The following is a 288,358-nucleotide window of genomic DNA, read 5'->3' as shown; positions in this document are numbered from 1 at the left end:
TACTTGTTATTAAAATCACAAATAGAAAGAGGAAGAAGAATTCTTAACAATAAACATAGAATTTAAATACAAAATAACAATTATCCCATTAAATTCCATAAGCTTTTCTCATTCTATCGTGTTGCTGTCCATTGGTAAAATTTATCCCATGTTTTAAAATAGATTGAGTCTTCTGTCTCTTTCATTTCTAAAGTTAATCTGTCCATTTCAGCACATTCAAGTATTTTTACTATTATAATCTGGTCAGATGCTAGATTTTCATTTTTCCAGAATTGGGCAAATGCTATGGTAAAAGAGGCTTTTTTAAAGACTGGCACAAGACAACATTTGGAAATGACTCAGGCAGAGAGTTCCCTAAGAAAAATTTCATTTCATCTTTACATGTAAGTAGTAAGCTGGTTGGTTCTGATCCCAATATGGTGTACGAAGAATCACTTTTCTGTTACTCCATCTTAAAAAAAATAAACAGTCTACTTTTTAGCCAGTGGTTTGCAAAAAAAGAAAAGAAAAAGAATCTGAGAGGTTGCTATGATGGAAAACAATGCAAAGAAAAGTTTATTTTTAAAAAAAAAATAAGCAAAAACATTGAAATTCTGCACAAGAAGCTTCTCAGCTGCTTTGTCACCATTCCCCTGCTACATTTAAAAGTCCTGATGAATTGTGAAAGAGAAATATAATCATGCCCATAATTTTGCAGCCAGGCCCTTTTTTTTTAATCAATTACATCCCATGATTGCATGTTACAAAGGAAGACTGCAGACAGATTGGAATACTGGGGGGAGTGGGGGAGGAAGACAGAAAAAATCCAGATGTTTTTAAGCCTCTAGGGGTGAGTAATGGCTGATTTAAATCCAGATCCAAGTGAGGCAGGAATTCTTGCCAACTAGAAAATTGACTACTTGTAAGCTCTATAGAGGTTACAGTAATTCAAAAGATAGGGCAAGCTTTGCTGTGATTTCAACCTAAGTGGAACAATTTCAGAAATAAAAATAGATTATGTAGTGAGATCAAATAGGAACTAATTCCCAAATTGTACAAAGCACCAATATGAAAGAGCTCAGAGAGAGAGATAAATGTTATAGAAAGTCAGCTGAAACTTCCATGGTCCCATATGCAAATTTCAAGAATAATACATGTTAAACATATGCTGAACTCTTAGGTTTATGTAGATTTTATAATAGGGCTATTCAGTTTCGTATTCATTATCATTTCCTTTAAAAGCAGGTCTCTTATTGTGACTTGCCATCTTTTGCAATTTGGAGGGATTCTGGCAGCTTGGTTATTTTCCTCAAATCAGTTTAGCTTCATTACTGTGAGAATGAACTCAATAGCTGTAGGATCTGCTACTCCTCCAGATGCCATACTTACCAGTGATTTACATGAGAAGAAAAGTGCAAAAAATAACCAACGTTTGCATTTTTAGCATTATTTCAAGATGCCTTCTCAATCATTTTGTTCTTTAGCTTTTCAATTTAGAAAAAAAATCACTTTCCTTTATTGTGGGAGCATATGAGTCTCATTAGCTTAATTATGTGCTTAGCTATACTTCATCCAAATGCTAGAAGAGGATTTTTTTTTCTAAATGCAGCAAATGATCCCATGACTTGCATTTTTTTTAAAAAAAAAACAGAGCTATTGAGTTTGAAACTGGTCTAATACGTGCTTTAAAATGGTGCATTTTCATAACTTATCTTTCTCCAATGAAAATGTGGGTTTTTTTTCATTTTTTCTAACCAAAACTTTGAACAAACAACGGAAAACCTTTCTGGAAATGTTCTCAGCTCCATTGCCTACATTTTATTTATTATCAACTTTTTAAAAGTCTTTTAAAGTACTAAACAAACTGCCCATTAACTTGGTCTCCTTTACATTTAATCTTAAACTCATTTTTTTTCACTGTGCTCCTTTACTTTCATTACTAAAATGTCTAGATCAATACAGCATGTATTACTGATATTTTTTTCCTCCAATTTTAAAAACCTTCTTCTCATCTTCTTCCAATTCAGTTTCTAATATATTGTATTTGGGCACCAGGGACTGGTTCCATGGAGAGAGGTTTTTCCACGGACCAGAGGGTGTGTGGTTTTCTGTACTGCCTGCATCCCGTGGATGGAGCTTTGTGTGGATCGGTTGCTGGTGTGTCGCGGCCCAACACTGGTCCATGGACCAGAGGTTGGGGACCCCGATCTAGACTGTGCCTAGTTGTCTTCATGAAAAACATGAGGACAATAAAATATTCTGGGATTCCCATTTTCCCAAGGACATTCCATAGCTTGACATAGTCAGAATAATATAATAATAATAATAATAATAATAATAATAATAATAATAATAATAATAATAATAATAATAATACAAATACTTGGGTATCCTTCAAGCTGACAACATCAAGCACACTGAAGTCAAGAAAAAGATTAGAGGTGAATACATCAAGAGAGTGAAGAAGATCTTAAAGTCCAAACTCAATGGAGGAAATACCATAACGGCAATCAACACCTGGGCAATCCCAGTCATTAGGTACACAGCTGGAATAGTGGACTGGACTCAAGCAGAACTAAAAGCAATGGATAGGCAGACCAGAAAAATAATGACAATGAATCATGCCCTTCATCCACGCAGTGACATTGATAGACTTTATCTACCAAGGCAAATAGGTGGGCGTGGAATGCTACAAGTACATCAGATGGTTGAAGAAGAAAAAATGGCTTTGGAAGAATATCTGAAGAACAATGATGAAGATGCACTGAAATTAGTATATCAGGAAGGCTTACTGACTACTGGAGAGACCAAACTGGCCTACAAGAAAGACCAAATGAAGAACAGAATAGAGGCATGGGAAGACAAAGCACTACATGGCCAATACATGAAAAAAATAGCTGGGAAAGCAGATAATAATAAAACCTGGCAATGGCTAAGAGCAGGAAAATTGAAGAAAGAGACCGAGGGACTAATTCTGGCTGCACAAGACCAAGCCTTAAGGACAAATGCATACAAAGTCAAAATTGAGAAGACAGCAACAGACAGTAAGTGCCGCCTATGCAAAGAAGCTGAAGAAACAGTGGACCACTTGGTAAGCTGTTGCAAGAAGATTGCACAAAGTGATTACAAGCAGCGGCATGACAAAGTAGCAACAATGGTGCATTGGAAGATCTGCAAAAAATATCATTTGCCTGTAAAGCAAAAACTGGTGGGATCATAAAATAGAGAAAGTCATAGAAAATGATAAAATTAAACTGCTCTGGGACTTCAGAATTCAAACAGACAAGCACCTGCAACATAACACCCAGACTTAACAATTGTCGATAAGAAAGACAAAAAAGTCTGGATAGTGGACGTGGCAGTGCCTGGAGATAGCAGAATAGAAGAGAAAGAACTGGAGAAGATAACAAAATACAAAGACCTACAAATAGAAATAGAAAGACTGTGGCAAAAGCAAGCAAGGGTAGTACCAATAGTCATAGGCTCCTTGGGTGCAATCCCAAAACAACTGGAGCACCACTTGAACACCATTGGCATTGACAAATTCGCTATTAGTCAATTGCAAAAGGCGGCCTTACTAGGAACTGCTTCCATCCTGCGACGATATCTGTAATACCATCAAACATCCACATCTGCCTATCCCAGGTCCTGGGTAAGGACTCGATAGGTAGACAAAATGCCAAATCCAGTCTGAACATCTGGCTGACTGTGCGATGATTGATAATAATAATAATAATAAAGTTGGAAGGGACCATGGAGGTCATCAAGTCCAACCCCCTGCTCAGGCAGGTAATCCTATACCATTTTGGACAAATGGTGTCCAGTTTCTTCTTAAAAACTGTTGGAGCATTCACCGTTTCTGGAGGCAGGTTGTTCCACTGGCTAATTGTTCTAATTAGCCAATTTCTACAATTTGTTCTGACATCCAGTTTCCTTTCTTCTGTTTCTTGGTCTTTCACAGTCTCTTTTCATATTTATCCTTAATAATTTGCTTAATTTCATTCCACAGTTCCTTTGGAGCCCTATCAGTCAGATCCAGGATCAAAACAATTCCTGCTATTTATTTATGAGACTTATATACCGCTTTAAGTGCAAGCACTCTCTAAGCAGTGTACACCAGTAAGCAATGTATATATATATATATATTTACATTGCCCCCAACAATCTGGGTCCTCATTTTACCTACCCCGGAAGGATGAAAGGCTGAGTCAACCTTGAGCCGGTGAGATTTGAACCGCTGACCTGCTGAACACAGTCAGCTAAAGTGGCCTGCAGTACTGCACTCTAACTGCTGCGCCACCTCTGCTCTTTTATGTTCCTTGAAAGAACTTATTTTTGAAATTGGTTGTCATTGTTCTTTCATTTAAGCTTGACTTGGAACTCTCGTATGAGTAGTTCATGATCTGTTCCACAGACAGCTCCTGGCCATGTCTTTGCTTTTATCAGTAAGCTCTTTCAGCTCCTTGTAGCAATATCATACTTAATTTGATTTCTGTGTACTCTATCTAATGATGTCCTTGTACATGGGTATCATTTTGGTTGTTCAGAGATTATGTTAGCAATGAAGAAATGATTGGAGTGGCAGAAATTGTAAAGTCATTTCTCATGCTTCATTTTGGTTTCCCAGGCCATATAGTGGTATGCCAAGAGAAATGTCAACATATCTTCCATTCTGATGTACCCATTACCCAAGATAAAGCACAGAGAAGCTTTAATTTAGAAGTGGGAGGAAGTGACTAACTGGAATTGGCAATACAGCATTGGAAAAGATCACAGCCACATTACAAAATGAAGGAGTGGAAGAATTTCAGAAAACCCCCTTCCAAAACTGACCATCCAACTAAGCTTGGAATTAATGCACCACAGCAGTTCCACTTTCTATCACAAACAACTTATCAAGAAGGCACTTGTAGTGCCTTGTAGTGAAACAGATATAAAAATCCAAGGGTGTGTAGCATAGTAATGTACAATGGATTATATATTATGCATTACAGCAAAACATCTCATTCTGGGCCCTTCTTTTTTTCACCCAAGCTGTAAGGCTACAGGAATGCATTAGTAGTTGTATTTATGAATTATACTTTTCAGGTTGATATATTTTAGCCATCATATACTGTGCTAAATAGTGTTTTCTCTACCATTATCCATGTAGTCTGGTGTTCCTGCTGCTTTGAACTGATTTGCTTTAATTGATGTTTTTGTTATGGCTTTATAGTACTGTTTCACTGTGCTTTTAATTGTATGTCACCATGAGAGGTGCTGCTATAAGAAAATAAATTTTACATATTTGATTTTGCATAGTCTTTGCAGGAAACAAACAACAAACTTGGTATCAAAGTCAATGGGATAAAATTACACATTATACACACACACACACACACACACACATATACTGCTCACAAAAATAAAAGGAACAAAAACGTATAGGATCCTTTCCTCTTTATATGTTGATATGATCCCAAAGAAGTGACGATAAACAAATCAATCTGCCTGCTGTCCATTAAACAATTTCTATTTAATATTCCTGGGACACCTAGACAGGTTTATCTCAAAAGTGCTTTTTCAAAAGGCAACCAGATTATGTTTTTTTTCTTTTCATTTGAGGAAGAAGAAGACATTTTGCTTCTCATTCAAAAAGCTTCATCAGTTCTGACTGGTGGGGAGGGGGAATGGAAGCATTAGTTCTGAACTAATCCATCTGAATTAATCCTTTCTTCACCTCCCCTCACACCATCCAGCCAGAACTGATGAAGCTTCTTGGATGAGAAATGAAACATCTTCTTTTTCAAGGGAAAAGAAAAAAATGGGGGAAAACATAGTTTGGTTGCCTTTTGAAAAATACCTTTGAGACAACCATGAGCTGGATGACTGAGAATCCCCATAGACACCTAAACAGGTTTAACATATCTTTGTTGTTCCTTGTAATCATACTGTACTTCCAAAAGCTGGACTCAGTTTCCTTTCTGTCTAATGAAATACTAGACACAACCAAAGAAATTACTTAGCCCAACCTTTTTCAGATAACAAGAGTACCTATAAGTATGTTCAAACTGTGATTTAAGCACTAAAATGGATTTAACAGGATTTACAAATTAGACAACAATTACATTCAATATCTTCTGTGTCTGCCTTAATAAATGTGTTGAGAAGACCATAAAATACAGTGATCAAAAATTCTGCTTGTACAAATTGAGGCTATCTCATATTGATTGTTGCTCCATAAAAGTGGAAAAAAATGGTGCCAAGGTTGATGAATTAACAATTGAGATCTTTAATGATGCTCTGCAAATTGAAAAAATTTGCCTACTTATAACATACTTTCTATGAATTCATACCTTTCAATCTTTAGATCCAAATTCAGATAGGAGAATAAATGTCAGGAAATTAAAGAGCTATCTTCAGTTTGCAATACTTCTTCAGGAAGTCTGAACAGATGCAAAGATGTTCTGAGTAGATGGAACAAAAAGAAAATGTAACATTAGGCATGGAATGGTAAGCTGCATAGGCATCCATTACTAAACACAAAATACAACAAAGATGAAATGTAAATTGTGATGTCATAATGCAAGTTCCTCCCTTTCATGCTTGTATCAGCAGGATGGCGTTTGTATCATGACATCACCACACATACTTGATATTAACTCCCCTTCAGAAACCATACACACTCAGGAAGAATCAAGCAATTTTTGGATAAGTGGAAATTCTTTAACAGAAACACAACGGAAGCAGAAAAAAAGGTGCTGGGGCAGTCTCTTTTTTTGAAATTGCTGTTTTGTATCATTCATTATAAATAATATTTACACAGAACTCATGCAAATCCTCAAGGAACCCCCCCCTTTAAAAGTATTAAAGCATTTAACAGTGTTCTTAACATATTTTAAAATTTTATATTTTATTTTTCTGGTTTCATGATGTTCCTATATCTCCTTTATATTTATATAGTCCTTTTGATTTTAATATCTGAACATTTAAAAAATGAAGGCTGCCTGAGCATCATGAAACTATATCACAGAGTTCCCTAAAGCTCTATAAGCTGATAGCAGTAATAGTGAGACATAGATATTGAAGCGATCAAAGAAGAGCTATATTTTTTTCCCCATAGATTTGTTTATATGTGTCAGTTGTTCTAAATCAGTGGTTCTCAACCTTTTTAACGCCGTGACCCCCAACCGGTCGTAAGTCAAGGACTACTCAATTGGTGCAGCACCGTTTGCAGAATGGGGCTTTTGGCGGGTTCAGCAGGGCAGAGACAGCCTGGACAATTCCTATTGGCTTTTGAAAGCCAATAGAATTAGACTCTATTCAAGAGAGTCTATTCTATTGGCTTTCAAAAGCCAATAGAATAAAAGGGAGTAGCACAGCTGAGGAAAAGGGGGAAAAATGGCGGACTGTGTTGTTTGGCGACCCCCGTGAAATGGTCGTTCGACCCCAAATGGGGTCCCGACCCACAGGTTGAGAACCACTGCTCTAAATGTTCATGGATGCAATTTTTTTCTACCAAGAATAAAGGCCTTGTTCTAAGATCATTTTTTTTAAAAAAATGTAAAAAAAACAATAATATGGATTCAGTTATTTGCACATTATAGATTTAAGCAGCCCTGCCTCCCACCCGTCCCTTCTGGATAAACTTCTACAACGACATAATATGGTCAAAACAATTAGGATGAGAATTGTAATCCATTAAATCTGAAGCTTGCTAGCGTAGGAATGTTAGCTCAAAACCAGTAGAGGAAATGTCAACTTTCCCCACTAGTTTTAAAAGGTTATATCTTAACCTTCATTTTAACTTGCCCTTTAATTGAGTCTCTATCTATCTATCTATCTATCTATCTATCTATCTATCTATCTATCTATCTATCTATCTATCTATCATCATCTGTCTTCTCCATGTCTGTCTGTCTGTCTGTCTAATCTATTCATCCATCCATCCATCCCTTTTAAGCTAAACAGAAAAACACCCTTTAAGGCCTGAAAAGCCTGTGGCCCTGATTGTGTGCAGTGACCATTTCTTGGTTGTATTAGTGATTTGGATTTGTTGCTTCTCAGTTACTTTGCATTTTACCATTTGTGTTATAATCACTTTTATTTTATTTTAATTCTGTTCACCATCCAGAGTCACTCATTAAGTTGAGTGGCCATATAAACTGAAGAAGGAAGAAATAAAGAAAGGAAGGCCCATAATACTAAACCTTTTTCTAGCTGTAGTCTTCATACGTTCATTCTCTATTAGGGTGGCAATGAGGGTGACTGGGAGATTTGAAAGAACAGGTTAGGGATAGTTCATCATGGAGAAAACCTATCTATGTGGTCACTAGAAGTCTGCATAATCAATGAGTCATCCCTCCCTACGTGTTGGGAATGCATGTCCTCAAATTCCTAGCCAGTGGGGAAGCCTTCCAGAAAGAACATTGATCTAAAGTTTGGAAAAGAAAAGTAATAATAATCACTTTTCTTTTCAGCGTTGCCCACAGGCTAATTCCATGATTAAACATGAATAAGTAGCTTTAATATGCTAACCAGAGATTCATGTCACAGCAACCCATTTCAGTAATTGGGTTTCTTTCAGCTCAGTATTAACTAATGACATACTTATGGCAATTATTAAAATCTATTGGAAGAGGAAAGGCCTATTTAAAAACTCATCTCAAATGCCTTTAAATATCTTAAGTAAGCCAAGAGTCATATTTGATATGCAAGTGGCAAGACTGTCATCTTTCTATTTGGGATACTTGTCTCACTTTTGAAATGAGAAAGCAGATGGGGAACATAGTTGCCAACTATTTTTTTCTCTCCCAACATCATTCTCCGCTCTTAACCTAATTCATTCAGCTAGCATTTTTCTGTGTATGGAAATCATAATCTTATTTTATGGCATGTATTCATTTTCACATACCTATGTACATATTTAATTAATAAGTATGCATCTGTTATTTGCAATAATTTATGTTCTAATAAAGCAACTTCAAGAAACTGAACGCTGTTTCCAATTAGAAATTCAATAATTTACTGTCACATTTGAAGGTTTTTTTTATGTTTTATTGATTTTCTAATTTTACATTTAAGTATTTAAAAAGCAACGTGGCGGCTGAGTTAATCGATAATTCAATGACATACAAGTATCTTTAGTACAAGTCTCAGACTACCATATTAAATATTTCTTCTCTTTTCCCCTTAGTATTTACTGTCTCATGTTTAAACTAATACAATTCTTATTATATCAATTAAATAAAAATAACATTCTTACATTTATCAATAATGTTTAGCTTACACACATCCTGGTTATTTTAACATTCAGTCTTTATAGACAATCAATGTCCTAATTAGTTTTTCCCAATTTTTAGTTTCCCATTAATATTTAAATTTAATATTTAATATTTATAATTTCCAAGTTTTAAGTAACCAAAGTTCCCTTTATCACAATTCATCACAAAGTCTAATATTCAAGATACATGTCTTATCTATTTGAATATATTCTATTTCTCACCATCTTACATCATCTAATTAATAATACAGTATAACATTCTTATTTTCCAAATGTCTTAAATTTAGTAACCAAAATTTCTCTTCTTTCAACATCAAATACTTCTCTTTTTCTCTTAATGTCTACTATCTCATATTTAAGCTAGTACAGTTATTATTATATCAGCTAAGTAAAAACATGTTTATTACATTTATCAATATATTTTAGTTTATATCTCTTAATTACTTTTACATCCAACCTTTATAAACAAATCAATATTCAAATTTAACTTTTAGTATTTATACTTCCAAGTTTTAAATGACCAAGATTTTCTTTATCTCAGTTAATAAAAAAATCTAGTATTCAAAGTACACATCTTGTCTGCTTGACTATATTCTATTTTAATCTTCACTAATAAGCCAAAACCCCAATTTTCTTCAGCCTTATTCTATCTTTCTTTCTTCACCAACTTGCCTTCCATATCCGTGCTTTTAAGTCATCAAATAGATCTCCCTCTGTTATTTTATATATTGTTTGAGATAAAAGAGGCCATCCAGTTGCCATTTTTTTGGAAGGGCTAACAAATCGTCTCTCTATTTTTCCATCTTGACATAGTTGTCCTGAAATGGGTTTTTTCCCCCTTTGGTCTGTTCTTCTTCTTGATCCTCAGATTTCTTCTGGTTTATATAGAAAGTCTTTTCCATTTTCAGTGTTGTCAGTCTCTTTTCTGGGTTTTCCATTGTGTTTGTTGATCAGTTGTTCTTCTATCATAGTATTTGATTGTTCCACTTCTTCTATTATATTCTGTGTAGTTAATTCTTTAGTTGTAATCATGTAATCAAAGTTTGAGTTCATATATCTAGGCTGACATCTTGTTCTTTTCTGTAGCTTCTTATTTCATCAGTAACTGTAAGAATAGTTTCATAAATTGCTTTCAGCATAAACAGAATCTGTTCCTGATCTTCATCCAAGTTCTCTTAGTGGTCTGTTAAATTAAAAGCTTTACAATCAGAGAATGAAAATAATTTTGTCACTGAGTATAGAACACAGCTGGGCTTCTCACAGCTGATATCTGCCAAGGTTGTAAAAGTCTTATCTATAGTCTGAGCTTCAAGCCAAGTCTCTTTTAGACAATAACAAGCTGTATCAGGTTTAGTCACAAGATGTCGCCCAAACCATTTAAGATTTTTTTTAAAAAAAAATTAAGTCCAAAATTTTTATAATCCTTTTTCCAATTTTACTTCTTTTTTGTAAGTAAAAATCCAAATCTTCAATAAGAATAAGAAATCTTTTAGTCCTCAAATTTTAAAAAAATAAAAATTCAATTAGAATCAGGTTATTCTTTCAGTGTTTTAAACTCCCCTGGATCATCAGTCACAGCTGTTTTTAGAAGGCGGGATAGAATTTCCCTTCCCTCTCTCCACAGGGAGGAAAATACTTTGGGCAGCTTATACAGGTGGAAAAAAATAGTTAGAATTGAAAAAAGATTCAGATCTCACCCAGTCTCAATACACTGCTTTGTAGGTTCCTGGTGGTAAGTTTGACTTTGGCTGTCTGCAGCCTAGTGACGGGCCATATTTCTATGGCCGGTCTTTCATCCACCAGTTTGGAGGGCTGTCCCAGATCGAGTGGAAGGGCTATCATTCTCCCACAATCATGCAGGGGTCCCCTCCTTGCTTGTCGCCCCTACAGGGTGACTTTCGACCCTTTCCAAGGTCCCCCAGTGGTGCAAAATCAGATGTGGAAGATGGAGCTTGCCTTCCAGCAGCCGTGGCAGCCGCAGTGGCAAACCAGAAGTCCACATTTGAAGTTTTTTTATTCTCCTTTCTTTTGAAATTGTAGCTTCTGCATGGATCACTTTTCTGCTATAGTTAATGTCTTAAATTCTGTATCTTGGTGGCTTTTGCTGTAATGTGAACGTGACATAATGTAACATAATATAATGTAATTAGTTTGGGGCACTGGTGGGATTCAGATGTGTGAATGCCACTTCCAGAAGTCTGTTCTGGGCCTGGGCAACAAAAAAAATAGGTAGCGGTTCTGCTGAACTGGTGCAAACCGGCTGAATCCCACCACTGGTTTGGGATAGAGGTGAAATTGCTAGCCTAATAACCAGGAGACTAAGTTCTAGTCCCACCTTAGCCAGGAAAGCCAGCTGGTGACTTTGGGCAGCCACTTTCGCTCAACCCAACTTACCTCACAGAGTTGTTGTGGGGAAAAGAGGAGGCAGGATTATGAAGTAAATTCACTACTTTGAATATATTCCATATTTCTATATCTCTAAATCTCTATCTCCCTCTCTGTCTTTCTATCAATCTAAGTATGCATAGAAAGCGGGTATTGAAAATATTACCATGTTCCTGGTTCATTTCTACAGTCAGAACTAATTATAAACACTTGAAGCAACACCATGAAAAGTGCTAAAATAAGAGAAGGAGAAAATACAACATTGTGTCTCAGCTGCAACCACAATGGTGGCAGAATACAATAGAGCTGGAAGGGACCTTGTAGGTCTTCTAGTCCAGTCCCCTGCTCAAGCAGGAGAACCTATACCATCTCAGACAGATGAATGTCTAGTCTCTTCTTAAAATTCTCCAGTGATGGAGCATCCACAATTTCTGAAGGCAAGCTGTTCCACTGGTTAATTGTCCACATTGTTAGGAAGTTTTTCCTTAATTCCAGATTGCCTCTCTCTTTGATCAGTTTCCAACCATTGTTTCTTGTCCTGCCCTCTGGTGCTACGGAGAATAATTTGATCCCTTCTTCTTTGTGGCTGCCCCTCAAATACTGAAATACTGCTATCATGTCCCCCCTAGTCCAGGGGTAGGCAACCTTGGCTCTTTTATGACTCATAGACTTCAACTCCCAGAATTCCTGAGCCAGCATAGCTCAGCTTGGAAATCTTTCCCTTTCCCCTCAGCATGGCTGGCTCAGGAAATCTGGGAGTTGAAGTCTATGAGTCATAAAAGAGCCCAGGTTGCCTACCCCTGCCCTAGTCCTCCTTTTCTCTAGACTGGCCATTCCCAAATCCTGCAACCGTTCTTCATATGTTTTAGTCTCCAGACCTTTGATCATCTTAGTTGCTCTTCTCTGCACTTTTTCCAAAGCCTCAACATCTTTTTTGTAATATGGTAACCAAAACTGGATGCAATATTCCAGGTGTGGCCTTACTAAGGCTTTATAAAGCAGTACTAATACTTCACCTGATTTTGATTCTATGCCTCTGTTTAAATAACCAAGGATTTTATTAGCTTTTTTGGCTGCTCCCATACACTGCTGGCTCATATTCAAGTGATCGTCTACTAGGACTCCAAGGTCCCTCTCATAGTTACTGTTTTTGAGCCAGGTCTTGCCTAATCTGCACTTGTACCTTTGATTTTTCCTGCCTAAATGTAAAACTATGCTTTTTTCCACATTAAAGTTAATTTTGTTGGATAGGGCCCATTGTTCAAGTTTGTCAAAATCTTTTTGGATCCTGAGTTTGTCTTCTGGGATATTGGCTATTCCTGCAGGTTTAGTGTCATCTGCAAATTTGATGAGTTCCCCTTCTATTCCCTCATCTAAGTCATTTATGAAGATATTGAAGAGTACTGGGCCTAAGACGGAGCCTTGTGGTACCCCACTGTTTACTTCTCTCCATGTGGATATAGTACCATTGAGGACTACTCATTGAGTACTGTTTGTCAGTCAGGTACAAATCTATCTGGTGGTGATGTTGTTTATTCCACTTTTTTCTAGCTTACCAAGAAGTAGGTTGTGGTCTATTTTGTCAAATGCCTTACTGAAATCTAAGTATACTATGCCCACAGCATTTTGCTGGTCTACTAATTTAGTCACTTTATCAAAGAATGAAATAAGATTGGTTTAGCATCTATTTTTAACAAACGCTTACTGGCTACTAGCTATAACTTTGTTTGCTTCTAGTTGTTCACAGATCTGTTTTTTTATTATCTTCTCCAGAATCTTCCCAGGTATTGATGTTAGGCTTATTGGTCTGTAGCCTCCTGGGTCTGTTCCCCCCCCCTTTCCTGAAGATGGGAACCACATCAGCCCTTTTCCAATCCTCAAGTACTTCCCTGGTGCTCCAGGGTTTTTAAAAGATATGGTATAATGGTTCTGAGATAACATCTGCCAGCTCCTTCACCGGTCATTTATATTTGTCAAGGTCAAATAGGTATTCTCTTACCATTTTCTTGCTTATTTTAATTTTTGTTTCTAGTTTGTCTTTTGCAGTAGTTGGGCTATAATTTCTTTTTGTGTGAAGACTGAAGCAAAGAATGAGTTAAGCAGCTCTGTTTAGAAGCCTTCCTTATATATTTGCATCAGAGTAACTGATTCTTGAACACAGATTGCATCAGTTATGTGATTTACTGGCTGCCCAACTCCAGTGGACTCTGAGCATCAAAATAAATAATAAATAAATAAATACAGCTTTACAGATTTAATTGATATTAAATCCATATGATAACCTAGTCATGGACTTGTCTTCATCTGGATTCTCTATTAACACCCTTGGTGTTGGATGGACATGGATATTCTTGTACTTCCTTGCACTCCTTTTTTTAATTCGTTGTTAAAGAATTGTTCAAGGAAAAATCTTCATCAGAATCCAGTCCAAGCCGGAAATAAACAACATGGCAACTGCTTTAGAAAAAAAGTTGTAGTTTATTGAAGAGGAGAGCCAGATAGAAAGATAGCTCTGGGGGAAAAAACTGACCACATGTAGTAGAGAGTGGTGGATTTTTACACTTTCTTGAGCTTTTGTTCCTGTGGCATGAACTTTGACCTGAGTCTGAGTGTGCCTTTCTAGTATTCTGATGATGGTGGGTTAATCCTATTATGTCCCAAAAGTCATATCCTGCTTCCCTGGGGCTGTGGCTGATGGCTGTTAGATTTTTTTTTTTTTGTGAGGGATTGTTGATTCTATGGATCTTTCTTTCTAATCCCAGCTTCCTGACTCCAATCTTTCTGACAAGATTATCACATCTGCATTTCTGCAGACCTGGTTTCTGTTTGGGGCAGAGAGACTTGGGGGACGGGGTTGGTTTCTGCTTTTAAAATCATTTGGGGAGATATATTCTGCCTTTTTAATATTTCCCAAAATATTTCTTTCTCTGGATTCTTTCCACAGAATCAATGCATCAAAAGTTTGAAGTAGATTGCAACATGGGCCTATTCAATAAAGCAGAGCCTAAACAGGTTAGAATCATACCAACATGAAAGCTGTCAGAAACTTGGAAAATGAACAACAGGCAATATGGTACCATTGGAGGAGAATATTTGTAGTTCAAGGTTGAACTGAGGAGTCCTTGCTATTCTTTGAACTTGGGTGTTTTCTTGCAGATGTTTCATTACCAAACTAGGTAACATCATCAGGGCTAATAGGAAGTGGGATTTGCTCACATTTTATATACTAGTGGCTTGACCTGTTAGTGTTGATGGGAATGGTCTTGGTGGTTCCTTAATTAAGCTGTTGTTTACTATTGGTTTGTTTGAGCTGGTGGTTCCTTGATTAGAGTATTGTTTACTTCTTTATTGTTGGTCTAGTGCAGTGGTTCTCAACCTTTTTAATGCCACAACCCCCAACTGGTTGTAAGTCGAGGACTACCCAACCGGTCATAAGTTGAGGACTTTCCCTGCCCGGGAGCACCGCGCATGCGTGGTGCCACCCCTTGTGCTGGCCGAGGCATAGCTGGCAAGCGGCAGAGATGGCACAGGCCAACCACCGGCTTTCAAAAGCCAATAGAATAAAAGGGAGTAGCACAGCTAAGGAAAAGGAGAAAAAATGGTGGACTGCGTTGTTTGGCGACCCCCGTGAAATGGTCATTCGACCCAAATGGGGTCGTGACCCACAGGTTGAGAACCACTGATCTAAACTAAACCTACTGCATTTTGTTATTGTAAACCTACTATTCTGTTATTTGTGTTCTTTATATAAATGTATATGGATTATATGACTATAATAAAGACCAAATTATCCATCAACTGGATAGACAGTTGCATGACATTTTGTTGAGTTATTCTACTATACAAATGAATGAATAATGAATTCATCATAAATAGGAAAATTACTGTGACAAGGGATTCACACTTATTATGACAAAATTGTGTGTTCTTCATGGACTCATCCTATAGAACTGCTGACTTATCAAGTGCCAACATGCCCATCCAAATAATTCATTACTTATCTTTGGCTTGTTACAGCTGCACCAACAGTCAAAAAAACACAAAGTATATGGAAAATATCTTGTCCTGGCTTTTTATATTTTTATTCCATCTATAACAGCAATGTAAGTCTAAGGTTTATTAAATAAAGGCCATTGCTGTTGCCTCATCATTCAGTGTTTTTTTGTCAGTCAGTCCCAAAGGAATTTATTCCCAACTAAATGTGCATTGGATGTTGGAAGGCATGATGATTTGCCAACCACCATTTAGTATCTTGTGATCTGCCCAATGGAAAACCAAGAGGCTTAGACTTAATCTTAGTATTACCTAATATTTCATATTTAAATGAAATTCAGAATTCCAATCTTTTTTTTAAAAAAAACCCTTCACTTAAAAATCTATTTCTAGTCTATTAATACCTCTTGAATCAACACTGTTATATCCACGTATACCCTTTTGCCATAGTTAGACACATCATTAGTGGAGCAAATCCCAGTTTGTCTTTACAGTATCTTTTAAAGATCATCAAATTTACTGTGACTTCTTTGTGGTATATTAGAGGGAATGTGGAATATGCAAGAGGAAGAGAAAGCTAATTGCAGGATCGATTACATGAAACTTTAAACAATACACAGCAATTTTATAGATTATATCAACATGAACATTTAAAGCCTTTAGTGTTTTGTGTGTCAATGCTGCAAATACTGTATATTCTTGCTTTGACAATATGCAAAACTGTCTGGTAATTACTGGGTTAATACACAGCTTAGAAGGGGGGGGGGAGAAAAAGCCCGGGAAGGAAAGAGGAAGTAAACTTTTGACCTTCACACTAATTGGATAATGTGACTTGTGATTGCAAGACAAGGGAGGGGTTTAGCAAGAAAAGGTTGATGCCAGAATCTAATTTCCTGTCGCTGGCATCAACCTTTTCATTGTGGCGCATACAGTACAACTTTTTACATAGTTTTCCACATCCTTTTTCAGCCCCGGCCACCAGAATTGCTGGTGGGTGAGGTGTAGGGTTTTCAAATATCCAAAGTGTCCAGCCTGCTTTACATCGTGGCTGTGGTTGAGAGCATTAAGACGGAGCGCTTCTGGCAAATATATCTTCCCCCCTTTGTAAGCCAAGCCATCCCTGCATGTTAGGGATGCTTGATTATCTTTGAACCATTGGTCAGTGAGGAGCTCTCATTTTATTTTCTTCACTCCAGGGTCATCCAGATTGGGGACCCTGCGAGGTGTAAGTTGAGCAACAGTTTGTGGATTGGGAATAATTGCCTCGTTAACCTGCTCTGTTCACTTTTGTACTGGGGTAACTGGGATAGCGCATCAGCTAGAAAGTTCTTTCCTCCTGGTATGTACTTTAGAGTGAAGTTGAAGCGATTAAAGTACTGTGCCCACCGTACTTGCTTTGGTGACAATTTGCGAGGAGTTTTCAGTGCCTCTAGGTTCTTGTGATCTGTCCATACCTCAAATGGCACCTTGCTCCCTTCTAGATAGTGTCGCCAGTTCAATAGCGCCCACCTAATTGAAAAGGCCTCTTTCTCCCAGATTGCCCATCTTCGCTCGCTCTCAGTGAATTTTTTAGAGGTGTAGGCACAGGGTTGCAGGATCCCATTTTTGTTCTTTTGAAGTAACACTGCTCCAACCGCCACATCGCTGGCATCGGCTTGAATCATAAAGGGTTCCCCTGGGCAGGGGTGCTTTAGAATGGGTTCAGAGGCAAATAGTCTCTTTAAATTCTCAAAAGCTGTTTGACAGCTCATTGTCCATGCTAGTGGTTGGCCCGGTCGTGGCTTCCCTCCTCCTTTGCCTGTTTTGAGTAGTTCTGTAAGAGGAAGGGCAATCTCGGCAAAAGAAGGGATGAATTGACGATAAAAATTGGCAAAACCCAGAAAGCTCTGGAGCTGTTTACGAGTCCTTGGGGGCTGCCATTCGATTATAGTTTTCACCTTGGCCGGATCCATCTCAATACCCTCATTAGAAATTCGGTAGCCAAGATAGTCTAATTGGGTTTGGTGAAATTCACATTTTGACAATTTGACATAAAGCTTGGCATTCAATAGTTTCTTTAACACTTCTCTCACTAGCTTTATGTGATCAGTCATATTTGTGCTGTATATCAGGATATCATCAAGATACACCAAAACCCCTTTGTACAAGTGATCATGTAGAACCTCATTGATCAACTGCATAAATACAGCTGGGGCCCCCTGTAGTCCAAATGGCATGACTTTGAACTGATAGCTCCCCATTGGACAGTTGAAGGCAGTTTTCCACTCATCTCCCTCTTTTATTCTCACCCGGTAGTATGCCTCTCTTAGGACTAACTTAGTGAAGACACTCCCCTTAGCCAGATGGGTCAATAAATCCTTGAGGAGGGGGAGGGGGTATTTATTTTCCACACTTACAGCGTTGAGTCCCTTGTAGTCTATGCAGAGACGAAGAGACCCATCTTTTTTCTCTTTGAACAACACAGGGGCTCCCACGGAAGATTTGGCCCGTTCATTTTCAACCTTTTCTTGCTAAACCCCTCCCTTGTCTTGCAGTCACAAGTCACATTATCCAATTAGTGTGAAGGTCAAAAGTTTACTTCCTCTTTCCTTCCCGGGCTTTTTCTCCCTCCCCCCACTCTAAGCTGTGTATTAACCCAGTAATTACCAGACAGTTTTGCATATTGTCAAAGCAAGAATATACAGTATTTGCAGCATTGACATCGTGATTGCATATTTTGAGAAAATAGCTTGCAAAGAGAAAATGATTCCATGTGTCAATAGGGCAGATGGGAACCATGAGGATAGCACATATTTCATGACGTCAATGTTCAATGACACAATATATAATTTGTGTTAGTCACATTATGCCACAGGTCACATACCATATGCATACTATGATGGTGAAAAGCATTGGATATCATCTGCCCGGCCTCCTTTGGTCCTTTCTGATTCTGTGAGGTGCATTAGGTGTATAACAAGATAAAATCAGATAAAAGGCCAGGTACCAATGCATAAGATGTTCTGTTCTTATAGAAAGAGGCTTCTAGGCATTTCATCCCAATGCTACAACAGACTCAAAGTGCTTGTTTTTTTGTCTCCTTTATGCATTTCAGACCATATATGAGTACTGCTCAGGAATATTTAGAGTGTCCAGTTACTGGTTCTGTAAGAGCAATAACTGCCACTGTAAATATGTATTGTAAATATGCTTATATCCAAAGTAGAAATGAGGAGAGGAGCAGTAACTGGTCCTTAAGTCCTGCTGTGCTGTCTCATGGTGTTGCTAGGACTGGTAAAGATAAAGAAATAACTCCAGCTTGTACACCAAGAGTATATACTCCCAACAGAATTATTCAAGGTGTGAACATCAGCCCAATTAAAGTAGGCAGGCACCTACCTTTGGTAACATTGATGCAGGAATTTGCTCTGAGTAGATCACTTTAGTAAGAATAACAAAGACATAATTTCACGTTATATGGGAGAAAGCAATGATAGATACTGTCACTCCTGGAGGGACATTATAAAGTCATTGGAGATATAATGATAGATGATTGGCCCCTCAGGTCAGATGACACTTAACATGCTATTGAAAAAGATTTGAGAATCTTTGGGAGTGCTAATGATCTTCTTGTCATCACTAGATTCAAACCTGTCTAGTTGCTGATACGTCATGCAAGAAAACAATACCTAAAATTATTTTACAGTGGGGACTTGTAATGTAAGGAGCATGGAGAAAAAAAGCTTCACATAGTGAAAGATAAAATGAATCAACCAGAGATTGAAATCATAGGCATCAGTGAACTGAAGTGACTATCTTTGGATACTTTCAGTCAGGAGACCATACTCTTTACTACAAAGAAGTATTAGTATTGCTTCATAAGCAGGAAGGATTTAGCAAAGATAATACTCTGGTACAATGTAGTCCAAATATCAAATAATATAAATTAGAGATTGCAAACAATCCTTTAATAAGATAATTGTGTTCCATTCACTAATGCAAAAGAAAAGGAAGTTGACTAGTTTCATGATCAAGTTCAACCTGAAACGGTCAGCATGTGAGCTAATTGTGGTTGGAGAATGGGGTGCTACATTTAGAAATAGTAAGAAGCAGGAGGAGTGATTAGTTTCTGCCAATCCAGTGATTTCTTCAATGTTGTTGAGTCTTCAAACAGCCAAATGATCCCTCTATATAAGAACATTACCAGATAGAATACCAAGAAATCAAATGACTACATTATTGGTACAAAGAAATAGAAGAGCTCAATTATAACAGTAAAGTCATGGCCAGTGACCGGCTGTGGAACAGATCATGAACAATACATGTGCCAGTTCCAAGCCAAGCTGAAGGCAAAAAATAAAATCAATCAAACTGGTTCCAGAGCAATTAAAGGAATGAAAATAAGGCTATATAATTTCTCTTTATTAGTTCATCCTATATGCTAAATATATACTGGGGGAGTTGGATTGGAGAAAGATGACTATGGTTTTAAAATTGGTGAAAGAAACATCAATAACTATCCCATTGCTGATCTGAAAGTTCTAGTAATTAACTCAAGGACCATAGTGAAAAAAAACCTTAGCCCCTAGTTTGTACAGTTTGTCATGTGTGCAAGTACTCTGTTTTTTAGAAACTTCACTTAGATCGTATGTTTTTCCCAAGTTTTGCATCAAACAGTTAATTAGACACAGTTTCTTGGAGAAACCACACAAATTCCTGATATTCCCTTTCTTTTGACACATCATAAGAAAACATAAGTTTAGGTTCTACCAGAAAATCAGACTATCAAAGTGCACTGATGATGATTCCTGGTTCAGCAATTCAAATGAATTTATAAGGGTCTTTTTCACTCAGCATAAGAGGAACAGAAAGATCCATGGTCTCTGAATTGTGCCAACTGCACAGAATGCAGATGACTGCTAAGTCAAGATCCCTTATTCTGTTCACTTTTATTGGCAATTAGAATGCAGTTAGGACTTTGATTTTAGTACAGTTTGGGTCAGATAATTTATTTCTCGGATTTGTGTCTTATCTCCTGTCAAAAGATGGAACTCTTAGCAAAGATTGAAAGTGAAAGTGTAATTAAATATACCTATTAAACTAACCTTGCTGTTTGCTTATTGATGATTGCTACATTATTATTATGTGACACTTTATATTGTTAGATTTTATCATGTAAACTGACTTAGATGGCTGTTATCCTCAGAGACAGCTAAATGTCTTTTAAGTGTATACATTTTTTTAAAAGGTCATTAACATTTTAACATAACCTGGAGTATATAATGATTGCAACAATATAAATGACATGCTGCGGTTTTTATAATAAATGGTATTACTATGATTACAAATGACTATGATTTCGTATTGCAAAAACAAAAAAAACATAGCTAAATACAAACAAGTGTTCCTGTAGTTAAAAATATAGAGAACTCACCTGATGAAACAAAGAAATAACCTTTAAAAGCTAACCTGGATCCCTTTTTCATGAGAAATTGTTAGTATGCATTATATTCTATTTTTTCTATTTCCAGTACCTTTAATCACCATAATCTTAATCTAAATAATCAAATAGATACTTATTTCATCATTTTATTTTATTTTGGCACTATTTTACATTTTAACTGCTGAAATTTGCCTAAATTCATCTTTGGTACAAACCATGTTCTTTCCATTTCCTACTCAAAAAAGTTCAATTTTAATGACAAACATTGATGCTGAAGTTGTAATTTTCAGAGATCAATGCTGCAATTGCTATTTATTATACCAAAGGTACCTAATAACTATCTTCTTTACAATATTGTGAACATAAAAGGAAGTTCTGTCATTTCCACACCACCCCTGGCAGAGATTGGGGTCCTGCCTTTTAGCCAAATCTCCATCTGAAAAGTTTGCCATCTTCTTTATTTTTTTCAACATCCCAGTTTAATCTACAGATCCAGATTTTCCTGGTCTTCATATATCCGAGCCTGTTTAGTGTTTTGGAGATGAGACTGTCATCTAAGTGCTATTCGTTCATTACATATATTTTTAGACCAATTTTCTGCAATAGATATTTTGAATGAGTTACAAAGTAGGTTTATGCAAGACTGTAGATCTTATACCTTACACATGTGGTTTCAAACAAACTCTGATGGATTAGGTTTATTATAGCCACATATTCTCTAAAATAACCATTTGGCCAATACTGTTTTGTTGTTGCTGCTTTTACAGTGCAGTAAACAAAAGTATGGAATCACAGTAATCTATCTTCCTTGGCAAGGAGTGTCCTGACTACATTGACATCCAATATATCATAATCATTGCCTGTGTAAGTAAGAGCATTACAACCATTTTTTTGTTTCTAAGAAGATTCTACCTGCTCCAGAAAGCATCCTTGAGCAATGAACAGATGAACTGATTCACTGTACCTCACTTCTAGTTAATATCCTAAAGAAATTTCATCCCACAATCATGTATTTCACAATTATGGGTCTCACGTACTTATTGATTGTGATTTGTCTTCAGTTCCCCTAATTTCAGTTCTAATTTACTGGACTATAACTTAGATAACAAAAGCTTTGTATGTCATGATTTCAACCAGAAAGCCAGGAGGGAATTTCAAAGGGTTGCATAAGTTATGTGTTTGCCTTTCTCCAAAAGCTGCATCTTAATGCTGAATAAAAGAAAAATGCTTTTTGTGGCACAGAGGGGGCGGTACTAAATTTCAGACTTAGTCTAATTGGAGCAGATAGATTAAGACAACCCATCCGTGGGTTCTCCATCCAATCATGCTGGAGAAATGCTTTTTGTGGAAAACAATGGGAATGAAATCAGGCCAGCCTCTTTCTGGAGTGCACTTCCTAGCTGAAGTGCCATTACTAAAAATCTTTTGCACTGTGTTAATGGAAGAATACAGAGAAGATCTAATAGTGTTCTTAGATCACTCTCACAATTTTGCTCAAAGCCTTGAATGGTATTCATGTATATGCACGGATATGCATGTATGCTTCTATCAGTGTGCCTGTATAAGCCCATAAGTAAACAAGGGCATATAAATGTAACCAACAACCCAATACTTTGTGTGGCCTGCAAGGCCCCAAAAAATTAATCATTGCTCTGACACGTAAGCAGAGAAGGCTTTCTGAGTTGTTTTGATCCCACACAAATCAGGATTTCAAATAAATGGGATCTAGAAACAAATTAACAGCGAATGAAAATGGAATAATATCTTGAACAAAACTTCCCTCTCGTAGATTATATCTCATAAGATGGATGTTACAAAGGAATTAATACATGCTTCTAAATATAAATAAATTTGGATATTTGGTTGCTTTTTAAAATACATATGAAGATATGATGCTGTTTTACAAGTAGAGTTTAACCAAAATGGGTAAATTGTGGCTTTGGAGAATTTTTAACAGCATGTTTTCCTGCCATATTGAAATATGAAACAGCATTCTGGAAACTGTAGAGTAAGCTTTAAATGGACATACCACAATTATAATTAGCAATGAAATATCAGCCTTCTGCCGGTATTTGATACAATATAGCTAATTCTACATCATATCTCATCTATTGCAAGTTGTTCCTCCAAATTATTAAGTGTACCTCTAGACTTCCAAAACACTGGCTACCCCTGAATTAGAACATTGGTCTGTATAGACAATTATAACAGTGGCTTTCAAATCAATCATGAGAAATCTACTTGAAATGTCAATGCAATCCAAAGTCCTTCCCCATACAATATGTGTTAGAATTTATCATAATAAAACTAAAGATTTATTTTTTAAAAGCATGCTTTGGGGGAGTGAGGGAGAAAAATAGGCATTATTTATAATTATTTTTGACAAATTAGATATCCTTGGTATCTCACATTTCAAGGCTTAGTTCTTTGAAATACAACTTATTTGAACCATAGGAGTAATTTCTTCATTTATTTCATAATAGTTTTTTGTAATACTTTTTTCATGTTGCAATTTTGGCCCTGCATGCACTTGAAGTGATTGGGTTGTTTTTTTTTTCTGCCTTATGCAGCTGTTTATTTCCTAAACAGAGTAGAAAATACATCTTGACTTCAGTTGCAATCCATTTTCATCCCATGATACCCAGGGATAATTAGTAACTTGTACTTGATTTCTGATCATAGGAACTTCTTTCAATTAAATGTATAATCTGAAGAAAAAATTAAAATGTGCCAAACTCTACAGCAGAAATATAACGTTGTTCTTTGGCTGAACATTCTCCAAATTTCAAAGACTATAAATTTTATGACATTCTTTGTGCAGGTTGAAAATCCAAGTGAGATCATGGGAGATGAGTCATTTCCTCATCCACTTCCATTCTGCTGCAGCTGCGATCCTCCTATCTCCTAGTAGTTGCCCTTAGTGAAAGCAAGAGATTCTTTAGGAAAGCAACTTTATCTGGCAATGCAAGAGCAATTCATTCATGTTTAGATTTGTATGGCAACCAGATAATAATACCAGTGATGTCAGAAGCAAAAGCTACAAAATCTCAAGGCAATATGATTCCCTTTGGTACTGAAATAAATTTGGTACTCTTTTAAGTATACAGTGATGATTGCAATTGCATTCATAAATAATCTCATTTAATAGGGTCGCATTCATATTTATAATTTGTCCTGATGTTAACTAGGAAGGAGGAAGAATTACATAACTAGAATATTTTTTTTTTGTAATGTGAGATACTAAATTCACATCTGGTATGATAACAATAAGCTAGCCCATAAGTACTTTAGGGATATGATTCATTAAAAATAGCATCTATATTGATAATATAAAAAAAAATGTAGCAATTTTTATTTCCGAACCAGCAAAATGAAAAATAGATTGCTCAGGAGTGTTGTTGCTGAACTCTATAAAAATAATATTATCTCATTTTTTTTCCTAAAAGGATGAATTCACTTTGAAAATAAGTCTTTAAGGATGCAAAAAATACCACTCGTGAGAAAATCATATATTAGCTTGGGCTTCAAGCTAATTGTTAATATTCTGAAGATTATTTTTCTTTCTTTCTGTTGAGGAAAAAAAATGTTCATTTTGCCTGGAGAATGTTAAAAACAAATTGCTAAAGCACTTATCACTCTGTACATATCCTTCTATGTCAGGGGTTCTCAGCCTTGGCAACTTTAAGACTTGTGGACTTCAACTCCCAGAATTCCTCAGCCAGCAAAGCTGGCTGAGGAATTCTGGGAGTTAAAGTCCACAAGTCTTAAAGTTGCCAAGGTTGAGAACCCCTGTTCTATGTGAACGCTTCTAAAAGAATAATTGATATCAATTATATCCACCACACACTTTTTCCAGCATGATCAGCTGCTAACCCAGATCCTTCAGTTTCCTCAACCAGGCTTCCTTTGCTGCTGGAACTGAGTCCATGTCCTTGCTGATGCCCATCTTCATCTCCTATTTCTTTCTCCTTTTTCCCAGCATAATGGACTTCTCAAGGGAGCCTGGCATTTACAGAATATTTCCAAAGTAGGATAGATTGAATCTGTACATTTGTGTTTCGAGTGAGAACGCTTCCACAATAGTTTTGTGGCTTCAGTGAAAATTGTTCCACCATTCATATGTTTGTTGTTTTGGCTATCTATGATATTCTTAGGTTCAAAAGTATCAATACAGGTAGTCCTCAACTTACAACAGTTCATTTAGTGACTGTTCAAAGTTACAACGGCACTGAAAAAGGTGATCTATGACTGTTTTTCACACTTATGACCACTGCAGCAGCTCCATGGTCACATGATCAAAATTTGGATGCTTGGCAACTGACTCATATTTATGACAGTTGCAATGTGACCACCTTTTGTGATCTGACAAGAAAGTCCATGGGGAAGTCAAATTCACTGACTTCCGTGTTACTTAACAACTGCAGTGAGTCACTTAGCATCTGTGGCAAGAAAGGTCATAAAATGGGGCAAAACTCACTTAACAAATATCTCACTTAGCAACAGAAATTAGGGTCTCAATTGTGGTTGTAAGTCAAGGACCACCTGTACTCTTTTTACCTTGCCTCTTCAGAATTCAACTTTTACAACTATAGGGTGTCTCAGAGAAAATTATTATCTCTATATTTCTAACCTTTGGAGGTGCAGACATATCACAGCATCTGATTACCTTTTTTATTGCTTAACTGAGGCCCTGCTGAACGCAAGACTGCTGGTTTGTGCGATTCTAACGACAGAAGCTACTGACCACTTCAGTGTTTTCCTTGTGTGTTGAATAGCTGGTTGCTGTTTTCATGATTTTGATCTTGGTAATATTTAATTTTAGTCTCAATTTTCCACCGTGCTCCTTGACTTTCACTACTGGAGTTTGCAGGTCATAGAGGAGCAATGCATAAATTACATATCAAGATGTCCATTTCATTCTTTGCACACACAGTGCATTTAACTGAAAATGTCCTTGACAAAAAAATGATGGGTGTCCAATGTTTATTCCAAACATCCTCTGTCCAGCTGAAATAATATTCAGACTTATGTGAAACCAACTGTTCACAGTAGGTACTTTTTTTCCCTTCTGTTTGTATATAAGAAAGGATTAAAACTAAATAGCTGTGTTGCATCATGTTAGCTGATGGGAGGCAACAAAGCTCACACCAAGTTCATGGATCTAGTTTTCATTGAAGTGGTTACTGAGTGTAATTACTTTTAAAATATATGTTTTGTTGCACATATCTTTAATAAAACTTGAAGGGTGTCTAATTTCAATAAATAATACATTTAATTTTAGATGTAAATGTCATGGTTCTGACAGATGAAACTCTTCAAAAGAACTTTGAGGCATTGTTTACCTTAAAGAATCTTTTATTCGAGAAACATAGTATTGGCCCTCCATAGTTGAAACCAAAAACTAAATTCCTTTCCCCTGGGGACAATGCAACAAAGCAAAATTCCCTCCTCCAATCAACAGTCATAAATCACATTCCCCAATTAGCTTGAAGCACGGGCTTTCTCCCCAGCTCTCCAGCCCGCCAAAACTCTATCAACTCAGGGCCCAATGACCTTGGGTTTCCACAGCTGAGTTATTATTGGTATGACTAGCTGGACTCTCATCCACATTCCCTCTGCCATCATCAACTAACACTAAAATCAATAGAGGAAAAATGGCTGCATTTCCATCTGTTGTCAAAGCAAGAACATCCGAAGTTAGCAGCGTTGACAGTAATACTGAGTACTATATGTTTACATTTAACTAGTTAATCACTGTTTGTGATATAAACTGAAATTATCTATGATTATAAACTATTGTCACATAACCATGATATAAAGATGGGTATACACAAGACACTAAGCCAAAACCACAACATGTTAAAATAACATGCTGATAAACCCATATGTTGTTTGATGGGTGAACCCACCTGTCCCATACAACAGCACAATCACAACCACAACCAAATGCATCATTATCTTAACTAACTGTCTCCAGTTTTGGTGAAGGGGAAGCCTACTTTCCTTAGAATAGATTAGAGCTGGAAGGGACCTTGGAAGTCTTCTAGTCCAGTCTCCTTCTCAAGCAGGAGAACCTATACCATCTCCGACAAGTGACTGTGTTCCTGGATCATTTCTACAGTCAGAACTAATCATAAATACTTGAAGCAACACCATGTAAAGTGATATAATAAGGGAAGGAGAAAATGCAACATTGTCTCTCAGCTGCATCCACAATGAACTACAATGGTGCCAAAATAGAATGGAGCTGGAAGGGACCTTGGAGGTCTTCTAGTCCAGCCTCCTGTTCAAGCAGGAAAACCTATACCAGTGGTGGTGAACCTATGACACGTGTGTCAGAGGCGGCATTCAGAGCCCTCTCTGTGGGCACACATGCCATTGCCCCAGCCTCGCCTCGCCTTGGAGGTCTTCTAGTCCAACCGCTTGCTCGGATAGGAAACCCTATACCATCTCTAACAAGTGACTGTCTAGTCTCTTCTTAAAAACCTCCAGTGATGGAGTGCCCATGATTTCTGAAGGTAAGCTGTTCCACTGGTTAATTGTCCTTACTGTTAGGAAGTTTCTCCTTAATTCCAGGTTGCTTCTCTCTTTGATCAGTTTCCAATCATTGTTTCTTGTTCTGCCCTCTGGTGCTTTGGAGAATAGAATGACCTCCTCTTCTTTGTGGCAGCCCTTCAAATACTGGAATACTGCTATCATGTCACCCCTGTTTCTTCTTTTCTTTAGATTAGCCAAACCCAAGTCCTGCAGCCATTCTTCATATGTTTTAATCTCCAGGCCTTTGATCATCTCAGTTGCTTCTTCTCTGAACTTTTTCCAAAGTCTCAACATCTTTTTTGTAGCATAGTTCCCTAGTTAGATATTTTAAGAAGTCTCTTGAATATAGGGAAAAAATATCCGTATAATATGTGTCTCTGAGTTTAACTCAGTTCCTTCATAAATTAATCTCTGATGAATAGAATATTTTCTCAACCTTGTGGTATGTGTATATATGTTAGATTTCAACTCCCATGTTGCACAGCCTCCATAATAACATGGACATCACATGATTTCACCATGCTTTAGTACACTGGTACCAAAATTTCAGCAACATCAGAAAGAAAATGAGATATGAAGATTGCAATTCAATGGTCATTTGCATCTAGAAGTTTCAATGGGACTATTTTTCTCATTCATAAAATATAAGTAGGAGAACATAATCCTAGCATACAAAGAAATATGTAAAATATTTGCCTCTTAATAATCTTCTTTGCAACATGCTGTTCCATCCAGCACAGGAGTATTCTGTTGAAGATTTATCGTATTTCCTCATTTCCACTGTAAACCTCTGACCCTCTAATGTAAAAGTAGCCTTGACATTTTCCAAAATGTTCCACTCCTGTCTCACTAGAGAGATCTACAAGGCATGAAAAATGGCTACCCTAACAACTTTATTGGAAAGGAAGGAAAAGAGAACATGGCAAAGAGAGCCCATTATATCTTTTCTCTTCTACCAACAGAGGCGGAAAGAGAGGCCCACTCTGGGTTGACACAATCAAGAAATAAAGAAATAAAGTGTACAGAGGAAAACTGAGAGAAATTACCATCTAGCTGGAAAAGAAAAAAGTAGAGCAATATGCCCTCAGGACTCTCCACTGCCAAGTGTCATTAAAAGTGAGTAAATAGCACTGGAGTGAAATATTTTCTTTTCCATTATAAAGTCAGCAGGGTGACAATCTGGTGCTTACATATATAAATATCAATGTCAGTGAAGAAAGGGTATGCATAACCATAGCAGGATTTGTCCTCTGAACCTGTTTGCAAAACAACACATATTGCTGGAAATATACATACTAGCATTAGACAGTAGGGCTGGGCTAGAGACATGAGTTAAAACACAGTACTAATTATGGTACAATTTTTAATGTCTGTCTGTCTCTGTCTATCTATCTATCTATCTATCTATCTATCTATCTATCTATCTATCTATCTATCTATCTATCTCCTGCTGTTATAATCAGTAGAAAATGTTCATTAACAAAATTATCAAAAATAAGATTCTTTATATCTAGCTAATGTACAGTATATGTTTAATGCTTTGAGCTGCTTTATTTGGCATCTTAGTTTGGAAATGAAGTTTTAAACTGTAAGGCTGACATATACTTTGGGCTTGGTTTCTGTGTTCTGCAGTCCACAGTTCTTCTGCATATGTAAGACCTCTTTCCTGTTTTAATAAAGCGTGTTGAGTCTAGCAAGGTTGAGTCTGTAAAACTTTTGCTGTTATTGAACGTGAGGCTGAATTTCTGGACACCCAATATTTATAGCAGTGCTTGGTATGAACTCTTACTGAGTTATACTTTGGAGTATAAAGGAACATAGAATAGCCTTGAGGAAGGAATTACTGTATATTAACAGAAATTTCTTGGTACTATGAAGAGCTTATTATGATTCATTGGTATGTATTATATGTATAGTTCTGTGAAATCAAATTAAGAAAAATAGCAACACACGTTAAGTGTTTGTAAATAGTATTGAATTCAGGTAGAGTTAAAAAGTGTGGTATTTAAATTTTTAAAAAATATTTTACAGTATTTTGATTATTTTGTTATATCATATTAACATATCTTTCAAGGAATAGTCAGTTTGTATTTCAGAGATAATATATTAATTTTAATATCCATGACGTATTTAAAAGAGTAATATTTAAGTCATAAAGCTAGCATTCTATTTAAATATTCCATTCAATTTATCTCTCTCAAAAATTTGCAGTTTGATTTTATATCAAGAGAGATTACTTATTTCATTTAGATTGATAAAGATTATCCTAACTTTGAAAGATCATTATTGTAAATGGTATAAATTTCCTTTTTTTACATGTCCACCAAACATGCTAAAATGTCCCTTCACGCTGTTCACATAAATTTGAAGTAACTTTATACATTCTAGACAATTTCTCTGGTGACCTATACCAATAATATATGGTTTTATAATGTAGCAGGGCTGTCTTAGAGTGTTTGCAGGAGTTTGGCTGGGAAGGGAGAGATTGGGACAGCTGCTGCTGGTTTTGGATGTGGCAGGGGTGGATGAAGGAAAAGGATAGAAAAAGGGAAGGAAGGAAAGGGAAGAGGTGGCTGTTGGAGTTCATCAGGTAAAGGTAAAGAGGGATTGGAGGTTTTAAACTGACCCCTTCATGTGGAAGAAGGGGAGAGAGAAAGAGAGGGAGAGGGAGTAGAATTTTATTGCTCTCCTTCGTAAAGCGGATATCTCAAACAGAGGCGAGAGAGTGTGTGCAGAAAGGAAGTGGCTGAGGCTGCTAGCCTGGGACTTTTAACAATAAAGATAAGGGGGAGGGTTTTGACGCCGAGACCTGACTGAGAAGAAGCAACAGAAGAAGAGAAGAGAAGAGACTGGTCGTAGCTACTGTTGCTGTGAAGCCAGGAGGCTACCTGGACTGTGATTACTGCTGCTTGTACAAGTTTTAGACTTTGTCAGGGAGGGGGGGGGCAAGTCATTATATAGCACACTGACTGCTTTTGTTTCTACTACTGCCTGGAGCCGGGGTTTTCCTCCACCCCACTTGATCTTGAAAGGTTGTTGAGGAATCATTAACCATTGCTGCTACAACAGCCTTGGCTGGTTGGATACCATCACAGCATTGATTATTGGGGCTAGGGGGCTGGTCAACTTTGTTCCTGGAAGCCCCTTCTTGGTGACAAGAGCCTGCTACTTCCTAATTCTCCCTGAAGCTCTGGTTAGAAGAGATACCTTGCTAACTGCTAGAGAATACAGCGGCAGAGCTTGACTAAGGGGGCGGGGCTGGGAGGGCCTGGGCTTTGGCAGCCTCTGAGGAGGTAACGCTACAATAAAAAAAGTCTTTTGAAGACTAGAACATTATGTAAATTTCAATCCTTCATAGGCAAGGATCTCACCAAACATCACTGGCTGAGGTTCATTTGTGAGTAATCATAGTTAGCAAGGAAGCAATCCAGTAAAATGGAAAAATATCACAAATTCACCTTTTCTCATTTTTTAACAAGGTAAGAAGGGAAGGGAAGGGAAGGGAAGGAAAGGAAGTCCTGAAAGAAAGTTGAAAGCTTAAAAGAACTAGAAAAAGAAATGTACTGATAAAACAACTTTCTGCTGTTATTCAATAACTGAAGTATATTTTTGTTTAATGCAAGATAGCAATTAGCAACATTTACACACAATCCCACATGTATAATGGATATAATCTGGGCTTCTACTGTATATGCTATTAGAGCATATGTTTCTTGTAAAGAACAATGGAGAAATATGATAAAACAATGTGGAATTCAAGGCCAAATTAAATGGCACAGTGGAGATATCTGAAGCTTTATGTATTTATCAAAAGCAGCCATGGAGTAGAGGGATTTGGGGAGTTTTATAATTCAGCTTTGTTCTATTGCCTGCTTTAGAAGATGCTTTTGGATCTCATGTACTTTTCAGAGAAAGAGATCTCTAAAATATGTGCAAGACCAAACCAGGACAAAACAATTATTTGTACTTATTACAAACTGTATAAGATGACTAAATATGCCCTAACAGGGTATTTTTGAATTTTCAATTCCAGACTGATTTAGAACAGTACAGGGCTTTTATACAGAAGCCTCTTCCTTCATCTAGAACTTCTGAAAATGACCATGTAATCCTTGGTATTATGTCTCTTAAAAGTCTAGAACGTATGACCGGTCGCTTAGAGACTATTTGAAGTTACCTGGGGGTACTTGTGATCCAGTCCCAAAGTTCCAACAGATGCCCTTCCATGATCACATGACTGCATGTCGGTGCTCAGTAACTGACTCACATTTACAGTCCTGCAGCATCCCACAGTCATGTGACTGCACCATCTATAGTCTTGCCAAAAACCAGTCTGTCAAGGTTCTGACTAAGAAACCCAACGGAGTAAGCACCAACGAGAGGAACCAATGTCTTAATGCAAAACTTTATTGAGTACATCATTTCAGCATGAGTGAAAGTAAAACCAGCTCTGATTATTTCCCATGCAATCCACTATAGTTAAAATATAAAATCCTCCCATCCCCTATTAGTGCAGGTCACACTGTCCAATTAAATATCAAAATATTATTATAAGAAAATGTCTCTGTGGATAGCAGCCACCTGTTGAAATGTCCCTGGTTCCTACCGGCTTGACTACTTGTTGTCTGAGGTCTGCATCATATTTCCCCCCTTCCTCCCCCCTACTGTACTGGCAAGCTAAGAAGCAGTACTTCCAGGTTTTGGCAAAATTAAACGATACCTACCTATTGTTTTGCTTAACAACCACCACAAAAAAGCTGTAAAATAGGGTCGGTCATGTGCGTGACCTGATTTACAATTGTCACAAATTACATCTCTACTAGGCAACTCCATTACAGTTGTAATTAAAGGATTACTTGTATTTAGACTTCTCAAGCCATGGGTTATTGGTTTCAGATCTGTGTGGAAACTAACACACATATAGATAAACTAACAAAGCCTTTTTTCCAGGAGGCTGTTCACCTTTGTAGTGTCACTAGCTGGAGTTGGACTTTCTTGAGCACTGTAATGGACCCCAGAAACTGGCTGGCAGAATATAGTCATTTCAAGAAGTACCAGGGAAGGAATTAAACCTCTGTCCAAAGATGTCAGTGCTGATACATTAAAAAAAAAAAAAAATAAGCAGAGCCTTCCAAAATGTTTTAAAAGTTAGTATAATTCCCCAATCATTCTGTAAATGATAATTATGATGTGAACTAATGCTATCTGAACTTTATGTCCAATTATTTTCCACTGCCATTTCTTTCCAGAAATGGAAATTCAACATCCGCTGCCAAAAGACTTTTACACTCGTAATTGAGGAAAACTGTTTATCACACAGTAAAAACTAAAGAGAAAGAGTTAAACTACTTTCTGTCAGCACCATCTCCTTCCCTGGAAGATGTTGACTTATTAAGGAAAATGTACAAACATATGGAAGTGTTTTGAATACAGTTTCAGCTCTTGTCCATATAGTTATTTTGTTTTATAAACATTATAGCATGCAGCAATATATGGTAATGTCTAGGGAACGTACAGAAAATTGCATGCTGCAGTTCTGAGTTAAGATGAGATTCTTGTCACATAATTCCCCCTCAAATTTTACACTTAGAAACTCACAGTTCATTTCACAAGTGTTCAAAACATAAAAAAAATACTTGGACCTCTCTTAACCTGTTTATGGTGAGTGTAAGACTGCCTCATTCCCTCTACTATTTTTTTTCCCCCTGCAATGTGAGATCAGTTCCCTTCAGCGGGTAGTCATAATCTGAACAAATGCCAACAATTTTCTCACGTACGGAAACCAACAACAATGCAAATAATACAACCTCATTAATAGCCAAGAAAAGCTTGCAGATAATCCCTTTCTTGGTGCCAATTATCTTAAGGGCTTATCCGTGCTGCGGAGCTGCCTCATCTCAACTTCAGGGTGCCCTTTACAGATCTGTTTGAAAAATTGTGGTTTTTTTCTGCTTCTGACAGTTCACACATGGCCTCGTCCAGTTTGCCCACTGTACTTCTTTAATTCTAGTCCACCTTCTGCACCTCTGATGGCCACTTCCTGAAGATAGGAATATCTCCTTGCTTCGTTTCGCCAGGTTTTTCTGAAGTTATAGTTTATGTTACAATGTCTCTTTCTCACTAGCACAAGAGTTACTTTTTAAAATAAATGCACTGGTCTACAATTTACAGGTATTTGTCGACTCACAGCCATTCAATTAGTTCAAAGTTACAATAGTACTGAAAAATGTGACTTGCAACCTCACACTTGCAACCAACATAGTATCTCAACAAATTGATTACAATTTGGTTGCTTGCCATCCAGCATTTATTTACAAAGCTTGCAGTGTCCTGCAGTGTCACCATTTATGACCTGCCCGGTCAGCTTCTAGCAGTTAAAGTCAATGTGAAAAGGCAGCTTTGCTTAAAGACTGCAATGATTCACTTAACAGCCATAATAAAAAAGGATGCAAAATTAGGCATGATTCACTTAACAGCCTTCCTTAACAAGAGAAATTCTGGTTTCAATTGTTGTAAGTCAAGGACTACCTGTAATGCCAGAGCATGAACTTAAAAAAAAAAAAGGCCAAGAGAAAAAGTTGGTTGCTCAGCAGGGGGAAAAAGATAATAATTTTAGAAGAATTTGTGTCTGTCAAGTTTGGAACCAAGAATATTTTGTATGTGGTGTAGTTTATAACCAGAATATTGATTTTTTAAAAAAAGATGTTGTGAGACAGAAGCTGCATCAGACTTTATTGAGGAGAAATCAGAAAAATGCAAGGAAGGTGCTTTTATCAACTGGTTGCTATGCCATTTTGAGGCTTTAACTTTATACATATATATTTAACTTTCTGTTCATGTGCACCCCCATCAATCTAGATATCTCCGGAAGCCCTGTCCATAGGAAGGAAAACAATTGGCCGTTGCTTCCTGGAAGAGAAGGTTGGAAGGGTACAGGAACGGCAGACAATTGTCCAATTATGTGGTAACCTTGCACTGCTGCCACAGTGCTTCAATGGGGTTTCTTTAAGCTGGCATGAGCACAGGACTGCAGCTCAGATATAGCCTGCAATAGAGAATTTTGGACCATGGCTTTTTAATGAATAGCATCAAATAAGATAAATAGCAATATATGCTTCATAGACTGTTGGAACCTTAGCCAACAAGGTCCTGTTTATGCTTCTCAATCCATTTTTTTCCACTGAAAAATAATCATGTTGATTCATTTAAAAACAATAAATTCAGGTGAGACATCTGGAACTTGTCTGATATTTTGTTTGTTTAGTTTTTTATATTATTTTTATAAATAACTCAAACATATCCAACACATCTTTCAGCTTATTTTCTCCACAACAACAATCCTGTGAGGTGAATTGGGCTGAAAGAGGGTGACCGACCCAAAGTCACTCAGCTGGCTTTCATGAGTAAGGCAGGACTCGAACTTACAGTCTCTTGCTTTCTAGGCTGGTTCCTTAACCATTATAGTGCAATAAGGGATTGAAAGGAAAGGAAAACCAATTAGCCTTGGGAGTATAAATATGTTGGAAACCTTAAAAACAAAGTTGGTTGGGTTCACTTTGCAAAATATAAAATTATATAAAATCAGTAGCTATTTCTGTATTCTAAAAATCTGTAGACTTCCATATAAATATGATTTTTATCTCCATGCAAACAGAAATTCAGTCATCACTGGGGAGATGAGGAGAGAGATCATCATACAAAGAAAGAACATTTATATAATAATAATAATAATAATAATAATAATAATAATAATAATATAATAATAATAATAATAATAATAATAATGGTGATGATGATGATGATGATGATGATAATGGAAGGGACCTTGGAGGTCATCTAGTCCAATCCCCTGCTCAGGCAGGAAACCCTATACCATTTTGGACAAATGGTTGTCCAGTCTCTTCTTAAAAACTTCCAGTGTTGGAGCATTCACTGCTTCTGGAGGCAGGTTGTTCCACTGGTTAATTGTTCTCACTGTCAGGAAGTTTCTCCTTAGTTCTAGGTTGCTTCTCTCCTTGATTAGTTTCCACTCGTGGCTTCTTGTCCTGCCTTCAGGCGCTTTGGAAAATAGCTTGACTCCCTGAATGCATTTCTGAGGAGAAAAACAGCAGGAGAAAAAGAACCAAGATTTTCATTTACATTTAAACTTTTTGAATTGAAGCAATTATGATTTTAGTTTTTATTAAGATACATTTTTAAATGTGTTTGCTTATTATTGTATATTGTTTCCACACAAAACTTAGGTCTCTGACAATAGAAAGGCCTAGAATAGTTATGATGATAATTCCCTATAGGAATTTTGTTTCTTGCTCCTAATTGTGAAAAAGTAGAAGATTCATAGTGGAGGATATGTAAAATGGTATTCTCACATAATATGCCAGATGCAGCAAAGAGAAGACGGTAAACAAAAGTGGATTAAATTTTAATTTTGTCTATAATGGGTTGGAGTTTAAGACTCTGAACCAAGATTGCTATGCACATGCTATTTTTTTTCCAGTCAGCTTTTTGATTTATTTGTTCTCCAATCAACAGTTCCTGGTTTCAGCTTCCTATAGTGAGTGAATTTTGTTTTCATTAGAGGCAAAGATGTTAACTGAGATGGAAAATAGATTCCAGATTGAAAGCATTTGAGCAACAGAGGAAACAAAATTCTGAAACTAGCAACTATAAAACTATTCAAAACCTCCTTTAGCAAGCTCTGATAATCATCTTTGCCCAAGTCTTAGCACTGCAAATAGCACAGCTCAAATGTTATAGAAAGGAATGTTTTTCTAAAAAGAGTGTATAATCCATTCGGGCCAAGACCGAATTGAGAATCAAAGAAATAAATAACAATTTGCAAACACTAAAGTGAACCTGTTGCCTTTTCCTTTAAATGTTCTTAAATTTTCATCCATCCCAGAGGGGTTAATGATTTTCAAAATGTCACTAGCTATCATGTAAAATAATTGAAAAAGCACAAAGAAGAAGAAGCTGACATTTCTGACTTCCAGAAATATATATATATATTAGAGAGAGAGAGAGAGAGAGAGAGAGAGAGAGAGAGAGAGAGAGAGAGAGAGAGAGAGAGAGAGAGAGAGAGAGAGAGAGAGATATTCTCAGTCAAGTGGCATTAACGACTCTCAGAGAGAGTGCTAACAACCAAATGACTGCAAGGAATAATAAATCCTTCCATTCAGTCAGAAATGAAGAAACTTCTTAAATGAAAAATTGTCTATAATGTATATAATGGGTTGGAGATAAGACTCTGAAGTCTTCAGAGTCATTGTGTGTGAATTGGGTGGCTATATAAATTTGTTTAATAAATAAGTAAGTCCTTGAGTGATATGGAAATTGTGTGTATCTTTCTCTCTCATACTTGCCCACAAGGGCTGCCTGGCTCCCATCTTTCCAATGTTTCCCTTTACTTCATTCCCCTGCCTCCCCTCAGCTGCTACTGCTGCCCAATCTGTCACTGGCCTGTGGTAATGTGTTGTAAGAATAACCTTGAGAAATGGGAAGACAGGAGCCACAGCCAAGATAATAGATGTCTTCAGCTCTTGTTAACACCAATCTTCTATACATAGTGTCACCAAGGAAATGACTCAGCTTTGGCTTTGTCCTGGTCTTAACAATCACATTCTTGAAACCCTTCTGCATAGAATAGCTATTTTTTAACTGTGTTTTATTCTATACATGAGGGGGAAAAAACCTTTCCAGATCATTTTACAGTATGTATGGATCAAACATATAAAACCTATATATTTCGCTTCAAGCCTGGAATATCCAAACATAATTGTTCTGCGCATGACATGATTTGTACCTTCATGAATAAAAGTTTTATTCAGATTTCAAAATCTCAAAACCATGTAATATGGAGGCTGATAAAACACAGACGTAGAGTGCACACAAATAAAATTCAAAATAGATACAAGGGGAAAAAGCAAGGGCAACATTTTATTTAAATTTGGTGGAGAAAAAAATAATTAAAAATAGCAAATACACTAGTGATTTTGAACAAAGAAAAGTCAGAAAAATAAATAAAGTATTATTTTGAGTCCAGGCAAGAGAAATGCAATAAATTTTCTGTGGTGAACATATCTTGGAAAAATGCCCTGCAACACATATAAACAAATTCCCAGTACAGTCACAACAAATTATATATGTATAGCATTTATTTGCACATTTGAAGATGCCAGGGATTCATTTATTACAGCATGAATCTGAGACAGCAGTTGATGCTGAAAATACATTACTGCAAACAAACCCAGTGATTTGGCAAGGAAAATAGAAAATGAGAATGGAAAAGATAGATTTCAGAAAATGTGCTGCCTATAGTTCTTGGGATATTACTGTAATGTTCTGGCTGCTATTCTCAAACCACTTAAAACAGTCTCACTGACTTCAATATAGCCTGTTCGAGCCAAAGAGCTTGACTAAACAAGTCCTTCATCAATGGAAATAAAAAGAAACAGAATCATTTGGCAAATGAAGATGGTAAGAAGATCTTAATTTTTATTCACTAATCAACATTTCCTGAGTGGCTTGAAGGAGGGTTTGAAAGAAAAACAATAGCAGTAAACCAAGGTTCACCTTTTTTAAAAAAAAAAACAAATGCTAAATCATGTTTTCCTTGCAACCTAAAATCTTAAATATTAGTTTATAATATCAGCATGCAATTCCCTGTCAGAATAAGCAATGATATGCAGAGGAACGGAAAAGGAGCATGAAATACAAAACAAATGAAGGCATGAGATGGAATTTAAAAAAAAAAGAAACATAGATGAAACTTGTTTAGAGCAACATCGTTAGATATACCTTTCCATATCCTTCTGTATCAATTCCACTATATCTATATACCCTTCATAAATGGTCTTTGGTCTTTAATCTTCTCACCTTTCTCTATTTGAGAACCTCAGCAACTTTGTCCGATCATGACTTTCTCATCCTTCCCTTTCCTCTTAACCCATTCACTATTTATATTCTGTATGATATGCAATTCAGTTACTCTCTCTGTATGACCAGACCACTTCAACATATTTCTTCAGTATTGAGAAAAGATTGTAAAGACTACCTGTATCCTGAATCAGTTAAAAATATATCTGTGATCTGTTTACCCAAGAGAAGTTTCATTTCCCTTCCTGACAAAGGGTATCTTGCAACTAATTCCTGCAAAATATGATGATCTTGACTAATTTATATTTAAGGCAATTGTTTATCTTAAAGGTAAATAGTTCCAGACTCCATAGAAATTGTGTGCTGTGGATTATCTAGCTTCTCTTGCTCCGTAGAACATTGTTTTTTTCTATTCTGTCAAAATTTCAGATGCTAGTTGGCTACAAATTGCTAGCGCAGCCACAGCAGATTTTTCACATTAAACATTTATTTTAAAAAAATTAAAATTGTATATTTTATGGAATGCCAAAGATATTCTGATTGTTAAAGCTATTCCAAAGGGAAACTATTGTATGTCAACAGCAGAGGATCTTATATAAAAACATAAAAGTATTCTTAGATGCATTGCACATGGCTATCCCAATGCAATGCTATGTTGCATATGTATTCAAAGCTTTGAGGTTAACACAGACACACTTTGAAGTATATTTCCCAATGATCATAACATTACTTACTGGAGTTGGCTTCAACTTCAGCAATTCGTACAAGCCAGCCTCTTCAACGAATGATGAGAGAATAATAACAATAATAATAATGTTGGAAGGGACCTTGGAGGTCTTCTAGTCCAACCCCCTGCTCAGACAGGAAACCCTATACCATTTCAGACAAATGACTGTCTAGTCTCTTCTTAAAAACTTCCAGTGTTGGAGCTTTCATAACTTCTGGAGGCAGGTTGTTCCACTGATTAATTGTTCTAACTGTCAAGAAACTGTCAGAATCATCTACTCATTCTTCGTAGTGTCCAATTTTTAAAACCTTATTCTGTTATTATCATGTTCTTTTTAAAAAATAAATTAAAAATAAAAGCAGTTTCACAATCACCTGGTGCTGTCATATTTGTCAAAAAGTACAGCAAAGAGCTGTGATGGAGTAAATTGGCTCTTTGATAATTGCTCTCTGGGAAAAGAGAGCATTTAAGATTGTCCACAAGTGCTTCAGATAGCTGCTCCTTGTGATATGATCACAAGATAGTAATCTCCAGTAGGTTTAGACCTCTGGGAGATGAGGGAATAACCATCTTACTACTCAGTGCTTTTGAAAGGATGCTAGTTCTCATATTTCAGCCGCTTTTCAGCTATTTGAAACCTTTGGATTCACAAATATGATAGCACCAGGTGACTTTCCTTCAATCTTGAGAGAGAAAAAAATTATCTACAAGTTTAATACGTAACATTTTTTTTTTTTTGTTAAATACCATAAAGGTGATTAAAACTTTATTTTTGGAAAGTTGCAAATGCAGATAAATTTAAACTAAGATTTTGGAATTACTAATAAATAATACTTCCTGTGTGAAAATGCTTTTGTTTTTAATTATTTTAGAAAATGTAACATTATAATAAGGTTTTAAAAATTGGAAACTAGAGAGAATTAGAGGGAACTAAGGTTAAAATTAAAGAAGAACACATAAACTTGACCTACAGAATGAAGCAAAATATTTTTACACTGAATAAATTGAACAATGGTCTCAGAAATTAATTTTAATAACATCAACAGAGACATCTGTTTCTGTGGAGACACTATGTCAGGGGTCTGCAACCTTGACAACTTTAAGACTTGTAGACTTCAGCTCCCAGAATTCCTCAACCAGCTTAAAGTTGTCAAGGTTGCAGACTCTTGGACTATGTTTAAAACGTATTATGGAAGAGAACAAATTTTACCTGACAAGGTTGAGATTATTGAAAGTGTATTTACAAATGACAGGCTATTAGAATGAAATGGAAAAAGATGTTTATAGTGATAATACAAACAAAACTTGCTGATGTCCTAATAATTAAATGGAGCATACAAACAATTATACAATTATCCAAGGGAATAACTATATTGGATTTACAAAAGAGATTTGCTAAAGGTTTTGAAAAATCTCATGTGAAGGGACAAAGAAAAAAATGAAAAGAAATCAAGTTCTACAACTGTATTTGAATGGAATAAAGATTAAAATTGTTAGATGTAAAATTGGTTTATTGGATCAAGTTAAAGTAGATACGTCGTTATTTCAGGTAACCCTTTAATAGACTTTTATTGAGACCAGAACTAAAATGATGATGCTTTATGGATTTGTTATTGATAAGAGATGAGATACAGGAAGAAGAGATCATTTGTTGTATTTTAAGAGGATATTATAAATTACTATTTTTATATTGTTATGATGAAAGTAGGAACTTACTTCTTTACATCTTTCTTTTTTCTTTACTATATTCTTTCCTTTCTTTCTTTTCTATTTCCATGTTATTTCCTTTCTGACCTATTCTTTATTTTTACTCTTCTATATTGTTAGTTTGTATTAGTTTTTTCCTATCATAATTATAATCCTTAATAAAATTACTACATAAAAGATATTTTTTCCAATTGATTGTTCTATTATAAAATCATTCGTGCAAGATACACAAAGTCAATATTGTCTACTGTTTATGTGACAAGGTTGCCATCCAAAAAATATTTTTTTTCATTGACAACTGAACTGGTGAGCATACCAATAATCCTTCTGCTTCCTATTTTTCCCACATATTATACAGGAAATGTAAACAAAAGTGTGCACAGTTAGCAGAATCTTTACCAGACTTTCAAATCACACTTATATTTCAGTATACTATTTACCCTATCAAGAAAGGACATGCATATGTGGTAGCTCAGCTATGGAAATATTGCTCACGTTTTGTTCAACGGTCAACTTCATGCCCTCTTTTGCCTTAGATACTTATCATTCCTATTAGAAAGAACAGCTCACTGGGATCCAATTACAGATTGTCTTATTTCCTCCTAGGCTATAGTGCATAGTATATATTGCAAGCAGAACTTCCAAGTTTTTAAATATACTAAGAACCCCATATATTGAACAAATTGGGGTATCCTGCAAGGGAGATTCATTTATCCTTGTATGACTACATATTATTTTGACTCCGTATCACCTTCCATCTATTTTATCCTGGAATAAGATTATGTATTTATTTCTTTTATCTTACTGATAAGGTTGCAAGACCAATCAGTTAATAAACTAGTCTATTCTATTCAGTATACCCAGGAAAGTTCAACCATAACTTCATCTGGGAAGCTGTTGAAATTCTAAATCAGGCCAACTCAAATTCCTAGAAGCCTTGCACTACAACAAATTAGGAATCCACAGAGACAAACCCATAGACTTCATCCATGAATCATTCAAAAGAAATACTCAAAGGTCAAACAGAGGGGGTGATGGTACAGATCACAACAACATCCCCCTTTAACACACAACTATTAATCAACATTCAGATAGCAAGAACACTACCATAACAAGGATAAGATAACAATGGTCAGTCACAGAGAAAACAAAATATCAAATCACAGGCCTGGCTGATAATACAGACAACTGTTTATTCTACAACTAATCAACAACACTTATTTATCCAAAATTATAAGATTAAACATATTGCTTAGTTAAGGAAACATCTATAAATGAAAAATCAGAGAATTCCCATAAGCCAATCCTGTAGAATGAGTTTTGATTCAAGCAGTCCACATGCATTTTTGCTGTGAAGTGTATAAATATTGCCATTTGCCCATTAAATTAAGTTGATATGTATATATTGCTATTTAATTCAATGGGCAAATAATTGGACATTTTAATCAAAGTTTAGCCAGGTATTTAGATTTCAAAATTTGATTAAAATCACCAACTACAATTATTTGATCCACATTGTTGCAACAATAAAGATACTGAAAAGACTTATGTAAAACAAACTGGAGGTTCCTTAACAGGGCCAAGGTGAATGTAAAACAGTTATTAGAATAATTAAGCATCAACTCTGAAAGTTGTTAAACAAAATTACTATATCCTAGTCAATTTTTATTTCAAAAATATATACTTAACCTACATAATTACTAAATTTAAAAAATAATATCTTTCTCATTTAAGTGGAAGGATATGTGTTTCTTCTATAAAAAAGCACAAAAAATGGATACACCATTGGGTTTTAAACTATTCGGTTTAGAAAGTATTTATCTGCTCTTGAAAACACATTCAAGGCCAGTTGCATTCCACAAGAGAGTGAAAGACAGCTTAATTGAAAAAAGCTGCCCCTAAACAAGACACTACTTCTGAAAGTCAAGGGAAAACATTCAATTTATCTCAGACAAACTTTTTAAGGAATGAAAAATAAAAGCATGAAAGTCACAGACAAAATAAATTAAAGCAAAAATAGTTCAAAATGACAAAAAAAAGCAAAGCAAAAAAACCTTCAACGTTCCACAGACTTCCATATTCACCAATTTTGCTTAGCCTTATAAAGATGCTTACAAATCATATCTTATTTCTACAAAATTAGATCCTGAAATTTGCAATTTCATTCTGAAATACTTTATTTACTTTTAACATTGTAGCACATTTTTATGGGAATTTTTCCAGGTGAATAATACTTGTCTAATACAATAAAATGTATTGACACAGAAACTTTTGATTCCCTCACACAGTATAATTTTTTGATTTGATTAAATACAATCATTCTTATAAGATCATAAATTATGGGAAATAACTTTTAATGCAGCGAAAAAATTAACTCCACCCGGCTTTCTTTCTCCATCTCTTTCTCTTGTTGTGTGGGTTGTTACTATTTTCTGAATTTGATTGTTCTCCTGAAGATGTTTTCTTACCAGGCTGTAGAGTATCATCTATGCATAGAAGAAAGACATTTGTTGGTTTACATATAAGCTTGATCAGCCAACTGGGCTGAAGTATAGTTCGTTAACAATTTCCAACTGATATTGTTGGAATATGCCCTTAGAGCAGAGGTGTCAAACTGCTGGCCCGCGGGCCAGATGCATCATCGCAAAACCGCGCTCACCCCATTGCCGGCAATGGTAAAAAAGTTCTGATACGTAGCACGACGTCACATGACGTCGCAAGTTTGACATGTCTGCCCTAGAGATTGAGAAATCTTCATCATAACTTCCAGTTAATGTGTATAGATGCACTCTACCAATCACATACCTGTCTGTTCTACATAGTGGCTGTTGCAGTTCTTATACTGGTTATTAGATCTTTAGGACCGCTTAAAATATTTTGCATACTAAAAAGCAGAGATACCACCCTGCCAACAAAAGTACGTATAGTCAAGACCATGGCTTTCCCAGTTGCAAAGTTGGTTGTGAAAGTTGGACCATAAGAAAGGCTGAGCGCAAAAGAATTGGGGCCTTTGAACTATGGTGCTGGAGAAGATTCCTGCGAGTTTCCTGGACTGCAAGGTGATCAAACCAGTCAGTCCTAGAGGAGATCAACCCTGACTTCTCTTTAGAAGGCCAGAAGTTGAAACTCAAGTATTTTGGCCACCTAATGAGAAGGAAGGACTCATTGGAGAAGAGCCTAATGCTGGGAAAGATTGAGGGCAATAGAAGAATGGGACGACAGAGAATGAGGTGGCTGGATGGAGTCACTGAAGCAGTAGGCATGAGCTTAAATGGACTCCAGAAGTTGGTAGAGGACAGGAAGGCTGACAGCGGGGAAATCGACCAGGCGGTGGCTGAAGTTTCGGAGCTTCCGGAGCTGCAGTCAGTTGTAAAAGTGAGACTAGAGCTTGGCTCTGTTAGCAGCAATTCAAGGAAGCTCTCAGAAGAGGAGAAAAAAGGGTCTATGGATGCCCAGCCTGTCAGTCCGGCCAGGCAGTCAGGTGAGGATGATTCCAATCGCTGGAAATCTTCTTTATATTAATGAAATTAATTAATGAAATCAATTAAATAATGAAAAATGAGGAGTTAGGGCTAGGCTAACAGAATAAGAAAAAGGGAAAATACACAGTCTTCTGCTCCAGGAGCGAAGAAAAAATGTGTCTTAGAGCAAAGAGACTAAGTCTAAAACTGGGGTGCAGTTGGCACAGAGGGGGCAGTACTAAATTTCAGACTTAGTCTAATTGGACCAGATAGATTAAGACAACCCATCCGTGGGTTCTCCATCCAATCATGCTGGAGAATGAGGTGGCTGGATGGAGTCACTGAAGCAGTAGGCATGAGCTTAAATAGACTCCAGAAGATGGTAGCGGACAGGAAGGCCTGGAGGAACGTTGTCCATGGGGTCGCGATGGGTCAGACATGACTTCACAACTAATAACAACAAAAAATTTTGGAGGAATTTTGTTCGATTGTGAGTTATGCTGATGTCAAAAAGCTATAGTAGTCTGTTGATTGCCTCTTATAAGATTCTGATGTATAGAAGTTATCCTTTACATTGATTGTAAAGGATGAGATCAAATAGGTTGTGTAGGGTTAGGGTTAGAACTTTTTAATAAAGTTGCATGATATCCATTGCTTTGGAAGATGTTGCAAAGGGTAGTTTGTTTTCTCTTAATGTAGTTCTGGGTAATGTTCATTTTAATGTTTTTACACAACTCCTGTTATGGGGAATTGGGTTGTTGCTTTGGCAGTGAAGCATTTGGTTAGTATGGAAATGTTTATGTATATACTTGGATGTGTAGTTTGCCAGTTTCTTATGCTGATGAGATATCCAAGAAAGGTTGTTATTTTTTTCATCTGTTCTACATTTTATTCCTTTAAAGGTGTTTTTGATTGTTATATGTGCATTATCTAACTGTTCTTCTTTGATTATGACATAACTACACAATGGATCCATATTTTGGGCTTTATGTAGGCTGTGCAACTGCTATTGCTTCCATGGCTATTGCTTTCTCTTATAAGTCATGAATAGGTTTAGCTGCATCTGAAGTTTTAATTATTCTTCAGTTCACCCTGCAAGCTGCTCTTCTTCAAAAAATATTGGAAAGCTATTCTTGTTTTCCTCTTCTCCTAAAATTTGGACCCATAATTAATCAAATGAAAGATACCATAAATCATATCTTTAGTTTAAAAAAGGAAGTTTTTCACTTTCCAGTTAAGTAAAAAAAAAAAAAGTAAAATAAATTAGTATGAAGAGCCACAGAGACAACTTTAGGAAAATTATGCAATGTCAATTACAAAGTATGTTTTAAGCTCAGGAAAAGGGGAAAAAAATATCAAAAAGAAATTCTAATTTCTTTCCTCCTTAATGCTCTGTTAAGAGAGAAGGGAAAAATACAGTAATAATTTCAAGATTCTATTTCTATAGCCTGTATCAATAAACTAACAACAAAAATTATTGATTAAGCATTTTATTAAGTCAGTGTTTCTCAACCTGTGGGTTGGGACCCCATTTGGGGTCGAACGACCATTTCACGGGGGTCGCCAAACAACGCAGTCCACCATTTTTTCCCCCTTTTCCTTAGCTGTGCTACTTCCTTTTATTCTATTGGCTTTTGAAAGCCAATTCTATTCTATTAGACTCTTGAATAGAGTCTAATTCTATTGGCTTTCAAAAGCCAATAGGAATTGTCCAGGCTGTCTCTGCCCTGCTGAGCCCGCCAAAAGTCCCATTCTGCAAACGGTGCTGCACCAGTTGAGTAGTCCTCGACTTACGATCGGTTGAGTAGTCCTCGACTTATGACCGGTTGGGGGTCCCGGCATTAAAAAGGTTGAGAACCACTGGATTAAGTACTAAGAAATATAGAACAAATTCGTAATATATTAGCATCCTTGCATTCCACCCTAATCTATTCTGGGTGAATAGATTAGGGTGGAATTCCTGCAAAAAGTACAACAATTCTGAGCATCTCAACATTTTGTAGATTTTAAGAAATGATCAAGGCCATCAACTTTTGGTACAGAGTATAGTTTACAGTCAAACAGTGCAATGTTTTCAGCAGCAAGAATACCAAATCTAAACAGTCTTTCTGAAAAAAGAAATTCATGAAACCTCCCATTGAACTATTCAACTCATTGAAATGAGTTGTTCTATCTAGAGGAAGCTTTCTAAGATACTGAGGCATGTGAATTTTAAAATATTTTTTATCTGTAAAACTGATTTAAGCTGTGTGAGCCATTTCAAGGACTTATCACATTTAAAAAATGCAGTGACATCCAGGATCTTTTGTGTAAAACTTTTCTTGGCCTTCAGATTTGTTTGAACTAAACATTGAACAGAATATTGTGAGATGGTGTTTGTACTTTGAACAGCTCAAGTGTGAGAGGATTTGTTGAAAATCTGATCTTCAAAATACAGCTATCGTCTTTAGCCAAATTAAAGAACAAATTAAAATATTTTAATTGTAAGATGACTTTGTATGAAGCAGTTCTATTTATTCTTTTCTAAATAAATAATTAATAAATATTCTTTTCTAAATAAATTTCCATCAAATTAAATAAGTATTCTTATTTAAGTCCTTTAATTTGCAATAAAATATATTTTATGATATTTCCATAAAGTCATATCTATCTGTTTTAATCCAGTTTATGAAGGGTGGGGTGTGTAAAGAAACAAAAAGAAAAAAAGGGTTTCTATCAGTTGGGGTCAAATATATAAAATAAATAAAAGTGATATAAGCACTCAAAGTTGTTTCAATTGCTGTTTGCTTATAAGCTCAAATATTCTTCAGTGTTTATTGTAAATTATTATGCTTGGTTTTAAATTGTGCCAATTAAAATCCTCAGTCTGAGCTGAAAATATACAGCTTTAGAACTGAGAAAGACATAATTTCTTTCCATGTAGTTAATGGAGAACAGAAGCCTATTAAATAAGTGCAGAATCAATCTCCATATGTCTGTGTATTTTTAAATAACCTCAATGTAATAGTTGTGGAAACTCACAGCAGGAAGCTGGAGAAACTGAAACCTGTCCCAGCTCAATATTATCTATACTGAGAATATGATGCAGCATCAATATGTGTAATTAAAAATCTAACCTACAGTAAAATTCTTTCCACATTTTAATCAGTTGCTATATTGGAAATAAATGACTGGAATTTGATAAAAGCAATAGTCTAGATATTTTTTTCCCCTTTTTGACACAGTGGGAGTCCTGGAATTTTTCAGTCTGTGGCACATATTTCCACATTTCTCCGTCAGCCAAAACCAGCAGGCTTCATTCATTATTAAATGGTTCTCCTGGGTATTTGCAGTGGAGACAGGAGTTCTAATCATTTTTCAACTGAGCCAAATCAACTTTTAAAATTCCCTGTAAATTCAAGGGAGTTTTTTTTCTACTGAAAACACAAAATCACATGATTTTTTTTTAGAAAGGACTCATTTATTTATTTAGTTGAAGTAATGCAAGATCAAAGCATATTAGGAGAATGATATCATGAGAATTAATTCTGGGATTATTGACTATCTTACTGTATAAAATTTTGCTAAGCACGCTAAATCATTATTCTTTCAACTGAAGCCTTATCCCAGGGGTGTTAAACTCGCAATGTCACGTGATGTGTCATGATGTATCATGACTTTTTTGCCATTGCCAGAAATGGGGTGGGCGCGGTTTCACTATGATGCATCTGGCCCACGGGCCGGCAGTTTGACACCCCTGGCTTATCCCGTTGTCACCTCCAATATGTAAAATAGTATCAATACAGAGATACATGTGAGTCACTTTGAATATTTAACATGCATAAAGTGGAAGTAAAATATATAATCAATAGATAAAGAATAAGCATCTTTCCAAAGTGCATCCATTTTTCTGAAATAGTGCATTGCCTAAGCTGGGATTGTGGAATCCATTTCATTCAATGGCACAAACTCACTCTGAACAAAATATGTTGGTCAGTTTTAAGCTTCACAGCAAGGTCACCCCAAATGATCATTGTCCCCAATGGTCAAAGTCCACCAGACAGTGAATCCCTAAAGCTAACTTGTTTCCCAAACATATTTTACAGGCATGCCATTCCCTCATACATGCTCATAGCTTTATAATATTTGCATTTCATTCCAATTAAGGCTATTTTTAATTGTCTTTAAAAGGCAGTAATTTAAGGAGGGTTGATGTATAATCTGGAGGTTACCCAGCAACAGGTTCCCATCATGAAAAAAATGGCTTCTTAAAACTTGACTCTGCTGGCTGGCTTGGGACACTCTATGCTGGTAGTGGCTAATGGGGAAGGGAGAACTCCCCACCCCATGTTGCCTTTTTAGTCTTCATTTAATATTTCTTAATTTTAATCATTTTGCATTATCTTTTTATTATTTTGTCATTTTGTAAATGCCCAGAGTAGCTGAAATAGTGAGATGGGCAGGACAGTATATAAATTTAATAAATAAATAACATTCATAAGACAAGGCAGCCATGAATAAGAACAAATATCTTATTTCAGTTCAATAGTTAATCAGAGTTATGGGCTTTCCTCTTGGGGGTCAGGGTAAGAATTCATGTGGCACCATCTATGTCAGGGGTGTCAAACTGCTGGACCAGGGGCCGGATGCGTCATGCTGAAACCATGCCCACCCTATTGCCAGCCATGGAAAAAAAGTTGTAATACATCGCGACATATCACGTGACGTTGCGAGTTTGACGCCCCTGATCTATGTCATTGAAAAAAGGGGCAGAGGTAGAAATTTAGCAAGAGAAAAATGGTTATCTGATTTCTATGTCTAATCTGCTTGATGGTTCCATAGCTTTAACTCCATTCCTAATTTATTCAATGTTTATATAATTCCAATGCCATGTGATCGAAATACTATTTATAGCCAGTAGGGCACCCTCTGGCAAATGATGGTGCTGTTCTGGAAGATGGCATCCAGGCATGTAAAAGGGGATGTCCATCTGGTAGTAAACTTCTTTTGCCAACAAATTTCTTGCAGCAATAAAACTACACTGGTCTTTTCGGGCAAAGTTCTGGCTTTCTTCTCTTGCTCTTAATACAAACAAACTTTTGCAGATATACATGACCAATTATGGCAAAGAAATGATAGTAGCTGTCTTGCAGAAATCCAGTAGTTCTTCTATGAAATCTTTTTTGCAGACAAAAAATCCTATCAGCTTCCAGCATCTTCTGTGGAAATCATAGTTCCAACAGTGGGAAAAAGACATTAACCAAAACAAGCAGTGGATATTATTGTTTTTGTAACATTCGTTTTATAAAACTAATTCTCTTTCTCTACTCTTAAAACTCTTTTCCCCTTCCAGTAAGAGATAGTTAAGCTAGAGTAATTAGGGGCTTCAGCAGTATTTGGTCAGGCTGAACAAATTGGTTAATCAATCTCATTTTAGCCAAAGAACAAACAGTTGCTATATCCTTTGGGATAAAAAAAATACTTTGTGGTTATGACCTAACAGCCTGATTTCCTCTATTGCACTTCATCCTACTGTGGTAATATTGCCCATTCAAGTGATCAGTGGAGGAGGTACAGGATATTATTGTAGGAGACCTAAGTACCAGTAAGGAGCTTCAACACATTTTGCAGGATATATTTGAAAGAAGGGGTTCTATTCTAACATGGAAAGGCACAGGAGTCCTCAAGTACTGAAACTACATAGTATTGCAATAGTGGCGAATATCTATAGCTCAGGTGTAGGATGAGGGTGAAGGTTCGTTCTCCGAGCTTGTGGGTTGATTTCTGGACGTATTGTTACCGGGCTAGGTAACATCTTCAGCAGCGTTTAGGGGGTGTCTGTGTCAGTGCTTTTCTATTTATAGGAGCTTCAAGTGTGGGTATGTCAAGTGAGGGTCTTGTGATGAGTCATCAGAGAGAGGCTTATGATGGGTCTTGTGATGGGGAGTTTACTTCATTGCCCACACTACCAGCCACCATCGAAACCTGGCACTCCATTAGCAATTCCATCAAAAGACACATTGATCTACAACCAGCCTAGAAACCCCTCAGAATCCAAATCAATTTCATAGCCAACTGGAGACAGTACCAACCTCCAACCAACCTACACAAGCCCCTCTCCTGCCCCTAGCAATTCATTTCCAAATGACGCTGACCTGATGTAATCTCTCCTTCACAAGACCCATCACCAAATTCTCATTGATGACTCACTCCTGACCCACTGATAATTCACACCTTCCAACAACCCTGACCTGAAGGAACCACCCCATCACAAGACCCATCACAAGCCTCTCTCTGATGACTCACCACAAGACCCTCACTTGACACCACCTGGAGCCCTTATACACAGAAGAACACTGACACCAACATCCCCTAAACTCCGCTGGAGATTTACCTAGCCTTATGGAAACCAACCCACAAGCTCGAAGAATGAACCTTCACTCTCATTTCACAACATCTTAAAATAAGAACTTGATTTTGTTTTCTTACTTATTAAATCCCCCAAAGAAAGTATAAACATGTTCATCAACCATTCAGTAATAGAAGACCAGTTCCTGGCTTAGTGAACAAACTTTTTGTATTATTTTGTTTTTGTTGTTTTCTTTCTTTTTATTCAGAGAAAAACATGACAATCAGCAACCCAGTTCCTTGATTAGGTTATTGTTTACTTCTTGATTGTTGGCCTGGTGTTAATCTTGGCGTTATCTATACTCATCTGGGTGTTGATTGCTGGTGGAGAGGTGTTTGTTTCCCCAGTAAAAGAAATGCCCAAACAAGATAACAGTAAGCAGTCCAACCAAAGAACACCCAAGATCGCTCCCATAAACACTAACAGGGCAAGCCTCTAGAATATAAAGTGAGAGCAAATCTTTAATAGCATTGATGATGTTACCAAATTTGGGTAATGAAACATCTGCAAGAAAACAGCTAAGCTTAGAGAGCACCAAGAACCCCTTGTTTCAACCTTGAGCTACAAAGTCTCCTTTTTGTTTTTCTAATTATTCTAAAAATTAACCGATTTCTGCTCTGTGTGTCATGTTTAGTTTTCCTCACAAAGTCACTTCTCCAAAAGAAAACAAATACAAGCATATTCCCCTTCCTTCTCTTAAGTTTGCTTTAGCTAGTTGCCTTTCTTTTTTTCCCCATAATAAATCAGTTTTCTGCCCAACGTAGCACAAGATCTTTGCTGGACCCTAAATTGCTGCTCAAGATCTTCGCCTGCATGCCTAATTTCACTGTATTACCATGTAAACTGATGACTGTAGCAGATCCAACAGCTTATTTGATGCCCAGTCTGCCCGTAGCCTCAAATCTTCTTTAATACATGTATTGATTCTTTATTAATTATACTTTAGCTTTGTACTTCTTGAATGCATACACACACATACATGCATGCTACTGTAAGAACATGCTTTCCTTTCCTGTAAATTCCAATAATGCAGGATTGATGGACAGGGAGTTGCTTGATCCCACTGAAAACCCCTATTCAAAAGCCTGGGAGTCAATCCAAGGGAGGAAGTTCATGTTGCGGATTCTAATTTGATTTTCATGGAAGCACCTATTGCCAGTGGAAATTTAGTCCCAGAATAGTTTTGTTAGGATGGTTTTCACCGGAATTTTAGTAAAAGGGAAAAAAAATTAAGCTAACATAATCTTGATAAAATGGCTGTGTTTTTTTTAAAGCTTTTAAGCGAGGCAGACTTAATGTCATGCTATTCATATAATGTTTATTTAGAGATAAATCCCGCTGAATTCAAAAATTTTGGAATGCAGTAGGTAGATATATAGTACTACTCCAGTCCAATTTATGTTAATGGCTTTTAGGTTATCCTTTCAATATAAATATTTATTTTGATTGTCCTAATTAATTAAATTGATTAATTTGTATGATACATTTATATCTGGCCTTTTTTCCAAGAGCTCAAGTGGGGTACACGGTGCTCCCCTCCTCCTCAAAACAATAACCCTGTGGAGTAACTGGGGCTGAGAGAGGGAGAGAGAGAATAACTGGCCCAAAGACACCCAGGGAGTGGCTTCCATGACTTAAGAGAGCCTAGATCTCTGGAACCACTTAAGCATCTTAACCACTACACCACACTAGATCATTTATTTGCTGCATTTAAAGAGTTGGTTTTAGCTTTCATTTTAATTAAATACACCACTGAGAGATGTTTTTAACATAGAAATGTAGTATTAAATCACAGCAAATAAATCAACAGACAACTCTATTACAAGATGCAATTACACTTATAAACTAGCCATTAGAGATGGTAGATTTTTCTCTGGTTTGCTGTAGCTAGCCTTCACAAAATCCCTTTAGTAAGAAAGCAAAAAGGGTTGAGTTTCTTATTTTCGGACACTGAACAGCCTTAGCAAAATCGTCTGTTAATCTTTGTCCATAAATTAAAGGAACTTGATGGCATCGATGTGGCAAGTGCGCATGTGCCAATGATCACAACTTAGCAGCCAAACCATTTTGCAGACAGTTGTTTCGAAATGTCTAATCCTAAGCCTTATATTTTCATGTTTTAACATCTGTCAATATAATATATTATTCTAATTGTACTGCCATGATAAATAGTTAGAATATTATTATTCTTTGGATTTATTCTTGAAAAAAACATACAGTTATAAAAAATGGAAAAGCCCTAGAATACTTTAGGTTCATAGTGAGCCAAATGCAATAAAAGCTAACCCCTGAATTTAGATTTATTATTGTCACTGCTGGAAGTGACTGAGGTGGAAGGGGGGCATAGAAAGGGAGGTGGTGCATATTATCCCATAACCTTCTACTAGCTTCAATTTCTTTCAGTTCCCTTTATGTCAGCCAAAGGAGACATGCTTAGAACTAAGTTGTGTAATGTATATTTGGCCCAACATATGACAAACTGGATTGTCGCAATATAGGACCACTAGGAATTTGTCAGCCAGGAGAGCAGAGAAAGGAGTTGCAGGAAAGCTTTGCCAAGCTCCCTCTTGTTCAGCTACCCAAGCAAGCAATGGTTTCAATCAACTTAATCCCAAGGAAGGAAACACTATTTCCGAGTCAAAGTCTGGAAGACCCATACTTGGACTTTGACCCTCTAATTTTTCAACCAGGCAGCTGCAACTAGGATCTAAGGAACAGCTGGCTTGTAACCAAATCATCTCAAAGGCTTCCTAAAACTGCTGCTGCCACTCTCAGATTTTTACAACTTTTTCCCATTGCTCCCTTCTCTTTTTATTATGATTGGCCAAGTTTGGAAGACATGGACAGATGCTGGATCTTTACATTAGGCCAACTAGTGGATTATAACAATGAGGTTTTATCATTTTCTATGTTAAAAGTTAAATATCATTTGTTATGATATTAGTTGCCTCCCACTTAGTATTTGTCAATACAACATTTGTTAATACCCTAACTTGGAACAATGGCATGTTCAGCCTCAGAGACACCTAAGTTATTAAAGAGGACCATTAAATACTATGAAACTGAAAAGTCCACAATTATTTTTTATAAATATCTATTATGAATAAATCAATTTGATATGCAAGCTTTAAAGACTGAATAGAATAAAGAACCAGAGATCCCTAAATAATGACAACATATTTTTAATCTCAAAACCTAAACATCTCATTAGAACTTAAATTATTAATTGAACTCATTGGGCCCTATTGCATTTGTACAGAGAAGTTTTAAGACAGTAAATCATTGTGCTGTTGATGATGCAACTAGAACAAGCCTTCATTAAAACATGCTTTTACAATGATCTAAAGTTACTGTGTTGTAGGAAGTAGTACAGACAAATTCCCTGTGTGTCCAATCACACTTGGCCAATAAAGAATTCTATATAATAAATTGGTTTTGAAACAAAGTTTAAGTCTTTTGAACTACAGTATTTTGAATTACATATCTTCCTATATGGAAACTGACAATTGGAAAACAGAAATGGATTCTCTGTGGCTTTATTAATGCTAAGAGATTAGGCCTTTAACATTGGAAAGGCATATTTATGTCCCCAATTACCCAGTCAATTGAAGAACTGATTCTATTTGCATTCTACAAATGACTGACCTATAGACATTGATTATGCATGGACAGATATAGCTAGTTAATTCATTTATTAGTCAATTGACCATATCAAGATGGACCCTAGAGTCAAATAACAAAAGAATAAAATGGTTAGAATAAAAAGAAGAGGGGGTGTCAATCTATTTTCCAAAGCATCTGAAGGCAGAACAAGAAGCAATGGATGGAAACTAATCAAGAAGAGAACCAACCTGGAACTAAGCAGAAATTTCCTGACAGCGAGAACAATTAATGAATGGCTTGCCTCCAGAAGTTGTGGATGTTCCAAAACTGGAGGTTTTTAAGAAGAGATTGGACATGCATTTGTCTGAAATGATATAGGGTCTCCTACTTGAGACCCTATACCAAGATCCTTTCCAACTCTGTTATTCTGAGTATAAATATATCAAAGTGCAGAACAAAGTGTATTCAGATAAATGTATTATCTTTACATGTGGTCCCCCATCCAGTCAATTCAATGTAATAAGCTTTCAGCTGAACAGCTTTGATTATAAGACAATTACAGGGAAATATGGCCAAGAAGAAATATTTCCTGGTAACCCCCAAATCAGGAATATGGTAGCACCTTTTTAGAATAATAATTTTTATTAAGTTTATATCTTAATAATGTTTGCTACTAAATATAACTACTCTTTTTTAAAGTCTTTTGTTAAAAAAATTACATAAATTATATATTTATGCCTCTATAGATATGTGATTTATCTTGTTATAATTGCAGTTTTATACCTTTTTTCTGAATATATATATATACCACTACACCACAACAAGAGAATAATTATGGAAGCCATCGAAATAGAAAAACACCCCAACAACATGAATAAATGTGACGATACCTCCTGCCTACCAGACATCTGGAAACTAGCCCTAATCAACAAATGAGTCCTAGCCACGAAAACTGACACCGGACCCAGAACAACACAGTACGCCACCACCATTCACCCTCACCAGACCCATACCCAAGCTCAAACCCATACCTCAGATGAAATGCAACCATCATCCAGAAGCCAAACCACGATGACATCACCAGCTGCTGCACCTCCTTTTGACCCCCACACAAAGCAAACAGACACACACCATGAACACAGAGCTAGACCGCAAACTCAGAGCCAAACCAAAGCCCAGTATGTTACTTCACAGCCTTCAGCCCTGGACATCACATCACAGAACTCAGGAGGCTACAACACCAAAGCTCAGGATGTTACAACACAGCTAACCACCCAGGATGGTGCAACACAGAACTCAGGATATCACTACACTAGATCTCAGGATGTCATCACACAACCCATTACCCAGGTCGTTACAACACAAAAGACTAATGGGCATACAGCCAGCACCTCAACTACTCAGGATGTTATGAAACAGCCAAACAATCCACAAACAATAACTCCTACACAGCCAACCAATCCACCTACAGCAACTAAGCCAGCACTCCACAAACACCCACCAATATATATAGAGAGACGGCAGCTCTGATCACACTTTGCTCACACAAGCATGAAGCCGAAGACCCCAGCCTGAAGATGACGAGTGGGACCTCGTCGAAATGTCGCCAATATACTCTCAATCTTACACGGGAAAAGACCCGAATACACCAAGACCTAACTAGCAAAAAATGCACGAACACCAGGAAATTATAAAACTATAAAAAGTTTTAATAGGATAAAATACCAAGCTTTCGCTGGCAGCTGCCAGCATCATCAGGGTAACTTCCAGTCAATGGGGAAAGCTATTTATAAATGTGGCTCTCTTTGCGCCCGGCTCCTACACCTTGTTACAGGTCCCAGCCAATCCACCTGCGTTTTGATCGTAATTTCCGTATTGCTAGCCGTAATTTCCTTGCTTTCCTTGCTTGCCCCTTAGTTTCACATGATCAAATATATGTTGCCCGTGTGTTGTTTGTTCTCCTCACCTTCTTTCCTAGCACTCCCCATCCTCGTTCTCCTCCCACCTTCCCTCTTTCTATGGTCCTTTTTCACAACTACATCCTCATTGTTTTTCCCTACATCACGGGATTCCATTGTGGTTGTATCATCATGACTCTCGTTCTCCAGTGCTGCTCCGCTAACTTTCCCTTTCATTTTCTCATCAATGAGAATGTTTTTAACAGCCTCCCCGGAGTTCGTAACACACTCAAGTTGGCTGTTGCCCTCCCCTCCATACAGAGTTCTCGGTGTAGGGGTCGCCCCCTCTGCGCTGCTCATATGTTTCTCCGTTCTTTGGGGGTGCATGATCATCCTCAAGGGGAGGGAAACGGAGTCCTTTAGTTCTTAATTTGCAACCCATAACAACACGAAGGGGGGCCGGCTCCTTAAGGAAGCTTGGCTCTCAAACGAGGAGTCCATCAACCGCCATGTGGACCTATGTCCTGCACATGTAACGTTAAGAGCATGGGCTACAGGTGATCGATCCCCCGGAAGAAAACAATTCAACACCGCATTATGCCTTCGGGAGAGAGGGTTGATGGAGGAGAAGAGCCCCGAAAGTGCCCGGATAAGGAGTAGTCAGCAATTTAGCAACTTTCTGAATACGGAAGTACGTGCTCACCCCCAATGGATGGAGGATCATATTGACACCAAGGAACCAACTGCCGATGGATTGGGGGTCTCCCCAAGACTTGTGAGGAGTTTGGCAAGGACGCAGACTTGTACTGGCACCTGGATGCAGAACAATCATGAAGGGAAAGATTGTAACATCACTCTCACCCCCATCAGTGACTCCGCGACTAACTCCACCCACGATATTGCCTCAATGGTGTGCTCTCGCTTTGGGGACATAGGAGAACTATGTGAGGACAAAGAGGCAATTACTTACAATCTTAGAGCCTCTGTACGCTCCCAGAAATACCTGAGAGGAATGATCCCCCATGGAAATACACAAGGAGATGCAAATCAAGAACTAAAGGACACCATTTCCCTCCCCTTGAGGATGATCACACACCCCCAAAGAACAGAGAAATGTATGAGCAGCGGAGAAGGGGCAACCCCTACACTGAGAACTCTGTATGGAGAGGAGGGCAACAGCCAACTTGAGGGTGTTACAAACTCCGGGGAGGTCGTTAAAAACATTCCCATTGTTGAGAAAACAAAAGGGAAAGTTAGCGGAGCAGCACTGGAGAACGAGAGTCATGATGGTACAACCACAATGGAATCCCGTGACATAGGGAAAAACAATGAGAATGTAGTTGTGAAAAAGGACCATAGAAAGAGGGAAGGTGGGAGGAGAATGAGGATGGGAAGTGCTAGGAAAGAAGGTGAGGAGAACAAACAACACACGGGCAACGTATATTTGATCATATGAAACTAAGGGGCCCCCTCAGCTTACGGTCACATGAGCTGGGGAGAAAGGGTGGTGATATTGGTACAAGCAAGGAAAGCAAGGAAATTACGATCAAAACGCAGGTGGATTGGCTGGGACCTGTAACAAGGTCTAGGAGCCGGGCGCAAAGAGCGCCACATTGATAAATAGCTTCCCCCATTGACTGGAAGTTACCCTGACAATGCTGGCAGCTGCCAGTGAAAGCTTGGTATTTTATCCTATTAAAACTTTTTATAGTTTTATAATTTCCTGGTGTTCGTGCATTTTTTGCTAGTTAACATGAGTTTACCCAGGAATCAACTTTTTGTTTTTAGCATTCTTAGGAATATATATATATATATATATATATATATATATATATATATATATTTGTTTTCTGAGGTTTTCGCGGGTGTTTGTATGTAGGTCTTTGGTTGTTCGGGTTTTCTCCTGCGTAAAATTGGAAGTGTCTTGGCGACGTTTTGACGAAGTCCCATTTGTCATCTTCAGGCTGGTGTTTTCAGCTTCATGCTTCGAGCAGCAATGTGTGCTCTTAGCTGTTTCTAAGACACTTCCAATTTTACACAGACACTTCCAATTTTACACAGGAGAAAACCCGAACAACCAAAGACCTACACACACACACATATTTGAAATAAGGTGAGCACCAGGGTGATAAAACTATAAAAGTTTAATTTAATTTAAAAACGCCAAGCTTTCGCCGTCACCTGCCGGCATCCTCAGGGCTTAAAATGCCAGGGAGTGAGAGAGTCTCTTATAAGCAAGCCAAAGTCTGCGCCCGGCTCCTCGATCTCGTCATCGGACCTAATTGGTTGGATTGTGCTCCGGTGACTCGTTTCTTCCTGCACCCCTTTTTTTCGCGTGTGTCCTCATTTGCTTTCTTTTCTTTGAGCTCTAAAGTAGGTGGAGCAGCCTCCTTGTCTCTCTGATTGTCTCTGTTCTCTCCCTTGGGTTTATCTAGTGGTTTGCATTTCTCCTTCTCCTTCTCCCAATCCATAGTTTTAAGCCCTGAGGATGCCGGCAGGTGACGGCGAAAGCTTGGCGTTTTTAAATTAAATTAAACTTTTATAGTTTTATCACCCTTGTGCTCACCTTATTTCAAATATGAATATTCCCAGGGTTCATGTTTTTAGTGTTATTAACCATATATATATATATATATATATATATATATATATACACACACACACACACATACACACACACACACACACACACACACACACACATATACATATACCGTATATTCTGGCATATAAGATGACTGGGCATAAAAGATGACACCTGGCTTTTGAGAAGATTTTCAGAGTTTAGAAAGTCATCTTATATGCTGGAAAATATGGTACTTAGATTTCAGTAAGGCATTTGACAAAATAGACCACAACCTACTCCTTGGTAAGCTAGAAAAAGGTGGAATAGACAATATCACCCCCAGATGGATCTGTAGCTGGCTGACAAACTGTACTCAATGAGTGGTCCTCAATGGCACTACATCCACATGGAAAGAAGTAAGCAGTGAGGTACCACAAGATTCTGTCTTAGGCCCAGTACTCTTCAATATCTTCATCAATAATTTAGATGAGGGAATAGAAGGGGAACTCATCAAATTTACAGATGAAACCAAATTGACAGGAGTAGCCAACACTCTAGAAGACAAATTCAGGAACCAAAAAGATCTTGTCAAACTTGAACAACGGGCCCTATTCAACAAAATGAGTTTCAATGTGGAGAAAAGTAAAATCTTACATTTAGGCAGAAAAAACCAAAGGTACAAGTACAGATTGGGTGAGACCTGGCTTAATAACAATAACTGTGAGAGGGACCTTGGAGTCCTAGTGGACAATCACTTGACTATGAGCCAGCAGTGTGCAGCTGCAACCAAAAAAGCTAATACAATCCTGGGTTGTATAAACAGAGGCACCGCTTTATAAAATCCTAGTAAGACCACATCTGGAATATTGAAGCCAATTTTGGTCACCATATCACAAAAAAGATGTTGAGAGTTTGGAAAAAAATCAGAGAAGAGCAACTAAGATGATCAAAGGCCTGGAGACTCAAACGTGTGAAGAACAGCTGTGGGACTTAGGTTTGGCTAGTCTAAAGAAAAGAAGAAATAGAGGAGACATGATAGCAGTATTCCAGTATCTGAGGGGCTGCCACAAGGAAGAGAGGGTCAGGTTGTTCACCAGAGCACTAGAGGGAAGGACAAGAAACAACGGTTGGAAACTGATGAAAGACAGAAGCAACCTGGAATTAAGGAGAAACTTCTTGACAGTGAGGACAATCAGTCAGTAGAACAGCTTGCCTCCAGAAATCGTGGGCACTCCATCACTGGAGATTTTTAAAAAGAAACTGGACATCCACTTGTCTGAGATGGTATAAGTTCTCCTGCATGAGCAGGGGCTGGACTAGAAGACCTCCAAGGTTCTATTCTATTCTATTCTATTCTATTCTATTCTATTCTATTCTATTCGCTTGTAGCTCTGCAAGAAGAAAAGTATACCCAGGCAAGTTTATGCCAGAATATATTAAATGAATCTCCCCCCCCCCAGTTTTCCATCCATGGGAGCACTGTCCTTGGCCTCAAGACGATATGGATTCTGCCCAGTGAGCTTAAAGAAATAAAGTTCGCCTTGGCTCCTGATGTCCCCCTGCTGAAACATTTTACTGCATGTGTGTCATTAAATGTTCCCAATCAATCCCATCCAGCATTATTTTCAAAGTCAGCTCTCCTCTCAGCGCATTGGAAGCAACATAAATAAGCACTGGCTGGTTCTCGGTCCAACGTTTCTGCTCAGAGTTGTAATTCAATACCCCTCTCTTTCCTATGGTAAACCTGCATTTGCCATTTTGACACTTCTTTCTATTCCCCTTCATCCCCCCCACCCCACCCCCTACTCCCCTCCCTCAAGTCAGCATTAAACTTCCGTTCTGTCTATGTGGACTGATGAAATGTAGGAATTCTGTTTCTGGCGGGAAAAAAAAAGCTTTCCCAACGAGAGCACCAAGTATACAGAGATCAGAAGTATGAACAGTGGCAGTAGCACTGCTACGGTCGGGCTGCTCAGGCAAAGAGGACGGGCTACGAGAGGAGGAGAAGAACTATGAGGCATTGTGCGGGCAAAGTGAGTGAGCATTTTTTTTTTCTTTTGCAGAACGTACCGGCAGGGAGGCGGGTGCGCTAACTCTCCTCTAAAGAAATAGCTACCGTGGGTGGGTGAGGAGAAGAGGACTCTGGTGGGCCGCGCGAGACAGACAGAGAGAGAGGGGAGGGAGGGAGGGAGAGAGAGGGGGAGGGAGAGGGAGAGAGAGGGGGGAGAGGGAGAGAGAGATTAGTGCGCTTGAAATGCAACAAAATATGTGAACCTGCGTGGAAAGAGTACGTTACGTCTGTGTAACATTGAGTCAATCTGTTTTTATCCCAAAACAGGGGTAGGGGGAAGAAGCGTGCAAGGAAAGAAAGAGGCAATTTTACTTCTTTCCATTCCCATGGAAGTCAACCTCTCCCCCCCCTCCTCCTCTGCTCTCCATCTTGCATCCTTCTAGATTTGCCGCAGCGAGGCGGAGGTTTTCCGCAAGTACGGTATATTCCAGCGTATAAGACGACTGGGCGTATAAGACGACCCCTGACTTTTGAGAAGATTTTCAGGGTTTAGAAAGTCGTCTTATATGCCGGAAAATACGGTATATATTGCTCTCTGGTCTTTTAAATAAAGCAAAAAAAATTGGACCAGTTCTATAATAAACAACTTCAAATAAACTACTACTCTAAATATTTAAATCTCCCATTGGTGTGTAAAAAGGACAAATCTGAATCTGTAATGATGCCAATAACCACAGGATGATTACTTGATATAACTGTACCAGAGTATTTTAGCCATTCCCAGCCAGGGCGAATGCATGCTGGAATTTTAGCCTGATCAATGCTGGCAATTTTATGCATAGGTGCTAAGGAGGAAATCCAGGTGAAGTTGGGGTGGTGTTCAGACAACATGTTAATCCAATTAGATACAAAATTAGTCAGAACTTCTTTCCAGTCATTTTGATAGAATCTAATCACTCTAACTTGCCTCTAAATTACAATTTGGGAATATGAAGTTCCCATTCAACTTTCTCCAAGAAGTGTCACAAGTGGTTTTATCAGGAGACAGCTGCCAAAATTAACCACTTCCCTGTTCAAGGGAAAGATGTGTTCTCTGGTTGTCCAATCTCTGGCCTTGTGTATTGAGAAGTCTGGTTTTTTGAGTCAGTTTCTATCTCCAGTGGTTTTGGGTCGTATCCCACTCTGACTGAGTAATAATATTTACAGAACACACTTACACCAATATTGACCCAATTGTGTGTTTGTGTGAACAAAGGGAGTTTCCCTCTCATAATCCAAGACTGCTAACATACTTTTAGTTATAAAAATAAAATTAAACCTTTTTTGTTCTCAAATGGAAGGAAAGAGCCACTTGCACAACTAGATCAAAATTGTGGCTAGACTAGTTATTTCAATGCCCAGTTAACCACAATAACCACGGATAATAAACATCTGGTAAGATTATAATATTATTTCAGTTTTTGTTCATGATAATATAATATCTTATATAAGGCATGCAAAAGTACTAAAACATTTAGAATAAACTGTAGGAATCTGGATATACATCTGTTCTCTTTTAGATTATTTCAACTTGCTCTGCATGGGACATGCCTAAACATTGTTTGAAAACTGCAACTGGTAAAAATGCTGTTTTATACACTGTGTTATATTGAGCTGTGTTGTTGTTTTGCAGAAAGCAATCCAAGGAGGTGATGCTCACTTATACATACAGTGACCATATTTTCTGTGAAATAATAAAGGGGAAATCTAAAATGGAGGGAAAACTGAAAGATTCATAAGGATAAACAACTTGTTTCATTCTTTATGTTTATAACTTTGCTTTATAAAGGAAACCTCAAAAGCAAAACCAAAAAAAACATCACAAAAATATGTATTATTTTAAAAAATATCTAAAATCAAACAATTTTAATTAAAATAAATAAAAATTATTTTAAAAAGACAAATCAGTTTTCATATTTTTCAAAAATATGGAATATATGAAAGACTGGGCATTGATTAAGTGATACCATTTGTACAGTGAAAGTTAAAGGAACCAAGTAAAAGACAAAAGTGTATTTCTGAAAAATAAATAATTATGAAAGACAGATTTCTGAAATAAAAGACTGTCCTTTATAATACAGGATATATGGTCACTGTTTCTAAACCACTCTAACTAGCCTCCCATAAATTATAATCCTTTTAGCTCAAAGGATACACTATGTTTATGCAGTATACAAGGAAGAACCTTCAAAAAGTGGGCATGCCACTTCTTGTCTTGTCCTTATTTTACTGAACTTACATACAGATTTATTTATTTTGTGAGGGTCAGATAACAGCAAAATTGTCTCCCACCTCTCACTCACCATACAGCCATAAGGTATCATTTTTATTTTCATCAGTAAAAGATGCAGTGATGTTTAATTATTTATTTCCAGTGTAATATATGTATAAACCAGGGCTCTTTAAACCTGGCCCATTTAAGACTTGTGGACTTTAGCTCCCAGAATTCCTCAGCCAGTGTGTTGAAGTCCACAAGTCTCAAATGGGCAAAGTTTGAAGAGCCCTGATACAAACAGACATAAAAGCAAGAGGAAATGAAAATCTGATGGTGTTGTAATGGCAGAGGGTGGGATGGAAGCCTTGAAGGGATTGTAGGAGTGACATTTGGAGGTTTTTAAAAGAGAGCAGTAGGACCAATCAGAGTATAAGAGATGTCTTAAAACCTGCACAAAGCACAAGACCCCTATTTGCTTTTTAATTGTTGTCACTCAGGGTAGCTCTGGAGGCCATCTGAGAAGATCTAGCAGGCTGGACCTGATCTATAGGTTGGACTTTTTCTTCCCTCATTGGAAGGCCTTCTTAAGAGATTTTCTCAGGAGATTTTCGTGATTATATGCAAGTCTTTGGCATGGATTTGTAGGTCAGTGAAATTAGGTTTCACCCTTGATTAGTTTCAGAAAGGCAGTAAAACATTTTTAGTCTGCTAAAGATTCTTAACATTGGATTTCAGTTTCATAGCCTTTGGTTTTGAAGGGCTCTGCTTTTGATCTGCTTTAATGCTTTGTACAGTATAGCACGTCAATTCTGATAGATTAAAATAACATTCTCAAGAAAAAAATCCATCTAATTTTCCCATTCAACTTTTACTCACTACGTAGAAGCCAATCATAAAAGGAATGTATCATTTATTATTGCCTCTTGGAAAATCTGGCATCAATAAATCAGTCATACTGTACATCTTTCCCACCACCAATATCTTGAAATGGAAGCATTTGATATATAATTCTCACCACTAACTCTTATTTCAGGGACAATCAGGTCTGTATGGCATTCCTACTCTAGCAAATCAATGCATTCAAGACATAAAGCTGGTTAATATAGCTGGGCAAACACTTCAAAATAAGTGCTTCATAACATGCAAGAGTGCATATGAAGATAATTTCTTGGAAGAATAAGATGTATTCAACAAGCCAAGAAAACAGTTAAATCTTGCATTTATCAGCAAAGTAGATTAGTAGTATCCATATCCGTTCTCAAGCTCAAGCAATGATGTGCCTGACCTAAAAGCAAGTGTGGAAAAAAAAAAGTAAAATCATTGATAGTCCAAAATCTTCTCCAAGCAACAGTTAAGATGATTTGACTTACTTCATGCAATAATTCCTTAATGGCAGTATATACTGTACATCCTTTCCACTCAGCTTTTAAAATCAAATTTGGGTGTTAATAGTGACAAATGCCACAAGGCTCTGTTTTAGGCCCAGTACTCTTCAACATCTTCATCAATAATTTGGGTGAGGTGACTTCCGGTTCCGGAGTTTCCGGAGGTCAAAAGTCACCCTGGAGGGGTGACCACCGAGGAGGAGGCCGGCTGGTAGATAGGGGAGGGCAGCAGCTTCCCCCGAATCTCCAGCTTCCCCTGGAGCAAAGATCAGCCTGTAAGATGGCCAATCACCCTGCTGCACCAGCCGAAAGTCACATCATCATCTAAGCGTTAACGACCCACTGCGGATGATCTGGGTGAGATCCCTTTTGTTCCTCTCCATACCCCTGCTGTTTTTGCCTGTAGAAGCTGTTTGTGCTATCATTTCCCCATCTGGAGAAAGCGGCTTTAGTAATCGTGAGAACAAACGCGTTTTACAAAAAGGACAGAAAAAACAAATAAATATTCATTTAAAGACTATACTCTATTCCTATTTACATTGTGCTGTAGAAAAAACTGGTTTTTTGTGTTTTTTGGAGCTGTATTATATCGGCAGAGTATTTCTTTTTCTATTCTCCCTTTAAAAGATAGAAAAAAGGGAAAAAAACTGTCTTTGAAGAAGTTTTTTTAGCTCACTGAGGACACCTACTGGTCAAAAGTTAAAATTGGATTGTTGTTTATTTGGAGATGAGAGAGTTTTGGCCTTCAAACTGTTTTTCAAGAAAAAAGATAATTTGAGCTAGCTGTGTGATCTGTGGGGGTGGATAATGTTCAACTGTAACCTTCACTAAAAAGGAAAAGGACTCTTCTTTAACTATTGCTAAAATGGAGAAGCCTCAATCACACTTAAACTGTAAACTTATACTGGAAAAGATCTATGAGGCTAAAGAAGAAATATGTACTACAATAAAAGAGGCTACTACAGAACTAAGAGCCAGAATCTCTACTTTAAAACTTACACTTGACTACTCTACAAAACAGATTATACAAGAAGAGGTTTTAACTGAGGATAAGGAGAATCTTATTTTGCCTTATAAGCAAGACCAGGAAAAGCAAAGACCGAACTTTGGACTTCTGAAGCAACGAGGCTTTATGGACAAGAGAAACAGAGGATTAAATCAGAGATCAAGATGGTCGGTATCAAATAAAGTGACACTACAAGCAACAAAAAGAGACCTATTATCTGGAAGGGAAGCCCTGTTATGGAAACCTACCTGGCAAAAGAAGAAAGCTAGAATAAGATTGAAAAATGAAATTTAAAATTTCTTAAATTGGATTAAAGGCAACCTAGAACTATGGACTGATGTATGGACTGAGATTTTGAGTTTGAAGTAAAAAGATGTCTTAGAGTTGGAGTGAATCAATAATTAATTGAATGTTAATTAAATAAGACGACTTGTTTGTTCTATAACATGTGAAATTTAAACTTTACTTAAAGGATTGAAATGATTTAAGGTTTGATATTAATTTGTTAATTCAAAGAGATTGATTAAGTGAAGGATTAGATATCTATAGAATAGTTTGATAAATACATACATTTAGATGTGTCTAGGATAGATTAATATTTTTGTTTAAAAATGAGATATCTTTCTATATAAGGGATTAAAGACAATTTAGAATACTAGGAATGTTCCTTTTAGAATGTTAGGTTTATGTCTATGAAAATTATGATATAATGGAATGACGAAAATTGAAGAGATGTTTCAGATTTGAAGTGAAATAATAGTTAATTGAAATTTAATAAGATGATATGATTTTCTGATGATATGGACATTATTAGTCATGATAATTAATTGGAGATTTGAATTTTGTTTAATAGAATGACATGATTTAAGGTATGATATTATTTTTTTTAGCTTGAAGAAATAGATCAATTGATAGATTTGATAGGTACAGGATAGATTAATATTTTACTCTAAATAAGGGAGAGTAATGGAAGAAGAAACAAATAAGATTTTGATAAAATTAAGAAAGTAGAACATATGTGGAAGGGATATTTGAATTGAAAAAGTTTTTATTTAAAGTTAATTTGATTATGGTAAAAATTGATGAAGCTTAAAAACAGATTCAGGTTGAATAAATTTAAGCTAGAATTGGATATTCTAAATATATTATGCTATTTGAGGGAAAAAGAGAGGAAATATTTGACGTATTGATTATATTATGTATATATGTCTTGTTTTAAGATGTTTGATTACCCCAGCACCATGGTGTGTCCTGAATATGTTGCTTTAACAACTTAAAAAAACAATAAAATTTGTTTAAAAAAATAATAATTTGGGTGAGGTGATAGATGGGGAACTCATCAAATTTGCAGACAACAGTGTGCCAAAAAGGCCAACACAGTTCTAGACTGCATTAACAGAGGGATAGAATCAAGATCACGTGAAGTGTTAATACCACTTTACAATGCCTTGGTAAGGCCACACTTGGAATACTGCATCCAGTAAGAATAATAGGATAGGATAGGATAGGATAGGATAGGATAGGATAGGATAGGATAGGATAGGACAGGACAGAATAGAATAGAATAGAACAGAATTAGAAGGGAACCTTGGAGATCTTCCACTCCAGCCTCCTGCTCAATCAGGAGAACCTATACCATTTCAGACAAGTGACTGTCTAGTGACTCTCTTCTTAAAAACCTTCAGTGATGGAGTGCCCACGATTTCTGAAGGTAAGTTGTTCCACTCTTTAATTGTCCTCAAATACTGGAATACTGCTATCATGTCACTCCTATTTCTTCTTTTCTCTAGACTAGCCAAACCCAAGTCCTGCAGCAGTTCTTCATATGTTTTAGTCTCCAGGCCTTTAATCATTTTAGTTGCTCTTCTCTGAACATCTTTTTTGTAATATGGCAACCAAAATTGGTTGCAGTATTCCAGGTGTGGTCTTACTAGGGTTTTATAAAGCGGTACTAATACTTCACAGGATCTTGACTCTATGCTTCTGTTTATACAACCAAGGGTTCTATTAGCTTTTGTGGTGGCTGCTGCACACTGCTGGCTCATAGACAAGTGATCATCCACTAGGACTCCAAGGTCACTCACAGTTACTGTTTTTGAGCCAGGTGTTGCCTAATCTGTACTTATACCTTTGATTTTTCCTGCCTAAATGTAAAACTTTGCTTTTCTCCACATTAAAATTCATTTTGTTGGATAGGGCCCATTATTCAAGTTTGTCAAGATCTTTTTGGATCCTGAGCTTGTCTTCTGGGGTATTGTCTCTTCCTGCCAGTTTAGTGTCATCTGCAAATTTGATGAGTTCCCCTTCTATTCCCTCATCTAAGTCATTGATGAAGATATTGAAGGGTACTGGGCCTAAGACAGAGCCTTGTGGTACCCCACTGCTTATTTCTCTCCATGTGGATGTAGTACCATTGAGAACTACATTGAGGACTATTGGTCACCACAATGTAAAAAAGATGTTGAGGCTTTAGAAAGAATGCAGAGAAGAGCAACAAAGATGATCAGGGGACTAGAGGCTAAAACATATAAAGAATGGTTGCTGAAATTGGGTATGTCTAGTTTAATGAAAAGAAGGATAGAGGTGACATGATAGCAATGTCCCAATATCTCAGGGATTGCCACAAAGAAAAGGGAGTCAATTTATTCTCCAAAGTACCTGAGGGCAGGACAAGAAACAATGGATAGAAGCTAATCAAGGAGAGAAGCAACCTAGAACTAAGAAGAAATTTCCTGGCAGCTAAAACAATTAATCAGTGGAACAACTTGCCTCCAGAAGTTGTGAATGCTCCAACACTTCTGAAGTTTTTAAGAAGAAATTGGACAACATAGGGTTTCCTGCCTGAGCAGGGGGCTGGACTAGAAGACCTCCAAGGTCCCTTCGAACTCTGTTATTCTATTCTATTCTAAATGTGTAGTGCTTACAGTATAAAAAATTTCAAAGCCTTTACAGTGACAACCTGTGGATTGAAAGAACACACTTCTGCTGGAGCAAGAAATGCCACTTCAATACAGTACTTCAAGTACGATAGGAGACAATCTAAGATAGTGTAATTTTTGAACTACAGTACCAATAAACTGGCAATCCATCAAGCTGAAGAGCTTCCTGATTTCATTGGTTTAAATACACAATTTCTTGGGAGAGAGAGAAGGTAAAATTTGATTAAAATGTGGCTGGTCCTGGGATAGCTGTGGGAGTCTCACATTCTGTAGATGTCTGCTTTATATCAAATGTTTTGATGAAAAATTAGAACATAACACTTTATAATCAAACATTTAAAGTGTTGGGTAACAGATACAGAATTTGTATTTCCTTTTCAATCTGTAGCCTGAACAAAAGAAAAGTGCTTTATTTAGTCTAAAAGCCCATGGTTTATTGGCTTTCCTCCTTTTTCTCATATTGTTAGTTGATATAGAATAATAAAAATTAAAAGCATAAAGTTGATAAGTTCATGTTTAGCAATATCCAAAGATCTATACTGCTAAAGAGATGGATATGAGACATAAAATATCCACAATTCTTCAATTTTTTTCTTGAAGAATATATTTGTTTCTTTTTAATAAGGAACATATGCAGAAATATGACCTTCATTACATATTTTGACAATATCCCATAGCAAAGATAGTGAGGTAATCAATATTAAGAACAATCTATCATTTCCTGTTCTGTCTGCTTGATACAACCTTTACCATTCAACAAGGAAACATTCAGAGACCATTTTAAAATATTAAATAAGCTTATTGAAATCTTATTGTTAATTTTATTGTCAAAAAGCTTATGAAATTCACTTCTAAAATAATTTTGATATATTTATTAAATAAATATGGTCTCCTTTTAAGATACCAATAAATGAGATATCAGGAAATAATACTATTGGAAAGGACTGAAAGAATGTTGGTTAGCCAATACATGAAACTCACAGTCCAACTCATGAAATACCATGAACATTACACTATAAGTTGGATGGAATATTATGATCTAGAAAGATGCAAAGTTTGACTTCAATGCATACTGAACTATCAATGTGTATTGAAAATGTATGTGAAAATATAGCATCAACATTTAGAATGGCTGCTTATGCATGTCTCTAGAAGATTTTCATAAGCAATGTTTGGAAGAACGCAAGTCCCCTGTACAAAAGGAAATCCCCCTTTTCCTTCACTTGGAACCAAAATCAGCGAGAGTGGTAAATGGAATTTTCCCAATGTAGCTTCTTTATCATCACTACACTCAGATAGTGTCAACTTCTAAAACCTGGCTGAAGCTATCTTTGTTGTTCTAAGTTGCCACAGAAGACGGGGTGGAAAAGTTCACTTTTGCTAGATTAAACAGCATGGTCCCATGGGAACCAAGGTCATTCTCACCAAACCTGGAAGGCAGAAGGAGGATCTGTCAAGAAGCCTGCCAATTAGTCTCATTGGGTAATCAATGTTATGTCCTGTTATGTCTTATGTGTTTTTTATTGTTAGCTGCCCAGAGTCCTTCGGGAGTGGGGCGGCTTATAAATTTTAAAAATAAAATAAAAATAATAAATAAATGAGACTATGCTATGATCAGTAGCATAGCAGAGGGGATTGTTACACTTTGCATTGCATCCCTGGGGAGAATTTTGGAGTTGGTTTCACTTTTGACCATGCCAATGGGGCAGTCTTATCTTTCTGTGGTCTTGGCAGATTCTCATTTACTGGCCCTGTTCAGAGTGACTAGATGTTACACCTTCTGAATGATAGGATCCATACTCTACAACTCCCTTCCTCCCTTCCTCTGGAGATCCAAGTGGTTCTGATATTGCCTTCATTCCAAAAGTCCCAGAAGATAGCTCTTCAGTTTACTTAATTTGACCGTGGATGACTGTTTATCTTGTCAGGAATTTGTATATTTCTGTTTCTGTAATTTCAATCCTGCTTGCTCGAACTCAAGCCATCCCACGGCAACTAATAGAAAACTAAACATCCATGTAATCACAATAATCAATAAAAATATACCAAACTGCCATAACACATTATTATAATACATAAATAGCAATAAGGCAAGGGGAAAAAAATCCACAACTTCCATAATAATACATATCAGAATTTTCCCAGAACAAAGTAAAAATGGAAATTATGTGTTTTTTTTAAATCAGTTTTAGCCAAAAGCTTCTACAGGTGCTCAACCATAATCTGCTCAAAGAAGTAGTAAATTTAAGGTTGATCCTCCCAAGCTTTCATAAGAGCCTAAAGACCTGCCGCTGCCAGTTAGCTTGGGGCTCCAATGGGAAGCATCACAGTGGAGGTGATTGATCAATCTTTAATTGGCCTGCAGTGTTTGTTTTTGTATTAAGTTATTTGTGCTTTTAGTTATACAATTTTTATCTTTTATGATTGTAAGTTGCCCAATATTACTTTGAAGTTAGATGGGCGGCCAATAAATTTTATTTATAAATAAATAAATTAGTAAATAAATTAGTAAATCTAAAACTAGCCTCTACTTATTAAAGAAGAAGTGATCTTCAGTAGGGCCTACAGCATACTTGGAGGAAATATTAATGATCACACATAACCTTCAATAAATCCATCCATTTAGGATCAAGAAGGAGATGAGTTACAATGACAGGAAAGATTTGTTGTCTCTATTTTCTCCTCCTTCAAACTAGCCTTTCCCTATAGAAAACATTGTTATACAGAAGTATTCCATCATGTGAGTCTCTCCTGCCGACTGAAATGGGCAGAGTGTTCCCTCCTCATTAGGGCAAAGTCTCCAACTGTGGATGTTTATCACACTTCTCAGATGTGAAGCAAATCCATCTCCACTGCTATTGTGAGCATGATTATACACTTAGAACCACTGGGCCTTGAAGTCTAAGTGATAGCTTGACCTTGCAGTCAAATGCTAATAATTATGTTCTAGGGTTGCTTTGTATCAACAGCAAATTTATACATGTTTTTCTCATCACATGCAAACCACACCACAGTTGGAATCCAAGATTAAACAAACAATGAATGTCACTTTTTTCTTCCTTTTTTTCCCCTCCTTTGTTTGGTAAGGCAATTATTTAGAGCATTACTGCATATTTTCATGCACTGGATTTTAGACCAGCCCTGTCAGTAACAGGAGTGATCTCTGATGGCTTTTGATATGCCTTTGTTTTTAGACAGTGTGTGTAATCAGTTAAATGCTTTGAAAAACAATGGGAATAAGCTCTGGAATCCATTTCAGAAAACCAGGGCATGTATTTATTTCTAAAACATCTGCAAAATAATTACTCTCTACCAAAGCTTGTATGGGAGTGTCTGAGGGGCAAAACCTTCCTTAAGTCACCTAGTTGAGGGTTTCCTGGGTTAGATGATTGGAGATTTTCCTGGGAAGGGAGAGACATAGACCAAGCGAGAACGATCATGTAAGGTTCAGAACTTGAATTTTGGCATTGTAATGCATTTACATCATTCTGATAAATTTATGGCTTGCTCTAGATCAGTGGTTCTCAACCTTTTTAATGCCACGACCCCCAACCGGTCGTAAGTTGAGGACTACTTAACCAGTCGTAAGTCAAGGACTACTCAACTGGTGCAGCAACGTTTGCAGAATGGGACTTTTGGTGGGCTCAGCAGGGCAGAGACAGCCTGGACAATTCCTAGTGGCTTTTGAAAGCCAATAGAATTAGACTCTATTCAAGAGAGTCTATTCTATTGGCTTTCAAAAGCCAATAGAATAAAAGGGAGTAGCACAGCTAAGGAAAAGGGGAAAAAATGGCGGACTGTGTTGTTTGGCGACCCCCATGAAATGGTCGTTGGACCCCAAATGGGGTTCCGACCCACAGGTTGAGAACCACTGCTCTAGATGTCTCTAAAGTGACTACTAGCTTTGTTGACAGTCACATTTTCCTACCAAAGGAAGGATTTTTTTCAAAGGAATTAGATTTTCTACTGGTTAAAGCAGTAAACTGCTGGAATTCTTGTCTATGTGCAGACTGATAAATAGTTCAAAGGATTTGGGGGGGGCTTGGAATGAATTCCTGTGTATCCATCAAGCTTTTATGAAATCCATAGGATAATCTTCATACATTTATTATTTATTAGACATCAGTAAGTAAACTAGAACCAGACATTATTCATACAGAATGGCACACTGCTTTACTAGCATGCCAGTAACTATAATTTCCAATTGCTCTTGGTTTTACTAGCTATATTAAAATTGTCTGAAAACAATTGTCTAGATCAGGAGAAAATAGATAATAGAATCAGCCTATGGCTTGAGCATTTTGATACATGGAACATGCCAATTATATTGGATTAATTTGTGTGGGTAAGCATTTAAAATAAAACATTGATTTTCTCCCTAATGACTAATTTTTCTTTCTTTGAGGATATGCCAGAGCCTCATTTATTTTTCAGTTATAAAACTTTGTAATTAATAAAAATTACATTGGTATTTATTATACTGAGAAAATTTTTTATCCAAAATGAATATATTCCCTATGTCAATTGCTAAGTTTTGTTTTCAAACTAAATATTTATTTAATTTATTCTATTCACACAATGTTTCTTCTCCATCGAAACTTTAATAGCATCCAGGCACCCAGAACAATAGGTCAGCCTAGAATACTGCTAGTATCATCAGCATATTAATACTAATCCATGACTTCAGAAACCTCACCCTGTTTCTTTTGTAGATGTTAAATATAAGCAAGGAAGCATCACATCCTGATTGCCTCCAAATAATAATAATCCTAATAATATTGACTTTTCTTCATCTACTATACTTTGTAAAGATTATTTTTATGAGAAAAGATGGATGGATGAAGAGATAGATAATAGATAGCTAATAGGTAGATTATATATCTATATCTACATCTATAGATAGATAGATAGATAGATAGATAGATAGATAGATAGATAGATAGATAGATAGGTAGGTAGATAGATAGACAGATAGATAGATAGGAATATAGATAGGAATATATACTAGAAATATAGAAACTGAACTCCAGGATAAATATAAAAAACAAACTGTTTTATTACTAAGCTTTCATTGGTCCTCTGCCGAGCTCGTAAAAGCTGGAGGCTGGCTAGCCTGCTTATATAGTTGGCTGTTTCATTGATCTGCTCATGGAATGAGTAATTGGTCCCTCCAAAGGACAACAGACCAGCGAGGGCAAAATAGGATGCACGACAAAAGGAACACCACCGGACGCGACTGTGCAACAACTTACTGAGGCTACAGGATGAGGAAGCCCGGAGGATGATTCAGCAATGATGTTGGACATCAGCATATGAGCAGAGCGGATGGGGAGAAGGAGGGTGGGGGGAGAACAAGCATCAGGATTCAAATGCACGTAGGCAGGCATGACGCAATTAGGAGCAATACGGTTGATTAGGAGGGGGCGAGGGGAGGAGGGACTAATTACTTGCTCCATGAGAGATCATTGAAACAGCCAGCTATATAAATAGGCTAACCAGCATCCAGGTTTTACTCTGACAATGTCGGCAGAGGACCGACGAAAGCTTAGTAATAAAACAGTTTGTTTTTTATATTAATCCCAGAGTTCAGTTTTTATATTTCTAGTATGAGTATACTTGGGATTCAAGTTTTTAAGATTATTGGATTATATATATATATATATATGACAGAGAGAAACAGAGAGAGAGAGAAAGAGACAGAGAGAAACAGAGAGAGAGAGAAAGAGACAGAGAGACAGAAAGAGACAGAGACACACACAGAGAGAGATTACATACCTTTCCTACAGTGTTTAAACAATACAGTGCAGTGTATTGTGTACTATAATGGTGGCTTTGAGTAAGTAGGTTGAGGAACATTAAATACAGCTTAGATTCCCTTAGACAATTTTTGTGGAAAATAAAATTGGTAAAAAGTAGGTGAACTTTTGACTACCAAAATTCCACATGGAAGTGCAATTCACTATAAAAATGTGTTTATCTCAATTAATTATAGTTGACTTTGATTGACATTTATTTTAGAAATATAAATGTTTTATCAACTTCTCCCTAAAATATTAATAAAATATTAATATTTTATTTTAATCAAATTTAAGCTAAGCTAAAACATAGCTGTAATGCATTGTCTTGCTTGGCTCACTTGTACAAAGATAGCTTCTGAGTTCTACGTATAAGGAGATAATGCCTCTCTATAAAGACCAGCTGCATCAGGGTTCCCCAACCTTTTCAGCTCAGCAGACTGGCAGAGGTGGCGGTGGCGGCGGCCATAGCAGCGGGGAAGGGGAAATGGTTTCATGCATGCATGCCGCTTTTACAAATGCAGCTTCACAGCGTATGCACACACTTGCCTGCCATTTCCGTGGCCCAGTTCCAAATGGGCTGTGGTCCGGCAGCAGGTCACAGCCCGGGGTTTGGAGACCCCTGAGCTACATTAAGGTCATCAATCATAAAAGTTTGAGGAGCGAGCAAATAAATCCCCCAGGATAGTGCAATGATAAAGAGACAATACTTTTCCAGTATAAAAATGGACATTGCAGACTAGAATGTGTATTTGATACAATTATCCCAAATTCTTTGCTTTACAGTCTTACCTTGACAACAGTTTAGTGTTCTATTTTTTTATAATCATTTCTACAGTGAGGTATTCAGCTTCACCACATGTAAGCCTGTGTCAATAAACCTTCAATGAAGCAAACTGAGACAAGAATCTGCAATTATCCATGCCTTCCATCTCTGATTGCTTCCAGATGTCACCAGTAAGGCAGGTGGAGATACGTATTTTTCCAAAGTTCATTTTATGTTTGACAAAAAACAATGTCAAAATATGAATGTTGCATTTTATTTTTAGAGTTTATAAACCTTCAGCCAATAGTCAGTGCTTTCAGACAGGAGCATTGAGGAAGAAAAGAAAACCCATTTCTATTTATTTTAATAGATATGAAAATAGATAGTAAGTAGTTCTTAAAACACCTACATAATATACATGCTATTCTGTGTGGACTAGGCGCTAATGATATCAATAAGGCTGCAATTTGCAGACCATTTATTCTGAATTGTTGCTTAAATCAATGAAATGGTTTTCAGCTAAGGCTGGCAGAGGCAGGTCACCGGATTCCTAAGTATAGAAACAGAAGCTCATCAGTACAGCTAGTTCAGTACTTTGTATATTGACTGGCAAAGCTTATAGTTGATGGGACAGAACCTTCCATCAAGCTACAACCTTCTGAAATAGAGTTTGGAAGGTAAAGGTGCAATCCTAAACACACTTATGTAGATCCATTGAATTAAATATAGATTCTTTCTGGAGAAAACAGTTCAGGCCAAGATTTTGTAACTCCACATCTGAATGTGGAATGTCCTGATGATACCTGACTCCACACTGATGCATTATCATACCCTGTCTTATGCTGAATAAGAAAATTAAAACAACAGAAGAATTAAATCAAAATTCTAATAACAAATGAAGGTAAATATATGTGTCCCAGAAAAATGATGTGAAATTGAATTTGGGTCAGTTCCCTTCCGAGCTTTCAAACTCATGCTGGAGTCCCATCTTCAGGGAATTTCTCTATTGGAATATGTGTTTTGAGCTGTTCTGTGAGTCGTGTTTGTTGCGTCCTTGGCGGGAAAACAGACACGAGAAGCAGCTGAAGTTCTCAGTTTCTTTTATTCAGCGTTCAGCTTACAGGAAGATGGCTTCAGCCTCGCCCAAACGCCTCGCAGCCTCTTATATAGGCAACTCCCGGGTAAATGGGTTACTTTTCCCGCGCCAGCACCCGCGCATGCGCACGGCGCTGGCGACAGCCTGTCTTGTCCCGGGCAGCTTTGCACCTGTCCGGGACTGCCTGCAAATGCCCGAGCCGTTTGCAAAGGCTCGGGACATAACACCCCTTTCCCCCGGGCTAAAACTACTACCAACATACAACATTTATTTTATATGACATTTTGCTCCCCAGTGCTCCCACTGTTTACTGGCCTTTGCCTTGCCAGCAATGTTATGTAGTCTTCTAGGTACTTGGGAGATTTCTTGGCTCTCTGTGACCTTCTTAGCTGTGGATTACTGGCATAAGTCCCCTGACTGGAGGGAGGCGTGAGCCTGTTCTCTCTATTGTGCCCTGGTGTCTTCCAAGGACTGTGCCCCGATGCCTGGCCTGCTTGCTTCTTCTGCGGTGACTTCCCTTAAGGCGTCTTGGAAGGATAATTCTTCCTTGGCAAAAAGTCTCTGTTGTAGCTCTCGATGCCTTAGCCCGCACACGAATCGGTCCCTCAGTCGTTCCTGGAGGTCCTTGAACTCGCAGGGCTTGGCGGCCTTCCGTAGCGCGGCGATGTATTCCTTGGCTGTTTCACCGGACCGTTGATCCCTCTGCTCGAAGGTGTGGCGCCATGAGATAACGGACACCTTGGGGTGGAAGTGCTCTTTCAGCAGCTTCTTCAGGTATGCGTAGCTTACAGACTCTACTGGAACAGGTGCTACAAGATTTTCTGCGATTTCGAAGGCGTCTTGGCCGCAAACGCAAAGCAGGGTGGCCGCCTTCAAGCTATCTTCCCTCACTTGGTTTGCCTTGAAGTAGTTCTCCATTCTGGATACTTAGGACTCCCACCGCTCTGGATGTGAGACGTCGAATTCCGAAAGCCTTCCGATTTTCGCCATCTTCGGATCTTCAGGAGACGGGTCTATCAGCCAGCCTACCCCCGAATGCGCACCGGATTGGCGGGTAGCTGCCGAGTCGACGCCGTTCCTCTTCCGCCGCTAAGGACTCCTTGGGTAAGCTTACACTTCTTCCTTTCCAGGTAGTGCAAGGCATCCCACCCTCGTCGCCAGTGTTGAGTCCGTGGCGGGAAAACAGACACGAGAAGCCGCTGGAGTTCTCAGTTTCTTTTATTCAGCGTTCAGCTTACAGGAAGATGGCTTCAGCCTCGCCCAAACGCCTCGCAGCCTCTTATATCGGCAACTCCCGGGGAAATGGGTTACTTTTCCCGCGCCAGCACCCGCGCATGCGCACGGCGCTGGCGACAGCCTGTCTGGTCCCGGGCAGCTTTGCACCTGCCCGGGACTGCCTGCAAACGCCCGAGCCGTTTGCAAAGGCTCGGGACATAACAGTGTTTATGTTATCCCTTCCTATTGGCTGATTGGTGTGTTGATGGCTGGCGATTGGCTTGGGCTGCCAAGGCCTCAGCTCCTAATATTTAGTAGTCTGGTGATAATTCTGCACTCCTGTTAACTGACAAGGGGTCTGCTTCCCAGGCTTCAATCATTTCCCTATCTTTGTACCTGCATGGCCAATTATCTTAGTTGCTGTGAAATTAAATGTGTGTCCTTGTTCATTGCAATGTGAGGCTACCAATGAGTTTGAGTCTTTTTGTCTGACCGTTTGCTTATGTTCTTGCAATCTGGTGGTTTGCTTTCCTCCCCATAGCCCTGCATAGTCACAAGGGCAATCCAATAGAATACATTGGAAGTATCTCTCATCTCCAAGCGATCTTTACAGTGCATAATTTGTCCTGGTATGGTAGACTTTGATGCCCACTTGCAGATCTCGGTAGTTGCGTTCTAATGCTTCTGAAATGTTTTTGATGTATGGCAGGGTGTCCCATACTTTTATCTTCTTTCTTTTTTCTCCTTTGCTTTTTGTGCAGGCATCTTGTAATAAATGCTTGTGGGTACCCAGTATGCTTGAATTGTTCCTATGTTCACATACCTTCTGTCCAGTTGTTTAGTTTGCTGGGTTTTACAATAGGAAGGCACCACATAAACACGACGCACAGAGTAATTCAAAGCACATATATTCCAGTAGAGAAATTTCCTGAAGATGGACTTCAACGTGAATCTGAAAACTCGGAACATTAAATCTGATCCTGGTGGCTGACCTAAATTCAATTTCACAGAATTCTAATAGTTATCCAGTGAAAAAGAAAATCATCAATTCCATGAAATTCAACCACATTGTGGTACTTCAAATATCCTACCCTATAGAAAAAGAAAAATTTTCAATGTTTTTTTGAAGATAGACAAGGTTGGAGCTAAGTAGAGGAAGCAGAGGTACAGCAACAAAAAGAAGGCATACCTTGTGGGTCCCAGGGGGTGGCAGAGTTTAATGGGTGGCATTCAAGATATACCAATTTTGTCTGATCTTATTGAATGGACAAACACAATAGGAGAGAGGTGTTCCTGCAAATATCCAAGTGCTACCCATGTAGGGCTTTAGAGGTGACCTTGAATTGCACTGCAGGTCACCTCAGTGCATTTTGGACCAATTGTAGCTTCAGAATGGTCCTCAGACTTTTGTAGAGCACACTGCAGTAATACACACACAACTAAAGCATGATTGACAATGAGTTCAATAAAGGGTATAATTGGTGCACCAAAGGAATCTGTTCAAAGTATGTATGGTTAAAGTTGCTATGTGCTTCACAAGTAGGGGTATGACCTGCAGCTAAGCCTTGAATAGTCTTCTACTGCTGTTGAAATATTGTCAATGCTATTCTTCCAGGCTTGTGGTACACCAGGGGCTTTCTGGATTGCTATTTACCTTCCTCATCACCAGAAAACTTGCAACAGATTTTACATTGTTTTACAACTTTTTATGTCACTTCTAGTTTGTATGCCACTTTTATATTTTATGTCACTTCTAGTACTTGCTCCTTAAAATTGAAACTCTAAATGAAAACCATGAAAAATCTTGGATAACAGAATTAGGAAGATAATAGTGTGATGTTAATAATCCTGCTAGCTGTACACCAATTAACTTTGTATAAAGCTAGCAGGATAGATATGCAGGCACTGAACAGAATGAACTAGCAATCTAGGCTGTGAGGACTGCATTGTGTCTAGCATGTATCGATTTTTCTGGCATTATATGCCATATGCTAAATAAATAATAATCCTGTTCCAATCATAAAATCAGGATAGATATAAATATATAAATATTAATAGTATATTAATAGTAATACTATTAATAGTATATTGATAGTAATACTATTAATAGTATATTAATAGTAATACTAACAATGCCAAATTATTACATAAGTGTAAAATTACTTGCATTGTAAAATATTGCATTACAGTCTGGCTATTGCATTACAGTCTGGTTTGGAAGCATCACTGCTTGAGACAGGAAGGCGGTGCAGGGAGTGGTGACGATAACAGAAAAGATTATTGGCAGTTCCCTCCCTTCCATCCAGGACATAGTATATAAGCGTTGCTTGAGCAAGGTCCGCAGGATTGTCTTCACAATCTGTTTTTCTTGTTACCTTCTGGGAGGAGGCTTCGTGGCATCCAAAGCAGAACATCCAGATTCAGTCACTGTGTTGTTCCATACAGTATCACCATTGTGACCTCTCAAGCTTTCTCTTTCCGCTATGTATTCAAGATGGACAGTGATTAATATTTATATGTATTTCTATGTAAGGGTGTAGGTATATGTGTGTTATGTATGTGTACACTTTTGAGAGCAGGGAACAGAATTTCATTTTTAATGTATGCCAATGTGCCCACAGTAAAAAATGACAGTAAAGGTTATCTATCAATATATCTCTACAAAGTCATAATGTCATGGGTTAAAGAGCAGGAAATGGTTACTATTATTCCCCTACATTATCACCCATTCTCTGTTGCACATGTAGGCTTTTTATAGATGTATATGAAAATGAGTCCATCTTTTCTAGTACCTCATATTTATACCCTGTGATTTAACAAAATGGAAAATGCCTATTTGAAACTGAAAAATGTGATAGTATAAAAACTCATGTATATTCCTGATTACAGAAGAAAAAATAATTTGGTTTAGTATATCCACCTCACAGCATTTGAACATTTTGACTAGAATATTAATTCTAACAGTTATAACATATGGGAAAACATTTCTAAAAAGAAGAGGCATTATAGAATATATTGCTGAATAACAATAGAAAGGTTGCACTTTTATGAAAATACTGTCTTCATGGAATAGTATAGCTTCAATATTTGCAAAACAAAGTCAGTCCTTCAACCAAAATATCAGAGTAATGCCAGCAGCACACATAAGTACAATTTGGAAGGTCACAAGAGATTTATTTTGGCTAATTGCCACCTGAGATTTATTTATTCAACATAATTACTTCAATCAGAAATGATCTGACATGCATCAGCATGATGGGACAACCTCTAACCAGGAAAAAAACTGTGCTTGATGAACAATTCTAAATTAATTATAGATGCTTAGGACCACGGAGGACTCATTATAGACACTCAGAACAATGGATTACCAAGCTGATTTTAATTCTTTTTTCCAGTCTACAAAGTATGCATTTTATAACATGAACAAGACTTAAAAGAGCTGTTTTTATTATTACTTTAAATCCAGTACTACTGCTGGTTTTTACCCTGTGTGCAGCTTGAAGGATCTGTGATGAACACATACATAGGACATGTATAAAATTTTGGACATAAGGGCTTGAATTCAAACACACTTTGCCAAAGGGAAATGCTTTGTGTAAGCCAATCTTCATCTGAATTCACTGTTCTTCATGTCTCACTAGTGATGCAAGGATTTGGAAGGCACAACTCCCTCATCTGAAGCTTCACCTCTCCCCAGTTACATCTATCCACCCACGAGAGTGGGCAGAGTGGGAAGGCAAAGTATGTTGTGAATCCCCTCTATTAAGGAAGTATACCTGCTGGGATCTAGAAGGGCCTTCTTTATAGTGGTTTGCTCCCTTTGGAACATCATTCCCCTGGAAATAAGGTTGCCATCCTCTTTGCTATCCTGAAGGTGTTTGTTTTCAATCTAGACATCCTCCTTGCTACTTTTCTGGAAGGCCCTGAAGACACAGTTGTGTTAGCAAGTCTGCAGATCACAGATTGATTTGATCTTATATGATCATGTTTACGGGCTTTGCCACCACAGGGGGTGGAGTTTCTGGTTTTTTAAAATTATTATTGTTGTTGTTGTTGATTTTTTTAAATGTTGCATACCATCCAGAGTCACCATGTGTGAGTTGGGCAGCCATATAAATCTATTTAATAAATTAATTAACATACCTGCAAGAGATAGTGTATGACAACCCAGAATTCCATTAGCTTACATTCAAACATTTGTGGTGCTCTGTACAAAGCAGAACACTTTTTGTGTAATAAGTCTATTATAGGGCTTGAGGACCTGGCAAATGCTGTATGCTACTGCTTTCTATTTTATCTCCTAGTCCATAGATTCTAGAAGATCTCTGAAATTTCACAAGCAGCTTTTATGTAGTTCCAGAGAGATTTGCTCTACAAAAGATGAATCAGGGAAGTGCCATTTTTTTAGGTAGCAGAACAATCTGACATATTCAAACTCTGCTTTTGATTTTTGTTGATGTTGTTTGGTTTCATCTCTTTTGTAGTTCTCTGAGCAGTGTTACTGGTAAGAGAGATTCCTCAAGAACTTACTTGGTCTGATTTTGAGATTTTAAAAAATGAAACTTTATTGGAATATAACTACATTTAAAAAAAATAAAACTGAAGTCTTACTAGAAAAAAGAGGTGTTGACTTTTATTTTGTCCTAAGATTCATTGAGGTTGTTTCTGTTGAGTATCATTCATTATTAATTTTAGTAATATAATTAATTTCTGATAGAACTAAGTGACCAACTTGCATAAAACCTTTGCTAATTTGAGAGGTAGTTAGCGTAGATTGTGACTATACACACACACCACACTCACACACACACACACACACAATTTTCCAGGTCATAAAAGTAAACATGTTTCTGCAATGAGTTCATGGATCTTTTATTAAATACAACATTCCCCATTAAAGGATTTAATGAATAAAGTTAATGCAATGTTATTTGTAATCATATTCAGCAAATATAGAACAAAGGAGCATAGTAGCTTGTTTATTTCAATATAACATAAACATAGTATATGCTTAAATATATGTTTATTATATGTAGATAATAATCTGTGATGTGGATTTTTTAATTTTCTTTAACCTTTAGCACATAAGAAGATGCCCCAATAAAGCCTAAATCAAAATAAAACTATTTGGAAAAAAATTCTTCTCACTTTAAGTTGGACAAAGAGGCACAAAGAAGAATATAGAACAACTGTTCTATAACTTAACAACAACTGTTTAATAAACTAACAACTGTTTGATAAACTTAGCTAAGGGCTGCAATGTAACGATTGGGGTGACATGAATGAAATGAATGTCAAAGAGGAGGAAGAGGGGGCAGGGGCCATAAGAAGGGATACAGATGCAGGATGTGGCCATGGAGGCATTAGAAGGAAGACGGAAGGAGAAGGTGAGGGAAGAACATCAAGCCCACAGCCCAATAGGGCAAGAGGGAACAACTGGATACATACAAATGAAACGAACGACCAAAAAAAGGGGGGGAAGGAATATGTGAGTTTTAGGAGCCTGTGACAGGGGGATAGACAATAGCACGCGCACAAAGGGAGAGAGTGGAGGAAGGGAAGTAAACAATGGAGCAGCAGCCCTAAGCAACATCAAAAAAATAGCCAATACACAACTTAACCAATTAGGACCACTGAGTGGACCGATGACGAGGTCCAGGAGCCGTGCGCAAAAACTGGCCAACACTATAAAGGAGACTCCCATCAACTTGTTTTAAGCCCTGATGATGTCAGTAGTTGACCGATGAAAGCTTGGCATTAGATTAAACGTTTTTAGTTTAATTTTTTTCCTGGTGTTCGTGTTTATATATATATATATATATATATATATATATATATATATATATATATGCAGGTCTTCGTGTATTTGGGTCTTGGCGATGTTTCAACGAGGTCATCTCGTCGTCGAAACATCGCCAAGATACTCTCAATCTTACACGAAAAAAGACCCGAATACACCAAGACCTGCATACCTATACCCGTGAAAATCTACGAATATATATATATATATATATATATATATATATATATATATATATATATATATATATATATATATATATATTCTACATAAACATTTCAATGCTTCAAATTTTATTATAATTTTCCATTGTTAACATCAATCAACATTGATAAATGAGTCATTATAAATTCTAATAAAGTAACTCCTTAAATCAATGAGTTGTTATCGTCACAATACCAAAGTAAATAGGACACAGAGAATCTACATTCTTTGTCCAGATGTCAACTTCCATGTGGTAGAAATATACTTCAAAAGAATATGAACATCTGAAAATACTAAATCTTCTTTCAAAATTAAGCTAATACATGTAATAACATCTTACCAAGATTGAACAATTATAGGGCAATGTACAAACATATGTATAAATAAAGCATTAATCTCAGTTCATCTCCAACATCACGATTTACTACGGTTTAAACTGTTGCATTAAACAATTATAAAAATGTATCATTATTTATTAAAAAGTTTGAAAACCAAGCCTTCATACTTGTTCAGTAAAAAACATAGGAAAGCAGTACCACAATAAAGACAAGGAATGTACGAAATACAATTACATGGGTCAAGGGAGAATCTTCAGACAGATCGGTCTGATTGATTACACCTTGGCATTTTAACTGCTATACTGCAGTTCTATTTTTTACAATCTCTTTTGCCTTGCAGCCCCCCAACTAGGAGCATTAAGCAGGCTTAAGTCGCAACTGCGAAACATTTACAAATCCAAATTTCTTTTTCTGACAAAGAGTTAAAGAATTAAATTGGGAGACTAAGATGGCCATTTTGAGCTCATTCTGCTCTCTTCAGTTAGCCACACCCTTTATGGGATTCGAACCTGCGCAGTTTATCTATGCATGTGTGTATGTATATGTATATGTATATGTATATGTATAGAAAGTATTATATATTACTTATTATATGGGAAATAAAAATGTACATAGAAAGACCTTCCATCAAAGCTAATCACGTTTCACTAACAAATAGTATACCTGGAGTCTTTAGAGAAAAGCCTCTCCTGCTTATTACAGTCTCAGATAAGCTGGAACAGAGATATGCCCTCTTATAGGTATTTGAGTCCAGGTTTGATGAAAGACTCCAGCATTTAACCAATTGATTTTATTACTTTTTTATTTTTATTAATGAAATAAAATAACACTGAAATGTTAGAACAGTTTGCATACTCTGAATATCCACACATTACACAAATAGTATAAATCTCTTTATACTATTTAGCCATAAAAAAGAGAATGCTTTAAAAATGCAATATAAGGTAGGACAGAAATTAAAGAGGTTCTTGAATATAATATTTCAGTTTCCTATCACACTTTAAATTTTAGTTCATAAGGCAAAAGAATAATTGCATTTAAATTATGAAGGTGTGGTGACAGGTAGTACTGTAAGTATAAAGATTTACTATTCTAAATAGGAGCAGTTTTCATCTGCCAGATATTGCTGAACCACAAACACTTACCCAGCTGGCATGGTCAATAATAAAGGAAGCTAGAAATTATAGGTCAGCAACATTAAAGAATAAAATATTGCCAACTCCTTTAAGCTTCTAGTTAAGTCTCACAAAGAGAAGATATGTAAAGCTGGTGGGGGGGGGTCCTTTCTAAATTTAATTTGATTGATTTTAGCATTTACGGAACACAACAAATAAACCTTCTCTTTTTCAAGTTTTTAACAATGTGTGGTTTGAAAAACTATTTCCTACTGTTAGTACTGAATCTCTCTGCATTTAGTCTCATTGGATGGCTTCCATTCCTAACATTTTAAGGTGAAGTGAGGTGATGGCTCTCCATTCCATTATGTTTGTCATTGTGATTTCCTGCATTTTGTCTTCTCTTGTTATTCTTTACGACAAACTAACAAGTTGATTCTATTCTCTCTAATGCTACTATTAAGCATATTCTTATAATCTCATGTTTATGGTACTTATACAGTTCTTTGCTTTTAATATAATACCATTACTTTCTGATATGGCATTCCTCTTTTTTCCCCAAGGGTCACTCTGGATATTTTCCATGGAGAAGAGATTAATATATAGCTTTGTAAGCAAGGATCAACTCAGCTTAATCAGAAGAGATCAATAAATGTAACATTTTATAGTTACAGTTCTTATTATTAATTTTGAAAAATAATCCTCTAACATATTGTCAACATCTATAAAATTATAGGAAAAACAATGTAAATATATTGCCTCTTATCACTATTAATTATACCCTCAGTCCAGGATCAATTTTCGTCAACACTTAAAAAATCCAAAAAGAATTGCATGAATATTGGCAATAAGTATAGTAGCAAAGTTATTAAAAGCACTGCTAACATGTTTTTCTATCCAGAGATTTTTAATTAACATAAATTAAAGCTCAGAACTCTTTAATTTTCCTATGCAGGACCAAATTCTTCAAAATAATATATGCAAAAACTTCACTTTTAAGAAAATTTGTGTTTCAACCACATAAGTAATTTTACAATAAATAATAAATACTATACTAAAGTTGAACACTGACCCCTAGTAGTCACACTGAAAAACGCTTAACAGTGATTCACTGTTTTCAGGCCCTAGAAGAACCAATTAAATAACAAAAGAAGTATTAATTGAAATATCATATTTTTTATTATTTTCCATTTCTTTTTGGAAGTAGGAAATATGATAATTGATCTTAAGTAAAAAAAAAGGTCTAAAATGACTTTCCAATTTAAAAAGTATAGTTTGCTATACATAAAATATATTCAAAATGCAATCTTGCTACTTTTGTGAAAGGAACTCTATTAATACTTTCAGAAATTTGCCTTATGGCCATTAATAAAATAGAAAAGTCATTTTTGACTGCTGAAGTTATTAAATTTGTTAAGAAAGGAGTTAGAGGTTAAAAGATGGGTACATATTAGAGACAAAAATATAACATGTACTCTTCCTTACCTCAAACCTCCAGCACCACCTAGTCAGAAGCTCTCAACATAGTTACTGTAAGTGAGTAGGACAAGCAAACACATCAATTAATTCCACCTATGATTAAGAATTTATTTGCCGTTTCTAAATAAATTGATAAAAGGTCACATAGGATCAATATTTTATTGCTTTTTTATTTTAAAATATTTATTAACAATGATCAAGGGAAAGCTGATAATAAAAACACTGGCTGGCATCTTCTTCTTGTTGTGCCATATCCGTTATCGGACGTTGGCGATCACGTTGATGATCCTGGTTTTATCAGCAGCTGCACGAAAAAGTGCTGCTGAGTTTTGTCCAAACCAGTCCCTTAGATTTTGGAGCCACGATGTTCTTCTGCCTGGCTTGCATCTGGACCTGGGCAAACCTAGGGCCAACCTGTTATTTTAATAAGGTTATTTAATAATGACTCTCTTAAATCCCATTTCGATGAATGGAACCAGCACTGATTGTATTACTTACTTGGGTAATGAAACATCTACAAGCAAGCAACCAAGCTCAGAGAGTACCAAAGACTCCACAGTTCCATCCTGAGCTACAGAAATGTTCTTCCATTGTTACCCATTCCAATAGATTCACCCCAGTTTTCTTGTTATTCTACTTTCTTCTGTTTACACTCTTAAGATATTTCATATATTGCAGCTCTCTTTAATTGTCGTAGGCACATTATTAAAGGAATATACAATTGTTTCTAAAATATATGCACAATGATGTTGAAATACCATGCACAGTTTGAAGTAGAGATGAAAAATATTTATCAGGGGGAATATCATAGAATGTTTTTTTTTGTTTGTGTTCCTTTAATTCCAAATAGCAATGTGTTTGAAAGAAAATAAACTTCAGTAGCATAATGGTCATCTCTGGTATACAGTTGGCAGAGATTTTCATAATAATGAGTGCTATCCATAGGGCTATGGTTATGTCTCCTAGAGAGTTGTTAAAGTTAATTGTTTCTGGATGGGAAAGAGAGAAAAAAAACAGGATTGATTTCAGCAGTTATTAAAACGATTAATAATATCTAGCTATCCAGTTGAGAAAGTACATCTATTATCTTATCTGATTATTATTATACAGTACTATAAGTAACGGTCCTGTTTCAGATTTATAATATTATAAGTAAAAACACTTATTTTTTTCTGAGTTCTGTGTCTTTTATGTATTAAACAGGTGAATCAGCGCTAGAAAAACATTTATAATAGTTATATTCTCACAACACAGTGTAGTTTCTTGCTTATCTGGGATCTTGATGCTAGCTGATGCCCCTGCTCTTGGTTTTAACCAGGACAGTGGGCTTTGATACTCACCAGATCCCTCTTTTCAGCTGGAGTTCACACTGGATGTTGGACTTGTGATGGAAATCTTTGTACATTGTGAGGAGACCACAGAAATGTCTTCACATCAGCAGCCTTCATGTCCTTCTTTGGCCAGCTCACTATACCAGCAGGGCATCTGATGACTGGCAAGGGTTACAGGCAGTGGTGGAATTCAAATATGTGAACAACCAGTTCTCTGTGTGGATGCCGCTTCCTGAAGTCCATTCTGGGCCTGGACAACAAAAAATTAGCTACCGGGTCTGCCAAAGTGGTGCGAACCAGCTGAATCGCACCACTGGTTACAGGTTGATGGTGTGGAATTTGTTCTTCCCATTGAACTGGCTTTTGAGGATTTTATCTTTTAGAGATAAGATCTGTCTTATCTTTTAGAGATATTTGGATGTTCCTGCTTTCCTTGCCTCCTCCTTTATTTTATATAATAAAATATTGTGTGGCAGAATTCTGTTTTTAACATTACACTGAAAATCAGCTCTCTCTGCAATTTGCCTTACATTTTTAAAAAAATAACTCTGTGATGGTAAAAGGTACCCATCTCATACACATGTAAACTACATTCACTACCATACCTATGAGATGCCCTGCCCCCATTCTTGTGAACTGCTTAATGTGCCCTTATAAGAAAGCATTCACACAAGTAAATAAATAAACAGTATGTCCCTTCACTCTATAAATGTTTTAAGCCATTGAAGTTGGCAGATAAAACCTTGTTTGAATTAAATTATCTCTTTGAAAGAGTCTCTTAAATTGGCCAACTCATTTAGAATAGAATAGAGCTGGAAGGACCTTGGAAGTCTTCTAGTCCAGCTCTCTGCTCAAGCAGGAGAACCTATAGTCCTATTCCAGGGATGTCAAACTGCCAGTCCACGGGCCAGATGCGTGATGGCGAAACCACGCCCACCCCATTGCCAGCAATGGAAAAAAGTCACAATATGTCGTGACACATCACATGATGTTGCGAGTTTGATACCCCTGTCCTATACCATCTCAGCCAAGTGAATTGACCCTGTGTGGCAATTGAGAGAGAACACTCAGTCAGGAACTGTGGCGCAATTTTTTGTATTGACTGACTACATCTCAATGCACACAGTCACTCAACAAAGTATTAAAGCTTTGCTGGGGGTCTAGTTTATACAGTTTATGCATGCAAATAAAATTATGTTCTATCTTCAGAGTGATTTGGTTGCTTTTGGTGAGCTAGATTTCAGCCACTACACTATGTTGGATAATAGAATCCTATAGCTACTATTTGTAACTGTTCACTTGTAGTTCCTGGAATAGTTATGTTTATATTTATATTGGTGGGTGGATGGGTGGGTGGGTGGGTGGATGTGCATGCCTATGCTTCTTTTTAATTAATATATATGAGAGACAGAGGTAAATGAGAAGAAATAAAGAAAATATAGGTAATCCTCATTCAGCAACCACTAATTTAGTGACCATTTGAAGTTATTTTGGCACTGAATGTGGAGACTTATGATCAATCCTCATAGCAGTCAACTGATTGCAATTTGTTTTATAACACACCACTTAACATATTTCATATATCTGTCAAAACTATACTATGTGCATAAACATACATATTAAAAAGGGTTACAATATTTATATTTATAGCATTTTATAAATACTGTTTGCATAATCAAAAATTAAAGAGCAGAGAAAACATATGAGGTGGAAAAGATATTAAATCACTTTTTAATGCCAAAATAAATACTGTAGGCAGTCAGCTCTAGCATCATACCATTCATTATTTACTTTCATTTTTATTTTGATTCACTGCAAAACAAAAAGTCAAATACCACTGTTTAATTCACTAAATCATTAGAGCAGAAAATGCCAAAATTCAAAGAACAATAATTACTTAGGAAGGTATGATAATAAGTGAATGTTTGAATTTAATTGGAACATTTTGCATTGTCATCCCCATTGATATTTAATTTGCAATAGCCAGAAAAAAAAAACACCTACTATTTATACCTCCTGTTTCTGAACCACATGTGACTTATGTTCAGTGTAAACTAAACAGATTACTTTTTGTTGAGGGAGTTAAAAGCAATATGATCCATGTCCCACTTGGCTCCTTCAGAGATGCAGGGGGAGAGCATGAATATTGGATTCCAGTGGTGGTTAGCAGTTCTCTGAGCAAGGAGTAGTTCTGTCCATCCCAGAACAGGCTGTGTTGGACAATAGCTTCCAATATGGCAGGGCAAGTATTGCAGAGAATGCTAGATGAAGACCTTTTCCATGTGGATTTCAAACCAAGTGTGATGACTCCTCCAGATGCTTCCCCAGATACCTCTCCAGATGACATCTCAGAGGAAGATGAACCAGTTCCAGGCACATCAGAAGGGAGTTGGCCAATGGCTCCAAGCAGCCATCTGAGCATGATTTGACAGAAGCACAGCTGCAGCAGGATAGCTCTGAGGTTTCAGGCAGGGAAAGCATATGGCTGCAGCAGTCAGCGATGAGGAAGAGGAACTGCCTTCTGCACCTGATCCCAGAACACATAGGGCAGAGAAAAGGCAGGAGCAGAGAAGTTCAGCCAGATTACTTATGAGAAGGCAACCTTCAGAAGTTGGCTATTTAACACAGCAGACAGAGACGGTGCTGGAAACAACTTGTTTGTTTTCTTGTGTGTTCTTCAGCTGTTTCCTTTGCCTTGCCTTGCCTTTACTTGTGGATTTGCCTTTGTCTTGGAACTTGCTTTTACCTTGGGAACTTACTCTGGCCTAGTGGACTGGATTTGTCTTTGCCTTGAGGGCTAGTGTTGGCTTCATTTGAGTAGCCTGTGGAATAGCCTCAACTCATTGGAGTTGACCTGGTGCTGCCACAAGGAATTGCTGGGGAATACCAATTCAGGCTTGGAAACCTTAATAAAGACTCCTTACACCTGTGGTGTATGTGTGTGTGTGTGTGTGTGTGCATGACTAGGATAGCACACCAAATCATGGAACTGAAATAGTATTAGTCATTCTTGTAGATGACCTTTTATGGATGTGGATGGAAGGAATGCAATCTTTCTGGTCATTTAAGACTGGTACAGGCAGTTTGACTTATAGCCATAATTGGGATAGGAACTTCTGTTGTGAAGCAATGAGGTTGTTAAGCACAATTTTACAATTTTTTTGTTGTGATTGTTAAATGAATCTCACAGTTGTTAAGAGAAGCTGGCTTCCTTCATTGTTTTTGCTTGTTAGATGTCTCCTGGAAAGGTCACAAATGGAAATCACATGACCCAGTACACTGCAACTGTTGTAAATACCCACTAGTTGCCAAGGTCCAAATTTTGATCATGTGGCCTTTGGTGTGTGAGGATTGGTCATAAGTCACTTTTTTCAGCACCATTGTGATTTTGAATGCTCATTAAATGATTCTAAATTGGGAAATACGTACAATATATTCTTCTTGATTGACTGATGATTGGAAGAGGGAGGTGCTGTTTTACAGTGTTTCCTTCATTCTTGAGTGGTCACTTCCAGTTAATATTGGCATGAGGGTTTTTTAATAAATACAACAGTAAGGATAAAATGGGAGATAGTTTAGTCTTTAAAGTACTGGGGCAGAAGTGGGGAACCTGAAGACTAAACCATCTGCCTTACACAAGAAAATCAGTTGGGTGACCTTGGGCTGATCACTTTGTCTGTCAGCCTCAGGAAGAAGACAAGGGCAAATCACTTCCCAAAATGTTCCCTAGATGATTATATGGACTTGCCACATAATCACCAGGAGTCAAGTCTATCACAAAAGCCCCTCAAAGAGAATAGAATAAAATAGAATAACCTACTCAGTGTGATTAACCTTATCAATCACATTGATTGAATATCCTATCCTGTTGCTAATGGTTAACTATAATTGTAATAAAATGTAATTGAATATAAGCCATAATTTGCAAAGATCTATAAAGAGTGCTGGTAACCCCACCCATCCATGTAATTGTCTCCTGGTTTCCAGTTCAAATGTATCTGTAGAACTTATTAATGGATAAATATACTTAAAAACAGGGAATCATCCATGGAAACACCATCTAAGCTGGAGCTGGTAGCATGGAAAAGGCAGAAGTATTGTGTAGCAGCCATCTGGATGATGAGTGTCTGCGTGCTTTTATCTGGTTGTTTGTTTTGCACCCCAATATCCTCCTCCATGTGCAGATTGTTCCAATGGTTAATTGTTCTAACTGTCAGGAAGTTTCTCTTTAGTTCTAGGTTGCTTCTCTCCTTGATTAGTTTCCACCCGTTGCTTCTTGTCCTGCCTTCAGGCACCTTGGAAAATAGCTTGACTCCCTCTTCTTTGTGGCAGCTCCTGAGATATTGGAACACTGCTATCATGTCCTCCCTCATCCTTCTCTTCATTAAACTAGACATACCCAATTCCAGCAGCCGTTCCTTATATGCTTTAGCCTCCAGTCCCCTAATCATCTTTGTTGCTCTTCTCTGTACTCTTTCTAGAGTCTCAACATCTTTTTTACATCGTGGTGACCAAAACTGGATGCAGTATTCAAAGTGTGGCCTTACCAAGGCATTGTAGAGTGGTTTTACATGATCTTGAGTCTATCCCTCTGTTAATGCAGCCTAGCACTCTGTTGGCCTTTTTGGCAGCTGCAGCACACTGCTGGCTCATATTTAAGTGATTGTCTACTAGGACTCTGAGGTCCCTCTCACAGTTACCACTATTGAGCAAGGTACCCCCTATACTATACCTGTGCATTTGGTTTTTCTTGCCTAAATGTAGAACCTTGCTTTTTTTACCATTGAATTTCATTTTGTTAGATAGCGCCCAGTGTTCAAGTCTGTCCAGATCCTTCTGTACTTTAAGCCTGTCTTCTGGAGTGTTGGCTATTCCTGTCAGCTTGGTGTCGTCTGCAAATTTGATGAGTTCCCCATCTATCCCATCGTCCAAATCGTTGATGAAGATGTTGAAGAGAACTGGGCCAAGAACACAGCCCTGGGATACCCCACTACACACTTCCCTCCATGTAGATGTGGTTCCATTGTGGACCACATGCTGAGTACGGCCGGTCAGCCAGCTACGGATCCATCTGGTGGTGATCCTGTCTACCCCACATTTTTCTATCTTGTCAAGTAGTAGGTTGTGATCTACTTTATCAAATGCCTTACTGAAGTCCAAGTAAATTATGTCCACAGCATTCCTCTGATCCACTAATTTTGTCACTTGGTCAAAGAACGCAATAAGATTTGTCTGGCATGATCTATTTTTGACAAACTCATGTTGGCTTTTAGTAATGACTTTGTTTGCCTCTAACTGTTCGTTGATTCGTTGTTTGATTATCTTTTCCAGGATCTTCCCAGGTATTGAGGTCAGGCTGATAGGTCGGTAATTTCCTGGGTCCATTTTTTTTCCTTTTTTGAAGATGGGAACTACATCAGCTGTTTTCCAGTCCTCTTTTCCAGTCCCCTGTGCTCCAGGATCTTTGAAAAATATAGTTCAGTGGTTCTGAGATTACATCTGCCAGTTCCTTGAGAACCTCGGGGTGTAATCCATCTGGTCCTGGTGATTTGAACTTGTCTAGGCTGGACATAGTCAGGCTGGTATCCTACAGTTGCAGTAATGGATCATCTCACTACTTTGCACTCTTTCATTTGTTCCCTTGAAAGGCTGGTCAGAGCTGCTGAGATGGACTGGACTGGCCTGAAGGATGTTTACAGACTTTTGGAGACTATGTCACTATCCTTCCTATAAAAGTATGTAGAATTGGGACAGATGGTAGGAAGAGGATTGTGAGGGGATTGTGAACTTTGGCTTGTATTAATGCCAAGTTGGCCTCTAATAAAGCTCATCTCAGGATTTGATTCTAGTTGAGGGGACTAGTGTGTATTACTGGGACCTGGCTGAGCAAAGTGGAAGAGACTCTCTCAGAAAAATGCCTATGCGGTTTCAGATGAGGTACCAACTGCAACTCCAAGGTTGGGGCATGGGAAAGATGCTACCCCTCCAGAGACTGAAGATCACTGATGGTGCTGTTTTGCAAATACCAGGTATAAGAACTTACTTATGAGCAGTGCTTTTCTTCTAAAAAAAAAAAAGTGCCGGAACTCACACATGTCATACAACCTGCCTTACCTACCCTATAAGGTTCCATCCAAAAAAGGTGCTGGAACTCCATTCTGGGCGTTCTATGGGAAAAAAAGCCCTGCTTATGAGGCTGAGCCTGAGGATTCAGTTGGGACTACTATACTAGCCTCCCTGTTACCCTGCTTTAGGTTGTCTCCAATCTGGCAGTGGAATCCCCCAGCGTTATGGTTCTGGGAAAACTGGAAATCCTTGGGATGGTCTCAGAGATGGCAGCACGATTCATGGGTACCATGATAACCATAGACATGATCCAACTTGTTAGTAGGTCCAACCCACAGGGGGAGCCACGTGTTGGACCTGGCTTTTGCTTGGGGGCAGTGGCTACATGTTCTGGAGTTGGAGGATGTTGTCTGCCCCCTACTTGGACAGAGCACTACTTGGTGACTAGAGATTATCACAGCAACTCCCTTCTGCAGGGAACCAGTGTTATGGCCCAGGACTCAGATTCTGACTTTGAAGATGCTGCTTCATCTGAAACAATGAACTGTTAGCCTCAGGAGACATCAAGCTAGACGTCAACAGCCCCATGAGAACAGCTGAATCAGTCAGATAATATAGTACAGCCTCAAAGTAGAGAGCAGAGCAGATGCTTACTGAGGCTTCTTGTCAAGGAGGGGAGTAACTATCTTAAAGATTAATTAAATTAAATTAAAATTAAAGACAGCTGGCTGCAGCCTGATTTAAGAGGCATTCTTATTTTTTATTTTTATTATTATTTATTGGTTTATCCTAGAGAATAAAATACAAAATAAAACAAACAAAATTAAAAAAACAAAAGCATACATTCAACTCTAACAACAACAAAAAAAAGAAAATAGTGTACAAAAAAAGAGAAAAAGTGGTCAATTAAATGTAACATTTTACATGTAGGATCCACCTTGGCAGGGTGCTGAAAGAAAAGAAAAAGCAGTAAATTCTCCTCCCCTTTTACACACACACACAAGAAATTTTATATATATATATATATATATATATATATATATATATATATATATATATATATATATATATATATATGTAAATGTTTATTTGTTCAAAATCTTAAATCTTCGAAAGTTCTTCACCGATTGCTTTAAAATTTTGACACAATGTTGCATTCAAAAACACGTGTGTTTATATATACCTATATTATATAGATGTCACACTTGTGACAGGTAAAAACATGCTTTTTTGAAAAACAGCACCATCTGTTGGACGTAATCTCTATATCTGCACACACAATGGAACAACAAAAAATATTGTATACCCACAAGCATTGTGAAATTAAACATATTACAAACGTACACTTTCTCTTTTCTTTCTTTTCCATTTAACCACACTGAGCCACAGCAACGCATGACTGGGTACAGCTAATATATATATTAGCTGTTTTATATATATATATAAAGAGCTTCCACTTTATGTGACCTCGCATTCCTACGCAACTGCCGAGATCAAAATTTAATCCCCACATGTTTCCAACTGAAATTCCACTCCAACTCTGCAGCTACCAAACGCATCCTGAAAAGAACAGAATTGGCCCTAATCAGAAATGAACTTCACACAAAAAGATTCCTCCTAGACCGAATTAACAAAGATCTCCTCACACTTCACCTCAAACTCAGCAACAAGATCCACCCCGCACTTTGGGACAAATCCAAACAACTCTCCGTCTGGAGAGCCGAAACACAGACCACCCTCAAGACAGATACACACACCAACAAACTCCGAAGACTACAAGAATGCCAGAAACAAACCCCTCCTCCCTCACAGCCACACATGAAACAAACAGTGCATAACATCTCAGATAGGATTCCTCACCAAAGCCGAAACCAATGTCCTTTCCAAAGGATTCAACTTTGCAGTCGCTCCCAAACACATCCCCACTGAAACCATTATATGTGGAGTTGAAACCAGCCTGACCAAAATCAACCCCGACGACGCTAACAGAATCAGACTCGAAATCACCAACATCCTCTGCACCAGCAAGCCACCCAAAAGCAACTTACCCAAAGAGGAACAGACAGCACTACGTAACCTGAAAGAAGCATAATAATCTTACCAGCAGACAAGGGCAATGCCACGGTGGTTATGAACACATCTGACTACCAAACCAAATTAACCAACCTACTCCAAGACTCTACATACAAACCCCTAAACACAGATCCCACCACCTACCTGGAAAAAACCACCAGATCCAAAATAAAAGCCTCCCCATTAGCGAAGAGATTCAGCAAAGAATCATTCCCAGAGAGAAATCATCCAGATGCCCTAAGCTCTATGGTCTCCCCAAGATACACAAAGAAGGAACCCCACTTAGACCCATAGTCAGCTCCATAGGCTCACCTCTACAAAACCTATCCAAATTTCTTGCCAAACAACTACAGCCCTATGCAGAATCCAACCCCTCACACGTAAAAAATTCTTTCCATTTCTTGGCGATCATAAAGAAACAAAACTTACAGCCCAGCGACCTACTCGTGAGCTTCGATGTCATATCCCTGTTCACCCAAGTGCCAATCAAAGAAGCCTTGACAGCTATCCAAAACAAATATAACCCCCCAAAACACATCCTAGATCTGACCAACCATTGTCTATCCAACACATACTTCATCTATAATGGACAAAAATACAAACAAATAGAAGGAGCACCCATGGGATCACCCTTCTCACCTGTCATTGCAAACCTCTACATGGAACACTTTAGAAAAATCTCTAGAAAAATCTGAACACAAACCCAAACTCTGGCTCAGATACGTAGATGACACCTTCATAATCTGGCCACATGGGAAAGAAAAACTGGACAACTTCCTCATACACCTCAACAGCCTACACCCCAAAATACAGTTCACCATGGAAACAGAAGCTAATAACCAACTTCCCTTCCTAGATGTCTTAGTCTACAAGAAATCCAATGGCTCCCTAGGACACACCATCTACCAGAAGAAAACACACACAAACCACTATCTGCATGCTCTCTCACACCACCACCCAGCACAGATCAACTCCGTAGCCAAGACACTCATCTCTAGAACAAAACGCTTAGCTGATGAATAACACCCAAAAACCGAACTACACATTCTCACTAATGTACTAACATTGAATGGATTCCAACGAAATAAGATTACCAAACTAATCCAAAAAGAAACCCCCACTAAAACCCAAGACAGAGAACAAGAAAATGGCAAAGCCCTCCTCCCTTACATAAAAGGCACCACAGACAGAATCAGTAAGATCCTCCACAAACACAACATTAAGATAGCATTCTGCCCAAACAGAAAAATATCCACCATCCTAAGAAACCCCAAAGATAAAATTGAATTAGAAAATCAAAGAGTATACGAAATCCCATGCACCACTTGTCCCACCATATACATCGGACAAACCAACAGAAGAATAAGTGCACGCATTGAAGAACATAAGAACTCAGTCAAAAAAGAGGAACCAACTTCTTCCCTGGTCCAACACCTTAAAATCACAGGATATGAAATTGACTTTAAAAAGACCAGAACTATCACCAAAACTGAACATTTTAATAACAGAATAATCAGAGAAGCCATCGAGATAGAAAAATGCCCACACAGCATGAGCAAACGACATGATACCTCCCGCCTACCAGCCATTTGGAAACCCGCCCTTATTGATAAACGACTCCCTAACACAAAAAATGACACCAGACCCACACTCACAAAAACCACACAGGATGTCACCACCACACATCCACGCAAAAAGCAAACCCAAAGCCACACCGATGATGAGGCATGACCACAAACCAGAAGCCAGAGCACAGCTGCATCATTAGCCACTTTAAACCCCTCCAATCCATACATGAAGCAAACTGACACCCACCATGAAGATGAGGCACGACCACGAACGCGAAGCCAAAAAATAGCAATGCAGTTCACCATTTTAAACCCCCCTGCAACTCAGACTAACCTGAGCACAACAAAGCCCCCACCCAAACAGAACACTCCCCCAGCCAATCAGAGCACAGCCAACCCCCCAGCCAATCAGAGCACAGCCAAGCTCCTAACCAATCAGAACACACCTCCATCCAATCAGAACACAGCCAAGCTCTCATCCAATCAGTTCATACCCCCACTGGCAGTTAAAAGGAGGAAACAGCTACAATTACACATTGCTCCTAGAAGCACGAAGCCAAAAGCACCAGCCTGAAGATGACGAATGGGACTTCGTCGAAACGTCGCCAAGACACTTCCAATTTTACGCAGGAGAAAACCCGAATAACCAAAGACCTACATACATACATACATACATACATACATACATACATATATATAGTTTTATATGTAACCCATAGGAAGTCTACAAACAGTTTCCAGTCTCTTATAAAGCTGTCTAGTCCATTATCTCTAATCAAAGCAGTTAATTTAAGAGACATTCCTGATCCATGTTTTTCTGTTGGAAACAACTATCTGATCTGTTGTTCGGTTTTTTGCATATATTAAAAAAACCCAAAATTCTGACATTGACACTGGCTGAGGAACCTGGCTTCTCTCTGCAAAGCATGGATCAGATTTTGACTTGTCTCCTATGTGATTCTATTGAAAAGAAAACTAAACAAGGACACTTTTTATTACTTTTCTCATCTACTATTTATCTACTCAGTCTTGAGTAAATTATTGTTATTACCTAATAACTCTGCATGAATTTGAAACCCTAACCCTATTCAGTGGCCCACTTTAAGCATCTAATGGATGCATAAAGTAAAAGCCTTTTTGAAAAGAAATAGTGCTTCTGCCTCTGAAATGGCACCACCTCTTCCAAATTATCATCCTTAAATCTATTCACTTTGGCAACTTTTTGTCCAATCTCTAACCTCTTTTTAGGGAAGGATGTCGAGAAAGGTCCTCTGAAGCTAGAAGTCAATCACTTTCTTGACATCCTTCCCTAAAAAGAGGTTAGAGATTGGACAAAAAGTTGCCAAAGTTAATAGATTTAAGGATGATAATTTGGAAGAGGTGGTGCCATTTCAGAGACAGAAGCACTATTTCTTTTCAAAAAGGCTTTTACTTTATGCATCTACCCACATGTTCTTGCCTTTCCAGTCTTGCCCAGCCAGGAAAGGCATGGATCTAGTACATAGATGGCTGCCCCACAGCTCCAAGAACCATATTCATGTCCTCCTGAATAATAGTCTTGAACTCCTCCCAGAGGAGGAGAAATTCTGCCTCTGTTTTCTGTGCTTCTCTGATCTCCAGAGATGGAGGTGACTCCGAAGCTGGAGTCCAATTCTCAACAGATTTGAATAATTTTATCTACCAGGTAGCGAGAAAAGTCCTCACAGTGACCCACAGAAGATCCATTTTTTCCTCTTAACCCAGTCCGTGCAAACAACCAAAGCCTCAACTGCGGAATGCAGGCAGTACATGAAACCACGTCCACTCAGGTCCACAGGAAAATGTCTCTCCATGGAACCGGTCCCTGGTGCTCAAAAGGTTGGGGACCTCTATTCTAGAAGATGGAAATGGTAGACTCCCTCCATAAAACTAAAAGTATCCATGTAAGCATCAGCAGATGATTTCAAACAAAAAAAAACTTTATTCAAGAAGTTGAACAATTCTAATTCCAGTTTTCTTAATTCACCTTTTTCTTGTGTCAAACCTACCTAAATACTCTACTGAGAATATGCCCTTTGAATTAAGCAAGATTTCATTTCAAGCAAACATTATTAGGATTGAGTAAAGTAAAAGTTTATAATGAGAATTAATATTAATGACTAAGGAAAAGATTGATAGTTGTATACACATTATGGCTTTGTTTTTCATTGAAGTATTCATACTTTAGAAAAGATTGTCTGAACTCAGGCATAGAATACCGTATTTTGCAATATTAAAAAGTGATAGATGACTATTATTATGTACTTTAAACTGCCAACATAATATTCTCTTCATATATACTAAAATTGCTGTGTGATGCTGTTGAACACTTTAAGCAGCTTCTGCATCCCATTTTCTAAAAGATTAAATGTCTACTGTACAGAGTTGATAGAATATGAAGTATTTTAAGATGATAGATGCTCTATATCTTCATGCAGAGGTGAAAGTTAATGTTGCAGTTACCTAGCTATTTACCAGAATAATTCACTGTTGTCTAAAGTAGTTATTATAAGTGAAGAATTAGCAAATGACACTAAACTGGCAGGAAAACAAACTCAGGATCCAAAAAGATCTTGACAAACTTGAACAATGGGCCCTATCCAACAAAATGAGTTTCAATGTGGAGAAAAGTTTTACATTTAGGCAGAAAAATCAAAGGCACAAGTACAGATTGGGCAAGACCTGGCTTAAAAACAGTACTGTGATAGGGACCTTGGTGGGCAATCACTTGACTATGAGCCTGCACTGTGCAGCAGCAGCCAATCCTGGGTTTATACAATCCTGGATTGTATAAAAAGAGGCATAGAATCAAAATCACATGAAATTTTAGTACCGCTTTATAAAACCCTAGTAAGACCACACCTGGAACACTGCAGCCAATTTTGATCACCAAATCACAAAAAAGATATTGAGACTTTGGAAAAAAATTCAGAGAAGAGCAACTAAGATGATTAAAGGCTGGAGACTAAAACATAAGAAGAATGCTGCAGGCTAGTCTAAAGAAAAGAAGAAACAGGAGAGACATGATAGCAGTGTTCCAGTATTTCAGGGGCTGCCACCAAGAAGAGGGGATCATGTTATTCACCAAATCTCCAGAGGGCAGGACAAGAAACAATGGTTGGAAACTGACCAAAGAGAGAAGCAACCTGGAATTAAGGTGAAACTTCCTGACATTGAGGACAATTAACCAGTGGAACAGCTTTCCTCCAGAAATCATGGGCGCTCCATCACTGGAGATTTTTAAGAGGCTAGACAGTCACTTGTCTAAAATGGTATGGATCAGAGATCCCCAACCTTTTTGGGCACCAGGAACTGGTTCCATGAAGAGAGTTTTTAGTTTTTTTTTTGCGGATCTGAGGGGGCATAGTTTTGTGAGCTGCCTGTATACGATGGATGAAGCTTTGCCTGTTTGTATGGACCGGTTGCTGGAGTGCTGTGGACCGATATCGGTCCACAGACCAGAGGTTGGGCATCCCTGGTATAGGTCCTCCTGCTTGAGCAGGGGGCTGGACTAGAAGACCTCCAAGGTCCCTTTGAGCTTCTATTCTATTCTATTCTATTCTATTCTATTCTATTCTATTCTATTCTATTCTATTCTATTCTATTCTTACTTGGAAGCTAAATACAATGAAACCTACCTCTGAATAATTGCAGATGGTAATACAGTATTAATAAACCCACATGTGTTGAATATTTCCTCTTAGCATGGTTTTTTTGTTAGTCTTTGCTTTAATTTAAACGATAATCTTTGTTCTTTAAAAACTTGCCTTATCCTCAAATTAGGTAGAGATCAGCAAAAGATAATCAAGCATATAAATATTGGATATTTTAACAATGTCAAAGATGCCCTGAAAAGAGCATATTGTAATTGTTTTGCTGATTAAAATTTTCCTTTTCTTTCAAAGGTGACAATCTACTTCTATTGTAGATGTAGTTTGTATAATTCAATAAAAAATGAACTTGAATTTTTTTCAAATACCTTTATTCAATATGATTACTAGCACAATTATATTCAGGCATTTGATCATTGAGGCTTGAGATTCTATGGTAGGCAAACAGACAGGCCTCTGCCTCAAGTAGTTACCTTTTGTTGTGAACCTTCTCCCTTTATAATAAGTTCTCCATAAAGAAATAAACAGGTGATGTTTAAATATTAATTAAAGAAGAAAAGATGAACAGATAAAACAACGATAATAAATGTACAGTTATGTGTTAGAAGGTAAAAAGGGCAGGTGTTAAGCACTGCTTGCCCCCTGAAGTTGCAGCATAATCCTAGGTGTAAGGATTTTCTCCAGGCATGGTAGTGTAGCTCAGTCCCATATTCAGGAACTTGCCTACAGCAGAAATGTCACAGATACAACACAGCTAGGTAAGACACTTTATTGCAAATAAGCAGAGCAGAACACTTTGTTTGGCCAAATGTGATTAGACACACAAGGAATTTGTCTCCCGTGCAGAAACTCTCAGTGTACATGCAAAGCAACAAAGTAGTAATAATCATAATAATGATATCAACGAGAGGGGGTCGTAGAGATGATGAGAAGGATAATAATCAGCCATATAACATGGGTGAATCTACTTGGACATAAGGCAATACTGCGAGGATTAGGTGTTTAGCAGAGTGATGCATGAGGGGGAAAAAATGTCCCTGAATCTAGTTGTTTTGACATGCAATGTCCTTTAACAGCATCCCAAAGAGAGGGGTTGAAACAGTTTATATCCAGGATGTAAGGGATCTGTAGTTATTTTCTTAGCTCTCCTTCTGACATGCGTAGTAGTAGTAGTAGTAGTAGTAGTAGTAGTAGTAGTAGTAGTAGTAGTAGTAATAATAATAATAATAATAATAATAATAATAATAATAATAATAATAATGATAATGTTGGAAGGACCTTGGAGGTCATCATGTCCAACCCCCTGCTCAGGCAGGTAATATACAGGTCTTCTGTGGAAGGCAGGCTGGTTGCAATTGTTTTTTGTTTGTTTGTTTTGTAATCCTAATTATCTATGGGAGTCTGTACCTGTCCTGTTTAATTGCTGTACCAAACCAGACAGTTATAGAAGTACAAATGACAGAGTCAGTAATTCCTCTGTAGAACAGTATCAGCAACTCCTGGAGCAATCTGAGTTGATGCAGGAAGAACATTTTGCTGTTGTTGTGCCTTTTTAATGATGGTTCTAATGCTAGATTTCCATTTCAAATCCTGGGGGATTATAGAACTCAAACACTTGAAGGATTCTACTGCTGATACTGTGCTGTTGAGTATAGTGTTAAGTGTCAGCTCCACAGTTTAAATTGCAGACTTTTTCCATCCGCCACAAGGGCATGGAAATTTGACCATTCTCTCCCCAACCTAAAAAGTAGAAGAGGTTTAAGAACAGGCTTGTCTAACCTAAGAACCTCAGGCTCTAGGCCAGGGGTCTTCAAACTTGGCCCTTTTATGACTTGAAGTCCACAAGTCATAAAAGGGCCAAGTTTGAAGACCCCTGGCTAGCTTCACCAGTTTCAGCATTTCTGGCAAAAAGTGTTACCTGTATATTTCCTGAATGCTTTGAAGTATTGTTTATATTTTGCCGTTCAATCCAAACTACTGCACAACCCTATTTTCATTTGAAATACAAATCTTCATATGTATTTTAACTTACCCATAGATTTTTTTAAAAAAACAAATAAACTTTGGATATGGAATAAGATTGCCATAAAACTTAGTTTTTCTCTGGCAGTCTCAAATATCTTTAGAGTCAATCAGGAGGTAGATTTTTTTTTCAGGTCTTCATAAAAATTACCTATTGTATTAGATTTTTGCTATCAATTTCCCTTTATGCAGAACACATTTTATAATCTATGAAGCCATCCTTCCCAAAAGTATGTTTTCTATGTATTGGATTTCAATTCCAAGCAGTTACTAGCCTGAATGGCATTTAGCTTTACTTGTCTTAATATATTAAAACAGCAAGATTAACATTTTGTCAGCAGCTTTAAACCTTTGTTTAAAACTGTGTCATATGTCCAAAAAAAAAAAAAAATCTTTTGGCAGCATAGCTGATCAATAGAAGTATTCTATAAAGAACAGTGACTGACAACATCAATCAAACTAATGATAGGAAGGCTTTATAACCTTCTGGAGGACAAAAAATATACTTCACCACAGAAGGACCAGCTAAAAGGCTATCAATCTAAAATCTTTCTTATGTGCTACTCTTCTAGGGTTCTTTCATTGGGTGTCTGGACTTCACCTTGATGTTTATCTAGAAAAGAGAAAATTATCCACCAAATATATTTAACTCTTTTGGATTTCACTTTTAATTAGAATCTTTTTTTGTTTGTTTGTTACAGCCTCCGTACCTATATTTCAGAATTATAGATTATTTCCAGTGACAATTTTTATTGCACTTTGCTTGCTTCTGTTTTCTAATTAGCATTTAATTGTATTTGTCTTACTTAATACAAGTCATGTGTAGCTTTACTATATATTTGCTTACACAAATTTACTTTTACAATCCATTTTTGAAGCCAAAAATCCTTTTCTCAATAGCAAAAGAGTTTTATAGCACATTAAACACAATTTAAGAAGTGTACTGGATGAATTGAAAAACTTATCAAGTCTATCATCATTCTGTCACACAGAAGCCCATCTGGTGAATTTGAACCTCTTTTTCAATAGTAATACTTTTAGATAGTTAAACAGATATATATGTAATTGAGGAAGCAGAGAGGGAGAAATGACACTAGAGAAGAATGAAATGAAAGAAATATAGATAACAACAATTTCTTTTGATATTATTTAGGCCAAAATAGATTTAGGATGTAACATATTATTGCAACCAAAATCTGTAATTCAGATTGTTTTTAGGTGTATTTTTTCTGGAATTTATAAACAGAAGTTAATATTCAGCATTAAAACACTATAAAATAATTTTATTTTCTATTTCTTTAGGCAATTCCTTCTTATGTACTTAAAGTCACACTGTGTCCGTTTCAATTAATTCCTTCTAATTATGTTCACCATTGCAGTTTCATGTTATAATCCTATGTATACTTACTCAAAATTAACTTCTGCTAAGTTGATTGAATTATTGTTATAAGCTTTCATTCAGGAAATAATGTGACGTTTTTCATCTCTAGCCTTTTGGACCAAACTTAGCTGAAAGCTGCCTATTATGCTTGAAAAAAATGGTAACAACATTTTGCAGACTTAACCAAAGCTTATGTTAAGAATGCATATCAAGTTGGAAGGAGCATCTCCACAGCAGAAACGCATGGCAGTAATGCAGTATCATAATGGGAATAATACAAAACATGCACTAATTGTGTCAAGGTTCCAACTGATGGAACCAAATAAAGGCATGAGATTTCCTCAAAGAACATGTTTACTGGATACAAAATGTCAGCAGGGACAAAATTCCCCCCAAAGTTTCAAAGTAATTCAAGTCATTTCCTAGCTTCTATAAAAATATATATTTAAAAGAATGCCCTGAACAGATAATTACACTAAACATAGCATTTTAATATAGTAGAGACCAGATAACAATAGTGCTGCTAATAATATCTTCCAAATATCCCAACAAAGAGATTTTTTTGTTTTCTAAAATGCATTTTATTTAGTATAAAATACTGTAAAAACAATCCTGCTAATGCAAATGTCATTTATTGTCCTCATACTGTATTGCACATTAGAAGGTGCCATGAATAAGATATCATATTTTCTATTAATTCTGCACATGATGGTGCAAGTTGGAAGTGTGTTTCTGACTGATTTAAAAATCCTATCATGTTAACTACTGATTTTATCTCAGTTTGCTTCCAATCACTATTTTAAAATAATGGGGTTGGACTAGACCTCCAAGGTTCCTTTCATCATCATCGTCGTCATCATCATCGTTGTCGTTATTATTAGTATTAGTATTATTGATCATTGCACAGTCAGCCAGATGTTCACACTGGATTTGGCATTTTGTCTACCTATCGAGTCCTTACCCAGGATCTGGGATAGGCAGATGTGGATGTTTGATGGTATTACAGATATCGTCGCAGGATGGAAGCAGTTCCTAGTAAGGCCGCCTTTTGCAATTGACTAATAGCAAATTTGTCAATGCCAATGGTGTTCAAGTGGTGCTCCAGTTGTTTTGGGATTGCACCCAAGGCGCCTATTACTATTGGTACTACTCTTGCTTGCTTTTGCCACAATTTTTCTATTTCTATTTGTAGGTCTTTGTATTTTGTTATCTTCTCCAGTTCTTTCTCGTCTATTCTGCTGTCTCCAGGCACTGCCAAAAAAGAAAGACTTTTTTGTCTTTCTTATCAACAATTGTTAAGTCTGGGGTGTTATGTTGCAGGTGCTTGTCTGTTTGAATTCTGAAGTCCCATAGCAATTTAATTTTATCATTTTCTATGACTTTCTCTATTTTATGATCCCATCAGTTTTTGTTTACGGGCAAATGATATTTTTTGCAGATCTTCCAATGCATCACTGTTGCTACTTTGTCATGCCGCTGCTTGTAGTCAGTCTGTACAATCTTCTTGCAACAGCTTACCAAGTGGTCCACTGTTTCTTCAGCTTCTTTGCATAGGCGGCACTTACTGTCTGTTGCTGTCTTCTCAATTTTGACTTTGTATGCATTTGTCCTTAAGGCTTGGTCTTGTGCAGCCAGAATTAGTCCCTCGGTCTCTTTCTTCAATTTTCCTGCTCTTAGACATTGCCAGGTCTTGTTATTATCTGCTTTCCCAGCTATTTTTTTAATGTATTGGCCATGTAGTGCTTTGTCTTCCCATGCCTCTATTCTGTTCTTCATTTGGTCTTTCTTGTAGGCCAGTTTGGTCTCTTCAGTAGTCAGTAAGCCTTTATTATTATTATTATTATTATTATTATTATTATTATTATTATTATTATTATTATTATTATCGATCATCGGACAGTCAGCCAGATGTTCAGACTGGATTTGGCATTTTGTCTATCTATCGAGTCCTTACCCAGGACCTGGGATAGGCAGATGTGGATATTTGATGCTATTACAGATATCGTCGCAGGATGGAAGCAGTTCCTAATAAGGCCGCCTTTTGCAATTGACTAATAGCGAATTTGTCAATGCCAATGGTGTTCAAGTGGTGCTCCAGTTGTTTTGGGATTGCACCCAAGGAGCCTATGACTATTGGTACTACCCTTGCTTGCTTTTGCCACAGTCTTTCTATTTCTATTTGTAGGTCTTTGTATTTTGTTATCTTCTCCAGTTCTTTCTCTTCTATTCTGCTATCTCCAGGCACTGCCACGTCCACTATCCGGACTTTTTTGTCTTTCTTATCGACAATTGTTAAGTCTGGGGTGTTATGTTGCAGGTGCTTGTCTGTTTGAATTTTGAAGTCCCAGAGCAGTTTAATTTTATCATTTTCTATGACTTTCTCTATTTTATGATCCCACCAGTTTTTGCTTACAGGCAAATGATACTTTTTGCAGATCTTCCAATGCACCATTGTTGCTACTTTGTCATGCCGCTGCTTGTAATCAGTCTGTGCAATCTTCTTGCAACAGCTTACCAAGTGGTCCACTGTTTCTTCAGCTTCTTTGCATAGGCGGCACTTACTGTCTGTTGCTGTCTTCTCAATTTTGACTTTGTATGCATTTGTCCTTAAGGCTTGGTCTTGTGCAGCCAGAATTAGTCCCTCGGTCTCTTTCTTCAATTTTCCTGCTCTTAGCCATTGCCAGGTTTTATTATTATCTGCTTTCCCAGCTATTTTTTTAATGTATTGGCCATGTAGTGCTTTGTCTTCCCATGCCTCTATTCTGTTCTTCATTTGGTCTTTCTTGTAGGCCAGTTTGGTCTCTCCAGTAGTCAGTAAGCCTTCCTGATATACTAATTTCAGTGCATCTTCATCATTGTTCTTCAGATATTCTTCCAAAGCCATTTTTTCTTCTTCAACCATCTGATGTACTTGTAGCATTCCACGCCCACCTATTTGCCTTGGTAGATAAAGTCTATCAATGTCACTGCGTGGATGAAGGGCATGATTCATTGTCATTATTTTTCTGGTCTGCCTATCCATTGCTTTTAGTTCTGCTTGAGTCCAGTCCACTATTCCAGCTGTGTACCTAATGACTGGGATTGCCCAGGTGTTGATTGCCTTTATGGTATTTCCTCCATTGAGTTTGGATTTTAAGATCTTCTTCACTCTCTTGATGTATTCACCTCTAATCTTTTTCTTGACTTCAGTGTGCTTGATGTTGTCAGCTTGAAGGATACCCAAGTATTTGTAGTACTCTTCCTCATCCAGACTCTTAATGTTATTTTCGTGGGGCATCTTGATTCCTTCAGTTTTCACTATTTTTCCTTGTTTGATAGTAAGTGTGGCACATTTGTCCAAGCCAAACTCCATTACAATATCTTGGCTATATATACGGACAGTGTTGAGCAGCGATTCTATTTCAGATGATGTTTTTCCATACAGCTTCAGATCATCCATATAAAGGAGGTGGGATAGTCTGGCAGATGTTTTTGATGTTTGATAGCCATATTATTATTATTATTATTATTATTATTATTATTATCAAATATACTTAAGAAATTATTTGGAGTAAATCTCATCCAAATGTAAATAATAATCTTTTATGTCTATTGGTGAGTATCCAGAAGGGGATCACATAATCAAATAGCACATTTCAAGTATTACCAAATTGCTAATGGGGGGCTATGAACAATGTCATATTGTACTTCTAAATAAGAACTAGTGACAGAGTTTGTGAATGAAATATAAAACCTAGACATATTGTTATAACTGTTACTTTTTATTTAAAAGAAACAGACTTACATGGAAAGCATTTTTCATTAGAAGCCAAATATGAGATTTTATTCTACAAATGCAAGGCTAAAAGAGAAATCTTCTGTAGTAATTAATCTGTGAAACTAAGGCATAAAAGAGATGAAGAAAAATGCACAAAGGGAAATCACGTGCTGCCGATTTTCTCTGAAAACTCAATTTTTTCTTCTTGAATTAGCATTTCAGATACCATTTATGTGGCACACTTATGCCATTATCTTTTAATTGCAAAGAATTAAAACAAATGATATTGCTTGCCTAGCATGCTATTAAAATGGTAACAACAAATGGTTATGATAAAATGAATAAAGAGGATGGGAGGAAGGTGGTTAGAGCTTAAATTCTTTTTTTCTGTCTATACCTGACTTTAGGATCTATAGCATCAAGGATTAGAGCTGATATGGAACATATACACAAAGCATTACCATTCTAGTAGATTCTTTTTTCTTATCAGACATTTAGGACAATCACAAAGCCATAGGATTTATTGCAAATAGCTTGGAGGACACCTCTTGTCTCCCACTCAGGTTACCCCACCCTTTTATTAGGTGGGACAAAAGATTGAATCTTCCATTCTGAAAACTCACTGGAATGAACAATCGTATAGCACCTTTGATTTATTATAGCCCACAATTTCATAGATCACAAGCCACTCAGATGAACAGAGTCCAGTCCTGTGACAAGAATATGTAACATGACTGGTTCTTGGAATGGGAAAGACAAAACAGCTTTAGAAAGAATCACATATAAGAACTATATAAGGACTAGTGAAAAAAATGTTCAGACTATTTCCCAATAAAACCTGTATTTCGATTTTTTTAATTCCACCTTTATTACTTAACTGAAGGTAGAAAACATATATGGTACTCCTTCCTCCTCCTATTTTCCCCACAATGACAACCCGTGAAGTGGGTTCGTCTAAGAGAAAATGACTGGCACAAAGTCACCCAGCTGGTTTTCATGGGTAAGGTTGGACTAGAACTCAAGGTCTCGTAGTTTCACCACTACATCTGGCAGACTCAAAGCTAGAGGCTTGCCATCCTGGCAGACTGAAGCATTTTCCTAACAATTAAGTATATCATTGCTTTTGATATAAAATTTATATCCACTGTTTAGCATTGAAATTGGCCAGTTCTTCCAGTGTAAAGTATAAGGCACCGCTGATAATGACAAATGGCATATTAGATGAACCATTGTATGCTCCCCTGTGGTTGAATGATGCTATTAGGATCTGTAATATTGAGGGCTAGGCATCTTTATCACCCTAGTATTTTTAGAGCCTCTACACATATTATATTGTAGACAGAAATTTTAAGAATACCTCTGCAAACAAGTACAAGCCCATCACTCAGTGGTAGTGAATAGTCCAACTGAGTAGTAATTAAGGTGCAAGTTACTGCTTTAGTGACAGTAATTCATCCCTTAATCTCCACTTTCCCTTTGGGAGCAATCTGGAAGCTAAATTAAGTACAAAGCGCAGGAACTGAATGCTGCCAATGCAGAAGAGCATCTATTGTAAAATTACTGCGTTGAAATCAGTTTACTTCTGGGCTCAAATTAAAGTGTCTTTACAGTTCTACAAAGAGCAGCACCAGGCTGTATCAGACAATTCCGTGCCAGAACAAAATGTGGCCATTCATTTTGATCATTACAAACGGGTCTGCTGAGAGTCCCGCTCCTTTGGGAGGGTCATGGGTTTTTGGTGAAGTGCGCTATGGATAAGATTTCTCTGTAGTAGTTTCACTGTTCTGGCTTTTTCTGCAAACAAGCTAAGTTTTATTTCACTATACCCAAACAGAATGGGGCTACCACAATGATTTTGTTCTTCATTAGAAATGTTACTGTAATAATTGTTTTGATAACATTAAAATTTTAATGTATGCTGCCTATAAGAGCTAGAAATATCATGAAAGAAATATATAAATAATTACCCATGTTAAACCTCTAATTAGTATAAGAAAGGTGTCCCATTTAGCCAATTTGATCCATTTTATCAGCTTCTTTTCACAGTCTTTGATTGCTCAGGTTAACTCTATTTACTTGCACATATATGCAACGATGAAATGAGTTGTAACTGGTTATAAATGTAATTAAAATCTATAGATGGTCAGTTTAGAAGTAAGAAGTAATAAATAATAAACAGATGTTGAATATGTGTTTTAGTTTCCTATAAAGTCTGTCAATTAAAATCTTTAAATGGAATATAAAAAATAGTGTAATTAACATCCAGCTGGTTATGCACAGCAGTGAAGAAAATAGAATTAGAAAAATTCAAAGAGGCAGTAATGGTTACAGTAATGAAAAAAAAAATATTTATAGAGTGATATCTTGCAAACAACTGAACATTCTTACTTATATTTCAGAAGATGCGTGGGTGCATATCACTAAATGGAATCACATATAAATACTAAAATACAACTCACAAAGTTCCATTCAAATAGTAGAGAGAGGAATGTGAAAATTGCAGAGCCAGATTGCTTCAGACCCTGAAATGACACTGCAAGTGATTACAATAATCTGACATGGGAGAAATAGTCTTAGACATAATAAAAGCTGTTCAGCCATGGAAATGCATATATAGGACTTTAAAGTTTGGTTTTATCATAAATAGCTATTTCAGTGCAAACATGATCTTTTTTAAAAAAAAATGCTGCACTTGAAAAATATATGGAAAACAACTGTTTCAAACTTGAATGAATACACCTATTATACATTCTTTCAAACAACCTACATTGGGGAACCACACAAGGAGATTTTCTTTAAAAGATTACAGGCAGTCCTTAATTTACAATCACAACAGCCCCAAAGTTCTATTGCTAAGTGAGATATTTGTTAAGTAGGTTCTGCCCCATTTAAGGACCCTTCTTGCCACAGTGGTTAAGTGAATCACTGCTGCTGTTAACTTGGTAACAGGGTTGTTAAGTGAATCTGGATTCCCCATTGACTCTGCCTGTCAGAAGGTCATAAAAAGTGATCACATGACCCCGCGACTGTCATAAATACATATGAATTGCAAACCATCCAAATACTGATCAGGTGACCACGGGGATGCTGCAACAGTCATAAATGTGAAAAATAGCCATTAGTCACTTTTTTCAGTACCTTGTAACTTCCCAATGGTCACTAAATGAACTGTTCTAAGTCGAGGACTACCTGTACTGATTGATTGGATGTGAAACGTACAGACCGATATTTATAAGACTCTCTCAAGTTAAAAAGATTACATATAAATGCAGTACGCTTTCTTACTAGTTTATGAAAACTTTAATATAGGTTCTACAAATAAACAGTGTAGATCAGATTATGCTGTTGAACAGTTTGTGTCTTATGTCTGACTTGGAGTTATCAGCTTTTCCCAGGCCCAAATCAGAAAGTCTTTTTTTTCCCATTCTGGCTAAAAACTATGTGTTTGGAAGTCCAGCACATCAGGAATGAATCATATTGGGGAAGCTTGGCCCATGCTTCCATGCTCATATCCCATCTGTTTCTATATTGATTGCTTTTCTAATGGAAAACTGCTCCATGCATTATACCCATCTGTACAGTACATAGCACTAGAAGAGAAATATTAGCAAAGAGGAGATACTTCAGTTCCTACCTAAGGAGACATTTCAATATCTGACTTTTCATGTCAGGAAGCCACTGAATAGTGAACTAATTCTGTTCTGATTAGTTCCAATCCACCACAGCATGTTGGGGAAGAAAAGAGATGAGTTAAATCAGTGGTTCTTAATCTGGGCGATATCGCCCCCCAGGGGGCGATTTCATTTTTCAGGGGGGCGATGGAACAAAAAGGGGGTGATATGGAGTGATGAAGCAAGAAGTTTGGGGGCAGCAGTTTTCAACAGGTGGTACACGAAGGACCGGTTGAAGAGTATTGAAAAAAAATTAAAAAAAAATTAAAAAAACCAAAAAAAGTGTAAAAGTGGATGAGGTGAAGTGCAGCAGCGCCTTCATCGGCTTGTGGCAAAGTCAGCTGGAACTGCACATTGCCTGGGTCCTACTGTGAGCCCAGGATCAAAGCGCATAGCTCCAGCTGATTGGCGGCGGCCTTGGGGGTGGCAGGCAACCTCACACAGTCTTCAATGGAGATTCCACTGGAGCTGCGTGACCTATTGCCTGGGTCCCCCCCACCCCCACCCAGCTGCCCTCACCTCCCCCAAGCATTTCTTTACTCACCTGCTTTCAGCAGCATTCCCTTTCTCCTGTCCTTCTCAGCCTTTGCCATGTGTTTGTGAGACAAAAAAAAAAAGTTCCATGAGACTTTCTAACTTCTCGCGAGAAGTTAGAAAGTCTCGTGGAACTTTTTTTTCTTTTTTACCCACAAACACGTGGCGAAGGCACAGAAGCAAACGAAGGCAGAGAAACAAAAAGAGAAAGGGAGTGCAGCTGAAAGCAGGTGAGTAAAAAAATGCTTGGGGAAGGCGAGGGCATCTGGGTGGGGGCAGAGGTGCCAATCTTACCCTGCATGATGGCGGGATGGTTAAGGGCAGGCGCAGGGGCCCAGGAGGAGCTGCGCAATCGGCGTGTGCTCAGAAACACCAATCTCGTGCTCCTGCTCATCTCGCTTGCAGAAACAAAATTCAGAAGACACGGAAAGGCGTCAAAAGCTGTTGATAGATAGAAAGCAAGTGGAAAGCAAGCAAGTTTTCTGGGCAGGAGCACGGAATCGGCGTTTCTGAGCACACGCCTATTAGGGGCGCGAATCGGCATGTGCTCAGAAATGCCGATTCCACGCTCCTCCCCAGCTCACTTGCTTTCTGCTTGCTTTCTATCTATCAACAGCTTTTGACGCTTTTCCTTGTCTTCTTAATTTTGTTTCTGCAAGCAAGATGAGCAGGAGCACAAGATCGGCGTTTCTGAGCACACAACGACTTGCGCCCCTGCCCTCTCGCTCGGGCAAGCAAGTGAGTGGGCAAGAGCCCAGGATCAGGACGCGCAGCTACAGCTGATCTGCACTTCTGCAGAGGAGCACAGAAGTGTAGATCAGCTGTAGCTGCTCCCCTGGGCTTCTGCCCAGCTCACTTGCTTGTGCTTTGCCAGAAAACATGCTGCTTGTTAATTTAACAGAAGCGCGAATCAGCTGTAACCCAGCGCTGCTTCTGCTAAATTAGCAAGCAGCATGTTTTCCTGCATTGCAGTTTGTTTTTATGCCCTTTTTATATTTCTTTTTGCGTCTTAAGTTTCACTTGTAATTCAATCATTAAATATTACTGTTTTTCTTTTCGGGCATTTCACTTTCTTGCAATTGAATTTTGTTTTCAATGGTCATTACATTTAAGTGTCTTGAATAAATAAGATAATAATGAAATACATGTATCACGAAGTTTAGGAATAAAGTGACGGGTGGCACCAAAAATTTTCACACAGTTGAGATATGGGAAAAAGACTGGAAATAAATTATTTGCATCGATATGTCCTGATGACAATTTTAAAGAAAACAAAAAAAGTGTTTGCATAAATTGAACAACTATTTCCTATGTTGTGATTGAGAGGTTATGTTGGGGGAGGGAGGCGATGACAACTTCCTCATTGGCTCAAGGGGGCGATTCATTCAAAAAGGTTAAGAACATCTAGAATCTAGATTATGATAAGAAATTTTCTTAGCAAAACAGGAATAAGCAATCCTTAGCAATACACTACATTTAAGTTTCAATCTAATTTTTGAAATTCAAAAATTGTGTAGCTAAATTTTACATACATAAATACATACGTATGGCTTTTCCCAGGAAAATAAGCCTCAAAACATATAGTTTAAGAACACCTACTGTATTTTCAATATTTTTTTAAAAAATGAAAAAGTACAGCCTACCAAAAAAGAAACCGAACCTTTTCAATGTTGTAGAAGAAAATTTTGTATCCTTGTAGTGAAGCAAATGAGATTTCTCTTAGCAATGTTATCTTTCATGTATCACCATGGGTTTAGGCAGAGGGGGTTTGTCTACCCTACGAGCATGATATTATATGAAGAGAAGTTCAAGATGTTAACATTTTCAGGTAAAATAACTTTGACTCTGGATAACTGTTGGGTTAGTTATTTTGCAGTTCAACTCATTTGATTTTCAAAGCCTTGATTTACACACTTCTATTTGCTTTGTCAATTACATCTTTTCTTCCTTACACAGCAAAACCTATATTTATGTTGCTTGCTTCATGTTTTCTAATGACTACTAGAATCCCTTGCCTGCAATCAAATTTTAATAATAATAGCTTGTCTTTTTCATCTTGATGGCACTTTGCAGTGCTGATTTAATGATGTCTGAACTTTTTGTAAACATCAGTTGTACATATTTTATAAATCTTCAAGATACAAATTAAAATTTCTCTAGAAGGGAAAAGTTATTACAGGGTTTTTTTTGCCTTCCAGACTTTCTCAAGGGATTACAGTCACGATCAGTCTGTAGAATAAAATAATCTTCAACTGTCCATTTGAAGGGGGGGGGAAAGCACTTTATTCCAGCATTCTCCAGCTTTGGGTGTGCAGATTTCCAGTATTCCCTCATTCAGACCACAGAGTCTCCAGACCCTAGGATAGACATGTCAAACACAAGGTCCAGGGCCCGGATGCGGCCCGCGAAGTGATTTCATGTGGCCCGCGAAGTCATCCTGGAAACAGTGAGGGAACGGCCCCCTCTGCCTTAGTCCTGGCCCAGGCCAGCCGGGAGCCAATGTACAATTTTGTGGTGGCCATCTATGCTGAAACGCATTCAGTCTTAGCCCATAAGCCCCCCCCCCGGCATGGCTTGAGAGGAACATTGAGGCGCCTCCAGTGGACCATGCCTTGGCACTTGCCCCGGTCCTACCCCCTTTTGCCAGAGACCCTCAGATCTGTCCCACTCCTGCCCAGGCCCCTACAGGCACTCTTGACATGAACAATTTAGAGCTGGCCACACCCACCCAGCAGGCCACACCCACTCCATCCATGCCCACCCAGCAGGCCACACCCACCCTGGCCACACCCACCCAATGCTGATGCGGCCCTGAATGAAATTGAGTTTGATACCCCTGCCCTAGGACAAAGGCTGAATAACATTACTTGGTCAGTCAGGGGCAAAGGTATACATTGAGATCACTAGTATATTGATGAAACTATATACTATCCTGATGGATGACTTTTCCCAGCAGCTTCATGTAAATGTTAATGGAGAGATAGTAGAGTTTGAAGCACCTTGAAATATGGAAAGATATGGATTGTGGTATAATACATTCATGTATATGTCTGTGTACATGCCCACAGGATTTGAAAAGTCATCTAGAAGATCTCTCTAGTGCTACATTGTAGGTAGGAGAAACAAAAATTCTCCAGTACTATCTTCTAGAATTTAGGAAAGAATGGGGCCAGAATCATATAGTAAAGTCCCAATGCTGTCTGGCAATCCTGAAAATTAACTTTATTTGGGGTTTGAACAAATTGCTCAAACAATAAATTAGTGCTGACGCTATATTGAAGGATGAAAGGAAAGATTACACTTTTAAAACATTTATAGGCTGAAGAGAACACGACAGTGACAAGGGATGCCATTTCAATTCATGAGGGGTTCCACTAAAAAAAAAAAAAAGCAAATTAAGCCCATTAGATTCATTACATGCCTATTTCAGACTGTTTTAAAAACTTTAATCTCCTTCCCTAGCAAATTTGCCAATTAATTTCAGTATTTCTGTGTTTTCATGGGCTCTAGATCCCTAAGGTGAAACAGCCCATATGATCCAGAGGGACTGGGACTTTGAGAATCTATTCTTCAATCAACATCTCAGCTCTGAATGGTATATTTGAAATTGTCTAGAAACTGCTTGATATATTGAAAACAGGCTGGACTTGTTCAATACGAGAAGACCCAATTTATTCTGATATAGAGGTATCTATCAATAAAGTGCCTTGCAAATAGGTCACAATGAATCAAGTGCTTCTTTTCTTCTTATAGATCAAGATATAATAGGGTGGGTTTTTTTTGTTTTTTGGGTTTTTTTCGCTAATCTGAAGCGTTTCACTAGAGCTCTGATCAGATGCATCAGAAAATAGATCACTATCAGGCAACATGCTGCAAGACAAAATTTATTCTATTTAAGCACTGAATTCCTTAGTTATCTTCTACCACAACTGTTTATTTATTGAGAACTTCTGTTCCTTTATGGTCCCTTTAACTGACAAGGAAAACTTCAGCCTATTAAAGAATTTAGCAATGGTCAGGTGGATACATTTTGCTAAATCACATTTTGCTGAATAAGGCAAAATTGGCAAGAATCATAAAATATATAGACAATTTTATTAGGATCACATTTAGCATTTGAGAGAGGTAAGAGTAATGCAACAATGCAAAAGAGGAAGAACAAGATATTTGTTCCTTTATTTCTATTTGAGGAGGACTGGAAGGGGAACTTTTAATCTGCCACCAATTTTTGCTGTCAAAATTCAACAGAGTAGCTAAAGTGCATTGAAAAGCTGCACCAACAAAAGGGGGTCCAGGGGATTTGGTCCGGCCATAATCATACCATAATCCATATTTTATAAATGTCAACACACGAACCCAGAATTACACAAATTTAAGATTACAGTTCAATATTACTAGGAGATAAAATCATAGCTGTGGACGATGTGATTACGAAAAATCAAATTATCCCATTCAGATAGGCTTAACAGCTTTTTTTTTTTTAAATCAATCCAAGCCAGTTTCAGTATTGATACATTGTACCAACTTTTGTGCTTCCTTTCAACAAAAATTGATTCAGTTCAGCACTGAAAGGCAGGCCCAGGAAACTGTTTCGACAGCTTTCTTCTACACTCCCTGTTTTCCACTCCTTCAGATCACGGTCTCTGGAGGGGGGAAAAAACAAACGAACAACAGCAAAAAAAAAAAAAAAAAACAAGTCCCCGCTTCATGAGCGGTACTGAAAATAAAGAAGAAAAAAACCCCTTCCTTCCCATGAGGTCCGGAAGAGCGGCTGCAGTGTCCCCAGCGGCTGTTAAGCGAAGTCAGTTTGGCACCTGATGCTGCTGCTTTCGCAGCCAAGGTCCTTCCCACTCCGCCTCTAACTACGAGGGGGCCGCGCTTTGGTTTGCCCGCGCTGTGACGTCCCTCGAATAGCAAGTCGAAGCGGGCAATTCCTGCCAGGACCCCCGGCGGAGTAAAGCGCCGCAACTTAAGCGGCTTGCCTTTTTATACTCAGGCTGAAAAAGAAAAGCGCTCCCCGGAGAAAGGCGCCGGACTCTCTGTCTTTCTCGAGACAGGTGAAGGGGATTCCGTAGCAACTTCCCAACAGGATGACAGCCGCCGTCTCTGCGCCCCGAGCGTCGCTTTGGCTCCTTTGGCTCCTGCCTTTTGCCGCGCTGCCTTCCAAGCTCAACATCCCTAAAGTGTTGTTGCCGTTCTCTCGGAGCGCAAGGATTAACTTCACTCTGGAGGCAAGCGAAGGCTGCTACCGTTGGTAAGCGAGGGAGGGGGAGGAAAGCTGCGTTTGAGCGCGCCGGGCCTCCAGAAGCACATGGCGCAGGTGCAGCAGCCGCTTGCGCACCACGTGGGAAAAAAAGCTGGGGTTTAGTTGGGCGCTCGAAAAAGCGAGCTCCTCTCTGGACCTGCGCCGAACGAGTCAATTGGCAAGATTTTTTTTAAAGGAGTTGGTATTGAGCGGATTCCACACTAGACTAGAATAACTCTTACTTTGCTGTCAGAGTAATTAGTAAATCTCTAAGGCGCTTGCGCACTGCCTGAGACACGGGCGCGTAAGAAACACACACCTTGCTTCCAATATTCGGAAAATCAGCCCATTAAATCGGGAAAGTTGTTTTTCTTTTGTGGCTTTCTTTTGAACCACAGATGTTCGCATTTACCGTTCGGGGATCCCCGGTTCTTAACTACAACGCTGTTGGGTGTTAAAAGTTTTGTTTCTTCCGGATAGAATTATACTGAGTACAGGAATACAGTATGCGCGGTATGGACTCATCAGAATTCAAAACTTTCTGGAACAATGAATTGTACGCTAATGTATTGGTTTTCTTAAGAGCCTAGGATGGACTGCTGTTGGAAAGGGAAATTTTATATGGAATAAAGAGGAAATTATACAAGTCCTTGCTCGTTTAGTCAAGACTTAACAGTAGTAAAACTGGTTAGTTCTGTCTTCATCTCTTTCCTGTGCTTATTACCCTTGGTTTTGGAGTTTCTTTAGTACAGAACAAGAGCTATTGAAATGGACAGTTCTTTTGCAAGTCTCAAATAAAAGCTTGGGTAGTATAATAATCATTGTTCTTAATTATAAAAGAAACATATCTTTTTATTCTTCAGAGTATGATCTTCTTGCTCTCAGACAAGGAAAAATTCAGATTATTTTCAAAACAATTATGCCACCCTAACCGCGTGCGCGTTTTCATGCATGTTATTTAGGTAAGATATTTACATGCTGCTGTCCAAATCAACTTATTTTAACAGTAAAAATAACTTGTTTGTAATATTAATAGATTTCCTGTGTATCACTGTAAACTTTCTATTGGTGATTATAAAGAATATTTGAAATATCACTACCAATGTGCAGATTTTATCAGAAGTAAGCCTGATTGTGTTCAGTTAGTGTATAGTTAGGTAAGATTTATAGGATTAAAACTTGTGACTAGTGCATAGTGTAATCTTAAGTATTCGTAGAGATTTATTTGGGTTTAAAATATCGCCTTAATGGTATGGTATGGTAGTATTTATATACTTCTTACTCAGACAATATTTTGAATTATTCACTTATGAAAATCTCCAGGATCTTTCATAGTTTAATAACTACAATGTCTATAAAGATGAATTAACCTTCTCTCATAATTCATTATTGTAAAGTACTTTCTATTCAGTGTCACATATGTAACAGAAGTGAATATATTCCTATCTTCATCATATTTCTTTCTGTTTTGGAAGCTATGCTAAACCAAGATTAGCAAATACATTCATTTTTGAAAATTTCAATTAAAATGTATTTACATAATTAGATCAAATAGCAATAAATTTGATTGGGAAGCATAACAGGAACAAAACTGCTTAAAATGCAGATCAGGTAACAGTGTAATTGTACTTTTTAGTCAAAAAAAGAACTGTCGGTCAGTTTAACTGGCAGTCTGATCTTGCCCATCCTTAAAATAAATTCCAAAGAATTAACTGAAACTTCTTTGCAAAATTGCATTAAAAATTAATTAGTTCATGTTGGCTTTAAGAATAATTAATCTTGGATTGGTTTAGCATAGTGTATGAAACTAAAGTTATGGTCTAGGCATACTTAACCTTTAATGTTAACAATAATATTTAACCTAACATTTAAAATTCTAAATTGTGCTTATTATTGCCAGTAGTTATTTATCTATGGATGATGTTCCAAACAGCAGGGGGGAAAATGCTCCAATGGTTTGTTGTTTTTATGCTCCCTGGCTGATAGTTGCCCTTCTTTGTAGGAAGTGGCTGGTGCTTCTGGGTTTCCATTTTGCAAAAAAGAAAAGAAAAGAGCCATGACAGCCTGATTTGAGGTCAGAGTCACCAATCATTCACTGTACTCCAATGACACACTGGTCTATTGGTGAGCTAATCACATCTTAGCCTCGTATTTTATGTGAACATGGAATACGGTTTGGTATGTCATGCAGTGTTTAAAAAATTGAGTTGAATAAGCCTGTTGTGTAAACATTGAGTTAAAAAAAAGCATGTGAACAAGACCTCCTTGATGGTGGTCTTTTCTTTTCTTTTTTTGCTTTGGTTTGTTTAATGGTGAAAAAACAGTTGAGAAATAATGGACAACCTTTATTTCATTCCAGATGACATCAGAGTTATGATCAGACCAATAAGCGGTATCTAAAACATGATCAGGGTCCTTTTTTAAAACATAATTTCAACCATGAATCCAGTTTAAATGATATGCTAAAACTAGCCATTGCAGGTCTAATAAATAAAAAAACTAGATAACCATGATTTTTCCATCAAAAAAAGATTAAAATGAATCGCAAATTATTATTATTAATATTGTTGTTGTTGTTGGAAGGGACCTTGGAGTCATCTAGTTCAACCCCCTGCTCAGGTAGCAAACCCTACTGTTTCAGACAAATGGCTGTTCAGTCTCTTCTTAAAAACTTCCAGTGTTGGAGCATTCACAGCTTCTGGAGGCAGGTGGTTCCACTGAATAATTGTTCTGTCAGGAAATTTCTCCTTAGTTCTAGGTTGCTTCTCTCTTTGGTTAATTTCTATCCATTGCTTCTTGTCCTGCCTTCAGGTGCTTTGGAGAATAGCTTGATTCCCTCTTCCTTATGGCAACCCCTGAGATGTTGGAACACTGCTATCATGTCCCCCCTCATCCTTCTCTTCATTAAACTAGACATACCCAATTCCAGCAACCGTTCCTTATATGTTTTAGTCTCCAGTCCCCTAATCATCTTTGTTGCTCTTCTCTGTACTCTATTTCTAGAGTCTCAACATTTTTTTTACATTGTGGTGACCAAAACTGGATGCAGTATTCCACGTGTGGCCTTACCAAGGCAATGTAAAATGGTATTAATACTTCATGTGATTTTGATTCTATCCCTCTGTTAATGCAGCCCAGCACTGTGTTGGCTTTTTTGGCAGCTGCAGCACACTGCTGGCTCGTATTTACAGTAAGTGATTGTTACAATAGAGTAGGTGAAATCAAATTTAGATTTATATATTCAGCTGTCCATCTCTGATGTTCTGGGTGAATAATTTGTGAAAAAGATAAATGAGGCCTGGTTCTTTCCTTTTTCCTGTGTAACTTAGATCAATCCTTTTCTATAAATCTTGATAAGATAGAAATAATAATTAAATTTAAAAGTGATGTGAGATATTTCTTCATATTCTTTATGCAGTCTATTTTAAAATAAATTGCCCAATGATATTATTTAACCATTTGTACCTATGTTGCAATTATGATAGATAATTTGCCCATATAATTTATTTTCATGTAAGCGGACTCTGAACCTGTGGGTATAACGCTAAGGAGATAATATAATTTGGGTAAATTTTATGAAAAAAGTGTAGAACCTATATAAATGTTGTACTACTATGGCCATAAAATCACAGTAGGGTTTCTTCAGACATTCAGATGCTTTAGCTTCTACATGCAATGAGGAAGGAGAATTGGTTGCTCCTCTATTGTTTAACATATTGTTGTCCTAAATGAAAATAGACTGCACCAGAAGGACTCCTTTGTTCCTGCAGGCTGTTCCTGTGATTTAGAACCCTGATATTGTAATCTAATAAAGCTTGCATGTTTAAGCTGTTAACCGTCCATGACTGACTGACATAATCACATTCATACAGCAGAGCAGTGCTCACTGGGGCTGTGCAATGATCCAGATTTGAAGAAGAAAATATGATTTGGACTGTGCAGAAATATCCAAGTTGTACCTGTCAATAGCTTAAAAAGCAAGTATGGTAGCTGCATGATCCTACAAAAAGACATGCTTGATTTCTAGAGATAACAGCAGGTGCAATGTACATACCCACGTGTGCTCCAAATCACCTTTCAGAATTCAACAGTCCTAGTGCTCATGAGATATTGACAACTGTCTCACAATAGGGTTCAGAGTTTCTCCCATTAGAACTGTTGGACAACTGACTTTTAATGTGTTATCTGCCTATATATGTAATGTTGGTGCTAGTTCTTGCTGAGTACATGTAGTCTTGTACTATGGGTTGTCAACATATGACCACGATTGAGCCCAAAATTTCTGTTGTTAAGTGAGATTTGTTGAGTTTTCCCCATTTTACGACCTTTCTTGCCACAGTTATTAAGTAAATCACTGCAGTTGATAAGTTAGTAACCTGGTTGTTAAGTGAATTTGGCTTCCTCATTGACTTTGCTTGTCAGAAGGTCACAAAAGATGATCACATGACCGTGGGACATAGCATAAATTTGAATCAGTTGCCAAATATCTGAATTTTGATTACATGATTGTGGGGATGCTGCAAAAGTCGTAATTGTGAAAAATAGACATAAGTCACATTTTTCAGTGCCATTGTAATTTTGAGCAGTCACTAAACAAACTGTTATACATCGAGGACTACCTGTATTGGCCACATGTTATTGATCATTTGTCTTGAATGCACTGTATGATCAATGAGATTATGTTAGTGGGTTAATTTCTTGTAAAAAAATGATCTACCAGAGAACCATATCTTTGGTAAAGATATGCATGTTTGTAAGATTGTAAGTTAGAGCAGATAAACACAATTTTTGGCAATTACTGGAACCGAATCTTAAATTTCTTATATAATTAACAGTTGTGGTAATGCATGATTCAGCCAAAGTTAAGCAACTGAAATCTTATTGATTCAAAATGAAAGAGTTAAATACCTCATAGCAAAAAAAATAAATCACCACCTGAGAATATTTAGAGAATTCAGGAAGTATAATTAGGATCAGTTAATTCAACAGACTTTTTAAAAATGAGAACAAGTGTTGGCATTAATTCAATCTGTCAGTATCTTCAAGCATATATATTATGTGTGTGCATGTGTATATGATATATATACATACATACATACATACATACATACATACATACATACACATAGATACATTCCAAAAACCATTAAAACCATTAATCTCCAGGACAGTAAAACCTTTTTAATAACTGAGCTTTCATCAATCCACTGTTGATGTCATCAAAGTATGATATATATGTATCATTTTAGCCATTGTCTATCCACTGCAGGAGGAAAACCTGTTCCACATGTTTCCAACCAATATGGTCCTGAGCTTTCTTTTGCCAATTGGGCCGGCGATACTTGCTTATGTCATTGATATATATATCAACTATATATACAATAGTGTATATCTGTTTAAACTTTTTTAAAAGATTGCAGTAATATACATATATAATTGCCATTACTTTTATCTTTCTGCCTTCTTACAATTACATGTGATTTTTGTATAGATTTAAAAAGAAGAGTCTAGATCAGCTTGCAAGCTGCATGCATTCCTGGACAGCTAGTATTGAGGCCCACAAGACACCCACCCCTTCCAAAATAAATGAAATGTTGTTATTTATATCCATTAACTATATTATACACATTACACGCGGTGCAGGCAAACTAAAAGATTGGACATTGCTGAGCTAGATTTAAGAGTAGTGAAAGTTGGAGGGAAACAGATTGGAAGGAATGAAATATATTTTTAATTATAAAAACGTAGCAGATTAGTTTCTACTATTTCAGAATTTTCCAAATTTAAAACTGCCACATTTTTTTTTTAAAAAAAACCATTGTTTTGGAGTTTCATCCTTTTCACTTGTAATGAATATGTACCTTTCTTCAAAAGCCTCAACAGTTAGAAATATTATGATATTTTCACTATTCCTCTAGGTTTCTAATTTTGTTGCTAGTGTAACTACTGTATTAATCTTGTCTCCATGTCAAATCTCACAGAATCATTACATTCACTCTAGTAGTAAGACATCTGGACGTTAACTCATTGTTTCTTGCTTCAGAATCCTATTTCTGGTGTTTGAAAGAGGTTCCTTTTTTATGTAGAGTAGAAACCAACAGAACAGGAAGAACTATTGCACCAGGCCTCTGTTTAATCTCCAATTCCATGTGTAAAGCAAGGAACGGAAATAAACTTTTGAGAGTAAGGTTTTTATTTGTAGTTATTAAACTAGGCTTCTTTACATTTTCATTTGTACTATTTGTGGTTCTGTCCTGGAGTAGAGCCTGCTGAAAAAGCAGTCTGATAGTAGAGAGTTATAAATGCACACAGAGATGCATACATATTCTCAGGATTACTAATCATTAATACTATCTGAAATTCTGTATTACAGATTGGAAATGAGAAATTTGCAGACGTGCCATGTGTATAATTATCTACTTACATCACAGGACATTAGATTTTTCAGTCTTCCAGTTTGAGGAGTAGGGATTGTACAACTAGGGTAGTTTTTAAATAACATGTATCTGGATGCAGCCAAAAGTTATGTTTAATGCATGATTTGCAAAGGAGATTTTGGGTTATAGCATTTATCTAAATATGTTATTAAATTGTGTATGTATTTCAGAAGATTCAGATATATGATACTCTACTGAGATTGGGTTTGGCTAGTGTAAAGAAAAGAATAAATAGGGGAGATATGATAGCAGTATTTGAGGGGCTGCCATAAAGAAGAGAGGGTCACATTATTCTCCAAAGCTCCAGAGGACAGGACAAGAAACAATGTTGAAAACTGATTAAAAAGAGAAGCAACCTGGAATTAAGGAGAAACTTCCTGACAGTGAGGACAATTAACCAATGGAGCAGCTTGCCTCCAGAAATTATGGACACTCTATCACTGGAGATTTTAAGAAGAGGCTAGACAGTCACTTATCTGAGATGGTATAGGTTCTCCTGCTTGAGCAGGGGGCTGGACTAGAAGACCTCCAAGGTCCCTTCAGCTTCTATTCTATTCTATTCTATTCTATTCTATTCTATTCTATTCTATTCTATTCTATTCTGTTCCATTCTATTCTGTTCCATTCTATTCTATTCTATTCTATTCTATTCCATTCCATTCCATTCTATTCTATGTTTATGTTTCTTCAAAGATCCAAATGAGCTTAGGCACTTGAAAACATTTTGCCAAGTAGACCTAGATTTACTAATCTATTGTTCAGATGGATTGATAGTTTTCAGTTCATATAAATCTTAGTTAATGTGGCCAGTAACAGCTGGTCAGGAAAGGTTTTAGTAATTTAAGCAATCATTTATAAAAACAGATGTTTAGGGGTAATTGGCCAGGAACCCACCACAGTAATCCAATCTGGGTCTGTCACCGGGACCCAGATTGTATCCTGCAATATTATTCTGGGACATGTATATTTGCCTTCATTACACCATAGTAAGTTTATTCTCTTTGAATCTAACAATTTATTCTCTAGATCAGTATTTTGCAGTTCTGAGTATGACACTTCCCACCCCCAAGTATGCAAAATAAGTTTTAAAGCATGTATAGTTGATTCTTACATTTTTAAGGCTTTATGGAATGTGTCAAGACTCAGCCCAAATAGTTTAATCATCAGTATGTTAATTCAGAAATAACTCTTGAATGTTCAATTGAATTTATTCCCTGATGAAAGTATGTAATAGTGCAGTCTACCAGTCCATGTTTATAATGCAATTATATTTTCATTGTGTCTAAGAAATAGAAAATGAGCTGGTTTTGCCAACTGATCACATGAGTAAGACAGCTACAGAGGATACTGTTAAAGTAACATTTCTTGTCAAATAATCTATCACAAGTCTAAATCTATTGGAGATGTAGTTTGGGCTTATTTTATTAGGGATCCTTAATCCTGATGCATATAGAGGTCTGCTTTCTTTAGTTTTAAATAGGTATAAATGCATTCATTTGACATGCCATTTGTGCTTCAAAAGATCAGGTCTACAAAATAACTGCTGACAAGAAAGACATATAGATGATTGGATTCTTTTTACTTTATCTGAATTCACATATCAGACTAAGGCATGCTTTGCTAAGCAGTAGCTTACTGAACCATTTATAACTGACTGGGTTCATATAAATAAAAATCTGACAAATCACATAAATAATTTCCAAACCAGGAATGGACAAGAAGCTAGGTATCATCAGCATATTGAAGATGTCTCACCCCAAGCTTTCAAATGACTTCTTCCAGTGACTGCACTTAGATATTATGCAGTGTTGAACTCTGGAGCACCCTACAATGGAACGTTAAACTTTCTCCCACTGTCGCTTCCAATTGAATCCACTCACTCATGTAGGAATGGAACCAGTGTACTGTAAAATGGTATCCTACATCACTATTTTCTTGCCAGAACATGCAGAAATTGGTGAGCCATGCTTCCTTTTGTTCATCCAGCCAAGTTTCAAGGATGTGTGCCAAGTCTGCTCTCCATGATTTCATTGGAAATGAGATTAAAGTCATTATAGACAGATGTGATATTTGGAAGCATCAGTCTGAGTCTGAGTCTTGCATCAATCCATGTGCCTCTCTTAAAAATTGAGGTACTTTAATTAAAGGTTCAAAATTTTGTGCCAATCCCTCTTTTGAAATGCAAGGATTCCTGCGTATTTTCACAGCCTCCCATTGCCATTCTTCCTTTCATTTTTGCCCTCCCTGGCTATCTACTCCTATTTCCAATCACCCAGTATCAAATAACAGCATCAAAAAAGATTCAATTACAGGTACACCTAATTAACATTTTTTCCAGCATCTTACCACTGAAATAACCCCTCTTTTTTCCCCTCACCCTCTTTCTTCCATCTCTCCAGTTCCTATCCGGCTCTCAGCCATCTGGGTTAGAGGGAACCAAGATCCTTCCCTATTTTTTCATTGTAGGGGCTTTTCAGTTCTTCAGCTCCCTCTAGAAAAGCAAATCGTTTCATTCTTATTTCGTTGGTTTCTTTTGTTTTATCCCAATGCTGCTTTTCCAAAAGGCAGCTGGACTTTTTTTTTCTTTGAAAACATTTAGCTTGTCATCCAAGAAGCTTCTTCAGTTTCCTAAGAACTGAAGAATATATGCAGTGCCCTTCTGGATCAGGCTCACAGCCCATCTGGTCTAGCAGTTTATTCTCACAGTGACTAACCATTTGTACAAGGAAGCCCATTAGCTTTTCAGCAGATTGCCTTCAGAAGCAGTCACACGTACAAAGACTTTTCCAGGCAGGTTCCAAATACAGGCACCTTTAACAAGAAAAAGATTATATACTTAAGTGAATATTTGGTAAGTGTCATAGTGGGTGAAACAATGTAAGAAGTGTATTATTTATTAGAAAACCTGAGTCTTACAAATCTACAGGATGCTGCTAGTTGACTTAACACTTGACTGAATTGAAACAATCTTTGGTACCTAATAATGTTGTGTCACCCTCATATTCTTCCATTTATCTTTATCTACAATTATCAAATAAACAAAGGGGAAAGAATTATTTTTGTGAATGCACATGATCTGAATGTATTTTAAAACACTGTAATTGGACATTCTTGGTAAACAAATGGGGCAAATGAGGCTGTTTCACCTTCCCCTCCTTCCAGCACCTCTTTATATAGGTAGAGGAGTATGGATATGGCTTTGAAGAAGGGATTCAATAACCATTGTATCAGCATCAATTTAACCACATAGACAGGAATGATAAGGGGAAGAAATCAAGATTTTCCTACTTTAATGGACGGTAAATCTCTGTCCAGCTTTCAAGATTCTATTGTTATACCATATAATAATATTTCTGTAATTTTTGTGGTGTTTGTTTCCTGAATCTGGTTTAGATATTCCACTGCCAGTCCCAGTATCTGCTTACCCTGAGAAAATGTTAAATCAATTTTGCCAGGTCAGTCTCCTCAAAAACATTTTCCAAATGAACTTCCAGATGTATCCTATACAGGAAGTCCTGGGTCCAACTGAAGAAATTCATTATTTAGCATGTTTTATAAAGACTTAACAAATTATTTATGACTTGTGGTTTTATGATTTCCAAGAATCAGGACACTTAGCATTTTAAACTGAAGGCTAGCATTGATGTTCTTGATTCTTTATGAGCAGATATAAATCTAGGGGCTATTTTAATAAAAGCATTGTTCTTGAATCAAGTGTTTGGGTCAATGGCCAGCCTGGATGCTGGCAGTGACAAATATTGATTAATATCAACAGAGTCTTTTGGATGCTGTATATGAAATATTCCCTGTACAACCTGACTGGGTTAAAATCCATTCTTGCAAGGAAGACACCTGAAAAGTGTGCAGGTTTATTACAAATGCTTGTAATAATCAGCATTCAGAATTGTTGCAATTTTTCCACAGTCTTTGCTGTCTTAGTTAATGGTTACCTGAAGTTAGCAATCAAGCTAAATCAATAAATAAATGCTGAATGTGACTACCCATCGTGCCCATGAAATAGAAGCCAGACAGAAGACAAGTAAATATAACTTTATGATATACAAACTACATATAGAAAACATTATTTTCTGGCCAAAATGACAAGCGTCCTTGATCCCAATTCAAGCTTGTTATAAGTATGGACAGGTAGATCACTGAAAGACACTGCACTCAGAATTTTAAACTCAATTAAATTAAGGCTGAGAATAACTATTTTCTGTTTCTATTTGTTTCCACTTTTGCCACTTGCCACTTTTTTTCTGTAACATAAATGGGAAGCTTTCTCCTTTTCTTGTAGACACTGGTACTACTTGTTCTCCTTTTCTTGTAGACACTGGTACTACTTGTTTTGAGTGTGAAACAATAACCTTTATTGTCATTTTTTACTATGGGCACACTGGCACACATTAAAAATGAAATTCTGTTGCCTGCTCTCAAAGGTTTTACACATACATACACACATATATATAAGCTATATACATATACATTCTGAGCAGTCTTATTATATGGTTACTTTGAGACTTAAGATTAGGTTGCTTTTCTATCCAAGCTAATAAAGGGAGCATCGTGTCTCTGCTATTATTGATTTATTAAGAAGAGAAGAAAAAAAAGCTAAGGACATGACTAGGCAAAAGGTTATGGTTCTTGGCTGCCAGCCTGCCTATTATTGTTATCTTCTTAATTGCTATTGATATGGATTGCAAATATGTTGTGCTATGATTTATTATATGGGTAGGTGGTATTTGCATATATTATATTCATATACCAATGCTGCTGAGTAGTACTAAAGAGCACTAGTATAATGTTGGTTTAGTGGTTTTTTTTTAAACATTCAGGGAGCGTTCTTTACCTTTTTTGTGTTAATTTTGAACTTCAAGTTGCATTTTAACATGGAGAAGACTATAACGATTGGACTGGTGCACATTCATTTTTTGTCATTGTAATGCTAGTAAGATTAAGAAGCATTAGCAGCCATGTTTTGCACTCAGCATCACCACAATGTACAAGCAAAACCATTAGCAAATCAACATAGCTATTTTTGCTGTGCTTGCTTGTAAAACAAGCTCATTTAAAAATAAAACATGTCAATTCTGTTGTTTAAATTTGCTGAATAAATGGTGTGTTAAAACATATAGGTATATTGGCCAGAAAAATCTCTGAAAAAGAATAAACTTAATAGGAATTGCAGAGCCTGGTACTGTAATGAAACAAATATTAAAGCAGTTATGTGATCTCTTTCTTTGTTAGTCTATTAGCTAAAAATTAATATTTATATACTGAAGTAAATAAGATCTCAGTTGAAGACAGAAAAGGAATGGGAAATTGATAAGATTCTAAATTAAACAGATTTTTCAGTGGGTGAGAAAAGCTATGGGAGTTTATTTTTACAGGTAATCCTCAACTTAGAATCATAATTGAGCCCAAAATTTCCAGGACAAGGCAGTTGTTAAGTTGAGTTTTACCCATTTTACGACCTTTCTTGCCATATTGTTAAGTGAATCACTGCAATTATTAAGTTAGTAATTTCATTAACATACTTTGCACAATCACCTTTTCAAAGCTGCTTCACAAAGTACCAGAAAATTTATAAAATTCCTCATATAACTGAACATGAAAAACGGGCACATCTTGTTTCTGTAATTCATTGCTTAATCAGAGGAAATGACAACTGACTGCTCTCTTAGTTCCAGCAGTAATAGCTGTTCTCACCATCACAGAATTTTCAATTTCCAAAACTCTTCACTATAAGGATTAAAATGCAAAGCAGCTATAATTGATTTATAACTCCAATTTTTAAAATATTTTTAAATAGGTCTTCCACCAGACCAGAAGTTGCTAGCATAGATGCTATAGAACAAAACAACCATCAGTGTTCACGGAAGGCTGTTATTCAAGCCAGATCATCACAAATAACACGGCTTACAAGTATTATTTTGGCTGAAGATGTTTGTAAGTACTGTCTCTTTCTTCTCTATTAAGATTTTATTAGGACTAAATTTTAAGCACTTATAGGATTTCTGCATCCATATACTACTTAAAATAATCTGTTTGATTATTTGCAACCATTTGAATGAAACCATAGAGCAGTCATTTTTTAATCAACATACTTCAAATGGGCTACCTTACAGAATGTATTCAAAATCTGGGACCCAGGATTCCTATGGGACTGAAAGTTAAGATAGATTCAGTACTGCTGTGTTGTTGCACTCTGGCAATCAGCTGTGGTCACAGGATCATCATTTCCAATTCTCCCTGACAGCTTCCTACAACGAAAGTCAGTGGGGAAGCTGACAGGAATTGGGAATTCACTTGCACTCACTGTGTGTTTTTTTTTGGGGGGGGGGGGTTGCCTAAATGTAGTCATTCTGTTTCTCTGCTTAGGTAAGATAATATCTCTAAAATAGTAACCCATTGCATCATGAGTGGTCTGCTTTTTATATACTATGTATATGAAATTATTAATGAATATATTGATAAAACAGTCCTGTTCATGCTTACTCAGAAGTAAGATCCGCTGTTTTCTGTGTAAAGGATTTTACATAGGAAACAGACTGCCCTGGTTGTGTGTGTCTCTCTGTGTGTATTTGAAATAGCAAGACATAAAACTGAGTCTAGTTTCATCAATAGCTTCTGCTCATCGCTTCTGGCAGACTTCAGCTCTTTCCAAAGCTGACTGAGCAGTATCTGATCCCATTTCAAGCTTTTCTACAGTATGATAGGTAAAATATTTATAACTACAAAGGCAGGCATCCTGTGGAGATAGAAAATAAGGAATGACTTGATCTATGTGAATGGAAGGTAGAAAAAATGATGAAGTTATGGCAAGACAGTAGGAAAGAACAAAGGGATATTATGTTTGCATACAAAAAAATAGAACATAGGGGAAAGGGTATATATGAGGAAGCTAGAAAAAATAAAAATAGAAAAAAATAGATGGCAGAGAAAAGTTTATATGTATCTAATACTTTGAGGGGAGGAAGGGAGGGAGAGAGAAAAGAAGGAATGAAAGAAAGAAAGAAAGAAAGAAAGAAAGAAAGAAAGAAAGAGAAAAAGGAAGGAAGGAAGGAAAGAAAGAAAGAAAGAGGAAGGAAGGAAGGAAGGAAGGAAGGAAGGAAGGAAGGAAGGAAGGAAGGAAGGAAGGAAGGAAGGAAGGAAGGAAGGTACCTTAATCTGCTTGTGGAACTTGTATTGGTTGATAGACCCTAAAACTGGCCATTGAATTGTATTTGCATGATTTAGATTGAATGGTGGAGATATGTGCGTTGAAAAGTAAAATATGGGTAACTGATATGATTGGTAAATATCTGCTGACATTTGTATATCTTGAGCGTATCCTGGTCTAAAAATAACATTTTCAAACTACTGTATATGTAACTTATTTTGAACTAAGTTCCAATAGAAGGGTTGAACTGTGGAACTCTCAGAGCTTGGTTGTTTGTTTGCAAATGTTTTATTTAGATAATAACAGTAATATCAATGCTAGTGAGTGTGGGGTTTACTCCTTGTTTATATACAGTGGCTTGGCCTAACTGCTTAATTGTTTGTCTGGTGCTAATGTTGGCTGCTGGAGAAGATATGTTCTGGTCTTTTGTTTCACTACCTCTTTTGAATAGTGTGCAAGTATGCTTTATCTCTAAGTGTCTGAGCTAAGTTTAAACATGAATGTCACTTAAGATATAAAGTTTATTTGTTACAGGAGGTTGCTATGCACCAGTATAGTCGTAAATGAATTCTGCATATCTTGAAAGTTATTTGTAATATATTCAAACACTAAACAGTACTATATAAAATTACCTCAAATGTCTTCTTTGATTGACAGTAATTCTCACAACTTTCCTAAAAGCATAGATTAGTCAGATTTTATACTAGGACTATGCAAGGGTGCTTTGGAACATATAATAGCATGTATGAAGTGCCCCTTTTGAACTGTAAAAAAGGCATGGATATGTGGTTGCTTTGCCAGTGATTTTCAATTATGTGCATGCTCATGCATCCAAATGCAGCTGGAAGCAGTTTTAAAGGAACCATGTTACATACACTCTCCTGCAGGCTCCAATTCAATTTGTTGCAATATAATTTTTTTATATATATAGCAATTCTGGACAACATTCCTGCACAGCTTGGTAGGAGAGTCATAGTCCTAAATATCTACGGTAGAGGTACTGAGTTATAGAATGCTGTACTAAACTGCAGACTGTATTAATGTTCAGTGTTGACTAGATTAGTAGCTTTCTTCTTTTTTGTCAAGTGACTGGCCAGGTTCTTCGCTGTGACGCTATAGTTGATGTTATTCATACTATTCACATAGTATCTACAACGAAGGAATTGTATCTTGAGGATTCACCACTGCAGCTGAAAATTCAAGCCCGAGATTCTGAAGGTACCTAATGTATCACGGATTCAACATTTTAATCCCTAAAAGGACAACATTTTTCTCTTTCATGTGCATATTGCTGATTTGCTTTTGTTTAGATTTCAGTAATATTTTAAGAAAATTTGTCTTCCTTTTTACAGTATTAATGTGCCATGAAAAGAGTGGATTACTGTTATACAATCTTGTATACCTGTCCATTACACTTACTCATAGAAATCTGTTTTCTCTATGATATACTATAGGAGAGACATCCAACCTTGGCAACTTTAAGATCTGTGGACTTAAACTCCCAGAATTCCCCAACCAGTTATGTTCAAAGGTCTTAAAGTTGTCAAGGTTGGACACCCCTCCACTATATTATTAAATATTGATGATTTTAAATTCTTGTTCCTCAAAGTCAGGAAGTGACAATGAATATTTGTAAATATTCTCCAGATATATGAAAACTAACTTCCAGTATTCCAAACACAGTTGAAGGAAGGTGGTTTATATCATAAAAAAATCAAAGATTTGAATTTTCCTAAAATTTATTGTGGCAACTTATGCTGAGATGTTTTTGATGGCGTTCAAAAACATTGAGCAATTATTTACAGAGAATTCTTTTTTGCAAATGAGGTATCCTAGGCATCTAATTTGTTTCACAAATCACAGCTGTGACAAATATCAAGGGACGTTTATTTTTAGAGTAAATGGACTTTCTGCATTACTGTTTTTTATCAGTAATAGGGATATTTCTAGGATTTTAAAAGCAGAGGGTTATATACATTTGATCATGGTATTTGATCATTTGGTGTTTGCAGTCAGATATGGAGCATTTAAATATTGTGTCCATGAAAAGAAAATATGCTTGCAAATAATCAATTTCAATTTTACTTTCATTGATAGTATTACTAAAATAAGATTGTTTCCCTACCCTTTTTAATTTTTCCTAGTTGCCGTTTTAAATCTTTCCATTAAAAAAAATCAAATATCATGTGATGCATCTAATAGACATACATTTATTATATTTATATTAATATTTTACTACTTGTATACATTTATAGAATATTTAATACAAATTTGTATTTTCTATGAGATAAATGAATTGTGTTCTGCCTCTATTCCTCTTTCCACAGGTCATTACACTTAGTCTGTTGACAACTACATCTGAAATGAATTTACCTGATCATTTTATGTGTGTGCAGTTCTGCCTTATTTTCATTGTAATTCCCAAACATTGTGGTTGTGCAGATAATTTTGCAAATGAAGGAAAACTGTCTTTACATTCTAACTGTTTTGATATTCAATTATTTAAAGGAAACACTTTTAGCACATTGGCAGGACTTGCTTTTGAGTGGACCATTGTGAAAAGCTCTGAAACTAATGAATTCTCAGATTTCCATAATGCACTACAGTAAGTTTAATTTATTCAATTGTTAATATATGCATAAATGTAGACTTAAATAAATGTCTATACAGTTTGCAAAAGATGAGCTTTACCCATAGTTGTGCTACCTTCTTCTTTTGCCCATTTACCTACATAAAGATTAAAAGAACATGTTTATTGTTACAAAGTATCGGCACGGTCAAAAGTGAAACTAAATTTGAATACACAAGTAACAATTACCCAATTACAAGCTATAATGTCCCACCCACAAAACTATGCAAGAAACTATGTTTCCCAATATACTTTTTTGGCGGGCTTTTTATAAAATGCCCAGTCCCTGATCTCGAGAGCAGCAGATGACCTTGGTTCCCATGGGACAGGAGATTGTTTTGACTAATGAAGCACCTGGGCTACCCCCTCCCTCCATTCTATGTGGCAACCTAGAATGAGAAGAAAAAATGGCTGCAGCCATGCTCATTGTAGAGTTGACAGTTACCCTGCTGATTTCATGCCAAGTACTCAAAGAAGCACTGTAAAAAATTATCTGTAATTTTAAAAGTCATTCTAGTGAAACATACACACAACACAAAGTGTGTATATCTGGTGGGGGCAGCATAGAAGTGGCATTCTGTGCAGGAGCTCCCCTCTTGTAAAATAGCTTATCCATAAAAGTATCCCTTTTGTCATTATCTTTTTGGAAGCAGCGTTGGCGGAATAATAAGAATGAGATCTATTCATTTCTGATTTTTTTGTATTTATTGATTTTGATTGTATTATTTTACAGTTGTAGCAGCTATCTCAATAGGGACTTTACTTATTCAGATTCAATTCTGAATAAATGTTTTGAAAATCCTAAATCATATAGGGCTTATAAGTGTTAACAAGCACCTGGATAGAACCTAGAAAAATACTTGTAGTTAGTGCAGCTTATATATTACCAGTGAAATATGACAATAATAGTCCCATTATCAGATGGATAGAAGCATTCTGTAGGAACTGAAATTTCCAGATACTCCAAGGGCAAATTTTGTGCAAAGCAAATTATAATAGTCTAGTTGAGAGATGACAAATGCATTAATGACTATATTGAGTGCATCTTGTTCCAGATAATATCAAAACAGATGCATCAGCCAAAGCCAGGCAAATTGTTATAAAGACAATTAGCAAAATTGGGAGTCTCTATTGACCTCCCCATTATTCATGCATCTATTTGAATCAGGTTCATGGTTATTAATTGTACAAAACTGTATAAAATTCCATTGGATTTTTACATTCTCCTCATAGAAGAAACATTTATTGTTTTGAGAAATGACATTTTTTAATGTTTTAGCTTCATCTTTATATTTATCTGTTTTAAATGCTGTTTGGATATTTTTAACTACTGTTTGAATATTTTTCCTTTCAACCTTCTGATGCTTTGTTACACCTCTAGTTTGGAGAAATTTTAGTTGTAAGATTTTAAAATAAGTACTTTCAGTTACCAACATAATTATATTTATATAATTGTCTAATTTAATAAATAATCTTGGGGGAATATCAGCTCATAAGGACACTTTTTTTAGCTAATATACACTTTAAAGAAAAGCAAAAATATCAAAAGAGATGTATTAGAATTAAATTAGATAAAAAGATGAATAAAAAAAGTTAAAAGCTAATTATTATAAAATAAATATTTTGCTAAAGGCATTGAGAATATTGGATATTTTAATGTTTGGGAAGCATGATGCCATCATTCAGATCATACTGCATTTATGGAGTTATTATTTGGAAGTCAGCTAACAATCAGTGGAGATTTTTGGGTGAAGCCAGCATCTTTGAAACTTTTGTCAACAATTCCAGAAAATTACCAAATAAATGTGATATGCCATCCACTTTGAACTTTAAATTCCATTTGATTACCTTGGGTCTGTGGACATGATCTTAAATATATTTTCATCCACATCTAAAATAACTTGGGTTTTGATCAGTTTTCAAACTATTTTTCTCTGTTTCCTATTCATCTTCCTCCTGAAGTAATATTCAAAAGAATTTTCAGAAACACCAAGCAGCCTGCCACATCTGTTATGTTGTAGGTAAATATAACACACAAGACAGTGTAATATAAAGGTATTAAAACAGCTTTCCATAATAACTACATGGTTTGGAACCATGTATCTTAGACATTGCATTTCTGAGTATATTCTGCCCATCCAATGCAGATGAAAAGGGAGTGCCTGTGGAATGTCCCATTTTATCAGCAGTATAACAAGAGGGGTCATCCAGGTGAGTTGCCTCTCTTCTTTGGGAAGACAGTTACTTGAGGTAAAGATGGCTGCATTCTTATGGCCTTTCGGGGAATAGTTATACCAGGCTTTTCTGAAAGGCTTATTTGATGATTAATCAGCTAGGGGAAAAAACCCATTTCATTAATGTTTGCTACTGCTTGCATTTATATTATGTTTTATTCTACTGTGCTTTGTATAAGGTTTATTTTGTCACATAGAGCCTATGGAGGGAACTATTTTACAAACCTTATAAAGGAATAACTAATATTAATATCTAAAATAATTAACATTTCAACAGAATTCTGAAATTTTCTGAATCAACATATATACCACCTTCATATATATTAGAGATGGAGAAAGTTGCAAAACAAGGAGATATTGTCTTAGTAGCTGGAATGAAAACAGGGAGTTCAAAACTCAAAGCAAGAATAGAGGAAACTGTATATAAGGTATGTTACTACTAAGTGCTACATTTATCATAGTCATTTCCCAACCAATATTTTTCTTCCTTTATGGTTATGGTCCTATGATGCAAATAAAGTGATACCCATTACCTATACTCATTTATTATTATTTAGCACATGATGAAAACATGACAAAAGAGAAGTAAACATATACACACACAAACATAATTATAGGCAAAAGTTCTACACGGGTACAGCAATGGCCCCATAACTGGGTGTCCAATTCAGCTATCCAGGTGATCTGCTTCTTGCATTGCTTTGTGAAGAGCTAGGGAACCAGAGAACACATGTCGTGGGCAATCTTGCACAATACGTTTAATAATTTGCATATAAGCACCATAACATTACCTATAGTATAAAGAGAGCATAATTCAACAGTAAGCATGGATGGCAAATATATTGGGGTCTAAGAGCCAATTTGATGTGGTGGTTAATGTACTAAGCTAGAAATTGGGAGATAATAAGTTCTCTAGCCCCACCTTACTGATGAAAGCCCTCTGGGTGACCTTGGGTCAGTTAACTTCCTCTTCCTCCTCTAGGAAGGAGGCAATGGCAAACAAACTGCTGGGACTTGTCCTGGTAATCACCCAGAGTCAAGACTGACTAGAAGGCCTGCAAACACAAAATTTATTATAGAGAAGACTATAAAAGACTATGAAGGCAAAATATCTAAACAGAAATATTGTGAATTAAAGCAACTATTTCCTGTTTTATAAAATTCTGTTGAAACAGAATATAGTGTTGTGTGTTGATGGGATGTTTTTAGTATATCTCAGAAGGATGAATAGGTCTGGGTTGGGGCATTAACAAATTTCATCTGAAATTGTTAGTATTCATTTATGAATGCCAACATTCATTAATGCTGGCCATTGGCTATACTGACCACTTTATTTCTAGTCTTTTGTAGTGTTAAGGGTCACTTTGTTGTTTGTTCATAACTATTTCTTTGGCCTTTTCTGAACATTTGAAGTACTTCCCAATAGTATTAAAACAAATAGCCAATTTTCTTTTTAAATATATTTATTGCATTTCAACTTCATCCATTAAAATGCAAGCTAACATAAAGGGAAAAAGAAAATGGAATAGCAAAGAAAGTTAAAGTGACAAAAAGAATTATGCATCAAGAAAACATAACAAAAGTGACCTCAGACTTTCTTTTAATACAGGGATATTAACAATACAACCACCTCCCTCAAGGACAAATCTGGGCATTTTACAGCCCACGGGCCAGATCCAGACCACAGGCAGTCCCAATCAGGCCAGCAGTGGTGGCAGGGGTGGGGTGGGACATTACCAGGGGGCAGAGTGTTAGTGCAGTGTCAACATCAGGGGTGGGACGTTGGTGGTCAAGTGGTCAAGGGATGTCAGTGCAGTTTTGGCAGCAGAGTTAACAGTCCCAGTTTCTCATGTGACCCCTTGGGAGAATTAATTGTCCACCCCTGCTCTAAGTTTAAACAAATAACACCAGTTTATAAAATATCTTAAAATCCTAGTAATCACCATACTGGAACACAAATATTCATAAAATATTCTTTTCGTAATTTGCTGTGACATAGTACATTATCAAATGTAAATAACCTTATGCTTAAGCAGCTTCAATATTTCTCTAGTCAAATTGAGTCTAATCTTCAAATCCCAGATTTGAGTCGATTCTTCTTAAAACATGTACTCAATTTCTTACAGTAAAATGTTGAGTTTTAACTCACTTGAGGCCTTCAGGCAGAAAACTGCAGTCACTTCTTAAAGGTGGTCTAGCTTTGGATTACAGCTACATTGCTTATTTATTTAGCTCATTTCAGTTATTTGAATCTGCACCTCTTATCCTGCAAGCTAATTATTAGAATTAGAGGAGGTCCAGAAATAAGAACAAAAATTGCATCAGACTTAACTATTGCTTTTTTTTCTCAACAGTGCTTTTTATTTTCACTGTTAATTAATTTGCTCTGTAAGCGATATAATATTGTAAATAGAACATTAACGAAAGCTAGTGGTGAGATTCCTGGTTTTTACGGAATAAAAATTTCAAATTAAAAGCATTGTTTACCAAGTATAGTTCCTCTGAGTATTCAGATACTTCAAGATAAAAATACGCTATCTATAACAAATATTAATTTTGCAACTCTGACACTTAATACAACATAGTCAGGAGGATTCTATTTGGGTTGAACATTCACTTTCTAATCCCTGAGTATTTTTCTTGTCTTTCTTACAGTCCTTTTCTTTTTTAACATTTAATAACTAGGACTAGGACTAGTACACAAGGTGATGTCTATATTTTGGAAAAAGCAGTTCCATTGATGAAGCCTATGTCATTAATGGCTAAAAATTACAGATTATGCTGGGCAGGAACAAATGGTAGAGCTGTCCATTGCATTCCTTCAGAATACTGTTCAAATTAATTAAAGATAAGATTAGTAACAGTTGATGTTAGACAGATCTAAGCTGAAACCTAAAACTCAACTGGTTCTAACATGTTTTCTGATTAAACATTTTGTAATTTGTTCTTGAATCTTTTCAGGAACTTTGCATGGTTTTCCTAATGTAAATTTCCTTAGAATTTACATCTTTACTTTTGCAAGTGTCTCATGTTATCAAAATGTTTACTTTAAAATACTGCAAAAGCCTATGTGAAGGACCTCAAATAAAACTATCCCATCCTTCAAGAAATACTGAGCCTCCTTATTAAATATTAAAAACATAGCTTTGGGGAGCATTTTGAACTGGAGACCATTGATTGATTTTTTTTTTTGTTAAATACCACTGCAGGTGTGAAACACTTAACATTAGAAAGAAAGATACAAAGCATCCAAAATAAAAGATTTAAACTTTACAGTATGAAGAGTAAATCAAAAGCATACCGACATGCAACCTAAAAACCTAATAACACAAGGAAAAATTCTCAACATGGTGTCATCTTAAGTAAGCCAAAAGCTCAGTTTTTTAAAAAAAATTACTCTGCAAGACCTCTGTTTGCTTCTGGAAAGCCGTCATTACTGGGACAAGTAGAGAGGATCCTTTCACCCTAGATGAATTAAAAAAAAAATTAACCCAAATTACTCCATTCTGCATCAAGTTCCACAAATGCAATGAATGAAGTCACAAATATAAGGACTACATCTAATAAATCATTACAATAATAGACCAACTTATAATAACGACTGAAATTTGTTCTTATATAAACAGTTTGTAATATAGATGATATATTGTATTTATTCTCAAAAGATCATAGGAGCTGATCTTACTCTTTATTAAAGCAGTAACTTTATAGTAGAAGTAGGAAAGTAGTAACTTCATATGGCAGCTTTGTATTTTCAAAATTCACTTTTTGTGAGTTAAATATTTATAAATATATATTTAAAAATGCATGTTTATGATTGTTTCTTTTAAATTAATTTTTTTTAACCAACAGAATGTGCCAGGAGCTGAGGTCAGATTGTTTATTTTGGAAAACATCATTTTAAATCCTGCTTATGATGTCTACCTATTGGTAGGAATGTCAACACAATATAAAGTCATGAAAATTAGAAGAGGGAAAATGACAGGTTTGTCTTTATGTCTAGCTATAATATTTTACAAATGTTTCCTGCAGATCTATATAATGATACAACTATGTTTAAGTTAATAAACATAAATCATAACATAGTCCATTAGTCATTGCTCAGATAGATTCCTGTGTCCTTTAATACTTAGTTTGGCACATATTTAATCAACACATTTTGAGAGTTAAAAGATTGTTTCAATTAAATTTCATCATATAAACCTGAGTAAATTCTTGCAAATGTCAATCCATGGTTTGTATGGGGAATGGGAGAGGGGGGAGAGAAGACAAGCAAAAATAACAGGAATATTGTGCTAATTGTGTCTTCATTACTTAGGGTAGTGAAGGGTTACCTGAAAAAAAAAAAAGTAATACAGACCCACATCTGAACTGTATATTCTGGCTTGGAATTAAGTTTATACCATGTTACTGGCCTATTCTAAAGAATGAGTGAAGCAATATTTCCATACTTCAGTTCCTATCTGATCTCAAGAATTATTTTTGATGCTGTAATGTTCAATCTTTTTCCATCCTGCTATCAAAGGAGCTTAGAGGAAATATGTATGAGGTCAGGAGAGATAGTTCTCTTTTCAGAAGCCAGCAGCATCTTTATGTCATTTAGTTTATAAATATGAACTTAGTTGTAAAAAAAAATAAGGTTACACTCCATTGGTATTTAGACCCAATTTTTATGGTTCACGAATCCCTCTTAAGTTTGACTTCCTTAAAGGATAAATTACATGGAGATATGCTAAGTGAGAAAAAAAGTAAAAAGTAAAAAATAACAGTGAATTAATGTTAAGAAAGCTAAACGCATTTACAAGATACAGAAGTTAAACTTAAGATATTAATAATATTAAATTTAAAATTTTAAAGTAATTAAGGTAATATTGACTAATTCAAATAAGGATAACTGCACTTAATTTACCCCCAAATCAGTGGGAGAAATAAGCCATCACTGAAAATATTTTCCATTGATTTAAAATACAACAAATTTGATTGGATCCATATCATTGATAAAATATTCATATAAAATTTATATTCACATTGTCCTAGTTTATTAATAAAACCATATGTCATATCATCTTTACTTCACTAGTTAGCATCTGTTATTTACTTTGGTTCTATTATATCTAAAAAAATAAGATGAACTCATTAATATGTGCCAAAGGATATAAGACATTTGCTTTGGGGAACAGAAAGCTAACGTAAACAAAAGAAGTTTTTCTTAGAGGCTGAATAAATCAAACACCTCTATTAGTAATATAATCATAATGAAAGGTTTTTTTTTTTTTACAAAAAAAGAATGTGAATCCATTTATTTTTGTCTTCCTAAAGCCTCTGACTTTAGCAATGAGGATTTCAGCTGTAAGAAAATGTGTTACTGTTCTGTTACTTTTTTATGTAACTGTATACTCTGGCTCTTTATAGTAAATAGGTAAAGTGATATTTTATAGTACAAAGCAAACATGTCTATGCTGTGTTTTTTCTTTTTAAAAAATACTTCGATAAGCACAAAAGCTTTTGTAGGTTGCTTTTTTTCTATTGGAAGCATTCAGTCACACCGTTTTCACTTTGATTGTTTCTTCCTGTTGTCTTGCATTTTGGACAGAACTAATCATGCCTTCTGATCAGTATGAGCTACAACTTCAGAACAGCACACTCAGCCTTGGGGGAGATACAGCCTGGCCAGTTGCCAGGTTGGATCAGGCAACATGCACAGTCACTGCATTGCAGCGGGGACAAGCAAACCTTGTACTTTCCCACAAAAATATCCTTTCTGTGTGTAGTTTTGCATATTATGCACAATGAATAATCATTAAATTAGCCACCCTGTGTTTAGATGCCACTATCTTTCCAGGATCTGCTACCGCTCATTAAGTAGCAATACTCTTGACTTGTTCAAAGAGCAAAGAATAGAAGAGGTGTTACTGTAACAAAATTTTCAGTGTGACTTCTTTGATTCTTTCTAGTATTAAAAATTAGATAATCAAAGATTTTACTTATACAACAATATTAATTCGTTATCACTGTCTAACTTTTGGATCCTTAACTGATTTCTAAGTGTATCTATGCAAGGGGCTTCTAAATTACCAAATGGCACTATTTTTGTTGTGGACCCAGGATACCTAGGTTAGTATGCCGTGCTAATTGGCCTTGGAAATAAATAACTTCATATATTATTTTAATAAAGCTAATTAATTCCATATAAAATGTAAACTTATATTGTCATGTACTTAATAAATGCGTAGACTTGCTGGGAGCTATATGGCATATAAATTAAAATATTATAATTGGTTGCACAGTCAGCCAGATGTTTGGAGTGGATTTGGCATTTTTATCCAGCTATTGAGACCTTCCCAATGACCTGGGGATAGGCAGATGTTATTTGATCATATTAAATAGGATGTAAACTGTTTGAAGTAAAATTGTCTTTTGCAATTGACTGATGGCAGTTTTGTCAACATTGATGGTGTTTGAGTAGTGCTCCAGATGTTTTAGAAATGCATCCAAGGCTCCTATTATTATTATGCTCCTTATATTATTTCACCATCTTTGCTTTCTTTTGCCACAGTCATTTTACTTCTATTTGCAGGTCTTTGTATTTTGTGGTTTACTGCAGCTCTTTCCTTTCTATTCTCCTGTCTCCAGGTACTGCCAAGTTCATTTTCCAGACTTTTTGTCCATCTTATTAACAATTGTTAAGTCTGGGGTATTATGTGGCAGGTGCTTGTCTGTTTGAATTCTAATGTCCCAGAGCACTTTAGCTTCTTCATTTTCTATAACTTTGTTCTTTTTTATGATTTCAGCAGTTCTTTGTTTTATTATTACTATTATTAATTTGATTGCTCACATTATTATATTCTTCAGAAGGAGGAGGGCTGTAACTCAGATATAGTATGCTCTTATCATTGCATGTTTGGACAGGTTATCATAAATTACATCATAGGTTATCCAAGAGTGCAATCAATGTTATTTTTGTTCCATCTTTATTTCTATATTTAATCCACTTCTTCCAGAGTTCTTTGAAGTGGCTACACAACCCTTATATGTGATTACTGACTCATATATAAGATTACAGAATTTTTAATTTGGAAAATAACTTTCTGCTAAACAACAAGATTTTGAAATATTTCCCCGTTATGGAAAAGTTTATATAGAATCACACTTAATGTCACTCTGATGTGTTTTGATCAGGTGAGTATTCTGTAACTATGTGACTTTCAGTGCTTTTGCTGTGCAGGATTCTCAATTCATCCTGGTAAGAGATGGGCGCTGGAAACTGAGAGATTCTATGAAATCACTATTGAAGTGTATGACAAATCAAGCAATAAGGTGTATTTATCTGAGGTAAGGGAAAAATAAATAAGCCTTTTTCTGAAAAAAGTACATCAAGTATACAGTATAATGATAATGATGAGAAATTTCAGTCAGGAGTACTATTAAGATTAGAGTGAAAACAGAACATAGATACCATGTGAACAAAGGAACCGGTATTAGCTCAAATGATGAGAAACAACTTATTACTTTCAGTCGCCAACATGAAGCTATTTCTTTGCTCTTAAGTAATTTTTGCTACTTTTTTAAAATTGGCCTTTCCATCTGCATTTTTAACATTTGACATTCTTTTATGGAAACAGTACAATTTTCTAGGAAAATTAAGAGCATAGATCATCTGTTGAGAAGCAGAAGTCCAGACTTTTTAAGCAGATGTAACATACTGAAGTTTATTCTTGCTTATTAATGTTCAAAATGGCAATGGTCACTTTATAGTTTCTTTGTTTTGAATTAACAACAGGTTTACGCATATGTATATTGAAAGTAAAGTACTAATGAAAAGTCTTTCAATGAAACCATAGGGCACAAACTTTTTACAAGGAGACTTGTCTTGTAAAAATACCAATTTCTTAGTGCGCTTGATAGCAGTTTATATGTAGTTCTTATAAGGTATGGTTTAGGCAACATGACCTCAAGTTGAACATCGTAACAGTTAATTAGCTTTTTTATTTCAGTTGTTGGAATGGTTGTACATTTGCCATATTTTCACTTTCCTTACTATATTTTTTCAAGCTTTTTATTGTCTTGAGAAACCTTAAAGCATGGATGATTGAAGGAGGGAAAATATTGTCTGATCTCCCAAAGGGGGAGTCAATAGTGAACTAACATCAATATTTGGCAAATCTTAGAGTAAATCATAAAAAGATTAACTGCAAGGACATTAAAAAGCAACATGGTAATCATTACAACTCAGGCTGGATTTGATAATAACAGAATTTGCACAACTACTTCTTCTTTCATTTTGATTTCCTTATGCGAGTAGAACATACATAATGCAACTTATTTTGAAATACAATGACAATAGAAAGATTGATTCCATCTGACTGTTTTTTTTTTTAAAAAAACACGAACACATATTTTTCTTGTGGCATCAGATTATATTAATGGTATTTTTTATTAAGATATGTTTTTATTCAAAATGTATTTGATAACCATTCCTTTTTTAATTTCAGAACATCAGAATTGATATGTACTTCTCAAAAGAATATTTTGAAGTTGTGCAGTCCTCTCTGAATGGTTCATATCACTATGTAAAAGCAATAAAAGAAGGACATACCATTCTTAATGCTAAACTAACATCTATCGTAGATCAGGTATGATGCTTGAAAAAAGTGGCTTTATGTGAACCTTGTCTAGTTAATAAGTAAAGTACTATACTTATTATTACCACATTTAGCCAATTTACTGATTTAAATTTAAAATATAATCCAATCAAAAATAATCATATGAAAACTATTCTGATGAATTTTGTTAGAATTACAATTTGTAATATATTACATATTCCTAAATGGATTATAAAGAAGTGAAATTATTGAAATTAGTACATTCAAATAAAGAAGAATAGGTTTTATATACTGAGATAAATTTAGATGTTATTCATTAGGCACCAACATGTAGCAAATACTTTATTTAAGGATATAATTATATTTTTAGTGATTTCTTTAGCAATCTGGGGGGAAAAGGTTAAAAAGAATTCTAATTTGTTATACATGCACATGTGTGTGCATAAATGATTTATTGTACAGAACTAGGGTATAAAACAGTATTTGTACACTTGCCATTAAATTAGTTCCATGGTGGATGGTATTCTCCCCATTCTGAACAGGAATATCTACTTCCAACTTTTTTTGAAGGTGAAGTTTTGGTCAATTTAATTTACACACTTGGAACCAATTGCCTCTTACCCAATAAAAATAGGTTTTAAAGAACACTGAAGTAAAATATTTACTTAATGCATATTTATTTTATTAGGATGGAGGTGTTCACACATTTTCTGTTCCTGCACAAAATCAACAAGAAGTAGATATCTATTCTCCCATTGTTCTTCAACCAAGCATTTTGACCTTTCCGTGGCAAGCAAAAGCAGGAGCCTATCAGTACAGAATCCTGGTATGTATTGAAGCCATCTAAATACAGCAAGCTTAGCAATTGGATCCATTACTGTTCAAGTATATGTTATTAACTTTGGTGGCTATAATCATTGGAAAATGTAGTTTTGTTATTATTTGTTTGTAGTTTCCCACCTGTGTCCTTAAAAGCTTCATTTTACTTAACTTTACAATTTAGAAATCTTTTTAAACTTGTGTATGGCTGCAAATGAGAAATTTTGATAGAAAGAAATTTCAAATATAAAAATGACAAAAAATAAAAACAAGTGACAATTATAAAAAACAAGTACTTGCTTAAGTATTTGTTAATTCTCTAAATCTACAACTGTATTCACTCCCAACAGAAGAATCACCACAGAACCTGGCAGTTCTAGTTTTTTCCACTATTGGTATAATATTGTGCTTTATTTATATATTTTTCTTCTGTACTTTTCATGTTTCTTCAGTTTCAAGAATAAGTTTTTTTCATAGAAGTGTTTTTTTCAAGAAAGTGTTTTTTAATTGTTTTTACAATTAAAGTTGTAAAAGTCTTTGAATTATTTACAAAAGATTCATGCTTTGATTACGACTGAAGTGCTTTTCTTCAAAACAGATATCTATGTGAAACTTGCTTTTTTTAAAACAGTGCCAAGCTAGTTGATACAAAAGTTGGTGATTCTTTTCTAGTTAGTCTATCTAATTAAAGATATAAAAAAAATAATCTTGAATAAGATTATGCAGTTCTGGATAATTAATAGCTGGGAATAAGCCCAGTAATTAATGCCTCATTTATTTTTGAGTAAATTCCATAAGATTGCATTGCATTGCATTCTTGAAAGCATCAGTGAAGATCAGTTGAATATTTGTACTTCAGAGTACATATAAAGTTTATTAATAGGAATATAGCTATTTTCACATCAACTACTTTTTCTAATTGACCGTGGCTTGTAGCTGTTATTAGTTGTGGCCACTATAAAAACAATAATTTTTATATTGGTAATAAGTAGGAAAAAAATAAACATATACCTGGAATATTTTGTGTGGTGTTGGTTGATTTCATCTTAAAATATACATAATAATGTAGAAATGGATACAGGAAGGATAGGAAGAATGAATAGGGCAATTCCCTTAGGAGAAAGAACTAAGATGTGCTTTTATGCGATTTGGATAGAAAGTTATTTATGATTTTCAGACAGCTTATGCTGCTTCAGATCTTTTAATTGTTTGTTTGTTTGTTTGATTGATTGATAATGTGACATCAAGTCAGGGTCAACCTTTAGCGATTACTTGGATATTCTCCATAATAATCTGTCCCTAATCTAGCCCTCCAGGTCCTCCAGCAGTGAATCCTTTGTAAATGAGCCAACCATTTTGTTACTGGTAATTCTCTTTTCTTTCTTCCAATCTTCCCCAACATTACAGCCATCTTCCACATAATGTGTCCTTTGTACCTTAAGTGATAATTCTGGGTTGATTAAGAGAGTACAGAAGATGACCTTAATGGAAATAAGAGAGTTCATTTCATTTTTCACTGTAGAGCTTTACAGTGCTCATACTTCTTACTTCCATATTCCCATATTTCCATATTCTTCCATTGCAGCTTCAAATTTTCTTTTCTTGTATGGCAACATCAGCTAGATATCCCAAAGGTTTTAATCCAGCCCAGCATAAACACTATTAATATTCAAAAATATCCTCAGTTTCTCCACAGTAGCATGTTGAGTGCCATCTGACATGAGAAGACTATCATCCAGCATAATATTGTCAATCTTTTAATATTTTCCAACCATGCAGTTTTCTTGGTAAAAAGACAGCAGTGGTTTATCAGTGTCTTTTTCCACACAGTATGAATTGATGCCTCTGCCAGTCTCACTAAAGTGATCAACTGCCTCTGGCATATTCCTATATCACAGCTTCCTAATATAGTTACCAGCCTGGTTTAGCTATTTTCAAATCTGAGTGAAATATGATGAAAATATATACTTTGCACATAACTCCCAGCAACAGCAGGGTATTGTTTACTGTACTCCTATTGTAATATAAATCAGATAAACACAAATGCACTGCAGCAATCTAGAACAACAGAGAAAAAAAACAGATTGCCTATACAATATGTTCCAACAGTGGATATCAGTACATTATCAAAAAAATGTCAACTGCTCAAACCACTAAAACACAACCAACTCAAGCTATAAAAAAGAGAACACAGCCATACATCAGAAATAAAACAGCTCAGAAACAACTAAACAACCAACCTGTTACAACACTGTTGTATCACCAGAGTTCACAAACCAATTAAAGCCCTCCAAAACATTCTGAGTAAGCTTAAAGAGCCAGCAGCCCCAAAAGAAAAAAATCAGAAGTCATCTACAACTTAGATGTAAGCTCTGTAGGAGCCACTATGGAGAAAAGCCAGGTGGAAGACTAACAGCACATCCATGAATACCAACTAGCAATTAGAAGACATGATGAAAACAATTTAATCTCATAACACTTGGACAGACCTAATCATACTGGAAACTATGATAAATTCATCCACTCAACTGGGAAACTGTGAGTGTCCTAATTAAATCCAAAAATGCTAGGAAGCTTGACGAATTGCCATCAGTAGTCACATAGAGATAAACTATACATACTATTGAAAAGAGACATAAAAAAACCTAAGGAGGTAACAAAAATACCAGAACATGTCTCTTCAGTAGCCAACATCCAAATAAGCAGGGATTGATATTAGACAATCAAGCAGAACTAGAGCAAATTCCACACTCATTAGCACTGATAATATTACCTGGTCAGTTAATGAAATGTCTGCAAGCAAACATCAAGCTCAAAGACCACCAAGAATTCCACAGTAAATCTTTATTAATAGCCTTGTGACTTATTATACTGGGACTGGCAAGATAGATAGATAGATAGATAGATAGACAGACAGACAGACAGACAGACAGACAGACAGACAGATCCTTTATTGTCCTATTTTTATTGAGGCCACACTGGCACACATTAAAAATGAAATTCTGTTGCCTGCTCTCAAAAGTATACACATACATAATGTTATGTCCCGAGCCTTGCAAACGGCTCGGGCATTTGCAGGCAGTCCCGGGCAGGTGCAAAGCTGCCCGGGACCAGACAGGCTGTCGCCAGCGCCGTGCGCATGCGCGGGTGCTGGCGCGGGAAAAGTAACCCATTTACCCGGGAGTTGCCTATATAAGAGGCTGCGAGGCGTTTGGGCGAGGCTGAAGCCATCTTCCTGTAAGCTGAACGCTGAATAAATGAAACTGAGAACTCCAGCTGCTTCTCGTGTCTGTTTTCCCGCCACGGACTCAACACTGGCGACGAAGGTGGGATGCCTTGCACTACCTGGAAAGGAAGAAGTGTAAGCTTACCCAAGGAGTCCTGAGCGGCGAAAGAGGAACGGCGTCGACTCGGCAGCTGCCCGCCAATCCGGTGCGCATTCGGGGGTAGGCTGGCTGATAGACCCGTCTCCTGAAGATCCGAAGATGGCGAAAATCGGAAGGCTTTCGGAATTCGACGTCTCACATCCAGAGCGGTGGGAGTCCTACGTATCCAGAATGGAGAACTACTTCAAGGCAAACCAAGTGAGGGAAGATAGCTTGAAGGCGGCCACCCTGCTTTGCGTTTGCGGCCAAGACGCCTTCGAAATCGCAGAAAACCTTGCAGCACCTGTCCCAGTAGAGTCTGTAAGCTACGCAGACCTGAAGAAGCTGCTGAAGGAGCATTTCCATCCCAAGGTGTCCGTTATCTCATGGCGCCACACCTTCGAACAAAGGGATCAACGGTCCGGTGAGTCAGCCAAGGAATACATCGCCGCGTTACGGAAGGCCGCCAAGCCCTGCGAGTTCAAGGACCTCGAGGAACGACTGAGGGACCGATTCGTGTGCGGGTTAAGGCATCGCGAGCTACAACAGAGACTTTTCGCAAAGGAAGAATTATCCTTCCAAGACGCCTTAAGGGAAGTCACCGCAGAAGAAGCAGCAGGCGGCGCCGTCAAAAACATGCGGCCGATCAGAAACAGTGCAGAGGGTGCGTCCGTGCACCAGGAAGACGTCCGACGAAACTCCGAGGAGGATCCGGACGAGGAAGTCGACCGTCTACACCCCGCGAAGGAAGAGAACCAGAAGGGAAGCTCTTCGGCTCCGCTCAAGTGCATCGGCTGTGGAGGTCGCCACAGGAGAACCGACTGCAAGTTCCGCTCCGCTACCTGCCGGGCATGCGGTAAACAAGGGCACATTGCAGCTGTGTGCCTGGGCCGACGAAAGGCACAACCCCAAGAAGAACGCCTGAAGGGTACCAGATTCCCCAGCCAGAATAGGGTAGGTTTTTGCGCTTCGCGAAGAAGCATCTGTAGAACAGGCACACACAAGCCCATGAAGAAAAAGCTGTCACTCAACGTGAAGCTACAAGGGGTTCCATTATCTATGGAACTAGACACAGGGTCTGCCCTGTCCATCATTTCATTGCATACATTTAGGAAGATTTGTTCCAGAAGTGGGTCTAAGGCCAAGTTAAGGCCTTCTGATATTGTATTAACAGATTTTCAGAACTCAAGAGTGTGTGTTAAGGGGGAGGCCACCCTTAACGTGCAATACAAGAGTTTTGAAGGTCCACTAGACTTATTAGTAGTAGGGGGTGAACGAACGAGTCTCATAGGACTCGATTGGTTTGAGGCCCTGGGGATACACGTCACAGGACTCAATAGCTTACAAACACTCGACCTACAGGAAGTCTGCAAGAATTTGCAGATGTTTTCAGCCCCCAGCTGGGCACATTCAAAGGACCACCTGTGTCCTTAAAGCTAGACCCCACTGTCACTCCCATTAGGATTAAAGCAAGAAGGGTCCCTTTTGCTTTAAAAAGTAAGATTGACACTGAACTAGACAAACTAATCCAACAGGGAATCCTAGAACCTGTTGATTCCAGCCCGTGGGAGACCCCCATTGTCACGCCTCTAAAGGCAAATGGGGACATTCGCATTTGTGCTGATTACAAATGCACACTCAATAAGGCATTGCAGCAACATGCCTATCCTGTTCCTGTGGTCAGTCACATCCTGGCCTCTCTCAAGGGGGGGCGTGTTTTTGCAAAGCTTGACCTAGCTCAAGCATATCAACAGCTGCCTGTTGATGATGATGCTGCCATAGCTCAGACCATTGTGACCCACAGGGGAGCCTTTAAAGTAAAAAGGCTACAGTTTGGAGTGAATGTCGCTCCTGGGATTTTCCAAAGCGTTATGGAAAACACACTACGAGGTATACCAGGGGTCTGCCCCTACTTTGACGATGTCTTGATTGCAGGAGACTCCACACACATTCTAGCTGAAAGGCTTAGGGCTGTCCTGTTAAGATTCAGGAAATCAGGCCTCAAGCTCAGAAAAGACAAATGCCAGATTGGGGTGCCTTCTACTGAATTTCTGGGATTCAAAATTGATGCTGCTGGGATTCATCCTGCTGAATCCAAACTAACTGCTATTTTAGATGCACCCAGGCCAAAGTCTAAGGCCGAACTTCAGGCCTTTCTAGGCCTCCTGAATTTCTACAATTCTTTTCTTCCACATAAAGCTAGTGTAGCTGAGCCTCTTCACAGGCTACTAGACAAACAGGCTGTGTGGCTGTGGTCACAAGCGCATGAGGCTTGCTTTAAAGAAGTCAAGGCCTTGCTCACTTCTAACAGTGTTCTTGCACATTTCAACGAGTCTCTCCCTGTGTGCATCGCTTGTGATGCGTCCCCCTACGGGGTTGGAGCTGTCCTGAGTCACCTCAGGTCTGATGGAACTCAGGTTCCTATTGCATACTACTCCAGAACACTGTCTTCTGCCGAGCGCAACTACGCTCAGATAGACAGGGAGGCTCTGGCTGTTGTTGCTGGAATTAAAAAATTCCACGATTTTCTATATGGCAGGCATTTCACGGTCTTCACTGACCATAAGCCTCTGCTGGGACTGTTTACCACACGTAAGCAGACTCCCCACATCATTTCCCCTAGAATGCTTAGGTGGTCTATTTTCTTGTCTGCATATGATTTTTCATTACTCCACAAGCCTGGGAAAGAAATGGGCCATGCTGATGGCCTCAGTAGATTGCCTCTGCCAGTAGTAGAAGCTGACCCCGCGCCAGCTGTCAACATTCTATCAATCCAAGCCTTGCCCGAGCTCCCTCTTAGTGCCAGGGATGTTACCGCTGAAACAGGTACAGATCACACACTTTCACGTGTCCGCTCCTGGGTCCTGTCCGGGTGGCCTGAGCACTGCCCTAGTCCTGAGTTTCAGAGTTTCTGGTCCAAAAGAAACGAACTGTCCCTTTCTCAGGGTTGTCTGCTTTGGGGAAACAGAGTTGTCATTCCCACCTCAATGAGGACTAGGGTCTTAGAATCCCTCCACGAGGGTCATCCTGGCATTGTTCGTATGAAGGCTCTTGCACGCAGCCACTTGTGGTGGCCTGCTTTAGATAAAGATATTGAGGCTAAGGTACACGCATGCCACCTGTGCCAACGATCTCGCCCAGAGATGCCCCAAGCTCCTGTGCATAGATGGGAGGAAACACAGTCCCCATGGTCTAGGGTGCACATTGACTACGCTGGGCCCTTTCAGGGCCAGTTCTTCTTGGTCCTTGTTGACAGCCATTCAAAATGGCTTGAGGTTGTGCCTGTCTCATCCACCACCACTGCAAAGACTATTCAGGTACTGAGGGGGATTTTTGCTGCACACGGGCTGCCAGATGTCATTGTGTCCGACAACGGCCCTCAATTCACCTCCTCCGAATTCCAAGCTTTCTTACAGGCAAACCTGATTCGTCATGCCACGTCTGCGCCTTTTCACCCGTCCACCAACGGTATGGCTGAACGCATGGTGCGCATCGCAAAGGACGCCTTGAAGAGACTCACCTACGGGGACTGGCATCACAGGTTGGCTGACTTTCTCCTTTCTTATCGCACCACACCGTCCACTTCTACAGGGAGAAGTCCAGCTGAACTTCGTTGGGGGCGCCAACTTACTACTAGACTTGACCGGTTGCATCCGGACAGACTGCCTTCATCTACCTCACATCCTAGGGCACCTAGACAACTACTTGTGGGTGCCCCGGTTTGGGCTCGCAATTACGGGCCTGGTCATACATGGGTCCCCGCTTCTGTGTCCAGGATCACAGGTCCTCTCTCCTACGAGGTTGCCCTGGACAACGGTCGTGTCCTGCGTCGGCACATCGACCAACTTCGCTCTAGGCGGGACTTTTCTGCTGAGACTCCTGGGTCTTTTCCAGGGGGGGAGGGGGACCCTTTGGAGCAAAGGGAAGGGCAAGAGCTACTGCCCATCTCCACTGAGGGAGCCACAAACGGCTCATCCCAAGGTTCTGCAATTGCTCCGAAAAGAAAGTCATGGAGCTTACCCACACAACAGGCACTCACGCCTACTCCAGCCAGGGAGTCACCCCGGGGGCATACTCACTTTCCACACACATCACACAGCACTCCAGCAACGGAGGATACCCGGGGGCATCCCAACAAATCATTCCCCGCAAGAGAGCTGGCACACAATTCCCAAGGTTGGCCTGACCTTACCCCAAATCCTACAGGGGGTCAAACATACACAGAGCTAGTCGAGGAACCAAGTCCCGACTACAACAACCCTAGCACAAATCAGGGAACACCTGAGTTTTGGGAAAGTACAGAAACCCACACGAGCCCGAACACAGAATGGGGTTCAGGGAATGGACAGCCTCCTGACAGGTCTTGGACTGACCTAGGAGGTTCTACAGAGACGCCCAGCAGCGGCTATCACTTCAAGGGGCCTGAGGGTCTACAGCTAGGTAGGTCAACCAGGTCACAAAGTAACAGAAGCCCTGGCCTGACGAGCCCGGTGGGCAAGCAAGCAGGCCAGGCATCGGGGCACAGTCCTTGGAAGACACCAGGGCACAATAGAGAGAACAGGCTCACGCCTCCCTCCAGTCAGGGGACTTATGCCAGTAACCCAGAGCTAAGAAGGTCACAGAGAGCAAAGAAATCTCCTAAGTATCTAGAAGATTACATAACATTGCTGGCAAGGCAAAAGCCAGTAATCAGTGGGAGCACTGGGGAGCAAAATGTCATATAAAATAAATGTTGTATGTTGGTAGTAGTTTTAGCCCGGGGGAAAGGGGTGTTATGTCCCGAGCCTTTGCAAACGGCTCGGGCGTTTGCAGGCAGTCCCGGGCAGGTGCAAAGCTGCCGGGACCAGACAGGCTGTCGCCAGCGCCGTGCGCATGCGCGGGTGCTGGCGCGGGAAAAGTAACCCATTTACCCGGGAGTTGCCTATATAAGAGGCTGCGAGGTGTTTGGGCGAGGCTGAAGCCATCTTCCTGTAAGCTGAACGCTGAATAAATGAAACTGAGAACTCCAGCTGCTTCTCGTGTCTGTTTTCCCACCACGGACTCAACACATAACACATAGAGATGCTTAGAATTAGACAAAGAAATCTGTAAGTAAGGTCTATTAAGAAATATACTTTAAGCATCTTAGTATCTATGAGAAACCTTGCTTATGGAAACAGAGTGCTGGACTCGATGGACCACAATTTATTTTAAAATAACTTTAAAGATAATATTTTATTTCTGTTTCAGCTACTAATGCTAGAAACAGGGTCAGTTATGATGAAGAAATTACCTGTAGAAAGATTTGATTAAGAAGATGGATTGAAGAAATAATAGACCAACCCGTAGACTGGAAACCAGAGATCTTTTTGTTGGGTATTTTAAACAGAAAATATAGTAAAGAAATAAGGTACTTAATTCTACATATAACAACAACAGCAAGAATAGCATAGGCATAGTTCTGGAAAAATGAGAATATACCATCAGAGGAAGAAGTGATAAGAAAAATCCTGGACTGTGCTGAGATGGACAAATTAAGAAAAGAAATAAAAGAAAAGGAAGTCACAGAGTACTATCTAATATGGAACAAGTGGTATGACTGATTAGAACCTAGAAATAATAGAGGAGAATAAATGTGAAAGGGTCAAAAGTGGAAAATGTGTGTATAATAAAAACAACGGGACAACAAGGATAAATATTCTAAAGAAGAATAAGAGGGGAAAATGTAAATAATAGAAGATTACCATTACAAAATTGCTGTTAAAAAAAGGGAGGAGTATACACTGTGTGTGTATGTGTTATGTTTTGTTTTGTTGGTTTAAAAAATAAAAAAAAAGATTTGATTAGTGCCATTTTCTGCCAAATCATGAAATTTGATCATCATTATTGTTTTAGATATACAGTAATAGCCAAAATTGTGGAAACCTTTTGGGGAAAGTGTATTTTTGAGGTTTGATGGCTAATAACACCATTTTTTTGGGAGTAGTACCATAAAATTATATATCAATGGAAAGATAATTTAATCAAGAATGTAATGCAACATAGTTTGTTCAATTATCTGTACTGTATTCTATGAAAAGTTATAGACAAATAACCAGAAAAAGGAAGTACAACTTGATGTCAGGTATTGAAACTGAGAGGAGGACATTTGTCAGTGTGTTATGTGATCGCTTTCAAGTTGGTTAGGGTTTTTTTTCTTTCATTTAGTGAGCTTGTAAAATGTATAAAATTAATGGTGCAAAGAGTTGACTGGCTGTCTAGAAAGCAATGTAAAATAATATTATTAAGTGAACAAGGCCTCAGTTATAAAGAAATTAGAAGAAAAATTGGTGGAAACTTAACCAAAAGTGGCATTACTATTGTACACTTTTCCCAAAAGGTTTCCACAATGTTGGCCACTGCTTTAGCATGTTATATTAATTAGGAAAAGAAAGGGCCAAGTTTATTTTTAAAAAGGAAATTCCACTTGATTTTTTACTGTGCTTCGTTTTATGTAACTTAATGTTGCTGAGAATAATTCCATGACAAATGAGCCTTCATGTGCAGCCCTTCCACACATATAGCCTTCTGCATGGAAGAAATAGGTGAAGCATTAGAAGGGAGTCATAGGAAGGAAGCCTGAGGGAAAGTCATGCTAGCAGAAGATATGGAGATATTTTATTATTATCATTATTATTATTGCTGCAGATTGTATATTCATATTGGCAGTGTGATACCTAAGCTGATTCTACTAGTAACTAGATGCTTTTCAGACTAGATTTTTTTTTATGCAACTACAGAATTCAAACAGATGGTAAAGATCTGTGATAGCTTCAGCAGAAAGAGCTATCCTGCTGCTTAATTTGCAAGCAAATCCATCTTTCCGTATTCATAGGCTATAATGTGGAACAAATGGCATTTTCTTTTTTAGCCTAAAAAAACTGAAAAGAAGTAAATTTTCTAACACTTTTCTTTTATTGATGGCCTTTGAAAACTATGATACAGGACCTTTGGAAATACAGAGGATACTATCATGCAGAACTATTCAAGTCTTTGTGGGAATCATAATAAATGCAGTTACTCTTTATTGTTATCAGCGACTGACTTCTGATTAATTTCAATAGCCATGTATATATGTAGCTAGTCTTCCCTTAGGGATAAAATAAAGATAGTATATCAAGAAGAAATCAATGTTCTTCTTTTTCTCTGTGCTGTCTCTCTCTCTCTCTCTGGCATTTATACTTCCAAATAATTTCTGTCATTAGCAAATACTTTCAGCAGTAGACATGGTAGTTGCAGTGGGGCAACATAATTCAGTTGGCTGCCTCCAGCTTTCAGTATAAGGAAATTAATCAGCTTCTAAAAATTGTGACAATCCTATCACCTGGATCGTTTACGTTCTGGCCCGGAGAAGCAATATGTTGACTACAGATATTGGTAATTACTGAAATCTCTCAGATTATCCAACATATGTGAAGACATCAGGTACTGAGATGTTTTAGAGATGTATCAACAAATACAACCTCTGATAAAAAGAAAAATAGAATTATACTGTAGTGATATGTGTGACTGACTCATGCTCAGAAAGGAATTAAGATTTACGTAGCAACAGCAATAGTACTTAGACTAGTATATCGCTTCATAGTGTTTTACAGCCTTCTCTAGGGGGTTTACAGAGACAGTATACTGCCCCCAACTATCTGGGTCCTCATTTTACCAACCTTGGAAGGATGGAAGGCTTGAGCCTATTAGGACTGAACTCCTGTTAGTGGGCAGACTTAGCCTGCAATACTGCATTCTAACTCCAAAGTATTCTCTTTAATTTGAGTTAAATAATTAACGGAAGTATAGTTTTAAAATGATTAATAAAGCTAATGTTTTAATTTGCTTTTCTTTCATGAACCTAGGCTTATGGCGGGAGTGGAAATTTTACTTGGACCTCATCTCAGCAAAATGTTGCTTCAATTACAGTTAAGGGAATAATGACAACTGGCAATGAAATTGGTGTCAGTGTCATTTGTGCCAGAGATGTTCAGAATCCTTTACACCATGGAGAAATGAAGGTAATTTTGTAAGAAGGTATCTTCTGAGCTCCAGGGAAGACTTATGGTACTTCCTGTAGTATGAAGAGGTAGGGAACTTTCTAACTGATGAATCTTCTTTGGCAGTTTAATTTCCTAGATGAACTATTTATTTAGAGTAAACAGCATCAGTCTCATATTACTATTTTAAAACTACATGTAAATACAAGTATTTCACAACAGACTTCATACAACATGTCATACTTCTGAGAACAAGGATAGAGTTAAAAGAAAAACTGAGTATAGGATGTGAAATATCATAGCCAGGAATTCAAATCCAACCCCAAGCATGTGAATGGAGTTACCTGAAATCTTATTTGGATGACCCACAAAATTATCTACTCGATCCCCAAATAGTGTACCTTACAAACCTCTGCCTCAGATTCAGAGGTTGCAGGTATATGTAGTAACTGATAGATAATGCTATGCTTTCTGCACATGCCCCCGACAACTGTACATGTCACTTATGAGTATTGAAATATTATATTGTCTCCCCCTTCTAAATTTCAAATAAATGAGTGGTGCTTCCAAAACTTTATTTCCAGAAGATTCAGAAATGATGTGTTTAATTAAAAGTCTACTTTCAGATTCAGGATTCAGAGCACATAGCAATAGGAGTGCACTTTACCCCACTTGAATTTGTAAGGAACAAATATTAAATTAAGCTAACATCTTCAATTTAAGATTTTAAATTGCATTTTCTGCTTGAACAAAGCATCTGCCCACTGACCTTGATTATCAGATTATGCAAGTAGTGTATAAGTTCCACAAGGATTACAATTTTAACACCATACCATATGGCCTACAATTTAACCTGAAGCAGTAAGCAGATGGCTTCGAAAATTAGACATGCCAAATGAAAATCTTTGATCCCGTAGTTGTTATGAAATGTTGCCATCCATCTGTGATGTTTTCTTTATCAATAATAAAGAAATCAGTGCAAACCAAGTGTCAGTTTATTCCTGTATTTGAGATAACAGTTTCACACAGGTGCCACAGAAAATACACTATTGGTTGCACTTTACAATCTATTGTAAGTTACCACTTATAAGCAGTCTTGCTGTATAATTATTTTACAAGCCAGGCATTTCTGAAGTGTTTGGTTTGAAGGCAGGCATAATAATGTAGATGGGCACCATATAGACAGAGTAGAATAGAGCTGGAAGGGACCTTGGAGGTCTTCTAGTCCAGCCCCCTGCTCAAGCAGGAGAACCTATCCATCTCAGACAAGTGTCAAACTGCCGGCCCATGGGCCGGACGCATCATCCGGAAGCCACGCCCACTCCATTGCCAGCAATGGCAAAACCGTCCCGATATGTTGCACGACGTCACGTGATGTTGCGAGTTTGACATGTCTAGTCCAGTCTCTTCTTAAAAACCTCCATTGATGGAGCGCCCATGATTTCTGGAGGCAAGTTGTTCCACTGGTTAATAGTCCTCACTGTCAGGAAGTTTCTCCTTAATTCCAGGTTGCTACTCTCTTTGATCAATTTCCAACCATTGTTTCCTGTCCTATCTTCTAGTGCTTTGGTGAATATTCTGTCGCCCTCTTCTTTGTGGCAGCCCCTGAAACAGTGGAATACTGCTATCATGTCTCCCTCTTTCTTCTTTTCTTTAGACTAGCCAAACCCAAGTCCTGCAGCCATTCTTTTTTTTTTTTTATTAAAAAGTTTTATAAATTTTACAGAAAATAAAAGACAATACAAGAACAAAAAACAACATATACAAATAAAACCAAACATTACCGAACAAAACCCCCCTTCCCCCACCCCTACCCAAACCCCCCCTTCCCCCCCCAGGGCCTCCCAGAGCAGAATATAGGCTTAATTAAAAAAAATTAAAAAAATTTATATTTATAAAAAAAAGAATATAAAATAGAAAATATATATATATATAAAGTTAAAAATTATGAAAAAACTATATAGTATTTTTTATATCAAATTTAAATTGTATGAATTTTATCCATTTATCCCAAACAGCAAGAAATTTTTCTTGCGTTTGACCCTTTAAGAAAGCCGAAATCTTTGCCATTTCCGCCAAATGAGACACTTTAAGAAACCATTCCTGCAATGTAGGCAAAGATTCCTTCTTCCAATATTGTCCTACTAACAGCCTCGCAGCTGTAATCAAATTTAACATCAATATAACCTCCTTTGTATCACAATCAATAACTATACCTAACAAAAATAATTGTGGAGTAAATTTTACCCTCCTTTTAAAAATTCTCTGGATATTCCACCATATCTTAATCCAGAATGCTTTTATCTCTCTGCACGACCACCAAATATGATAATAAGTAGCGTCCATACAACCACATCTCCAACATTTAGGTTGTAAGTCAGGGTACATAAAAGACATTTTTTGTGGATCAAGGTGCCATCTATAAAACATTTTATAAAAATTCTCCCTTAAGTTCTGTGCTTGTGTAAATTTGACATTTCTCACCCAAATAGTTTCCCAGGTGTCCAATGGAACTTCCTGCAGCCATTCTTCATATGTTTTAGTCTCCAGGCCTTTGATCATCTTAGTTGCTTTTCTCTGAACTTTTAGATATCAGACACAATATGATGTATGATTGACAGTGTGAAATAGGCTGCTTCCAAATCAATAAATCAACCTATGAGCATGTGCTATTAATGTTTAAGCAATTAATATGAAATTTGTTTTAATTACATTGGATTTTTGTTTGTTTGTTTCTAAATTCCAGTTGAACATTTGCATCTCTGCCTGGATCTTGTGTCTTACTTTATTTTTGTCTCCAAGGTCTATGTGATAGAACCCAGTGATATGAAGTTCACACCTTGTCCAGTTGAAGCGTATGTGGGCGAGACACTGGACCTGCCTCTGAAGATTATTGGTGTAATGAACAAGGAAACCAATGAGGTGGTCACTCTAAGTGATTGTTCACAATTTGATTTAGCTGTCAACATTGAAAACCACAATGTGTTCAGTCCATTTCAAGGTAAATTAAAATAAATTTTAATTTTTAAATAAATGGACAAATTCACTTCCTGATATATTAATACTTTGTTTTATTAACAGTGCATGCATTTAAATGTTTAATATTAGAGTTTATACATTATATACATTTATCTCATAATTAAGCATGAATCTGTGAGGTGGATAAAATTTGTCTAAGATACAAAACAAAAATGATAAAAGGGCCAAGTTTGAAGACCCCTGGGTTAACCAGACAAACTGAACCTAGTATCCTTTTTGACAGAGGTTCAACTTTATTCTCTGTAATTGGCTATTTTGCATTTTATTCATTTTATTAGTACATTGACATGTGATAGTATGTTTATTAGCATGGGCAAGTTTTAAAACTAAACTTTTAAAAGTTATTTATTTTTATGCTCACTTGTGTTTTTGTTTTAACAGGGAGACTTAAGCCAACTCCTGAATACTGCAGTGGGATCAGAGTTAAAGCTGAAAGCCAAGGGTATTCCTCACTTGTTGTTAGTTATACCCATGACCATATTCACCTCAGTGCCAGTATTACCATAGCAGCCTATCTGCCAATAAAAGTAAGCCTTAGTTTAATAAAACTTTCTTTCTAATTCTAATAAATTCTTTCTTCAATATATTTGATTATACAGTATGAATTGATTTAAGATAACAAAGAGATTAAGAAGAGATGGCAAAACTACACAGAAGAACTATACAAAAATGAGCTTAATATCCCAGATAACCACAATGAGATGGTCATTGACCTCGAACCAGACATCCTAGAATGTGAAGTGAAATGGGCCTTAGAAAATCTGAGCAACAACAAAGCTAGTGGAGGTGACAGTATTCCAGCTGAGCTATTCAAAATCTTAAAAGACGATGCAGTAAAAGTGCTACACTCAATTTGCCACAAATTTGGAAAACTCAACAGTGGCCACAGGATTGGAAAAGGTCAGTTTACATTCCAATTCCAAAGAAAGGCAATGCCAAAGAATGTTCAAACTATCACACCATTGCACTCATTTCACATGCTAGTAAAATTATGCTTAAAATCCTACAAGCTAGACTCCAGCAGTATGTGGATCGAGAACTACCAGAAGTACAGGCAGAATTTCGAAGAGGAAGAGGAACTAGAGATCAAATTGACAACATACGCTGGATCATGGAGAAAGCTAGGGAGTTCCAGAAAAACATCTACTTCTGCTTCATTGACTATGCAAAAGCCTTTGATTGTGTGGATCACAACAAATTGTGGCAAGTTCTTAAAGAGATGGGAGTACCAGACCATCTCATTTGTCTCTTGAGAAACCTATATGTGGGTCAAGAAGCAACAGTGAGAACTGGACACGGAACCACTGATTGGTTCAAAATTGGAAAAGGAGTCCGGCAAGGCTGTATACTGTCGCCTGCCTATTTAACTTATATGCAGAGCACATCATGAGAAAGGCAGGGCTAGATGAATCAAAAGTTGGAATTAAGATTGCCAGGAGAAATATCAACAACCTAAGATATGCAGATGATACCACTCTAATGGCAGAAAGTGAAGAGGAACTAAAGAGCCTCTTGATGTGGGTGAAGAAGGAGAGTGCAAAAGTTGGCTTGAAACTCAACATTAAGAAAACCAAAATCATGGCATCCGGCCCTCTCAATTCGTGGCAAATAGATGGGGAAGAAATGGAGGTAGTGACAGATTTTATTTTTCTGGGCTCAAAGATCACCTCAGATGGGGACTGCAGCCAAGAAATTAAAAGACGCTTGCTCATGGGGAGGAAAGCTATGGCAAATCTAGACAGCATTCTAAAAAGCAGAGACATCACCCTGCCAACAAAAGTGCGTATAGTCCAGGCCATGGTTTTCCCAGTTGCAATGTATGGCTGTGAAAGTTGGACCATAAGAAAGGCTGAGCGCAAAAGAATTGAGGCCTTTGAACTATGGTGCTGGAGAAGACTCCTGCGAGTCCCTTGGACTGCAAGGCGTTCAAACCGGTCAGTCCTAGAAGAGATCAACCCCGACTGCTCTTTAGAAGGCCAGATCCTGAAGTTGAAACTCAAGTACTTTGGCCACCTAATGAGAAGGAAGGATTCACTGGAGAAGAGCCTAATGCTGGGAAAGATTGAGGGCAATAGAAGAAGGGGACGACAGAGAATGAGATGGCTGGATGGAGTCACTGAAGCAGTAGGTGTGAATTTAAATGGACTCCAGAAGATGGTAGAGGACAGGAAGACCTGGAGGAACGTTGTCCATGGGGTCACGATGGGTCGGACACAACTTCGCAATTAACAACAACAACAACAACAACAAAAGATAACAAATGAACTAAACAACTGTAATGACTAATCTTTCACTTGGAATTAAATGAACTTGAAACATCAGATTTGTTGATGTTTCCATTTGGAATTACCCTTAGTATGTGCTTAAAAGACTGCAAGGGTTATTTATTTATTATATTTATTATTCCTTAACATTTCTGAATTGTAAACAAGATCAGAAAACACAGAAAGAAGGAGAATTCTTCAAATGTAGACTAAGTCCAATAGTAGATTCAATATTAAAAAAAAAATCCAAGACTCCAAAGTGAATTTAAAAAAAGAAGAAAAAAAGTCACTTTAAATTAATTCAATCCATTTAAGCTTCTTTTTCCCACATTCACAAACACCGCTTTCTTAGAGCAGGGAAGTAATTTCAAAAGTGCTTTTTACAGGCACAAAAGAAAAAGGAGAACCAAGAGAGGGAAAGAAAAAAGTCTCACCCGGCTCAGCCACAGTGGTTCCTGTGCTTAGATGTTCTTCTGACTTCTGGTTACAGCGGCAAGGTGAACGGCCATTTTACTGGCCGTTCTTTCCACCGTTGGCCCAAAGGAGCAATCTCGGGCCGTGGAAGAAGCTGCCGCTCTCCCACGGACGACGAGGACCTCCTCAGCGGTAACCACCCCTCTAAGGTGGCTTTTCGACCTGATTAAGGGTCTACTGGCAGCGGAGAATCGCTGGCGAAGAGAGCAGTCTCCTCGCACAGCTGTGAGCGCCGCGATCCTTAATATTTCTGAATTATCATTCTTCTAGGAAATTCAGAAGGCTGCAAATCAAACAACGCCCTCCATAACCAAATAAGCAATAACATTAACAAATCTTAATATATTAAAAACATTAAAATAATAAAATAGAATAGAAGAATAAAATAGACTAAAGAATAAAATTTAATGAATAGAAATATTCATTAAAAATTACACCACAACTTTGAGGCATGTGTCTTTTTCATAAATATTGTAGTAGTGTTTAAAATTTTTCTTGTATGATTAGATGGAAAGTCTTCTATAGCTAGATTTTGTTTGTTTGTATACCATTATATGCTGATATTTATATATGTGTGGAATACTGTTTGCAGGAAACATTAGAAAAAATTACTTTATTGAAAGTAGCTGAAAAAAATTTTCTCTGTATAACTCTCATTAATTTGAACGCAGATTATTAAAAGTAAATTAATCAAAAAAATAATATTACCATATATAGAAAGGTTGAGCAAGATACAAAACATGTTGAATTTCCCCTCATAATTCTTTTCTGCAGGCAGGTTACCAAACGTATTAATTATTTTGAAAAAAAATATGTTTTGCATGAATTACAAGTATTGTACGGTAGAATCCTAAATAAAACAATTGTGCATGCACCAAAAGTATCTGAGCTTTAGTGTTTGACATCACTGCAGTTTGTTATAAATACTGCAGTGGTCTAATATGAAAAAACTGTTTAGGTTAATTAACAAGATTAATAATTTCTGACAAAATTACTGATAATATTATCATGATCTGAATCATTATTATTTTCTCTCCTAGATTATTGATCCTATTTCTGCTGCTTTGGTAACTCTGGGTTCTTCTAAAGATATCCTCTTTGAAGGTGGACCCAGACCATGGATTCAAGAGCCAACCACATTCTTCAGAGATACCAATACGGAACATCCGGAGAATGTTGGTTTACATTTACTAGGACCACCTACATCTAGGAATTCTTTCCAGCATTGGGCTAGAGCAACTTGTAAAGCCTTAGGGGATCATGTGAGTGAGACAAATTTTTGATTCTAAAGTTTGCTGGATTTTTAGGAATTGACGTGGTTTATTTTAACAGTTAGTATAAGAAATAAAGCTTCCAATAATTACCTTGCATATGCTGATCAAAACTATCATGACATTAGAATGCATAAATCATTTGCTGATCCTTATGCATACTGATACTATTTAACTCATAAGAAGTAAATTTTTAAATTTTTTAAAATGCTTTCATATCATGAAAAGTGCTAATGCTTTAACCCAGTAGGTGTTTATTGACTGAATATAATTGCTTACTATATTACATGTTATTCCTCAGACTCGTAAGACTAAAAAGAAGCAGAAAAACATCTGAAAAACATCTTTCGGATTATTAGATGTTTTAATAAATATAAAAATAATAACAATGATTACAGTTTCACAAAGGACCAAAAATATCATCCCTGTACATTTAACTTAACCAATTTAACTTTTGAATTTGATCATTGATTTTTTTAAAAAAAATGCAGATATGATTTTAAATTTTAATGTTTCAGATAAAATAGCACACTTTTGCCAATCAATATGAGTGAATGCAATCAAAAATACATGATCAAATACAATCACTGATTGATTGATTATGTGCTATCAACTCTTAGTGACATTGCATAACTACACTTCCAGGGCAATCTGTCCCCAACCTGGCCCTCCCTAATTGTGCACCCAACATCACCATCACTGAATCCTTCCATCTTGCTGCTGGTTGCCCCTTTCTTTTTTTCCCCTTTACTTTTACCAGCGTTATGATTTCTCATAAGAGCTGGATCTTCGTCTGTCTAAAATATGAGAGCTTGGTCATTTGAGCCTCTAGTAAAAAGTGTCAATTGATTTGTTCTGTGATTGATTTGTTTGCTTTCTTCACTATCCAAGACTAAAGTTCAAAAGCATTAATATATTTTCTATTCTATCAGAGTTTTGCTATCAGCATAGTGCAGGTTCTTAATGTTTGTTCCTTCAATTTTAAAACCAGGCTTATCTTCTTAAATTCACAGACTCTTAATATACATATCTGGCATACAGGTTGAATAAACAAGGAAAGAATGTACAGGCTTATCTGGCTCCATTACTAACCTTGAGCTTAGTCTATTTCGTCATATTCTATCCTGAATTGTGTTCTGTGTATACGTGTGCAATCAGTGAGAAATTCTTGGATCTAGTTTTCCTTATCACATTCTGTTACCTGACACAGTTTATACCATCACAGATCTTTCTGTAATTACTGGAGCATAAATTAACTTTTTGATTGATTTTTTTTTCAATTATCCAGTGCATATCAGCATCAGCGTTGTTTAAAACCAGGTTGAACATCTGGCATCTCTCTTTCCATGTAGGATTGAAAGCCAAAATATTATTTTGCTAGCATGTGACATCAAGGATCTTGTATGATAAGTTGCACACTCTCTTAAATTTCCTTTTTGGGTACTACTATATGGACTGAACTCTTCTAAGGTCAGTTAAGAGTAATTCTAGTACTAGATGGTTAGATGAGCACTCTGGTCACTAACAATATGAAGGTTATAAGAATTAATGTAATGTCTACTGAAATATGGCAAGCAGCCGAAGACACTCTAAATGTTCTTTCTAATCAAGCTATGTCATCAGATCTCAAGTTCAGTCCGACACTGTGTCGTTCTCCAGATCTTGCTGACATAGCTTTTTTTTAATATAAAAGTTTTGTTAATTTTTTAAAATTACAGTCTTTAGTGCTTAGTAAACTACTTGTTGTCTGGGTTCAGATATTTAACATTAACATTAATCTGTTCATTACTACACAACAATACTACACAATCCAGTATTTTTCCCTGATCCTCCTTTCTTCTCCATATTTTTTTCCATTTTCTCCTTATTACACAATTGTAATTTTTGGTACTGTTAATGTATACAGAGTTAAATATAAGCATTCTTCATCATATTTTACTAATATCATACAAATAACAATAATATCAATTCATAAATCAATAATGTCAATTCATAAATCAATATCCTGGTTTTCGTGCTCTTGTTAAGGTTTGATTTCCCATTGGTATTTGAAATATCTTTGTCAGTTATGATTTTCTCAATATTAATTACATTTATATAGCTAAAGTTTTTATTCATATTAATCCTCCTCTTATCTTCATATTTCCCATATTAAAAAAAGAAAAAGAAAAAAATGCTATCTTAGTTCTAAATCATATCTTTCATTATAAAAGTCTAATTATATCTAAGAGCTATGTTCTTTTAATCTTATTCAAACAAGTATTTAAACATATAATGCCCCCTGTAAAAGGTCAAATCTGTTTTTTAAATCTGACTCTTGCTTGCTTTCTTTGCCAGAGCAATTAGATCGCACAGGAATTTTCTTTCTTTTCTTTTGTAAAAATTGCTTGACATGAGGAAGACAATTTAGGTAGGGTGTTTTTTTTTGGGGGGGGGGGATTCCGCTCATTTATATTCCTTGAACAACTTCCAATTCCTTTCTCCGTCCATTTCCTATGCTGCTAGAGTTGGATTATAATAATAATAAACTTTATTGTCATTGTATGTGCATACACAGTATACACATACAACAAAATTTATGTTACACTCAAAGACCAGGTCCCACACACATAATTCCCAAACACACTCCCACCCACCACAATTCCCCACCCCTAAAATCGCTCAAACATCCACCCAATAGACCAAGTAATACTGTCCAACAGTTCACTGATGGTGGCCCTTTAGTTCATTATTAAGTGCAATTATAGCTCTGGGATAAAAACTATTCAGAAAACGTGTGGTCCGAGTTTTAAATGTTCTTTATCTTCTGCCAGAAGGCAACAGCCACAATAACCCAAGGTTGTAGATTCTGATCATTATCAATGATAATCTAACCTTATTGTAAGAGTAACACAATTTTTTTTAACCTGACATTCACTGTTTCTTACTGATCCATAACTATCACTTCCTTCTAAAAATAAAATCTAATAGAATAAGCTTGATGATCGTATGAGCATACAGTCTTTAACTTTAATAGAATCTGGAAACATAGCATCAATAAGATTTTTTTTTGTGAAAAATTAATCTCTCTTATTATGAACAATTCAGCAGGCCAGTACGGTTCATTCAATAAATTATGATGTTAGAAGTCAAGTATTAGGCATGAATACAACAATTAAAAGAAAATAGTTTCATAACAACCTCATTCGGCTGCATTAAACTTCTTTTTAAGTATTGTTAATGCACTGTAAGGAAAATTCTACCTTGAGTATTCATATAATCTAAATTTACTTGGAATAAGCAGTAAATATGAGAATATTTTTTCTGCCCATAAAGACATTCTTTCATTAAAATACGATAGTTGGCATCTCTTGAAGCAATCACTTATATGTGCACATGCCACTTATCTTCTTAAAAATCAGCCATCTGTTTCAAAATCCTAAAAACTTAATTTTATTTTGCAGTATTGAAGTGGGTAAAAGAGCAATAAAGTTGCCCTCTGCTAATAAACTAGAAGTGCTTTTGAAAATAAATGCCAGAATAATACATCTTTATATGTCAACATTTCAGGCTATTACTGAAACAAAAACTCAACCTTAATGATCTGTATTAAGCAGTATTGCATAAAAAAGAAGTGTTTTGCTATGTACAAACTTTTATTATTATTATTTATTCTCACCAATGTTTATGCAGGTAATTTCAGTAACAATTGGCAACAAGCCCACTGCAACCAACCCCTTTCCAGCTGTTGAATCAGCTGATGTGACATTGATTTGTGCCATTCCCTCTCGGTTTTCTTTGGCACTTGTATCTGCAGATCCTGAGCTGGATGTTTCCTGTCCCTTTATTCATCAGGACAAACAAGGGGTAGGCATGAATTGGGGGAAGACAATGTAGTAATTACAAATACTTCTTTTGGTACTTACCATCCTGTCTGATCTGCCTAATTTATTTAATGTGCTTTTACTGATATAGGACAGACAGAGAGGAAGCTGATACATTGCTAATTCCTACCTTTTAACATTTTTATAAGAACTGCTACAGAAGAGCCCAACATATATTTTGGAAATAAAATGATAATATTTTTTGTCCAATTCTTTGGTTGGAAGGCTCCCAATTTTCCTGGAGAAAAATAAGCTATTGTGGTAGACAATATCCAGGGAGATTGAGAAAAGCAACTTTATGAACTTGTCTTCAGGAAAATGATTTGGCCACACACCACCATAATACTTTGGAATGAGGTTGGGGTTAGCTTTTGTGATGCTTTCAAAATCCTGTTCACAAGACCTGGGATAACAAATGTGTCAACACATATAGTTGTATTCAGTTGTTCCAGCCATATCTGTGGATCTTATTCTCCTTGCCCTCTGCACTTTCACATCTTAAATCTATTCTGGAACTGTATGGAGAAATGAGAAATATCTTGCAGGAGAGAAAATGTAATATGTAGTATAGTCCCAGCCATTCTCCTGCAAGTTAGGTACCTTTTAGATATTTTAGCAGCACCAGAAAGCTGCCTTTCTATAGCTGCATTCCAAAATCCTGCTGAAATATTTAAAGATCTAGTAACAGATTGTTCAATATAGTAGAATATGACCAGTTTTTGATCTTGTGCATCATTTTTGTGTGCTCAGATGCATGTGTATTTTTAAAGATATTTTTCATATTTATAAACAAAATAATTATCTTCTAGGTTCCTGTTTCAATTTTCCGCAACCCAGTATTGGAGCTAGAAGTTTATAATCATCAGGGCCATAAATTTGACAATTTCAGTTCTCTTACTATAACCTGGGAATCAACAGAACATTTACTAGCTAGCATAGAGTCCAGAATGCCTTTGGAACTTTCTATGAAAGATCATGGAAACAGTCAGAAGAAAATGCAAGGTACCGTTCCCTCACATTTTTTCCAAATATTAATTCAGTTTCCTTGTGATACTATCACTAGGTATTCCATCACTACCAGTCCTTGGTTCCTGGAATGAAAATTTGTTCATAGATCCAAGAAACTATTTGAAAGAAGTGTCATATTTTTCTAAGAATATTTAAAAAATGGGAGAGTGGGGTGAGAGGCTGTGTAATTTTGAAGGCTACTTTATTGCTATGGTCCTGTGTTCCGATGGTTTATTCAGCAGTATGCACAGCTTTCCAATTTTCTCTGCCCTTTTTTAGGTCTGCAAACTGTTTTAGTTCATCATAAACCAGGAGCAACAATAATATCAGCTACTGCAGTTGGCTATCAGCATGTTCATTTGATTACCAATCAAGTAAAGAAACCGGTAATACCTTTTTCCCTCAGATTACTGCCCCAATAAGATATATTTTCTATATCCATTTCCTAATGCAATGTTAGTATACTGTATTTTAAAGTATAATTCTAAAGCATTATAATCCAGACCCTTAGAAGTAAAACAAAATACTAAAATGGTTTTTCTAGCTTTGAAATCCATCCTCCTCTTCATTATTCTTTTTGGTAGCCCTAAATTGTTCTTCGCATATTTTACTGTGAATGCAGCTTTAACCTGAAGAAGGTTCAACTATCAAAAAACTGACAGTTTGTAGTTTTAGAGTTAACCATAAGCAGTATAGTCCTCGACATATGACCACAATGGAGCCCAACAGTTCTGTTGCTAAGTGAGACAGTTGTTAAGTGAATCATTGCAGTTAAGTTAATGACACATTTGTTAAGTGAATCTGGCTTCCCCATTGACCTTGCTTGTCAGAAACTTGCAAAAGGTGATCACGTGACCCCAGAGTACTGGAACCGTCATAAATAAGAGTCAGTTGCTAAGTGTCTGAATTTTGTTCATGTGACCATGGGGATCCTGCAATGTCATAAGTGTAAAAAATGGTCATAAATCACTTTGTCAGTGCTGTTGTAATTTCAGACAGTCACTAAATGAACTGTTGTAAGTAAAGGACTACCTGTATAGCTATTGATAAAGAAAATATTATTGTTTTTATTAGGGAAAAGAATAAATTGTTCAGTCTGAATTTTTACGTATAGCATATTAATTATAATCCTCAAAAGTTCTAAATACATTCTGCAAAGTGATTTCGTGAAACCAGCAGGACTTTGAAATTATCTCTTCCTCTTCTTGGGCCTTTTTCTTAAGCAGTGTTGGCATGTATTTTTTTTTTTTTGTAAAAAATTTTTATTTTCAATTTTACAATACATTACATTCTTAAAAATACTTCAGATAAAAAATAAAACAAATTAATACACACCATTTTCGGTATTGCTCACCCATTTCCCCCCAAACCGCATCCATCCTCTAACCAACTTGCCTCTTTCCCTCTTCTTTCTCTTTCTCACTCACCCCCTCTCCTCCACCTTCCTACTTACTTCTCACCTTCTTCTATCCTCTCACTCCAGATGCGGTCCGGGGGAAATGTAGTGTTGGCATGTATTGAGTTATGCTATATAAATTAAAAAATAATAATTTTAAATAAAAGAGGAGGACGTTTAAAAACAAACAAAAAAAGGCAAACAAATAGACATAATAATGAATGGAGGCAAATATAAACATTCTGGTGGGAGAGAAGTTCCCTGAGGATGGGCTCAAGCAGGAAAGCTCAGAAGACTAAACCTCTGGTCTGGTGACTGACCCAGATTGGATCCTGAAGATTTAATAATGTTTATATACTTTTTACATTATATTTAGTGCATTTAAGTTTCAATTTTAATACAAGGAATAAGAGGTATTATAGAACTAAGGTAAGGTGTAACATTTGTTACTGTTATGCCTCTAAGCAGTAGCATACATTTTCCCTGAATGTATTGGCATGGCTAATCTTTCAAGAAAATATACTGGAAAGTACTGTATCCGTATTCTTGTTCTGAGGTTTGAAAACACTGAAAACACCAAGTTTTGAAAACAGTCAGAACATCATTGCTTAACATTTCAACAGGCCAAGTTCCTGCTTATTATAATTTTTTTCTTTGAAGAACAGTAGACATATTTTTCCAATTTATATGAACTATGGGGCTTCCATCCTGCATGTAAGAAAATCCTGCATGTAAGACTATAGAGTAAACTTGAATTAATAACTCCAAATCCATCCTACATTCTAACTTCATTGTTATGATAGATCCAGATTGTCATAGCAAAAATTTGAAAAGAACCTTATAAGTAGTCAGGTGACTAGTTCATGTTGTTCAGTACTGTTGACAGGGAAAATGATTTTTCCAGGTTATACTTGGAACACTTTGCAGACAAAGCTTGTATTTCGCTGTCCACATACAGAGTTATATCCCAACTTTCCTTCAGGATTCAGGCTGATGTCCATAGCACTTCCTCCTATTTTTCCCACAGCAAAAATATGTGAGATAGATTGAGCTTCTTACTGGTACTAAGTTTGTCAGTGGGTTTCATAGTTGGGGGTGGACATGAATATGAGTCTCACCAATCCTAGTCCAATGCTTTACTCCACTGGTACCACTCTAGCTTACTTTTCTAAATCATTCTTCCATATTGTTATCACCTTCAATATCTATTTTGCTTTGTTTTCTTGCTTCCTCTTTACAGTATGAAGCTCTTTTACCTGTAAATGCAGGTATTGAACTAATACTTGTGGAAGATGTTAAAATGAGTCCTAAAGAAGTGACTATTTATAATCATCAGGCAATTAAGGTAGGTCTATGTGTTTGTATCTGTGTGTGTAATGTGTGTAATAACTGATATCTCAGTGTGAGTGTTCTAAAATGTACTTCTGTTCACAGGCTGAACTGATTATTAATGGAGGCTCTGGATATTTTTTTCTTAACACCAGCATCGTTGACATTGTTAAAATAGTATATGAAGAAGGTAAAGACATTGCTCTGGTAAGTATTTATTATGCAATTTATTTATTTATTATTAAAAAACCATTAAAAATCTGGTTTTTGTAAAGTGTATTAGAAGAACTTTAAATCAAGTGATCTTAGAAATAAAAAACTTACAGAAGTCATGGAATAAGAGTCCACTATCACTTAATTATATCAGTTAGGATAGTAAGAAGACACATAAGTCTGTTCTGCTTTCTTTAAAGAAAGCTCTGTGAGAAACATTCTTAAAGGACCCATGGTAGCACAATGATTAGAATGCAGTATTGCAGACCAGCAGTTCGATCCTGACCAACTCAATGTTGATTCAGCCTTCCATCTTTCCAAGGTCAGTAAAATGAGGAGCCAGATTGTTGGGGGCAATAGGCTTACTCTGTAAACTGCTTAGAGAAGGCTGTAAAGCACTATTGAGCAATATATAAGTCTAAGTGCTAATGCTAAAGTAACAGGTTAGTTCTAGTTGGCACCAGGCTAGAAAACAGGAGATTGTGAATTCTAGTCCTGCCTAAGGCATGAAGCCAGTTATGTGACTTTTGGCCAGTCTCACACACACTCAGCCCTAGGAAGAAGGCAATGGCAAATCACCTCCCAAAATGTTGCCAAGAAAACTGTATGGCTTATGCCAGCAACTGCCAGACTTGAAAGCAAGCGCGCGCGCGCGCACACACACACACACACACACACACACACACACTATCTACTGGGGTGAATAGGGACAGTCTCTTAATGGTCTGATGGGCTTTCAACTATATTCTGTATAATTTTAGTTTGATCAAGTTATAACTCTAAGAAATTAAAATAATAATGAGAGAAACCACTCTGGAAAATGTAGATTCTAGAACATGTGGTTCTAGTAACAAGTTCATCATTCTGATACCTCTATTTTCACAAAACATGCATTTATATATTTATATTTATGAATGCCAATGTATTTTGATATGCTCTCCAGAATAATCATCTTACATTTCAACAATGAATGCAGCTCGTATTTTATCTATGTTAAGCTAATTGAGCTCCATGAAACATTGGCTTCACACATTCCTGATATTAATTCTAATTTCTTAACCAAATTTCTTGTTTTTTCTCTATTTCCTTAATTTCATGATCATATCAAAACTTTACAAATGCATGGCATTATATAAGAATGAAATTCTCCTATCTTTTCTTATATATGAATAAATGACACTGAATAAATAAATAAAGAAGCATACTAGCTGCATAAATTGGTTTGGTAATTAAATATATAACTACATTTATATATATTAGTTAAATAAATAATTATTTGAATTTTCTGTTTAAAATCTTGGTAGACTAGCCAAATATACTTCAGTAGCAGGGGAGACAGGTAGCACATCAATTTATAAATTATTATTTTTTTAAAAAAAAAAAACAATTTCTCTAAGTACTACAATAATCATTTCCTACTAAAGTGAACTAACAATTATCTGCTTCTAGCTGAATTATTTTAGATTAAATATAAATTTTGACCTTGGAAATACCTAAACTTATATTATTTGCATTTTTGTGTAAACATGTAAGAGCTCCACCACATAAAAATAGGGTTAGACTTATATTCAGCAAAGTAAAATTCTGTCTTGAGTGTGACTATTTTCATATTGAGTAAACAGGATTAATTACTAACAATTCACCATTCAGTCTGACATTCTTCAAATTAATTTCTGTTCTTTCATGTTTTTACCTCCTTATTTATGTAATTTGCTTTATATGTGGATAAGCGTGAGAGTTTTAAGTTTGAAGACAGAGATCATCCTTGCCCACTGCTCTCTGCTGATGTGAGCAGCTCTAGAAATAATATATTTTGCAGCATGAAATAGAAATACTGTAAAGCTAAATCAATTGATAAATCATATTGCTTGTATGGCTTTTGAAATTCCCTGAGTTTAGGTAATGAAATTAGACTAAACCCTTTACAAAATGTCAGACTTTCATAGGATATCTGCTTTAGATGGTTTCAGAAAATGTGTGAGCTCAAAGATAGTGACAGCCAAAGCTATAAGAAATGGATTGAAGACATTACAGAAAATTGCAATACCTTGAGATATATGACAAAAAGGCATTATGATTAAAAGTTTTCACTGAAAATGAAATTGTTCTTCTGGAAGATAAGCTACCATCAGTTTATGTAGTGTCATTAAGAATAAAATACTCAGCAGTACAGATGCTTTCTTTCTTTTTTTCCCTTAAATTCAGTCTGAATACTCGCTTTTAAGGACTTATTTATAAGATCCTTTTTCGCCGAGATTTGTTTTGTTTTTCTCGTCCTGTTTCCAAAAAGGAATATAAGACTGGAGGCTAATAGTTGCATTAGATGCACCTGAATGCAATTGTTACCTGCAGGCTAATCCTCGGATATATTTTAAAATTTCATTTGGAAAGAGCAGTGTCTCCTTCTGTGGAAAAATTTTCTCCTTAATCTTAATTGCACAATTTTCTTTTGTCACTGTTATTTACCATTTATTATTTGCTTGAAGCACAATAACTTTAAGTAAAGAGTAGTCACAATAACTAGATAAGAATAACATTTGATTCCATTTTCCTCTCTTTATTTTAGATATATCCCTTATATCCAGGGTCAGTATCTGTAATGATACATGACTTGTGTCTTGCATCTTCCACCATTGCTAAAACTGAGGTGTATGTTTCTAATATACAAGAAGTATATGTTGGAATTGTTGATAAGGTTAGTATTCAGTTCTAAGTGAATGATTTGATATATTGTTTACTGCTGGAGAAAAAATATTCTACTCAAAGATTCTTCAAGATTAATTCATTATAGGCAAGTGGTTGAAGTTTCATTTATGATTTATTTTGCTCCAAGGAATACATTTAAGAATACCGATAGAAAAGAATATTTTTAGCTCAGGTTGAACTGTGGGGTCCTTGGTGCTCTTTGAGCTTGGTTGTTTTATTGAAGACATTTCATTACCAGCTTATGATGTCACCATGTCATCAGTTTGGTAATAAAAGCTGACAAGAAAACAATCAAGCTCAGTGGGCACCAAGGACTTGAGAGCACTTTGAATACTTCTAGATCATATTCTGTTCTACTGATAACAACCAAGACTTTTCTAAGGTGTCTAAAATATGTAACAGATCTATAGTTAATTAGATATATATATTAACATATTGCAAATGAAAGCAGTGTTAATGGCTTTTTTTCCACAGCTACAGTAAGTCAGAATTCTGATAAATGTTGGCAAGTTATTGTTTGAACATGGGCCTAAGAATCTCATGCAACTTGGGCACACATTTCAGTTTGTGGTCTCTTTGAAGCAGACTTAACCCATTTTCTACCCTAACCCATTCCCCTGAATTTTGATAGCACAATTTAGAGTTAATTTAAAAGGGGGGATGGGAATGGTTTTCTCAAAAAAGCACCCCTCATCATTCAGTCAGAACTGAGGAAAATTCTTGGATGAGAAGTGAAACATTTTCAAGGAAAAAAGAGCAAGGAAGTCCAGTTGCCTTTTGAAAAGCACCTTTGGGTAACTATGACCTGGAGGATTGAGAATAGTCTTATTTCTATAAAGGAAAAGGGGAGGATAAAAAAATATAATTAGCAAAAATTGCCATTTTGCTGCCAAATTTCAATGATGCAATCAGAGTCATGGAGCATAGTTTGGGAATGGCAAGCAACTAACTGGCCTTGTCTTGACATAAGGAGTGTACTTGATAAGCCTAAGGTAACTAAATAAAATGCAGTTCAAAAGTTCAACTAGTACAGGGGTCCCCAACCTCCAATCTGTGGACCGGCACCAGGCCGTAGCATGCCAAAAACTAGGCCGTGCAAGCAAGGAAAGCCCTGTCCGCGGGATGCAGGCAGTACATGAAACCACACCCCCTCTGGTCCATGGAAAAAACCTCTCTCCACAGAACTGGTCCCTGGTGCCCAAAAGGTTGGGGACCTCTGAACTAGTATGTTTAGCTAGTTTGGTCTGGTGGTTAAGCTACCAGACTAGAAACCAGGAGACTGTGAGTTCTAGTTCTACCTTAGCCATGAATGCTAGCTGGGTGACTTTGGACTAGTCACTCTATCTCAGCCCAATTCTCTCAAAGAGTTGCTGTTGTGGGGAAAATAGGAGAAGGAAGTTGTATTCCTATGTTTGCTGCCTTGACTTTAAAAATAACAAAGGAATATACAGTAAATAAATAAAATAGTGCCTTTATTACATTATGGCTGGGGAGCTTCCTTCCCAGCCTTGAATTATCCCACAGCTTATTCTAGAATGATAACTGGGGATTATACTGACTGTGAATGGTGTAGATATAGTCAGTATGTCTAAGGAAGCTGACATAGAAGCAAGTCTGATTGCAATCTACAGTTGCTAAGAGATAGTGAAATCACTTTGATTGCAGTAATTCTGTACTAGTAGACAGATCATGGTGCACAATATTTTAAGCTACAGATAAACAGAATGTATTGCTTGAATTGACATACAAAACTCTGTAAACATATATTGTAGGTAGAAATTGGCAAAAATGTTAAAGCATATGTCAGAGTGCTGGATGCTTCGAAGAAATACTTTCACAGTAAAAACTTCAAATTCATGGACTTAACTCTAAAAGCAGCATCTCAGATTATTTCCTTAAAGTAAGTGCTATGTTCATTTATTATACTCTGCTTTAAGTACTATAGAAAAACAGCAGTGGTTATTTATGACTGTCACAACATCACATGATCACCATTTCAGTGCTTCACAGCTGGCTTCTAACAAGCCAAGTTGATAGAAAAGCTGGCAGGAAAATCACAAGTCACAGTCATGCAATGTTTTGCTTAACAATCACATGGAAATTTGCTTAACCACAGCGGAAGTGAGGTCATAAGTCCATCACAGTCACATGATGTCTCACTTAATGACAGAGTTGCCAGTCCCAATTGTGGTTATTAAGCAAGGGCTACCTATATATTTTTGCTTATCTTTTTCCATGTCTTACATCACGGGTCTTCAAACTTGGCCCTTTTATGACTTGTGTACTTCAACTCCCAGAATTCCTCAGCTAGGCAGGCCACGTTTGAAGACCCCTGTCTTACATTGTTTCATACAGCTCATCATATTGTCTTGTTGATATTTCTTACTATGTTATCAGCTCATCATTGCAAATGGACACAACTGAAAATTCTGCATTGAATTAAATTGAAGCAATTGCTCTTTAATGCTTCTAAAGGCACATTCAGTTTTCTGCTATTCATGCATTTTATTATTGCAGAGCCCTTGATGAAACTTCTGATGAATACACAGCTGTTTTTCTAGTGCATGGCATGGCCATAGGTCAAACCAGTGTTACAGGAGTTGTCACTGACAGATATGGTGAAAAGATCTATTCAATTCCACAACAGATTGAAGTAAATATATTCACTGTTAACTATGAATGCTTTTAGGATGACTTTTTATAAAGATGCTTCTCAGCCAGAAAAGCTCATCACTCAAAATGATTTTTAAAAATTGAAAGCAAAATTATTTTAATGGACAAATATCAGTATCATTAGGCAGAAATATTGATGTAGTAATGCTATGCACTTAGCTTGATAAATAAGAAAAGATATTATTGATTATTTTAATAAGCATCAGAGCCTTCTTTTGCTTTGCTTTGCGCTGATCCAAACAAAGGAGGGCATGGGACTGAATGTTGGGCAGTGATGAGGGTGGAGAAAGTAGAGGAAAATGCACTTGAGATAATAGTTCAAAAAGAAGCTGAGGATTAATAAGATAAATGCTGTGAAAATGGTCAAGCTCCAAAGTTGTTGCAATAGAATTGGGGATAATAAAATAACTTTAAAATGAAAGAAAAGATGGCAACAAGGAATGGAATTGTCAGAACACAGCCACAAACAAGGGGAAAAAAAACACTAAAATGCTTTTCAAGGTAGGAAAATTTAAGAGAAAGATAATGACAGGGCAGAAGGGGGAATGGCAGGCTGCTTTGAGTGCAGAGATTTAAAAAGATAAAAGAATGCCACTATAGAAGAAAAATTGAACATGTAGAGCAAGAAGGAACATTCAAATAAAAATTGTTACGTCATTCCAAATAGTTGAATTCCAACTTTATAGATAAATATTCATTCTTGTCCTACTTCTAGGTATTTCCTCCTTTTAAACTGATACCAAAAAAAGTCACCTTACTCATAGGTGCAGTGATTCAAGTAAGTTGTTTTTAAATTATTATGCTGAACTAATTATTTCTTAAAAGGGAAATTAATGTGTGCATTAATAGAAAGTAATCATAATTTTATTCCTCAAAGTGTGGTTTTTCCATCTATCTGGGTAGCAACTTTACCAATTTGGTAATTTCCAAAGGCTTGGTTCCTACAGGTTCCAGAATTCTTAAACTGAATGATCAGTAGAGAGCAATTTCTTGATAAGGCAATGTTACAACTAAAAAAAAATCATCATTTTCCAGATTTTTAGCTGCCTTATGCTCAGAGTCCACACACATCAAACTTAAAAACCTCTTGAAAACATTTTTCAAGCCTTTCCAATAACTATTCAATATATAGGTGGTCTTCACTTACCTACCACTAGCTCAAGAACTGTTGGAAGTTATGACAGCACTGAAAAAGGAGACTTACAACTAGTCCTCAAAATTGTGGTTGTCAAAGTGTCCCTGCGTTCATATGATCACTCTTCAGGCACTTGGCAATTAGCACACATTTGCAGCATCCTGCAGGCATAGGATTGCCATTTGTGAATTTCAGAACCAGTTTCTAACAAGAAAAGTGAATGGGGAAGCCAGCAGAAAGTCACAAGTCTGTGTAACATCACACTAATGACTGCGAGTGACTATCTTATTGCAGCTCGAATGGACATCATAAGCTGGCACAGTCACACTTGGCCCTTCACTTTATAACCACATTGGTTAGCCATAGTGTTGCTGGTCCCAATTGCGGTAGTTGGGGACTATCTGTAGATTGGAATTTTGTAAGAAAAGAAAATTCATCAGAGAAATCTAATAAATAACTTTGATCTTGAAAATCTAAATCCAGATAAATAAAAGAAAACCACAAGCATTTTATACTCATTCTCAATCTTTCAGTGCGTCACTTAAAAATATTCCTTGCTAGATGTATCTGAATGCTTGCTGTATGCATACATAACTCCACGCATGTCCAAGGCCTTGGTAACTTTAGATATTGGGGGGGGACCTGGAATCTAGAAAGCATACAGTTGGGCAAGGGTGAGTTGTATTATGTTGTGTTATGTGCTTAATAATCTGCCTTTTCCTCTTCTGTCCTCTTTAAAGAACAACGTAATGACTAACAGCTTTGTATCACTAAAAACCTCAATTTGCATCTGTTGTATTATTAAATTATAAGTACCTGTTACCAGATCTTATTCAATCTATAAATTGAAAACAAATTAGAAAGTAATTCTTATTTTTTAAATAATTAACCACAGATTACTTCTGAGGGAGGACCACAGCCTCAGTTCAACATAATCTTTTCCATCCATGATCCCAGCATTGCTTCCGTAAACAACAGTGGCTTTATAACTGGCAAAGCAGTGGGGAACAGTACCATACTGGGAGTGGTTCAAGCAATTTATGCAGAAGCTGGCAAGGTTGTAGTTGCATCCCAGGTAACATCTTGATATATGTATATATATAATGCCTCTGAACTTATGAAAAGTTTTGTAAGCACCTCTTATCATTTTAAAATGAAGAATGGATTCCAGAAAATTATTGGTAGATGTGCCATATGCGGTCTATTTACAAATACAGTACTTAATAAATGGGAAACTATGAGCTCAGAGACATGGACTAGTTAGATACATCACTGTGTTCAAAGCCTTAGTGCCAAAGGTAGACATGATCAATGATGAAATGATGTAGACAAAGATACAATTGTGTTGTATCTCACTTAGGCTTTAAGTCTTTTTACTATTTTTCTAATTCAGTGCAGAAATGAGCTATAAAAAATTAAAAGTTAGACTGAAACTGCTAATCCCAGCATGTCAAACTGCCAGCCCATAGGTCGGATACATCATACTGAAACCACACCCACCCCATTGCCGGCAATGGGGAAAAAGTCACAATATGTTGTGCAACATCACATGACATCCTGAGTTTGACATGCCTGCTTTAGATTAACAATACAAGATGTTTTACTTTAATTTCAAAAGGGAAATTATAATTCCCAAGATCCCAGAAGAAAAAAATGGCATTTACCTATATCGGGCATCTCTATAGCTTAGAACAGACATGTCAAACACAAGGCCCGGGGGCCGGATGCGGCCCGCGAAGTGGTTTCATGTGGCCCACGAAGCCATCCTGGAAACAGGGAACGACCCCTGTTGCCTTGGCCCTGGCCCAGGCCAGCCGGGAGCCAATGTACAATTTTGTGGTGGCCATCTATGCTGAAATGCATTCAGTCTTAACTCCACAAGGCTGTCCAGAAATAGCAAGGAACCAGCCCCTGCCGCATTGGCCCTGGCCCCTGGGTGTATGCTGGGGAGGTGTCACCCTTTGTGAGGAATGAAGAAATGCAGCATGCTTTGGCGCTTGCCCCGGTCCCACCTCCTTCTGCCAGAGACCCTCAGATATGTCCCACTCCTGCCCAGGCCCCCACAGGTACCCTTGATGCAAACGATGTAGAACTGGCCATGCCCACCCAGTAGGCCACACCCACTCCATCCACGCCCACCCAGTAGGCCGCACCCACCCTGGCCACACCCACCCAGCCCCACAAGGGCAATGGCAATGCTGATGCGGCCCTCAATGAAATTGAGTTTGACACCCCGGCTTAGAATAAATTATTTGATTCTCTTGGTTGTTCCCTTCGTTCTTTTGTGTTATTTGATTTATGTTTATTATTTTTTATGTTATAGATTAGATGGTTGGTTGATTTGATCTGTTGTCCCACACATTCACTTTTTATAATTTTGAATTGTTTTGTGGGGCACCTTGAGTGCCATATATCAACAATGTAAAATTAGCTGGAATGACTTTTAATAAATAATTACTGCAGTTTCTAATGTTCAGATTCAGATGGGGAATGTGAACAAATACGAAGGAGTATGCACAATTACAGCACAATTAATTCAATTGGTATAATAATTTCTGATGTTCCCGTTAGGATAAAGTTGAAGTTGAGGTAATTCAGCTTGAAGCTGTCAGAATCCATGCACCTATTACCCGAATGAAAACTGGAACTCAGGTAAATCAAAGTATAACACTATTTCAGTATGACATGATTTCGGTATGACATTATTTCTGCTGTTGCAATAGTCAAATATGATTGGGCCTCATTGAACCACTTTAATACTCACCTAATCTGAATCTTTTCCTTTTTTAAAATAATATGTCATATCCCTTGAAAAGGAGAAAAGTTTTCCTTAAGTTAGTCTTCATTTCTTTTCTTTTTCCAGATGCCAGTATATGTGATGGGCATTGCTAGCAATCAGACCCCTTTTTCATTTGGAAATGCAGTGCCAGGATTAAAGTTTTATTGGTCTGTGACTACAAGAGATATCTTGGATGTCAAGTCAAGATTCAGTGAGGTAAATGCTAATTCTATATTATGATTTAATTTTTTACAACTTTTCTGGAATTAATGTTTCATAGAATGTGATTTGGGGGAAAATTTGTCTTTTTCAGCAGTGGATGTATAAAACATGGTATCTGCTTTGATATAAAACAATCTTCTCCGCTTTGGCATCTCAAGGTATTGAAACTGCCACCCACAAAATTATAATAGAAAGGAGAAATTTGGAAATAATGTAACTATCTCTGGATCTAATCCTAAAAGTTGCTGTAATAAGGATTTTCCTACATTAGCAGGAAACTACTTTCAGTTCTGTGATTCTTATATTGATTTCTATGTGCATTCTAGAGTGGTTTCTAATAAATCTTTTGTAAGAACTCATTGGAAGACTATTTTTTTTTAACAGAAAGGGAGATTATCAGCCCTGAGATACTGAATGGAATTCTACCCAACTTAAATCAACACTTTTTTCTTTCAGGCTTCCCTTCAGCTTTCAGTGGAAAATAATTTTGCGGTGGATGTTTATGGGAAAGTGAAAGGGAAAACAGGATTGAAAGTTGTTGTGAAAGTCCTTGATCCTTCAGCTGGACAGTTCTCTCACATGGCAAAAGAATTGACAGATGAAATTCAAATACAGGTAATATGTTGGTAATCTTGTAGTTTAAACATTCTTATTCCTTTATAGAAAGTTGCTAAAATTAGTATGAAAAACAGATGTTTTTTGCCACAGAAGTTAAGCAAATGCAGTTGTTAAGTTAATCATGCGATTATTAAGCTTCCCCCATTGACTTTTCTTGCTGGAAGCTGACTGGGAAAGTCACAAATGGTGATGACATAACCACAGAACAGTGCAGCTGTCAATAAACATATCCCTTTTGCCAAGCTCCTCAATTTTGATCACGTGACCATGGGGATGCTGCAATTGTTGTATGAAAAATGATCCTAAGTTAATTTTTCAGTGCTGTTTAGTGGTCACTTAAAGAATGGATGTAAATTGAGGACTACCTGCATTGTCATGAGCATCTGAAACCTTTTGGTTAGTTTCAGTGATAAACTGAGAAGTATATCTAATCTAATATCAAAAGCCAGAAGAGCTATATACATCTAGAGATGGGTTAGCTGACCTTTCTTGACTTTCTGTCAGATTAGAGGAAATACAAATAAATTTAAATAAAAAATGCAGTTTTAAAAATTGAATACTCTGCAAACTTCAAAATTTACTTCTTTTGATACTGAATTTTAGTTTCTTTTGATATAGGGTAGACACAGAGAAGAGTTTAATCATTCTGTATCAGGATTACTGCAAAATTCCTATGTTTTAGATATTCACAGTTAATGCAATAATATTGGCAATAACTTTCCAATTTTAAAACAAACTATCTATTGTGAAAGTAGTCAAATTATACTTAGCACACTTACTGTAATGTAACCTCATTGAATCTAATTTGAAGCAATTGTGTTTAGGATTACCCTGAAATAAATGAATGGCATTTTCTGAGAGCTAAAGAACTTGAATAATTAAAGTTGGCTATAAAGATTAAATATATGCTGAATGATTTCTATCAACTGAACAATTAGTGCACATTATCACAGCTTTAAATCATGTGCATGCGAATTATCTAGATGGAATAAGGTTTCCTGAGGATACATAGTAACTTGCAGCACATAGTTTCTTGAAGTAATTACTTTAGGAAGGGGTGTGGAGGGGAGCCAGCAGAATAGCTTGAGGTCTTAAATATGTTCAAAAGTTTAAATATAATTCTTTTAAAGAATGCACTTTGTATATTAGGCAATACTGATCCAATTCTTATCTCAGTTTTTCTTCTACTGTCTGGCAGTCCTAGGGGAACCTGGACTTCTGGTACAGATCTTTGCCTAGTAATTACCTTTTTGAACTATGGCATCATGACAAACCTGGGAATAAGCTTAATAAATAATAAGAAACAAAATACCAAGATTGCATCTACGGTCAGAATAATAACATCTACAGCAGTGGTTCTCAACCTGTGGGTCGGGACCCCATTTGGGGTCGAATGACCATTTCACGGGGGTCGCCAAACAAGGCTGTCCGCCATTTTTCCCCCTTTTCTTTGGCCACGCCCCTGGCACCTGGTGGTGTATAAATGGTTGGGGGTCACCACAACATGGGGAACTGTATTATGGGGTCGCGGCATTAGAAAGGTTGAGAACCACTGATCTACAGTATATGCCAAAAAATAGATAAAAGTGAAAAAATTGCTGTATAAGCTTATATGTATATATTCACATAGAAACACCACCATATTCAGAGACAATTGTTTGCAAGCAGAAGCTTCTATAAATAATTATAACTAAATGTTTAAATGATACCACTTTGCATTCTGTTTAGTGGGTACGTGTGGTTTGAAAAGGACTTTATATATGCTGTTTCTTGGGATTTTAAAAATACATTTATATTTAATAACAGCCATTTTTAAAATGATGTCTGTAAGTCATTCTGATAGTAAGAAGCATTTTTGCAACAAATAGGGGCAATACAACTGGAATATTGTTGAGTCTGATTCAATTTAGCTATTTCCCTTCCTGCTTAATCCTCCCCAAGTACCAACTATCTGGATGCAGATGTTTCATTTTGGAAGTATACTTTGCAAAGTTCATAAGTGTTGTTATTACATTCCATTGATCAAATTTGTCTCCATTAAGTAATCTGGAAGTGACATTTCTTTAATCCATCACTTTTAGTCTAGTACCTTTCATCTATACAATTCCCAGAGTTTGTTGCCAGGAAGTACAAAGTCCTGATATATCTGGGAAATTCCAAGTTGGTGAATAATGCTTTAGGCTATTGTGCATACTTTCTAGTTTATTCCCAGAGATTCTCACAATTCCTACAGGGAATGACATGTATCTCATTCTACTCCGCAGAGATGCATATTGTTGCCTTTTCATGCCTATGTAACATCTAAAATAAAAACAAAGCAGCATTTTTATTGTGTTGAATGTTATCTCATTATTTAGCTCAAATGAAGTTTTAAGGTATATACAATGTAATGAAACCAACTGATTCACTTAAACATTAGTGTGTTACTACATTTTCCCAGAATAACTATTAGAAAATAGGTGGAATGCACAAGAACACATATTGTTTTCTTTTCTTTGTCTAATATTTTTTTCAGCCTGTTACCAAAGATGGGGAACTGCTTGCCTAATAATCCTGGGCATCATTTGAAAGAAAAACAAAAAAATATTTTGCTAAACCTTGTAACTTATAAAAATGGTCAGTTTGGGAGATTAACCATGGTTTAGTACAAATATTTTCCTGCAAACCTAGTATATATTTTGTCCCTTGTAATTCTGAATTAACTCTCTGCAAAGGGGTGTGTATGTATGTGTGTGTGTGTTTCATTTTAAAATAAATGCCTCAGTGCATTCCATTCTTTATTATGTAAGTATTTGAAGATAACATAAATACCTATTTATACGGTAACTAATCTAATTTTTATTTTTTAGGTGTTTGAGAAACTAGTTATTCTGGGAGTAGAAGTAGGACAGATATTAATGTCAACAAACTCCTTTTTTAAAGTTCAAACGAACAGGTAAGTAAACAAACCAATCAGCTGCTGATTAGTTACAAAAGCTTTGGTACCTGGTAGCTCTGCTCAGTTCTTCCTGCCTGGAAGAAAAACAGACTGGTGCTAAAATAAATTTGTCCAGGAGTAGGCAATAGGAGTAGTCTATGTCTGCAGTAGGCCTCAAGTTCTCTCCCTGGGCTTACTAGACTATTCCACCAACAGATATCAGCCACAAGCATTAGAATATCCTCTCTTAGTTACATAAGAAGCACTGTGTTGGATTGGACCCCTGGGTTTTCACAGTGGCCAATCAACTGCACAAGAAAGCCCACTAGTCTCCAGGCAAATTCTCCAGAGACAGTTATACTGCCATCAAAGCACTGATCTTCTTGACTTCCATGAATTGATCCAATCTTTTTTTAAATCAGCGAAGCTGATAGCCAGTATTATATCTCATGATAAAATTGCTGATTGCCCCTAGATTAATGGGAAACTTTAAAATCAAGAGAGATAAGGATAGCTAAATTCATGGATAGGGGACAAAATAAGGCAATGTCGTTAGTATGTAGCAAAATAAAGAAGTTTCCAGGACATGTTAATATGATGTTTAGATGGAAATGGGGAAAGGCCCTCAGATAAAGTAGCTTACAAGGAGACTTGGTACAAAATAAATAAATGTATTTTGTATTGTGTGTGTTTTAAACTATTCTTGGTAAGTTCCCAAAATTTGAGTCTGGTAGCACAGAAATATATCTACTAAATGAATAAATAAATTCCAAATCCATCTTAGATTTAAAAAATGCTTTGGAGGTATATAAGAACAAGACAATGTGCTAAGAAATGGGAATGTATCTTGTATTGTTATTCTTTCAATTCTAGCATTTGAGTTTCAGAGATCTACAGCCTACTTACCTGCTTATTTGCTTATTTTTTATTTATTTAAAAATCAAGGGATGGAGCTGCTTCTTTAACTTATCGTGTACTGGATAGTCAAGACAACGTTCCTGTGGTAGAAATTGATGAAAGTGGTCATCTTAGTTCTCATTCTCAGATTGGACTATCAACAATAGAAATAATTTCCCAAGAATCATTTGGAATCAACCAGACCCTTGTTATTGCTGTCAAGGTACTATGTTTCAGTTTCTTTCAATGATAATAGAATGCTAACTTGCTCAAGGCTTTTTGCTATATTTTTTTTTTAAAAAAACTCATTATTCCAGTTCAAGAAAATAATTGAACCTTTGAATCATTTAAAGTGGATGACAAAGTAATGTTTTCATTTTACTTTCTCATATAAAGTTTGTAGAATATATAAGTGGTGAGAAGAGTTTAGAAAATATAATTGGATAATGCTGATTGATTGATTGATTGGTTCATTTATTCATTATATGTCATAAAGTTCGTGTTAAATCTTAGCAACCCAAGAGATAGATTTTTCTGCATAATCTGTCCCTAACCTGATCTTTCAGGTCTTCAAGCAAACGTGACCTTTTATAAAACACTTGTAACTCCCTTGACTTAAGAGTTTAGTGAAATTAACACTGACATTATTCTCTTTAGAGTTTGGGGATGATAACAGTAGAAGAAACTGAAGAGTGCTTCTTGAATAACCATCCCTAAATGGTTAAAATATGGACAAATGAAGCAGTTGGATAGTCTGAGGTGGCTATCTCAGGCACTTGAGTTTGTATTATTAAAAAGGAACCAAATAGTATAATTATTTGCATTGGTGGTAGTATACTGCCAAAAGTTGAAAATATATTTTTGCCTGGATTCTAAATAAAGGGTGGGATAGATGCCTTTTGTTGCTGCATATGAGACAGGAAAAAATTGGACTGGCTTCAATCAGCTCATACTTCTGAGAGAAATGGTTAAAATCCCAAACAATATAGTAAGATCAAAAGCATGCATATAAGTAGGTTGGAAAGTAATCCAGATAATCATATACAGTATAACTGCTTACATGTATTTTGAGCAATAGCAAAACTGATTTCACCTTCGATTTTTTACTGAATGTATCATGTAGGTAGCTCCTGTTTCCTACCTGAGAATATCCATGAACCCAATTTTCCATACAAAAAATCATGAAGCTTTACTGGCATTACCTTTGGGCATCACTTTGAGTTTGACTATCCATTTCCATGACAATTATGGAGACACTTTTCACTCACAAAATTCCATGCTTCACTTTGCAGTCAACAGGTAATTTGATCAGCATTTGATTATCATAAATTGGTTTAGAAACATAGATTAGGTGAACATTACTAAAGCATTTCAGATTGACTATTACGTAGCCTCTATGTCAGTGGTTCTCAACCTGTGGGTCGGGACCCCATTTGGGGTCAAATGACCATTTCACGGGGGTCACCAAACCACACTGTCTGCCATTTTTTCCCTTTTCCCTAGCTGTCCTACTCCCTCTTATTGGTGGCCACACCCACTTGGGAGTCACCACAACATGGGGAACTGTATTATGGGGTCACGGCATTAGAAAGGTTGAGAACCACTGCTCTATGTGAAGACACACAATGAAAGAGAACATTCTAATTATCATTTATGATACCTGATGATAGTTTGATTGTTCTGTGGCAATTGTCAGGTGTGTGATATATATCAATAGAATGGTATATGTGTTAATGTCCTATCATCGTATGGCCAACATCCATAAGTTGGATGAAGAAACTGAAAAATATGGTGGAAAACATTTTCAGTTTATTAATACCAGACAGAGCTTTAGATTTATTTTCAGAAAGGTGCTTTGGAGTATGGGGAAATGAACATAGTACTTGCCATTAAGGTGTTTAAAGCAGCCTCACGTTTACCTAGGACAGTGATGGTGAACCTTTTAGAGACTGAATGCCCAAAAACCAGCTCTACCCTCCGCCCTGCCTGCTCCGCCCCCATCCCACCTCTTTGCAGGGCCACCCACTACCTCCACAGCCCACTGCAGATTGCCCAGGTGGTCCAGCAACCCATGGCAACCGCGCCCTCCGCCACACAGTATCAACTGTGTGTGATGGGACATGAGGGCGGAGTCTTTTTTTTTTTGAAAATATTTTATTGGTTTTTTAATTTTTAAGAAAAAGTACTCAGGACACACTGTGGTGTTTGGATAATCAGACATTCCAAAGTAAAAACATAAATAAACAACTCAACTCAATACATTCACTGTCTACTCTCTATTTCGCGAGGGCGGGGTCTTGTCTGCGCTGCCCAGCTGTCATATCCATGGCTGCGCTGCTCTGCGTGGGCCACACTTGGAGGCAACTTTTCTCTGGGGGCCTGCTGGTGAGGAGGGGGACATAAGGGGAGGCAGGGCTGGGGCAATGGCGTGCATGCCCACAGAGAGAGCTCTGAGTGCCGCCTCTGGCATGCGTGCCATAGATTCACCACTGACCTAGGACCACTTGGCAACCATGACAGAAAAACTACTGCTACTTTCAAGGCAAATGTTATATTCAGATTACCATGCGCTTCAAAGCATCTTTTCAAGATTATTTGCATAATCCTGTAAATCGGGGTAATGCACCAGCATTGTGTATTTAAAACTCATGCCAATTTCTTTTAATAGTAATTAAACTCATTTAGCTGGAATACATCCCATTTGTTTTATAGTACTTCCAAGAAAAACACATATGATCAAGTGTATCAGTCATTTGTAAGTGAACCTAGACAAACAACCTCTGTAAATGGCTCCAAACAAGCAATTAATACATGACTGATATTTGATCCTGTATATATTTATATACAGTAAACATTCTGTAATAGTGTGCTGAATTTCTGTATAACACTGTACATACTGGAATTAAAAACTGTCTTAAAAATTGGCCTACTGGGAACAAATGCAAAACATTTCCAAAGCACATTAGAACAGGTATAAGTGATGTAACTTTTCATCGTCTTGTATGTACGACATTCACACACTTGTGTCCTCTTGACTATTAATAATAACTTATTTCATTTATTATTTATTTTAATAAATTGTTTTTGTTTACAGAGATGATTTTTTACAGGTTGGGAAAGGGACCTCTAACAATACTTTGGTACTTCGAACAATGAATGTTGGACTAAGTTTGCTTAAGGTTTGGGATGCGGAACACAATATTGCAGACTATGTCCCTCTTCCTATCCAACATGCCATCTCCCCTGAGCTCACCGATATTATTGTAGGTGATGTCATATGTTTAACCTCCTCACTGGTAAACCAAGATGGTAAGACCATTTTGAATAATACTTGCATTAACGGAGATTTAAAAAGACTAAATTATCATGGAAACGTTTTGTGTTTATACACAGGGCACATATTCAAAATAATCATACATAATATATATATAAATATATAAAAGTTGTGTTTAATATGATACAGTTTGTGTGTGGAAGAAATAGGGAATAGCTTTTACACTTGGTAATGCATCACTTTATGAATACTAAGGATATTTTGCTGATCCTTGTTTTAATAACCTCTGTAGAATTGGTATAAGAACTGATGCACAGATATGAAAATATAAATGAAAGCAAGACTTAGCATTGCCCAACTGGATTTCTTATTTGGAAGGTATTCTATGCACTCATTGCTCAGTCTGTGTGATCGAATGTGCGCTTGCAGCAGCAGTGGGGGAGGAGTTGGCCAACTCAAGAGCTTTCCCAGCGGGAGACCCAGATCAAGAGAGTGTGTAGTTCCAGACTAGAGAGGATGAGATGGAAAGAGGTTCAGAGAAACCATACCTTACAATCTCTCAGAAGTTATTAAGTTAGAGCAGGGGTGTCAAACTCGCCACGTCACGTGATGTGGCGCACCATATCATGACTTTTTTCCCATTGCCAGAGTTGGGGTGGGCGTGGTTTCAGCATGACGTATCCAGCCCGCGGGCCGGCAGTTTAACACCCCTGAGTTCGAAGGTTTTAGCTTTAGTCTGGAAAAAAATCTGTCTAATAGATGTAAGCAAATAAAGGATTGGACATGATTGGATCTCGCTGTCTCGCCTCTGGGCTTGAGCCTGAAAGTCTAGCAGCAATAGCACAGATTGAGCAACACAGGGACAAAGTTGAACTTTCTAAAACATATGGGATAATATCAGCTTATCAGAAGGAAAAGTGCTTCCCTGTACAAAAGTACTGCTTTCAGAAGGATGAATACTATTATAAAAATTAAAAGTATTAATTAACAAGACTAGGAGAGAGTATCTTGATATTATTATAGTGTAGCCATCTCACCAGTTCTCCACTTCCCTCAGATTGCCAAACCTGCTGATATAGCCAATGTCATGGTTCTGACAGATGAAACTCTTCAAAGAACTTTGAGGCATTGTTTACCTTAGAGAATCTTTATTCAAGTAGCATAGCATCCGCATATACATAGGCCAAGCCAAAATCTGAATTCCCCTCCCCTGAGCACATAGTATCAAAGCACAATTCCCTCCTCTAATTAACCGTCATAAATCACATTCTCCAATTAGTTTGAAATGCCGGCTTTCCCTCCAGTTCTTTAACCAGCCATTTCTTATCATCTCTTATGTCAAAAAACCTTGGTTCTCACTCTTATACAGTATTGTTATGTCTAACTAAACTCTCATGAACATTCTTCCCCCCCCCCAGTATCATCTAATTCTAACTCTAAGAGTCAAACATAAAGTAAAGGAAAATGGCTGCATCTCCATATGTTGTCAGAGCAAGAACATCTGATGTTAGCAGCATTGACAGCCATATTTTAAGGGCTTTCTGGATTTTGGCATAAAGGAGGGCGCCAATCTCACCTAAGGGGGAATGATGTTCCAGAGGGTAGGTGCCATGAGAGAAAATACATTTCTCCCAGCTCTTGCCAGATATAATCATATAACTCATTAATAGTTGGGACCTGTTACATATCCGTTCTGCTGGACATAGGCAGACATAATCAGAAAGAAGCAGTCTCTCAAATAAAAAGTAATGGCACAGTCATCATGAGCAAAGCAGTCTTTTGTTCAACCTGAGAGATTTGACATCCTGGCTGAATACAACAATGGACTGAAGGTGCTTTTCTTAGGATACTGCATAATTCTAACAGAGGAGATACAGTTCTTTTATAGGCCATAGCACAATAATAAATAAATAGGAATGACACAACTCCTGAAGTACTATTCTGTGAATGTTTCAACTTCACTGTAGGGAGGAGATTACCTCTATTTTATGTGGTTTTTATAAGACAATATTCATAATGTTACCACTGAATTTATAAAAGTAGAAAATCAATATATTACAAACATTTATTTATTAAAAAACCTAGATATACTCATGATAGACATTACTTTTGTGGAGAATAATTAAGTCTGTTATGATTGGTAGTTGCAATATGATTATTTTTACAAATACTCTTTTTCATAGGTTTATCAGGAATATGGAGGTCTTCTTCAAACAGTATTCTTCAGATTGATTCAAAAGCCGGAGTAGCTGTAGCAAGAAACCCTGGAAATGTTATAATATATTATGACCTATCTGGATTGTGTAAGACATATAGGGAGGTAAGTCACTTCTGAAATTTGTCATTATTATACTTTTATTTTATTTGGGTTTGTATATTTAGAGTTTTTATGTTATCTTATAACTGAAACATTTATGCCACTGCTGTAAGGTGTTTTATTTTATTACAGCAAAGGCCTTAACAATTACTCATTAGTGAGTATAAGCTCATGCCAAAGAGTTTATAGCTCCTAAAATAAAAAACAAAGTATCGTTTATAATCATAGAATTGCAACAAATTGTTTGAAGAAACATCATCCTTCCTCATGGAACCTCATGACTTGTAAAAGACCCATTAATCATAGATTGCCAATGATTTTTGCTGCTACCATGACAGAGCAATAAGTCAGAGGAATGGATCATTAATATTCATTTGGGACCAACCTAAAGCCAACGTGGAATCACAGACTGCATCAGAGTAAGCCAAAATATTCATGGATCAAACAATTCCTGACAACTCAGCAGAGGATATACTTGATTCATGGCATGGATCTTTCAGATTTCTGCATCAGCATCTCCTAAAACATCAAACACCAAAACAGGTCACTTCATCTGTGTAGAATGAGCCAGTGGAACTAAACAGGAGTTTGAGAAGCAAGGGCTTTATTGCTTGCCAGTTCGGAACCCACTGAGGGGCCCTCCATGGGAATGTTTGCTAGCCAGCTATTATTTGCTGTTTTTTTAGGAAGGCTGCTTAAGGCAGGATGGTTTGGGTTGCAACCCCAAGGGAGGTGTTGCTTCAAGGAGGAACCACTTTGGAGCCAAAAGATGCAAAGAGCTGAATTCCCTAATAGTAATATTTCAATATGTGTGCAGGGACTAGAGCTGCTGTTGAGTGGGAATCAGGAATTGCTGGGAGAGACGTTTAAGTCTACACTTTGGCCACCTGGTGAAAGGTGGACCAGCAGGAAGTTGGATTCAAAGTTAGAGCTTGGTTGGCATTTCAGGACAGTGTGTATGAGGAGTGGTAAGATAAGGGATCCCAAGAGGTTTCTTTGAGTGGAAAAATGATGTCCTTTTGATCTATTAAAAGTTCATGTTGTTGCATGGAGGACAGGCAATGATATGGAATCTAGAGTGTCAATGATAGTAGTTTTGAGAAACAAAAATTTTAATATAGGTAAGGAGATGTTACAGCAAAAGATTAAAGATTGAAGGCACACTAATCAGCTTCTAGGCTATGGGAAAGGTTCAGCATCATAGATAACCTGCATTTCTTCCAGTGTAATTTTTGGTAAGCAGTCTGGCTGGAGGACGCATATGGGGAAATGTAGCTGTGATCTATAAGAACAATATCTTAATTCATGTGAAATAATTGTTTCATATTGAGTGTATGCATCTGTATCTTAGACTTAGAGTTGATTCGGAATTCTGTAAATATATTGCTAACTCATTAGCATACCAAAATCCCTGACTAAACTTTCCTATAATTTTTGTTGGAGACCATCTACACCTGGAATTTAATAATCCATTTTGAAGTTGGTTTATTTGAAATAGCAATCGGGAAATATGGGTTTATCCATATTATTCAGTTTGCTGTTTGTTTTAATTGGTTAGGTTCTCTATGAGTGGAGATACCTGAGATTTCCCATTCTCAGGAATGGCTCATCATCCAGTTAAGGTTGGATTAATAGATGCACATCACCTCTTCAGGGTAGTGGGCAAGTTAGGATGACCTGCTTGAAATGCTTATTGGACCCAGTTGGAAGCGAAAACGCCTTGGAAGAGTTTGGGACTGGTTCCACCAGTTATTCTGTAAGTGCCCTGGTTGGTACCTGGATTAAAGAATTTACTAGAATGATTGACATGATTACCATTAAACTTACTTTACTTGCTTCAGAGTTAGCCCTATTGCACAATATTAAACAGTAGGAGATGAATCAGCAAGAGCACAGCTGAAAAAAGACCTGACAACAACCTAGTACAATAACACCAATCCTATTTGAAGGCCAATGCTGTGGCCATATGCATAGGAAAGAAGAAATTACTTTCTATGTTTATGACACAAGAGCAGTGGCTGCTCAAGTTATTTCATATCCTGCTCACTCCTAACAGATATCTATCATAGAATAATCTGGATTTATTATAGCACTTTGAATTCTTTGCTGATACAGTCTTTTATATTCAGGGCAGTTAAGATGCCACCCTTGATGTATAATCAACTCTCTAGTAATTCCTCTTATGTAGTTTGGTTAGATCAATTTTAATATGAAACATACAGACATGGGCAGGTTGCTTAGAACAATACATTGCACATTTGACCTCTGGCTTACTATATAACATGGCTTTTGACTTTTAGCCATGAGATTATTAAAGATTTTAGGTAATATCACAAATGCTGATTCCTTTTATTCTCTCAGTTTGTTGCCTGACAGATTTGAAATTAGGACACAACTTTGCAATGGTTCCAATTCCTATTAAGATGTCACTTTCTATATGAACCCACATAGATTGTTTGAAAAGGTTGGTTTACTATTATAAATTGATCACAATTCAGGGATAGGTCATTTGTTTTTATTGTAAACCAAGAGACTTCAATAGTGAAATTAAATAAATAAATTTGGTACAATGATGATACAAAAATGTGCATATGAAACAGAAAACCATGTATTTCATTATAATTTTTCTTTATTGGAACCTAAATAAAAAATAAAGCTCATGGTCTATAGAGAACAGATTACGTGTACTCCTTGACTTATAACCATTCATTTAATGACCAAAATTACAACCACATGGGAAAAAATTACTTATGACTGGTTTTCACATTTACAGCATCCTGATGGTGACATGATTAAAAAAAATTAAGGTGTATGGCAACTGTTGCACTGTTTTATAGTCATGTGATCACTATTTATAACCTTCCCAGACATCTTCTGACAAGCAAAGTCAATGAGGAAAGCCAGATTTGTTTAACAACATATTTGTTTAACAAGTGGAGTAATCCTTAACAACTGTGGCAATGGGGTGTATCTCTCTTAACAACTGTCTTGCTTACTAATGGAAATTTTGGGCTTAACTCTGGTAGTAAATCAAGGTTTACTGGTATAACAATCGCATATCCAATAGTATTGTAGTTATGTCTTTTAAATTCTTCTGATTTTCTGTGATATTATCTTAGGACAGATAATATGTTACAAGAGTTGATATGTTGAACACATCCATAGAGCAAGAAATATTGAACATTGTAATAAATTAATGTTTATGCCAGTGGTTCTTAAATGGGGATAATTACGCCCGTGGGGGGGGGGGAATCCAAGGATATCCTTGGAGTAATGCAGCAATTTGTAATTGCTTGTTTGTGAGTGAAGAATCCAGTTTGGGACTGCCAGTGCTGAAATGCTTGGGTAAAACAACAGTCTGAGAAGGGAGGTGTTGATGAGACTAATTGAAACAGTAAGTAATGCAATCCAACACCAGGAAAAGAGATAATTGAGTCAGTGAGTTTAAGAACTACTAGTTTATACTATTATCCTTAGTTATTTCAACATAGTTTAAAAAGTCAAGAGCATGAGTATAAATTAGAATGTTTTAATATATAAAATACAGTTACAGTTAGTTTCCTATAGTGGTTAAGTACCAGAATAGAAGCCAGGAGACTTTGAGGCACAAGCCATCTGGGTGACCTTGTGCCAGTGACTCCCTCTCAGCCCTAGGAAGAAGGCAGTGGCAAACTACTTATAAACATCATGGCAAGAAAACTGCATGGACTTGTCCAGGCAATCTTCCATGAGTGTATGTGTTGTTGTTTTTGTTGTTGATGTTTTATTATGTGATAAACATGATTTGTTTGATTCAAAATTTTCCAAAGGTTTAAACTAAATAATAAGACAGCATGTTTAAATTTATATACTACTAATATTAAAGTGAGATACAGGCTAATTCAGAAAATACCCAAGTGGCCAGATTTTATGATCTCTAAACTCAAGAGAAAATTAGATCCATCCAAACAATTGTCATTATTATGTGATCTTTCCCCCCCCCCCTTTAGGTGTTAATTAACGAGCCTCAAAGGATTGTGGCAGCACATGTAAGTGGAACAAAAACAAATATTCAGGATACTTCAAAAGTTCTACTTCAAATTGGACACAGAAGTAAAAATTTGAAAGGTATGCTTATTAAATTAAGCTTACATTTACAATCAATCTTTTTCTGCAGTCTCCTATTATTTATGTGTTTCAGCATAACTGCTAATGTTTAATTATGGATACCCATTTGAACAGTCTTTGCCAAACTGCTATCTTCATATGGGTTGAATTTTAGCTTCTAGAAGTCCCAGCAAGATGGAAATTTTGGAAGTTGAAATTCCATATGTATGGAAGAACTAGAAATAAGAAGTCTATATGACATTTTTCTGGACATGTTTTGTAGATGAATGTTAACAACATTTATTCCAGCCTTAATATGGCATGAAACTCAACATTAAGAAAACCAAAATTATGGCATCTGGCCCTCTCAATTCCTGGCAAATAGATGGGGAAGAAATGGAGGTAGTGACAGATTTTATTTTCCTGGGCTCCAAGATCACCTCAGATGGGGACTGCAGCCAAGAAATTAAAAGACACTTGCTCCGGGGGAGGAAAGCTATGGCAAATCTAGACAGCATACTAAAAAGCAGAGACAGTTGGACCATAAGAAAGGCTGAGTGACAAAGAATTGAGGCTTTTGAACTATGGTGCTGGAGAAGACTCCTGCGGGTCCCCTGGACTGCAAGGCGATTAAACCGGTCAGTCCTAGAGGAGATCAACCCTGACTGCTCTTTAGGCCAGATCCTGAAGTTGAAACTCAAGTACTTTGGCCACCTAATGAGAAGGAAGGACTCACTGGAGAAGGGCCTAATGCTGGGAAAGATTGAGGGCAGTAGAAGAAGGGGACGACAGAGAATGAGGTGGCTGGATGGAGTCACTGAAGCAGTAGGCATGAACTTAAATGGACTCCAGAAGATGGTAGAGGACAGGAAGACCTGGAGGAACGTTGTCCATGGGGTCACGGTGTGTCGGACACAACTTCGCAATTAACAACAATATGACATAACTGGCATGTATATTGTAACTCAACATTGCCACAAAGAGTCTAATATTGTGCAGAAGTCCCCACTGAATTTAATAGCCACGGTAAATCACAGGATTGTAGTCTATGTAAGAAATATTGAGAATATGGGTATGTTGAACAAATCAGTAAATTGGCTACCTATGTAGGCAGAAATTCTACTTACTTCAACACTTTCCTTTATTGAATAGTAGAGAAGATAATTAAAATCACAATTATATATGCTTTAAACCATGAGTATACAATCTTTTGGCTTGCCTAAATCACACTGAGTGAAGAAGAGTTATCATGGCCATATATAAAATATATAATATAGTTACTGTACATAAATCACATAATAATGTTAAAAGTTTACGATCCTGTGTGACTTCTTAGTAGCTGTCCAGGGCCATAGATTAGACATGCCTGCTTGATAAAGATAAAATCTAAGTGTATATGCCCTGCCTAAGTTCTTCCTTGATATATTCAAATTATGTTTCAATTTGTGACATAAATAATATCTTTTGTGGTATAACAAAAACGGAATGATTTATAAGTAAGTATAGTTCAACAGCATAGTGCAGAACACTCAGCAGTTTCTGAGCTATTGAATATATTTTCAGGAGAACTAATGTCCCATTACAATTCAATAATAAATGACACAATTTATCTTCTTGACAACCTTTGAAAAACACATTAATGAGACTTCCATAGAATAGTCAGATTTCTTGATTACTATGTCTTTATCCAGAGTTTAAATAAAGTGAGATTATATGTCATTCAATACGACCTATCACCTGGCAATACTTTATATATAATTCATTCTCAACAAATATTGTTATAAAAATTGTTTTATTAAATGCTTTGAGCACAGGAAAGAAAGCTTGTCTATTTAAGTCTTATTGCTCTAATCAACGGCACTTTTTAAAAATTCTGAAATCGCTGCTTGAAATGACTTTTCTTACCACAGTTTATTCTTGAATAGATTTTTTTTGTAATTTTTCAATAGTTTATTGTTGATTAGCCATTAGGCACTATCAAAATGCAGAATATAAAAGAACATTAATAAGGCCATATATAAAAATGAAACAATTTTCTTAAAAAGAATGAAGAATGCCAATCATATTTCTATATCATCCATACAATTTACCCCAATTAGACCCACATATGAAGATCTGAACTGAGCCATTTTATTCAAATAAAATGCCATATAATATATGTAATTTTTGAATTCTGACTCAACATGAAATATATTGTTTTAATGAAAGGATACCAGTAGGCTGTTTATCTAATGTACAGTCTAGGATACTGATCTCTTTCTTATATAAGTGACATTTAGATAATATATGTGCTGTGTCTACTTTCTGTGGAACTATGTGATTTCTCAATTCTATTGTTCAATTTTCCTTAGGAGAATGTTCAAGTGCCCAAAATGAAGTAATAGAAGAAATGAAACCCCAGTCTATGGTCAACTGTCAACTTAATTTCAACAATAATGTATTTGATTTCCAAGCTTCTGAAATTGTTGCAGCTGAAACCATGTTTGATACAGCTTTAGGTAAGATAAAAGGACAAAACTGTAGTAAGAGTACAACTATGAATTCTAATGGTGGTCACTGGATTGAGAATCTCACGAGAAGAAAAACAGAGTATTCAGAGTTTGCTGCATTACTTGTTTCCAGTTGAGTATAATGGGCAATGCTTACTCATAGAACTGTCCTTCAGGAATTTGCCTAATCTTTTAAACCTTGCAAATTGGTGCAACAAGTTGATATGGTATATTAAAAATCTCTAAAAGGTTGTAAGCCTTGAAAATGCTTTCCACTTAATTGAACTTATTTCTCAGTTCTGCATAAAATAAAGATTTGGCATTGAAATTGGCTCTTTCCAATTAGAACTCCAAGATAAGTTAAACTTATTTCAGTTCTGTGGACAATTTGCATTCTTTCAGCAAAATTGCTTTAACTTTCCTATATATAGCCAAGTAAATGCTTATTCATTGGTAAATTATTATGTTTATCTTATAAGGGAAGTTTATGGTAGACTTTATGTGTTGAGAATCTCAGAATCAGTCTTGGATGCCTGATACATACCTCCTGTTAAAGATCATTAGTTGAACAAGCAAAATAATTCAAACAGTAAGTAATAAAGCAATTATGAGCAGCCTGTGAAAATAAAGATAGAAAAATTGCTAGACCAGTTTATTAATAATAAGGTCGATTGGCTACAACCACAGTGTAAACCCAAGGCAGTAGTGGAATTGGTATCAAGCTTAATAAGGATGCTTGACAAACATCCATTTTTCCCATTATTGCTTAAAATATTTTTTTTAAATGCATGTTGAAAAAAAATCTTTCAATTAAATTTAAAAGAACAAACATTGTCCCATTTGTTATCTGCAGCAGAATCATAAGAAGCCACAATGGTGCCAACATTGTGACAAATATATCATCAAATTGACATTATGTAATTGTATCATGATCCTGGTGCAAGTATGTAAATCAGTGTCGTCTGTCACCTTTTGCCACCTCTTCCTCCCACTGTGAATGCATAGGGTCATCTAGCAATTGTACTGTAAATATAATATTGTTTGTGGTGCCTTCCTACTGATGCTGTCCAGTCATCATAAAAATCGCCACTTACCTCTAAGTGACCATGCTTAGCACTAACATGAAGAATGTCCAGCAACAAAATAATCTACAAAATGAAAAAGTAGAAAGATGTTAACATTCACATTGGTCTTCTTTTATAAGGACAGTATACTTGTTCCATCAGAGTGCTCAGACTAGCGGACAAGCAGCTAAAACAACTCACCATGAGCAAAACGGCCATCATCATCACACCTTCTCTCCAAGGCAGTCAAACCTTAGAGCAGATTAGCACTGAAGTGCCATTTAATCCAGGATTCTATGCTAATCAGACTGAATTTATCCTAACTAATCATTACACAAGTTCTGACATGAAGATCTTTGGAACTGCTGAAGTTCTTGAAAATCTTGAAGTAAGTTTCAACACAATTTCTCTTTTAATTTTTGTGAAACTGACCTGTTGTGTTATCATTTTAAAATAGAGCATAGACCTGGCTCTTTAAAAGAATATGGAGCTACACAGTGGATTCTTTTTAACTTTTGTTTGTGTTTTTCCTATTTATGTCAATATGTTTGTTAGTTTGTTAATGAGTTTGTATTTACCGTATATGCCGCCATATTAGGCGACGTGGCGTATAAGACGACCCCCGTCTTTATAGCCGGGCCGCATTCCTAGAACGTCGTCTTATACGCCAGAAACTACCAGTATTTCCGCCGTATAAGATGACTCGGCGTATAAGACGACCCCCGTCTTTGGCGCCGATTTCAGCACTCGCGGAAGTCGTCTTATACGCCGGCATTTACGGTAAATACTAACCACCTAGTATTCTCTAGAGTCAGAATCTCTAGAGCTGGGTGAGTGAGATATAAATGGTAGTAAATTGATTAAATAAATCATATGAATATTTTAGCTGTGATGAAAAATTCAAAGTGAATTGGATTTTGGCCAAGGATAGAAACCAGACTTTAAAAAGTAATAACTTATTCATATTGCCTGCCTTTGAACAAAAATTAAAACTAAGTTTGCCAATTCTTTGAGATGTATTCGATTCATCTACAGATGCCACTAAAATAAGGTCAAAATATTCATTAAATAATTTGGCTTCTGGCTTTCATCTCATTATTTAATATTTCAGTATAAGTATGGTTTGTGTGTTGAATCTATTACATGGTGCCTCTGTTATTGTATTATGATTATTTTAATTCTTTTCCACTTGGTGTTCAGAGGTTTTATTACATTGTTTTTGTTGATTGTTGTTAACCATCCAGAGTTCAAATGTAAGGTGATTGCCAATATACATTTTCTATATTAATAAAAAAGCATCTGACTTCTCTTTTAATTTCATGTGATTTGATGATTCTAGACCAGGCATGTCAAACTCGTCACATCACGTGATATCACGCAATATATCGTGACTTTTCCCCCATTGCTGGCAATGGAGTGGGCGCGGTTTCGGTGTGATGCATCTGGCCTGCAGGCCGACAGTTTGACATGCCTGTTCTAGACCAGGGCTTTTCAACCTTTTCACCCATTGTACTACTTTTAGGATATGGCAACATCTGAGTACCACCAGTCGCCTAGCAAGGTGTCAAAAACTTGACCCAAAAAAAAAGGAAAAAAGTGATCAAGTACAGGTAGTCCTCGACTTACAACAGTTCGCTTAGTGACTGTTCGAAGTTATAATGGCACTGAAAAAAGTGCCCCCCAAGCCATAGCCGAGCAAGACACCTGCCTGCCTGCTCAGTTGTGCTCTTCCTCCTGTCCGAGGTTTTCATTGTTGTGAGCATTTCTGTTGAGGATTGGCAGCGGGGGTGGGGGGCGTGTTTGATTTTTATTCCCCCCATCTGCTGGGTAGTTGTAGCAGGTTTTGGTCACTTCACATGACCCTGGGACACTGTGACCGTCAGAAATATGAATCAGTTGCCAAGCATCTGAATGTAAATCATAAGACCCTAGAGATGCTGCAACATTCCAGCTGATCGGCGCTTCTTCTGGGCTCAGCAGAAGCGCCAGGATCAGTGCTGCTTTCCAGTTGATTGGTGCTTCTTCAGGGCTCAGCAGAAGCACCAGGATCAGCGCTGAGCTCCAGCTGGAGCCTGGCACTGATCCTGGCATTTCCACTGAACCCTGGCAGCCTCAAAGAAGCGCCGATCAGCTTGAAAGTGGCACTGATCCTGGCGTTTCCACTGAGTCCTGACAGCCCTGCAGCTCCAGCCATCTCTCGTTCAGGCTTGTGGGGTGCTGCCACCAGTTCAGCTCATTCCCCTCCCCCATTACCACTTTTCTAGGATGGTCACATACCACCTGCCAGGTGCCAATGTACCACAGGTGGTACCCGTACCACTGGTTGAAAAGCCCTGTTCTAGACCATCTAACAGATTTACTCTTAGTTCTGTTTAAAAGCTTTGAAAATAAAAGACACAGTTCAATTTTATATATGTAATTAATTAACTGTCACTAGCAGTTTATCTATCCCACGTAAATGATCAATTAATATTTAAAAATGAACTTTTATTAAAGGAAAAACTGGCATGAAACCAAAATGAAAAACTCCATTTAAAATGATCATATTTGAGACAAATTGTGCAATTTGCAAATAAATCAGAAATTAAATGAGATATTTGATTCAGTTCTTTGAAATAATGTGTCATTTATGAATTGAGGGGGAAACTATGCTTTTGGTAAATGATACCAAATATTTATCTTACAGGTGAGATCCAGCTCACCTGTGGTGGTGATTTTTGAGAAAGACAGATCTTATGGCTTACCTAGTTATGTAACCTACACTGTGAGTTTATCAGACCCAGAAATTGCAAGTAAAACAAATTTAAATACTGTACTTACTATATCCAGCACAATGACGGACCAATCTATCACTATCCCAGTGACAATTACCTATGTGTCTGACAGAACTCTGTCAATGAAATGTAAGTTCCTATTCCTCTAAAATATTGATGTATTCTGATGTATTTTTTTTAGAATTGGATTATTTTATCTACAAAGTTATATGTTTTATTTATTTGTTAAAGTCCACTTGGCGCTAAGAGGTTCAAGGCTGTACTCTCTTCTCCAGGTCTTCCCTACAACAAAAATCCAGTGAGACAATGTAGATTAAGAAAGAGTAACTAATTCAAACTCAGGCAGTGAGCTAACATGGCTGAAAGTGAACTGATCTCCAGTCTCTCCAGCACTTTAATCACTATGCTACACCCACTTGCTAACATTTGTAAATTTAATATTATTGCAGAATGATTTTACAACATGTTGGTCCACTATTTCAGAATTCATAAAGTTTCAATTGTTTTTCATAGCACTGAGTTTTCATTAGCAAATTCTGAACATTGTTTGAATGTTCATAGATTGGATTGGATTGGATTAAATCAGATTAGATAAAAATGTATGGGAAAAAGTAATAAAGCAAAAAAGTGCATCTAGAATACAAATTAAAGACTAAAATCAACATTTTCTCTTTTTTATTCAGATAATACAAGTTTATTCCAACACTTTCTTGATTCCTATCAAGTTATATTTTTTACAGCATTTGCGCTTTTGGCTGGAATGGCTGTTATGATCATAGGTAAGAGTATCCACTGAAATTTGAAGTATTTACTTTCAGATTTTTTTAAAAAAAAGAATTAGCAGTAATTTAAATAGAAACAAGCTTATATATTTGTTCCATTGCATTTTTAGTGCACTATACTCTTTTCTCTCCGAATGAACAGCAAATACATCCAGCTTTCATCTCAAAGACAAGTCCTCAAAGACCACGTAAGCATGATATTCATTAAACTTTGTGCTTAAGGATCATGGTAATTAATAATATTGCATCTAAAGTTGGAGATAAATGCTATAATTGTACTTTACATGATAATTAAATTTAAGAAACTGCATTACCATCATATACAGCTCTAACCCGAGTTGATGGTGACATAATTGGTATAAGGAAAAGAGAAAAAACAAATGAGAACCAAATGGGGACCTAAATCCCCTCTACTTGTAAATGATAGTGATTTCATGTGAAGATGGTAAGCATATAATGGGTTCAAAAAGAGATGTACTGCTTATTATTGTTGTTATTTAAATTGATTTTGTTATATTGTTATTACGTTATTATTATAATAACAAAACATACTGCTCCAGATTAAAAAGCAGCCATATAATCAGAAAACACAACAGGGGTTCTACCAATACTCCAGCCAGAAGCCTGGGAACAGATCCACCTTTTAAGGGCCTTGTGGATGCTCAGGATAGTGGGTCTCATATGTATCTCTGGTGGGATGCTGAAATAAGAGAGTAATATCAAAATATCAACAGAGATACATGTATACCAAGAGCTACGGCTCCCACTTTGCCATACTTTCTTAGCGACTGCTTGCTTCTAGTTACCTGAAGGCCTAAACAGATAATATCAATACCACATTCGAACAGCTAACTCTATCTTTTTGCTTCACTTTGGGAAGGGTAAAAGCTGTGGATCTTCCAATCCAGATAAGCCTTTGGTCCTTAATAAATGCTGTTTGCTGCAAACAGATCATTGGGTGCAAAGGTCACCTTGTGGAGGACAATTCTTAGCCCAAAGTCAGGCCTTCCACATCTGTAGTTTAGTGTAAAGTTTGGTGGGTGTTCATCCATGGATTGTAATGACACATCTTTTCTATATATTTACCGTTTTAATTGTTCTGAACTAGATCTCACAGAGAGTTACATAGGGCATTTTTGATACATACTCATCATTCTGCTTATTTACAGTTACCGGAGTTCCTGTCACTCCTACAACTCCCTTCAACCCTATATCTTCAAGTCAACAAAACAGTTCTCCAAACAGATTATGGAGTCCTCTATATTCTTCACAATGAAAATCTTATTGACAAAAAATATGTTTTGATTTTAAGTAATATGGACATTTGAAGAACAAATATACACCATACATGGTTGTAACGCCTTGGTTTATAAAGATTTTCTTTAGATTCATGATAACATTGAAGGGAAGAAAATTCACTCAGGATCTGTGTTGAGCCATTCTGCTTGCTTACGTGCTTCAGTTAATTTCAGCTAAGACTTCAAATTGTGTGGCATCTATTTGCTTCCTGCGGAAATAATGATTTTTATAAGAAGGCTTGATATCAGAGTTATAATGAAAGGATAAACCCCAACATAAAAGAAAAAGAAAAACGGTGTTAATTTGAATTCAGCTTATTTTATTTTTGAGGCTCAGGAATGAAATGTTCTGCACTATTTTTTTGCACTATTTAGTATTCTTAGCATTTGAAGTTGGTTGATTAGAAAGTAGTTATGCTGTAATAGCTATGTTACCTATTTATATATGTAACAAAAGGATAGATAGGTTATTAGATAGGGACTGTGTGTGTGTGTGTATGAGAGAGACAGAATTCCTTTATTCCCTTCGAAATTATTAATAAATAGTTTCAATCAGGTGATACTGCACAATCTTTTGTTAAAGAAATCCTTTATTATAGCAAACTGCATTTTTTTAAAAAAAGTTATTTTAATCATTTTTTTCTAAAAAAAATATTGTTATCCTAACAAAGAGAAGACTGCATTTTATATATTTTTAGAAGTGTTAAATACCTCAGCAAACTCTCTGTATGCAATTGGTGACTTGTAAATATAACTTGAATCAAGGAACCTTGTCTTTGCACTACTGGGTTAATGTGAATGCTACTTTTCTATTGAAATCAGAGTTATTGCTCATTTAAGAAAGGAGTTTAGTACGTATATAGATATCCTGATGATCTACATAGCAGGTACAATTAATGCTAAGGGAACTAATTATATTTAACAATATGAATTGTATTACATGTTAAATAAGAACACAGGGTATGCAGACAAAATTTGCTTTTTGGAAGACAGCAGTCTGAAGTATGAACCTTATTTTTATAAGCCTTTTTTCTCAACTACTGTTGTCAGAGTCTGTTTGCTTTTTGCATGTTTTCATCCATTTGCTGCAACAACATAAATTCAGATGCTGAAAGTTACAGCAGTAACAATTTTCAGAATTCAGTGCAAGCCAAGTCAAAAATGTGACTTATTAAACCATGTTTAGCTTGGTCTTTTTTAGAATTACCCCCCCCCAAAAAAAACCCCAAACCCCAATACACCACCACTCTACACTGCCTGTGAAGTAGAAAGAACCCCTATTCCAGACATAGCTGTCACATTCCAATTATGTGATAACAACTGAGAAACTATTCCAAATGAATGTCCTAAAAATATTTATTTGTGCTATAAAATACAATCTGGTATCATGCCAATTTTGCATTATTTAGCATAAGATTCTGAAAAGTATTGTGGAATAATCTTGCATAGGTTCACAAAAGGATGACAAAGTTGGTCATCTATCACCCAGAAGTATGTGTATAAGTGAAAGACCCTTCTAGCAATAAATTGAGCATATTACAAAATGGTGTCAGCCAATCCACATCACTTGGTAAGAACCTTCCACCAAGGTGAGCCTGGATTGCCACTATAATTGCAGAAGAGGCCTTCATCCTCCAGTGGATAGACAATTGCTAAAATGAATAATTATATATATATATATTTCTGACTCGTTACACAATAAAAATATGTTTTTAACAAATTTATTCTATAGGAAAATCTGTTCCCAGCACGGGCCTTCACTTCTTCTAATATATTGCTGTAATTCATACCATTCACCTTGCTGATGGTTGTTCTTTTCCCCTCCATCCTTCCAAATATTGTATTTACATGAATGAAATATAAGTGTCTTAAAAATGAGCATAAGTGTATTGTCTGAAATTCTTGAGGCAGTATTCACATTTAATAATCCCTTACTTCACAGAAAATAAACTGGATATGTCACGCAGACATAGCAACTACTCTAGACTTTTTCAAAATCAGTTTGAAGCTGTTCTGCAGATGTCTTTACTTCTCCTTGCTTAGGTATTCTTAAAATACTGTACCAATAAAATGGTGCACCAATTACCACTTTTCCAGCTGACCAGAGCACAAAAATGGCATTGATCAGTGCCTTTTACCCAGACCACTTTTTGAAGGGTCCTTGGTGCTCTCTGAGCTTGCTTGTTTTCTTGAAGACGTTTCATTACCCTGACTATAGTGCTAGTCAGTGCTAGTAAGGAGTGCTGTTTGCTGTCAGTTTATATTCTGGTGTCTTGCCTGTCTGGGTGGGATTCTTTGGTTGGGCTGTTTACTACACACAAGCCAACTAAAGCCCTTCAAAACATCCTAAGCAAACCAAAAGACCCAGCAACCCCAAAAGAAAAAACAGGAATCATTGACAACATACAATGTAAGAACTGTAACAACCACTATGTGGGGCAAACAGACTGTAGATTGATAGAATGCATCCATGAACTGGCAGTCAAAAGACATGACACAAATTCTTTGATTTCACAACATATAGACAGATTTAACCATAGTTTCCATTGGGAAAATGTGACAATCTTAGACCAGGCCAAATCCAAAAATGCCAGGGAATTTCTAGAAGTCTGGCACTCTGACAAATCAGCCATCAATAGATACATAGACATTAATATCTATTGACTATGCAAAAGAGACAATCAACCAGCCCAAAAGAAAAAGAGACTCCAGCACTTCCCCACCAGTAATCAGCATGCAGATGAGCATAGATTAACTCCAAGATTAACATCAGACCAGCAATCAAGTAAACAATACTCCAATCAAGAAGCTACCAAAGAAGCCAACAATAAACAGCCTAACCAAAGAATCCTTTAGACCGCCCCCATCCACACAGACAGGCAAGACCCCAGAATATAAACTGAGAGCAAACCCCACTCCTTACTAGCTCTGATGATGTTACTTAGAGTAATGAAACATCTGCAAGAAAACAAGCAAGCTTAGAGAGCACCAAGGACCCCTCATTTCAACCCTGAGCCACAAATATTCTTCATTGGTACTTTTCATTTTGTATGCGTGCAGATGTGCATGGTGGTTCCTGGCAACCATCTCTGGTTTGTTGCAGGGTTTTGGCAATTGTATAGCTTTAAGATACTATACTATCTTAAAACTTGTCTTGCTTGTCTTCAGTATTTTGGGAAACAAAAGCTGCTTTATCAGGATTCCTGAGGTAAATCTGTACAGTGTTGATTTTGTACATGTTGCTTGACAAAGTGTCTTCATAAGACTGCATATTTCCTTTGCTAATAGTGAAAGCTGATACGTTGCTGTTCTCAAATCCCAATGCACTATATTCACTTATTGGTGTTCTGGGTGGTTGATGATCAAGATAATGGTTGTTTGGTGTATACAAAGACACACAAACACACATATAATATATGAAAATGTACAGGTTTTTTTCTTAACAAACACAAGTACTGTTTCAATTTCAGTGGTTTTACAATAAATTCAACAAAGTATAAGTGCGCTTGAGCTATGGTGATCTAGAATTCAGTATAAAATAAGTATCTCTGAAGGGTTGTTACATACTCTAAAAAAACATTACTAATAGAACACACAAGATAGAATTTTATTTTGATATTTTTCAACTACACTCCAACCATTTTAGTGATAATGGAACTAATTCCTTGCTTTCTGTGATTTGTCACTTATTTTTCTCTTACGCTTCCCACACAAATCTTGCAGCTCATGATACATGGTTATTAGAATTTGTTTCTTTGACATAAATGGTTATATCTACAAAGAATGACATTTCACAGATAGAAACATTCTTATTCTTTTTTTACCGACTTCATGTACACCAAACATTATATATTGCAGTATTCAGTTATTCTGCAAACATTCTCTGATTTAAAAGCCAACTTTGGCAATGATATTACAAAAATATATTTGAACAATAACATTACTGGTTAAAAGAATACTTCAATAGAAGACAGGAGAAAATGTCATGCTGTGCAACGTAAGTTGCCTTCACGTGTTAAAGTGCCTGGGTCCCAGAGATACGACAGATCTGATTCCACAATCAGATTTGGCTTCTAGTGCAGGCTTCGTGCCAGAGGTATTTGACATCAACTTTCAACTTCCTCAACTATTATGACAATATCTGAAGTGTACTAATTTCTTGGGAAAGAAGAGTAATTTCCTTGAGGAATTTTATACCTAGCCAAAGTTTTATATTGTGCAATAAATGGGGTGTGAAAAGTTGACAGACATGCAGAATGACTAAATCCATATTTTAGCTATTCAGTTCCTATAGAAGCAGCATAGTGCACAGTCTATAGTCTACATGTATATTCACATCAGAGTAACTTGAAGTAAGTTTGTGGTAAGGTTGTTGTTCGTCCATTGATTTTCGATGAAGACCTTGCCATCTTGTGGGTTATGGGCCATCAACGATGTGTCCGTAGGTGGCTAATAAGACCGATGTTAGCACGGAATGTTCTGCCACATACTGAACAAGGAAATGTAGACACTGTTACTTCAGCATTTACAGCTCTGGCTTTGCGGAGTGCTCACTTCTCTTGTGCCAAGATTGTCCTGTGTTCATATGTCTGGCAACCCTGGTACACCAAAGTGCGCCATGTCGGTCGATCATGCGCCAGAAGTTCCCAAGAGATGGTGTTAATATCCAGGGACTTAAGAGAGACTTTCAACATGTCTTTGTATCGCTATGGTAAGGTTACACTGCACACAAACCTCAAATTTCTGTCTTCCATTCTAGTAGCACCAATTTATTTCTGTTTCTCTTACTGTATTTCTAAAACTTATTTTCAAAAATTCCAATTCATATTTACATTTGTCTTTAGATTGGTATCTTGCTTATTCTCCTGGAACTCAAAGTACTTTACATGAGGATCTTTCTTCATTTCCTTCCTACAACAGCAAACCTCTGCAGCAAATTCAGCTGAGGGAGAAGGTTTGGTCAAAGGTTTCCCAATATATTTCTAAATCTGAGGACGTATTTCTAAATCTGAGGATAGACTTAAACCTAAATTTCTTCATCACTTCACCCTAGTATTTGTTTTCATATTTGCTCAATATAAATTTGTTCAATATAAAGAAAATCTAAAGGTAAAATTAAATATGCAGAATTGTAACAATATTGGGCTTTTGGGAGAGGCAGGGCATTTGAAAACAGCTTTGCAAAAGCAAAGCAATGACAGTAGCCAAGACCAAGGAACTGGTGGGTTGAGCAGTTCCTTGGAATGTCTCTGGATAAGGAGAGGATGGGAGGTTGCTCCCATGTGCTCTGGAGGCTGCTCTCTATGATGAGACTGCAAGGCAACAGGTTTTCATGGGTTTGAGCACCAGGAGCTAACAGGATTAGCATTTTGCTCACAAACACACCAGGAACTTTTAAAGGATATGGTTCACAAGGCTCACTTTGTAACAAGTTTCATAAATTGCTTAATAACTACTACTAAGCTATTAGAGACCTTCAGAAGGACAGGTTTGAAGACACCAGGTAAAAAAATGTAAAACAAATGCACGCACACACAAATTCTTCCCCTTTCATGAAGACAAGTACAATTAATTTTAGTAAATTAGCACTTTAACATTTCAACCTAGAATTCCATGTCATTCTTCATTCCATATCTCATCTTTCATCTATTAGCAAATAATAAAACCTTAATCAGCAAAGTCCATTAAGACCTACCAAAAATAACACTTTCTCTCTGTCTCTGTCTGTCTGTCTGTCTGTCTGTCTAGCTAGCTATCATCTATCTCAGGGGTACCCAACTCCTGGTCCATGGACCGCTACCTGGTCCACACAAGCAAGCAAAACCTCATCCGCAGGATGCAGATGGCATACAAAACCCGCCCCATCCAGTCTGCAGAAAAACCTCTCTCCACATAAACGGTCCCTGTTGCCCAAAAGGTTGGGGACCTCTGATCTATCTATCTCTATCATCTATCTATAAATCACTGCTGTTGTTAAATTAGTAACATAGTTGTTAAGCGAATCTGGCTATCCTATTGATTTTTCTTGACAGAAAGTCGCAAAAGTGATAGCAATGACAATAGCACTTGTGTATACTGCCCCATAGTGCTTTACTCTATGGCTGGTTTACAATATCAGCCTATTGCCCCCAACAATCTGGGTCCTCATTTTATCAACTCTGGAAGGCTGAGTCAACCTTGAACCCATCGGCTGTGGGCAGAGTTAGCCTGCAATACTGCATTCTAACCACTGCACCACCAGAGCACATTACATGATCCCAAGATCCCAGGACACTGCAACTATTATAAATACATGCCAGCTGCCAAACGTCCAAATTTTGATTATATGACCAAAGGGATGCTGTAACAGTTTGAAAACCCATGGTCATAAGTCACTTTTCCAGTACCATTGAACAAATGGTTGTAAATCAAGGACTACTGTTCCAGAAGCTGATTTCTTTTCATTCTCTCTTATCTTTTCTCAGAAACTTCTTCATAGGTATAACACGTCTTTTTTTTAAGATGAAAAAAAGTTGTCCAAATCCCTCTTCGTAGTTAAAAGCTGCACATCCAAGTCATCCTTCAGATTCATTATTTATAGTATGTATCCCTTTTAGCAATTACAACATCAACTGGTTTCATTTATAAATCCTGCATAACATCTTTGCCAATATTTTTATTTATTTATATCCCTCCTTTGTTATTTTTATAAATTAACTCAAGGCAGCAAACATACCTAATACTCCTCCCTCCTCCTATTTTCACTGCAACGCAAACCTTCTGAGATAGGCTGGACTAAGAGATAGTGACAGTTCAAAGTGTTTAATGCTTAAGGAAGGACTACAACTCACACTCTTCTGCTTTCTAGTTTGCCTTAACATCATTCTTGTATCCTATCAATTTTAAATCCATATCCAAAACAGCCTGATTTTAAGTTGTATCCTCTTCTGTCTCCCCTTTTGAACTCATGTTTATCATAACAATCTGAAAAAAGTTCTGAGTACATTTTTGCCAAATATTTTGAATACTTCAAGAGTTAAAATACTTTTCTCCATTCTGTATAAGTGAGTCTTCTTTAAATTTAATTTTTAGTTCTTTTTGGTTGTCTCTAGTAACCAGCCATCAAAGTTTCTTGTTATCATAGTTTTTTTTAATCCACATTTTCCAGGAAATGGTTTGTTATACTTAATTTAAAAATTTTCATATATTTTAATAGGATTTAAACAAATCTTGTCATGGGGAGCATCTGAAGAAAGCACTATGGGCAATCCCAAATTCTTTCCTTAATCCAGAGAGGAGTTCAGGGAGCCAATTCATTCACTGGTTCTTCTTTCTGCCGGAGTCGTTGATTCTGCTCTCACAAAGCCATCTTCAATTTTCCCAGGCTTCCCCAAAAGTGGAATTAATTATAAAGTACAAACAGCTTCTCATAGGATATAGATCCTGTTTTGTTTTTTACAAGACATAATATAGATAAATAATTTCTTGATTTCAAAAACTGGACACTGAAGGGAATTAAACATTTCAGATAGGGAAAGATGTACAGGCTTGTAAAATGGTGCAAATCATTATGAAAATAAAAATACTGAAAGAGACTGAAATGTTAGTAAATTTGCCAGAATATTTATGGTTATTTTAATTCTAAATTAATAAAACTGTATTACCATAGTGTCTCAATTTTAATGAATAGGTAGTCCTCGAGTTACAAATGAAATGAAGCCTGTCAATTATATTTGTAACCTGAGAATTTGTTGGAGTGAATCACATAAAATGAACATGAAAACTCCCTGCTTTTGTCCACACATTCACAAACTGAATTCATAGCTTGTTAAGTGCATGAGGTATTTCAATGTGGGGAAGGCCATGGGGGGGCCTAGTGCTTCTGACCACCCAAGGCCTCCCCTGACCCACTGAGATATTCCATGCTCCTCTTTTCACCCCTCGGAGTCCCAAGCTGCTTGGGTCTTTCCTCCCCACTCAGTCAGCAACCACTTACTGCTAAAAAAAAAAGTTCAATTAGACCTTCCAATGTCGCGAGATCTTTTTTTCACGAGAAGTTGGAAGGTCTGATTGAACTTTTTTTTTATTCCCACAAACTTCTTTGGTTTTCCTGCACTTCTTTCATTTGCAACGCAGCTTTTCCATTTCTCCAGTGAAAGAAGAGCGTCTTGAGCTGTGATGAGAAATGCAATGCAGCTGGAAAGCAGGTTTGTTTAGGAGACTCTTGCAATTTAGAGAAGGAGTGCTTTTGGCAAGCGAGGGGAGCTGGGCAGTGGCACACCAAGCTCTCCAGCTCAGCAGCAGCACAATTTGTGAAATCCAGGCAGGTTTGGCACTCCAGCAAGTGGTGGGGCAGAGCCATGCCCACTTGTGAGAGAGGCTGGGGCTCAGTGGGGAAGAGGAGAGACCAGCCCAGCACTTCTCTGCCTCTGTGGACATGGGCTCTGACACCCAAGGCCACAGAGGAGGCGAGCATGGGGCTCTCAGGCATAGTACCAAAGGAGCAAGTTGAAGCATCTCTGTCGTCATTCATAAATGCGAACGACCACTGTGATGCTGCAAAATATGTAACTTTGGGACTTGGTCGTAAGTAGTTTTGGTGGGGATGTCATAACTTCAAACAGTCGCTAAGTGAACTGTCATAACTGGAGGATTACTTGTATATCAATGTTTAAAGTAATATGTTGTGTAACATCTATTGCAAGGTGGGTGGAATTCCAACTAGAAAGTACATTTGATGTAGGTAAACTATAGCAAAATATAAATTAATCATTTTTCCCTGCAATGCTTTGTACAGTAAAACATCGCCCTGTTACGCTTTCTAAAAAAGATATTAACATATGAAAGTCAAAGTGAACTGAAAAACAGCTCTTCTGTGTTTAGGATATTTATTAAGTACTTATCATTACAAAGCAAATACATAAGAATTACAAAAGATATATTGACTTGGATTATCTCAAAATAATATATTATCACAGTCAAATTGTAACATCTGTCTTTGAAAGAATTCCTTCCTCAAAGGCCTAAGAATGCCATGATAATAAAACTGAAAGTATTTACTGAGTTACAGCTGGCATGGGATCAAGAACAATGCTAGACCAGAATTAATTCATGATCTTTAGAAAGGTAACAATGGAAGAGTTATCTAAGACTAATAGAGTGAACTTGCTATATCTTTTCTCAATCTAAATTCATCCAGGATCAGTGGAGTTCTGAAATTCTTATATTAACTAATTAAAGTTCTCCTTGGATTTATGTTTTCATCCACACATAATGGTTAAATTGGTGTGTACAATTTCATTCTAACCCTTTGGCAAATATTTCATAACTGTCAAGAAGGATTTATAGCCTGAAATAAATGATGAAGCTTAGGCAAGGCAACAAACATTTACTAAAACCATATCAAGCGGAGGAACAGCCTGATGTTATTTCTTGCCTTTCAGCTATTTTCCTGTTTTGTGTCATGTCCAGGACTGCAAAATTGAGAAGGAAGAGAGTCTTGATGATGTTTCATCCCAAAACTGAATGTTTTCTGCTCAGAATTATTAAATGGAATTGAATGAATCTTGTTTCAACTCAGTACCAAAGAGAACACCTCAATTTCATTCAGGTTATTTTTCTTGCAAAATACAAAGAGTTTGATGAGCAGAGCCCTTGGCTTTAATCTGAAAAGTCATAGATTTGTTTCGCTAAATCTCTAAAACTGAATTGGACAATAGACTGCATCAAAGCACTCAGATCTCCTGGCCTTGGCTCACAAGGACAGTAAGGATTACATTACTACAGGATGACACTTGCTGTTTAAGGCTTTGTACTGTATGCTATTTACAAATTGAATCTACGTATGCAATCGTTTATTTCATAGATTCCACAACTAACATATTCGTATTCTGAGCAAGTTTGGCAAAGAGATGTTAGTTAGCAGAAACAACAACAAAAAAAATCAGCTCTTCGTGGACATTATCCCCAGCAGAGAAAACAGTGTGAAAATACTTTAATTAAACCACATTGACCAATCCAAAAACACACAAGAGAAGTTGCATAAAAACTTTGTTCACAATAGCAAACATGCATTGCAGTCAACCAGAACTCCAAAAAGCAGAAACAGATTACCTATGTGACGTCGTCCACGGCAATGGATACCCATGCAATTTTATAAAATCATCTATATATGCACAATCAATCATAGCATAATTGTCACAGGACACATTCTAGGCACCAGAAACATCTCAAAAACCACTAATAGATTATTGCAATCTCTTGCCTCACCTTACCCCACAAACCAACAAAACACCTCCAAATATGCTAAGCAAATCCAAAGATCCAGTAGCCAAAAAAAAAGCAAAACAGGAGTCATTTATCACAATATAAGGACTGCAAAGACTACTATGTAGGATAAACAGGTAGAAAAATAGCAGAACACATCCCCGAACATCAACTGACAGTCAGAAGGCATATGAACATTCATTTCACAAAATGAAGACACCACAGTTTCAATTGGAGGCAGTGTTTCCCAATCATGGCAACTTTTAAGATGTGTGAACTTCAATTCCCAGAATTCCCTAGCAACATGGCCATCACTAACAATTCTAGGAGTTCACAGACATTAAAGCTGCTGAGGCTAGAAAGCACTGTTTTAGATTAAGCCAAATCTAAGAAAACGAGAAAGTTCTTAGAAGCTGGCCATTCTGTCTAAGCAGTCCTTGATAGACATACAGGAATAAATTCTATTTATAAAACATTTATTAGGAATAACCAAAGATCAAAGAAAAGTCAAACAACCCAGGATACATCCTCCTTTATCATACACCCACTAGCCAACATCCAGATAAGCAGGAACCAGAAACCTAATCACCCTACATAACATTATAATTGTGTCAAAAACAAAAACACTCCTCCTGCCCACAAAGTTGGTAAAATCATGCTCCTATGTACAAACTGCCAACAAACTTCACTCCCAGTGCACACATCAGAGCACTGATGATGATGTAATGAAATGTCTCTAACAAGAAAACCAAGCTCAGATAATGCCATAAGCCCAACAAGGAAGCGACCCATTAGCACTTCTGGTCACCATGCCTGAAAAGGATACTGAAAACCTAGAAGCAGTTCATAAACCAAAGAGAGTAAGAACCTAGACCAGCTTTTTTATGAAGGAAAGTTTGAGACTTTTAGTTTGGAAAAGGAAAGGTAGATATGTAAAGATAAGAAACATTTCCCCCTCTTTTGACAGAACAGTGGACATTTGAGAGCTTTACACATTCATGGAGGATAAAATAAATAATACATTGCTTTCAATATCAGAAGCAACTTTGCTTATATCAAAAGCAACTAGTCACTGATACAGAACACTCGTTTAGCATTTCGCACAGATTAATAATAATTATTTATTTAGCTTTATGCCACCCAAGTCTCAATAACTCTGGGCCTAATTGTAATGCAAAAATGGGTTGCTCCCAGCAGCTGCTGAGATTCAGGCTGCCTCTTTGTGTCATGCCAGCAGGGATTTGTTATAATAAAAGTTGGTTAAACGTACCAAAGCCAGACTAATAGAAAACCAGAGCCATCATGGCTTGTTTAAGTAATTTTAACTGCCAAGGACTCTCACAACAGCATACCTTTTTGTATGCAGAAATATAAGTAGTCCTTGAGTTATGGCAACAATTGGGACCAGGATTGCCATTGCTAAGTAATAAGATCATAAAGTAGGATATCACGTGATCACATCACTTAGCAATGGCAATCCTGGTTGCCATGGTAACCCCAATAAAAGTTTAGCAACCCTCTATCCTCCTAGCCTTCCAAAGAGCACTAGAAACCTGGTTTTTCCCTGCAAGTAATGCTAAATTTCTGGACTGTCATTCTTCATTGACATAATAACTGCAAACAGTTTACAACCATGTTTTTCTGGAAAGTTTACAAGCGGAAAAGTTCTGGAAGGCTTTTCCTACCCCTTAATTTAATTCCAGGGCCATAAGACACTGTGAATGTTCAGCACATTGTTCTTGCATACTTAATGCAATAATTATTCCTATCGATGCAAGACTTTTAGGACAAATTGAAATAAGGTGTTAGAAGTAGTATTTTCTGAAAGCTAATGGATGCATAGAAAAGCTCACCAGAAAATGTGCAGATCAGGGTATGGCTCCAATATGAAAGGAAGGCATAAGTAAAAAAATAAGAACCTTTTGTGAAATTTAATAGGCAGCCTTATGTAGAATTCATTTGAAGTAGAACTCAGACTTATCTGCCCCTATCACCAGAAGGAAATAGCCATCCTTTCTTGAAAGCAACAATGTCAGCCTCTTACTTACCCCCTTCCTATCACAACTTCAATCCACAGGCATGTTTTCTGCTGTGGTTTTTCTGAAAGCCATCTTTCCCTTAAGCTTCAGTTAGATCCCTTTCCTTCCACACAGGCGAACTGCAGCATTTCATCCCATCCTTTGCAGAAGGGCAAATGTCTTCTCAGTTTAGGCAATAACTGGTATAAGAGCTTCTAAGATTTTTCCTTTACTATCAGTATTAAAATAGCAGAGTGATGAAGAGTTCTGCCTGTATCTAAAAACATTGCAAAAACATTTTTCTTAGTTTCTATTTTCCTTTTCTCCTCTAGCTAACTTTTTCAAATTAGCTGAGTGTTTTTATGTTTTAAGTGCAGAATTGCATCATCTCACTGTTTTCCCAGGCCTTTGAGGCATAAATTGTTTCGCTGTACTATGAGTTAATGTCACGGTCTGAGATGACACATTTAGGGAATTGATGTTTCAAGAATAGCAGCAGCACAATTTCATTTGTGACAATACTGAGCACAGAACCAAGTGGACCATCTTGGAGAAGAAGTCTATCACAAGTGGAATCAATAAGTTCATAATAAAACCTATTGACTTTCCTTTTCGTGGACCAACATGTATAAATAGGAGCATGGAGAGGACTTAGGGATTGTAGGAGGGTTCTTATCTCTTCAGCCAAAACATGGGTCTCTCATAGTGGCCCAAACTTGAAGCTGTTAGCAATTAGAGGACAAGAAAATGGAATTTGATTATTATCCATTATTACAATCACACAAGGAAAATGTTACATAACATTTTCCCTGGAATTAGTACAGTAAATCCAGCAGCTCAGTGGGGGAGAGGGAACTAAACCATTAATTTCTCTCACATCCTAGTTGTGGATATTATTTGGCACCTTGTAAAAAAAGAAAAACATGGAATGATCTCGATTATGAGGATCTGTAAAGTTTCCAAGATGCTCCTATTTTATTTTGATTAGTGGTGTTTTCAGATATTTGTTAATAAAACTGGTATTTATGTGGGAGAAAAAAAACAGCCAGGACCTTAAAAACTATGTAAGGTAAGAGCTCCCATCAGTGAAAAAAAAAGTCCCTCAAATTCTACCAGTTTTCAGTATTTCTAGTTTATAACTGGCTTAGTTGCACAGTGGAGATTTGGGAACATCACAGATATTGCATATGGAAATACCCCAAGTCTGGGTGGTTGCTTTGAAGCCCTTAATTTTTCTTAGAAACTTGAAGCAGCATTTTTCAAACTTGGCAACTTTAAGAAGTATGGACTTCAACTCCTAGAATTCCCAGAGTTGAAGTCCACACCTCTTAAAGTTACCAAGTTTAATAAACTTGTTTTAAAGGTATTTTAACTTACAATTTGCTTACTTCAGTGGCTCCTGTTTATTATAAAGTTGAAGTATGTATTGTGTTACATATTTAATTAAACTATGTAAAAAGTAACTTAAGCAAACAGGCATATGCCACAGAGTATCCATGTCTAAAATATTGAATTCCGCCCATATGTAGAATGTAGAATATCAAAGATATTAAACAGAGGGGCTAACATAGTCCAAGTGTTAGTTTTGCTGATAAAAGGCTAATTATTGTCTTCCTCTCTCTTATTTGCACCATCCAGAAATCTGTCCTAGCGATTTCTCTGTGGACTATAGATGATGGAAAGAGTGGATACAATAAAGTATGTATTATTGCATATTATAGTGTATAAAATGTACTGTATATAACTGTATATTACTAATATAGGACAAGTTGTGTTTTGCATGAGTTTGCAGATGGTAAAATTGATCATTCTAACAATTTTCAAAGCAGACGGCATCTCTGAAATATTTTTATGCAGGTATCCTTGACTACTTCATTCTCAGGAATTGCTATCTATATTATTTTCCCAGAGATAAGAATAGTTCTGTTGCTCTGTTTCCAAATTGCCTCATCCTAACACAAATTATGCTCACTGCAAAGTCAAAAGATTCCTCCTTTTTCTAATTTCACCTCTGTGTCTCTGTGTAACATTGGAAGTATAGATCACAAAATATCATAGTTCTATGTTTGCACTTGTTTTATATTTTTTATTCATTCATTCATTCTATTTCTATAGCTGCTCACCTCAAGCAAGTGACTCTGGGCAGTGAATAATCATAAAACAGTTTAAAAACAATTGCAATATTGTTGCAAGCATTGTCCCTTCAAAATGATTAGTTAGTAGTAAGTATGGTAAATTATTAGTAGACAGTTCTTTTGTGGTTTTAAAATTACCTAATTACGATTTTTTCCTGTTTTCTTAGAGTTAGATCTTTAAGACAAAACTGACCTATAATGTGTAACCCATTTCTCATCCAGAAAAACTAAGAGCCAAATCTAGTGATATATTCTGCCAATGAAAGAAATTTCTGCTGATGAAACAGGAAATGATTGATTTCTCTCACATAGTCCACAAAGATCCAGAACAGACTTCCAGGGCACAAAGAGGTGAAAAAAGAGATATCTTATTACCCAATATATTTCCATTTGTATGAAATTCAATTCTTCTCTCTCTCTCTCTCTCTCTCTCTCTGTGTGTGTGTGTGTGTGTGTGTGTGTGTGTGTGTGTGAGTTTTCCTGTGGGTGAGATAGATTTAAATAGTGGCATAAGAACTACCCTTGGGATAGGGATCAAGTCCTATTCTATTCAGTTGGCTACGGGTTACATTATCCAAATGGATAATTGCTTCTCATATAAAGAATATGCAAGCCCAGTAGCCTTTCCAGGTCAAGAAATGTCACCCAGATTGCTGGCAGCTTTGAGCATTAGACTCCCTTTGAAGCAACCAAAATGATTTCACATACAATAGAACCATTAGAGCTGTCTTTAATGTCAAGGGAAGTATTTGTATTAGCTTATATAACTTTGTCTTTAAGAAAAAGGAAAAGCTTTGTCTTTATAGAATGAGTAAAGCGTTAACAACGAATGCTTTGTATTTCCTTTCTACTAGAAACAAAATAAAAGGACAGTTTACCATAGTTACAGAATCATATAAGTGAGTGTGCTATGTAAAAAAAAAGCAATGAATCATTTCTAATCAGAGAGAAAAATATCAAATGCAGATGATTAAAGCATCCAAAGAATCACTGGTTAACTAGGGATGATTCAGAGATTGATAGGTCAAAAGAGTAGGTAGAAGCTTCATGTTCAATGGATTCTATTTACTGCTTTAGAGATACATATAGGTCTCTCTTTCATTTTACTAACCTAAACTGTTAATCTTACCTTTATTCCCATTTTAACCTATGCCCCAGATTGTTCCTATAAACTTTAAAATAATTTTTAGTTTTAAGTGATTTCTATTTTTTTGATAACCTTTGTTTAGATAACATACAGTTTCTAGATTTTGTTCCTGAATCTACTGCTTCAAGTTCTAGTTTTTTTCCCATTCTTCTAAATTTCTTTTATCTTCACACAACCCCATCATATAGTAGTTGTAGTAGACTGTAGTCCATTGTGCATGTAGTATATAGCAACAGATCTGTTTCAGATTTCAGATTCTTGGAGAATCCTTTGGTAATAAATTTTACCTTTGTCTCAAACTGATCCTTCCATGCTCATGTGTAGCTATCAGCTGATTCTACTTCTTTCTCAGTCTCAGGATCCTTCAGCTCTCATCCTACTTCCCACATTATCCTCCCCCAAGCTCAGATATTTCACCTTCTTTGGATGAACTGATATCCTCTTGGCTCAAATACACCAGCTCCTTCTCCATCCATTTCAGAGTCCACCACAAACAGTCCCTCAGAAATCCAGCCACCTTGTCCTCCAGCCTCTGCCCAAGTTTGACTGATCAGTTAGCAGCTTCACTTTGCACCTACACGTGAAGGAAGAACTCACATTTTCCAAGCTGTTCCATGTAAGCTTCCCTCTGTAATAAAGTACTTTTTGAAATGGTTACTTCTTACTTCACTGTGCAAATAACATTTTCCTTTTGTCTGTTTTTATACTTTCTCACCATACTGTAATTCCTACACAATTATAGGGTCAGTGTGTGGGGAAAGATCAATGGAAAAGACCAGGAGTCCCAAACAGATAGCTATTTATCATCTGAGTTCATCCAATAAAGGTAAGTTACCTGTCCTGCCTTCCAGTAACAAACATGTTACTTTGCGATCTCTCTGTGGTGGTAGTCCCCGGAGGGCGCCTTGGTTTACTGAGGAGCTCCGAGAGATGAAGCGCCACAAGAGACGTCTAGAGCGACGTTGGAGGGCCAGTAACTCTGAATCTGACCGATCACTATTAAGAGCCTATCTTAGGACTTATTTAGTGGCGATAAGGGCGGCAAAGCGTGTTCACTTTTCTGCACTTATTGTGTCCGCAGAATCTCGCCCGGCCGCCCTGTTTAGGGTGACCCGCTCCCTTCTTAAAGTGGAGGAGGCAGAGGAACCCTTGGAGGGGAGAGCTGAGGAGTTTGTTCAGTTTCTCTCAGACAAAATCGCTCAGATTCAGAGAGACCTGGACTCCGACTGGGCAGTGCCAGCCGAGTTGCCGGGGGCTGGTCTTAGTCATGTTATCTGGAGCGAGTTTGAGCCTGTGACCCCTGATGAAGTGGACAAGGCCATGAGGGCAATGAATGCCGCCACCTGTTTATTGGACCCGTGCCCCTCCTGGCTGGTTTCTGCCAGTAGGGAGGTGACACGAGGCTGGCTCCAGGCAATAATCAATGCCTCCTTGATGGAGGGGTCTTTCCCTCAACCTTTAAAGGAAGCGGTGGTGAGGCCCCTCCTTAAGAAGCCTTCCCTGGACCCAGCTGTTTTGAAGAACTTTTGTCCTGTCTCCAACCTCCCCTTTGTGGGGAAGGTTGTAGAGAAGGTGGTGGCGTCCCAACTCTTCCGATCCTTGGATGAAACTAATTATCTGGACCCTTTTCAATCTGGTTTCAGGCCCGGCTACAGCACTGAGACTGCTTCGGTCGCACTGACCGATGACCTCTGGCGAGCCCGGGATAGGGGTCATTCCTCTATCCTGGTGCTTCTTGACCTCTCAGCGGCTTTCGATACCATCGACCCTGGTATCCTTCTGCATCGTCTCGGAGAGGTGGGGGTGGGCGGCACCGTATTGCGGTGGTTCTCCTCCTACCTCTCTGACAGGTCGCAGTCGGTGTTGGTGGGCAGACAGAGGTCGATCCCTAGGTGCCTCAATCATGGGGTGCCTCAGGGCTCGGTCCTCTCCCCCCTCCTTTTTAACATCTACATGAAACCGCTGGGTGAGATCATTCGGCGACACGGGGTGAGGTATCATCAATACGCGGATGATACCCAATTATATATCTCCACCCAGTGTCCTTTCAGTGAAGCAGTCGATGTGATGTGCCGGTGCCTGGAAGATGTGAGGGTCTGGATGGGGGTGAACAGGCTTAGACTCAACCCTGACAAGACCAAGTGGCTCTGAGTCTTGCCTCCCAAAGGTCAACTGGATGGTCCATCATTAGTCCTGGGGGGGGCAAATTTACCTCCCTCAGTGCAGGCACACAACTTGGGTGTCCTCCTGGACTCACAGCTAAATTTGTAACAACATCTATCGGCTGTGGCCAGGGGGACCTTTGCCCAGGTTCGCCTGGTGCACCAGTTGCGGTCTTATCTGGACCGAGAGGCTTTACTCACAGTCACTCATGCCCTCGTCACCTCAAGACTGGATTACTGTAATGTGCTCTACATGGGGCTACCCTTGAAGAGCGTTCGGAGGCTGCAGTTGGTTCAGAATGCAGCCACGAGAGCAATTGTGGGCGCGCCAAGGTACGCCCACATGTCACCTATCCTCCGCGAGCTGCACTGGCTTCCTGTGGGTCTCCGGACGCAATTCAAGGTGTTGGTTATCACTTTTAAAGCCCTTCATGGCATAGGGCCAGGTTACTTACAGGACCGCATACTGCCGCACAGTTCCCAGAGACCGGTGAGGTCCCATAGATTGGGCCTCCTTCAGGTCCCGTCGGCCAGACAATGTTGGCTGGTGGGCCCTCGGGGAAGGGCCTTTTCTGTGGTGGCTCCGACCTGGTGGAATCAACTTCCCCCCGAGGTTCGAACAACTCCCACCCTGCCGGCCTTTAAGAAAGCCGTTAAAACTCTCCTGTTCCGGCAGGCCTGGGGCTGATGTCCCCGGGGGGGGCAGGACATGATCGGACTTGCGGTATGATTGAATTATTTTATTGTTTTATTCTCGATGATTGTTTAAATTTTGTACGCCGCCCTGAGTCCTTTGGGATTGGGCGGCATATAAATCAATTAAATAAATAAATAAATAAATGTTATACTATATTCTCCATTTTATTCTACATCCTTTCATATTCTCCCTTCCAATCATCTTTTCCCAAGGCCAAACATACCCAGCTCCTTCAATCTCTCTTCATAGGTCTAAAGTTCCTAGTCATTGTTGCCCTTCTGTAAATATATTCAATTTTTTCTAAATAAATAAATAAATAAACTTGAAGAGAGGTGCCAATAATTAAACATAGTACATGAGATGGGACTGACAAATGCAGAATAGAGTGGAACTATTCCTTTCCTTCACTTGAAAATTATATTTGTATGATGTAGCCTAATACTGCATTTGCCTTTTTTACAGGTTTATCACAGCATGTCTCATATTCATTCCACAGTCATATTCCATTGCCAACGTATTTGGGATTGTTCTGTGCCAAGCCCAATATCCCTATCCTATACCTGTATATCTGATTTTTGCTTTCTAAGTGAATAATTCTGCATTTCATTCCTTTAGTTTCAGCCTTTTGTCATCATTATGAATTATATTTCTGCTTCTCTAGCATTAGCTTTCTACCTAACTTTGTATAAACATTCTCTTTACCTCATATACAAATTATTACCAATCATTACCAAGCCTGTTATCCCCATTCTGTATTTGTATATGACATCTGCTTCCAGAATTCTTCTGTACTGCTTTTGGTTACTTTCAGCCATTTAACCAATCTATTGATCTATCATCATTTTGAATTATATTATTCAAAATCATTAATCAAGTAGAAGATTCTTCTCATCAATTTGATGAGTAATTATTGATGAGCATACTTGGAACAGAATTTTCAAGACAGCTCTGAATCGATTAAATAATCACATCATCCAGCTTTCACTTACTAGCACACTAAACTAGATTAAAAGACTAGAGATGGTGACACAATTACCATTCAGCATCATACTTAAGAAATTTTAAAAGTCAAGTAAAATAAAAATGATGTTCTTGCCTACCAAAAATATGTAAATAATGGTGATGGTCTAATTTTCAAGATAGAATTTTATATTTGGAGTGCTGCAACATGAAAAGGCTTATTATATGTTTCCAAAAACTATGCTTGTAGTACTGTGAGATTTAACTGCAGGGAAGAGATTAAAAAAATATCAAGTGGGCAGCCTCAACAATGGCAAATTTTAGGATTCTTTAAAGCAGAAACCTTCCTAGAACACCTCCACACAATTGTGACTACACTGAACTCTAATTTTAAAAATTAGAAATTGAGTAATGACTAGCAGCACATGGGAGTGGCTGACATCACCCCCACTTTCTTTATAAGTTTTAAAATAGTTCTTTCAATTAAAGAAAAAATAAAATCATTTAATTTTTACTTGCCACAAAGCAAAGGGATATACAGGATATACAGCGTTCTGAGCAAAAAAAAGGAGATTATTACTTATTGCAGGCAAGATTTTGATAATAGCTTACTGACCTGGGTAGCTGTTATCTACCTAGTTCAGCCCTGTTCTTAAGAACTAGTTGTTACTTTTTTTTCTCTATAGATGGAGATGGAATTCACCCAATGTCTGTTCTACTACCAGAGCTTAGCACCCTGGGTGCTTCTGGTAAGTTAACATCTTGATATAGAAGAAATGAGAAGGCTTATTCCTTTCAGAATACTGTTAGCTGTTCAAGGTAGTCCAGACAAGAAGGACAACCAGAAACATCAACACTATTGTGAGGAACATTAAACAGAATCTTAGTGTGAAGTATTGAGGTATTTCTCCCCTCCTCTCTTTTTAGTTTCCAAAAGATCCCTTCTGAAAAACTTCCCATGCTCTTCCCCCATTTGTGGTCTGCCTTTTATCAGAAGGTTGCCCTGGTTTGCAGGGTCTGCCTCCTGTCTCTCAAGGTCATTCCCAAATGCCATCCCAAGTACCCAAATAGTCCTGCTGCCATGGTAGCTGCTGTCATGGCAGCCAGTACCAACTTCTTTCTTCTTTTCTTTCTTCCCCTACAGGTCTCCTCCAGCAGACCCGAGGGAGATTGGAAAGGGCTCTTCTTTCTCTCAAGGCTTTTTTCTAACACTGACATTCTCCCCTGAAAACTCCAGCAGTTGCCATTACCTTCTCTTCAGATTGTAGTTCCCTTTTTCCTCTGGGCACCTAGACTTGCAAGAGCACAGTGACCATTGCTGTTGCTACAGCTGCTGCTGTTAAGGCCCCCATAATCTCTACTCAGGTAAGCAAGATGACCACTACACCTGTTCTTGTCCCTCAGTTCAGCCCCTTAAAGGGCATGAGCCACAAAGCAAACTCTTTGTTCCCTAACTTAAATAACATCTCTTGTACTTTTTGGATGATAAAATAAAACAAAGTGGTGGAGAACAATAAAATAATAAGTAGAAATGTATAAAATTAACCATGTATTCTATCATTCTATCACTGACCTGCTTCATCAAGGAGAACACAAGTGTAAAGAAAAAAAAGGCAATAGCACACGGTAGGACTGCAGCTTTGCTGCAATGTTATTCTGCAAATGATTACAAAAGTTATTATTCCATTAAGGCTCCAGTGCATCACACCTCAATGAAATTCAATATGGCTGTGAGGTGCAATAAGATTGCGGATTTCAGACTGTGCTGATAATTTAAATGACCAGAAGCCATAAATAAATTCAGCTGTCAAGAACAGATTCTTTTCTTGTGTTATTTTGACATGGTGTGCCTGATAGACTGGTAGTTCTCCCAAAAGTATTTATATTGCTTGCTTCATTGTGCCAGAACTTTAGAAAGAAGAAAGGCTAATTTCTTTAACAATAAAGTTAATGTGTTTGCCCCCTCCAAGGTGACATGTCAAGCATTAACTTTACAAAAACATCCTCCTTGTGAAAATGCAGAGACTTTGGATTAAGATACATTTTACGATGACTTGAGGACAGAAAAATATGATAGCCCACTGGAGTTTTCATTCAATAGTCTCAGTAATTACTGACAGGAGTTGTGGAGATTTACAATATTGTTCAAGGCAATGTTTTTTGGATATGAAGCTAGAGGTGATCAGCTTGTTACACAAGAAAGCTGGTTTTGCTCGCCTATTTGTGATATAATAATATATGATTACATCCCAGTTTCCTCCAATTTTCAACTTCAATCTTCTGCTCTCATTGCATCCTATTACCTAATCTAGACAGAACGTTGTTCCATACTCAATGCTAATATATATGCAACACTACACCACAAGCACCATAATTCTGCCAACACAATTATTCTAAGAGCATTTACTTAGCAATTTGCTTCATATTCTTAGGAAATCATATTTTCAGCTATCTTGAATATGTCACTATATTGTGTGTACTTCATAGTTGGTGGGTTGTAGGCAACAGTATGTTGAAGATTCTCAGTCATCCAGGTAGAGTTTCTGTTAAAAGATCCTAGCTACAAACATGAGAATAAAATATTGTACAATATATTTAGAAGGGAAGATACAGAAGTTGCAAAGAATTATTTTTTTAATTTTATTATTTGCTTTGCTAAATCAACTGAGATAAAAAAACTTTGAGAAAAACATAACCAAATGATGATGGAAATAAAGAATGTTTCTGGAATTAAATAAGGAACCTCAGCCAAGTGAAAGGAATTGTGATGGCCCCTAAAGGGTATATCACAAGCAACAAGACAGCTCAGAGACCCAAAACACACTTTGTTATAGTAAGTTATAGTAAGCTACAAAACAAGACAGAATAATAGAATAATAGAGTTGGAAGGAACCATGGAGGTCATCTAGTCCAACCCCCTGCTCCAGCAGGAGACTATACCAGTGATGGCGAACCTTTTAGAAACCGAGTGCCCAAACTGCAACCCAAAACCCACTTATGTATCGTTGGGTGCCAGGTGGGCATGGTCCATTGGGTGGGTGTGGTCCATTGGGTGGGCATGGCTACAGTGGTAACGGCAGACTGGGGTGGGACTAAAAAGTTCAATCAATCAATTCCAACTTTGCGAGATCTTTTTTTTTCCTGCGAGAAGTTGAAACTGATTGAACTTTTTTTTTTTTGCACACGGCGGTGGAGGCCTAAAGCGAAAAGATTTTATAAAACCCAGCTGAAGGCCTAGGGCTGGGGCGATGGCACGTGTGCCCACAGAGAGGGCTCTGCATGCCACCTGTGGCACACATGCTATAGGTTTGCCACCACGGCTCTATACCATTTCAGACAAATGGCTCTGTAGTCTCCTCTTAAAAACCTCCAGTGTTGGAGCACCCAAAACTTCTGGTGGCAAGCTATTCCACTGGTTAATTGTTCTCACTGTCAGGAAATTTCTCCTTAATTCCAGGTTGCTTCTTTCCTTGATTAGTTTCCATCCATTGCTTCTTCTCCTGCCGTCTGGTGCTTTCTTTCCTCTTCTTTCATATCTTTGATTTGTTGGGTTCACTATTTCTTTTTTTTCCCCATGCTTTGAGGCCACAAGGAAAGTGCACTGCAGCTTTGACCAGACAGCCCCCACAATAGAGGAAACTCCAAAATGGAGTCTCTGCCCTCGAGTCTTGATACGAAGCAGGTTTTGTTAGGGTTTAAAGTGATTGCCTACACAATGTGGATCCATTGACTGGAGGCACAGGTTTAATTGAGCACATGGTGTGTTTAGTAAAGACTCATTAATTGACTGCCTCCAAAGGTTGGATCTTAAAACCAATCTTGCGATCAGAGAAAGATTTCCCGCCACAGACTAAACCAGGGGTGTTCAAACTTGCCAACGTTAAGAATTGTGGACTTCCCCAACCAGCCTGCTTTATGAGAGGTGAACTTCCACTCCCAGAATTCCCCAGCCAGCATGCTTTAAGATGGGTGGACTTCCACTCCCAGAATTCCCCAACCAGCATGATTTAAGGTGGGTGGGCTTTCACTCCCTGAGAGGTTTCATGGGAATATTTTTCCATAGGGAAGAGAAAAGAGGACTGCTCAGCTGGCAAAGCCAGTTGGAGTCTTGTATGACATAACTGGTATGATGGTTAGCATCTAGCTGTCTCTAGATTCAACCAATTAAGTTGCATTTAGACAGTTTACACATGTCTCTTTGCCAATTAGTTTAAAAAGGTAGTTAAAGTCCCCCATTACCACAGTGGTTGTTCCCTGCATAGTTTAGCTATCTGATTAGCAAAAAGTTCATCTATGTCCTCTGCTTGGTTGGGTAGCCTGTAAAAATACACCTATAGCCATATCATTTCTTTTTCCTCTGGTTTTCATCCAAATGCATTTGAGAAGGCTTTCATCTTGGTGCTGTGTATTGCTGTGGCGGTGCAATGATATAACTCCTCCTCTTTTGCTGGGTCTGGAGTTTTTTTGAGAGTTTATATCCTTCTAGCAGCACATTCAAATCATGGATTCCATCCCACCAATTTCAGTAAGGGAAACAATATCATACCTGCCTTTAGGTACTACGATTTCAAGTTCATCCTGTTCATTCCCCATATTTTTTAGTATTAGCGAATAGGCATCTGAGCCCTTTATGGTTGACCTTGCATTTGCTTCCTACTTTTCCTGTTTTATACCTGAATTGCCCTTCCTTCTTACCATTCCCTTTCTTGTTGTCTGATTGGTTACTGTGGGGTTTATGTCTCACGTTTCTGTTTCCTAAAGATTCGTCTTCCTTCTCTTCCAGTTTTAGTTTAAAGCCCTTCAGATAAGCCTAGACAATGGTTTTCCAAACATATTCTTCCTTGTTCTTGTGAGATGTAGCCCCATTCTCTGCCAGAAGCCCTTCCTGTAAGTAATGTAATCCATGATCTAGGAATCCAAAGTTCTCATTACAACACCATCCCTTGAGCCAGTGGTTTACTTCTGGAATCCTCTATTTTCTCATTGGATGTTGATCTTCTAGCTTTTTAGCTTTCCTGCCTAGCTGTTCATAGTCATTTGCATTACATACTTATTTACATTTGCAAAGTTAGACTGGAAAAAGTGAAAGTAAATCATAGCATTTTTGCTTAATAAAAGACAAAAAAAGATGTTCTTACATCAAATTCTAGGAGCTCACAAAAGCCCCTTTGACATGAATTAAAAATAATGGAAAGACTTAGAATGAAACTGAAGTGAGAAAATACTAGAAGAGGTACTTGGTAGATTTTTATAGGGATCTTAGTTTGTCGACAAATAGAATTGAAATGAATATTATAAATGTTAGTACGTCCCCTCCGCCAAAAATGAAAAGGAAACAATAAATTACTGTATGTCCACACATAGTAAGACTGAAAAGTAGATAATAAAACCAAAGAATTGTTAAATATGAATGAAGCTTGCTTATTTATTTAATGAGTTTGAAAACTGCATCTGCACTTAAATGTTTGCTTGAGCACTATTGTTGCTTTGTACAAAAGGAAGTGTAACAACAGTGAATGCAAAGACTCCAGGGAGATTAATTTAATTAGTTGAGAAGATGTTCAGACGAAATCTGACTGAAAGAGTGTAAGAGATAACAAACTTAATTTGTGAAGTAATTTTACATTGAACATGGACAATTCAGAGCAGATATTTGTTCTTAAGCACATCTCTGAGAAATGTATGAGGCTAGAAAGTAAGTTTCTTGTGTATTATATAAGAGAAATTAATGATATTCCTATGCTTGGGAACCAGTTCGCACTTATGACCGGTTTGCAGCACACAGCAAATATGTGATTGACATTTCCAACTTTCCCTGCTAGTTTCCCTGCATATCTCTCACACATTCTTTCCAACCCATGCCTCTTGCACATCCCCTCGTGCCTGTGTGCACTCTTCAGACCCACAGTCATACCCCTTTGCACTCTTGTGTAGCCTACCAGCATGTGTGGCACCCCTTACACAGCCCCTTCCACCTTCATGCAGCCTCTCCGAACCTCCCTGAAATGCAAAGCAAAGTCTTCTAAAATGATTATCACGATATGTAAAATACAAGTAATAGTTAAAACTGAATAAATGCAATACAAAGAATATAACATACTTTTAAAAACTTGATTATTAAACCTAATTAATTGACGAAGAATTGCCCAAAGAAAACAGCTTGTACGTACCATTTAAAAGCCTAATAATAATAATAATAATAATAATAATAATAATAGTAAAGTTGGAAGGGACCTTGGAGGTCATCTAGTCCAACCCCCTGTTCAGGCAGGAAACCCTACACCATTTCGGACAAATGGCTGTCCAGTCTCTTCTTAAAAACTTCCAGTGTTGGAGCATTTACTGCTTCTGGAGGCAGGCTGTTCCACTGATTAATTGTTCTCACTGTCAGGAAGTTTCTCCTTAGTTCTAGGTTGCTTCTCTCCTTGATTAGTTTCCACCCGTTGCTTCTTGTCCTGCCTTCAGGTGCTTTGGAAAATAGCTTAATTCCCTCTTCTTTATGGCAGCCCCTGAGATATTGGAATACTGCTATCATGTCCCCCCTTGTCCTTCTCTTCGTTAAACTAGACATACCCAATTCTAGCAACCGTTCCTTATATGTTTTAGCCTCCAGTCCCCTAATCATCTTTGTTGCTCTTTCTAGAGTCTCAACATCTTTTTTACATTGTGGTGACCAAAACTGGATGCAGTATTCCAAGTGTGGCCTTACCAAGGCATTGAAGAGTGGTATTAATACTTTTGTCACTTGGTCAAAGAATGCAATAAGATTTGTCTGGCATGATCTATTTTTGACAAACCCATGTTGGCTTTTAGTAATGACTTTGTTTGCCTCTAGGTGTTCGTTGATTCGTTGTTTGATTATCTTTTCCAGGATCTTCCCAGGTATTGAGGTCAGGCTGATAGGTCTGTAATTTCCTGGATCCATTTTTTTTCCTTTTTTGAGGATGGGAACTATATCAGCTCTTTTCCAGTCCTCTGGTAGTTCCCCTGTGTTCCAGGATCTTTGAAAAATATAGTTCAGTGGTTCCAATATCACATTTGCCAGTTCCTTGAGAACCTTGAGATGTAATCCATCTGGTCCTGGCGATTTGAACTCATCTAGGCTGGACAGGTGCTCACTTACCATTTTCTTACCTATCTTAACTTGTGTTTCTATTTTGTTTTTTATGACACTATTTTTGATAGGTTGGTCTGTTTTTTCCCTTTGTGTAAAGACAGATGCAAAAAATGAGTTAAATAGTTCTGCTTTCTCCCTGTTGCTTGTCACCTTCTTGCCACTTCCACCCACTAATGGACCAATCATTGGACCAATCATGGACCAAACTAAAACAGCCATCAAGAAAATTGATCAGGATAGGAAAGAATAAGATACCAATACACACAAGCAGAGTTTCTACTATGTTCCAGATGGCAGAGAAAATGAAAACGTATCAGAAACCCCTTCACAAGTTTAATATACTATATATCAGAATAATATCTATATTTTAAGCTTAATCAAACATTCAAAGTCTGCTTTTGACCAAATGGGCATAACTGATTTTAACGTCAGTTTAAATCAATGGTTCTTAAACTATTTTACCCAATTACCCCTTTCCCCAGTTTTGAATAAAACAAACAAAACAAAAACAGATTCTGTTATATTACACCAGCATCTCCCAAACTGGATTTTTGACCAGCCATTACAAATTGCTCCATTACCCCCAGAATATGCCCTGATTTTATCCCTTTGGCAGTAATTGCCTCCAGCCTAAGAATCCCCAGTCTAAGCTCAAGCAGAATCAGCAGACCAGAAGGAAAATTCAGGGAGGCCTGATAACTTCCTGCAGGTCTTCCTGCTGCCAAAATGATTAAAGGGGAAAAGATGGAAAAACATTGATGTATGTGGGAAATGTTCTTTTTCCCCTTTGATATCTAGGAGCTATTTCCTTAAGCCTTATCCTAAACAAGGTTATCACTCTCCAAAATTATGTTTGTGCTATGATTTGAAAATAAAATGCAGGATAATCCAGCTAAACCTGAGGCATAATCTTAAAATGTGACATTGTTTTAAAGTATATGTGAGGCTTCATTCTTAGAAATGTGAAGGGTTTGTGGTCCCTATCTCCCCACATGAAGACATAATGCACGAGATTTTTGAGCTGCCACCTTTCTCCTTCATCACCTGCCAACCTACCCAGTTCCAGGTGGCCCCCTAATCATTGGAAAGGATTTTCAGCAATTTCAGGAAATGGTATGAAAATAGATAAGAGCCTTTCCATTTACAGTGTTTAAAATCCGTACCAAAATAATAAAAGGATAATTTATACAAAGGTATTATGTATAAATTATTAGAGAGCCACAGTGGCGCAGTGATTAGAATGCAGTATTGCAGGCTAATTCTGCCAACTGTCAGCAGGTTGATTCTCACCGACTAAAGGTTGACTTAGCCTTCCATCCTTCTGAAGTCGGTAAAATGAGGACCCAACAAAATGAGGATTGTTGAGGGAAATATGCTAACTCTGTAAACCACTTAGAGAGGGCTGAAAAGCACTGTGAAGCAGTACATAAGTCTAAGTGCTATTGCTATTATGTTTTAAAGTACACAGAATGGGTGATGGTAGGGATTTTAATGGAGATTTGCAATCTCTTCCCCGAGATTCATTGTGTCACATTACTTAAATCATTAAATCAAAGAAGCGGGAGTGAACATTCTAAAACTACTCTAATTTCAAGTCCATTGGAACATTATTAACCACTGATGGTGTAACTATTTAGGGAAACAGCAGAAAACAAATATTTTGATGTCATGGAAGCATGTAGGTACTTCTGCCTCCACTCACAGCAATGCTTGATTAGCTTCCTTTTGACATGATTATATTAAAAACTACCAGCGGTGATGAAACCTGAAATATCCTCATAGCTGAGGGCAATCTGTTCTTTCTCAGCAGGAAGAATAATATTGTAATTCTGTGTTGCCTGCTTTTCTTCTTATGCTCAGAAAAAAGTAAATAAAAATACAAGAATTATGATACACTCCAATTTTATATTGAATAATATATTATATTATAATGATTTTTTTCTCATGTTGGAAATATGCTTGGAAGGGAATTCATCTGTGTCTTGGTAACTTTCACTGACTGAATCAAACTTTTAGATAAGTTATGGCCACAAAATGAAAATTTTATGGAGCATTCATTTATGGAGCAGTATTTCATGCACCAATAGAACTGCTCTGTTAGAAAACAAACATGTACAGTATTCCTTGCCATCTAATTATTCTACATTCACTTGACCTTAGAATCAGGCTAAGGGCAATGAGCTTTCTACCTATCCTCAAGATTTGAAATTTACCTTTCAAGGCTATAGTAGCCATATCTAGAAATATTCTTGAAATAACTGGAATTAGACAAGTTGTACTTTTTACACTGTGTTTTCCTAATTTATTACTAAACTTACATCTCAACTTTGCCACAAATATACTTGTCAAAGCAAAACCTGTTCTAGATACGATGGAGCATGTCTTGTTTTAGCCCAAATGTCTGTCCCATTATCTGTTGTGTTTTCTCCATTTGTGTCTAGTTTCCTGAATTATCCTAATTACCTCTATGCACAGTTTGGGGTCTTGACTGATCATCAGCTGCACTGTTTTTTATTGATCTTCCAACAAACACTGCAAATATTTGTTTGAGATATATTTATAAGATATTTAATGAAGGACACCATGGTTTTGTTGGTATGAGCTCTGGTTGCTTCTTGCTTACATCACTGCATTTGTCTTCTAGCGACTATTCCTAATTGAGAACAGTAATAGTTAGGCTGTCCTGGGGTTTTCATGCTCTTCCTATGTTCTGTTTATCACAGGGCTCTTTACTGGACCTTGTATAACAGCCCTTCAGTCACAAAACCTTCAGTATTTGTCTGCCCTTATTTCTCTTTACAACTCCTCTCTTCCTTTGAGCAGGGTCTTCCTTCTGTTTCTCATTCCAGGAGCAGGATGTCTCTGGGCCTTCATGGACTTGGCCTTGTGACTTTGGAGTCAGTTTTCCCCTTCATTTCTGTGTAAGCTTGATGATATTGAAAAGACATTTAAAGACCTTTGGAAGAGAGAAACTAGTGCCAGGTCTAGTTGTTTTATTCTGGTATTTAAGGCTTTAAGGTTGGTATTTTTCAGTGTGTACTTTTTAATATTAATTATGGATGTACATGTGCTCTGCAATATTGCAGGATGTTCAGATAGATGGATGGATTGATGGACGGATGGACGGACGGACAGACAGACAGACAGCTGTAACTGAGATTTTACTTGTTGGAAGTTAAGCTGTGAATTAATATTATCAAATGGAATTGTGTAACTATTTTTTCATCTATATCATATTTTGTGGTAAAGGTGCACAATAAAGATACTATTATTATTGCCATTATGCTTCATAATAGGATTGAACATATATTTTTCTCATAATCTTTTAATGAAAAAGTTAAGATGCCATCTTACTTAGCATTTGAATTCTTCATAATATTACAAATCCAAAGTATCATATTCGCTTATCTGTATGCCAATAAGCTTTTATTATTTTCTTACATTCCTATAAAACAACAGGCTCTGTGTTTTCTCTAGCAAGATGCTGCAATATTCGGGAGAAGGCTTGTGAGGGGAGTTGTTTAAAAAGTAAGAGCACCTTCTATAGCTTTTGGTATAGTTAGAAGCTGCTACAAACCTTTGAAAGTCAGACATTATTTCAGTGCCAAACATGTCATTAAAAAAAGAATACTAAATGCATGCAAATTGGTAGCAGTCCAATTATGAATTTAAAGTCAGGAGGCTGCAATCCTCTACAAGGAATGTAGACAAACGGGAGAATTTAATAGCTTTCAAAGGCTCGGCTCTGCAGATAACCCAGTTTACATCACTTCAGTTGGAGTTAGGATCTAGGGAGCAGTCAAGTTTGTTATTGTCTATTGGTCCCCCTGATATGCAGTAACTTCCTGAGTTCCTAGACTCCATTACAGAGTTGGTGGTATACAAGGTTTATATTTCTTAGAGTCTCCAGTCTGCCCCAAACTGTGTCATGTCTGGGACAGTCCAGAAGTTCATTGCCACTACAGCAACTGTGGACCTGACCCAAGTCATTGAGAACCCAAAATATACCAAGTCTTAGATCAAGTCTTAGATCAATTTTGTCTCAGAGCAATTGTGATATCATCTGGAAGTAAAGAACATTAATCCTTGGCTTTGTTCAGATCACTCTGATTGCTTTTTGGGTCACTGGTTCTGTCTCTCCCCCACACACAAACTGGGAATGGACAGCACATGTTAGATCAATCTTCCCCAGGTGATTAATGGATTAATCAAAATTTGGGGTTTCACCTGAAAATCTGATGGGCGCTGCTTGGAACAAGCAGATGACAAAGGCCTTGGATTAGATTGCTCCTCTGTAAACTCTCACTGTGGTTTTTCTGAGGAGATGAGGAAATGAAATGCCAGACAAGATAGTGAGAGCACCATGGGAAGAATACAAAGAGTAGATGAAGATGAAGATTATTCATTCTTGTTTTCTTCATCTGATCAAAGTGTTTTGTGGGTTGCATAGCTGCTTTGAGCATGGCCCACTCTCAATCATTGGCTCTGGGAGTCACCAGGTTGGACAGAACACATTTGTCAATCTAGGCAAGACTTGGGAAAACCCTCATTTTTGATCATATGGTATGACCTTGTTGTTTTAGATCAAGAAGTCCTGACTATTGACAAGACAAACTGGCAAGGCCTGGCTTCTTCAAGCAGGACTCAGTTATATCAGATTAGATGACAAAACTCTCTGTTAGTCTGTAGAGAAGCAGCAGAAGTAAAAATCCAGAGGTAAGCAAGGCACAAAAAAGCTGGCACAGAGAGTTAAATATAATCTCATCATCCCTGCTCTTAAAATGCAGTAAATGTTTGGCCCATTGCCTCTGAGTTTTAGCTTGGCATCCATTCATTCCTTGAGAGACTTAAAACTGCTTAAAGCTTTGGAAGTAAGATTTGGTTCAGAAGTCTACTGTATAATGGAGTAATCACCCTGAGCTTGTATTCAAAATGCTGAGAGCCGAGCTGAACTATAACTTGTATTGACAGGGCTAGCACAGAAATATACTTTCTCATGTGCTGATGGAATGCTAAAGTGAAAACTTGTGTTTGGCTGCAGTAAAGACATTGAGAGGTGAGAACGCAAATGAAGCCTAAAGCAATGTTAATCTTGCCACTCCACACGTTCAATAGCTTTATCACCTTGTTATCTGCCTATCTGTCATTTCTTCAGGTCACTCCCAGAGAACCTATCAAGACATCCAACACTCACCCAGTGTTCTCACATACATAGTGTCATGGTTCCAATAGATAAAACCCTTCAAATAACTTTGAGACATTGTTTTCCTTAAAGAATCTTTTATTTGGGATACAAAGTATCAGCACTGCATAGTTGAACCCCAAAACTAAATTTTCCTCCCCTGGATACAAAGTAAAAAGTACAATTCCCACCCCCAATAAACTGTCATAAAGGACATTCCCCTTTTAGCTTAAAGTGTGGGCTTTCTCCCCAGCTCTCCAGCCTGCCAAAACGTTATCAGCTCTGGACCCAGTTTGTCCTCGGGTTCCCATGGCAGAGTTATTATTATGGCTAACTGAGCTCGCATCCCAATCCCCCCTTCCTGCACCAACTAAATTTAAAAGCAAGAAAAAGGGAATAGAGAAAATGGCTGCATTTTCATCTGTTGTCAAAGCAAGAACATCCAATGTTAGCAGTGTTGACATCTGCCCCCCCTTACAAAAAGGACAAATCCTGTAATGCAAATAAAAGTTAGGGATTGCCTCTCGGTTTATTAGGGTGCTTCTTACAGAATTTACTAAGGAGTCTGTCAGCTTTTACATCGCTAGACTTAACATAGGTGGCCTCAGAAAACGGATACCCTTTCCATTGCACTAAATACTGTAGCTTTCCCTTAAAAAGGTCTAGAATCAAGAATAGTGAGTCTGTCCTGCTACCATAAGAGGTCCAAGTGCCTTCCTAAGGGGAGGCCATAAGGTGGAATCCCGAAAAGGTTTCAGCAGGCCACAATGGAACACAGGGTGAACTTTTCCTAAGAGTCTGGGAAGCTTTAATTCTACTGTAATGATCCTTACGATGGGGAAAGGTCCTAAGTATTTCGGTCCTAACTTCTTACTAGGTAACTTAAGCTGAAATATTTTGTGGACAAATAAACCTTTTCCCCAACTTGAAATTATCTTTGAGGAGCCCTCTTTTTATCTACTTGCTTTTTATTTGTTTCTGAAACCTTTTTCAAAGCAATTTTCGTGGTTCCTCAGACCTCTTCCCACCCCTCACCCACTGGTCAAGCGTTTGGGAAGTGGAGGGTCCCTGAGGATATTCAGGTATTGGGCTGAACTCTTTTGCTGTGGCCACTTTAAAAGGTGTGAAACCGGTGCTGCTGTGAACAGTTATTGTAAGCCACTTCTGCAAAAGGGAGGAGGTCAGTCCAGTTTGTCTGCTGATAATCCACATAGCATCTGAGATACTGCTCCACCACTGATTTCGCAGATTCAGCCACCACATTGGTAGAGGGGTGAAAAGCCGATGACAGTCCTTGAGATGAGCCAATTAGCTTAAGAAAATCTCTTCAAAATTTGGCTGTAAATTTGGTCTGAGATTATACCTTTTGGTGCACCGTGCAATCTGTAGATATGCTTCAGAAACATCTTGGTTAGTCGCTGGGTGAACAGGAGCCCTTTGCAGGCAATGAAGTGAGCCTTCTTTGAAAACAGATCTATCACAGTCCAGATAACCCTATTCCCCCTGCTTTCAGGTAGGTCTACTATAAAATCCATAGCAATTTCTTCCCATGGCTGGGAAGAGTCCACCACCAGTTGTAATAGTCCAGGGGGTTTCCCTGGGATTCTTTTCATGGTGGCATATACAGTACAACTTCTGACATAGTTTTCTACATCCTGTTTCAAACCCGGCCACCAAAATTGCCGGCGGATTAGATGTAGTGTTTTTAAATATCCAAAGTGCCCAGCCTGTTTTACATCATGGCTGTGCCAGAGTGCGTTAAGGCAGAGGGTTTCAGGCAAATACAACTTCCCCCCTTTGTAAACCAAACCTTCCCTGCATGTTAGGAAAGTTTGATTGTCTTTGAACCATTGGTCAGTGAGGAGCTCCTGTTTTATTTTCTTTGCCCCGGGGTCATCAGGGTTTGGGGCTCTCGAAGGTGGGACCCTGCGCAACATTAGTTGAGAAGCAGTTTGTGGAGTAGATATAATTGTTTCATTAACCTCTTCATGCTGGCTCTTATATTGGGGCAATCTGGATAAAGCATCAGCCAAAAGGTTTTTTCCCCTCAGTATGTACTTTAGGGTGAAGTTAAATTGGTTAAAATATTGCACCTATCGTACTTGATTCAGGGACAATTTGCAGGGAGTTTTCAGTGCCTCTAGGTTTCTATGATCAGTCCTGTCATGCCTCCGTCCGAGCCTGACTCTGAGGATGACATGGAGTTCCCTGTTGAGGCCCAGGAGGAGTGTCTGTGGCTTTGGAGGACTGTGGGGAGGAGCAGGCTGAAGCAGGCCATGGCCCTTCAAGTTTGGAACAGGGAAGGCAGAGCTCAGGCGAAGAGCAAAGCCCCTCCCCACCAGATCTCAGAGCAAGGAGAGCAGAGAGGAGGAGGGAACGGAGGCAGGCTCACTTGCTCGGGAGGAGAGCATCACGCCCCACTCCACAAGGCACACCTGGGGAGTAGGATTTAAGGAGACGCTGTGGGGTGGGTCATGTGCCAGGAATAAATGTGAACTCTTGTGATGTGAGCTCTTGTACCGGGACTCTTTGTATTCTGTATCCTAAGAGAAAATGCAATAATAAATCTTTTCTTTTAGTGTAAAAGGATTAAAAATATAAAAATCTGAATTGTCAAGCTATAGGACATAAATAAGCCAATTTAAATTAATTTAACAGATAAATATATTTAAAATCAATTACACCATCTATTATGTCTGAATGGATATTTTGGGAATGATATTAAGTAGGATTTTAGTAACAAATCTTTACAGGAGTCTTTGGATTTGATGAAGCATTGATTGAATCACTTCACTGAAACAGATTTGTAAATCAAGTGGGAGACCCAGTGGACCACCTGGTAAGCTGCTGGAAGAATGCTGAGTTCAGAAGTAACTTACTTTCCTTCTACTATTTGTAGGTGGATGGAGCAAAGATAAGGAAGTAGCAAGCAATTCCATTCATATGGAAATAAATAAATGTATTTGAACCCTGTAGAAGTTACTTCCAAATAAATTGATCAACTGAACTACCTATATCAATCAAGATGACATAACATGGAACATCACTGCTTATGTAACAGTACTCAGATGTGATTCAGAGGAACGATGAATATGCCACAACAAATAAAATGATATAATCCAGGTCTGTTTGCAAAGTTAACTAAAGTTCCGTATATCACATTTTTTATTTTCAAGAGGCACAATACTATTCAATCCCATTTTCCAATTGTCCTTTTCTCATAATCACCAGCATACAAAAGGATGACCATCAACCTCTTTATATAAAGCATTTGCATTTTTTAAAAAATGATGACAAATGAAAGAAAAATACAGACTTCAACAATAACAAAATAAATTTATCTTAATTTTTAGACAGATATGAGTTTCCCAAATGTTGGTCTTTTATTGCAGAATTTTCCGATTCCTCTCCCAGCTTCCTTCAATTGTTACCAAGGAAAAGTAACACTAGCCATGGACTGATAGTGCAAGCAAAAACATTGGGAGCTTTAGAACAATTTAAAAATATGCATTTAGAATAAATAGATGACAGTAGGTACGGAAAAAAATAGGAATATATACTTACACACTAAGTGTTCCTAATTTTTTAAATTATGCCATTTTTAAATATTTTTTCTGGGGCAGTGTTTTTGCATTAGATATTAAAAAGAAGGCTCCACCAAATGCTGAATTAATTGTGCTTTCCTCACAAACTGCATAACTTGTCTCCTAATTGTGCTATGTGCTTCATCTCATTTTTTTTTTGTTTGATGATTGGATAACAAACTTTAAAACAGAGTAAGAATATTTTTCCTTCATGGATAGTTTTTAGTCTTTTCAGAAAAATAAAAGATATGTATCTTCCTCAATGGTTGCCATGGAAATTATTATGCTGACCCAGATGATTGCAGCTTTGGAGAATGAATAAAAGGCAGATATGCCATACTCTAAAGAAACAAATATCTCATTTTCACTTTTCTATTTATGGATAAGTGTCTGAGCAATAACAAGATAGGCCTGAAAAGCTCTGAAGAAGGATGAAGGCTTATGCTAGCTTTAAATATGAATCGGTTGTATTTGGAGTGAGGAAGAAAAGGATCTTGCCCATGCTATGAACATAATCCTCTATTTGTCATGCAAAAGAAGTACAATTTACAATATTTTCTCACTGTCTGCACTTCTTAATTGCGTAACAGTGAATTTTTAAAGTTAACCAATAATGATCAATTTCAAACAGAATGCTAGTAATATCTAAACAGGTGGTATAATTACAAAAATAATTCTTCTAATGCACTGTCATAAGTTATAGCTGGTTGTGTATGAATTTAAAACTTTGACTATCTAAGCAGCCAAATTACTTACAAAGCAGCTACATAAATTTTCACTAGAAAATGAATCAAGTTAGAATCATGAATTGTATTTTTCCTACCAGCAAGTCTATTAGATCAAAGATAGCATCTATTTTTCTAGAATTGCCCTAAAGCCTAACCAGTTTTTGCATAGTCATGAATAACTTTACCAATATATTGTTTATTTTTCATAGTTTAAAGTTCCATTCTTACTACGGTCTGGAATTTGAAGAAGCAGCTAGAAAGAGTATTGATACTTTTGAACTTTGGTTTTGAAGAAGACTTCTGAGAATATCACAGATAAACAAGAAAATGAACAAATGTATCATTAAATACTTCAATCCGGAGTTCACATTCAAAGCATAAATGACTAGGTTCAAATTATCATACTTCATACACATTAGTTCTCTGGAGAAGTCAATAATGTTGGGAAAGGGAAGAGAGAAGGGGGAGAGAGGAGGGGAGGGGAAAGGAGGGAAGGGGAAGAGGAGGAGAGGGGAGAAGGTAAGAGGGGGGACAGGGGACTGGAGCAGAGCAGAGCAGAGCAAACCAGCAGCAAGGTAGATGGACTCCATTACATCAGCAAGGGGTGCACCATTGGAAGAACCAAAGTACCAGGTTGGAATCAGATCTTTCTAGACAAAATCTAAGTATATGGCTTCTAACAGTAACCAGTGACTGGATAAAATATAATCAATCAATCTTCCTACAATCAATCATTTGTTTTCTGTTTTCTATTGTGACCCTTTCTATGAGGATCCAATTATGTTTTGTATAACCTTCTCTAACCTTCTGTTATCCAGGTTTGTTGGAGAGCTGCCACCTATGCTGTCTGATATTCTAAAATCCTTGGAGTTACCACTTTGGGAAAAACTTGGTTAATCCAGTTCCCAATATTAGCATCCAGTCATATTAACTTTTCAGTTCTAAAATCTATGTTTGTACGTATACATGTATTACAATCAACAACAACAACAACAACAATAATAATAATCTCCAATTCTTCCTCATCTTTTCTGCTGTCTCCAGGCACTGCCATGTCCACTATCCAGACTTTTTTTGTCTTTCTTTTCGACAATTGTTAAGTCCGGGGAGTATGTTGCAGGTGCTTGTCTGTTTGAATTCTGAAGTCCCAGAGCAGTTTAACTTTATCATTTTCTATGACTTTCTCTATTTTATGATCCCACTAGTTCTTGCTTATAGGCAAATGATATTTCTTGCAAATCTTCCAATGCACCATTGTTGCTACTTTATCATGCCGCTGCTTGTAGTCTGTCTGTGTGATCTTCTTCCAGCAGCTTACCAGGTGGTCCACTGTTTCTTCAGCTTCTTTGCATAGGCGGCACTTACCGTCTGTTGCTGTCTTCTCAGTTTTGACTTTGTATGCATTTGTCCTTAAGGCTTGGTCTTGTGCAGCCAGAATTAGTCCCTCAGTCTCTTCCTTCAGCTTTCCTGCTCTTAGCCATTGCCAGGTCTTGTTATTATCTGCTTTCCCAGCTAGTTTTTTAATGTACTGGCCATGTACAAATAGAAATAGAAAGACTGTGGCAAAGGCAAGCAAGGGTAGTACCAATAGTAATAGGCACCTTGGGTGCAATCCCAAAAACAACTGGAGCACCACTTGAACACCATTGGCATTGACAAATTCACCATTAGTCAATTGCAAAAGGCGGCCTTACTAGGAACTGCTTCCATCCTGCAACGATATCTGTAATACCATCAAACATCCACATCTGCCTATCCCAGGTCCTTGGTAAGGAATCAACAGGTAGACAAAAATGCCAAATCCTGGCTGAACATCTGGCTGACTGTGCAATGATCAATAATAATAATAATAATAATAATAATAATGATGATGATGATGATGATGATGATGATGGAAGGGACCCTGGAGATCATCTAGTCCAAACCCATGCTCAGGCAGGAAACCCTATATCATTTCAGACAAATGGCTGTCCAGTCTCTTCTTAAAAACTTCCAGTGTTGCAGCAATCACCACTTCTGGAGACAGGTTGTTCCACAGGTTAATTGTTCTAACTGTCAGGAAGTTTCTCTTTAGTTTTAGGTTGCTTCTCTCCTTGATTAGTTTTCATCCATTGCTTCTTGTCCTGCCTTCACAAGCTTTGGAGAATACTTGACTCCCTCTTCTTTGTGGCAGCCCTGAGATATTGGAACACTGCTATCATGTACCCCCTCATCCTTCTCTTCATTAAACTAGACATACCCAATTCCAGCAACTGTTCCTTATATGTTTTAGCCTCCAGTCCCCTAATCATCTTTGTTGCTCTTCTCTGTACTCTTTCTAGAGTCTCAACATCTTTTTTACATCGTGGTGACCAAAATTGGATGCAGTATTCCAAGTGTGGCCTTACCAAGGCATTGTAAAGTGGTATTAATACTTCACATGATCTTGATTCTATCCCTCTGTTAATGCAGCCCAGCACTGTGTTGGCTTTTTTGGCAGCTGCATCACACTGCTGGCTCATATTTAAGTGATTGTGCACTAGGACTCCAAGATCCCTCTAACAGATACTACTATTGAGCAAGATACCACCTATACTATACCTGTGCATTTGGTTTTTCTTGCCAAAATTAGAACCTTACTTTTTTCACCACTGAATTTCATTTTGTTAGATAGTGCCCAGTGTTCAAGTCTGTCCAGATCCTCCTATATCTTAAGCCTATCTTCTGGAGTGTTGTCTATTCCTGCCAGCTTGGTGTTATCTGCAAATTTGATGAGTTTGCCATCTATCCCCTCGTCCAAATTGTTGATGAAGATGTTGAAGATCACTAGGCCCAGAACAGAGCCCTGGGGCACCCCACTACACACTTCCCTCCATGTAGATGCGGTTTCATTGAGGACTACATGCTGAGTACAGCCCATCAGCCAGCTACAAATCCATCTGGTGTTGATGCTGTCTAACCCACATTTTTCTATCTTATCAAGTAGTAGGTTTTGATCTACTTTATCAAATGTCTTACTGAAGTCCAAGTAAATTATATCCACAGCATTCCTCTGGTCCACTAATTTTGTCTTGTCACAAGATAAATTAAATCTTGTCAGGATTTAATTTATAGCAGTCTCCCATTTTTATTTTATTTATTTATTTATTGCAAACTACTGAACAGATGCATATAAATATGTATACTGAAAACATATAAAGCTGTAATATGTTAAAGGAAAATACCAGCTTTGCTGCAATAAACTGGAACCTAGTCAAAAATAAAAGAGCAACATCACCCCAAATAGTCAGTATTGTTATATTAATCAGGTTCTAAAATGCATCTGGTATTAGAATTAAAATCCAAGGTCACAGTGGTATCACTATTAAAATAGCTTTGCACTAAGACTTCCCAAAGTATCCTACTCTTTTGAGGCTACCTCCCACAATAAGGAATTGCAACAGTTGCACAAATAAACAGACCAGGGGTTGGGGACCTCTGCACTATAAGAGGTAAAAAAAAACAACAACCCACAACCCACTCAATTCAGTATTTGTTAGTGCAGATTTTCAAATAAAATAATGAATGTAGATGTGCAGACTAGCTTCTGTGGAACATTCAGAGAAGTTAATCACCATAAAGTGATACTAATGGATCAAAACTTTTGATGTTGTTTTGTTTTGATTGGAAGAGTATACAAATGTTGTAGAATGGAATAAATTTAAGGAGCTACTCTGCGGACTAAGCAAGTAGATCTCTTGCAGCCTGCCTGGCTTTTGAAAATAAATGAAGAAACAGACATTACTGTTTATTGCTATTGCTTTCTGTAAGTCTACTTAACCGTTACAAATACCATACTAACTGCGCTACTGAAAGTGTGTTTGATATGCCTGCCTAATGGGTCCCTGAAATTCATTTCCTTGAATCAAAGAGAAGATATGCGTTCCTTCAACAAAGAATTGCTCATCTCTTTGCAGCCTCATCTAGTTGTTTCATGAGACAATGGAGGCTCTGTAGGAAAATGAAGTGAAGCAACGTCACCGTTTTTAACTCTTAGAAATGGCAAAATTGCATTTTTTTTATTCAACAGTTGGGGAAGGGGGAGGCTTTATTCAAACTGTTATTGAAGCACAGCACCCACTAGAAACTTGTATAACCCTAGAGCAGGGGTCGCCAACCCCCGGTAGACTGGCACCGATCCATGACATGCCGGAAACCGGGCCATGCAAACAAGCAAACCCCCTTCCACAGGATGCAGGCAGCACACAAAACCACGCTTCCTCCAGTCCATGGAAAAAAACCCTTTCTCCCCAGAACTGGTCCCTGGTGTCCAAAAGGTTGGGGACCTCTGCCCTAGAGTGTGGTATTACAGATGCTACAACAATTGATGTCACTGAATCTTATTGATATTTCCTGCACTAACGTGCAGATTAGATCAAGCCAAAAGGGTTGCTGAATGCCCAGACATAGGAAGATACACAAATGACGCCACAAAAAAGGTGCCAGGCTTTGAACTACCACATTAGCAATGGACAATCCTGAATAGGATTCAAACCTCACACGGCAACTGCAGGGACTTTCTGTATAAATGAGGCATAGTATCCTCCCCTCAGTGGACTCTCAAACAATAGATCACATTGTGATCAGCTGTAAGCTGAGGGTATATACTGGTCCAGTATCTGATTTTTTTAAAATGGTTAGATGGCCTAGACATTGGTATTTGAACATAGAACTTTTTAAAATTTATATTTTATTGTGTTTTACTAATCTAGTGAAATGTTAATATGTATTGCTAGTCCATGTATGATGTGCCATACGCTAAATAATAGACCATTCACATTTCACATTTCCCCCCCCCCAAAAAAAATATTGCTATATTCCTTTAAAAGTTTACAGAAGTCTAATGATGAACTCTGAATTTTAGTGCCAACATTTCAAGGTTGGACATGATAGCTTGCAGTCACAAGGTTGTTCAAGGAGTGCCATTTAATATATCTCCTCCTTAGCTTTTGTGCAAGTAAGCACTATTGCAAGTGGTTAGTAATCTCAGCTGCTCCTATATGACACCAAATGTGGCTCTAAATGTCACCTAAAACAATTATAATGATGCACAAACATTGTATGTGGTGATGCTGTGTGTACTCTGTGCTTATGTGCGGATCATACTTTTACAGGTTTGTTGAATAGATCAGCTCAACTGTGTACTGAAAATTGCTTTAAAAATTTCAAGTGTTGCATAAGTGTTATTTATTATTTCTGGTGGACTTAGATAATCTTTTTCCGAAGATCCTCTCTTATCTGAATCTGTAGTGCAGATAATATACAGATAAACAGAGCCTGCAGTGTTGTACACATCCAAATCAACACAGCATTAGCCACTCCTTTTGTGGTTATTCTGAAGCTCATGTCAATATGTCTGTCCCTCTCTGTGGCAAAAAAATATCCGAAAGTTGTATGATTATGCAAATTGATTGTTTTTAAGCTGACCAATTCATTCATTCAATTTTTCATCTTGTTCTCTGTTCCCACATTCATCTGAACCTAAAATCATCCAGGAACTGGAAGAAAAAAACCCTTTGTCTTTGCCAGAAAAGTGACAGAAAGATCTTGCTTGTCTTTGTTCTCAGATACTCCACAATCTGTCTGATTCCTGTAAACACAAGTACTTTGGAAATTGCCTTACATTGGGGACTGAACAAATGCAGTCTTCAGAACTGGCTGATATTAAGGGAATGAAATGAATTTAAATGGGTGAAAAAGATTCCTTAAAAACCAGTTTGGTGTTTTACTGCTGATCTGAGACTGAAGGGAAGAGAATGGGAATGGGACTTGAGTCCTTGAATGAACTAATTCGATGGAGGAAATGAAATGGAAAGGAAAAGGAAAGAGGAAAAACTTGAAAAAAACAGACAAAACATTGTTGTAGCTGTATGATTCCAGGAAAAAAACAGACCCTACATTCACACTCCTACACTCTCTAAAACAGAGGTCCCCAACCTTTTGGGCACCAGGGACCGGTTACGTAGAGAGAGGTTTTTCCACGGACAGGAGGAAGTGTGGTTTTCTCTGCTGTCTCCATCTTGCAGATGAGGCTTTCCTTATTTGTGTGGACCGGTTGCTGACATGCCACGGCCCGGTACTGGTCCACAGACCGGGGGTTGGGAACCCCTACTCTAAAAGGCCTTTATAAAAATGAATCCAAGGCATTGCAGAACTCAAGGGAATGCAGTCTGTGAGTTGTGTTGTAAAAAAGCCAATGAAAAGCACTTAATTTTTATTTTCAGGGATCGATTGATCATCTATCGAGAACAAGACTTTCTTTGCAAGCTTTTAGTATTGCTCAAAATTATAATGGCTTCTTAGATAAATGGATTTTGGAGAACATGGATAAGTTTGTTTGTTTGTGAGCCCTGATTGCACAATGGTTTGAATGCAGTATTGCAGGCTGACTCTGCCCACAGCCTGGATATACGATCCTGACTGGCTCAAGGTTGACTCAGGCATCCAGCCTTCCAAGTTCTGTAAAATGAAGAGCCAATTCATTTTACAATGTCAGTATATTGGGGACAATATACTGACATTGTAAATTGCCCACAGAGTGCTATAAAACACTATGGAGCAGTATTTCTACGTGCTGTTGTTATTGCTATATGTTTGTTTAAACTTGAGCAATCATTTAACTCTGCCAAGAGTTAATTGATTAAATTTTCATTTTGCATTAGATTTAGAAGATTTACAGTATCTTTTATCCATACCTGTTTTGAAAGGAAGCATGGGAATATTTTTTCAGTTCTAATAGCTCTTTCTTGAGTAGTTTCATAGTCACCATGGTGTATTAATACTGACATTTTTGTACTCTACATCATATTCCTTCACACCAGCATTTAACACTGGTGATTCAGCTACTAAATTGAAATATAAATCTTGTCAGGTATGACAACAAGAATGCAACATTCCAGGGACATAATGGGAATCTTATAGCATTTTCTTTTCATATCACCTCACAATAGTTGTTCATATTTTCTTCAAATGGAACAAAGCCAATTTAAGCTATTATTACTTCAGACACTTTATCATACAGCAGGTTGTTTTAAGCTCTTTCTAGATGGCACTCCAATTCATATGTATGATTTTAAATATCTTAATCAAGCTTTGTTGCTTTTCTAGTGCAATTCTTTGCTATCCTAATATCATCCCATTGAAGGATATGGGAGAGAGTGAAAATGGAGTGAAGACATTCATTTTTTGACCACTTCTTTTCTTATCTATAACTGGAGGCTCAAGGGAGTCAATTAGACAACAATTCCCTAGAGTCCAGAAAACACATGTAGCTTTGACACCAATTTTTAGTCACAGTTAATGGTCTGAGCTTGCACATTAAATTAAGACTATGCTGAATTTTGAATCAGGATATTGCACTGATTAAGTTATTCTATGTATGGCACTTCTATGAGCAGGTAAATGCTGAGTTTCATTTTCCATTTTATACTTTTGTTTAAAGTTCTTATACAAACTATATTCTATAGTTAGTGGCATATAATTTACCATATACAGACTGTCCTTGACGTACAACAGTTCATTTAATGACTGTTTGAAGTTACAACATGACTGAAAAAAGTGACTCATGACCATCTTTCACACTTACAGTTATTACACCATCCCCATGGTGTAATGATCAAAATTCAGATGCTTGGAAACTGACTCACATTTATGACTGTTGTATGTTTCAGGATCATGTGATCATCTTCTTATAAGCAAAGTCAATGGAGAAACCAGATTCATTTAACCACTATGTTGTTAATTTAACAGCTGCAGTGATTCACTAAACAAATGTAGCAAGATAAGTCGTAAAATGGGGTAAAATTCACTTAACAAATTTCTCACTTAGCAACATAAGTTTTGGCTCAATTGTGGTTGTAAGTTGAGGACTATCTGTATTCATTCTAAATACAAATGACGTTTATTTCTGAACATGTGTACCATTTGAATATATCTATATTAGTCCCCAAAAGTTGAAATGTATCTTGTGGCACTAGCAGATTTTTTTATGAGCTTCTTTTTAGGCACAAAACATATATCAATTATTCAGTCTTGTTTTATAAAACCAGTTTTAGAGAGAGAGAAATGTACATTATATTAAACTAAACAATACAGCAATCTCTTCTGCTGTCATTGCAGTTCTATTCAGGTGCAGAACTGAATTGGATCCAGTTACAGTCACGGGGAAAGAAGCATTTTCATGAATTGCAAAATCTGCTGTTTTAGAAGTTTGCATAAAACATTAGGAGTTTTAAGTACTTCACTCTTTATACAAAATGAAAGAGTCATAATACAGTAAACAAAAGCTACTGAGGGCATATGAATAATGTTAAACACTTGTCAAGAATTATTTTTTTAAAATAGAGTTAGTTTGCACCATATATTAGTAAGATTAAAATTAAAACACTATTTATTGATTATGTCAGCAAATCATACTTGTTCAAGATGGAATAAAGTCTAAAAGCTTTCCATTACAGCAGCCTTCCAAACATGAGTTTTCTTTTTGAAGATAAGCAAATACTATTTTCTTCTTTATATGAAGAATATGAAATATTCTTTATCGTCCACAGTAAAAATGAAAAAGCTTTCCTTACCACATCCATTTAATCAGTTGCATTGTAATTTGTCACATAGTTTTATGTTGCTCAGTTTCCCATCTCTTAATCTCATTATTTTCAAACAAATTATTAAATATGCTAGGAAAGGAAATTAGACCCAGCATGGTTTCTCATCATGGCTAATGGGACATCCAGAAGTTAAGTGGAATAATCCTCTTCTACTTTTATTATGAGCAAATGCCATACAGAGCCATACTCTCTTTTTCTTCTAGCCTAACCATAATCACATAAACCCACCTCCGTTGTCCCTTCACAAAGCTGCATTTCTGCATGCCCCTCATCGTTTTGATTGCTTTTTGGCACTTTTACAGATAAATTAAATTTCTTCAGAAATGCATTAACAGGAACTCTGCATATAAATGCAATAACAGAAAATCTGTACATAGCATTCTGTTATTCTGGATCCTCTTCTTACATATAAGAGGTGAGAGGAAAAAAGAATTCTGCCTGGCCAGGATGCCAAATGAAGCCCAGTTTTCTCTAATATTTGATAAAAGGACAGACCAGTGTAGATTGAATATGTTTTATTGCTTGCTTTTCATTTTTCATTTTTTATTTTCCTGCAGATATTTACAAATCTAAGGGGGAAATCACCAGGAAATTTATGGGCAGGCTAATATTGGTCTTACATCTTAAAGTAAGAGACAGGATAATTAACTGTAAAAATATTTGTAATGTAATAGTAGTAAAGTTGGAAGGGACCTTGGAAGTCATCTAGTCCAACCCCCTGCTCAGGCAGGAAACCCTACACCATTTCAGACAAATGGCTGTCCAGTCTCTTCTTAAAAACTTCCAGTGTTGGAGCATTTACTGCTTCTGGAGGCAGGCTGTTCCACTGATTAATTGTTCTCACTGTCAGGAAGTTTCTCCTTAGTTCTAGGTTGCTTCTCTCCTTGATTAGTTTCCACCCGTTGCTTCTTGTCCTGCCTTCAGGTGCTTTGGAAAATAGCTTAAGTCCCTCTTCTTTATGGCAGCCCCTGAGATATTGGAATACTGCTATCATGTCCCCCCTTGTCCTTCTCTTCGTTAAACTAGACATACCCAATTCTCGCAACCGTTCCTTATATGTTTTAGCCTCCAGTCCCCTAATCATCTTTGTTGCTCTTCTCTGTACTCTTTCTAGAGTCTCAACATCTTTTTTACATCGTGGTGACCAAAACTGGATGCAGTATTCCAAGTGTGGCCTTACCAAGGCATTGTAAGAGTGGTATTAACACTTCACTTGATCTTGATTCTATCCCTCTGTTAATGCAGCCTAGCACTATGTTGGCCTTTTTGGCAGCTGCAGCACACTGCTGGCTCATATTTAGGTGATTGTCTACTAGGACTCCGAGGTCCCTCTCACAGTTACTATTATTGAGCATGGTGCCACCTATGCTGTACTTGTGCATTTGGTTTTTCTTGCCTAAATGTAGAACCTTGCTTTTTTCACCATTGAATTCCAGACATAGGTGCCAAAGGCCAGAACCAAATCTTCGATTCAGTAAATTGATATTGAATTCATGTTTTCTCATGTTGATTTGAATTCTGACTGAAATCACTTTCCTTTCCCATCCCCATTCTCAAATTTTATGCCGTACACTATTCTAAACATTGCAAGTAACCCTCTTAATATCTTTCAGCTTGGAGCCAAAGACATGGATCTATTTATTGGGTTAATTTGCATGACCACTCTTGGAAAAGCCAGAGTATGAGCTGGGTCATCTAATTTTACAATATATGGCATGCCAAATGATCCTCCCACCTATCCTCCTATCTTCCCTATAAAATGGGCTGGACTGGGAGAGAGAGACTGGCCCAAAGTCGCCCAACTGATTTGTGGGCCTAAGGAAGACCTAGAACTAATAATCTTTGGTTTTTAGTCCAGCTCCTTAACCACTAAGCCAGACTGTGTCTATATATTTGTCTGGCTTCCAATTAATTGATATAGTTTAATCAATTCAGTAATGCCAACGTTAATTGGATTTTAAAGTAGCACTGCACCTAGCAATCCAGTATAATTTTCTTTGTTGGAAAGAAATTCTTCTTGGGTAACATAGTCACATTGATGCCACGTGTCCTTTATATCTGACAATATATACTGAAACAACTGCTTTTATTTTATCCTTCTGCATCCCAAGTGGGTATTCGGCATATAAAAAATGTAGTTGGTGAATACTGAACAACAGAATGATTCACAGTATTGTCTAAAAGGGAATCGTGGGCATCTACTGAAAAGCATGGTGTGATCTCATCTTCAAATATTACTAGTGTATTGTTTGCCTACTTCATGTAGGCAATGTAGGATGGATTTCTTGAATCCAAGGGTAAGCATTTGTTTTTGCTGCAATATCATGTTTTAAAATGAAAACCAGACTGGTGCACCTTGACAATACGCCTTTCTTATATTATCTCCTATCTTCTACGCTACCATGATATCCTCTCAGTTCTAAGGCAGTACAAACTATTACCATCCTCAAAAAACTAAGAAACCACTGCCAGCCAGTTGTGCTTAACAGCTGTCCAATAAGAAAAGGCAAGAGAAGGCATTTAATCAGTGCACTTTTCCATTCCTTTTCTTTATGTTATTTCCTAAATTAAAAAATGAAGGAAAAAAAAGCTTGCTAAGGGAGGAAATTCAAGGCTGCCAAACTGCTATCTCTGTGTTGCATTTGGAAGACCTAATCTCAAGCCCAAGAGGGAAGTTGATGCTTATGGTAAATCAACCTCCCCATCATGTCAGGAAAGAGCTACTGCAGGAAATTACTGACCACCTTTTCTAAAAAATCACAAGGATATTAACTTTTAGATATTATTTTCATACATGGCTAAGACAATGCAAATATAACTGATATTATTGCTATCATTATTCACCTACAAAAGAGCAGTTAGTTACATTGGTAATGTCAGAACTTGTGTTCTCCTACCATAGAGTACTAAGCAGTTTTTTAAAAACCCATGTAGTACTAAAATAGTTTCAAATACAATCGAAAAACTATGGTATCATAACATTTAGTAAAAAATTATTTCTTTAAAAATAATTATAGCTGTTTAATGAGTGTAAAGTTACTGTTTAACCTGTCGGTACTTGAGCATCTATTGAAACTACAGTCGTCCTTGATTTAGGACAACTGAACCCAAAATTACAATTGCTAAGCAAGTTAGTTGTTAAGTGAGTTTTTCCCCATTTTACAACCTTTTTTTACCATAGTTGTTAAGCGAATCACTGCAGTTGTTAACTGAATTGTGTAGTTATTAAGCAAATCTGACTTCCTACATTAGCTTTGCTCTTTTGAAGCCAGCTGGGAAGGTTACAAATGGTGATCACGTGATCCCAGGGACTGTGCAACTGTCAGTTAAACCAAGCATCCAAATTTTGAGCATATGACTATGGCGATGCTGCAATGGTGTGAAAACCCATCTTAAATCACTTTCTTTGAAGTGCTGTTGCAACTTCAAATGGTCACTAAATGAATGGCTGTAAGTCAAGCACTACCTGTATCCAGGAAACTTTTATTTTCAAGAGACACAGTAGGTTTTCAAGTGAGAATTCAATTACTGAATGGTGAAATAGTGAATTCAATAACTTTAGTCTAAGCATGATGGCTACTAGATTTATATGTTGCAATATGCTACATTTTGATAGCTTGTTAACTAGAGTAAAATTGGCAAGGTTCACACATCACAATAGGCTATAAGGTAGGATCAGCATTTTATTTTTTTTCTTCCTCTTCCTCCTCCTAGGACACAGGGATGTGCCCAGAGTACAGTACTTTATTTATTTAAAATATTTATATTGTTGCCAATCCTATAGCAAACTCTGAGCAGCTCCCAATTAAAAAAAAAATGTTGAGTGTGAAAATGTTCACGTTCTTTACCCTTCTACCTTAGCTTCAGACCTAATGCATTTATTTTACACTTTTTAATTAAAAAATAAAGCAACATAAAACTGTATTCATGGGTTTCAGCATCAAAATCTAGATAGGCATTGGTGGACCAGAAACTGGTGGTGTGTGTGTGTGTGTGTGTGTGTGTGTGGTGTGTGTGATAGGGCTACAGATTACCTGCCATCACCATAAATTATGGTTTACAAACCAAAATAGCTACATTTGACTGGGTTCAAAGCCAAACTCAAACCAATCACATTGTTTCGACATATTTCAACCTTGTATCTGAATTCAACCACTGAATTCAACCTAGAAGCTTGTGTCAAAAAAGGCAAGACAATCATTGAGTGGTGTGACTGAAGCCCCTTTTTATATAAGACTGACACATTACAGAAGATGTGGGACTGAGTTATGCTCTTTAGCTACCATCTTGCCTTTTTAAAGAGCTGTGGTGGCTCAGCGGTTAGAATGCAGTATTGCAGGGAACTCTGCCCACTGCTAGGGATTCAATCTTGATGGGCTCAAGGTTGACTGAGCTTTCCATCCTTCCGAGATCAGTAAAATGAAAACCCAGATTGTTGGAGGCAATATGCCGACTTTGTAAAGAAATTGTAAAGCACTATGAAATGGTATATACTGTAAGTCTAAGTGCTATTACTATTGCTATTAAACCTCCACTGAAAATGTTGATGGACGCAACATAGATAAAATATGCTTTAACCTTGAAGGAAACAGCATCTGCTTGTGAGCATAAACCACTTTCCACAAGCTAAGCAAAGAACACAGCTGTTCTGCTCCTTGTTTGCAATCTTCAGGGACGCTTCAGTTTTGCTTCAGTGCAGTCCTTTTCCTGAAGAAGATTTACATTTGAAGATCAGCACATTCTAGGATCCAATCACAATAGTTTGAGTGAAGAATGTTTATCTATTTCTCAATTTAGAGATAACTGATATTGCCTATCAATGCCACCTAATTTTATCCAGAAAAAATAATAGGCACTTTTTGTCTTAAAATCAAGGTTTGGAAACTTTTGTTTATGAAATCTCCACATGCTTCTGGCCTACAAATTTTAATCTATCTGGTTTAACAAATTATAGACCATTTCTGAGTTTCCAGTATTAATCGCTGGGTAGCTTGAAACTGTGTGTTTCATCCATACTCTGAATTTGCTCTGAATCAGCCTTTTATTCAATCTGCATCTGTGAACTAAAGTCAAGGAATGCCTGTAATTTATATGAGTGTGCACGTATGATATATCAGCCTGACTTGTTTATGTTATCATGCCTCAAGTTAAAATTTCACTCCCTTTTTACCCCTATCAATGTTTCCATCTGAATTAATTTATTTTGGTGAGGCTATGTAATGAATTCCAATGGGACTAATTAAATAGCTTAAACAAACAGGAATTTCCTTTATAATGTGAAATTCAGATCATTACAGTGAATCAAAACCAGAACTCTGAAAGAATACAATATTTATAGCTGGTACTTTACATTTCACAATATTTTCTGTATAATCTGTCCCAGGCTATAATGTAGTGAAATAATCAAAATGTTTGCCTTTTTAATTTTTTTTTTACCGATATCGGACTTAGGTCTGTGGCAACAGCTTTAACTGTGGTTGCTATGGGGAGAGATTTCAAACTGTCAGTGTTTAAAAATGGACAACTGGCAATAGGTTAAGAAGGGAATAAAACTCTGAAGTGAAAACCTTGTTGGTAGAAAATCTGAAAGCTGTCAAAGGGAAGCAAGAAGCATTATGTAGCAAAGCAGACATTGATATTTTAAGTAGACAGCACCAGAAGACATTTAAGAGGAGGCAATCTGACCCGAGGGAAATAGTCCCTGAAGTAACTAAATGGTGCTAGAAGCCAGAGGCAGCAGCATAAGATTACCATAAACATCCATTCCAGATTGTGAGAGATTTGTTGGAATAAAGGTCAAGGAACTCTTATATAAGCATAAATCATTTCATATTACCAGGTGCAAAAAATTAATTTGTACTTCTCATGAACAAATATTTTTTCCATCTTGTCTCTGGGAACAATATTTCCTATCATGTCAATACCATGACCATGCTAAAGAATCCATGGTATAAATAAACTGAGAATTTATCTTGAAGATATCACTTCAAAAATTTAAGCATGTGGAGTTTCTTAACAGTGAAAAGAATTCCACAAATAAGATTTTTATATTTTTAAAATGGAATTTAACTGTAATAATTACATTGCCTTGTCTAGGTACTTAACCATATGCTTTCTGTCCTTTTGTTGGGACATTAATACCTAATTTCATTTCTTATTGAAGAACTAATTTTCATTCTATTTTCTGTTTGAGTAGCTTCTTATATAGCAGAGGATTTTTTTTCCTTGACATACTAGAAAAAACTAGCCATAATAGCAATGTTATTTTTAACAGATTCATATAATTAAATCCCAGTCCATTATGCTAGATATATATTGCATCAAATTTCCTTAATGCATAATCTTTGATTACAATTTAGTACACTACCATGTGACACTTTATTAGATTTAAATGACTGAGCTATTTTCTGGTTCACATGAAGCTTTCTCAAAATTCTATGAAGTGAGACCCATTTACAGATATTGATAGAGAAATCAAATATTTTTAAGGTAACAGGGCATAATCAGATCACTTCCTGTCAAACAAACAGGAAGCACAAAAAGAATGAGGGATGATGCAGTATGTCCAATGGTTTTTTATTTTAGAACAGGGATGTCAAACTGCTGGCCTGTGGGCTGGACGTGTCATGCGGAAGCCACGCCCAGCCCATTGCCGGCAATGGCAAAACTGTCCCAATACATCATGTGATGTCGCGAGTTTGACATGTCTGCTTTAGAGGTATGAGGGGAAGTGAATATTAAGGAGAAAGAGAATCAAATACCATGGTGAGATTTTTATACTGGTTAGCTTTTTATACAAAAGCAATCTGCAGTGTAATATTTGGTACAGCATATCGCTTATCATATCCATATCTCAGCTGTTAAATTTAAGTCCATGAATACACAATGGGCAAAGCAAAAAACAACAACAAAACCTCCCTAATATAATAATTATTTACCTGCCCCAACAAAAACAGGGTAGAATTCAAATACTATGAAAGGCAAGTTCAGAAATTTATAATTAAGTTCCTGGAGCTTGGTTTTGTTATAACAAACATTATCTACCCTTGTTCAAGGCTTAGATACAAAGATATCTAACAGGAAGCTGGAAATACTTTCAAATAATTATTTAAACTTGTATTATCACTAGCCTGAATCAATCCACTGCACAATTAAGGCTTCTTCATTGAAGGTTTTGAACCATAATCTATCATGCTTGTCCTGAATAAATTGTTTCTTTGTTTTACTTCCCAGACTAGTACTAAGAGAGAATGTGACTAACAAAGCTACTCAGCTACTTTCTGATCTCCCTGCTCCCAATCAAACATTTTATCCACTGGCTGTGCTAAAACGGATACATAGTTATTTTAATCGATTCCAGTTATGATAAACTAAATTATAATCCAAGTTTGGTGTGTGTGTGTGTGTGTATGGATTTGGTGTGAAGAGAAGAGCACATATTTTCCACTACTTTTTCTCCGCTTTTCATACCATTAGGAAAAATAGGAATCTTATAAACATTGATGCAGTTCACAGTAACATTAATGAAATACCCTCATTCTTTTTCACATTATCTGCAGTTCCATTGAAGGATGGAGAAGATAACATTTCTGTCTCTTCTGCCTATCTCAAGAGAAAGGAGGCATGCAGCAGCTTGCTGCACATGAACTTTTTATTTAACAAACTCTTTTGCTTTTTTAGGCAGAGATCTTTTTTGTATTTGTAATTTTATTAAAGACTTTCAAAAAAAGATTAAAAATTAAGGCAAATTAATATAACAAAAAAGTAAAAAAGGATATCAAAAAGAAGTTAAACGACAAAGAAAAAAGAGAAAAAAGATACAAAATAGATTCTGACCTTTACAACAGTTATAAATACAATTATAAATGTACCTTTCTCTGTTGTTACAACATAGCCCTTTTTTTCTTATAATATACTCTATTTAATCTTCACAATTATAAATTATGCCTTTTTTTGTTTCACACAAAAAGTTTATAAGTACTTTCCAATCAGCAATAAATGAGATATTGTCTTTTCTCTGATCAAAGAAGTCAATTTAGCTATCCCATCTGATCTCATCATCTTTGCCCACCATTCCTCCATGGTGGATAGTGCCAAAACTTTCCATCTTTTTACATACAATAATTCTAGCTTTGCATGTCCACCAAGCATGATAAAATGTTCGTTCTTATTCACATTACCAACAAGTTTGAAGTGCCTTTATGCACTGAAGACAATTTCTCTGATAACATATATCAAGAGTATATAAGAATTCTATTTAAAATTATAACGTAATGTAAATTTCAATTCTTTCAGTCACATATTTTTCCATTATTCAACCTATATATTATAACCCAAAATTGTATCCCACTTTATCCTACATTTTTCACCTGCTTTTGTTTTGACAATAATTACAATTAAGAATCTTCAAACCTCATAAAGAAATTTCACCAAAATATTACTCCAATTAAAGTAATTTGAAGAAAGGAGAAGAGATCAAACAAGCAACCATTTAGATCTCCATGACACCTTAATGGTCACTGGGTGTGATTGCAAGCCCTGAATTAAGTCTTCTAGTATTTATTCAATGGTCCATTTAGGTCACTGAGTCCAATCCCTGCCCAGTGCTTGAATGAAAATTAAAACATTTCCAATGGCTGTTCTGCTGCTGCCTGAACAGTCCCAGTGAAGGGGAGCCTGTAACTGCCTATGATAATTGGTTTAATGATGGAACTACTTTTACCATGAGGTAATTCCCCCTCAAAACACGCCTTCTTGTAACTTACCTAGGCATGACTCCATGTCCTGAATGTTGGGAAGATAACAAAGTTACATTGACCATCTTCTGTAGGACATTCCTTTGGATATTTGGAAAGCACTATGATATTCTCCCCACAATCATATTTTCCCAAAGCTGCACATATTCTACTCTCTCAATCTTTATCAGATTTATTTTCTAGTCTTTTGATCCATCTCCATTGCACTTTTTTGCACTTGCAGTTGTTTTGAGTTTCCCTGAGTCATTCTGACATCCAGAACAGGTCATAATACTTTTCTGATTGATGCAAAATGCATTACTTGTCATGAATTAGAAAATATCTTTATATTAGCGCAGCCTAAATTTGTCACTTTATCAGCCCTGTCACACTGCTGACTCATATTCAGCTTGTGATCACTTAGAATTCTATGATCTTTCACTGAGAAGCTGGTATACTGATTCTTGTATCTTCCTTTTATTTTGAAGAAAATATTTTAAAACCCCTTTTTGTTGTTAACATTCTCCAGAAACCTTAGAATTTGTCACATTTGAGTGTTAGCTTTTTTGGTAACATTTCTACAAATCAAAATGCATACATTTTGCATTGTGACCTGTTCTTGATGATGATGATGATGGAAGAGACCTTGGAGGTTATCAAGTCCAACCCCCTGCTCAGGCAGGAAACCCTATACCATTTCGGACAAATGGTTGTCTAGTTTCATCTTGAAAACTTCCAGTGTTGGAGCATTCACCGCTTCTGGAGGCAGGCTGTTCCACTGGTTAATTGTTCTAACTGTCAGGAAGTTTCTCCTTAGTTCTAGGTTGCTTCTCTCCTTGATTAGCTTCCATCCGTTGCTTCTTGTCCTGCTCTTAGGTGCTTTGGAAAATAGCTTGACTCCCTCTTCTTTATGGCAGCCCCTGAGATATTGGAATACTGCTATCATGTCCCCCCTCGTCCTTCTCTTCATTAAACTAGACATACCCAATTCTAGCAGCCGTTCCTTATATGCTTTAGCCTCCAGTCCTCTAATCATCTTTGTTGCTCTTCTCTGTACTCTTTCTAAAGTCTCTTCATTCCACCTCTTAATGTGTCCTTTCTGATTTTAACATTTTTACAAAATCACATAAGCCTCTTCTATTGTTGTTTTTCCAATCCTCCCTCCACTTCTTTGGAACTGTTTGAAATTCTGTTTATAGTATTTCTTTATTTAAGGATTTTCCATCCATGCATTGATATTTTCCCATTAACTTTTCATGTCATAAATTAAAAATATCATTTGATTTCACTCTTTATTTTCTATTGATATTAAAGATTCTAGTATTATACTGTATAATAATTTTTCTACTACTTTTAAGGCAATCTTAAGGCAAAGATGAAAAATCAAGAGCCGTGGAGCGCAATGGCTAGAATACAATATTGCAGGGAAACTCTGCTCACTGCCAGGAGTTCAATCCAAACCAGCTGAAGGTTGACTCAGCCTTCCATGTTTCTAAGGTCGGTAAAATGAGGACCCAGATTGTTGAAGACAATAGCTGACTGTAAAACCACTTAGAAGGTGCTGTAAAGCAGGGCTTTTCAACCTTTTCATCCATTGTACCACTTTTAGGATATGGCAGTATCCGAGTACCACCAGTCGCCTAGCAAGGTGTCAAAAACTTGACCAAAAAAAGAGGAAAAAACTGATGAAGTATAGGTAGTCCTCAACTTACATTTCGCTTAGTGACTGTTCGAAGTTACAATAGAACTGAAAAAAGTGCATCCCAAGCCACAGCCGAGCAAGACACCTGCCTGTCTACCCAGCGGCATTCTTCCTCCTGTCCGAGGTTTTCATTGTTGTGAGCATTTCTGTTGAGGATTGGCAGCGGGGGTGTGGTGAGGGATGTTTGGTTTTTATTCCCCATCTGCTGGGTAGTTGCAGGTTTTGGTTACTTCACATGACCCTCAGACACTGTGACCATCATAAATATGAATCAGTTACCAAGCATCTGAATGTAAATCGTAAGAACCTGGAGATGCTGCAACATTCCAGCTGATCGGCGCTTCTTCAGGGCTCAGCAGACATGCCAGGATCAGTGCTGCTTTCCAACTGAAGCCTGGTGTTGATCCTGATGCTTCCACTAAGCACTGACAGCCCTGGAGAAGTGCTAATCCTGGTGATTCCGCTGAACCCTGACAGCCCTGCAGCTCCAGCCATCTCTCGCTCAGGCTTGTGTGGTGCTGCCACTGGTTCAGCTCATTCCCCTCCCCCCTACCACTTTTCTAGGATGGTCACGTACCACCTGCCAGGTGCCAATGTACCACAGGTGGTACCCGTACCACTGGTTGAAAGCCTTGCTGTAAAGTACAATGGATTGGTATATAATTGTAAGTGTTATTGCTATTACTAAAATCTTGCACCTATTAAGTCCCACAGCCACCAGCCATTTGGCAAGACTGAAACATAGTTATCCCCCCCCCCATTCAGACATTGGGACAGAACCTCAATAGTCAGCCTGAGTTAAAATATATAATTGAATAACAGCAGCATACTGATGATATCAGGTCCCAAATTGGCAAATGACCTCACCTAGTAATTTCATGTAATTGATGAAGAGGAGGGGAGAGAGAGCACTGAGGCCTGGGCATCCTGAAAACAAGTGGGCTAGGTAGTGATCTCCCATTCCCAACACTGACAGGAACTGACTGTGAAGGAAGAGAAGGCGCCCTCAGTTTCCAGCCCTGGAGCTGGTGTAGAAGTATATTATGGTTGAGACATCAAGGGATGCAAGGGTAGATGTACCAGCCTATCCAAGTCCACCACAGGTCATTAACAAGCATTGCCAAGGTTGTCTCCATACTGAAACCTAACTAAAAATGGGTCTAGATAATATGCTTTCCCAGAATTCTCGATAATTGCAGTCTGACTATCTGCTCAATAACCATCCCAAAAAAAGGGAGGATTGGAGAGAAGACACTAGTGTCTAAACCCTAACCCTTAATGGTCCCACATCAGGTAGAGGGATACCTCTTCCTGGGCCCAGCAAGGCTAGTGTCCTCATCTATGATGGAATCATAGACAAGAGCAGTTTGTTACAAATGACCTTTGAAAGATCCGCAATTGTCTTTTGGAAGGCACGACCCGTATTTTCTTTTTCTTTTCATTCTGATGGTAGCAGTAAGAGCTGGCGAAGGCCATAATTTTCCACTTTCTTCCTTTTTCTCCTGTAAATAGCAATTGCATCACCTCTGTTATTCAATAAACTGGCATTGTCTTTTTTTCAGCATATTTATTTGGCTCTAGGGCAGTTTGAGTTCGAACGCTGTATCTTCTTACTCTCTTGTTCTCATTGTCAGTGAGCGAAGTCCACCTGTAATTTTCTTCTGGAAAAGTACTTCCCACATCAGCTCTTGGGCCGAGGTGGCACAACAGTTAGAGTGCACTACTGCAGGCCACTTTAGCTGACTGTGTTCAGCAGGTCAGCGGTTCAAATCTCACCGGCTCAAGGTTGACTCAGCCTTCCATCCTTCTGGGGTAGGTAAAATGAGGACCCAGATCGTTGGGGGCAATGTAAATATATATATACATTGCTTACTGGTGTACACCGCTTAGAGAGTGCTTGCACTTAAAGCGGTATATAAGTCTCATAAATAAATAAATAAATAAGTGGCTCTTTCGTTTGGAGCAGTTTAATTGACTGATATATGGACTCTGCCTTCTACTTATTTTTTCTTTAAACTCTGCAATAAATTGATATTTGTAAAAAAATTAAACTAAATATTACAAATATTAGACTGTGCTGTATGTTGTGCTTGACTGCTGCTTGTTTAACTAGGTATAACCACTTGAGTGATACAGATTGCACATTCTATGCTAAGCTAAAAACCATGATTTACAAATTGGAATGCCTGGATTCACATAATACTGGGCTATATTAAGAAATCATATCTCCTAGTGTTGTATGAAGCTAAGTTTAGAGAAGTGCTAAAAATAAAACAATAAGCATGACATTATGGATTGTATCCACCTTCTAACCTAACAGCATTTTCATTGGCAATCAATTTGTGTTCATTTTTTCCTCATCTCTCCCTCCATTCCCCTGCTGAAACCTGTTCAACTCTTCTGGGAACTCTTGCTGGAAGCTTTAAGAGCAAAAACTGAGAAAGAAAATAATCTGTCTCATTTCTGCCACTGGGAACGTTCAAAGTAGAACTTTGATGCACCAATGGAATAAAATGTAACACTGAATATATTGTAAGACTATAGTGCAGCCATCTATAACTTGGGATTGACAATTCTCCATACAGTTTACAGATAATCTTCTACAACTTTCAATTAATTTATTATACTAAACTATATTAAAAGTATAAAAAAGAGCAATTGGTATAATCAAGCAGATGAAATTGTATTTCCCGTAAAAAACATATTGTTTGTATCATGGAAGATAAACATTAAATATGACATTTAAAAAAATATGGCAGCAATGACTTTTTCCTCATACCATCATATTAGAACTACAGATTTTCTAATGGAATTATTAGGCATCAATTCTAAGGAAATAGTTGATAATGGTTTCAAAGTAACTCTTCACACAATATCAATTAAATCATACAAGCCACTCTCCTGAAGTTTTTTTTAGAAAAACAAAAACAAAAGGCACAACTGTATCACTAAAAGATTGGGGTCAATCAGCAGTTGTCATTATTATTGTTGATAATGTCCAGATGAAAACTATCTGCTTGTTAAGAAAAATATTCCATAAAATTAAAATGTGGCATTTTGGTTTGGGGGCAAGGTGTATGTTTTCACAAATAATGAGAAAAACTTCCAATCTTTAATTATGAAAGTCTAGCAACATCCAGAATAGCATAGAAATTAAGGAAGATGATCTTGATGGAGAGATGCAAAACCTAGGCCAGGAGAATGGGGGAATGAAGCATTTTTTTTAAAAAAAGTTCAGAATGACCAGATAATGTTCATAAAACAAGTCAGGCAGATACCTTCCTAATTCACCAAAATGGAGGAGATAACAGCACAAGTCAGATTTTCAAGATTCTGTTATTACAGTATAACTAATCTCAATAAAAAATACTTTTAGCCTTCAGTTGCTTTCATGATTTGCTCTACCTAAGAGGGGTTTAGAGATTGCAAGCTAGATGGATGTTTGGAGTGGTCGAGCTGAAAACATTTATGGTTTCAAAGTATATAGTATTCCTTCAAAGAATCAAAAAGTTGTGCAGGAGAATTCTTAGTTCTCTCAGATCATGTCTTACAATAAACACAATGGGCAACAGATTTTCACTTTGTGTGTGAGAGAGCGCGGAGGGGGGGTTGTTAGGCAGGAATATCTTTAATGCTTTCTTTGACGCTATTCTCATAATATAAAGGGAAACTACCATGATGAATATTTGTAAGCAACTATTTTATTCAAGAATTAATCTTTGCATTTTCAGAGAACCAGAAGGTCTAGTAAGATGTATCTTTCTAAAAGTAATCGGATACAACATTTTAATTTTTTTTTTTTTAAGGCAAGCTTCAACTAAAAATTCCATGTTGGTACAACTAGGCAAAGTCAGTTCACTGTCACTCTTATTCAAAAAGAACTAGCAATTGGCTTTGGATGTACAAAAGCTGAACATGGTATTGATGCCATAAATATGCTTTCTCCGCTTCCTGGTTGGCAAGCTTTTTTAATTCATCTGATGCAACAAAGTGAGATTATTTAAACTTCCTGGGAAGAATTTTGATTTCTCTCTCTAAGCACTTCAGACAGGGTGCAGCGGCATCCAGCAGAGTAATGAGCATTCTTAGCCAATCTTCAAGCCAATATTCAAAATATCTTTTCCCCGTCTGCTTTGCAGAAAGTATAATTTTTAAGAAAGGAGTTTTGTGGTAGCAAAAAGAAAATGTCTGCACTTGGATAATAAAATATATATTATTATATGGGTGTGTGCGTGCACATATGCAGTATACACAATTATAAATGCAATTATTTATATTTTCAGGAAGAAAAAAAGGGAGGCAGTTGTAAAAGAAAGCTCTTAACATGTATCGGGTAATGAATTTTCTTAATACTGAACAACAGAGATGATGTATTTGAATCTGCAACCAGTTTCTTACAAGGTTGTAAAAAGCATAGGAGACTTGCCAAAAAGTAACAGTTTTGCAACAAGATATTGTTTCATCAATATCTATTTCCTAGAATTATAAATTATCTTTCAGACAGGCATAAAGACCTCCAAATCATTTTATTACACTAATGTAAAATTACACTATACATATTTATGAACCAGAATTAATCAAACATCACACTACAAAATCTACAAAAGGAAACTCCTAGAGATCTCTCTGTTAGAATTTAACATATATAAAGAAAAAGGTAAAAGTTTCCCCTGTCCAGTCATGTCTGACTCTATGGGGCAGTGGTCATTTCCATTTCTTAGCTGAGGGGAGCAGCATTGTCTGGTGGCCAGCCTGACTACACACCAAGGTACATGGAATGCTGTTACCTTCCCACCAAAGTGATACCTATTTATCTACTTGCATGTGCATGCTTTCAATCTGCTGGTGGGCAGGAGGCTGAACAAGACGGGAGCTCACCCATCGCACAATGCTTGGGTCTCAAACCTGGACTGTCAGCTTTCCAGCTGACAAGCTCAGCATCTTTAACTGCTGAGCCATTGCGCCCCCATTAAGATATATAACATGATTAATTAAACATGAATCAGTATGTTAATGCTAGTAGACTGTTACTAGTAGATACTGCCCATGATGGTGTAATACCATGATGTAGAGAAATACTATAGTATTAGAATATTTATATAAACAGATGTATATGAAAGATAAGCATACATGAGATCCTTCTAGAGGAGGACATGGAAGAAGAAAGGTTTCTCAGGAAGCTTTCAAATTATACGTCTTGAAAAAAGTACCAGAATGTAGACTTTGAAGATATGAGCTGTAGTTATCAAAGAAACAGATTATTCCATTTGAACTGGGTAAAGCAATGACACTCAATTGGAAAAATATCAGGTGGTGCAAGAAAAAGGCCAAAATGTAACTAGCTAAATTTTGACAGACTGATCAAACCTTGTTGGGAAGTATAAAATATATATGAAAACTTTACTTCTTCAAAGCCATCATAGAACAAGGTGCATGACAGAAAAGGTCCTTTGATTCTTCTAAAACTCAACTCTGATTTGGATAGGTATACATGATTATAAGAATGAGTGGAACTTTTAGTTCCAAAAGTTTATACAATAATAAAAGCACAATACACATTAGAAAATACATATAGCTGCATTTATTTCTACATATCTGCCTCTCTGGATTTAAAGAAAGAGAAGTAAAAAAGAGGGTGAGGAAGCATGGTAATACAAATAATCCTCATTTAGTGACAGTTGGGACCACCTATTTGGTCATTAAGTGAAGCAGCTGCTAAGTGAAACCACAATTGTGCTCATAATCTTTAGCTTTATTTTGCTTTACAGACCTGTGAAACTCATAAATGTGAGTTACTTATTCATCACTGTCATAAATGCAAACAATCTATAAACAAGACAGTGGTAAATGAGGAATACCTGCAAAAGCTTTTTTTTAAAAGTTGGTTCAATCACTATATATTTTTAGTGATTTAAAATTTATGCATCACCTATAAGATACTCATTTCTTACTAAGAATCCAATAAAGTGAGAATATCTTCTGGATTTCTTCTGAAGCTGATTTAATTAAGAAAGAAGCATATATCTCCTGTATAATTACTTTTTTAAGGGATACATGCAACAGGCAGCATGTATGTTGGTTTGTTATGGATTTCAAGGACAAAAAGGGTCTTTGGGCAGAAATATGAAATTGGCCAAATCTGCATGGCACACCTGAGCTACACAAAGTAGCCACCCATATACAAATATAGTAAGTAAGGAAATCTATATTAAGGAAAAGAAAATATCTTGAAATAATCTTTACAGTGTTCTCTAGAACTCCTAATCAGGCTGGACAGTAAAGGAAGCAGATAGTTGAGGAAAGCTGAACAATATTGTATCCACTGTGTCTGTATTCATTCATAGCCTTAAAATAGAAATGTGGGAGAAGGTAAACATTTAAATTAGGTACTTTGACTAGCATGGGTCATTTATCACTGTTTGCATTTCAAAGTCCTATGTGCAACTGGAAGACGAGAGATTCTATCTATAAAGTTTCCCATATTCCATTCTTAAGAGTATAAATAAATGCAGATAGGACAGTTTTAATATTTGCTACTGTAGATATTCCTTCTCTATTTCCCCCTCCCGTTTTCATGTAGTCTGATGAAGAATAAAATACTCTTGGGTTCATTTTAATATTGGAATCATTTTAATATTTTAGACCTATTTGTTTAGCTGTTAATCATTTTAATATTTTAGACCTATTTGTTTAGCTGTTAATCATTTTAATATTTTAGACCTATTTGTTTAGCTGTTAATCATTTTAATATTTTAGACCTATTTGTTTAGCTGTTAAGCTGGATACATAGCTCTGTCAAGATCTCAATAATATTTGTTTTTAGTAAGATTCACTTGTTTAAACTTCTAAGATTTATTCCTGCTTTTTGAAAACAATAATTACAACAATGTTAAAATTAGACGATCAAGTTCTGTAAATTTTGTTTACAGTACATTTTAAATGATGATGATGATGATATACCTTTCTGGCCTATTAGTATTTTTTTCCCTCTGTTCAATCGCTGTCCGATTCTCCAACAAGTCCTGCAGTTTTCTTGGCCTAGGAAAGCTAATTTGAAGAGTCATTAACCACAGATACACTGAATGCATTTTTGCAGCCCATTTGTTTCAGAGCAGCTCTACTACGAGTTTACCTTGGAGGCTGCAGAAAGAGGAAGAGGAAAACCTTTAACTCTTGTGAACTCCTTTATTCAAAAGCCTCAAGTTTTTTTTTTTTTCCTTTTCTGAATAACCTTCTTCCGCTCAAGCTGCCTTCTAGATCAAGTATTAGGAAAAACCTCAGCCTAGATTTGACTTTGGAAACCGGGGGCCAGTGTAACTAGTGAAGCAGCAAACGCTACTGCAGTATTTTGAGTATCCAGACGCATTTTAGAATATACAGAGGTAAGGAAAATGGAGAAACGCGATTGGGAAGAGTTCCGAGAAAAAAGGCAAATCCCATTTCCCTTCCCGCCCACCATTTCCCCAACTTACAGGTTTCCTTATTTCTCTGGGCGCCTTCTTTCCATCAGCTTTGGTCAGGCGCCGCGGATCACTTCCAATAGGCTCCACGCCCCCACTCGCGCGGAGGCCCCCTGGAGGGAGGACGCCGCTCGCTCTTCTGGTGCCCGAGAAGAGGCAGGCAGCCTCTTCGGCGCTCGCAGTCGCCAGCTGGAGGAGGAAGTGTGACCGCTGGCATATGGCTAGAAAGCTGCCGCTTGGAGCGCCCGGCTGGCGATGTTTGCAAACAGCTCCGGCTCTTGGCAGGAGCGGACTCCTGCCCCTCGCTCTTCGGAACAGCCTCGTCTGCCCTCTTTTCCCCAAGGAGGGGGGAGGAGAAGCTGAGAGAGGTTGGGGCAGTTCCAGCCGGGCTCTACTTTCTGTCTTCGAGCTCCTCCATCCTCTTTCCCTAGAAATGCAATATTCTCTTATGAAATCCTGGAGCAAATTAAACGTTGTATGTGTGTGTGGGGGGGGGGCGTTTTAAGCGTTTCAGAGAACTAAAAGGGAGGTGCTCTGCGAGGTTGCCACAAACGCCGCCGATATGGAGAAGGCAACTGAGGGTCTAAATTCCTGCCGCTGGACGGATTTGTGACGGGGCAGGCGGTTGGAGGCTGCAAGCCAAAGGAGGCGCAACCCACCTTTTTAAAAAGAGAGCCGCAAGGACTTCGTTCTTCGCCCCGCGGGCCATCTTACCGTCTCCTCATCTCTCGGAGCGTCCCGGCTCTCGACCGTCCCTCGCTATTCCTTCTTTGCAACTGGGTGGGAGAAAAAAAAAAAAAAAAGAGGAGGAAGGCGGCGTCCTTTTCAGCAGCCGAGATTCTCATCTTCAATGCCGGCAACGGTGTTTAGCGGTGCTCCGCGTCGGTTCCCTCCCAAAAGGGAAGCCGCGCTGAGGTACGGGGGGCCGCTCGCTTGCTTCCACGTGCTGGTCACTCCCTGGCCGGCCTCCCGCCTTCGCAGCGGTCCTGCAGCCTGCCGTCACCCGCCTATGTTCCTCCGCCTCTGCTTCCCGGTGGGGCTGGGATTTATGGCGTGTGGGAGACCGGGGACCGAAATGCTATGGCTTGCCTGACCGACCGGCTAGCAGCGGCCAAGAGGACGCCGCGGAAACAGCAACAAACCACAGCGGCTTAAACTATCAACTACGCAGCTGCTCAGCACCAACTCTTCTCGCCTCCCTCCCCCGAGCCCGGGTACGGAGCGGACACTTTGCAAACTCTGCGCGGGTCCTTGCGCGTTGTCGACATGCGGAACCCAGGGACTGTTGTGGTTTTACAAGATCAGTAACAGAAGCCGCGGGGGGGGGGGGCAAAGCGCCTGCGTGAGCACAAGGGGGGGGGGAAAGAAACAAGAAAGGAAGCGGGAGGAGTCAACGCGAGAGGCGGTTGAGGTGAGGGAACCGGTTGCGAAGCTAGCCGGGGAGACTTTTCCCTGGGCTCGTTGAAGAGAAAGGCTGGCGGAAAAGAAACCTGCGCGCCAGAGTCGCGGGACGCCTCGGTGAAGGAACCACACGCCCGCCCGGTCAAAAGCAGTCAAGAGAGCCAGTGGGCAATGGCGGCCCGGGGTAGGAATAGCTCGGTTGGCTCTCCCTAGCCGAGAACCAGACTTCCAATTGGGGAGGCAGCGTGGGGAGGGGAAGCAGCCGGACCGGCGTTGGGGTCACCGACTTTCGAAAGCAGCCGCGGTCGAGCTGAGTTCCCCCGAACTGTGGCCAGACTGCCTTCGTCCGCTGAGGTGCGTGGCGGCTAGCAGGGCTGGCCCGGGCCATGGAGGCGCCGGCGGAGAACCCGAGCAAGGCAGCGGAGTATCTCAAGGAACTCAACAAGATCATCGAGACGCAGCAGGAGCTGCTGGAGAAGCAAAAGCTCCGGATAGACGAGCTCGAGCAGCAAGTGGCCAAGCTGTGCCACGAGAACGCCCGGCTCCAGGAGGAGCACCGGCGGCACCTGGCCACTTGCAGGCTGCTGCTTCTGCAGCCGGGTGCCCTATCCGCACCGCCGGGGAAGGGGCAAGAAATCGCCCAGCATGAAAAGTAAGGAAACGGGGGACGGGGAGCGTCTTAATCGACGTGCGGAGGGGGGCACACGTAACGCTTTAAAGCAGTCCAGGTGACCACGAAGCATTAGCCACGAGGCTGGTGGCCGACGCTTTCCCTGCCCTTGGGGGAGGGATCTTTGCTGGGTAGTTATGAGGTTATGGATGATCTCAGACAAAGATGAGTTTTTTCCTCCATCCTCTCCATTCCCCGCTGGTTTCTTTCTTTGATTGATGCTCTTCCTAGTTCGCATCTTCTCTTGTGGGCCAAGTGTGCAAAGGCGAATTTAAAAAAGAGAGAGAGAGCTGAGATGTTATGTGGCAACCTCCCTCGGCTGGCTGGCAAACGAAGTTGTCTCCTTCGAGGAAATGTATTCCTAATTTCTTCCCCCCCCCCCATTCCAAAGAAAGAGCTTATTTCTGGGAGAGGGTTTTGAGCCCCGCAGGTTGCCTGTGGACAGAACTGTGCTACTGCTTAAGGGACCGAGAAGGCTTCAAGAAGAGACGTTGGGGAAAGGGTGTGAAGGATGATGCTGTTTTGTGCCTGCTAGCCCTGGAGAAAGACTTGGTCTTCTAGTGCAAGGCAGTGTGGTGAGTGGCGTTTGGAGACTTTGGAGGTGGAGTTAGTTCCTAACGAATGGGAGTCAGTAAACATTGACAGGTGGCCCAGCCCTTCTGAACTGTGACTCCTTCACATCTAAACTTGTTGATCATCAGGAACCAGTTTGCTCTCAATCCTTGGGTCTATTTCCAGATGGCTTTAAGCTTCCATAATGCAATGCTTGCTGCAGATGGAAAGGCGTTTAGCTATATTACTGCTTACCGTAAGGCTATTTCAAAAGCAGAACAACGTCTTTGATTCTTTTACAAACGATTGAAATTGAAACTAGCACATGTCTTTAAGTAGATACGGAAAACCTATTTACTAATTCATGGCACAAAATGTTCAGGTACTTTGTTCCTTGGATTTTGTTACCGTTGTTATGTCTGTCTGTTTCCCTATCCTCCATCAATGTAAAAGTTTTTTGAGATGAGCAGTATGTCTTCTTAAACTTTATAATTAATTGTTGTGATATAGTTAACAAAAACAATATTTCTCTTTGGGGACTGTTTAGCTAATGGATTTAAGTAAATTGTTCAAAAAGTGTTCATTGATAGATGTCTATTAGTTAGCAGTTAAACTGAAGTTTTTACAATGGATTAAAACAGGCATTCCCTTCCATAGGAAAGGGGGAATGACTCTTAAAATGATGAATGCTAGTCTGCATCATTTAAAAAACTTTTTGTTCAGATTGTACACCTAATACAGATGTATTAAAATGTATTCAGATATCAGTATTGTCTTACAATGTAAATGCTGATCATAACTCTTGACCAACATTAGAAACTTTACTATATTTCTGCTGCATGTGGGTTTTTATTTTAAAAAATCTGAGTTGCTGTCTGTATGCAGCATTTGCATCTGTATTGCAGAGTTTTGCAATTGCAAATGCATAGAGATAATATTTACAAAGTATGAACTTGGAAAAATATAATCAACTGCTTATATGCAGGGATGATTTCCATCTAGGAAAGATATGTTATATTGAAGTAGGAACTATATTCCTGTACTTGTTAATGTACTACTAGTTACTCAGTGTGAAGTCCCAAGAAGTGGGCTTAAATGTTTGTTACCTGTCCAGTATAAAGATATGTATAAGTGAGGTATATGTTTGTTCGTTTCTTGTCCACCAAACATTGTATTGTTGGCCTCTTGTGATTTTTCTCCTTGTTGTTGGCTACACTGTTCATTTTAGTAAGACATTAATTTTTTTTACATGCTAGAAATCAACATGCTAGTTGATTTAAATCATACCAAGGCTAAAACCTGTTTAATAACAAACCATTATATATAAAGTGATGCAATAAATGGTTGAACCTGTAAGAAGAGTGGGAAACAATTCCTTTAATCTATAAGTAGTTTAGAGTAATGTATGCTGCTTTTAGGAAGGAGAGGTCCTCCTTTCACAATTAGAAGTTTGATTTTAAAAACCTTAATTCTATGTATGTTTGTTTTGTGTATAAAGCCAGAGAATGAATTATATAGATGTGCCTACTGTCATATTTTAGACCTTTTCTTATCAATGTACCTTTTCCAATTTGTATCCTTACCAATACCAGACACAATATGTATTATTTGTCATGTTTTCATTAATTTGTTTCTTCTGATTTTTCAAGAAAGCAGTTCTTTCTTGGAAGAAAGCAGTAAGTTACAGCTTTGAGAACCACCGTATTCTTAAAGTCTCTGTAAGTGGATTTGCTGTTGGGATCAGTATTAATCTAGGGTATTTATGGAGTGCTTATAATCTTTCTGAGGTATAGTCAGAACAGCTCAGGGCAAACATTTAAAGTTATCAGGCTTCTGTTATCACAGAGATGTTGAGCCAAGAGAAATTATTTTGTGTGATATGAATATTGACTACATACTGTTGGGTTAGCCAGAAAAATGCTGGTTCCATTTTGGGATTTTGTAATTAGAATCTTCAGAACTAGAAGTTGCACTCCATTCTCTCCTTTGACTTTCTGTTAAGGCAACCTGCAAAAATCCATGCAGCTTTTTATTGGTATGTGGTGCAATGTTGTTAGGATATCTGAAAAAAGTACCACTGTAGCCTCCCCAAAACCACAATTATGAATTATGTATCTTACTATAAGGTAACGGGGGACAACCTCTAATAGATATTACAGTATAGACCAGAGGTATCGCCCAACTTGACAACTTTAAGATTTGTGGACTTCAATTCACAGAATTCCCCAGCCATCAATAGACCTTGAGATTACTATGGATAGTGTTGGAACAAGGATGAAAATCTCTCATCAATGTACAGTTAAGGATATATTAATCTTATTTCAGTCATGGGTTAGGCATATGATGAAGACAGTGTTATGGGCCCCAGCAGAAAAAAACAACGCTAGGGCACTCTGTATGCCATCATAAGCTACAAATGATGCAATGTCTTCTTTCTAACATTCTTGGCCAGTTTGTCTCAAGCTGATTGCTCCTTTGTGATTCGTTTCATTGGAAGTTCTTTTGGATCAAATATAATCAGAGTTATGTGGAATTGTCAAATTTAATTCTATTGTTTGGTAAGCTGCTGTGCTTGTAATAGTTCCATCTCTACTGTACTCTAGTGTTACAGAATTGCTGATCTTGAAATTGGCACACCTGTATGTGTAATTTGTTTGTGTAATATGTTTTACTTTTGAAAAGATTACTTTTTAAAACTTTTAAAATGTTTTTAAAATGTTTATTTAATTATTTAAATAATTTATATGGCTGTCTATCTAGCTTCCATGATTCTGGCTAACAATATTTTTTAACAGGGTGTGTGGGGGAGAGGGTGGGGGGGGGAATACCTTTGAGTCAATACTGGCTCCTGGCGATTGCCTAGATAAGTCCTTGCATTTTTCTTGGCAAGATTTTGGAAGTGGTTTGCCCTTGCCTCCATCCTAGGGCTGAGAGAAAGTGATTGGCTCAAGGTCACCCAACTGGATTCAGGCCCAAAGCATGCCTGAAAGTCATGGTATCCCAGTTTCTTGCCTTAACCACTATTCCAAACTGGGTCTCCTAACAATAAAATAACAAAACCATAACAACCACATTTTAACAGTTAATTATAATTATCACAACAATAATGTAGTCCTCAGAAGATATACAATCTTTTTCTAACTAGTCTCACTTAATGACCTGGACATAGGAAATAATCACGTTTTAAAAACTTTTTATAATACCAACTGGGCGGGGCCCATTTGAATCTCAGGGAATCTCAGGGCATGCCTCTTGAACCCCGTTAGATTTATTTACTGGTTTTATAAGGCCACCCAACTCAAATAGTGGTATTCTGGGTGGCATACAACAACAATAACAACAACAGAGCAACTTGAAAAAAAAACATGTAATGTGAGAACATACACAATGCACAAATATGAACATGAAATACAGACTATAGAATGAGAACCAGTCATAATAAAAGCAAATAAAGGGCTGCCTCCAAATGCCTGGGGGGGGAGTCAGATGTTAAAAGGTGAGCAGAGTTTGGGCTTGTGTATTGGGGGGGGATATCTATTTCAGAGAACAGCCATCAAAAAAGGAGTGCTTCAGAAAAGGAGTCAGGAGTAAGCACATGTTGTCACATATGGAGGGGTAAGCAGAAATCAGTGTATATACAGGCAGTTCTGCAAATAGTTTGCCTCTGTGCCACAGGGACAACCTGCAACTTGAATTTTATCTGGAAAACCACTGGGAGTCAGTGCAAACTCACAGAACCATTACATGGGGCTTTGTGTCACTGAATTCTGGACCAGTTGCAACTTCTGAATGCTCTTCACAGGCAGCCCCTTTGCAGTAGTCCAACAACCAGGCGGTGACTAAGATAGGAGTGACCATGAACAGGATCCCTCCTCCTAGGAATGTGTATCAATGATACATTGGATGGATTTACAGAATACCTGCCAGAGCTGCAACCTGGTCTTTGAGCAGGAGCCATGAATCCAAGATGACTCCCAAATTACACAACTCCACAACTCAGATCCTCAGTGGGATCTGAGGAAGAGTAATCCCTTGCAGACATACAGATGAATTATCTCTGGATGTGAGGACTTCAGAATCCTTAGCAAATTGATCTTCCCAGGACTGAGCTGCAATCTGCTTTTTCTCTATCTAGACCAGAGGTCTCCAACCTTTTGGGCACCAGGGACCGGTTATGTGGAGAGAGATTTTTCCGCAGACCGGAGGGGGTGTGGTTTTGTATTCTGCCTGCATCTCGTGGATGGGGCTTTGCTTGTTTGTGCGGATCGGTAGCTGGCATGCCACGGACCGCTACTGGTCCATGGACCGGGGGTTGGGGACCCCTGATCTAGACCTCAAAACATCCAGCCACTGGGAAAAATTTGGGAGTATCTCTTGATCTCTTTTTTTATCAAGTTGGTTATGTAAATGAGTCACTGCATACAATGAATCATATAAACATTCTAATATTTAATGGTCATATGACTTTCCAACTTTTTGCAAAATTGCCATTTTGCAAAATATGAAAGGAATTTTATAGCTTATAGCAGTAATTGCAAACTAATAAACAATAAAATGTTATGTAAGAGGAGGAGGTACTGTCGAGAGTAAATGTTGGAACTAGCGTACTAATACTGAAATTACAATTTTAAATATAGTGAGATGGTTATTGCTGGATAAGTTGTTTAGATGAACATGTTGTGTTCAGTTAGGAGAGCAAGGCAGTTTGGGGTGGCTGCTGTCAGAAATAGTACTATTTGATTTATAGTCCTAGTCTTTAAAATAGTTCTACTTAATCCATATAACAGCACTGAATTCTGATGTATCAAAAAACTAGCAATTGTCCTATGCAAAAAAAAAAAAATCCCACCAAAAAAACAAAACCTGTCCTGTGTACTATATGCACCTAACTCCACCTTAAATAGTGGTGAACAATATACAGCCTTTCCAATCTGTTAAATTGCAGTTCCAATTACTCTTATTATTGGTCATGGATTGATAGGATTGTTTACTCCTGAACTAAAAAAAAAAAAAATCAAGCTTTCAATCAGAGAGCAATGACAATTGTTCAGAGATGCCCACAATTACCCTTGTACCAGAAGCTTCAGTTTAAAACATGGTAATATGTTTTTTCCAGTAATAAAAAAGGAAGAAACTATAGCATAACAAGATTAGAAGGGAAAGCCATCATAAAGCAAAGCAAATGTAGTTCTGTTCTTAATATAAAAATTATCGGCAATATCCATCTGCATGTAGCTCCTTATCTGAATTGCAGCTTTATGTTTGGGTACGCATGTATTACAACATTGTTTATTTAACAATGGATTATTTAGTGAATCAAAAGAGCCTGGGTCCACACAACAAGCTAAATTATCAACCCTGGTTTGCAAACTGCATTGGCTGACTTCATATTACATTCTAAGCCACAAGTATATAAACTACCTTATTTATATATTTAGTAAATTAATATGGCTATCATCTGAAATATATGATTCTGGGCAGCTAACCATATTAAAAATGCTTACAAAATGTACAAAAAACATAAAACAGCACTCAGAAAAAAAGTAAAAGCTATGATTAGATATTTAACCAAGAAATAGTCTCAATCTTATACTGGGACCACTACAGAGCTCCAAGAGAAAATATTCCAGAAGGAGGGTGCCATAACAATAAAAAAGCTTTCCATTTTTGTGTGCACAATAATCTCATTGTAGTTATCATATAAAAAGCTACAGTTATCATATATAAAGGTTCCATGATTTTTTCCCCAACTGTTTATCTATCAATCCCAAAATGAAAAGTCCTGGTTTCAATTGTATATTAATCTTTAAAATCCTCTGAATTAGAGTATGTGTTTGTATCCAAAACCTTCTAACTTTTAAAAAAATTATAGTTTATTGATTATGTTTCATACTAACTAGATTAAAATTTGTAATCCGTATTGAGATATAAAGAGGTAGTTGTTTGAAAAAGATAGGAAAATATTCTGCCAGGAAATAACCTTGTTATTGATTTGCTTCCAATTCATCCTGGCCCAAAGAACATCATTTTGGCAAGGCTGTCAATACAGTAACTATTACTTTGAGTTCTTCCAAACTTATGATTGTATCATCAATTATAGTAATAAACTGTTTTGTCTTTTTAAAGCTCTTTTTCAATTTCATTCAATTATTCATGGCATTAAGATATTTTCCAATGACTTTTTTTTACATTGTGCATCTGAAATAAATCTTAGTTTTGTTATTGATCTTTTTAAAGAGTATTCTGGTTTTATGTAGTATTGAGTTATTTGTTCTTTCAATCCAAGATATTCTCAAGAATCTTCTCCAGCTTCACAAATCATTTTTCTTTGTTCAGCCTTTTCTGATAATCCAGCTTTCATTGTCAGATGTTACAGCTGGGAAAGCTTTACCCTTGACAAAATGTACCATTGTTTTTATGTAATGTATCTGCACTTACGTACTTCGATTATATCTGTTACAACCTCTTTTCCAAGTAGCATACAATTCTCCCTTTCAGGCTATAGTGACCATCCTGGCAAAATTATAAGATGGTACTAGACTTCTTCCATGCCTATTTGTATTAAATTAGCATTGTTATTGACATAATTTTAGTTATTTTAGTACTAAGTAGATAGGCTTTTACATTCCTTCCTCTCTCCCTGCACTGGTCTACTTTGCTTCCAGTAATTAAAATATTATTACCAGCATATGAGAAGTTATTGATGTTTTTATTAACTAAATATAGATTTTACCGTGTTTGTGCACAAAGTATATTGTTAATTTAATTGCCAAGCTTTCCATGCATACAGTTGTCTTTCACATTGCTGAAAGAAGGTATGACCTGTAAGTACTGAATTTTCTTGGAAGACTTCATTTTTTTCTCCTGCTTCTGACATTAAATGTTTCCATTGTTTCAGAGGCTCTTTACTTCCATCAGCATTCTAATCTACTGTCATTTTTGAGATTGTCAGATTGTTATTGAATTGTTCAACTTGTTTTGTAACAAACTTTGATTACTGTTACATTCATTGGCATACTTCGAATTTAAACTGAGGTCATTCTATTATTTTGCAGGGTTATATCCAACTACCAACTTGACACTCTTCGTTAATAATAATGACTACTCCTTTTCTTCTACAATTCTAGTCTTCAGTAGATTGTTTGCAAAGATCGTTAGATGTGACAGAATCCAATCTAGTTCATTTAAGTTGCAAATTCCCATAATATAAGATTTTATTTTTTTATTTTATTTGCAACTGAGGGTAGTCCAAGAAAAAAATAGATGGAAAATTAATATAGACCCAACCTAGAATTAAGGAGAAATTTATTGACAGTGTGAACAATCAGTGGAACTGCTTGGCTCCAGAAGTTATGGGTGCTCCACTCACTGGAGGTTTTTAAGAAGAGAATCCTTAATATCATTTGTACAGAATTATATAGAATCTCCTGCTGACCTCCAAGGTCTCTTCCAACCCTGTTATTCTGTAATTAAATATTTTGATTTCTGCTTTAACAGTAACAATTTTGCCTTGCTTCTTAATTCGAATATTACATGTACATATACCTTTTCACCATTGAACTTTCTTTTTGCTTCTGATCACATTAGGAGCTAGATATTATTTTGGTTTTAACCCAGCCGCATTATATGCACTACAGCTATTATATTCTGTTGTGTTGTTAATATTTCAATTAGCTGCTTTCGCTTAAAGGAGCAAAGAAGAAGGCTTCCAAGAACATTTTCCGTTTTTTGTAGATGTTTTGTATTTAAGATAATTGTTCAGACTGTTTTATCTTCTCTTTTCTCTTTCATTATCATAACAATTAGTTTATAAAATAAGTATTATATTACTTATGTATAAGTATATAAATAAAAACATTATAAAATAAAGTATTAAATCATTTGACCAGTATGCAGCAAAGTGCCATATTTAAACTCATTAATATATGTACTCTGATATCTAGAGTATGTATTAATAATGGACAGGAAATAAATTTAATAAAATAAATAAATCTAACTATGTTTCATTATAATTAAATATGCCTGAAGTAATCAACGTAGTTTCCTCAGTGTTTAAATAATTTATATCTTGCAGAGTAGAAGAAAACCAGTAAATTCAGTTGCATTTCATATCATGCACTTTGTTTTCTAATTTACATGGGATATTGTATTACTGTGTATGACGACATGATAGAAAGGCCCAACTACAGTTCACAAAGGAGTATTTTCATGATAGCTTACAGAAATAATTATTGGGAAAAGATATTGAATAATACATGTAGTCTTCACCTAACAATAGTCGTTTAGTGACTATTCAAGGTTACAACGGCACTTAACAAAGTGACTTATGGCCATTTTTCACACCTGCGACCGTTGCAGCCTCCCCATGGTCACGTGATCAAAATTCAGATATTTGGCAACTGGTTCATATTTATGACCATTGTGGTATTCCAGGGTTATGTGATAAAGTTTTTTGATCTTCTGACAAGCAAAACCAAACTGGATTCACTTAACAACCGGGTTACTAACTGCAATGATTCATTTAATCACAGTGGCAAGAAGAGTTGTAAAATGGAACAAAATTCATTTAACAAATGTCTCACTTACCAACATAAATTTTGGGCTCAGTTGTAGTTGTAAGTTGAGGACTACCTCTGTTTAGTTTTTCTTCTGTATGCAACACTTCAAATATCCATTTGTTTTCACTGTCAAGTTACACACAACTGAAGCTGAATTTATTAAATAGCAAGAGAGAAAATGTGATGTCTAGTTTAATTTTCTGTGATATGCTGTTCTATAAATTCACTTTACAGATAAGGAAGTTTGGCTGGAAGCTCATACAAAATATAAAACTGAGTAATGGTTTTCCCAGTGTCAAAGAAAGTCTATATTATGAATCTTTTAAAAATTAAATAGAAATCTAACTGCAGTTATTTAATTTTTTTCCCTGACTCAATGTGTGCCTTTTACTGTGCTCCCTCCTTTTGCTACTGCTTTTAAGGTTGAACCCAAACATGAAACATATCAGGTGAATTTGCAAACAAGCCTAATTCTGATATGATAGGTGAGCCAGCCATTGGAGAACAGATATAGAGGCAGTTTATGTCACAAATGAAATGCATAAAATATAGATTTGCAAATGATTGCCTATCAAACTTACGTAAGAAAAATTAAAAGCTTTTATGTACAAAATGCAAATAAAAGAATATTCCAGGCTTAATTCCTTGTTTGGATAGCTAAGTATAATTAAAATTCCAGTTCAGGTATCAGATGAAGTTATTCAGAGATCAGATATGTAAATCAAAAAGTTTCTGTATTTAGATAAACAAAATATGCCTGACTCCAAGGAATCTATCTTTAGGGATTTTTTTTAAATGAGTTAAAACAGAGCAGAAAAAGATATTTTCAAGTTACTTCTAAAATTCAGCCAGGGGAAATAAAATATTACATTGAAAATGTGATTAATTATTGCAGTCATGCATTACAAAATGTGTTCCTAATAGATTTGAAATTGAACATTATTAACATAATGGCTGCATGGTTTTATGATGGGACTAGACCACAATTAGAGGCACCCGACTGACCTATTTCTGCTTGCAAACTAAGCATGGCTTGGCCTGCTTAGTACTTGGATGGGAGGATTGGAAAATCCCAGGGTTAGCCCTGGCAAATAAAAAAACATCCCAGAAGAAATTAGTGATAAACCACTTCCATGTTACTGCCAAGAAAGCGTTCCTAGACCAAATATAGTAGCACATGCAATGGTAATAGAAGTGAACACACCTAGCCAAAAGTCTTGATTTAAATTCTGCATTGGTTAAGGATTAAAACATTGTCTGCACATTACTTAAGTTTCATTGCAATAAATATATTTTATTTGTGTAGTAAATGATATTTTATTATCAGATGCTCAATAGAATTCAGATGATGGTGACTCAGTTGCACTTACAGAGGAAATAGGGCAGAGCTTGTTTTACCATAAATGAGATATAAAGTCAAAAGTTCTACCCAGCCTTTTCCTAAAACTGGTGCTCTCTAGAAGCATTGCCTACTTTAAGACAGGCTGCTATGTAGTTTATTCTTGAATAGCTTTTTTCTGATTTTATATTATTTATCATGCATAAGATAACCTATTTAAAGTGCAATATTTTCCTGTCATTGCCACTTGTAGCATTGCTTTTCCAAAGGGACAGTAAAGTTGGCTCAATTTGAATTTGCCATCAATCTGGAAAATCGTTCGCCTCTGTAGAAATCTTAATAACACTGTCCTTTCATAAAAATCCAGGAAGCCGTAGTCTGCAGAGTTTACATTTTGAAAACATATTTACATTTTAGGCTTAAATTATATATTTAATTTACACAAGGTTAATTTAGGCATCACAAAAATAACTAGGTGTTCTATGCATGACTGTTGCATTGTCGCTGAATTTGGCAAATTAAACTCAGTTAATAGTAGATGCTATATCACTTCCATGAATTAGTGATTAATGCTCCCTCTGCTGGTTCATTATCAGTATTCGGCTATTTTGAAGATACCTTTGATTCTTTCACAATTCATAATGATACACAGTGATGACTCTGTATAGTTTTGGGGTTATGATGGCAGTAAGGCAAATCGAGGTTCTTTAGTTAACTGTTGAAATATATTTCTTCAAGTGTACGGAGAAGTTAACAAAATAAATTTTTGTTCATTTAAATAATTTAGTTTTGTTTCAATATATCAGTGCTCTTAATCTTTCAAGAAGTTAGAAGCCAAACCAACTTGGCATGAAAACATAGTTTTTATTACCAGTTAAATGTATTTGATAAACTAAAATACTATATATTCTGTTTCTAATCTTCAGGCAGAGATAGCCAAATTATGGCAGTCATACAAATAGTTTTTTGGGGGATATTAAGGATTCCTGACATTTACACGTACACGAGAAGATATTATGTTAGGTTATTAAAATAAGGAGAAAAATATCTTTGTATGCACATATAGAGCAAAAGAATCATATGGCAAAATAAATTGGTTAAGAGAGGCAAAGGAGTGCCATGAGGGTTATAGGTGATGGAGTGAGGAGATGTGATAAATAGGATACTGATTTGAGAAAAGGAAATGCATAATTTTTCTAGCTTCCTTCTCACAGATTGTCAGGTACAGAAGACTAGGTTGACATGTGAATGGTTAATTTAACTGATTTATTGCTAAAATTATGCGCATAGGAATCTTTGAACTAATGGTCAGTACCTGGTTATAATTAGATAATGGTAATGGCAACCAAGGAGGATTGGACTTTGTTTGTGGCTGTGTAATGGTTCTAGGCTGATTTTTCTTTTTTACTCTTCCCCCTGGTCTGCCAGTCCTTCCCTAGACAGATCTAGGCTATTTCAAGGGGAAGGAGAAAGTTGCAGAATCCTCTAATATTGTTTGTTACCCGGTGATTTGGACATTGGGGAAGCTCTCCCTGGGGTGGCGCCATTTTGCAAGTCACAAGGCTTGCGTCCGCCATTTTGAATTTCACTTTGGGCGTGGTTGCCATTGTAGGCCTCATCTCAGGCCTCGTTCTTACTACAGCCTACTGTGTTAGGCTCCCAAGGGGGAAAAATATACAGTATTCTTGAATTATCTTATTACTTACATTATTGTCATTGTCAAAGGAGAGGTGGAATCAGAGCATATACAAATTCACACTCTGTATAATTAAGGGACTATTTGCATTACCTATTCCTATAGCTCGCAGGCGCTGTTCTCAGCAGGGCCTAACCAGGCAGTTTTAGTGGACTGTCTGGCTGTTTGCCATTGCTGTTGTTCAGAGCGTGGGAATTTCCCTCTCTGACAACCAGATCTGCGTATTATATTTCCTCCATTCCTGGATATCTCCTACTTGGAATATCTAGCGAGCGATGGCAGACAGTAAAACTCCCAGACATCGCAGGGTTCTGGAGTCCCCCCCACACCCAACCAAAGTGCAGATCGTCTGAATTGAGCATGGGGGGAAAGAAGAAGGCTAAAACCAAGCATTTAACCACCAAGGAACCCTCCAAAGCTGCTGAGAGAGAGAGGCCTCGAGGAGACATCAGGCACTAGAAAAGGAATTTCCAGAATGCAAAGGCTCAGGTCCAGTGAGGCTGAAGTGGTTCCCCCTGCTTCACTGGACCGGTCCCCATTTGAGCCTCCAGGTGTGCCATCTTATGATGCCCCCAGGGCTTGGTTTCCTCAAGGGGAAACTGAACAGGTTAGTCCCGATTCCTCTCCTTCTCATCCTCCTCACTTTCCTCTTCCTCCTCCTCCCCCTCCACCTCCTTCTGTTTCTTCTGTTTCCATCACACAACAAGTTTCAGAGACCTCACATTTGTCCTCAGTGGTTGGTCCTCGTTCCACAGATCAGGTCATGTGGACAGAATAGTTTCAGAGTTACATGCATCAGGCATTCAGCCAATTTATGGCTTCTTCAATGAGTCAAGGTTTTCCCCAAGCATCACCGCCTCTGCCCGTACCTGTTTCACAGACGGGGCGTGTTCAGATACCTGGTTCTGGCGCATCTGAAGCATCATCTCAATTAGGAGAAGGTGAATCAGTGGACCTGGAGTCAGTGGATATTCCCATGTCAGAAGATGAGGAGGCGGCCCCGGCCCCGACTCCTACAACGGGTGTCTTTGATCCATCTCTATTTAGATCTTTACTTCTGAAGGCCTGCACCACGGCAAAATTGGCCATGGAGCAGGAACCCAAACCATCTACCTCCGCTACACAGAAGTCCAATCCCTTATTTGCGGAAAAGGTGGTAGAAGATAACAGATTCCTTGTCCTGCCATATTCCGCACTACTGTGGAAAAGCAGTGGACCTCATTGGCCACTTTGCCTTCTCCCAATAGTACAGACAAGAAACTTTTTAATGTCTCTTCCTCCTTTGACTCTCTTCTAGAGGTGCCTAAGGTGGACACTCCGCTCACTTCTCTGTTCTCCACATCCACAATTCCTGGAGACATGGCAGAGAATCTGAAGGCAGAGGATAAAAGGTTTGAATTTTCCATTCGCAGAGCTCACCAAGCCTTGGCATGGGCAATCAAGGCAGCAACGTCTTCATACTTCGCAAGGACATCTATTATGTGGCTCCGTGAGTTACAAGCTTTGATTTCCCCTGAACAGGTGCATACTCACCAGACGCTAGGGAAACTGGTAGCAGCATCAGAATACATGGCTGACTCTTCAGTACAGTCTGCCAAGTTTTCCACTAGGTCCATTGCGGCCACAGTTTCTGCACGCAGACTCCTGTGGCTCAAACACTGGAAGACAGACCTGAAGTCAAAGTGGCACCTATCAACGGACACTTATAGTGGGAAGTAGCTATTTGGTCTGGTTGTTGAACCGTTCCTGATAGAAGGGAAGGATAAGCGAAAGGTTCTGGCGCACCCCTCTAAGAAGGTGGGTAGAAGGCCTCATCAGGAATTTCTGCAAACAGGCTTTTCGTACCGGGGGCTCTTGGGAGGGCTGGCAGCCCTTTCGGAGTGGGCAAACCTGGGATTGGTCCAGAGGCTCTCGCTCCTTCTCCCCCAGGCAGGACCGGCAACAGGACCGTCAAGGTTCTGGAGGTAAGACCCAGTTCCAGTCCAAATGTCCCTTTTGAGGGGCTGGGGGGCACCCCTTCAGGAAATCCAAGTGACGCCAGGGCAGACCCTCCCATAGGGGGTCGCTTAGCGCTATTCAGCGACACTTGGGAGGTCACCACAAATGACAACTGGGTGCGGGAAACCATAAGATACGGTCTCGCCTTAGAGTTCCTCTCCATTCCGTCAGACCATTTCATTCACTGCCCCACCTCAAGAAACGCTCAAAAGGCCGAGCTAGTGTCCAAAGCCATATCTAATCTTCTAGACATAGAGGCCATAGAACTAGTTCCAAAGGACCAGATAGGAAAGGGGTACTACTCCATCCTATTCGTTGTTCCCAAGGCCTCGGGAGGTTGGAGGGCGATTCTGGACCTAAAAGGGCTGAATTATTTCCTGGCCTACAGGAGATTCAAAATGCAATCCCTCAAATCAATTCTGGCCAGCATCAGAAAAGGGGATTTTCTTTGCTCAATAGATTTGACTGAAGCGTATCTTCACATTCCCATCCTCCCACAACACCGCAAATTTCTCCGGTTTTGTTATGCACACCGGCATTACCTATACAGGGCACTACCCTTCGGCCTTTCTTCAGCTCCTCGGGTATTCACCAAAATATTGACAATGATAGCAGCCCATCTCAGATTGGTGCTGGTGCACGTACAATGTTACCTGGATGATATAATTGTCCTATCCAGATCCTTCTGCCCAATCGGACCTACAGACCATGATAGAGACACTGCAGGAACACAGATTCTCGATAAATTTCAAAAAGAGTCACATAGTTCCTTCTACTCGAATCCTCCATCTGGGGACTATAATAGATTCCATCCTGTGCAAGGTTTATCTCTCTCAGGAATGCAAGGACAGCATCAGGTCGCTCGTCCACGGGATCCGGAGAGAGAAGGTAGTCTCCCTTGTCCAGCTGTCTCAGATGCTGGGCAAGATGGTGTCATGTCTGGGCATTGTTCCATGGGCCAGACTGCACTCCGGAGACCTCCAGTGGTTCCTCCTACCTTTCCAGAGATGGAACATGAGTGCCTCGATAAGGAAGGTAAGAGTGCCACACCACATCCTGTCGTCCCTCCTGTGGTGGATGTCGTCAGCATTGAACAGAGGGTCCCTATTCAAGGAACCTCCCAGACTCAAGCTGACCACGGACACCAGCTTATTCGGCTGGGGGGGGGGCACATCTCCAAACTCACATGACACAGGGTCGATGGTCACAGTCAGATCTTACACACAATATAAATTGGCTAGAGCTGAGAGCAATACATCTAGCCCTCCGTCACTTTTCCGAGATTGTGGCGGGGAAACATGTCCTGATAATGACGGACAACATAGCAGCCAAGACACATGTCAACAGACTGGGAGGAACCCGGTCATGGTCCCTCATGCAGGAGGCACTGGATCTGAGGCTGTGGGCAGAGTCCAACCTGAAGTCCATCTGTGCGGAGCACATATCAGGAGAGGCGAATCGGCAAGCCAATTCACTGAGCAGAGCGATAGTCGATCACTCAGAGTGGAGACTGGACCCGGTTCTGTTCCTGGAAATTTCAAGGCGGTTCGGACAACCGCAAGTGGATTTGTTTGCCTCAGAGACAAATTCCCATCTTCCAAGGTATTTCACCAGGTTCCTGTTGCTGGGGACGGAGGGAACGGATGCCCTCCACAGCAGGTGGCCGAAGGAACTGCTTTATGCCTTTCCCCCACTTCCACTCATTCAGGCTACCATCCGCAAGGTCCTTCTGGATCAGGCGGAAGTAATCTTGGTGGTCCCTCACTGCCAAGACGACCGTGGTTTGCAGACATTGTGGACTTATTGGTATCTCCTCCATGGAGGATTCTGTCGAGCCGCATAGCGCTCAGTCAGGGGAATCTCTAACATCCAGATCCCCAGTGGCTTCAACTAGCCGCCTGGCACTTGAGCTGGAGAGTTTAGTCAGACAGTCATATTCATCTGACATCATATCCATGATACAAGCCTCAAGGAGACCCTCCACTAATAGAATTTATGACGCCACGTGGAGGAATTTTTGCAAATGTTGTATCACCAAGAATCTTAGACCTTTAAAGGTTTCTATTTCTGACATCATAGAATACCTTTTAGAAGGGTTAAATAAGGGTCTTTCACATAGTACTATATGCAGGCAAATTGCAGCCCTGTCAACGGTCCTCACGTGTGATAACCTCCATTCTCTGTCTCAACACCCTGTAGTTGCCGCTTTCCTAAAGGGCGTAATTAACACTAGACCCCCCAAGGTGCACCAATATCCTTCATGGGATTTACCAAAGGTGTTGCAAGCCCTCTCAATGTCACTGTTCGAGCCCTTAGGGTCTTGTTCACTTTATTTCCTCTGTTTGAAGGTTGCCTTTCTGGTAGCCATCACGTCAGCCAGACGTATCTCGGAACTGGCTGCTCTCTCAATCAGAAGTGATCTGTGTATGTTTCTGGATGACAGAGTAGTCCTTCGATTGGACCCTTCTTTCGTTCCAAAAGTCAATACATGGTTCCATAGGTCTCAAGACTTGGTCCTACCTAGCTTTTGCCCAAATCCAACCCATCGTCTGGAAAGACAATGGCATAAACTGGACGTGCGCAGGGCCTTGCAACATTATATCAAGAGGACTGCTGCCTTTCGCAAATCAGAGGCTCTGGGTCCTTCCAATCCTTTTCCATGGGAAAGAAGGTCTCATCCTCTACCATTGAGAGGTGGATTAGGGCATGTATTTCTCATGCATATAGATCTCAATCCCTACCTGTACCGAAACATATCACAGCCCATTCCACACGCAGCGCAGCCACATCAGCGGCCTGGTCTGTGCAAGCTTCAGTTGAAGACATTTGTAGGACAGCGACTTGGTCTTCTCCCTCTTCATTTATAAGGCATTACAAGATTGATAGGTTTGCTGCTGTGGAAGCCTCATTTGGCAGAAGGGTATTGCAGCAGGTTGTCCCTTCCCAGGGGACACACGCCTAGACTGTCCCTCCCGGCAGGGACATGGGTGGCTTTGGTATGTCCCACCGGTGGATGCTACATCTGCATGCTGGAGAATGGGCATTGTCTTACCTGAACGCCTTTTTTCAGCATGTAGATGTAGCATTCACACCCACCCTTAACAGTCAGTCTAGGCAGGTGTGATTGCAGGAGGAGCTGTTGCATCTGATTTGCTTTGCCTCGTTAAAACTGGGGAAGGACCACCCCAAGGAGGCGTGGCTGAACTTTGAACTTAGTCTCTGAGCAGGAAGGCTGAAATAACCCACCGGTGGATGCTACATCTACATGCTGAGAAAAGGCGTTCAGATAAGACAACGCCCAGTTTCAACTGTGTCTTACTGCCTAAAAGGCTCCTGTTACAATTAATTTAAGAGGATGGTATCTCAGCAGTAGCTAAAACCTAACTGCTGGATAATTGTATCTGGCACAGAACACCAGATCACATGCAAATTGTTGGGGCCTAGCATGTATGCAACACATTCCTGGTAGTAATGAAGATTTGAGCTGTTGCAAAAGAGACAATTCCATAGATTGACCTGGAATTTGTCAAGTATAAAGGGAGGAAGTTCCAATACAGCACCAAAGTTAATACCATCCTGGAAAGTTTTCTGGCAGAAGGATAAATAGTATATCACCTATTTTATATTAAGCACATTACTTTGTTATAAGAGAACAAAATCTAGTGATGAGCTTTCAGCGAAAAGGTATTAAATTGCATGCTAGTTCTTTCGGTTAAAACTTCGTCCTGTGCAATTGTTTTCTTCAATATGTATTTGCTTTCAATATGTATCTTATTTATTTGGAGAAAATTCTGTACTGATGTTGAATATTTAAGCCTCTAAGGGTGAATATGGTAAATAACTTCTTGTTCGATGGCCTTCTGAAACAAATAGAATGACTCATTATTTTGATATATTGCAATTCATATGCTGGCTATTTCCTTTTTAAAGTGCTGGGTTTAAAAACTACACATTTTTACTCAGATGTAAGTCCCTCTGTTTTAAGTAGAGCTTGTAACCCATTGTGTGCATTGGAATGCTGCCTAAAGTTTGAAACAAAATTCATTTTATATTGCTTTCAGTGATGTAAGAGATTTGATTCTTTATATAGCCATTGGGTTCTTTTTAAAGAACAGAATATCATTTTAGTGGCATCAACTGTATGGAAATGCAATTATGCCAAAATGTGAACAGTGTCCTTTAAAAAGGATACAGCAAAATATCATACAGTATCTGTACAAATATATTAGTAATCTTAATTCTTTGAAATTTTCTCCAAAAGAAATTCAAGTTGAATCCTTTAAAATTGTTATTATTAATTTATTCTTTCACAAGTTTTATAGAAGGAATGAACAAAATATAAAAAGAAAAAGAAAAAAAAATGAAAAATGACTGTGAAAAATAAATCTAAAACATTAATTTTTGTGGTGTTTCTTTATTTTCTAAAAGGAATGAATTAATTAACATACTTGCAATTAATATATTTCATTATGAATGGCAAGCCAGTATGAAATGCCAAAAAAAATAGTGTCCGAAGGAAATAATGACATTCCTTCAGTTTCACAGACAAGAGAATACTCTGAATCTTTATCAGTCTTCTAGAAATGATAAAGGTCTGGTTTTTAAAATAAAAATTAAAAACAAAACAATTTCATGTCCATTTCACATTCCTGCCTGTAATAACTGAATAACTGAATCTATTCCTGAATGTATAGAGCAGTGGTGGCGAACCTATGGCATGGGTGCTAGAGGCGGCACTCAGCCCTCTCTGTGGGCACACGTGCCATTGCCCCAGCCTCGCTTCCCCCCGCTCCCCCTGAAGGAGAGTCGCCCCTGAGCGTGGCCCACGTGGAGTAGCGCAGCCAAGGACATGGCAGCCAGGCAGTGTAGACAAGACTCTGCCCTCACACCCCATCGTGCACAGTTGATTCTGCAGGGCTCGGGCAGAGGGCGTGACCACCATAGCGCTGCTGGGCTGCCTGGGTGATCTGTGGCGGGCCCTGGAGATGGTGAGTGGCCCTGTGGGCAGGTGGGGCGGGGGATGGGGGCAAAATGGGGGCGGGGCAGGGGGTGGAGCGGGGCGGTGCCAGTTTTTGGGCACTCGGTCTCTAAAAGGTTCGCCATCACTGGTATAGAGCCAAGTGGAATGCAGAAAGTATATCTCTTTAACTTTGGCAGAGCATTGAAGGACTTGAGTTTACTATACGGTAATATTCTGACAAAAAGTAAGGAGATAATGGATAAAATAAAAAGTACTTTCAATCATTCATTTTCACAGCTGGCAACCAATTCCAGCCTAGTAGATTATAAAGGGTGCAAGAGTAGAATATTATTTTAAAAGCGTTCTGAGTTTGAACCATTTCAAACCCCAAAAAGACTGTTATTGGAATTATTTGGACCATGAAATACCCCTTGTAGTAGGGTCAGAATAGGACTGGAACATAATAAGAACAATGTTCTTCAAGCTTGTAACAGTCAAACTCAAAACATTTTGCACCATTTTTCATATTTTGTGCATAGTGGAGAATCAATAACTTACAAAAAAAATAAATCAAAAATGATTTAATATTTATATAGATACTGGAACTTCTAAAAAATTTTTCAAAGATGAATTATATGTAAAATAGCAATATTTGTTGAATTTCCTATTGCTTTGGAAACCAGTCTCTTCTGAAAAACTTTCGGCATTGGAGCATTCACAACTTCTGGAGGCAGGTTGTTCTAACTGTCAGGAAATTTCTCCTTAGTTCTAGGTTGCTTCTCTCCTTGATTAGTTTCCATCCGTTGCTTCTTGTCTTGCTTCCAGGTGCTTTGGAGAATAACTTGACTCCCTCTTTTTTGTGGCAGCTCCTGAGATATTGGAACACTGCTATCATATCACCTCTAGTCCTCTTCATTAAACTAGACATACAATTCCAGCAATCATTCTTTGTATGTTTTAGCTTCCAATCCCCTAATCATCTTTGTTGCTCTTCTCTGCAATCTTTCTAGAGACTAAACATCTTTTTTACATTGTGGTGACCAAAACTGAATGCACTATTCCAAGTGT

At 37.4% G+C, this 288,358-nt stretch overlaps 2 protein-coding genes across 11 annotated transcripts; one reads left to right on the top strand and one right to left on the bottom strand.

Moving 5' to 3' along the window:
- The first annotated feature begins 116,332 nt into the window (after positions 1–116,332).
- NUP210 (nucleoporin 210) lies at positions 116,333–205,495 on the top strand. Of its 3 annotated transcripts, XM_039364256.1 has the most exons (41): positions 117,660–118,170; positions 118,347–118,445; positions 129,733–129,869; positions 132,169–132,300; positions 133,591–133,687; positions 136,223–136,373; positions 139,798–139,930; positions 141,539–141,697; positions 141,991–142,059; positions 143,171–143,277; positions 144,438–144,578; positions 145,237–145,374; positions 156,598–156,753; positions 159,535–159,733; positions 160,153–160,298; positions 163,550–163,771; positions 167,453–167,626; positions 168,453–168,645; positions 168,931–169,037; positions 171,288–171,392; positions 171,482–171,583; positions 174,156–174,284; positions 176,068–176,195; positions 176,813–176,948; positions 177,684–177,746; positions 178,999–179,178; positions 180,675–180,755; positions 180,967–181,098; positions 181,561–181,719; positions 184,572–184,657; positions 185,585–185,759; positions 186,660–186,835; positions 188,631–188,845; positions 190,994–191,130; positions 195,117–195,234; positions 197,565–197,711; positions 198,907–199,154; positions 201,453–201,669; positions 202,224–202,319; positions 202,433–202,510; positions 203,492–205,495. In XM_039364256.1, the coding sequence occupies exons 2-41, from the start codon at positions 118,435–118,437 to the stop codon at positions 203,596–203,598; spliced, it is 5,487 nt and encodes a 1,828-aa protein (XP_039220190.1). In that variant the 5' UTR covers positions 117,660–118,170; positions 118,347–118,434; the 3' UTR covers positions 203,599–205,495. The 3 variants fall into 3 exon arrangements, with proteins under 3 accessions (XP_039220191.1, XP_039220188.1, XP_039220190.1); XM_039364254.1 differs by lacking the exons at positions 117,660–118,170; positions 118,347–118,445 and adding an exon at positions 116,335–117,492; XM_039364257.1 differs by lacking the exons at positions 117,660–118,170; positions 118,347–118,445; positions 195,117–195,234; ... (4 more) ...; positions 202,433–202,510; positions 203,492–205,495 and adding exons at positions 116,333–117,492; positions 192,686–192,874.
- Positions 124,487–267,429, bottom strand: LOC120317577. Of its 8 annotated transcripts, XM_039364258.1 has the most exons (5): positions 266,831–267,429; positions 266,129–266,543; positions 198,797–198,850; positions 139,353–139,410; positions 136,410–137,000 (listed from the first exon to the last, which is right to left on the bottom strand). In XM_039364258.1, the coding sequence occupies exons 1-5, from the start codon at positions 266,959–266,961 to the stop codon at positions 136,972–136,974; spliced, it is 687 nt and encodes a 228-aa protein (XP_039220192.1). In that variant the 5' UTR covers positions 266,962–267,429; the 3' UTR covers positions 136,410–136,971. The 8 variants fall into 8 exon arrangements, 5 of the variants coding, with proteins under 5 accessions (XP_039220194.1, XP_039220192.1, XP_039220196.1 ...); XM_039364260.1 differs by lacking the exons at positions 136,410–137,000; positions 139,353–139,410 and adding an exon at positions 124,487–126,731; XM_039364261.1 differs by lacking the exons at positions 136,410–137,000; positions 139,353–139,410 and adding an exon at positions 191,141–191,646.
- Positions 267,430–288,358: the final 20,929 nt, after the last annotated feature.

The sequence above is a fragment of the Crotalus tigris genome, unplaced genomic scaffold, assembly GCF_016545835.1.
Source record: "Crotalus tigris isolate CLP2741 ecotype Arizona unplaced genomic scaffold, ASM1654583v1 scf7180000019699.406680, whole genome shotgun sequence".
NCBI lineage: Eukaryota > Metazoa > Chordata > Lepidosauria > Squamata > Viperidae > Crotalus > Crotalus tigris.
This window is presented reverse-complemented; position numbering and strand designations above follow the sequence as displayed.

Excerpts from the sequence above, each read along its gene's own strand:
- NUP210 (XM_039364254.1), top strand. The coding sequence starts at position 117,329 with ATGACAGCCGCCGTCTCTGCGCCCCGAGCGTCGCTTTGGCTCCTTTGG. Across the intron at positions 133,688-136,222 it reads GATTTCCATAATGCACTACA|AATTCTGAAATTTTCTGAAT; the intron begins GTAAGTTTAATT and ends ACATTTCAACAG. Across the intron at positions 141,698-141,990 it reads CCTTGTACTTTCCCACAAAA|GTGTATCTATGCAAGGGGCT; the intron begins ATATCCTTTCTG and ends ACTGATTTCTAA.
- LOC120317577 (XM_039364258.1), bottom strand. The coding sequence starts at position 266,961 with ATGAGAATCTCGGCTGCTGAAAAGGACGCCGCCTTCCTCCTCTTTTTT. Across the intron at positions 266,544-266,830 it reads CTCCGAGAGATGAGGAGACG|GGAAAGAGGATGGAGGAGCT; the intron begins GTAAGATGGCCC and ends TTGCATTTCTAG. Across the intron at positions 137,001-139,352 it reads CTTTCCAGAAGCAAACAGAG|GCCTTCTAGTCAGTCTTGAC; the intron begins GTCTTGCAGAGT and ends TTGTGTTTGCAG.